Raw genomic sequence first — 280,076 nt, 5'->3', positions numbered from 1 at the left:
TTGGAAGGCTTTAAGAGGGGAGTGACATGTTCATGGAGGAGAGGGGTATTCATGGCTAGTAGTCAAAATGGATACTAGTCATGATGCACACCTATTCTCTCCAGGATCAGAGGAGCATGCCTATTATATGAGGTGCTTTGGAACACAGGCAGGATAATGCTGCTGCAGTTGTCTTGTTTGTGGGCTTCCTTGAGGCACCTGGTTGGCCACTGAGTAAACAGACTGCTGGACTTGATGGACCTTGGTCTGATCCAGCATGGCCTTTCTTATGATGTTCTAATGTTACAGAATCAGAACCATGGGTGTCTCCAACACTAGCCTTTTATCACTTGGATCTGTTTCAGATGCTATTGCTTAAAGATATACTAACCTGCTTGGAAGGATCAAATGGGCACTTCCAGGTTGAGTCAAATGCATCATGACTGATGCTAAACTTAAGCGTTCCTGATTACTATTGTTTTAATGCTTTCATAAAGATCCAAATCTTATAGCACCAACTGATGTTAGAATATTTAATATATAAGCAAGAGCATTTAGCATATGGTTGTGCTTATCACAATATCAAGGCCAATAAAAACCAGGCATTTGTGGATTAAACAAATTTGGTACAGCACATCAGATTTGGTACAGGGAAGAAATTGCTTTGGTGGCTTTGATGGATTATTTGTGCCTAGAGCTGCACACGTGAACATACCTCCTTCTGATTCATAGTGATATCCGCTGCTGTGGACCTTCAAATCACCTAAAAAACGAGCTCATGGCAGTGCTGTGGGGCAATTCCATTCCTATTTGGATGGGCATTTTTTTCTTCCATTTTAATCTTACCCTTCCCTGAAGGAGATCAGGGCAAAGTACATGGATCTTCTTTGCTCCACTTTATCTGTAACCCCTACACCACACAGGAGGCACCACTGAACAATTTTTGCCATATCCCTGCAGAAATAACTTAGGGCTGTATCTTGCTCATGTTGCTGTTTAACATCTAAGTACATCTGCTGGGTAAGGTTTGTGAGTTTGAAGACTAGTGTCATCACTATGACAACACCCAGCTCTATTTTCATCTAATCTGAGAACAGCAATTGTATCTCTGAACCCGTGTTAGTACACTATGAGCTGAAATGGAATTTAGATATAATTATGAACAACGACTTTGGTGCACAGTGAGAGGCATACTCACACACTCCCCTGAAAGTAACAGGTTTACAGAGCCTTGGAAATGCTGATTTTGCATTCCGATAGTGGCTTTGGCTATGTATGCACTGCAGTTGGTAACCTGATCCTTCAAGGATTTGGCTACTATTATCCATGCTTCTGTAACCTGATACCCAAAAATCTTATGAAAAGCCATACAGTTACAATTTAACATTCATTTCTGTCCTGCATTTCTTGCCTACGCTGTGCCAGCTAGCTACTCATGTCCAAAAGCGAGCACAATGGATGTAACAGACCAACTCAATGAAGAAGGATTGAATTGGTCTATTTCCCAACAAATTAGAGTAATATTAAGCACAGGGACCTGTGCTGTGCTCTCTGCTTCAACCAATCCCTAATTCTACAGACAGGAGTACTAGATTATATGATGTTAAGGAGACAATCCTATTCAAATGAAATGTACATTTCATCCATCCTGGTTAGGGCTGACAAGAATGAAAAATTCAGAGATTATTCTAAACATCCTCCTCCTAAGCAAATGTGTGTTTATTTACTTTCATGTTATCCATGGTAGCAGGCAAGAACCAAAGAGACATTCCGTCAGAAGGGCACAGGGCTATGAGCAATCTTAAGGAAAAGTTGCTTGGTTTTCAGATAGATCTTTGTGTGCATATACAACTTGTACAGTCTCTCTATTCCTCCTTATGTTACAAACCTGCACTTAAAACTGAACCTTGAATTAACTATACAAAAACCTAGTTACCTGGGATCATCATGTTTACAGCTACTTTAAGGTTAACTTTTTTTTCCTGCTTCTGAGAACCAATGTTCAGATCTCAGCCCATCAGGTCAGAGTCCTCATTGTTTTCCTGCATGGCAGTCATTTCTGTAGTGCAGTGCAATATTTTTCGTTCACTCAGTATATAGTTCAAACAGCTGATGCAAGTAGTGGCTGCCCGATCAGTGTACTCTTGTGAAAAAGCATTGCTCCCGTACATTAAATATATCTGTAAAAAATATGCTGAAATTTGTTTTAAAAAATTGTATTTTCAGCAACCTCCCCAAAAGACATTGAGATGGATCTGCTGAAAGGATGCCCTTGTTTCTTCTGGCAAGTGAGTAGAGAAAAGCTTACTTGCTTAAGCAGACTATGACCTTAACAGCGGAAAGAGGCAGTGAAGAGGGTGCACCATGTTCCTGCAACTTCCTCCTCTATACCTGATGGATACAGCCAGAATAGCAAAGGAAATTCAAATGCTAAAGGATAAGGAGATTTCAGACAATCCTCATGACCGGCATAATAAGCCCTCCCCACTGATTATTAATTTGAATATTAAAATGCAATAAATAAATAAAATGTTTAAAAATGTAAATGAGAGGATAATTCTGCTTTAGAAACAACGTATTCAGAGCATTAAACTGTACCAAAACTTTCCTTGGGCAGTTACAAAATGAAATTAAAAAGCTAACATTTATTAATCAGCTCAAATTTTAATACACAGTTTAAGAATGTGGCAGTGCAGAAGGAAACGAGTTTTTAAAACAAACCTGAATTCACCACTAGCAAATACATTAAAGATCTGGAATCTCTAATAAGTGGTTCCAAAGAACATTTTACTTTAATCAGCAGTCACTGGATTGGTATTTTGTGCCGCTGTATAGAGATATTAAAATTGAAATTATTCCCATATTATGGGAGGCACACTCATGACATACTGGAGCTCTGTAACTGTACTAGCAGCAACCTCAGAAAAACTTAACAGTTCAACATACATTTCTAGATCATACCCAGGCCATAAGAATATCACACCAGGTTTTTGTTTGATCAGACTTCTTATAGATACAAAAAAAAAAAAAGTCAGATTTATATACTAGGAAGGTTAGAACACTGAAGTAGATAATGGCAGATCCAATTTGGTCCACACAAAATTACATACATATTTAACCAATGATGTTTTAATAGGACATAATAAACCTTAAAATTAAAGCACACAGAATTCAAGAGTCTGGCCTGGCAAAAAAGACAAGAATACTAAAGAGCATTTTCCACCATTTACTCTCATTATCAAAAATATTTTTCAACTCTTCTTGCAAAACAGAAACAAAAAAGTACATACTGAACACTTACATCACATTCTTCTTCCTATGGCTTTAACCCCCACCCCCACCCTGCCCTACCCACAGAAAAGACAGGGGAAAAACAAACCAAAAAGCCAATAAAATGCTATTTGACCACATTCACATAAAATGACACCATGGTACACTATAGAACAAAAAGGAGGCATCATCCAATTGGTGTCCAAAACCTTTTGCTTACTTTGCAGACCTAGTAATTATCACTATACATGCTTTGTGCCAAATCCAAATGAGTCTAATGTCATAATTCACTGGCAACATCATTCAGTGAACAGCTAGATGTAAAGGAATTTCAGGAACTATGACATTACATCTCTTTGTTCTAATCTAGGATACATCCTATAGATTGCAGGATAATCCTTTCTATTCTAGTCAGTTCATAGTTTATGCAAGTAATTTAGAGAGTAGACACCACCAATAAAGTAGGATTGATATAAATTGGTATACTTCAAATTGTAAAGCTCTCTCTCTCTGGATGGTGTAACTAATAAAGGTGAAATCACGCACACACAGAACAGGGCATGGAGTAGTTCTTTTAGTGATCAAGTATAGGTATACCACTGCTGTTGCTACATACCATTCATTTTCAACCAAGGCTGTCTTACATGTTACCTCTACAGATCCAGCACTTGATTATTTTCCAAGGCCCCAGAACAAGCAGGAAAGGAACCATGCTGGGGTGGGGGGAGGAGTCTGGAAAAATGAGAAAAAGCAGATCCCATATTTGAAGGAGAAGAAATTGAAAGTCTTAAGCTGAAAGTGAATGTCTGACTATGTCAGAGCATGCCTGCAACAGCATACCAGGATATGCCATATTTTAGCCTGGCGAAAGCTTCTCTACGTCCTCCATACATGCAGGATTACAACCTAAATATGCATCAAGAGGGAAAGCATCTATTCCTAAAAAAAAAAAAAGTCTGCATACAGGTACTCAGCCAGTTCCAGAGGCCTGTCTGGAACCAATCAGGGACATAAGATATCACATACTGCAGAGTACCTAGAAAGGAATTTTCCTACTGTTGGGGGGATGGGGCGCACACCATATGAATTAAAGGTCTAGTGTGGCCACACTACCTGATCTCTGAAGACAACATGGACCTGTATATGCTGGGACTGAGGATATTATTATCCTTAGATTTTAATGTGAAAGTATCGTACATCCTAATGCTATGCGTGGTAGCTGCTGGGAACCAGAACATTTTAACAGTGCAATCCTGAACAGAAAGATAGACCCTTCTAAACCCATGGATTTAGAAGGGTGTAACTCTGTTTAAGACTAGCCTTTGTACTACAAAGATAGTAAATGCTATATAAAAGAAAGTCTATACTAAGATCACCGTGTTAATCTTATTATTTTTAAGCAAGAATTGGATTTCATTTACAATTCCTATTAAAGTCAATGAAAAACGCATAAGAATAGACTTTGCCTCTCTTCCACTCCTAAAATGAAACATGGATCCCAGATAACTTAGACATGAAAACTAAACTGCTTTTATTTTGAAGCCTTCCAATACAAAATGTTAATGCTATGGGCATGAAATACATTAGTGGCATCCATCTTCAACATGTGAAAACAGAATGAACAATTTTAGAAGGAGGCAGCTTCATGACAAATGCACTTTATTTTCAAATTGTTATTCATAAGAAAAGGTTGTATTTGAAAACTCTGAGGTATCAACTGAAAATAGTGCCCAGGTTCAAAGATCTTTTGTTTCAAGGCTGCACAATAGTGGGCCAATTACAGTAATTTTCACTTTAATGTAAAATTTCTTTTAAACAAATATTAAGTACTAAATTGCTCATTTTCCTGTCCAAAAATAATGTGGTATCGAAGGCTGTTTTTTGACACTTTTTCCAAGACTTCCACTATGCTGCAATTTATAAATAACACTAACAGTGCAATCCTAAAGTGAGCTACTCCAGTCTAAGCCCATGCATTTCAATGGGCTTAAACTGGAGTAATTCGGCATAGGATTGCATTGTAAGTAACATGGATACATTATAAATTAGCAAACTATAATTATAATTAGCACAACTGTAATGGACTGACTAGAAACCATTTCGGTATATGTAATTAACCTCTGATTAAGCACAAAGCATGAACTGGTACAACAAGGTCAATATTTTCCAAAGAAGTCAATCTGTATTAAAAATCATTTACATTAGCATTTGATCCGAAACTATGAGGTGCTGTAAGAACTAAAGACAGTTTCAGGGTAACTCCGCATTACTGTCAAACTATTTCCCAGACACTAACACACAACATAGCAATGAAAAACACTTGATACAAGTGATCTATATGTAGGAGCTCCGGCAAGTTAAACAGAACCATAGCTGCCTTCAAAATTGTAGCAGTCCCCCTACCAAAGGCTGGGGGCAGGGTGAAAGGGGGGAGAAAGACAAAAGAAGAATGACTCAGCAGTCGTATCTCATGTCTATAGCTTCATCCAAGTTCTTATCATCATTTGTACTGGCAGCTAAAAATGTCGTTACTGGTGACCCTGTCATATTAATTACACTGGTACTTGTGCTGGCATTCCGCACAGCAATGCTTGTCACATTAATGCCCAAAGTAAGCCTAGTCTGCTCCAAGGCTTTTTCTGGCACTGCAAATGCCTCCAGTTTTTTCTCCCCATTAGCCATATATGAATTTTGGCAGCCACGGCATATGCAGTCTAAGCAGGCTTTCCGGTTTGAGTAGCAAGGACAGCGTTGGCCACGACATGTAAGAACACTTGGATTTTGGGTGGCTCGGCCACATTTACACCCCTTCTTTTCTTGCTGTTTTTTATATACAGTTTTTGTTGGACTTCCTGGCATGACATGACTGCTACCTTTTGATTTATCCTTTGTTTTCAGCATTCCTGATTTAGATTTTGGGCGAGATTTCTTGGCAGTATGATCTAGATTCTTCTTCATGCTTTTATTTGATAAGAGTACATTTTTGCCTATTTTAGGAGCACTGCCTCCATTGGGTACAGTTGCTATAGGCTGCAAAGACATCTTAGCTTCCTGTTTCACCATTACTGGAGCTGAGGCTCCCAACGTTGGGCCACAAAGGATACTGGAAATTGGAAGAGGTTGCACCTTTTCGCTGTCACTTTCCGATCGAGATCGCTTTCTATTTAACTTAACTACCTTCGGTGTTGCAGCTGTACATGAAATCCCATGAGGTGAAGAACCTAATGACATGAACATATTATGGCTAGAAAGTGGAGGGGACAGCTGCAAAAAAGGACCATTTGATAAACTGGTTTCCAAACCGTGCTGCAGATTAGGACTGCAGACATCTGTGTTAGTCTCCAAGCTCCGCAGTACTTCCTCAACACTAAGCAAAAGAGAATCACCTGGTTTTATGTCTTCACTGAAACTGCATATATCTGCACACAAGTCAGTAGGTGAAACGGTGTCACAGATAGGCTGCAGACTGCTAGAAATATCTTCAGTTTTCATGTAATGTCCAGGACTACATACATCAACTGAATGTTCATGTTCAGGAGAAGGAATATTTCCTCCAAGTTTATCTGTTGACAGCCCATTACAATTGGGCAACCCATTAATAACAAAGCCTTTTGCATCTGAGTCGCATGTGCTTTCGGGTACAGAAGAATTATTAACTGGAGGCTCATTAGGATGCTCTGAAGTTGAAGGTGATGGGGAATATGTCAGACATAGTGCCAAGCCTTCATCAGATGCTTTTTCTGGGTCTTCATAAAGTGGAGAACCGTCTTTCAGCAAAGTCAAAAGATCTGGAGAACTGTCCACAGCTTGTTTAATATCTTGTGCCAGTGGTGTTTGTGTTATGTACTCACATAGTTTTTTATAGCAGTTCACAAGAATGCTTAACTGTTTATTTTCTTCAAACTGCTCATAGTCCTTGCACCAACTACATGACGGTTTCATCATCATTTTCTTGCCTTTACAGGTTTTGCAGACATAATGTTGACATGTGGAGTTGGTGGGTGCAATTGGATCTTGCAGCAGATTTCCTAAGAGGAAAAAAGAAAGAAAAGTATTATAAAAACACTATGGAGACCTGAATTTTAATTAGATCCTTATTATATAATACTATATGTCTACCCTTAATATTTGGGAATACTGCCCATGAAACCACCATGCTTGTCATCTGAATGGACTTTCACAGAGTAAACCAATAGGATGTTGACTAGTTTAATGTACTAGCTGTAATAGAAGAAGTTCTTTCATTCCTGCCATTCCATCTGGTTTATTTTAATGCTGTTACCATTAACACAAGGTTCAGGAAATTCTGTTACAAAAGAAAGAGCTGGACCAATTGAGTCCTTGCAATGATCACCAATTGAAATTGATCCAAGACCCTTCCTCTATGCGCTCTAATATTTTTACTAAGCACACGCTACCATTTCTCAACAATTTTAAGCTGTACAGCAAGATAAAAATATTATATTAATTCAGCGTATAAGTCATCATTCTTTCAACATACTCCTGCTGCAGCAACTTATCTCCACTGCAAAATTTAACTTATTTAAATTAAGAAACCAAAGAGCTGGTCTGCAGTATTCCTATGAACATGTTTTCAAGCGGGGAGGGAAGAAAACATAAATTGAGTTAAACCAGGGAAAGGAGAACCGACAGCCATGTTACACACTAGTTTTACCAACACAGAGTGTTATCAGGTCAGGAAAAGCACATGATAAGGGAAATTTTTAAAATGGCCTTTTACACCTCAGATACATCTTTTGAGAAGATATTCTATATACAGACTTTCCAATACCTGCATACAAGGTGAACTCAAAGTTATCTGTCACCCATTCAAGAGCTTGACTGTATATATGGTATAATGCTGAAAAACTATCAAATTGCTCAATGTGTGGCTATAGATGACAGCAGTTGCACCACGTTGCTAAGAATTCCAAAGGATTCCCCAAACAAAAGGCAGAAAAAAATCATTGGACAGATAAAAATCAAAGAGTTTAGGAGAAGTTGCTGGCTGATCATCACCTCTTATCAGTCTTGTCAGAGGCTAAGGGCAGGGATAATTAGTCACTAAAAAGAGAGATTAGGAGAGACAGGTAGTCAGCAGTTCCTTCTGTGTTATTTCTCTTCCCTTGCTTACTCTGGGTACTGATGGGGAAGCCCTCTGGATTCTCAGCAGATAGATTCTCGGCTATCACATGGTGAGTGCAACATGGATCCAGGGCAGGCCTTTAGTTAAAAGGCACCAAAAATGATTAAGAAAGATTTCTTGTAATAGGCAAGAAAGAATCAGGTATACTTGAAAAACACAGGGGTATAAGCGAAGAGCCTATATGCCAGGAAAAAAATCCTCCCTCAAAAGATACTAGAAAAGCAGCTACTTATTTGACAAAATGGAACAGTAGTTCAAATAGAAGCAAGACAACTAGAAAAGTGCGGAAAACAGTTTACACATTCACTGCCACCAGGAAGCCAGGCAATAAGCAATCTTCATAGTTAGAACTACATAATCAAACTACTACTATAAGCACAAAAGCAGTATGTAGAATTTTGTCCAACCATGTCATAGCTATAAATGCTATCCTTCAAGTTTCTAAAATATTAGATCAAACTGAAGCAGTTTAAACTCATGCAACAATCAGTAGCTCAAAATATTGAACTGAAAAACCATGTCCAACAAGTAATAAGGGACACTTTAAAATATTATACTTCATTGTAATTAACTATTACCTTAAAAAAATATGGAAGTCCATCTATGTATCAATTTTTATAGAAAAAACAACTTGGGAAAACCTTTTTAGAGACACAAATAAGCCAACAAATTAAAGCATACAGGTTTGGATTTTGCCTATATTCGAGTGAGTATTAGAGTGAGGAAAACAGCCCAAGTTAAGCAGAAAATGTAACAATAAATGCAGCACTTAAAACCTTGGTAACTATCAGCCTGCAGATCCTCAGGCTTAAGTCAACTGAAACAAGTCATTCTGAGCCACCCATCTGCAGCAGTGTTACAGAATATTTATGAATATTCCAGCTGCTCAGAAGTTTAACACACACAAGGCCTAGAAACAAATGAAGCTATGTGCTACTGGTGGGAATGGGCTAAGCAGAACTAGCAAAGTACTATACTGTGTCACAAGTGTGTGTATAAGAGTAGGATATATTGGAAATTTTTCTGTTGGTTTTCTTTGTCCCACCCACTTTTACTCACCTTCAGTCCACTTTTTGCTGACTGGACTGTTGTCACTGTCAAACCACTCCCTCGCCAAGACAAGTTGTTTCAATTTTGATTTTTTTTTAAAGAACCTAAACTTTTTGATATATTGACAGAGCTTTGACATGATAGTTAAAGCAGGTTCTCTGAATTCCCAGCTTTTTTTTTAAAGATCTCTAGCCTTTTCTCTTGCGGAGATATGCCTTTCCCCTTATATCTCTGTGAGGGAAGGAGCTAGAGCAGGAGTGTCAAACTAATTTGTTTTAAGTGCCGGATAGGATATAAATGTCACTTGGTTGGGCTGGGCCATGCCTCACCAGCCCAGATTGAGAGTGAGGTAGCGGGCTCACCAGCCCAGATCGAGAGTGGGTGGAGTGGCTGCCTTGGCTGGTGAGCCCACAGTGGCTCCTGATTGTTTAAGCCACATGAGGAAGAAAATAAACCAACTCCACAACTGTGACAATGCAGAGGGAGGGCAGACGTGCAAGAAAAAACCGTGCCCAAACCAATTCCAATGCTTGTAGGTCAACTGCCAAGAAAATCAGGAGTAAATTGAGTGTGTGGGAAAGCCCTTTATTTTAGTACCCAGTATCAGAATTAAACTAGAGTAGAACTTAAAGTTATAAAAGCTTGGTAAATATACTTCAAATAAAGCAGCCTGCAAAAAACCCCTCCCATGAAAGACATGCATTTCTTAACATGCCAATATTCTATTTACACACAGGAAGAATTGTGAGCAAATCAATGTTCTATTCTGTTATGTGAAGGATTTAAGAGAGCCATCACTATGAACAAGGCACAAACAGAGGATGATACCGGGGAGCTGTCTTGAGATGAATTCCTATAAAGGCAACAGGAAAGGGGGTGAGTAAACGATATTGAATGGTAGACAATTCTACCACTGAAGCTGGGGAACCCCTTACAGATCTCCTAACCTTTCCCATCTGACAGCCTCTGAGTCCTCCAAGTTAATGAGCAAGGCTCCAGACCCTGTTCTGAATATAAATTCAGGGAAGGGAAAAGACCACACTGGTTGCATGGCTGTTCTTATAGGCTGCTATGGTTTGCAAAGAAACAAAAGGGGTAAGTTGAAGTGTTAGAGATGGCTGAATGGTTTCCTGAGGGGGAGGAGGGAGAACGAGAGGGAGATCCGTAACCCAATGTCTGCCTCAGATGTTTTCTGCCTCTTGCTTCTTCCTTGCCTTGCTGAGCAAGCTCACTTGCTACAAAATGTTTCTACTAGTTCTTAACCTCTGGTGAAACATCCTCACTTTCTTCAGATCCTGGGAGGAAAAAGAATTGGCTTGAGAATGTCTCTGCTAACTCACTCCTGTTGTGCGGGAACCTGATGGCCATCTGCTTGCTCTTTGATCTGCCAGCTTACCTGCTATGGGGCTGTGAGGCTGTGCAGTTCCTTCAGCACCAAAAGTCTGCTGCCTGCCACCAATCCTGAACTGGAGGAGATGAAGGTTGCCTTTCCTCCCTGGAACTCCGCTGACTCAGACTGGCTGGCCATGTAATTAGTCAGGGTTCTCCTGCATTGTGGCTTGGGGATAACAATTTCTAAGTCCCTGTCAGATAAGACCACTGCTTCCGCAGCTTCCACTATGAGCTAACATTACCACAGCTGAGCAACTACGAGAAGCATATGCTGAGACAACAAGCCAAAGAAGCCTAATGGAAGGGGGGAAAGGATCCTTTTGTTAGAGATAGAATTGCCATGGCAAAAAACTCTAGCAGAGAAGATATAGGTAAGAAGAAGAAGTGCAATTAGAGGGCTTTGAAGAAAAATAATGAAAAGCACTTTCAGCATTCACTGTATTGAATGAAGCTGGAGAATTGATGGCAATGACAGAGACAAAAATTGCAATCTATTTCTTGCCTCCATGGGATGATAGGAAATGATGACTACATGTCCTCCTGTTCCAGGGGAGAAAAGAATACATGGCTCTTACATTAGAGATGTGATAGCGAAGAGAACCTCCTCCCTGACAAAAAGATCATCTGGGATTTTTTTCTACCCTGAGGATTTATATTCAAGTTTTCCCATCAAAATTTGAAATTTTCAGAGCACTGAAAAGGCCTAAGAATTTAAGAAAACTCCTGCTAGTTCAAACTTAGCCCAGCATCCTATTTCACACTAACCAACCTGTTGCCCTGGAGGGTTAAACTAGACATAGAGATAAATGCCTTCCCCACTGTTGCCTCCTAGCACTGGTATTCAAAGTTTACTGCCTCTGAACATGGAGGTTCCCTTCAATACCTATGGATAGTAACCACTGATGGACCTATCCTCCATGAATCTGTTCAGTCCCCTTTCACTGCATGACTATGTCCACTAGCAGTGAATTACACAGTTTCATTACTTGTTGAGCCACCTCAATTCCAGGGAAATAACAGTGATATAATATTACATAAAAAGACTTCCTTTTATCCATCCAGAATCTATTGCTCATCAACTTGGGTGCCCTCACAGTAGGATTATTTTGTCCAGTGTTCATCACCTTACATTTAACTTAACCTACACTAAACTTCACATGCCACATTGTTGCCACTCCCCCTTTTTAGAGAGATCTTCCTAGGACATTTCACAGTGGCTTCTACCATCGTGAATAATCTATATACCAATAGGGAAGTTGGCCATCTGAGGATACTTCAATCCGGTGACCGGAGCTGTGAATGGGCAAGACAGATCTTTCTACAAACATGAAAAGGTCCCCAGGTTTGCAGAAAAATCTGAAATCTTAAAAAAAAAAAAAAAAAAAAACCTTGGGAATTTAAAATACCCCCCAAATGATAAAAGGAGCACCTGTAGCTTTAACAAATGGATTTCCTCAGTAGCAGTTGCTAGGCAACCACAGGTTCCAGCCTTAGTTCTGTCAGTAAAAGGTGGGAGCAAGGAACTTTTCAGGCCTATTTTGGCCTTTGAGGGAAGACTCATTCGGGCTAGGCCTGACTAGGGTTGCCAGCTCCAGGTTGGGAAATGTCTGTAGATTTAGTGGTGGTGTCTGAGGAGGGCATCGTTTGGGGAAGGGAGAGGCCTCAGCCAAATATAATGCCAGAGTCCACCCTCCAAAGCAGTCATTTTCTCCAGGCGTACAGATCTCTGTCATCTGGAGTTCAGTTGTAATTCTGGGAGATTTCCAGGTCCCACTTGGAGATTGGCAACCCAAGGCCTAGCAGCAACCTCTGGGTGACTTGGTATGACTCAACTTGCATGACTAAACTATGCTTGGATGCTTGCTACTCTTCAACAGCAGCTACCCTATGAAAGCCAGTGTGGTGTAGCAATTAGCACTTTAGAGTAGGGTCTGGGAGATCCAGGCTGGAATCCCTATTTTGCTGTGGAAGCTCACTGGGTGAGATTGGACCAGGCATATACTTTCAGCCTAACCTATCTCACATGGTTGTTGTGCAGATCAAAAGGGGGAGAAGAGAAAAATGTAAACTGCTTTGGTCCCCACTGTGGAGAAAGGTTGGGTATAAATGAAGTAAATAAATAATAAATATAGCTGAAGATGGGTGGCAGATAAAAGGTAGGCTGGTGAATGGCCTGAAAAGGAGATAATAATGCAGGGAAGGGTGAGAAGATATGGGGATTGCCAGGGGGAGGGAAAGAGGAAATAGTGTGGGGAAGGGGATACAGGAGAAAGCGAGGTGACACCCTTGACAACTCTCTACCATGCAAGTGGGTCTGGACAGGTGGCCAGCACCACACAACTGGGCCACAGGTAGGGGCTGCTGGGAGCAAAGGAAAGCTTAAGACAGAGAGGCAGATAAGGTAGGTTGGCTGTTGGGTGGGAAGGAGATAGGGTTGCCAACTCCAGGTTAGGAAATTCCTAGAGTTTTAGGGGGTTCAGCATGTGGAGGGTTTTTTTGAGGACGGGACAGACCTCAGAAGGACATAATGCCAAATACTCCACCCCACAACAGCCATTTCCTCCAGGGGAACCAAGGTTGCCAACTTCCAGATGAATTCTGGAGATCACCCAGAATTACAACTGCTCTCCAGATGACAGAAATCAGTTCCTCTGGAACCCTGCTGAAGTTGCTTGTTCCCCAGACAAGAGCCTTCAGTGAGGGACCTATAAATATTTTCTCTTTTGTAATAAGTGAAGATGTTTAATACAAAGTTTTACTCAAAATGTGTAGTTCAAGGATTTTTATGCAACATAATCTACAGAATTAGACAATGATAGCTCCTGTGCATACTATAAATATAAAAAATGTGTTTATTGTTTAAATAGTGAATAGTTTGGTTGACTAATATACTATAATGTATACAATAATTTACAGCTGAATTGAATATTTTCAGTGTTATACAGTTTATCTCAATACCCAGATATACTGGTAGTTCTATTATGACCGTATAAGATTGTTTCTGAGAAAGAAAGAAAGAAAGAAAGAAAGAAAGAAAGAGAGAAAGAGAGAAAGAGAGAAAGAGAGAAAGAGAGAAAGAGAGAAAGAGAGAAAGAGAGAAAGAGAGAAAGAGAGAAAGAGAGAAAGAGAGAAAGAGAGAAAGAGAGAGCGAAAGAGCGAAAGAGCGAAAGAGAGAAAGAGAGAAAGAGAGAAAGAGAGGTCTCTTTACTAAAAACATTATTTTCTATTTTCAGCTTTTGTTTTTTCTTGCCTCACATATAGCCAAACTAAGATCCATATGTAAATGTAGCATATGGTGCAGCAGTGTACAGCTCTCTCTCAAGTATTAGGTATAGCTACAATTTTGTTTGTAGAAAACAATTCCCATAAGCATGCCAAATAGTACATTTTTAAATACTGTTATAAATTATTCATTAAGTTGGTAAAGCAGTAAAGTAAGTTCAAGTTTGATATGGAAAATGGCATATACTTCAATTTCCCCCCAAATTTTAATTTTTTCCGTGTCTTTAAAATTTCTAGATATTTTACATCTCTGCATAAGAAGTAAATCGAACAATAGGCTCACAACCCCGTAGAATGTGACTATAAAGGAAGATCACCTGTGTTCCTTGAACTGAAGTTAGGGCTAATAAGTGCAGCGCACATGCATGCGTAAACCCACAAAGTCAAAAGTTCTTCACAAGACAGGGACATGGTTATAATGTTCTGCAGTAGCTACATCCTAAAAATATATTTCATTTTTTTCTTGTTAACACTCTTCAAGCAATCCCAACAGCAATTAATATGCAATATGGGCAAAGAATCACATTCTCCCCAAATATAATATGTACTCTGAGAGCTGGGAAAGAAAGTTACCCCCACTACTGGAAGACAACATTAAGACATAAAATTATGTAGTACAAAATTCATATGCCAATAAAAGTAATTGTATTGGTATTGTACTGTTGTAGTACAAATAAGAAACAGACTGATATTTAACACACAAAACTGATAATCCTTTGTGTATATACTCTTAACCAATTCTGTTGCTTTTTTAATGTTTTGCCATATTTAGGATGCTGAGTCAAAGTACAATAATACAACAAGGATGGCTTTTGAAATTCACTTTCACTGAAATTCACTCTTATATAGAAGGCTTTTCAATGTGACTATTATCCTATACAATTTTGTTATGTTACACTGCTGGGGACTCTTGCCTACAGTAGGAGGAGCTACATCAGAATTGTTCTTTTGCTATAACTGTCCCATTCAATGACAATTTCAGTCATTTTTGACAAAGGTGGACTATAAGTGCTGTAACTAAAATAGAGTTGCATAGAACAGAGACTACCAGCAGCCCTTACTCTTATTTGTGTGGCTTATATTACTTAAAAACAGGTCAAGAGGAAGATTTTAACTACTGTGTTTTTAGCTATTTCCTACCAGAGAGATGGGGTGGGAATTTATCTGGAGAAAAATTGTAAGAGAGGAACTGTAAGGAAATTGTAAGGGAGTACCTTTATGTTTTGATTTGCAATGGAGGGAGGGAGAATAAAACCAAATACATAACCATTTAAATTAAAGTTATGAATTCACCTCATTGGTTGTGATTTGTCCTGCACAGCCAAAGCTAAAAATCTTATTTGTGTCTCCCCTCTCACAAGGCAGAAGGGATACTGTAATCACCCATTAGATAAGATATGGAAGTAACAAGTCATGCACATGATGAGGCGTCCCAGTGACCTCTAAGAATGAGTTAAATTACATTGAAATAGGTAAGTGGACGACTACACCCACTGTGTATCATGCATAGTTCTTTACCATTGCCATTCTAAACAGAGTTACAACCTTCTAATACCATTTAAGTTATTGGATGGGCAGACCAATCCTAAGGGGGGGGGTACTTACACTGTGCTTGGGGGCAGCATAGCTGCGCCACCTCCTGAGCGGCTTGCTGCAGTGCAGAAGGTAACAGAAAAGAAAATCCTCCCAAGCCCCGTGAAACTCCTCCATAGTTTCAGGGGGCTATGCCTATGTTTTTGCAGGGGTAACTCCTTGGCAGTATAAAGGTGTGTTCCTTCCCGGGCTGAAAGGGGTTAGGGAGCTGACTAACATCAGCTTTACCCCAGAAACACCCCCACTGACATCAGTGCAAGGTCGTGCACTGGAAAAATGCTGCCGGCAAGGCAGTGCCGGCACCCGAGCCTTGCACTGCCGCACAGTTCCCCTACGCTCACATAAGTGCACCTGCACCAGTGTCTGTCCCCACTTAGCCAGCACAAGTGGCACTTACACCAGTGTAGGGGTCACAATGCCTCCTCAGAAGCTTTACCACCCTTCGGGATTGCTTGGTTAGAAGGGTATAACTATGTTTTGGATAGCTTGTGGGTGTGCTAAAATTAATGTGTCAACAGGTTTCAGTGCCTTGTTTTTATCTGTAAAAACAAACCATGTAAGGGAAGTACATGATATATTGTCTTGAAACATTTAAACTATTCTTATAAAAATAAATTTAAATATTTATACCCTGCTTTCCTATACAACTGGGACCCAAAACCACTTACAACTCTTTTCTCCTTTCCTCTATTTTATCCTTACAAGCTATGAATGAAATAGGTTTGGCCAAGATAAAAAACTAAATTACACTAGGGTACTGAATGATTTTCCAGTTCTATTTTTTAAATTCCAGTTACTGTTCTCTACTTTTGTCACATAGTTGCTTTTGATATTTTCCAACAAACTATTGATAACTGAAGACTTATATACCTGAAGTCACTGCTTAATGAATTTAAGATGCAACTAACATCCCATTCCTGAGCTGAGGCGTACGGGGATGGGGGTGTCAATCCACGTACGCTGTTAAACAAACAAAAAAAGGCCGTTTCGCGGCTTTTTTTTGTTTAACTGGGGCCTTTTGCCCCATAGGGAATAGCAAGGCTGCACCACCATTCCCAGCGCCAGCGGAAGTGGCCGAAAGGAGATAGGGAGCCACCTAACCGGTGGCTCCTCCCCCTGGCCCACCCCCAGGAACGCCCCCCTGCCCCGGCATGGCCTCCCCACGCCGTTGCTGGCGCCACGGAAAGGCCGCGCAGGCGGAGTCGCGGTCCCACAGCGCTCTGCAGCCGCCGGGACTGGCCTCGCCCCAGCGTGAATGCGTGTAATCGTGTGATTACACGCATATATGCCAGCAGCCAGGTCACACCACCTCCTATTGACTTTCAGCCCCATTCTCAGGAATGGGCTGTTAGTCTAATCTTAACACACCTTTTGAAGAGAGGCCATTTTTACCACTATAGTTTACAATGATAAAACAAATGTAGAGCCCCATGGCTCAGAGTGGTAAGCTGCAGTACTGCAGTCCAAGCTCTGCTCACGACCTGAGTTCGATCCCGACGGAAGTCAGTTTCAGGTAGCCGGCTCAAGGTTGACTCAGCCTTCCATTCTTCTGAGGTCAGTAAAATGAGTACCCAGCTTGCTGGGGGTAAAGGGAAGATGACTGGGGAAGGCAATGGAAAACCACCCCGTAAACAAAGTCTGCCTAGTAAAAATCAGGATGTGACATCACCCCATGGGTCAGGAATGACCCGATGCTTGCACAGGGGACTACCTTTACCTTTAAAACAAACGTGGGAAGAGAAATACCACAACTTGGGGTTTTACAAATACTGCAGCTAAGAATGTGTCAATATGTGACCTGTCTCACTGCTTTCAGCGATTCTCCTTTTGTACAAGTGGTCTTCTGACATCACTGCATACATTTGCCACTGAAAATCTGTAGCTGTTGATTATGCAGAAATGCTCCACTGTACTTCTCTGCAATTTAGAACTTTATGAGGGCAACAGAAGGGTAAGCCAAACATACAACATTAACTAGGCTACAAAGTTATCCAGGCGTAAAAATGAAGTATGTAGATACCAGTGAAAAATAAAACTCTTGGCAGATTCAAAAGCAAATGGCAAACATATAGAGAATGCAAAAAGCACAAAAAATGCACCAGAAAACTGATAAATATATAGGTTCTGCCTGGAAAACATTCATCCATTCAACCTGCCCTGTTTTGGTATAGATTTCAGCATTCAGGAATACAAACTCTTCAAATCTGGATTTCACATATTCATATTCTATTACATTTCAAATTCTGAAACACCAAACGTAGTTTACAATTATAACAAACATCTCCACTGTATCATAAAAAAGGTTTCCGTCCATTATCTTTGACTAACAAAATATCTGCTAGAAGGAAGTTGAACAACGGGAAACAAAAGGGGGAAAACACAAAATTATTTAATACAACAGTCTAAAGCAGTACTTCAAATTGTATCATGCTATAATTGCAATCTCGACCAAAGTCTGGCCAAGCTTAGTCGCCTGATGGGGAACCCACAAGGACTTGCAAGAGGTACCTCAGTTTCACCTGTATTCCCCCCTCCTGACACTATTTTATCTTTCCCTCCTCTTGGCAAGCCCCATATCCTCACTTTTCCCTGCATCATTCTCTCCTTCTCACCTACCAACCAACCTATTTTTTTATCTGCCCCCATCTTCAGCTATATTATACCCAGTCTTTCTCCACAATGGGGACCCAAAGCCACTTGCATCATTCTGTTCTATTTTATCTTCACAACAACCCTATGAGGGAGGTTAGGCTGTGAGTATGTGACTGGCTCAAGGTAATTCAGCAAGATTCCATGGCAGTGGGGATCTGAACCTGTGTCTCCAAGATTTCTCATCCGAAACTCTAACCGCTACACCATACTGGCTTTCATGTGGTAGCTGCTGTTAAACAGTAGTGAGCAGCTAGACCTGCATGAGTAATTGAAATCACACGGTATCAAGTAGTTCAATGGCTACTGCCAGGCCAAGCCCCAAAGAGTCTTCCCCTCAAAGGCCAAAACAGCCCTGCGCAGGGCCCTGCCCCCTCCCTGCCTCTTACTGAACCAAGGCTTTAACAGGCCATATTATTGGGGTTGTCTAGCAATGGCCACAGGGAGCATTTGTTTCTTAAAGCTACAGGTGCTGTTCCATTATTTTGGGGAGTTTTAAGGCCCCTCTATGGGTTTTTTGTTAAGATTTTAGGGGGTTGTTGTTTGTTTTTACAAACCTGGGGCTTTTCTCAGGTTTGAAGAAAAATCTGTCTTGTCTGTTCATACCTCTAATCTCAGGATTTAAGTATCAAATGATTTGGCCATGCTGAGAATGATATATTGATAACTTTGGAAGAACCCTTAAAGCCTTTCTGCAACTGTATATTTGAAGGGTAGATGCTCCAATCAAGCCACTCTTTCCTCATTATTGGTTTATTCTCATTACATAGTGATTGATTATACAATATAGGAAAGCACACAGTAAATGGGTCAAAATTTAACCTTGTGCAATTACTTCCCAGCAGCAAGTATAGCTAGAAGCACTCTAGCCCCTCATAAAATGGTGAGATGTTAATATGCTAGGCCAATAATTGGCTGTAAGTATGCCATTTCTAGTGTGATCCAAATAGGAGCTCCCTCAGTCACATACCTTTAAAAATTAAGAAGCACGATAGCCCCCAATATGAAACACTTATTTTTAATCTTTCTGCTACATAAGGTCAGTTTTAAGCATGTCTTCCCCATGTACCCCCATAAGTATTTTGTAATTTTCAAATGCTATAAATCTTGTCAAACTTCAGTGTACTGAGGGGTTATAAGAGCACCTGATAAAATAGAAATATGAGGTTTGCAGAAAAAACCTCCCCATCTATAAATGGCTTCATTTTTCAGATTTTTGATCTACATTCTAAGGCAGGCATTGACTTTTTATCTTTGAATCTAGGAGCCAGCCCTAAAATTTAGAAGCAATTTATTATTATTTATTGTAATAAATAACGCTAATTTAAACTAGCATAGGTTCTAAAAAAAAATAATCAACTGTTGCTGCAGGTATGGCCCTGTTCTTTTTCGCTAGATCTCTACTATATAAGAAGCAGGTCTAGTTGCTTCTGTCTCTGTGTCCCTTAATTGAGACAAAGTCCTGGATGTTGGAGACAGTTCCTCTCTGTTTCTCCAGTGCTGCAGCCAAAGCCAGCAGCAACAAGCATAGGGATCCAATTCGTACCCCTTCGCAGAGGGAAGACAGCTGCAACTTTTGCCATCCTGTGCATCCAACCTTGCATTTTCTCACTTTCTTTCTTCCTAATCTCCAAGGCGTGCGCGGAATGTCACTGTGGTCCTGTCAGTATGGACAACCTTCATGGAGAGCCAGGCTGAAGAGGGGAGTTATAAAGTTGGCCAGGATCTCTCCAACAGCCCAGAGATGTGGGGGAGACAGATTGCTCAAAGCTGGGGCTACACTGAGGCAAGAGCAGAGAAGGAACCCAAGAAAAGGAGCAAAGGCTGCCTGTGTATAGAGACATGGAAAGTGAGTGCACAGGGCAAACAAGAGGAAGGGAAAGCAGCAAACTGATGAAGAGGCAGGCAGGGAAGGACACAGCTCAATGAATAGAACAGGGATCCCACAAAGAAAGGGAACAAGAGAGATTTGGCAGTTTTAAGCACCACAGGCCAATTTAAGTCTGTTCTCCCCACAATGTACACTTAGGACTGCAGCCTCTCTCTGGTCCTCTATTTCAAATCACCCCACTTCACCATTTGTGCTGTTTGCCAGAGAACTAAAGCCCTGAAGGGAGCCCCCATCTGTCTCAACTTCGCACCCCTCACAATTTATATTGCACCCTTAAACGCAGTACTACCAGCTTTTGCAAACTGCCTCTCACTTCTCTCTAGCGCTGCACTGCCTCTGCTCTGCACCATGTAACAGCCTGAGGGCTGTGGCCACATGACCTTGACATTTTTGTGACAGACACGGGAGTCTGTGTGTTGTCACTGCGCTCAACCTTGTTCCTGCCCCTAAGCTACTGGGAAACCACATCCCTCCATCGGTCTTCCTTCACTGGCCCTTGCTCCACCTCTTTTCAGCAGCTTTTGGAGGAGATCTCCTTTGTCTCACCTGTAACTGAATCCAGAGGAGGGTGGCTTTGGAACACCAGGCATCAGAAGCAATTGTGATCTGGTACGCAGATTTGCCAAGGATAGTTCTAGTGCCATGTTCAAAATTGCATATATTATTTTGTTGAAGTGAATAGTTCAATGTATATTTGAGACCACTGGGCATATTTTAAGTGAAATCTACACATTACTGATACCCAGGTCTCCTCTCCCTGTGCAACTCTCATCAGAAAATCTTAATTCTTCACACTATGCTGTTCAGGTTGTATAAGGCTCATAATTCAGTTACTTGCACCTTCAGCTTAAGATTTCAACCTGTAGAGTTGGGAAAAGGTTCTGCCTGAAACCAGGATGGTGTACTGTGGTTAGACAGTGTAGATATACTGTGCTACATAAACCACAGTCTGACTCTGCACAAGGAAATGTGAAGTCAGAGCCAAACTATACTTTTTCCACACCTTTTAACAGCCGCCATTTTAGAGCGCAGCATTACCGGTAAAGGGAATTTCTTATTGACCCTCGGCTTATATGCGGGTCAATAAGAAATTCCCTTTTCTGGCCTCAAATTTGGGGGGGTCGGCTTATACTCGGGTCAGCTTATACCCGAGTATATACGGTAGCTCTTTTCTCAAGTGCAACAGATACCTATTAGCAAACTAAAACACGTATTTCAAAAAGAAGTCACCATGTGTGAGCAACTTTTCAAATTCTTCAAATATTTAATTCAAGTAGAGACCACTTAACAGAGAAGTCTGAGTGCTTTAAAAAATAAAAACGCTATCATACTTTGTTTTCAAGCTCCGCTTCACAGTCAAACACCACGGTAAAATACTTAAAGACAGAAAATTTTGGTTTAAGAGAAAATCTGAGATTTAAGGGAAGGAAAAAAGTAAATGTATACATACTAGCAACGTAATGGCAAATTTGAGGCAGAAAAAAACAGCAAGCAGTTGTTCAGCAGTCCTTCAGAAGCTGATCAGAACTCTGCATTGTAAAATCCAATATAGCTGTAGTCTGACTCCTTACACAAGTTTTCCGCACGTTTAATTCTGATCAGCCAGGCTCATAGACTAACTGCATTACTTCAGACCCGTCACTTTATTCTTTATTTAATTTATTCACTGCCATATGTGGTACAGGTCCTTCAGTCTGGCAAGATTTTTTACTGTACAGTGAAATATTTTCAATGCACAGGAAAACATCCAGGCTTTCAATTCATGTACAAATGAAATTGCGGGGGGTGGGGGGCGGGGGGGGGGCTGAGGAGGAAAACTATTAGAAGTGTCTGCTTGAGATGGGGCAATAGTACCAAACTGCTCCCTACTATCAGCGGGAAGAGGTGTCAGAAGGGAGGGCAGTAGCATCAGGGAATCCTTTCCCCAGTACAGTTTGAAATAAATCTGAAGTTTTGCTCATTACCAGCAGTGTGGGAAAGATGCAGGAGAACCAATGCACCCCAAATTCTTGTTCCTGCAGACCTGAAAGCTTCTTGCTACTCACACAGTGATTTTTATCACAAAACATATACACTTAACCATTAAGATGCACTTATCAGTTTGATATACCAAAACGAGGGGATTATTAGCATGAAAATATATTATGAGTTACAAAGTTCACTAATACTTCAACAGTTTCTCTCCTTCTCTCTCTTTGGGTGGGGGGGAATCCACTAGTAGAATGCCCCTCCTAAAGAGACCTATCAAAGCTCCATATTACCTGTTTTTTGAGGGCACATTGACTAAAGATGTTTCAATTACACGTTTTATCAGCTAATTTAGGAAGGTATTTAAGGAACATTTCCATTTTATCTATTTTAAACTTCTTCAAAAGTTGTCTATCACATGAAAGGAAGGCACAGTAATCTCCAAAGTGTTAAAGACAACTGAGTAGAAGCCTTAAAGTATATGAATGCTACAAGTTAAACCTAACTAATAATCCTGGAAGTATATATCAGGTGATTTTTTTAAAAACACAACAACGATACAGGTAGTTAGACTAATTGGAAAGAAGCCAAATGTCTAAACCATGATCCAGGTAAAACAAATAAAACAACATTTATTTCAATATAGTAAGCAATAAACACTGTGTAGCCATTAAGATGCCACTGGATGTCTGGTTTATTTTGCTTCAACAAATTAACTCAGCTACTGCTTTTTCTTTTTTTGCCTTCAAGTCACAGCTGACTTTTGGCAAACCTATAAGGTTTTCAAGGCAAGAAATGTTCAGAGGTGGTTTGCCTAGCCTGCCTCCGCATCACACCCCTGGTATTCCTTGGAGGTTTCCCATCCAAATACTTGCCAGGGTCAAGGATGAGAATGTATGACTGGCTCAAGGTCACCTGGCAAATTTCCATGGAAGAGTGGGGATTCAAACCCATGTTTCCCAGATCCTAGTCCGACAATTTAACCACTACACTGCTCTGGCTCATTAAACCACTTCAGGCTGTAAAGGTGACAGAACAATTCATATTGATAGAAGTTACTAAGTGATAGAGGTTAGCAAGTGATCCTACATTAGCTACAAAACAAAACTTGCTTTCAGAAAATGCTATTTAGGCCATTTTAGTTTACAAGAAAATATTAATGTTTAAAATTCTGTTCAGACCAAGTCTCTCTACCTAAAGTTATCAAGAAAAATAATTAAAATATAAGCTACAATCACATCAAGTGTGTTAACCTCCACGCTGGAGCTGGCATAATATTGTACCTGAGAGTACAATAGACATGCCACAGTCTGCTGCAAAATGGGAAGAGTAATTTTCCACTTTTTAAAGAAACGGTAAACATCACTCTAATTTATATGTTCTTACATGATTATATAAAATTATAAAACTGATATGAAGTGCATTAAGATGATGGAGAAGGTGTTCTATCACAGCAGTACCAAAATATGGGTGTGGACACCACCATATTATTTTGGTCAGACAGGTGTTCAATTATGGGGCAGGCAGTATTTGGATTCTCTGCCTCAAGTAACAACATGTCTTGAGCCAGCCTTGCTAATATGCTTCAAGAAGTTAGTATTTTAATCTTAAATGGATCCTTTCAAAATCAATTGCCCCCTTTTCAAGGACAGGAGTGAGGACAGGAGCAGTTAAACCCTGAGAAGAGCAGTCCCTGGCTTATCCAACAGCACTTCCTATTTCCCTTCTGACCAAACAAGCCCAGTCACTCACACTCTTCCAATTTTTAGAAGCTAAACATATTTATAAGCTCACTAACACACGCTTCGTCGTAATAAGGGAATTGTGTGTGTGGTGGTGGGGGGTGTCACACTACTACTTTATGCAACTCTACATGCTAAGTACTTTAAGAGTGTAACACAGAAGTGATTTCTCACAATACTCATTGCCCACCGCACTAATTAAGAGGCTATGACACAATTGGTTCTTGTAGGTTATCTGGGCTGTGTGACCGTGGTCTTGGTATTTTCTTTCCTGACGTATCGCTAGCAGCTGTGGCCGGCATCTTCAGAGGGGTAACAGTGTCGAGACACTGTCCTTCAGTGTTACCCCTCTGAAGATGCCTGCCACACTGTCCTTCAGCGTTACCCATCTGAAGATGCCGGCCACAGCTGCTGGCGAAACGTCAGGAAAGAAAATACCAAGACCACGGTCACACAGCCCGGATAACCTACAAGAACCAATGAACTCTGACCGTGAAAGCCTTCGACAAGATTTTGCTATGACACAAGTTCGCCATGCTCTGACGGTCAAAACAAACAAACAGCATCATTACAGAATTGCCTTCTTTCTCCTCATGTCTATCCATGACAGGCCACTTTCCTTGACATACGACTAACGGCTCCTTCCCTTTCTCCTAACCCGCAAACTTTTTTTTTTTTTTTTACAGGAAACACCTCCAACACATTGCTGCGCCTCAACCTTGTGAACGACTGCCAAAACATTTTAAACGCCGCATGGCACCAGACTACCTGTGCATAACTGAACAGATTCCTAAAGAGCGGGGCTCAAACTGCAAAGGCTTCAGACAAAAACAACCCCGACAGCCAAAGTTCTGGTACGAGGCCTCTAAAGGCGGCAAAGAGGAGCTTTGGTCAAGTTCCGGGTGATGCTTCTTCGTCCCCCTTTACCGACAGCCTGCAAGGACCTAATTCAGCGGGAGCAGCAAAGCGACTCCTCGCGGAGCGCTTCCCAAAGCGGGGCGGGGGAAAGTTTCAAACTCCCTGGAGGAACCCGCCAAGGCCGGCGGCTCCGCTCCCTGCCCCTTTGCGAGGGGGTGTAGCGCGCGCGGCGGGCCCGAAGCGGAGGGGCCGGGCGGGAGCAGGAGGAGGAGGAGGGCTGCCGGCTCGCCCGCGGCCCAGAACAATAGAAAGCGCCTCAACTCACCGCACACACAGCAAGAGAGCGACTGCCGGAAGTAGGGCAGCAGCTTGCCGATCTCGGCCAGGCACTGCGGATCCTCCCCGGGGCCGTAGTTGAGCACCAGGCGACTGGCGGAGATGTACAGGGCTGTGGCATTCACCGGGTTCATCGCAGACGCTGACGCCGACGGCTCCGGGCTCGGGAAGAAAGCGCGGCTCCGCGCCCGGGCAGGGCAGGCCGAGGGGCGGCTGCGCTCCTAGCCCCGCATCGAGGCGCCGTCACAGCCAGGGCCGCAGCCGGGGCCTGCTCTCCCGCCCCCCCCCGCCTTTCCCAGCCCTCTCCCGCCGCAGCTCCTCTTCGCGGCGGCGGCCCGAGCGGCTAAGCCAGGCGGCGGCCCATGCCGGCCTCACTCCCTCGCCCTCCCCAGGCGGCTCAGGCGGAGGGAGGGCCCCGCATGGGAAGAGGGGGGCGGCGGCGGCGGCAGGATCCGCGAACCCAGCACAGGGCGACGGCCCGGGCCCGGCCCTCGTAGGGGCGGAGGGGGGGGAGGCGGCGGCGGCTACGGCCGGAGCTTCAGCGCCGCCGCATCACCGCGCGGCGCCGGGGGCCTCTTCCGCGGGGCCGGCCGCTCTCCGCGCAAGAATCGGCCGCCACACGCCCAGCCCCAATGTCAATAGCAACCGTTAGATCCAACCCTCACTGCGCAGCCATCGCCGCGGTCGCCTCGGCTCGCGTGTGCGCATGCGCGGCCATTCCCTCCCCTCATCACACCCACCCCACCCCCTTCGCGTTTGAGCGGAGCACCCAAGTCGCCTCTCCCGAGAGAGGGGAAGAGCGCGCGCGGGGCGGGGCTCCGGCGGCACTGCGCCCCCTCTGGGCCTGGGCTGTAAGTGACGGAGCTGCGCAGAGGAAACGCGACTTCTTCCGCGCAGCAGCGACCTCGGAGCGCTGCAAAACGGCTTCCGCCCCAACAGCGTGCCTCGAATGCTGGAATTTACGACTAATTTTACAAAAAGAGGATAAGCACATGTAGAATGCCTGCTCCTCACTTTTGAGGAGGCAATACACGCACGCAGACTCACGAACTACATTAATTGATCCGGGACATTTCTTGTTTCCGGATAGAATCTTTGTCGATACAGTGAGTTGTTTGGGACAATTCTGTAACCGAAATACACAAGCTCGAGCAGTGGTTCCCAAAGTGGGCAGTACCACCCCCTGGGGGGCGGTGGGATTACCTAGGGGGTCCCTAAGAGGCAAGGGAGCAGCAGGCGGGCGCTAGAGGTGGGCCCGTTCAGCTGTCTCATTCACTAATTTACAATAGATCAAGCTATGGCGCCATGCTGGCAAATTTGGTGGAAACTTTGAAGAGCTGGTACCATTGGATCAGGTTCTTCAGTTTTGTTGAATAAAATTCAACTAAAAAGTTTTAATTTGGTTTTGAATAGATGTTCAATTAATTGTTACTGTTTTGAAATTTTATTGTTATTTTCTGTAGTGCATCATGCAAGCTCCTATTTTGAATAATGCTTTTTATAGGGTAGGGGGCGCTGAGGTTGTGTTTTTGAAACCAAGCGGGCGGTAGCCTGAAAAGTTTGGGAACCACTGAGTAGACTGAACCACAATTCAGAATAACTCAGCGCAGCCTTGCCAGTTACAAATATCATATTCCCAAATGCATATATAATCTGTTGTAACTATACAGTCCAAGCTAGTACAGGTAATGGTATTGACTCCCATGTAAAGGGTGCACACAATTGTACTCTAAAACAAAAGTCCCAAACAGGTCTTCTAAGAACTCACGGCTTTTCAGTGGGGCTCGCTCTCAAGAAACTGTTCTTAAAACTTCCACATCCTGGTAGTAAGCCTCAATGAGGACAGTAGGGTTAATTTCCAAGTACATATGCGTAAAACTGGGATAAAACTTAATCTAGGCTCTGACCCCCAACACTCAGCACAACCTATAAATCCATAGTAATAATGTATTTTTCACTTGAGTGTATAGTTGTCCTTACAGCCTCTTCCTACCCATCTTATATGAAATCTCATTGGCTCACTGAACCACACCAAAACTTTCACAAAACAAATTGAAATAACGTTCTCTGAAATAAAAATGTCTTAGCCTTGCTAAAGTCTAGCAGCAATGTAATCTTATTAATTCCCAGAGGACGTTTATTTGACAGTAGTGGAATGGCTATAGAAAAGGTACATGAATGACTAGTAGCCAGTGGAGATACTTAGGGTAGGGTTGCAAACTGCCTAGAGAAAAATGTCCTATCCCTTTAACAGAGACTTAATTGTATATTATTTACTAGGGAATGCAGTTTACTTAATGTCATGAAAAAATTCATCAGTCCATTGCCACACGTTAAACCTCTTTTAAAGGGACAGGACATGTTTCTCCAGGCCTGCGGGCACCCCTATCCAAGGGAGAGTGCTACTAACAGATTTTGATCTCTGGTTAGCCTGAGGGATCAGACAGGAAAAGTCAATCCTTCAAATATTTGTTTCTCAGACTGTGAAGGTCAGTAAAGATAAGAACCAGCACCCTAAATTGAAGCTGGTGGCAAATACGAAGCCAGTGAAATTGCTTTCAAAGTGTCATACTATAACTGAAGTGACTGTTCCTGAGCAGGCAGACACATTTTGAACTAACAGAAGCTCCTGGATTGTCTTCAAGGGCAGCCCCAAGTGAAGCATGGTACAGTAGTCCAGCTTAGAGGTTACAGAATGATGGATGAACTCTGTCCAAGGCAGTTAATAACCTATAAATCGGATATGGATGAAAAAGTCTTGGCCTGTTGCAACCTGTTTTCCTAACAGCAAAGCAGAGTCTAACAAGACCTCCTGGTAGGGTTGCCAACTCTGGTTTGGGAAATTCCTGGAGATTTGGGGGTACCTGGGGAGGCAGAGTCATTCTAGTTGTTTACCGGCTACCAAGTTACCCATGTGCTGGTGTAGATTATCACGGGCTTGGCACTGGAGATACATAGACTGGTTTTTCTGGGGACTCAATTTTCATGCCAAGGGCACTTTGCCTAGACTGGCTCAGGTTTTGATTGGCCCAATACATTTAAAAGTTCTCTCTCTCTCTCTTTTGCATTGAGTCTTTGGGGAAAGGTATGATTTGGGGACTGGAAATTCTGCCTGTGCCATGGTTTGATCATGGTCTACTCAAAAACAAGTGAATGCAGCACCACTACGGGGGGGGGTTAAAATAATCTACCCACAAAGATTTATGGATCCTACTGGACTCCAAAATGCTCTGGGGGATTTTAAGACTACCAGCGAATGGTCTGTTGAGGCTGCATCAGGAGCTTGGAATGTGAAACCCCTGGAAGCTATCAACAAGTTTGCCCCTCGTTGACCCTTCCTACCCTCGAAGTAGAATCAAGTATTTTAGTTTACTACAGAGCCAGATAACCCAAAGAGAACCAGGAGACATCTATTCATTTATTTTATAAAATGTATACCCCACCTTTCTACCCTCATAAGGGCAATCAAGGCAGTATTGGTGGAAAACTCAGAGTGAATCCAACAGAGTGTGCTATTGGAAGACCTATGAGGGGTGGGGGGTGATATCAGCAGAGCAATTTTACTTCTTTGCTGCCATGGCATCAGCTAGTTTATGACCAGCTAGGTAGCTTAAGGTATTTCAACACTTGCTGGCTTCTAAATTGAAGCCTTTAAATTCTCAGGAAAAGGCAATCAGTTATTACTCACTTGCAAAGTTTTTTGCTGATAAAATCTCTCAGATATTGTCTGATTTGGATGCTGGTTCTAATACAGTTCAGACAGAAGAAATGACTGTGCTTTGTGGATGGCCCTTCAGAGTAAGTGGTTGTCCACTGTGTGAGACAGGAGGATGGAGCAGATGGAGCCCTGGTCTGATCCAGCAAGGCTTTTATGTTATGCTTCTGCCTGATGCTGTGGTTGAATGGCTAAGTGTAAACAAGCTGAAAGTGAATCCTGACAAAACTGAAGTAATGTTGGTTGGAAAGGCTGTAGTCTTGTTGGATATTGTGCTTCTCACATTTGATGGGAGTTAAGCTGACCCTAGCCGACTCAATCAAGACCCCAGGAGTATACTGGACCCAGTATTATTGCTGAAGAAGTAAGTTAATGCAGCTGCAACAATGCCTTTTCCCATCTTAATTTAACTTGACTTGGCAGATCTGGCCAGCCTGGATTCCTGCCACCGTACAAGAAGCCACCGGGCTTTGATGTGTTTTAGGCTTTGATGTTGCTGTTATGTGCAGTTTTTATTTAGTGTATATACACAATCCCCCCCCCCCAATTTTTCTCATTGAGCATATTGCTTGGAAAATTTTTGGAAGGGGTTGAAGTAACACTACTGCAAAATATCACCAAGCTCTATATGCCATGGGGGCAGGGCAGTGTTTGAGTGCAGCTATTTAATTTCCCCAGGATTTGCTTCAAGGTGGCCGTTTGAGGAGGGGAGTATTGTTGTATGGGCAAATTAATGATGTCTTTCCTTGGTGTTCCCGGCAATTCTCAGGGATGTGTGTTGGTTATCAACCAACCCAAGAATCTTCGCAACACAAGACTCTAGCCACTAGCCACGGAAAAGAGAGATTTCCTCCAAAAGGGAGAGAGGAGATTGTGGGCCATGAATTTGGAATGCACAACTTAAAACTTCATGACAAAACTGTCAGAAGTGCCATTTTATGTGGTTTCCTTTTCTCTTCCTTGGAAACAATAACTGCTGCGAAGATGTCTTCTCATAGCAAGAGCAGTGGTGGCAGAGGGGTTTCCTGGTGAGAGAGGGAAACTCTTGATCTTCTGTCCTTCTGGGGTGTGGAGAAGATGCAGTAGATGCTGGGGTCCTGCAATAGGAACATCAATGTCTTTGAGAAGATTGCAGAGCAAATGCCCTCCATGGGGCATAATCACTCTGCTGTGGAATGCAGGACGAAAACTAAAGCCATGAGGAACTGTAGCTTACCCTCATGTCTTTTATCCTCCCAGCGAGGACACCTGGCAGCCTCCCACAGTTGGCGCATGCAGGCATAATGAGTCATCTTCCCCCTCTCCCTGGGGAGGCCCTGCCAGGCTTCCAAGCTTGCAAAGAATTGACCCTTACTTTACCTCTTTTGATTTTGGACTGGCACTGGTTGGAGGTCCGATTAAACCCCTGCTGGCCCAGACAACAAGCAACCATCTCATAGATGGATCTGTTTTCAAGGTAGTTGCTCAACATCAATTCACCTATATACCCAGAGTGCAGGACAATTTCAAGAAGTTCGTCCACCTTTTCTTACTGCCAGAAGGCTGCTCAAGCTATTTTTTAAGGCTCCAGGAGGCGTAGACATTCAAATTGGCCTGTGTGGTCCTGTACCCCTCCCACTGCTGGCCATTGGTCTTAGCAACATTCATAAGAAGGTTTAAACCCCTGTGTGCATGGTGAAATTGACACGACCATACTGTCCCTCAGCAAGCCAACATCTGTTGGTGAAGCAAAGCTTCAATCTTCATCATTAAGGAAGGGCCCATGGATGGGATCGATGTGATTGTGGTTCTGAGGTTACCTCAGACCTTATCATGAAATCTTATCATCATGGCCACTGCAACCCCCATACATATACACAACCAAGCCACCTTTTGTAAGACAACAGTTGTATGTGTGGACATAAAAGTGGGGGGAAATAAACAGATTTATCAAAGTATAACAAACAATGCTTGATTTTAAAGTGCAGTTTGGGGGGCCCAGCCAGTTCATCTTCATTGGTAGAGCAGCATGAAGTTTGCCACAACATCCCACACATGCTTGCCTTGAGCAAGATGCCTCTTGTTTGCTTGCTCAATGTCTTCAATGACCTCGGGCACCATCAATGTGTCTGGCTCACCGCGCTCAGCCAGAACATATGTTGCTTTTATTCACAAATATTGTGAAGAATAATGCCGATAGTGACCACTGAGGTTACATTCTTCTCCCAAACTGTGAGGCGAGCCAAAATGCACTGCCAATGAACCTTGATCCTCCCAAAGGCACGCTTCATGACATTGCATTCCCTACAGTGCTAGGTCAAAGTTCCTTTCCCTCGTGTTCCTAGCTCGGTGGTAGGGCATCATCAACCAACACCACATGGGGTAGGTACCATCAGCCACCATCACAGCAGGAACAGTCATACCTTCCAGAGTGATGGTTGGGTTTCCTGGAACAAAAAACTCTACGTCCATTGCCGCGCAAATATTGGAACACGAAGGCACCGTGATTCCTCCCACTCCATCCCCCCTCTGTGTTGATGAAATCGCCAGTGTGGTCGACCATGCCCTGTAGAAAGAGAACAATAATATTTTCTGTTGCCATCCTGGTTAATTCGTCTTCTTGGAGAATGAATGGGAAGGTGTGTGTTGTTAATTGTGCCAGTGCAGTGGGGCAATCTGAGGCGTGCAGAGCCATCCACTATTCGCATAGGAAAGAGCTGAGATAATTAGGAAACAGAAGGAAATATCCCCCCCCCCGGAACACATCAAGGAAATTCTTCCGTTCCCTTGATTAACAGGCTCTAATAGCGTTATTTCATTATAACAATTGTGTTGTAACACTAACATTATTCTAAAAATATATATGAAAAGCATCACAGGTTCCTTACCTGTGCAACCTTGTTGCCCAGGCAGACTGTCTTCATCAGCAACTTGATCTCCATGGTGAAACATACCTCCAGGATGATTTCCCCAACTGTGGACAGTCTGAGACCAAATTGCTCTCAAACTTCGCAAGATACCAAATTGCCGTCGTGACTTGCTTCTCCACAGAGATCGATGCATGCATCTTGGTCCTCTGATGTTGCAACCTTAATCTCAGGGCAGATTCAATTTCCATGAATGTTTGGAGGGTCATATGGAAATTGTATACCCACCGCTCATTGCTCCACATACCAGTTCTTCCACCAGTCTTTACTTCTTAGGTAGATCCAATGGCGATGTGGAAAATGCAAACCTGCAAGGGTATGCCATTTCTGCCTGATGCAGCCGAAGTTCTGAAGGATGGTGGAAAGTCCAGATACCCGTTTGGCAACTGCAGAGGAACATGAGGCACAGAGCAGATTTCTCCTTTTCCTATGCAAGTGTTCAACTTCTCCTTTTCCTTTGCCTCTTTCTCTCCACTGGACAGGTGATCAGGCAAGCAAGCCAGCCAGCCAGCCAGCCTTTCCCTATGGAAGCTGCTCGGCTTGACTGTGGTCTAGTCTTTAATCCCATGAGGGTTCAGCATGTCTAGTGGGATATAAAAAGACGCCGCCACCAGTCCCACCTTGGACCACCTCAAAGCTTATCTCTGTCACTGTGCAGAGTAGCACTGAATCAGTTCAGGACAACTACCTAGACAATTAGGACCAGAAGAGTGAAACAGCCAGTCGGGACTGAACAATTCTTCAGACAGCTTGGACAGTACCAGGCCACCCAGTGTGGCCAGAGGCAGCACTATGACTCCAGCCAGAGAACCTCCTGAATTGTGTGTAAAGTGCCGTCAAGTTGCAGCCGACTTATAGTGACCCCTTTTTGGGGTTTTCATGGCAAGAGACTAACAGAGGTGGTTTGCCAGTGCCTTCCTCTGCACAGCAACCCTGGACTTCCTTGGTGGTCTCCCATCCAAATACTAACCAGGGCTGACCCTGCTTAGCTTCTGAGATCTGACGAGATCAGGCTAGCCTGGGCCATCCAGGTCAGGGCACCTCCTGAATTACCACAGAAAAATGCAGCCTTGAAAAGTGACAAAGGAACACAGACTAACGAAGAGCCAGAGATGGAGAATATCCCCTAAAGGAAGTTGTCATCTATAGGAATACAAGTTGACTGCCTTCAGCCAGTGGTAACAGAGTTAGCACTGCTGCATTGTAATGCAATTGTGGATGCGCAAAAAAATTTTTTAAGGGGGAAGGTGGTGTTACGCCACCAATAACACAAATTGCCTACTGTGGAAAAAGCCAATTATTTTTGGAGTGGCAGATGCAATATGGCGGATGCACTGCGAGCGCACCACTGATAGTTCTGTGGGGAAAGGCTGCTTTGTGGAAGGGGCACAGCCAAGACGAAGCTGTGGTTTGTGATTTTGCCACAGGGAAAACCAGAGGTAATTCCTGTGAGTGGAAAAGGTCTCTGAAACTCCAGTTGGTACAGCTCAGTTATTATCAAAAGCTAAGCAAAGAATGTATCATACACCCATTCTGCAGCCACCCCACTGATTCCCTGTTAGTCATATGATTGCCAGCTCCGGGTTGGGAAATACTTGGAGATTTTTGGGGAGGAGCCTGAGGAGGGGCTTCAGTGCCATAGAGTCCAATTGCCAAAGCGGCCATTTTCTCCAGGTAAACTGATCTCTATCGGCTGGAGATCAGTTGTAATAGCAGGAGATCTCCAGCTAGTACCTGGGGGTTGGTAACCCTACATGGGAGTGAGACCAGGCCGTTTCTGTTGTAGCAAATAACTGAGGAAGAGTCATGCAACTTGTTCGGTATGAATACATTCAGTTTGGACACATAAAAAAAGTCTACAATGCAAACCAGAGGGACAACATTGAGGGGCTGTTCTGCAGTCTGAGAATGTAGATAGGGTAGTAGCCTGTGTGTGAAAGTCCTGCAGTGAGTGGCATAAGCTATTTGTTTGAAGGCTATTTTTCCACACTCAGTTACCCCCTCCCCCCAAATTTGTCAGCTTCAGGACCCAAGGGAAAAAAGTAATTAATGCTTTCACTCCATCCCTGGGATAATCACTACTTTTGCTGTCTCCCTTCCAAAAGTAAGTCTTAAGTTATGTGAAAGTCATGTGTCTCCAATGCATTATTGATCTTCCATTTACCCTGAGCCAGTTTCTTGCCTCTGTTTCTTGATCACAGTAGCCCTAAGCTGACATTGAGATAAATATATAGAAGTTTGGAGCAGGACTGCATGCAGAAACTCTGAGAAATGTCTCTACAGTCCCAAGTTCAGCACTGGAGCATGGCAGAACTCTGGGGAATTGGAGATTGACAGACCTCAAGGAAAGTTAGGGAAAGAGTATGTGTTTGTGTGCATGTATATGTCTCTACGCTGCAGGACTGCATGCACCAACCCCACTCCCAACCTCCATGTACTCAGTTGAATTCATGCATGTAAGTAAGCTCTCTGCAGATGTTCAACTGCATGTATGGAAGTTAGGATTAAGCACCGTGAATACAACCCCTCTCCTCCACCACCACGTGTTTATTGTAATGTCTGCACAGTCCTCAGGTCTGTATGACAGTAGCTGGTAGAACTCTGAGAAATCAGAAAATGACAACCCTTAGGTATGTGTTTCTATATAGGTGTGTGGGGAACACACGAGGTCAGAGACGGAGTTCCAACAGCAACCGCTTTATTAGGTGAACGAGAACAGAACTAACTTACAGTGACCAGACCCCTGCTTATATGCCCCCCTGGCCACCTGCGGCCACTCCCCACCAGTCCGTGATGGGGGGGGGGGGAACCCAATAGCCAATGGGAACATATAGTTCAGGAGACTTGGGGAACACCAAGTTGCCCAGGGTTTCCCCTGATGCAATTACTAGGATCGTTATTCCCTTGATTCAATCACACACACCCATGCATACATAACAACAAGGATTGTTATTCCCTTGATTCAATCACACACACCTATGCATACATAACAGTGCGTGCATGCACTTGCACACAAGTAAGTTGAGAAGGAATGGTAAGGTCAAGCTAGTTCCAGAGCAAAAGTCCCCAAGGCACTGCAACATTGTGACTGGACATATAACATAATCTGTACTTTTTTTCTTCTCCAAACCATACTGAGAGGTGTATGTCACTACCAATATGCATGGCCAGCAGCTGGGGACAAACGTGTTTGAAGGGTTCCTGTTGTAGCCAACTGTACAATTCACTTAGAAGTTGCAGGTAATGGAGAGTCCTCTACCCAGCTATGCTACATAGTAACCCAAAGATGGTTAGTGTTTATAGAACATATAGTTCATCTCATTGTCCAAAAGCCTGACCAGTCACCAGTCCTTCACAGAACAATCAAAGCAATACAGACCACAGGTGCACTGCAGAGAAAAAATACTTACAGAACAAATAATCTTAAAGTACTAGAGACCCTTGCAGAGAAAGACATAAACCCCCTCAAGAGCTCTACCCATGATGGGGGGAAATTCCTTCTCAGACCTAAGCATAGTGATCAGCTACACCCATATTCAGCCTAAATTTTTTTACTAACCAGTTTGTAGCTATTAGCTGTTGTGCTCACAGTCTTCTTTGGCTTCAGTCACTTTCTTCTTCCACCATGGTATACCCTCTGACATACTTGTAGACCATTGTCATCCCATTTTCTGGTTTAACCATTTCCTCCTCAAGGTCACCAGTGACAAATACTAATTCAAACAAGCACAAGTTATGTTTAACTGAGGCATTTTCCTGATTACCTCTTTTCAAACAGAAATGTAGTCTACATGTTGAGCACTGAACTCCATGTTCATTCGAAGTGGGAATAACTTCCTTTTATCTCAAGAACTAGAAGTAGGGTTGCCAGGTCCCTCTTTGCCACTGGCAGGAGGTTTTTGGGACGGAGCCTGAGGAGGGCAGGGTTTGGGGAGGGGAGGGACGTCAATGCCATAGAGTCCAATTGCCGAAATGGCCATTTTCTCCAGGTGAACAGATCTCTATCGGCTGGAGAGCAGTTGTAATAGCAGGAGATGTCCTTTCCTTGAGGTCTGTAATACCTGGAGATTGGCAATCCTAACTAGAAGTAGTGGAAATTAAAAATATTCTAGTTAATCAGATAGCATCTTCTTACTACATTATCCAAATATGTGTTTCTGAAGTAAAATTGTTCCAAAGTCCAGATGTTTTTACCTCACAAACTTCAATCCAATTTCTATGGTCCCTGAAGTAGGTCTCTCATTACAGGAAGGGTAAAATGGTAGGCAGCATGAAGTGCAGACCATATGTACATTTTAGAGTTCACAACCTTTTTTTCCAAAAAAATCTTAGATATGAATGATTGTGTACCACTTTGAAAAATGAGTTAAATGCACCAGTAAAAATGTGCTGAAAAGCACTTACACTATCATATATACATTGAAATGTGCAGGAAGGTTAGAATACAACTGTAAATCAACTTTGCTGCATGTCTATTGATTCTGAACGTACTGTTTGGAGAATCATCCCTCGCAAGATCCCTGTTCCCCTGTGTGAGAGAGAAAGCTGCTCAGCCAGCTGGAAATCTGTCCAGCCAGGCTCCTGTTTCTCTACACCTCTAAATCCAGCTCTCTGAATAGCCACCACCACCAACAGGAAATCCCCAACCAAGTGGTCTGATCTCAGGTTCCTTTCTTTCTCTGCATTTAGAGGCTCCACTCAGGCACCTACCCATTCTCCTTGCCTTGGAGATCCTGAAGACTAGCATTTTCACTTGCATCCTATAGGGTTGAAGGGTCTATCTGCTGTTCCCTCTTTGTTCTCTTTCTGAGTAAATGTGATCAATTGGGGCTTAACCCGGTTACAAAGAACAGTCTTTGCATATTCAAATTATAGTGAATTGAATAAACAAATAAACAAACATGGTTTGTACAAGCATCAGGCTGAGTAAGGATTAAAAAAACCTGTGGAAATACGTAGGTCTCTAAAACAAGAGTGTCAAAGATAAGGCCTGCAGGCTGGATCCAGCCCTTTGAGTGCTGTTATCTGGCCCATGAAACAAGGCTGCCACCCCCCGCTCTCGATTCTGGGCTGTGGGGGCCTTCCGATCCACGACACTTGCCGGCTGAGACCTCCACATGAATGCTAGGAGAAGCTAGTAATTCTTGAAGCTGCAACGTTTTAAAAAATCTATCATTAACTAAGTTCTCAGAGTTAGAACTTCTCCTTTTGTCCCTTGACAAATGGGCAAGAAGGAATCCCTTAGGTAAAGACTTGTGCCCATCTGAGAAAGATAATTAAAGAGAAGAGAGCATGACAGCTCTTCTCCCTTGTATCCTGAAATTTTAAATCTCCCTTGGGAGTCTGTCCTCTTCTGGGGTCAGCCTTGATTTTTCTGCCTCATGAAGAAGAAAATACAGTCCAACCTTTTGGCTTTTCCAGTCTCTGATGTTTATTTTTTGTTTACTTGCTATCCCAACTTTCTCCCCAATGGGTAGCCAAAGCCACTTACATGGTTCTCCTCTCCTCCATTTTATCCTCACAATAACCCTGAGAGGTAGGTTAGGCTGAGAGTGTTTGCATAACTAAACACCAAAGTGCTCTGTGCTTGGGGTTTGATGACTCATCCCTCAGCACCTTTCCTTTTTGCCAGCTATGAACTTGCACCTGGGCTTCAGTTCATAGAGCGTAGCCCCAACCTTTGGAGTATTAGTGTGAATTCTAGGGTGTAGGGCTATCACAATCCATGCGTACTGAGCGAGAAAGAGACTGCTTTCCAAAATGTTCTATTGGAGTTTTAATTTTTCTCCTTAGTCCCTTTACTTATTTTACCTCAGTAGAAATTAGACACCAGAGGCTTTTTCAAGTTAACAACTAAGTAGCAGATATTTATTAAACATTGTACAAGGGACTAGGAGGGAAACAGGTAGCTAGGGAAGGCATAGAACCAGAGCTAGTTTATAAGTTTTACTACAGAGAAGGCATAGATCTTAGATGGCTTAGTTAGTACAGAATTACAATTCTTAAATTAAGTTCCCAAATTCAGTTCACAGAACTTCCTATAGATGTTCCTATTCAGACACTGCTGCCTAGCTAACAGGGAAATATGGATATACAATCTCCCCCAGAGAACAAAAAAGTATGGAGATGGTTCCTCAAAGTTCTCTCTATAGATCTACCCTACTTTTATGGCAGTAGTCCCTTAACAAAACCCTGTATCTGGAATATCTCCTTCCCAGAGCCTATTCCCTTTCAGTGACCTGAGAATGGGTTCCTTCCTTTCCTCCCAGTCTCTGCCTGTCACTCCACAGGAGTTTCACAGCCGTTTAGGCAAATCTGAACCCTCAGGTTCCCAAAGTCAAAAACATCTTCTCTCTATAGATCACACAGGTTACCAAAAACAGACTCCCTCCCTTTTCTCAGAAAAGAGAGAGTGAGATCCTTCATTCTGCCCACTCCCTGCTAGTTTTTTTCTGAGCTTCTCTCAAAGATTAATTCTTTGTTCATCACAAAGGCATTTCTCCAAATGCTGATATAAATACATTAAGAACATAAGAGGTGCTCTGCGTGATCAAATCAGTAGTGCATTTACTCCTATTTCGCACAGTGGCCAACCAGCTGCCCTGGAAGGCCAACAAATAGGACCCTTCCCCTAATATTGCCTTCTAGTATTTGTATTCAGAGGCTTCTGAACAAATGTGGTTCTCTTTATTTATAATGTCTGGCAGCCACTGAAGACTTATCTTCCATAAATCTAAGGTCATTGCTCCATCTTATATCACTTTCATGTTTGTTTATGGTTACATGAGAACCTTATATCAGTCATGTGGCTGGATTTTTGTGCCTACTAGAGGTATGCCAATCCTTTTCTGTTTGTGACCATGGTACACAGAAAGAGGTAGCTTCAGCTCCCCACCCCACCCCCGCCATTTTCACATCTTTGTATCACCCTATACAGCTGCTGTTGGCTCCACAGCAAAAAGTATGCATAGCCATGCATGTATTGTGATTTTACAAGAGCCAATAACAGTTTAACTGGGCAGCTTGAGGGTACAAAAATGGTGTGGACTGAAGCTACTTCTCCTACGGCCCACGGTTGCAAGCAGAAAAGGGCCAGTGTGCCTCTGAGAGGCACAAAACTCCCATTGCATGTCTGATCCAACAACCTTGTGTCATCCACCAACAAACATGAGGACTCTTACGCAGTGATCCTCAACATTGTACCCATGCATGCCAATATGCCCCCAGAGCCTTTTCTGGTACCCACCTGCGTGTTTGAGGAAAGTAGGTAGAGCCTTTTCTTAGCTTGCCCTGCATGGGAAAAGCTCCTTCTTCACTGTGCTCCCCATCTGCTCAGCAGTGGGGCCAGCTTACCACTGGCCAGTTGATGGTGGCACCTACCATCACCCTTACAATTCCAAAGGTGCACACAGGCTCAACAAGGTTGGGAACCTTTGTTTTAATGTATAGCAGCAAGGCCCTAATCCCAATTTAAAGCTCTGTGTTCTAGTGGCTGTCTCTACATCCACTGGCAGTAAATTCCATACTTTAATTATTTGGTGAGTTAAGTACTTCTTTTTGTTTGTACTGAATCTATTGCCCATCAAATTACTGGGTGAACTCAAGTATCATGGGTGATGGAGAAAAAACTTTCTATCAACATTGACCAGTTTTAGACAATTTAAAGCCAGGGGTAAAATTCAAATGAAAAGTCTTCTAAAATAATAATAATTAAAAAAAACTTTAACTAACTTTGGGAGGTCTGTGATGGGGGGGCAGACGTAACTTTTATGGGAGGGAATTCCAGCTTATATGGGGGCTACTGAAAAAGCCCTCACCTGGATCACCAGCAGGGGTGGACTGGGAGGGGAAACATCTCTGGAAAAGTACTCCCCACCCCCACCCCCACCCCACACCAAAGGAGGAAGAGGCAGCCTGCCTACCCAACCAGCTGGTGCCTCCTTCCCCAGGCTGCATGGAGCTTGGACTGGCTGGGCACCACCCTGCCACTGGGTTGGCCTAGCCCAGGTGTATGTGGGGGAAGGCCATCAGGCCACTGGTAGACATCCTAGTATCCACAATCATCAATCCATCCTGATCATCGACAAATATACTGTAGAAAGTGTGGGTTCCCACAGCAGTACCTCTTCAGATGATCTCAGAATATGGGCAAATATATATGAATGGAGGCAGTCCTTCAGATATATTAAACCAACACATGAAGGCTTTGAAAAACAATACCAGTACTTCATATTGGGGCCCAGAAACAGGCCCCAATGTGCTCATTATGATGTAAAGGTAAAGGTCCCCTGTGCAAGCACCGGGTCATTCCTGACCCATGGGGTGACGTCACATTCCGACGTTTCCTAGGCAGACTTTGTTTGCAGGGTGGTTTGCCAGTGCCTTCCCCAGTCATCTCCCCTTCACCCCCAGCAAGCTGGGTACTCATTTTACCGACCTCGGAAGGATGGAAGGCTGTCAACCTTGAGCCGGTTACCTGAAACCGACTTCCGTCGGGATCGAACTCAGGTTGTGAGCAGAGCTTTTGACTTCAGTACTGCAGCTTAACACTCTATGCCACGGGGCTCCTTCATTATGATGAGCCCCACTTAAATATCCACATTGTGAACCAATTACAACTTTAAAAAGATCTTCAAAAGTAGCACCATGTTCAGCATATTACTGGAATCCAGCCCAGATGCTATTAAGACATTTGTGACTGTGGCCAGGTCTTTCTTCTCCAGGAATATTCTCAAGAGGTTGGAGTACCTTTCCTATGAGGAAAGGCTGAAGAGTATGGGACTTTTCAGATTAGGAAAACAGAGGTCAAGGGGAAATATAATGGAGGTTTATACAATAATTGCATAGGGTAGAGAAAGTAGATAGCTTTTTCTTCCTCACCATAATAGCAGAACTCGGGGGCACTCAGTGAAGTTGGTGGGCAATAATTTCAGGACAGACAAAAGCAAATACTTGTTTACTCAATGAGTAAATAAATTATGGAATTTGCTGCTAGTGAATGTGGTGATGGCCATGACCATAGATGGCCTTAAAAGACAGATGCATGCACAGGTCCATCAATAGCTACTAGCCATAGTGAGTAAAGGGAACCTCCATATATAGAGGCAGCAAACCTCGGAATAACAGTGCTAGGAGGCAGCATCAGTGGAAGGCCTTGGCCACTATGCCCTGGTTGTTGGCTCTCCAGGGCAGCTGGTTGGCTGCTGTGTGAAACAGCATGCTGAACTTGTTGGACCACTGGCCTGATCCAACAGGACTCTCCTTATGTTAAGTCTTCCATCACCACTTTCTGAAACCTTGTCTCCAGGAAAGACTGAAACCACTCCAGCACCACCAAAACCCATTCCTGCCAGGTTATCCAGGAAAATACCAATGTTGATGGGATCAAAGGCTGCGGAGACGTTTTGGAGAACCAACAAGGATTCACTCCCTCTGCTACTAGATACATGCAGATCATTTATCAGAGCAACCAAGGTGGTTTCTGAGCCATGTCCACAGGGAAAGACAGACAGACAGAAACGTTATCTAGATAATCAACTTCAACCAGAAATACCTCAGTTGTGAGGCCATGACTTTCTCCAAATCTTGCTTAGGACTAACAAATTAGACATAGGCCTGTAACTATTCAAGTTCAATGGATCTTAAGTTAGATTTTTCAAAAGTTATTATCACTGCCTCTTTTAAAGCCAGCAGCACTGATCCATTGAGATATGTACTCTCACACCTCTTCCTACTTAGGCGGGACAAGGATCTAATAAAGGATAGAAGGACAAGGATGCATAGTCCATTAGTATGTGAAAGCAAGAATTTAGGAGCAATTGTATCTACCACTTGAATAGCCTTGTGATTCTAGGGACCAAGCAACTCTGCAGCATGACTGCCAGCCATAGAATTTGGAAAATTCCAGAGCTCTTTGAAACGCATTTGGAGCCATCTTTCTTTGCAAGCAGACCATTCTAACTGAACCCCAGTCATGAGGATAATTTCTGAACTACCTAAAGCTGATCCACACATTATGAACTTCACAGCTTGTGTGTGGGTTCCCTACCCTGTTTTCTGTCACATATGACTTGTGGATTCCCCACAGTTCCTGCATGTGCAGTGCCTAACAAGATTGGGATTGTGGTATGCAAGGAAAGGGGGCTTCAGCCTTTCTGCTGTGCTGTTTTCTTGACCTGAAACTGCCCTTGGGGACACTATTTCCCCCATAGGCCAATGGGGCAAATAGCTCCCCAAACCATTTCAAGTTGGGGAAATGGTCCAGTAGGAATACTGAAGCCCTTTCTCCCTACACATCATGGTGCCAATCCCAGTTGGACATCACACCCAGGGAAGTAAAGTAAACCCACAAGTGACAGACACAACCTGTGAACACTGCATGGATCAGCCCTTAAGTGTAAACCATACTGTGGTGTTTCACGATGTACATATTATGTTTTATTTCTGTGATTTAATGTGAGGTTTCATATATATGTTGCCGTAGGTTTAAAATGTAGGCCTCTGTTGTAAGAAATGGGGGGCTGGATGGATGATTGAATTGTTTTGATTGGATGGTAGTTCTACCAGCGTGGTGTAGTGGTTAAGAGCTGTGGTTTGGAGCGGTGAAGTCTGATCTGGAGAACCGGGTTTGATTCCCCACTCCTCCACATGAGCGGCGGAGGCTAATCTGGTAAACTGGATTTGTTTCCCCACTCTTACCCATGAAGCCAGCTGGGTGACCTTGGGCAAGTCATGCTCTCTCAGCCTCACCCACCTCACAGGGTGTCTGTTGTGGGGAGGGGAAGGAAAGGTTCTTGTAAGCCGGTTTGAGTCTGCCTTAAGTGGTAAAGAAAGTCGGCATATAAAAACTAACTCTTCTTCTTCCTCTTCCTCCTCCTCTTCCTTCTTCTTCTCCCCCACCCCAGGGGCCAGAGCTGACTGTTTTCTTCAGAGAGAGAGAGATTGAGGAAGAACATAGAAACATAGAGCTGGAAAGGACCCCAAGGGTCATCTAGTGCAACTCCCTGCACAATGTGTGTGAGAAAGTTAAGTGTGTGAAGAGCATGGAATGTGAGAGCAACCTGTGTTATTTGTGGAAAGTTATTAGCCTAAGTGGCAATGAGAAAATAAGCATTTGTAGCTAGGTTTATTTAAGGAACTTTAGAGAAAGAACAGTACCTATCTGAAACCATTATACTTATGAACTTTACTGAAACTGTCACACGGTTATACTACTAAACAAACTATGTTTAAGAGAAAACAACTGCTATATTTAGAGTAAAGGATTCCCTTTTACCTCAGAGCCACCCCCACACACTGACGGTTCTGTCATTTTACCAGATATAACTTAGCCATCCTGTTCTTTGGGTCCAACTATGAATTCGAAGGCAAGTGCCTTTGGTGGCGGTGAAAACAAGTAGGAACCACTATAAGGCTGTTGAAAAAAATAAATTTGGTAAAATTAGGATTTGGCAAAATTCGGCCCGTTTTTATTCGGGAAATGCCGAAGTCTGAACTCCCCCTATTTGGATCCATGGAATTCGGCATGCAATTCGGCTGAATAAAGCCATTTAAAGCACATTCGCCACTTTCCGTGGCTCTGGGGGGGCATTTTTGGAGGCAGAGGTCCCAAACTTTCAGGGTAGCTTGGAGAGACCCTACTTGCAAGAACCCCCAAGTTTGGTAAACGATTGGGTCAGGAGGTCCCAAGTTATGGGGTCTGGAAGGGGTCCCCCCATTTGCCTATTGGAATGAATGGGAGCAGGCAATCCTTAATGTGCATCTAGAGAGCAGCAAATCCAAGACAAAACCTCCCATTGTTTCTCGTTGGCTATTTATGCATGGGAGGTTTTGCTTTGGATTTGCTGCTCTCTAGATGCACATTTCCCCCATCTGAATTCTCAAAACTCTGCAGGGGGGCTTATTGTTGAGATTTGAATGGGGGAAATGTGCATCTAGAGAGCGGAAAATCCAAGGCAAAACCTCCCATTGTTGCGGACTGATAAAAGGCGGCGGCAAAGCCCCACCGTGGCTCTTACTTCTGAGTAAGCAGGCCGGATGATCAGGACTGCTTTCCCTTTCCTCTACATTTCGCTTCCTCCTGTCACCGCTTCCTCAGCCCTGGGGGCACCCAAAAACAACAAAGACTGGGGTGGGGGGAGTTGAGGGAGGAGACAACATGGCTGAGCTGTCACTGTCAGGGGAAAGGAGAAATCCTGAGCAGGGACACCCGCGGGGGCCCGGGGAGGGGGGGAATAAGCAGGATGCTGCATTGTACAGCACATGACACCACCGGCTCATACACACATGCATGTCCGCTACACGCCCTTTCCTCCCTCCCATCGCGCAAAAGAAGGCAAAAGCTCAGATTCTACAGACACGGCCCACAGAGACAATCAACCCCCCCAAGCAGAACAGCATCCCCCCGCGACAAGAAGATGCAAATTCCAAACGAAGGAGAACAACGGGGCAGCCAGAGAGAGAGACTCACCAACCCACACTGACCTCCAGGCGAAGGTGGCAACCAGTGAAAACAGCAACAACAACAAAAAACACTAGCACAGAGGCAATCAACCCCCCCAAGCAGAACAGCCCCCCCCAAGACAAGAAGAAGCAAATTCCAAACAAAGGAGAACAACGGGGCAGCCAGAGAGAGAGACTCACCGACCCACACTGACCTCCAGGCGAAGGAGGCAACAGTGAAAACAGCAACAAAACACTAGCGCAGAGGTAATCAACCCCCCCCAGCAGAACATCCCCCCCTTTGACTCTCCCCCCACGGAATCTCCCCCCCACATACACACACACAGAGGAAAAAAGTTATAGAGAAAAGCCCCAAAATGGGTAAAACTGTGGATGTCTTCTCTTCCAGCAGAAGCAGGGGTCAGGAGGAGTAATCCAATCTGATTCCAGCAAGCAGCAGCAGGTCACCTCAGCTCAGGATCTCTCATGATCAGCACAGGATCAGCAGCAATGGAAGGTATACAGACTCACATACACAGACTCTCTGGCCATTTATGCACGGGAGGTTTTGCCTTGGATTTGCTGCTCTCTAGATTCACATTTTCCCCTTCCAGATTCTCAAAACTCTGCATGGGAGCTTATTGTTGAGTTTTGAGAATTTGGATGGGGGAAATGTGCATCTAGAGAGTGGCAAATCAAAGGCAAAACCTCCCGTGCATAAATGGCCTCTCTCTCTCTTCCCCCCCCCCCCGGGCCGCACAGCAACCCCCCACACACGGGGATCTCTCTCTCACACACACAGACACTCTCTCTTTCTCTCTCGGGGCCGCGCAGCAGTCGGGCTCATGCAGTCATCCACAACTGATTGGCCAGAAGAAGACCCAGCTTGGCCACCTGTTGGCCGCGGGAGAATGCTGATTTGGGGGCACAAAAGGTGTACAATTTATCTGGCATCCGCCTGAACTCGCCGAGTTTGGCTCGTCGTTTTCCCGCCTTTTTTGACTTTGGTTCTATCCGAACTCGAAACCACCGAATCGGGGCAAATTCGGCTGTTTTTCAGTTCGGATGGAACCGAATCGACAGTCCTAAACCACTAAGGAAGGCAAGGAGGCAGCATAACACATGTCCTCTCAGAACGCTACAGAGAAGCGCCTTACAAGAGTTGTATATAAGAGGTCTCAGAAGAGAGAAAAAACCTTATTCATACTACTTGAAATTTCTAATATAATACTAGCTGTATATATACTTATCATGGCTGGATACAGTTAGGACCTTCATGACTGCATTTGCACTAACTGAAGGCTGTGAGCATTCTTCAAATGCAGCCTGACATACTGTGTGTTACAATAGTCATCTGGATATTATCAAGACATAGTTAGGTTAAGTTAGTTTTTTCGAGGAATTACTGCAGCCGGCAAACTAATCTAAACTGGTAAAATCACTCCTAGTTACTCTACCATCTGTTTAACCAGGGACAATGAAACTCTAGGGAGTTCCCTAGGCAGCCTGCCCCATCATTCAGGCGGAGTATAGCCCCATATATCAAAGGCTGTACACCTTTTCCCATGTTAGTGTTGCTCTTGTTCTACAATACCTTTATTGTGTGGACTATGTTTCAGTTTGTTCACACCTATACAGACTTTCATAGTCTCCAAATGCTGGTTCAGAACTTTTACTACCTTCCTAGCTTTAGATGAAAAGGGGAGACAGATTGGATATCATCAGCATATTGATGATATTTCACTACAAATCTATGGGTGGTTTCTCCACATGGTTCATTTACATGTTAATAATCATTGAGACAGGATGGAACAATGTGACCCTCCTTAGGCCAAAGTGGAACTGAAGTTCCCCAGCACCACTTTCTGTAATCTACCATCCAGCAGCCAAAACAACAAGGTCTCTTACTATTTAAAACAGTATTGTAGAGTGGCACCATGAGGCATGTGCTTTTTCTAGGACTGGGGAGAGTAGAATACAGATGCACTCATAGGGGGTATGGGGAAGGAAGTTCCTGTGATGTGGGAAACTTCCAAATAAAAAGTGGAAATCAGAGTAGGAAGAAGGTGTGCTAAAGGTGGTCTTGATTACCTCATTGGAATGTGGGATGTCACGAGAAAGGAGACAATCTCATTACCTGAGATGCTGAGGTCACCTGGAATCTTGAATACTACTGTAACAAAAGCCCATTGTATCAAAAGGACCTTGATTGATTTGCCAAAATACTTTGAGTAAGGGTCGACAAGTGTTAGTGCTAGGTTGGCCTCCTTGAACTTGCCATTGTGCCAGTTCATCTGTCTCTAGATTTGCCAGATGCCATCACAAAAAAGGTGAATATTATAGAGGTATTGCCATCATGCTAGTAGGAGAAAAAGAATGGAGTTGGGGGCATGGCAAGAGAGAAACACAGCTTTACTGGAATCCTATTCTTGCTTAAGGGGGCAGTCACACCTTGGTGATGATATAATATTTTGACTACAAATGAAATATTAGGTGGTCCTGTATCTCTCTAGCCTTCTATCTCTTCCCTCTCTAACCGCCCTGCCCCTTGTCCTTATGATGAAAAACAAGATACTATCTAGCTTTGTGGCCATTTTATTATTTATTTCAAACATCTATACTCCACCATAATTCCAGAAGAATACCTATGTTAGGCTGATAAAGTGAGCTTTGACTCTCTAAAGCTTATGCTGGAATAAAATGGGTCTTTAAGATGCCACTGGACTTTATTTTATTTATAATCCGCTTTTCTCACTCAAGGTGAGTCTCAAGGTGGATTCTACAGTGTAAATCACTGTTGGTCTCTAAGGTGGTACTGGATCGTAATCTAGCTGTTCTACCGCAGACCAGCCCTCTGAAATTAACATAATAAATGTATCTAACTGTTAGCATGGCTCCAACTGTGGATACTTCAGTCCAGATATTAGAACTATGAACAGATATAGGGTTGCCAACTTTCAGGTGGCACCTGGAGATCTCCCACTATTGCACTTGATCTCCAGGCGACCAAGACCCATTCCTCTGGAGAAAATGGCTGCTTTAGAGGGTGGACTCTATGGCTTTATACCCTGCTGAAGTCCCTCCCTCCCTCCCCAAACCCTTCCCTTCCCAGAGTGCAGATATTTTCCAACCCAGAGCTGGCAACCCTAAACAAATAAGACAGATCTTTCTACAGACCTGAGAAAAGCCCCAGATCTGTAGAAAAATCTGATATCTAAAAAACACAAAACACTGGGGGGCTAATTTCCTAAATAATAGAAGCAGTGCCTGTGGCTTTAAGAGACAAATGCCCTTAGTAGCTGTTGCTAGGTAACCATGCCTGTATTGCCAGCCTTGAAGCCCTTGTTTCTGTCAGAAAAGGGCTGGGGGGGGGCAGGCCCCTTTCCAGGGCTATTTTGACCTTTGAAGGGAACTCATTGGGGCTAGTCCTGGCAGTTACCACCTGGCAACTTGCTACCAAGCGACTTGCTATTGTTCAACAACAGCCATCCTACAAAAGCCAGTGTGGTGTAATGGTTAGAGTTTCAGGCTGGGATCAAGGAGACCCAGGTTAAAATTCCCACTTTGCCATGGAACTTTGCTGAGTGATTTTGTGCCAGTCATACACTCTCAGCCTAACCTACTTCACAGGGTTGCTGTGAGAAGAAAACTGAGGAGAGGAGAATGATGTAAGCTACTTTGGCTTCCCATTGTGGAGAAAGGCAGGATATCAATGAAGTAAATAATAAATATAGCTGAAGATGGGGGGCAGAATAACCAGAAGTCTGGTGGGAGAGAAGGAAGCAGGGAAAGTCACCAGCAGAAGGGGAAGAAGAAAAGTGTGGGAAGAGGAATAGAGGTAATGAGCCAGCAAGTCTCCACTTGTATACTATAAATAATAGATTTCTGTTTAATATTACATCATAGATTTCACTAATGTACTATTTCCTGAACTAAACACACTTGTTTGAAGGGTAGATATGCACCAGTTTTTAATACATGGAAATGACTGGCCAGAATTACACATCATGCTGTCTGCAGGAACAGTCGATAACATAACTTCAGCGTATTGCAACAAAAAAAATGCTGTGTAAACTGAGTCCTATCCAGGGTAGAAGCATACAGTGGGCTGAGAATACTCTTTCACTAACCTGTGTTGTTTTAAATACCTGAAACGTATGGATTCATGTACTTCTAAAAAGTGTTTCGTTTGATAGATCAAGACATGAAGAGTCTTGCAGACTCCTTAAACTTTCCCCGTCTTCTGACTGTAACTAATATTGCAAAAAAATTTCTTTCCTTAGCTCAGTCATCTGAACGTGTTTTCTATTTTCCTCCGCTTTTTAAAAAAATGTTGGGAATTAATTAAATATTTTATAATTGTATTAAAACGTATTACGAATATTTTTTAAATAGAGGGCCTTAATCTTCGACGTGTATTTGTTTTAAAGCATAAAGATGAAATGGCATACTTTATCGGGTTCCGCTAAAAGGGCCGATTTACTCCTTTGTGTTTGAAAGTTCTGTGAGTTTCCAGATTTATAGCCAATTTGAAAAACGGGGCTTTTCTATCTCCATACGTAGTAGCAAACTACACAGTAAACCGCAGATTACGCCGCCATCAAGCTTTCAGCTCCCTCTGCTGTTGAGATCAAGAGCCACAAAAAGGCTCGCGCACCAAGAAAGCAGGGAAAGGCTAAAGACGTGCGTCACCTTCGTCGAGAGCGCGCAAAAAAAAATGGCGCCGGAAACACCTACGCAACCTCTTACAAAAACGGAAGTGTCACGTAGACCACTTCCGCCTGGAGGTCGAGTTACTGCGCGCGCAGACAAAAGGTGTACGGTGAGTGCACGGGGCCAGAAAAGAAGCGCGCTTGCGCGCACATTTTCGCGCGAAAGCTGTTTTGGGCGCCTTTGCTGACGGGCGGGGCTACCTCGCGTAGTGTGCGGACGCGGCCGGCAGGAGGCGCGCGGGGTCTGGCTGGCGGTGGCGGCGGCTGCGCCATTGGCGGGTAGGAAATGCCGCCAGATGGCGGTTTAGGATTGCGGCTCTACTGAGGTGCGGCCCCCGGCACCGCCGCCTGCTCGTTCCGGCCCGGCTTGGCCCCGGCCCGCCTGGACCCCTCTCCCGTGGCACCGTAGGATTCCCGGGGGCGCTGGCCCAGCCGAGGTAGGCGAGTCAGGGCGGGCGGAAGGAGGGGGGCTCTGAGGCTGAGATCCAAGATGGAGGCACGAGGGGCGGGGGCAGCGGGCCCCGCTCGTTCACTCGCTCACTCGCACACTCGGGCCGGGCCAGCGGGCGGGAGCCAGAGCTGGAGGGAGGGAGCGAGCGAGCGAGCGAGCGGACTGGCGGGCGGGCGCTCCTCGCCCGAGGAGGCGGCTCCTACCGGGCGGCGGCCCTTCCCCCCCCCTTCCCGGCCCTGCCCTTCCCTTCCCTCCCTGCGGGGCCGGGGTGACAATGGAAGGGCGGCGGCCCCACGGGGCGGCCTCTCCTCGCCGATCCCGCCGGCGCCTTTTCTGGGCCCGGAGCCCGCCGCCGTGGGCCCGCCCCCACACGGGGCCTGCCCCCGCTCCGGAGCGCCTTCTCTCTCTCTCTCTCTCTCTCTCTCCCCCCCCCCCGCTCATTCCTGGCCGGGCGGCGGCGCTGAGCAAAAGGGACAACAACAACAACACCGCCGCCCTCACTTTCCCCCCGGGGTTGTGTACCGTTGGCGGCGGCAAGGAGAGTGTGGAAGTGGGGGGGGGGGAGAGAGAGAGAGATGCCTGGGATGGCGCCTGGAAATTGGCGGCGGGCTTCGTTACTGGCTGAAACGTCAGTAGGGCAGCACCGTGGCGATGGGAGGTGGGAAGGGGAAGGCCATTTGGGGATAAGCGTTGATGGGGGCGAGGGGGTTATTGTATTAAATAGATGGTCAGAGTTTGAGAGGGAAGAGACCGAAAGTACTGGCTTTCGGCCCCGACGCTTTTACTTGGGTGTAGGGGAAGGGTTAGAGCTAACAGGATCAAATAATATTAGGGGCAGTTTCGTAGCCATAAGTGCACGGTAGTGGGGTGAGATACTGGCCAAGCTGGAGTTGATGGATAGTGGCAGTTGGGATTTGCTTTAGGCGTGGAGGAGATGGTTGATAGGCAACCCTAAGTAAATTGAATGTCTGAAGTTCTGTGTGGGTGCACAAGATCCATGTCGATCCTTTGGTTAGATATCTGCAGTCGATCCTTTGGTTAGATATCTGTTTGACGGTACTGAAGTAGATGGTTTTGCCTGTGAAGTTCTGTTAATTTGGATTTGAGTAATTTTGTGAACCTGGAGTAGTAGGACTAGCTGTGCCTGAGGGAGACCCCAAAAAGAGAATGCTACCAGCCATAGAAAATGTAATCTGAAGGGAAGGTTTTGTCAAAGGCTTTCACGGTCAGAGTTCCAAGACCAAGACCACGGTTACACAGCCCGGATAACCCACAAGAACCAATGAAGGGAAGGTTGCCAGTATTGTTTTGGCTAGCGTATAAAAGGTACAAGATTGGCCTGAGAAGGGAAAGGGTTGCTGAGGCAAGATAGATTTGAGTGCCCCCCTTTTTCTTCATGTATACCTGGTTAGCCCTATCCCAAATGACTTTCCTTATTCTCGTTGGGATGGAAATACTCTTATGATCTTCTTCAGATAACTTTTGGATAAGAACTTGATTAAAGCTTGTTGGTTGAGGGAATTTGCTCCCATACTTTGGGCACTTCATTTAGCATTTTCCCAAGTCCCAAATATTAAGTATTGTTAGTCAACCTAACATCTTGAAGTCTGGTCTGTCTATTCCTGAATACTCAAGAAATGTGGAGACAAGCAAACAGATTATGTTAAGAGCAGTAATCAGATTCAAACATTATTATATTGTGTGTGTAAAGTGCCGTCAAGTCGCAGCCGACTATTACTGGGTTGTAAAAACAAATGTGGTGTGCTAAACTGGTCATGAAGAAGAAAAAGCTGTTCATGAAATAAACTTACATGAGCAATTTGCTCCAAATAGGGTTGGTGATAGATTTGAACAACCTCTCATTAGGAAAATACGTTATCCCATGCTTTGCTGTAATATGATCTTTCAGTTCTGTTTTTAGATCTCTGACTGATTCTGCAACGCTAATAGTATTGAATTGTTTATTGCATACCCCACCCTGTCAATTATATTGACTCACTGTGTGTAATCCGCCTTGAGTCCAAGTGAGAAAGGGAGACTATAAAGGAAGTAAATAAAAAAATACATTTAATTTTCTAAAAAAAAATAGTTTTAAATGCAGTAAACCTTTGGTATGTTTTTTTAAAATACGAAACTAGAGGCCCCCTTAACAAATTTAAACACTTTACAGATCAATGAATGATATAAAACGTGCTCGTTATTGTACTTCTATCTAGTGAGTATAATGCAGGGGGGAAAGCCAAGAATCCTTTAATGTGTGCATCAAAGTCATATTGATTTCAGGTAGACCCCAGCCTGGGGATGAGGAGTAGACACTTTTGTTTTTTTCACCTTCCTGGGTTGTTTGATAATAAAATTGCATAATTGAAATAGAGGAAGTAGTGATAAGGACTTGGAGTCCAGGTTAGCTGAAATGCTAAATGAGCTGGCTGAGTAGGAATTTTAACCCTGGTCTTGGCTTAACTGTAGATTCTTCTTTAGGCCTAAGAGACATTGTCCCTCCATTTAAACAAAATTAACTTCTCCAAAGGAGTTCAAAAAGAATACATATCTCCTGTATTATTTAAGAAGGTCAAAAATTATGAGGTAAAATCTATGAACTTTAGTCTGAAGGCCAATCTAGAACTTTTTTCAGATGGCCACTTCCTGCATGAATGAAGAGGTGGCAAGCAGTGCATCCTTTTCCACCTATGATGGTCTTGTTATATTTTGGGTTGCTGATTCTACCAGCAGCGGTAGTCTCCTGGTACACATAGGGATTGACATATCTCCCACATGGCTTGTAGGTTTCAAATATATCAGACACGCTAAGACGTGATGGAACACTTTGACAAATTGATCTAAATCAGTTGTTTACTTGGAATACATTTTGGTAAAGGCCATCTTTGTATCCAGGATCTCTTTGTTCATTCTTCTTGTCCAATAAAATATTATTCTGTTTGTGTGTGTGTTTAATATTACCATATCAATGAAGCTTTATACGCACTGTAAAGAAGAAGGTATTATGTAGTAAATAACATTTATAGTGGCTGTTGTAAAGGCCCCAAGAGTATTTGCATAATTTTCAAGTTCTTGAACTGAAGCCATCACAGTTCTTATCAGATGAGCTTGATTGGTTTATTCACGTTTTGGAGTACATTGTGTATTCAATGGTTATTAAATAGCATCAACATTAATTAGTCAGTAGTTCTTGCAACATACTGCTACAAGTGAACTAATGGCAAATGAAATATTGACCTGGTTTGAACATTGGGTTGCAGCTAAGTAAAAGCACATCAGTCCACACTAGTGGTCAGTGCTGTGATCTGTAATCTTTCACCGAGGAGTAATTGTTAAAGTACTTAATGTCTTCTCAGTTTGTCCATCACTATTACAAGTGATACTTCTTTCTGTCTTCAACCCACTCTTCATATTCCCCCCCTCCCCCCCGGCTTGGGATTTTTGTATTTCTTGCATGCAGCTCACCCAAACTAGGGATAACCAACCATTTTTGCCAGTATGTTAAAAAAATAAGTACAAATGATAGACAATGTCATTTTACTTTGCATAACAGTACATATTCAGACCCCCTCCCATGAAGTATTGCATCCAATCTAATGTGCCAGAGAACAGGCTTCAGCACAGCATGGAATAAACTGGCAGGTATGTGACATAACCAGCGCAAAGAAGCCCTCCTGCCCCTGTCCATGTATTCCATAAACTTCAAACTGCTGTGTTGTGTGCTATGGGTTAGTCACGCAGAAACAAAACCCATAGAGACCCACATTAAGGTTGGGGCTACAGCCTTCTGCCAAAGATCTCAGGATGTACTTATATATTTATTACTTTTGTCTCTCAAATCTGTGAGAGAGGTTAATATGAGATAAGATACTTATATACCACCTTTCTTTTTCAGAAGAAACTCAGCATGACTAACTAAAATTCAAGTAGATATCAAGGCCAATAGAAGATACCTTGCTGTCTTCCTTCCAAGCAGAATACCTGACTGCTGATGGTGGGCTTCCTTGTAGTTGGGTAGGCAGGCGAGTAGAAAGGGCACAGCTATTTTCTTTTGCTTCTGCCGTTCAGAATAGCTGTTGGGATTTGAAAGGGAAGGACACATTGTGGCATTTGGGTCAAGCAGGCTGATGAAGCTGAGCTACATTCCTGAGCAGGGATTTGAACCTGGATATTCTTGGTCTACGTTTAACTCTCCCTATACAGTGCCCCAGAACTACATGTGTGCCTAATTTTAATGTGGGCTCTTTAATCAACTTGTCCTCCTCCAGTTACAAATTATGTTTTCTTTATTAAACCATTGAAAAAGCAGCCTTTAAAAAGGCTATTACTGTATCCCAAAGCCACTTTGAATTTCTACAGTTCTGATTTCAATACCATGGTGAAACAAACTTTAATTTTACTGGCATGAAGGCAGCAGTTTGACATAAGCAGGTGGATGCATTGGGTTGGAAGATCATACACTGGCACACTTGGTATGCATATTTTAGAGGTGCAGGTCTATTGCAGCCCAGACACCAAGATTCTACTGTTAGTTTAAGACACAATAAATGTGACTTCATCTTTCATGAACTAGCGTCTGCTTTGGTATCTGACATAATAGGCTCAGGCTCTTGAAAGTTTATGCCACTCAATTCTTGATATTTCTACTGATATGCAAGCTTCTGCATGTATACTGTATGCATAAATTTTAATATTTTCTAATGTGCTAATTCTAATTAATGAAAATTTGAAAATATCAAGCACTAATTGGTCATGGACATTTGTATGCTCTGGGTACTACTAAAGAAGGAAATGGGTATACTGAAAGTATCCAAGCATTTATTTGTTAAGCTAACATGTTTTAAATACTGTATCAGAATCTGAGAATATGATTTCCTTCTGGGAAAAATGCAGAAAACTTGGTGAGAACTGTTTTATTAGTGACTTGATTGATACAGTTTACTATGCCAGACATGGTTAGATTTGGAAAGGATACAATTTACTGGATCTGTATAGAACATTGTTCTAAACTCAGCTAGGTTATATATAAGTTAAAAGCAGAATATTTTTCTCTAGCAAGTTAAAGCATATGTCAGTTCTTGAGGGTAAGGTGTGTGTTTTGCTATATGCCACACCTGTGAAACAACTGGAAATTCACATCTAGTAAAAACCAAAATACCGTTCATACCCTTAGGCGCACATGGCCCCATCTTTTGAGAGAACTGTAAATTGGCTTCTCTGGATAGCCAGCTGTAATCAGTCCTGCAGCCCACAAAGAGTTAATGAAGAGAAGCTGACACTTTAGTTGTGATTGAATAGCTATTCAGTAGTGGTAGAGTCAAAAGGCCACAGCCTTACCAAATAGAAGGGACATTTTTCAGTGGCTTCCTTGCAGTAGCAAGAAAAGGACCTACACAGTAAGCACTAGGGCAGGGGTTGGCAAACTCATTAGTCAAAAGAGCCAAATATCAACAGTACAACGATTGAGATTTCTTTTCAGAGCCAAATTTCTTAAACTTAAACTATATAGATAGGTACACTGTTTATTAACTTAATAAACTTTAATTGAAGATTTAAGTCTTAATTAAACTATAGGTACACTGAATAAAACTTGATATCATACTTAATAGTGATCTTATTTATTGATAAAAATTAAATTGTAAGTCCCTGCCATTTCCCCCTCCCCGTCTGGAGTCCTCGTCTGGAGGCCTGGTCTACCGCCATAAAAGCCTATTGGTGGACCTGGCCTCCGGCTGAGTCCCATTGGGAGACTAGGTCTACCCATTAGCTTTCTTGGCAGTAGACCTGGCCTCCGGAGGCCCATAGAAGCCAATTGGTAGACCTGGCCTCTGAAGGGGGACTTTTTCCCCTCCTCAGAGTCCAGGTCTACCGCCAGGAAAGCCAGTGGGTAGACATGGCCTCCAAATGGGATTCAGCCAGAGGCCAGGTCTACCAAAGGAAGCGCGCCCCGCCCAACAGCTGATAGGCGGGGGGGCAGGAACCGCTGAGCCGCCCGCCCAGCAATCGCGCGGCTAAAGGGGAGGGGAGGCTTTAGCCTCCCAACCATTGAGGGAAAGGGGGACCTGGCCATTCTCCACGGCGGGGGTGGGGAGAGACAGCGCGCCCGCTCGCCTGCTCTCTCGCCCTCTATCTATCTTAGGCGCGCCGGCTGCCGGCGCAAGCGGGCGTGAGAGTAGGGGCTCCAAACCAAGTTTGGAGAGCCACACTCAACGGGCCAAAGAGCCGCATGCGTCTTGGGAGCCGCAGTTTGCAGACCCCTGCACTAGGGAGAAAATGACCGTTATTGACAAAGTTTGAGTGGGTGCCAGTGCATCCATAGTCTATCAGTGTGATACTGCTCAGGGCCATTGGGTCAAATGAGTAGTTTCATTTAAGTAAGCATCCATAATCTGTTATTTTCAAATACTAGGGGAAAATAGATAGGGGAAAAATTAACCACATCAAAAACTCTTGACTAACCTTATCTCTGATATAATTCATTTCTGTGTAATGAATTAAGAAGGGTATTCTAATTAATTAAAAGTCAAAATTTTAAAAAGAACAAGCAAATACGTTGTAGATAATGTGCAACAGTTTGAGATGATGTAAAAATGTTTACTCTGACCTGGATCGCTCATGCTAGCATGATCAGTGTCAGCCCTGGTTAGGACTCAGATGGGAGACCACTATGGAAGTCTAGGGTTGCTATGCAGAAGCAGGCAAAGACAAAGCCATCTTTGAACATCTCTTGCTTTGAAAACCTTATGAGGTCACCATCAGTTGGTTTTGACTTGACAGCAAAAGAAAGACATGCTCATGGTGGGTCTGCGTAGAAGTTAAATGGCTGACAAGGCTACTTTGATTATTGTATTGGCATGAACTTCTCACTCTTCCCTGTTTTACTCTAGGCTAGAGAATGAGCAAGGATTTCTTGACCTTTTAGTTCTTATTTTGGGATATAATTCTGTTTTACAATTCAATGGCTGCTGTACAAGATTGGCTGGCATTTATCCATAATCAGATCTGAGGTTTAACTGTATAATAGTAGCTGTCTGGTATTGCTTGTTATGCCTGCTATTACTGTAATGAGCTACACTTTTATTATTCCAAAAATAACAATTCTGAGTCAGGGTGTTACCTCTTCTGCAATTAACATTTTTATACAGAGAGATCAAATTATATGGATCAAGATTTTTCAAGGGGGGTACATGACTCTCAAAAAGGGCATAAGTAATTAGAAGGAGCTAGGATGGTTGTATTTGTTTTGTTTAACCTGAGTACTAGAAACTTGATTGAAGATGTATGCATGATATTTAAGTGGCGACAGTAAAATGGATTAGGGACATCAAAGTAAACTTTGTGTGGCCTGAGTGAAAGACATACTCTGAAAAAAGGAACAGTGCTCAAAGAGGGCATCAATTTTGAATGGCAGTGAGATACTTCAAATCCCAGTTCAGCCTTGAATCTCACTGAGTGGCATTGGACAGTTGTCTAAACTTGTTTGCAAGGGTAAAATGCTAAACTGGCTGCTGGGGGTTATGATATAACAAAGTAGACAGCACTACAAAGAATCTACAGTATATTTATGGCTGAATCTCTTCCCTTTTAATTTCTTTTCAATTAGTGGGATGCATGTTTTTCTTTTGCCCTTCAGGTTATAGAAAGTTGCCTTGAAATAGTCAGTTGTGCGTTGCGTTTGGAGGTGCAGTTATGAGAAGGGCAAAAAGAATGGAAGGTGGCATGTGAAAGACACAACTTTTTTGAGGCAGGGACAAAATTATTGAAAGGTGAGGAGGAGCGGTTTTAACAAACTATTTGAAGCATGTACTTGTATTGCTTTCTTTGTAGAATTTGATTGATAGTAGGATTTGTTGTGTTGTAAGAGTCAGAATTGCTTGGTCGAGGAATGTATTTGTGACCCAGTAGAAGGTAGGATGTTTAAGAAAGAGTTGAGAGTCTTGATTATGCTTTAGGAAGTTAGAGCTTTGTTCTGGGACCTGATATCAGTACTGTGTATACTCAATATCTTCAAGCAGAATTTTTATTTTTAATACAATGATCTCTGCCCTAAGAACAGCTGAATAGTGTGAGCAGTACAAATGATGCAGGTAACGCTTCACATCATTTCTGCCTCTAATCATGAGGAAGAAAAAAAATTCTTTAGGGCAGTGAAGTTCTGCTCTTTGCCCAATAAAAATGTTGCTTCTTTCCCTGGTCTTGCCAAATATTTAGTCTTGCCATACCTTTAGGGTTGAAATGTAAGATTTAAATTAGCTGAGATTCTCATGTTGCTGAGTTGAGGCTGGTATCAAATGCGATGGCTCTTCTACATATGTGTGATGTTGCAGAATAAGCAGCTCTGCATTGGAGGAGAGTAATTTGTAGAATAACAGGACTAAGTTGTCTCAGGAAGGGGCAATTTTGAATTGTTGGATTCATTATCAGTGATGTGGGGTGAAATTTTCCCATGCTATGTTTTTCATGGGAAATTTTCTGCTCCACATATGTAAATATCATCTGTTTATGTATAGTTGTCAAGGCTATTGTGCTGCCAATTAATCATGTTAGGTGGGCTAAATGTGGGATGTGAAGCTTGGATGGGCCAGGCTTGTACATAGTATATTAATTTTCTTTTGCTAACGTTATTTAGACTGCTTAAGTTTGGATCAGAAAATTTTCAAGAAGATATTCTGGTTCAAAATTTCCCGGAAAATCACACTACTATTCATAATACTAATTCTTTCCTTCTCTGTGGCTTCTCTTAAGAAATGTAGTTGTTTCCAGAAGCCTCTGTGCGAAATGTTACTGTACAAGTATGTTTCATCCAAATGTTTTTTTGGGTGGGTATCATTCTGAGTAAAAGAATATAAAAGAGATATGGTGCTGGATTGGGAAACGTCTGGAGGGGGGGGGAGTACTGTATAAATAATTGGTTGTTGGATTGAAAGATTTCCCAGAATTTAGTCTTACAAACCCAAGGCTAGCATTTCTGCCTCTGTCTTTTGGATTCTTATAAAGTACCCTTTGGGAATGCTTAGCTTTTTTTTGGAGCTGCAGTTTTTCTGAGACTAAAAATAGACTTAATTTAACCTTATGTTCTGCCCATGTACAGAATCCTGTTTTACACTGTAGGTGCCTCAGTAAAAAAGTGGTAGATGTTCATTATTAGTTACCCACTTACAATATGAATTGTAGTTACCTCTAAAAAGCTAAAATTAGTGATGAGCAATGAGGCAACTGCCTTCTATCATGGCAATCAGTATAAGGAAATACAAGAATATATAAGATTAGAAAAGTAGGGTAAATTGAATCCCAGTAGCACTATTGGGCTAATTCATTATACTGTGTTTTGATTCAGATGCTTCTGTACTAAGATTATAGACTGAGCTTTGTGGTATATACTTGGTGTTCAGATTTTTGAAGAAAGATTCAGAATTGTAGGCATCAATGTTGATGATACAGATAGTAGAATAAAAATTATTGTAGAAAGCCAGTAACACTAATAGGACTTATCAGTCATTATTACAATACATTATATATGTTATTCCTTTAAAGATGTTAGAGTGATGTCCAAGAATATGGGAGGAGTTATTAAAATAAAATGTCCTCTCTGAAACAGTGGCTGGCTTGCTCCAGCTCTAATGTCTTCATAAAATATCAGTCTTGTTTTTTGATGGACACTACTGTGTTCAAGCATCTTCAAACTCAAGTATGAAGTTAAAGAAAACAATAGACTTGGGGACTACCTATGATTTTTAAAAAAAATTTTAATGAAAGATGCTTATTATTTTTGCATGATTTCATGGGAAATTGATGGATAGCTAGAATTTCACAAATGTGGTTGCCGTTGTCGGCATAGAGAAGATATTATTTAAAATGTTTTTGGGTTGTGATATTTGTCTATACATACTTTGTATGTTTATGCATATAACTTTATGTATTTGGCCCTCTGCTGGAGTTTGGGGGGGGAAAGCTATTTCCCTCAGAGCCGTATGGGTGGCCAAAGGAAAAAGAGGCTTCCTTGGAAAAAGGAATTTCCGAGGACTAAAGGGAAGAGAGAAGCCATCTGAGTCCTGTACGGAGAATAGTGCAGCCTGATAAGGAGATGCAAGAAAGATGCAGCCTCTGGAGGTCTGCAGCAGCTCTGCCACAGGGAGCGTGAGAGGCTTGGTGGAAGTCGCAGAGGGACCGTAAAAGTCCTAATCTCATTGGTTTCAACTTTAGTTCTGTTGCCCAAGTTTGTGTTGTGCTCTACTTTCTTCCCATCTTTCTTTTTTGAATTAAACCTTACTTGTATTAAGTTATACTTATAAATAGTTGTAGGTGATTAGAAGTCGGAGAGTTTTGAAATTCTATTTTGCCTCCTGATCATTTCTCCCCTTGGTTAGGAACAGTGAAAGCCAATGGGTAGAAAAACTACTTTTTTTTACACACTCCCTTTCCAATTATCGGACCAGGTCCCATGGCATTTGCTATTTTCAGCATAAAACTTTATAGTTGCATGTGGGAAATATAGAATGTTCAGTACCAACACGAATAGTTGGCTGGCTCTAAGATGGTTCCTTTTCGGCAAAACATTTTGATAATGTTAAGAATACTTTTAATGACTTGTGCTTATTCAAAGTTAAAACAGAGATAGTAGCTACACAGTTAACCATTGCCAAAAGTTAAGGCATCAATTATATTGTTTCCTGCATTTCAGCCAAAAATTGGCTCCTGAAATGGCTCATAGGAATACAAATTTAATTCAAATCATTACGTTCAATAAAAATATTTGTCAGAGGATTCTTAACTGAGCTGGATGCAGCCATGATGGAGGGATTCCTGGTTGCTTCCTGTCCATCCTCAGTTGGCCTCACCAGTAGCTGTTGGAAGCTGGAGGTTGGGGACCCACATCTGAAGTATGATCAAGGCATGACAGAATCTTTTATTATCTGTACATCATTGGTTGATTAAAATCTGTTATAACATTGCTGTATTTTTAAGTTCCATGACAGGCTGGCTCACCTAATCTTTAGAATTTTTTGGGCTGAAAAACTCGGCCTATACGCGAGTATATACGGTATTTGAATCCCCACCTCTTTACACACTGCTTTTTTATTGGCTGTGAGAGAAACCCAGCTTCTGTTTCCCCTGCTTTGCCTTATGTATGGAGATTTCAGCTGGGCTGACCTCAGGGGAGAGGAAAGAGTCGGGTTAACAGAGGAATGGGAAGACTCGGACATTGTGAGGGCTGGCAGTGAGGTCATTTCTAATGGATGGAAAACTCATGCAGAACTCCAAGTAACAATCGAGTCAGATGGGGGTGAACACGAGTCCAAGTACCCATGCATAAATGACCAAAGTCTGTCTTTTATTAAGTTCAATTATATTATAAAGTTTGTCTTGAGGTTGGAAAAGACTGGAGATTAAAACCCTGCATTATACTGTAAGCCAGAGATGGGGAACGTCAGGCCCGCGAGCCGTTTACAGCCCCTGAGGCCATTTTCAGTGGCCCTTGGGAGCTCCAGAGCCCTGCCACAGAAACATAGCGCAGCACGGCCCTCCCTGAAGCCACAGCGTGCAGGAATGCTGCGGCCCCTTTAAACCCCTTCTCGCTGACTGTCAGCTGTTAATCTGCGAGACGAGGGGGGAGGGAGAAGGACTCTTCCCCCAAGGGAAGGAGAAGCATTCCTGCATGCCGCGGCACAGCAGTTTAAACCTCTCTCGCTGCTGAGGGAGGGGGGAAGAAGAGGAGCATGCCTGGCGGCGGAGCATGCACATGGGAGCCGATCAGGTGGAGGACTTTTGTGGACGGTGGGGGGGGGGGGAGGTGGGAAGGCTGAAGCCCAGTTGCATGGAGCCGGCTGTGTGTGTGTGTGTGAAGGCTTTTCTCTCTTTTCTTCCTTTTTCTGTCACTCTATTCTTTCTCTCCTCTTTTTCTGTCTTTCTCCCCCCTCTTTCTTTCTGTTTTTCTTTTTTTCTCTCCTTCCTTCCTTCTTTCTTGCCTTCCTTCTTTCTTACCTTCCTTCTTTCCTTCCTTCCTTCTTTCCTTCCCTGCAGATAGACCGCAGGCTGCAAGTTGCGCCCCCCTTGGCACCTCAGTTGCCTGGGCCCACCGCTGGCTGCCCTCCCACCTGAGAGGAGGGGGAAGACCTTGGGGAGCACAGGCACCCTCCAAGCCTTCTCTGCATAGCCTCCCCTAGGGTTGCCAACCTCCAGGTGGTGGCTGGAGATCTCCTACTATTACAACTGATCTCCAGCCAATAGAGATCAGTTCCCCTGGAGAAAATGGCCGCTTTGGCCATTGGGCTCTATGGCTATGCAATCTTCCTCCCCAAACCCCACCCTCCTCAGGCTCCATTCCCAAAACCTCCCGCCAGTGGTGAAGAGGACCTGGCAACCCTAGCTTCGCCCCCCCTGCCCCCTACCGGGAGATTTATACCCGGCATGGCCCCCCGAACTCGATGTTATAAATATGCAAATGGCCCTTGGCAGAAAAAAGGTTCCCCACCCCTGCTGTAAGCTGCCTTGAGTTCCACTAGGTAGAAAGGCAGCTAAAAAGGCAGCTAATAAAATATTTTGCATAAAAAAATAAGTGAATCTAATCTAGTTTAAGTATGTTCTTTCAAAAGGAGGAGACTAGATATCAACTGTCAAGACTGTGGGAATCTGACAGGCAAATTATCTTGAGGTTAACTCCATGAATGACTTCTGACAGGAAAAGTATCTTTCAGAAGTAAAATAACACTTAAGTTCTCTCTCAGCAATTGAGTGAAATTGTATATAAAACTTTCTGACACTAACTTGTTTAAGGACAAAATGTTTACCATAGCCAAATCTTGAATGTTAATTTATTTTATAGCCTGTTCACTTTGCCTGTGACTATTTAAGCACTTCAACCCATTCTAAGAAGAAAAAATAAATCACAACTGCTGTTCTTTTATAGTCTTGGTGTCCTTAAACCATAAAATTTACCTCACAATAGTGAACTTGCGATTCAAAAACCATCAAAATAAAGCCTTAAATACGCTGCTTTAGAATACCTCAGAGAAATGGGAGTAGAAAGGCTTGCCTCAGTTTCCTCAGAATTTAAGGAGTCAGTCTCATAGGCCCTCCACAAAAATGTAGCAAAAGATAAAACAACTGTTCACAACATTTTTTCCTGTAGGTCCAAAATTGTAACATCCTGCATGTGCATCTCATACATGCTTTCCTGCTTGTAGGCAAGTGGTCTGTTTCTTGTACATTGGTTGCTTTTCCAACCTATATGTTAGCACTTCTAATCCAAAAATAGTGCATGCCCAGTTATGAGAACTTTAGCCCACTTAAAATGAGTAAGTGCAATTGAGCTTGTTCCCCTGCTTGCATATTGTGCTTTTCCTATCCCTTACCCATGTACTTTTATGTTCTATCAACTTCTGTTCCTCACAAAAACTTAGTTGTGCAGCATGGGTAGGTCACTGAAAATAAAAATTTAACAAGATTATATTATTGGCCTTTAAGACATTGTGAAAGGCATAATGAAGGTTGTCTGTGGTGATTATAGATATCCAAGAATAAACTAGACGTTTCTTGGTACAAGAATTTTGTCTCCCACTTCTATATTTTGATCTATTAGCAGATGTTTAAATTTTTATTTGCTACTAATATGAAAAAATATTCCAAAAATATGAGATATGGGATAGAAACTCTTAAAATAATGAAGACAGATAGTGACAACTTAAAAAATATATGTTTGTGCGTTTAGAATTAGGAGTATTGGTTTGGATCTCAAGCCTGCTGGAATGGGTGGGTTAGGTGTATAATGTAAAAAGGGCGGTACAGTAAAGTCTTGTTCAAAGTTATTTTAGTGTAAAACAAATTCTTTAAAGATTTCTGAAATGGTTGGTGGTAAGGTGTTCTGCTCTAAATTCATCTACTCTTCCTGAGGTTAGGGGATGTTAAGCTGGCAATATTTCTGTGCTGGCCTGGAGACAGCTGCCAAACCTTATTTTGGATAATTTCCAAAATATAACTCCGAGTCACTTAAACAGGAAATCAGGCTTATTCACAAATTTATTTTTATTTGTTGAAATATTAATGGGGGAGGGGACATCAATAACTGTTTGTATGCTTTTGCTTTCCAGGATATCGTGAGAATCTAACAGCAATAAACCAATATATGTTAACATGGGGTCATTGAGTGATCTATTGTAGAAGCTATGAGGTTATATGATTGGGACTTGTTAGCCTGTAGTTGTCTTCAAGGGGCAGTCCCATGTAGAGTACACTGCAGTAGCCTACTGTTGAGGCAACTATAACTAGAGATATAATATTTCTGGAAATTTTAAACTCATGGGGGAAAAATACCCCCTTAAGGGAAAAAGAGAATATATGCAATATGTACTTTCCTATCAGACCTAAACAACTTTTACTGATTCAACAACTAAAGTGCAGCATTAATAACTTAGCTAGCATGTAAAATTGTACTATTTGGCATATTTATGTAGTTTAAAAAGAGCAAATATCTGCAGTAACTGAGAAAGAGTTGCAAACTGCTGCACCTTATGCTACCATAGAACCTGTATCTTTAAGTTTTGCCAGAAGAAAAAATAAAAGTTGAAGGTAGAAAACAAACTTTGGTAAACAAAAAAAAGTGTAATTAGACTAACTCTCATAGTCAGAATACATTGCATGTTTGGTTATTAAGCTAAACTTTATAACATTGAAAACTCTTTACTGTGTTATTAGACACATAACATTAATTGTTGCCAAAAATTATTTACATTTAAATAAAAAGTTTCTTGAACATTTTCAGATTTTCCTTTTAGAAAAACTTTTTTAAAAGCCCTTGAAGGAAAGAATTAATAAGTAGTGGGAAGTCTTTGGGCTAAATGCAGTCGAAGAAAATGTATTTTTAGTCACTGTAGACACCTGCTTTTTTAAACAAGAGAGCAGAGTCCAATTCAGTCAACTAAGCTCTGTACATGGTCTCTGAAAGAAAGTTGAGCCTCCTCCCATGTGTTGAGAAAATCCCTCTTGAGCAGATGCATTACTGACCAGAATCACCTCCATGTTGTTTCAGTTCAGCTTCAGTTTATTCTTTCAATCACTTGGGTCTATGCATTCTGGCCTCGTTCCAAGATGGCAGCATCTGGAATCTTGTTTAATGTGATATATAGCTGTGTGTCATCTCTGTACTGATGACAAGCAACTCCAAAGATAGGGATGTTCTCATTTAGGGACCTCATATAGATAATATTCAACACAGGAGAGAACACAGAGCTCTGTGGAATTCCCCAAGACAAATCCCACACTAGTGACCCCCCTCTCATATTGCTACGTTCTGCATACAGTAAAATAGAAAATACTCAAACCAATGCCACACCTTCTGTTCTCAAACCAAAATTCAGTTGCTGTAACAGTAATGAATGTTAAACCATATCAACATTGCCAGCCAGGCTTAGAGGGGCATTAAATTGAAATAATAAAAATAAATAAAAGATATTTCTCTTAGTTGTTAGTTGAGATCATGCACCATAACTACTGTCCTGAAGCAGGCAGATGGCGAGGGTCAGAGGCACAATGCGTAGTCCAGAGAGCAGTCCAAGATTGTGAGTCAGAGACAGTCCAAGAAGTCAGGATGCCAGGAATCTGAAGTATATCCGGGAGACAAGGCCGGTACACTAGGGAGTGGTAATGAGTTGCTTCCACAACAGCCAAGCCTAATTGAAGGCTTAAATATCTTGCTGCTGTAGCAGAGCCAGCTGTTGCTAGTTAGGCTGCTCTGACATCCCCAGCCAGGTGGTGCTTCAGCCCTGCTCTGTCTTGTTACTGCTGTCCAGAAGGGCCCTACGCTGGGCTTGCAAGCTCGCACTCTGGTTTTGCATTTCCAGTCAAACCTATCACCTCCTCTGATCCAGAGGTTTTGGCAAGCCCTCTGGGGGTACTGCTTTTGTGAGGTATCATGCCCAATTGCACTCCTTGAGCTGTAAAGCTGCAGACACAGTGAGCCATCTTCTAGCTGTGGCTGTTCCTCTGATCTGACTTCTGCCTGCAGTTGTCCCTGTTCCTCTGCTCTTGAACTGCTTCCTTCTGTTTCCTTTTCGTCTGAGGAGTTCTCAGCAAGTTGACTCATGACAACTACCAACGCTAGGCTGCAACTACTCCTCAGCCCTAACCCACTTAGTGCTTTAACCCCCAAAAAGGTAGATTAAAAACAGATCTATAACTGATTATTTTTTTCAACAACAGTCTGATCACAGCCTCTCTTAGCTCTATCAGGAAGACTTCACTAGAGAGGAATTCATTCTTCTATAACAGCACACCCATGGGATTTCCTTGGGTGGAATGAATAGTGATTTCTGCTGATTCGCCCATACTGCAGCAGATCTCACTGTGCCCCCCTGCATGCTCCTCTGGATCCTCCTATACCAGGAATAGCATTTTGAACAACATTTTGGGCTGCAGTGGGAGTTGTGATCTGCTGATGGAAATCCCTTCCATCAATGGAAGTTACCAATGGAACCACGTCTTGACTTCTTACAATACTGTATGAGCCATAAAGAGCATGGATCCAAGCTGTGGGTAATGACTTTCACCCTCTTCAAGAATGTCAGCAGCATTCAGGGACACCAAATGACCCATGCAATTAGACCCTGAAAGTGCTACAGACATCTAGTGGCAAATTGACATCCAGTTTGCCCCAGATCAGAGAGATTTTATCAGCAGAGAAACACGCAATAAAATAAAATCACAGCTGAAGGTCAAATTGCTGACTACTTGTGACTCCTTATTTGGGATCAAACAGCTCATGCAGTTGTAGCAAAAACCGAAGTGGCAGTCTGTGCATACAGTTGTCACAGTGGTTTGAGGGAGAGGTGAAAAGGTTAGCCATGTCAGCTCAAAAGGACAACAGAAGGCATTCAACAGTTGAGAAACAGTGAAAGCCATGCTTGCTCCCCTCATGAAGATTAGGTATCATTTTCGGTGGAAAAATGCATCTTGGATTTAAGAGCTGCCATGTGTATAGAGCATGTTCCACTTGTCTTTAAAAGTATTTCAGTCATTATAAAAGAGAAAATATTTCATAGGAGTATTTTTCAGTACTCCCCCAAACTTCCAATTTTTCTGATGGCAAAAGAGAAAAAACTCCCCCCTCCCAATTTTTGTTTTTTTCCTGGGCCTTCACATCTGTAGGGTTGGGCCATTACAATAAAGATCACAGTTTCAAGCCACCTTAACACTCAACAATTTTTAGAACATCATCTTGCCTTGAAAGATAGATTGCCCCCTCCCTATGGCAGGTATCTGGACTTGGCAGGAGGTGACAAGGTAACAAAAGCTTGCTTATTTTGGGCCCATATTTCTAGGACAGGGGTCTCCAACATGATGCTCATGGGCATTGTGGGCCCTTCAACATCTTTCTTAGCTCCTGCCAAGTTTTTAGCAAGTAGGTGGAGCCAGTGGGTCTTTGGCCAGTGGGGAGTCTAATTGCGCATCAGAGCTCTGATTAGGTGTGCAGATTTTCAAGAAGTTGCTTCAGCAGTAGCTGCCGCTAAAGCACAAAGATCTTCACTGTGATTGAAGGGAAGCTGTGTGTATGTAAGAAAATATTTTTAAACAATACGTTCATTTGAAAAGTGAACACAGCTGCTCCCTGAGATGTTGAATAGTTATGCATGAACTGTATACCAAATTGGTCATGCCACACCTGGAGCACTGTGATGTGGACAGAATGGAGTGGGTACAGAGGAGAGAGACAAGAATGATCAGGGGCCTGGAGACCAAGTCTTACGAGGAAAGGCTGAGGGATTTGGGAATATTTAGTCTGTAAAATAGGAGGTTGAGGGAAGGCATGATTGCTCTCTTTAAGTATTTTGAAGGGCTGTCACTTAGAGGAAAGTAGGGAGCTGTTCCTGTTGGCACCAGAGGGTAGAACTTGCAATAATGGATATAAATTATGGGTAGAAAGGTACTGGCTGGACATTAGAAAAAAATTGTGTAAGTAGTTCAGCAGTGGAATCTGTTGCCTAGGGAGGTGGTGAGCTCCCTCTCACTGGCAGTTGGTTGTACAAACACTTGTCGGCGAGGTTGTGGTCTAAAAGATCGTGATCGACCATGTCAAAGGCCTCTGACAAGTCCAACAATATCAGCAGCCCCGACCCGCCTCAATCCAGCTGACAACGGAGTTCGTCTGTGAGGGCGACCAGAGCAGTCTCTGTCCCATGACCAGGGCGGAAACCCGACTGGAACGGATCCAGCACCGATGCGTCATCCAGAAATCTCTGCAGAAATTAGCTCCCCCTGTCCAGTGTCAGAAATAGGAGTCTTTCCTTTAGAAAAAAAGGTCATGTCTTCATAAAGACAAGGTGGTACTCAGGACAGTCTCTGTGTTTTTCCCCATAGTCAACTATGATTTTCATAACACATAAGAGATGTTTTCCATAATTTTTTTCTGGAAACCTGGTAATGTGAGAAATATCCTGACATATCCTGAATGCACACAGAGTCCTGAGAATCTAGCAGTGAAGAACAGCCACATCCAGGAAATCAAACTACACAAGTGGGGGCTTGTGAAACTCATGTGTGTGTGGGAAATCCTATCTTCCCCCTATTTGGGGGAGGGAATCCTTTCTCCATCCCCGCCGCAGTTCACCTGGGCCCAGTGAGACTCCCAGCTTCTGCTGCAGAGCCCACTGCAGCTTCCTTCCCCCATCGCTGCCACTGCCCTTGATCCCAGGCCCACGGAGGTTCCCAGCCTCGTCTGTACATGCACAGACAATGCAGATTTTTAAAATTGGGGATTTAAACCCCTCAATACATTTTTTCTAATTTTCAGATTCCCCCAAGTCTGCAGAAAAATGTGTTGGGAGTCAGTCTGCCCACTATCTGCAGATTTAAGTATCCACAGGCAGAGTTGGGAATTAGATGTATAGATGTTTGACTCTTTCCACATTCCAGCTCTGGGTAGGAAGGTGTCCAAATCCAACCCTAAGGTAGATGACTTAAGGAATGTTCCATTCAGGTATCAGCCATGTGTGCCTCATAGTACTGTGATCTCCCCAAAATAAAGGAATATGGCCTCATTTTTAAAAGAATGATAGTCAATGATAGTCCTAGATTTGTGTTATATTCACCTGTTCATATATTTAAATCCTAAGGGTGTAGTGCCCTTGGTTTTGCAGGCAGGTATTGTTCAACCTGGCTAACCGCGGTTGAGGGGAAACTTCAGGAGAATGACCTTTCCCACCTTCCCTTCGCACCCCAAAAAGCAAAAGAAATTATTTAATGGCGGCTTTAGGACCATGCTTTACAATCTTGACAGGGCACAGATACAGAAACAACCAATTATTTTGCAGCGCACCAAATATTTCTGACCAGCAGATTATCTTAGGTCCCTTGAGATCCCCATATATTGGAGAATTTTTACACTGGCACATTTTAATGCTCTACCTTCAGCCCTTCTGGAAGGCAGATACCATTGTGTCCCACTTTTTTAATGACTTTGTCCATGCAATACGGGAAAGTAGTCTATTGAACATGTTTTGCTGCACTGCCCATTTTATAACGATATCCGACATCAGTATATTGCTCCAGCTTTGTCAATCATACCGGGGAACAATTTTATGCCTGTTTGAGGGAGAAGGGTTTTATTCTTCTTTGTCTCCCTTTCAACTTACGTATGTTACATTATGTGTGTATATTGTAACCATTTATTAATTTTCTGGAGCTGATTTTGAATCAAAATAAATTTTGATGTTTATTTATTTAAAACATTCTCGCTCAGAGGGAGAAGGGCATCTTCATTATGGGGTGTTTCCTTTTCCTCTTATCTCGGGAGGCAGGAACCAAATATTTAAATTTTTCTGACCTCTGAGGGTAAACGCCCCCTTGTGATCAGTTCTATTTCCTGCCTTGAACGGGAGAGCAGCCTTCTAGCAGCTCTCTGCTACAGAAATAATAGAGAAACCTTAACCTTACTTATTAGACCTAAAAATATTCTTATTTTAACAAACCTAAACTTAACCTAACTAATCTACTACTCAATTCTATTTACTGTCTTAATTTTCTGCCTATTCTCCTCAGAAGGGTCTTTTCCCGCCAAAAAAAAAAAAAAAAAAATGGCGGATTGGCATCAGGACAGCTATATAGCACCTGCCAATTTAGACCCTAGCCTGCTAGTGGCCTTACCACTACAATTAGATGAACCCTCGGACAGTCACTCTGGTGACCTGAGGACCAAAACTCAAAAGGGAAAGGCAAAAGCGGCAAGAACGGCGCAGGCAAGTACAAACGGCTTGGCTCGACCGCTAACAAGCGCGCCAAATGCCTGCTGCAAAACGCACGCTGCTCTGCCGCGCCTGAAAGACGCGACTGCCAGATCGCAACAGAAAGCGGCCGGGAGAAAACAGCGGCGGTAGCCGCTCCTCCCACACAGCATGAACGGGGGAAATGAAGGAGGTTGGCGGCTCGCCTTTTTGCCTCGCCCGCCATGCTCCGTCCTTAGGCGGCTCGCCTATTGTTATTCAAGGACGGGAAGCAGCGGGAAGCAGCCAGGAGAACACAGCGGCTATAGCCACTTCTCCCACACTGCACAAACGGGGAAAATGAAGGAGGCTGGCGGCTCGCCTTTTTGCCTCGCAATGCTCCGTCCTCAGGCGGCTCGCCTATTATTATTCAAGGACGGGAAGCATCAACGGAGACATCGACTGCCGGTAAGGTGACTTCGCCCCCCCCCTCATAGATGCAGCCTGTTTTACTCCTATAAGAGCAGAGCTCTCCGCCCTGATTAAAAACGCCTTCTCAGATGGCTTAAGGGCAGTACAACCTCCTTATCCTGCCCCATCCATACAGGGATCGTAGGGATCACACCCTCCAGCACCACAAACAGTAATCTGATTGCTAAAAGGGCAGAATATCAGCCAAAGCAGGGGAACGGCTGTGGCTCAGTGGCAGAGCGTCGGATTGGCATGCAGAGGGCCAATTCTGGTAGTAGGTGATGTGGAAGACCTCTGCCTGAGATCCTGGTGAGCCAATCACCAGTCCAAGTAGTACCAAGAGAGTACGTGCTGGCCAGCCTAAGCAGCGCTGAAAGCTAATTCACGGTCCCAAAATTGCCAATTGGTACCCAGACTGTCTATAGTATTTAACGCAGAAGATTTCCTTCTGCATTGGCATAAAAACCTAGCTACTCTTGATCTCTCAGAGGACTCAGAGTGGGAGAAAAGACTCCAGATAGGTTTGTGCCAGCGCTTGATTATTTCTAACTCTGTTGAAAGCAGAGCGGGAGAAACCAATGGCACCCATACAATGCTCCACACCCTCTAGGAAGCCTTTATATTTGGTTTATCGGTGCTTCTAAAATTCTAAAAGTGCCTTCAGTAGAATCACCTGTCACTGCCTTCACTCCTTCAACCTTGTTACATGGCCTTGCCATGATTAAGGACCCTACAGATAGGAAGGCAGAGTTAGCAGGCATAAATGCTCAGAGGCCTTGGCACTCACTATCAAGCGCTTCTATCACATCTGCCCTAGTATACAGAGCGGCAATAATTTGGACTAGGAAGTTATATCAACTTTTTCCACAGGAAGAAAGAAACGCCTTTACAGGAGTACCCATGTTTTTTTTAGAGTGGTATTCTTTCTAACTGATTCGAACTTCGATACCATGCCATATGCAGCTAGGACACTAGCCGCAGCATCAGATGCCAGAAGGGCATCCATGTTTTTTTTTGAGAGTGGTATCCTTCCAGCTGATTCTACCTTAGATACCATGTCATCCATGTTTTCGAGAGTGGTATTCTTTCTAGCTGATTCCTCCTTAGATAACATGTCATATGCAGCTAGAACACTAGCCACAGCCTCAGCTGCCAGAAAGGCTCTCTGGGTACGCCCCTGGCAAGCGGAGTATATAGATCAAAATTGGTTATTATGGGCTTCCTGTATCAGGGAAAGACCTTGCTTGGAGACAATTTGGTCCCCATATCAGTGGAGACCAAAGACAAGTTTCTACGCAAGGAATCCAAGGGATCACTCCCCCTATGTCCTTTCGTGCATACCATATACTTCAAAGATACAGACCTGATCAACCTAGAAACCACCGGAACCAGAATCGCAGCTCCTTTAGTAAAGGAGGACGATTCAATAAATCTCCAAAATCCTCCACCTTCCAGGGCAATAAAGGGGATAAACCCGACCGCCCAACCAAACAGTGACGCCAGCCACCAGTCAGTGGAAGGCAGGCTCAGCCTATTACACCGTCAGTGGTCACCTCCCAACCAGGCCTCTGGGTCACAAACATTATCTCACAAGGCTATCAGATAGAGTTTTTCTTACACTCCTTCACATCGACTAGTAATATCTCCAACATTCCCCCCCCCCCAAAAAAAAAAAAATCCATAGAACTTCAGAGGCCTCTTAGACATCAAGGCGATGGAGCCAGTCTCACCATTAGAGCATACATTGGGAGTCTATTCAGTATTCTTTACTGTTCCCAACAAAGGCGGCGGATGGAAAGCCATCCTAGACCTCAAGTTTCTGAACAGATTATCCCATTAAAGCGCTTCAGGATGGAGACACTAAAGTCAGTCACACAGGTCCTCAGGGAAAAGCATTTTCTTACATTCTAATACACCCGGCACATTGTTGTTTCCTTCGGTTCCGTACAAGGGACACCTCTTCCAATTCAGGGCCTTACGATTCGGGTTATCATCGCCCCTCCTCGAGTATTCACCAAAGTTCTGGACACACCAGTCACATCTCTGCGCAAGGAGGGCGTGAGAATCACCCTTCTCAGACGACATTCTGATTTGCGCAAGCTCAAACTAGCAGAGCATAGATCATTCAGAGAGAGTTCTGAAGAGGTTAACAGAACACGGGTCATAATCAACTTCAGAAAGACCCACTTAGTTCCATCCCAACGATTGAGAGAGATGGGGGATGGACATAGACACACTGACAAACTCCTTATACCTTCCAGTGGACAAAAATCCACAACATTTCATCTCTAGCAAAGAAAGCGATTAATTCCCGGTCGCCTTCTCTAATGTCCCTGACCAAACTGAAGGGTCACATGTCTGCATGCATTCCCACAGTTCAAGGGGCACGCTTACGAGCAAGACCTCTTCAATGGTTCTTAAGGCCATACCAAAGAGACATACCAAGGAAGAAGTGACAGAAATCTCATCCTGACCGAGGAAGTCAGATCAAGACTAGTATGATGGTTTCAGTCTCAGAATTTGACGAAAGGAAGTTGGTATCTCCGTCCAACACCAATTCAAATCTTCACGGACGCGTGTCTATCAGGTTGGGAAGCCACGCTCAAGGGACAATGGCTCAAGCAACATGGACCATCAAGAACAGAATCTTCACATCAGTGCCCTAGAAATCAGGATGATCCTCAGAAGCGACTACATTTTTCCTTGGGCCGAGTCCAACCTCTCATCAAAATCAGCAGAACATATTCAGGGCACAGTCAACATACAAGCAGACTGGCTCAGCAGACAGGACATCAGCGAGGCAGAATGGTCTCTACATCCAGAGGTCTTTCAACTTATTACTCAGAGATTCGGCACGCCACAGATTCATCTGTTTGCATCCAGCATCATCCACCAGCTGCCATGGTACTATTCCATGTACCGTCAACAGGGGGTGGAACAAATGGACCTCTTAATGTCACCAGGGCCACACGACCTACTGTACGGGTTCCCCCCCTCCCTCCAAGGGTATTGAGAAAGGTACGACTTCAAAAAGCATCAGTCAGATTCATAGCTCCATATTGGCTGCGACGACCGTGGTTCCCATCTATAATTCAGATGTCCATACAGAACCATTGGAGACTTCCAGACAGACAAGATCTCCCTCTACAAGACCCAATATGCCATCCCAATCCAGGGTGGTACAAACTGACCGCATGGGCACTGAAAGGAGATGACTTATAGCCCTAGGTTATAGCCCGGTGGCCGTCACTACCATATTGACAACAAGGAAGCCATCAGGAGGGACAGAGCTTAGGGCTAGCTACCTGCACTCTACAAAGGCAACTGGCATCTATAGCTACCATAGTACCCAAGGTATCTGGATACCGCTTAACCAAACACCATCACATAAAAGCCTTTTTAAGGGGCGTCAGTTATTTAGCTCCTCCTGTTAGACACAGGTTCACAACTAGAGCCTGCACACAGCTTTGACAGCACTCACACAACTACCATTCGAACCAATCACTGAGATAGGACAAAATGTAGCTGCAAGTTTCACAGGGAGCAGGACATAGTGCTTTCATCTTCTGCACTAACCCCAAGAATCCTAAGGAGAAGGCCTGGCACTAGCTAGACCTAACAAGGGCACTACCTGTTTACATTTATCTTACTAAAATTATTAGGAACTCTGACTCCTTATTCGTTCATATCTCACCACCTGACAAGGGCAAGCATATGTCCAAGGCATCCATTAGTAGGACCATCACCTTATACATAACACAGGTTTATAGAATAAGTAACCTACCTGCTCCTGCGGGCGTTACTGCCCACTTGGGAAGAAGTGCGGCTACTTCAGCAGCCTTCGACTGCCGTGCTTTATGGAAGAGATATGTAAGGCTGCAACTTGGTCCTCGGTGTCCACATTTGTGAGACACTACAAATTAGATCTATACTTGTCAGCAGATGCCGCCTTAGGCAGACGAGTACTGCAAAGTATACTTCAGGACGTCTAACCCTCCCAAGGGCGGGGGACAGCTCTTGTATGTCCCATAATGAAGATGCCCTTCTCCCTCTGAGCGAGAAAGAGCCTTGGCTACTTACCGTGAAGGCTTCTTCTGCTCAGAGGGACGAAGGGCATCTTGCCCGCCCAGACGTCAGTAAAATATAAATAAAACAAATAAAATAAAATTACAGGTAATCATGGTTACATCTAACTTCCAGTTGACGTTCAATTCAAGTTAAACGCTGTTTGTTGGTTCATGACTTATAGTTATCCTAAAGGTTCATCGTTAATGTTTATTAGGAACTTATTTCTTGTATAGAATTATAACTAACATGTTTCTTCAGTCTATCTTAAATATATAAGGCTCGGAAAGTCTTTAACTGATCACAAGGGGGCGTTTACCCTCAGAGGTCAGAAAAATTTAAATATTTGGTTCCTGCCTCCCGAGATAAGAGGAAAAGGAAACACCCCATAATGAAGATGCCCTTCGTCCCTCTGAGCAGAAGAAGCCTTCACGGTAAGTAGCCAAGGCTCTTTTTATGCCGCCTTCCCCCCAAAATCAAGATCCACAAGGAGGCCACAGAAAACATTAAAACAATTAAAAACATTAAAATTATGAAATAATTCAATAAAAACAACACTAGAACCAGGGAGGAGGGCTAATAACCACTACAGGGGGTATGCCAAAAGAAACAAAAAAGTTTTCACCTGAGGCAGAAGACACCATAGATGGTGACAGGCAAATCTCCCTGGGGAGGGAGCTCCAAAGTTGTAGTACCATGACCGGAAAATCCCTTTCAGGTGGCGGGGCAACTGAAGCAGGGCTTCCAAAGATGACCAGAGTGAGGAGATAAGTTCATGTTGCTGCTGCTGTTCCAGGATTTTTGTATTTTTATCTAAATACTAAATCTTTAGAGCATACTGGAGAATTAGGTAAGGAACTTTTAAAAACATAGCAAACAGCTTGGCAATCTAGTTTTTAAGAACTTAACTCAGTCAGGAAAGAGTAGGGTAAAAGCCGAAAGAATAAATGAATAAAAAACAAGGCTAAGGTCGATGGTGCAGAATAAAGTAAAAACATATTTTATTGCTCAGTAAAATCCCCTGTGTGTTTTGCTAACAGGCTTCTTCAGGAGAATCTGTAGCATATAATATGCAATTGTATTACTGAGTTTACATGAATAATAGTTATTTAGTTAACATTCTATACATAAATAAAGCATTGTGTTAAAAGTCAAATTACAAGTTGTATAATACAAAGAGAGATAAGATAAACTGTCCAGCTCCCAACAGGTTCTGTCTTGAATTTAAAGATTTTTTTCACCATGAGAAGGTAAATGCAATTAACAAATGTTCTGAAAAAAATCCTGTAGAGCAGGGGTGTCAAACATATGGCCTGTTGGCTGGATCTGGCCCCTTGAGATCTCTTATCTGGCCTGTGCCGAGGCAGCAAACTGCCCCCAGTCCTGATCTGGGCATTAAATTTTATGGTACACATGGCCCAGCCTGACCAAGTGACATTTATGTCACAGCCGGCCCATGTAACGAATGAGTTTGACACCTCCGCTGTAAAGGGTAGAGACTTGCAGGTTGAGTCTATGCATGTTTATGCGTTAAACGTTGCACACACTGAATTCAGTTGGCCTTTCAAGGGAGCGTGCTCGGAATTGGAGAAAGATGCACGATGCTAAAAATGTCAATGGGAAAGTAGATAAATACTAGCTTATGAGGAAATGTTTTGCCATATGCAGTCAAAAGAACAGAAGGATCAGAGCCACTGGTGAATTTTGCTGTTAAATATAGCATGCTGCCTAGGGTACATCTTGGAATATGAGAGTTGTATTCATGAGTCCAGGGATCTTAAAATTGCAGTTAAAAATTCCAGATGGTATAATGATGTGTTCATTTGCCTCCCTCTTATGCCTCCCTCTTATGACTCATAAAGGGCTGTTAAAATGGAATTGATGCTTAGCAGTCTGCTTGATCTGGTTAAGTGGGTTTACTTGTAGATTGTATCATAAGATAGATAAAGATTGATGTGTTTTTAAAAATAGTTTAAATTGGAGTTTTAAATATTGGGCTTTTAAGATCAATTATCTTCTCCCAAAAAAATATGGATTAACTCTGAATTCAGACATGTTAGGGGGAATCAGTCTGTGTGTGACCTGTAAAACACACTGAAATACAGGTCCCTTTTCTGTACAAGAAGAAAAAATGGAGGAAATCTTTCAAGGTCAAGCATTAAAAATATATGGCATAAAATGCAAATTGTATTATGAGCTTGAGCCTTAGGGCCTGGCAAGTCATCAGTCTTCAGTATGTATGTTGATGCTTGCTTATGTCCTCTTATCTACTAAAGGTGTGTCATTTGTTTCATTTTTCTAATTATAAATATTCAGCTTTGTGAACCAGTGATGGATATATCTTACTTTGTGGAAAAGCACTGTTCTCGCTCTGAGGAGGAGGGCATTTTGCAACACTGAGTGATTCCCATTGGTTGCTCAGGGAGGCAGGTTCAAATTTCAACTTCCTGTCTCCTGGGCTGAAATTAACCACTCCTTAGTTCATTTCCTGCCTAGCACAGGTAGAGCAGCAGTGAAGCAGCTCTCTATTGCAAATAGCTCTTTTCTTCATGTAGGAACCTACCTTACTGTATTATTTCTTAAAAGTCTTGCTTTCATTTCCAATCCCATCTCTGAGCCGGCTTTCACCCTCTCAATGTCCTCTTCTTCCGTTTCTCCTTCCCTCTTAGTATTTTTCTTCCTGCCAAAACAAAATGGTGGATCGGCAGCACTGAAGACAGATTAACTCCCCAGCCACAAGAAAGAGGGAAACCCGGATGGGTCCCCTTGTGGCCTTGCTCCAGAGGAGCAACGAAATCTCCCGCTGCTGTTTGCATGGCAAAACGGAGGAGGAGAGCCGGGGCAAGGAGCAACAAAACCTCCTGCAGCTGTTTTCATGGCCAAATGGAGGAGGAGAGCAGGGGCGAGTTGATCACAGCCACAAGAAAGAGTGCTGTGAGGCGACCAGGAAAGGCCTGACAAATAAATCACCCCCCCAGGCTAACAGCTTGATCCTACACAGCCGGGAGAGTATGCCTAGCTCTCCAGAGAGCAGCCTATTGATGCAGACTGCTCCGGCTGAGTTTTTCATCGACGGTAATGTACAACCCTCCCTGGCACCTGCCATGGCGGGGGGGAACCAGCTTTGCATGCTGATTACATGGACTGTATAAATGCCCTTGGGAAGAAGTTGCAGTTTCTCAACTGCCCTCCCCCCTCCCCATTAGTTAACGAAGTGCAGGGTTCTCTCCCAACCTTCCTCCTGCAAGGACCTTCTGATCAGGAAAGCATAAGGGTGAATCCAATAAGGTGGCTAGGAAGTTTATCCCCTCAAGAACACACCCCAGCCGCATGGTGCAGCATGCTTTCAACCCCTTCCTGTCCTTAATAACGAGGTAAGGGTTCATTCAATCCAGCCCACCCAGATCCTAGAGGATCACGGATAATAAAAAAATAAACTGTACCATATCAGAAGCTCCAGCACCTGGAGGCCCTTAGTCTTACCAGGAAGAACATACTCTTCCTACCTCAACAAGAGATAGACAAGTTATTCAGAGTGATTGTTAGGTCAAGTTATGCCCAGCTCTTGGTCCTGACTTGCCATCAAGGGCTCACAATTTTATACATATGGTCAATTCACTGGGCTTCTGTGGCTCACCAGACCACTACAACAATTTCTCCGAACCTATCATTAGACAACTCTGACAAAGAGGGCCAAGAATCACCATTACAACTTCTGTTGAGGAGAGCCTTTCCTGGTGGACCAATCCAACAACCCGATCAAGGGTCAGCAGTACTCCCTTTAGTTCAAATCTCTTGGTCACCAGGCCGACCGGGTGGGGAGCTACTATCCCTGGTTGATCAGTTCAAGGTTCGTGGTCTGGCATGGCAGTCTTAACATCCTGGAACTCAGGGCCATCCCTAGAACACTACAAGGGTGCCTCCTTCCTGTTGAGGACAGGCTAACCAACCTCAGTGGACCAGACTAGCTGGAGCTCCTCAGATCTTGGGAGCCAAGAAGGGGTTTTTTTTTTTTTTTTGCCCTGGTTGATTTTTGTCCTCTTCAGAATAGACTACTTTCTCATAAGTCCACATAAACAAGTTAGGAGGACCCAGATGTCTTCCTCTGCCAGAGGATCCAAGAAAATACAGTCATGGGAATTACTTCCTTTCCCATCTTTATCTAGATGTATTAGGTGGTTTTCCCACACCTCTACCTTCCCACAGAGTATACACAGGGATAGCCCATCGTACAGATGGACTGGTTAAGTCTCCAGTTCACAGACAAATGAGTAGTCAATCAAGTTTTCCTTCAACAAGACTGGACTTCCACAGGCTGACCCATCTGTGCTAGACTCTAATCATCATGGCCTGGAATTTTCTGCCAGTATCACCTCACAAGGGTGGAACAGAATGGACGTTTGCCCCTTTTTCGCCTTGGTCTCAAGGCCTAATGCATACCCTTTCTCCCCTACTGAGTATTCCATGAGCCCAACAAGGTTATGACAGGAGCAAGTGGTAGCCATATTCTTGTACGGATTAAGGGGGGGGAACCTAACAACAATCATGGTTTCTCTCTGGGATGAATCAGTCTATGTAGGAACTGTAGAGGCTCCCAGTATGCCAGGATTATTACACGTGGTCCGCTTTGGTTCCCTGGATCCAGACTGACCACTACTGACCGTCTAGTTATGGAAAGAAACTGATGGTGACTTGGGGGAGGTAATCAGGATACAGCATGCACTTCTAACCCTAGAACACCATCCTCTAAGAGGATATGTTATCTTGAAGAAAGTTTGTCTGCTAGTGCATGCGTAAGCATATGGAACCCTAAGTCCTTAGCTCAGGTAGTTACCAGTTCTTGCAGAATGGACCAGTTCTCCACCTTGGGCAGACAAGTGACACCCACTGCTGTAATAACTCCTGGTATAATATGATATAGTGGCCAAATTCTCACATGCCAAACTTAATTAAGGGTGTTGAAGTCACAAGTGGTTTCCAACACCAGTTGTGTCAACCCACGGGGTACCCAAACTGAGAACCCTGTTGTTCAGGACGGGTTTATATTTGTGTATTTCTAAAAACAAGGTAGTACTGGGCCCTGTTCCTACCTTCATCATTAAAGGAAAAGTCTCCTTTTATAAGAAATAGCTAATCCATCTTCCTTATTTTGACCACAGCCATAACATATCAAGGAGGTGTGACACACGATCAACCTGCAAGTTTTATTCACGCTTGTATGAGTGTCAACCAGTTCATTAGTAGGTCCAATGTTTCGATCTCTTCTCGGACCACCCAAACAAAAGGAAAAGGTAAAGTCTTGAGAGTGCATCAATCATAATATCGGACAATGTATCAAGCAGGCATTTCTGTGCACTTTACACCTAGTGCAGCCTCGTTTTCCTTCAGCATTCGATAACCAAACCTTGATGAGGGAGCTATGCATACAACAATATGGTCTCCCATATTTACCTTAGTCAGACAATACTGACAACATTACTTCTATTCAGTGGATGCAGCCTTTGCACAAAGAGCTCAGCTGCAAATAGTGGAAGAAGACTAGAACCCACCCAATAATGAGACACAGCTCTTGGAGGTCCCAATGTTACAAAATGCCCTCAGAGCGAAAACGAATCTTGGATTACTTACTGTGAAGGTTCCTTCTGCTCTGAGGTAAGGAGGGCCTCTTGCCCACCCAAAAATAAATAAGATGGATGAAGAAGTCACTAAAATTTGGTGATATGGTTGCAAAGCTTGCCCTGCACCTAACGGGCAAAGATCGACATGTAGGTCCTGGAACAATCTCAGATCAAGGTTTGAGAATACTTAAATGGAGAAGGACAACTTAGGTCAATTTAGTGATCCTCTACAGTCCTTCTGTTATCCTTCATTCTGTTTCGTGTGACTGTTGGCACCTATTCTGTTTTTTGTCTAGTTAGTATGCCTTCTGGTTCCTTCCTGTCTCATTGTAGCTTGGGAAGTCTTTGAACTGAGTGGGTGATTGCAGCCCAGGAGACAGGAAGTTGAAATTTGATCCTGCTTCCCTAAGCAACCAGTGGGAATCGCCCAATGTTGCAAGATGCTCTCCTTACCTCAGAGCAGAAGGAACCTTCATGGTTCTTCCTCTAGGTACCACTCTTAATGCATTTTACCACAGATTTTAAACTGGAAAAAATCAGGTAAGCACCGGACAGTAGCATTCTCTAAAACAGAGCAGGGCTTGACAAATCCCAGGTGCTAAATTGCCATGCTCCCTGGTATAGCTGTCCCTCCCATGAGACTGGAGGTGGGATACTTTGACCTGATGGAAAATGGCCCCTCTGAGTTGAGGCCAAGGTACTGCAGTCTTCAGAGCAATCTGCAAAATATCAGCGGGCTCCACTGGGAAACCTTGATACAAGAGAAACCTCTCTCCTGTGAGACATCCAGGACTCTTGTTGGAGCCAGCTGAGACATTGGGTCTGCTCTAGCAGTTGCAGTGCTTTGGCCTCCCCTGGGCAGTGGTGATTTCTCCTTGGAATCTTAAAGCCTTTGGCAGAGGCCAGGAAAGGAGAGGGTGCTGGCTGCAAAGTGGAAAGGCAGGTAGAGCCATGGATGCCTCATGTTGACACTGCTGCTAGTGGATGGTGTGTATGGGGAGGCTCCCTGTCATGGAGGGAGGATGGGCTTTCTGTGTTATCTTGGAATAAAGAAATTGTGTCTAGGGATTCGTTTGTTTACCGTATATACTCGCGTATAAGCCGAGTTTTTCAGCCCAAAAAAAGGGTTGAAAAAGCCGGCCTCGGCTTATACGCGGGTCAATACGGTAGGGGAGGGGAGGGGGAGGGAGGAGGGAGGGGGGAACTTACCACCGTCGCCGCCATTTTCCGGCCGGGAGCGGCCTTCAGAGGCCCCCTGCGGCTGCAGGGAGCCCGCCCAGCCGCCCCCGCCGCCTTCTCCCGGCCGGGAGAGGCCTTCAGAGGCCCCCTGCGGCCGGAGGCAGGCTGCCCAGCCGCCCCCATCGCCTTCTCCCGGCCGGGAGCGGCCTTTAAAGGCCCCGTACGGCCGGAGGCAGGCTGCCCAGCCGCCCCCGCCGCCTTCTCCCGGCCGGGAGCGGCCTTTAGAGGCCCCGTGCGGCCGGAGGCAGGCTGCCCAGCCGCCCCCGCCGCCTTCTCCCGGCCGGGAGTGGCCTTTAGAGGCCCCGTGCGGTCGGAGGCAGGCTGCCCAGCCGCCCCCGCCGCCTTCTCCCGGCCGGGAGCGGCCTTTAGAGGCCCCCTGCGGCCGGAGGCAGGCTGCCCAGCCGCCCCCGCCGCCTTCTCCCGGCTGGGAGCGGCCTTCAGCTTATACGCGGGTCGGCTTATACACGGGTATATACGGTAAATTGATTAAATCTGGTCAATATCTAGGATTTGTGTATTCCAGATTTGGATAACACTGCAGATTGATTGCTTTTTTCACATTTTGAAGAGAGTAAACACCTACTTTGCACAGATAAAGTATAGTGAAGAAATACAGTTTTCAAAATGAAATTCTTCCAAATAAAAAGTAAAAAGGAGAAAAAAGTCAATGTTTTATTTATTTCATCTTGCCTGTGTATGCTAGGGTCTAATGATGCCATGGAGCAGGTGAAAATTGAGCCTGGAGCCTAAATTTTTGGGCTGGCTTCTATATTAAAAATCCAGTACAGGGTGTTAAGTATATATAGTTTATTATTTATTATTTTTACTTACAAAATGTATATCTCACCTTTCTGCTCTTACAAGGGCTGCCAAGGCAGCTAACGATCTAAAACATAAAATACATTATATAATCATTAAAATAAATTCCTCTTCCAGACACACCTCATTAAAACAACTTTTAAAAGCATTAAAAAACAGAGTTAAAATACATACAAAACATGAAATATTGTTTAGGAAGGAGGAATAATTGAGGGAATACCAAACAGAACAAAAAAGTCTTCACCCACTGGCAGAAGGTGGCAACAGAAGGGGAGAGATGAATTTCCCTGGGTTCCAGAGCTTTGGTGCCATGACTGAGAAGGCCCTCTCTTAGGTTGTCACTCACCTACTCAGAAGGTGGGGGCACCCTAAGCAGAACGCCTGAAGATTACCATAATGGTTGAGCAATAAGAGATTAGGTGGTCCTTCAGGCGTGTTGGTCCCAAACCATATAGGGCTTTGAAGGTCAAAATGTGCACCTTGAATTGTGCCCAGAAACAAATTGGAAACCAGTATAGGTGGGCCAAGACTGGGGTGATATGTTTCTTATGACCCCCTCCAGTCATCCTCTTGGCTGTAGCATTCTGTACTGAAGTTTCTGAACACTTTTCAAGGGCCGCCCCTTGTAGAGTGCATTGCAGTAATCTAATCTGGATGTAACCAGGGCATGTACCACAGTGGCCAGATCTTTTCTGTCCAGGAAAGGCTGCAGCTGGTTAACCAAGTAAAAGCTAGTAAAAGGCACTTTTGGCCACAGCTGCCACCTGCTTATCCAGCAGTAGGCCTGGATGTGCCCTTCTAGGTTGTGTTCAAGTTCTGATAAACTGCACATCAACATGTCTTTGATGATCTCAGCAACTAATGTGCTATATCATTTAGGAAATGCCTATAGTAAACAACTTGAATGTATCGGTAATTTAAATTCATGTTCCCTCTCTGAGCTGCGAGGACATCCGATTGGCGGGTTATTCCGTTCCTATGCTCAGGGAGAAGGCAGGATTCACAAATCTTTACTTCCTGTCCCTGTGCCAGGACGGCCCCCCAACTTTGAGTTCTCCTGCCTTCAGAGGGAGAAGCAGTGTCAGAGTGAGCTTCACAGCTAGGCCTTATCTGTCTACCACCTAATCACTGTCTACTATTTTTTCTACCTATTTTTTCTTAGTCCCTACTGTACCTATCTTAACATCTAAATACCTTCTGTTTCGATTTTCCTGTTTTTTCCTTCCACTTTTCTCTGTCGTGTTCGTCAAACCCCACCCCCACCCCCCTTTTTCCCTCACTACCGAGGGCTATGGTGGTGAGTGGAGATCACTCGGGGGAGGAACTCATGTCAGGGGATGAGGAACAGGTCAAGGGGCTCCTGACCCGTCGCAAAACCGCCGTGCCTGAAAAGCAGACCGCACAAGCGGTAGAAAAGACGAAGAGGCGTGAGGAGACCGCACAGGCGGCCGCAAAGAGAAAACGGCGCGAGGAAACCGCCGCTCAGGAAAAGCGGTGTGAGTGGCTTGCCGCGGAGGCGCTATCTTCCAAAAGAAAGCAACCTGGGGAAGACAGACAAAATGGCGCCAAAAAGACCCGAGTGGTGGAGGGCACGCGCGCACCGCAGGACACGCCTAACACCCCCCGTTCGGCCCCTGGGAGTTACGAGGGTGTGGTGGAGGAGGAATCCTGCATTGCTGGCCCTTCGGGAGAAAATGCTGCAGGAGATACACATGGTAATGTACAAGCCTCCCTTCCTCCGTCGTCAGTGGGGGGGAGGGCGGAAGACCAGGGCATGCTGGAGTTATTGAGAAGGGCTCTGAGGGAAGAGTTAGCCCATATCGCAGGCCCCTCACCCAGAGACCAGATGAGTTCAAGGGCTTCCTCACCATCCAGGGTTTCCCTTTACTCAGAGCCTAGTGCTTCTGCATATAACCCTTGGCCAACAAAAGCTGCAAGGAAAGCCCCTCCTGCTAATACTGCTTCCACACGCCAGGCTGTTATATCCACAGAAAGCGAGGAGGAAAAAGAGGAAGGTGAATTCTCTTCCGAGGAAGAGAGAGAGGAGGGGGAAGATGGGGCCCCGGAGCAAGATCAGCAGTCCTGACTTTTTGCTAGTGAGGATTATCAAGCCCTCCTTTGCAAGGCCCTGGCTGTCCTCGACCTTCATGAGGATGAGGATACAGAGGCTATTAAAAGCAAAACCAAGTTCAGGGGTACTAAGGAGTTTTTTGCTAGGATGAAGGCAAAGCAGAGGACTGTTCCTTTTCCTGAGTATTTTGAGGACCTGATACGTTCAGAATGGGAGAAGCCCATGTCAAACAGACAGGTGCCTGCCTCAATAAAGAAAATGTGTACCTTAGAGCCAAGGGCTATGGCCCTCCTGCAGGTCCCACTAGTGGAGGCTCCCGTTACAGCCCTTCAATCACCAAGCCTCATATCTGAAGATGGCACTGGTAATATTAAAGACTCCCTGGACAGGAAGGCAGACTATGCCACCAAAAGGGCACACAAAGAAGCCGCCCTGTTCATTCAAGCCTCCGCCACAACTGCTTTGTTCGCCGGAGCAAGCATTATGTGGACAAGGAAAATAATTGATTTAGTCCCCCAGGACAATAAAAGAGTGCTGGATGGTCTTGCTCGATTGTTAAAAGCGATTAACTTTTTGGCTGATGCGTCTTTAGATTCCATGTCCTTCTCTGCCAGGTCTCTAGTAGCAGCATCGGCAGCAAGAAGAGACCTCTGGATCCGCCCCTGGACCGCAATAATGGCTCCAAGGCTCTGCTCCTTGGCTACCCCTTTGAAGGAGGCCGTCTCTTTGGTCCTAAGCTGGACTCCATTTTAGTTGAGACAAAGGACAAAAAGAAGGCCCTTCCCAAATACATCAAGAGGGAAGGAAAAGCCTCCTTCTCGTCTTCCTTTTGGCCCTTCAGTTTGTCCCACTTGGGCCTAGACAGGATGGCGGAAGGAACATCTGGAACTCAGGACAGGGTGGTTCCTTTCGGAGGGGATCCAGGTTTGGAAAAGGCTCCCAATTCCAAGGTCAAGGGCCCGATAAGGCTAACAGATTCTGCGACATACAAAATGAGCAATGACTCCAGCTCCATGCCAGTGGTGGGGGGGGGAGACTTCAAGCCTTTGCAAACACCTGGAGATTGACAAACCCCGATGCCTGGGTATCAAGGGTCATCCAAGAAGGCTACAAAATAGAAATCAGATGCAACCCTCCAGATCGCTTCATTGTCTCCCCCATGTCCAAAAGACCAGAAAAATTTCTTCGGACCCTTTCTGTGATTCAACGTCTTCTGGAGATCACAGCCATAGAACCTGTACCATACGCGGAGCAGCGCATCGGGGTCTACTGTTACTTCTTCATGGTCCCAAAGCGCAACGGGGACTGGCGCTCAATCCTCGATTTAAAGTTCTTAAATCGCTATGTCATCTTCAAACACTTCCGGATGGAAACATTGAGGTCCATCATCGAAGCCTTGAGACCTCAAGCATATCTGACATCGATAGACCTCACGGAGGCATACATGCATGTCTTAATCCACCCATCACACCGTAAGTTTCTCAGCTTCGCGCACGGGCCACATCACTATCAGTTTCGAGCCCTCCCATTCGGGCTCTCGTCAGCTCCGAGGACGTCCACCAAGGTCCTAGTCACCATCGTCGCTCACCTAAGAGATTAGGTAATCCACATATTTCCTTACCTCGACGACATCCTGGTGAGCGCCTCTTTGGAGCAATTGGCAACTCAGCATACTCAAGTGGTTCTCCAGACCTTGTCTCGTCACGGGTTCCTGATAAACATGGCAAAGAGCAACATCGTCCTGACTCAAACTCTTCACCACCTGGGGGCCATCATCAACACGGTGTGGAACATGGTGTTCCTTCCTCCAGACAAGGTAGACACCATTGTAACCTTAGCAAGAACATCCAGGTCTGCAAGATCAACAGGTCTATCAGTCCTCGCCAGACTTCAGGGACTCATGGTGTCCTGCATCTGCATGGTGCCTTGGGCTCGTCTGCATATGCGAGCTCTTCAGTGGTTCCTGAAGCCATATCAAGTTCAAATTGCTCAAAAGAAGAATCCACGCCTAGTTCTTTCGCCCCAAGCAAGAATCAGCCTGGGCTGGTGGACCAAGAAACCCAACCTGGCAAGGGGTCTGTCCTACATCCCGGACCCGGTGACTCAGATCTTCACCGATGCGAGCTTGGAGGGGTGGGGAGCCACTCTTCACCACCACATCGCCCAGGGACAATGGTCTGCAGCAGAAATTCACCTTCACATCAACAGACGGGAGCTGAGGGCGATCCACAGGGCACTCCTGCAATTCCAACTGCTGATCGAACACCAACACGTTCTGATCAGGACAGACAATGTCTCGGCGAAGGCCCATCTAAACAAGCAAGGAGGGTCTCGTTCCTCCTCCCTCCACGCCGAGGCATTAGTCATCCTAAATTGGGCAGAAAAACACCTTGCATCGATCAGAGCCGAGCACATCAAGGGCAACCTGAACACACAGGCCGACTGGCTGAGCAGACAGCAGGTGGACGAGGGAAAGTGGACCCTCAACAGAACCATCTTCTCTCACATTCAAGAGCGCTTCGGTCATCCAGCAGTAGACCTGTTCGCCTCCGACCAGAACCATCAGGTTGCTCGGTTCTTCTCCAGGTTCGTCCACCCAAGGGCAGAGGGAGTAGACGGCCTGGAATCTCCTTGGCCGAGGGCTCTACTGTACGCCTTCCCGCCCCTGCCAATCATCCCAAAGGTCCTGAGAAAATTGCGAAAAGAAAAAGCCCACGTCATACTAATTGCCCCACTTTGGCCCCACCAACCGTGGTTCCCAACGCTCAGAGAGCTCTCCATACAACAACCATGGGAGCTCCCAGTGAGCAGGGACCTTCTACATCAAGGTCCCATACTCCACCCGGATCCAGCTTGGTTAAAATTGACCGCCTGGAACTTGAGAGGCAGTGGCTGTTAGATCTGGAATACTCCTTGGAAGTCGTGGCCACAATGTTGGAAGCAAGAAGAGACTCTACAAAACATATATACAGCTTCACCTGGAAAGCCTTTGTGAGATGGTGCAACAGGAAACACCTCGGCCCACTCCAGGCCACTACGGTCAATCTCTTGAACTTCCTCCAAGACAGGGTAGCTCAGAACCTAAAAGTGTCAACTTTACGACGACAGGTGGCGGCTATTGCCACAGTCATCCCTCACCTTGATGGGTTCCCTACCACCAGGCACCCTTACATTTCCACCTTCTTAAAAGGAGTTTCAGCCCTGTCTGTTCCTACAATACACAGGTTTCCGACGTGGCGTCTGCATCTTGTCCTGCAGGCATTGACAAAGTCTCCTTTCGAACCACTACGGGATGTTTGCTTAGCTTTTCTGCGTATGAAAGTTCTATTTCTGACGGCGGTGACTTCGGCCAGAAGAGTATCCGAAATAGGGGCTCTTTCTTCCAGAAAGAATTTATGCATTTTTCATTCTGACAAGGTCGTTCTACGCCCTGACCCGACATTTGTCCCCAAAGTCAACTTGAGATTCCATAGATCACAAGAACTCCATCTGCCGTCCTTCTGCCCTCACCCTTCCCATCCGAGGGAAAAGAACTGGCATACGTTGGATGTTAAAAGGGCACTCTGCATTTATTTGGATAGGACAAAACCATTCCGAAGATCCGAGGCTCTATTCGTCTCCGTTACACCACCTAACAAGGTACTGCGGATGTCCAATGCCTCCATCAGCAAGTGCATTCGCCAATGCATACAACTCTGCTACCAACATTCAGGAGTTCCCATTCCATCGGGAATCACAGCCCACTCGGTCCGTAGTGCCGCCACATCGGCAGCCTTTGACAGGCAAGCTTCGGCTGAAGAAATCTGCAAGGTTGCAACGTGGTCCAGCTTGTCCACATTCGTCAGGCATTATAAAATTAACACCTACTCATCTGCAGATGCGGCCTTCGGGAGACGGGTACTCCCAACAAGTAGCAACTGAGATGTAACCCACCCAAAATTATGGCAGCTTTGGAAGATCCTGCCAATCAGATGTCCTCGCAGCTCAGAGAGAGAACGGAGCTTTGGCTTACCTGTGAGGGCTCCTTCTTCTCTGAGCAAAGATGACATCTGGCCCGCCCTGGGCGAAGAGCCGCAGTAACAACAAAATTTAAGAAAAGAAGTGACTACCCTTAAGACAAGGAGTTTCTACCCTTCATTGTTTTTTCAACTGTTACCTGGGTGTTGCTATTATTAGTCTATTTTTATTGACTAACAACATGTTCTTTGTCTTCAGGTTTGTGAAGAAATTGTTAACTGTTTTTTCTACATGTCTATGATTCATGCTTTGGAAGTCCTCGAACTGGAAGTTGGGGGGGCTTTCCTGGCACAGGGACAGGAAGTAAAGATTTGTAAATCCTGCCTTCTCCCTGAGCATAGGAATGGAATAACCCGCCAATCAGATGTCCTCTTCGCTCAGAGAAGAAGGAGCCCTCACAGGTAAGCCAAGGCTCCGTTCTCTTTCTCACACACACGCCCCCACCAGCCAATACTGATTGCCCCTTGATGGTTAGACTGACTTTGATATAGAATTACTATTATTTGTAAATGAGGCAGAGAAACTGTTCATCTATGCTGTGTGGACCAGAATCAATTATTTTATTTATCCCTGAAACAGATCTTTATCCTTTCCTACATTCTTGTTGCACTGAAATCATTTGGCTGTGATCAATGCAGTTTATAAATGGACTGAGGCTGCTATGGAGTTCTCCCCCACCAACATAGGATTCCTAGAGCCCACATTTAAGTCCCCTGACAAACCATTGCTTTTCTTTGTAAATTTCTCTTTAAGAACTAAAAATTCCAGAAACTTTATAGACTTGCTATGGCTTCATTTTTTCCTAAACCTTTTCCTGCTGATTATCTTTCCCTTAACTTTTTTTCGCAGTTACTCTATTGTGTTGAACTTACAAATCGTAAGCTTGCTGATCACGTCACTTCAGTGTTATGCCTCTAGCACTCACTGTTTCAATGTTACTGTAATAACTTCTGGTTTCAGTGTTCAGTATTAAGAGTAATGAAGGTGGATCCTCTAAGCAGGGAAGGAGAGAAATGACGGGAAGAGAGTTGGAGGAGAGAAGCATAAAGAAGATATTGTCAGTAAGGAGAGTAGAAGAAAGGATAGTATTTTTACTGTTTTATTGTAGTATTAGTAGATATGCTGAGAGTTTGTTGTGTGTGTGTAAAGTGCCGTCAAGTCGCAGACGACTTATGGCGACCCCTTTTTGGGGGGTTTTCAAGGCAAGAGACTAACGGGTGGTTTGCCAGTGCCTTCCTCTCCACAGCAACCCTGGTATTCCTTGGTGGTCTCCCATCCAAATACTAACCAGGGCTGACCCTGCTTAGCTTCTGAGATCTGAGGAGATCAGGCTAGCCTGGGCCATTAACCTGTTATATTCTTGTTGATACATTAAATATAAAATTATCAGCAGTACAATCTGCAGTGTCTGTCTCTCACCTATTTAAATACTCTGTGCAAACTCTGAACATTAACAAGTGACATCACAAACAGGATTGGAAGCCAAGTAGACAGAGCTAGAATGAGGGTAGACCCTTCAGGAGTGTTTTGCTCCCATCTCTATGCCAGATTACTTTAGGGCTCCTTCGATGCTTACATTCTCAGGCAGGTCATCACAATTCTGGTATGCCCTCTTTCGAGGAATTCGAGAAGTTAACAGTCTCTATTCTATTTACATCAACTGCTAGAACAGCACATTTTTGATAGGTCAGGTAGAAGGAGCTGCAAGCAGGGAGGTGAGAACATGGGAGGAGGAGAAAAAGATAATAATAACCAAATTCTTAATAAATCGACCACATTAAAGAATTAATTCTATTTAAGGATGTTGGGTACCACAGAAAGTACTCATGATGATTCCCTTGACATGCAAGAGTCGTTTCAGGCAATTAAAAGTCAGGCTCCCAGAGGCCATAGAGTGGCAAACAGTGTTGAAGGAGAAATTTATGGAGGGCCTATATGATGTGGCTATTCAGAGAGGTTTTAAAGCATCAGAATCCAGATAGGACATTCTGTGGTGTAAAGGAAAAAAGAAATAGAGTTAGGTGACAGCTATAAGAGGGAAGGGTGAGCATTGTGCCCAGTACAAGGTTGTAGCATCATGTTTGTGAAGGTCCATGAGGATGCCATTGTGGTGGTGACACAGGCTGAAGCTGTATCAATACGATCTGAGTTTGTGAGAGAAAACATGCTGGAAAGGGAACCTGATGAGACCTGGAAGAAATGTGACCAGAGATAACAGCAGCTTCAACAAGATTGTAAGAAGGCTGTATCCGTGTCTTGGAGTTAAAAACACCATCCCTAGAAGAGCGGAAGATGTACTGAATCAGTCTGACTTTGATGGAAATTCTATTTCTCAAAGATGAGAGAAATCTGGGCATGTTGTATGGTGGTGTATGGTAAATAGATCACCTTTAGATAAGGATGCCCTGCAGCCACATCTGCCCCAGCAGGATACTCTGTTTATTTAGATAAATGTAGAGCCGCACGGTCAAAATGCTGATCTACATAGAAAGGCTGAAAGAAGACTCAACTTGTGGCAGCAGACGAAAAGGAGTTGGAGCAGACAGATCAGTGGTTACATACAAACCCGTGAAGATGAGTGCAGCACATTCTCAGTGTATGCCTTTTAGCGTAATGAGTGACAGGGATTCTAAGAGGGTGGAGACAACAGCAGGGAAGAAGCGAAATGACAGTTGGGAAAGGAGAGAGAGAAGATGAGTAAGGAAGGTTGGTAGTTTAGTTAGTTTAGTGTTCTGGTGGTGCAGTAGATATGTGAACAGTTAATTAACCTCTTTGGTTATTGTTGATATATTAAATATAAAAAAATACCAATCCACTGTGTCTGCCTCTTCCACATATTTAGACTGCGCAAACCCTGAAGTAGAGTGCAAATATTCATTCTGTGCCTCTTATTTTCCTCTGGGGAAATAGTACAATACATTCAAGACATTAACTCCTTTCCCAGTTATTGTTTGGCTCATGGATGGTGAAGTGTAAGGGGAAATGTCATTTGAAACAGAAGCGTGCCATCACATTTTTGTGGCGCAATGATGTAGGTGACATTAGGATTAAAGTGAGATAATGGTGCCTTAATATATATTTAGCATAGTAATAGTATTTCATTTCATTTATTTAAAACATTTTAACGCCACTTTTTCACCCAGTTCAGCATCCTCAAGTCAGCAAATAGTCAAAACATTAAAATATGTTGCAAGAAGTGTATATAAAATGATAAAAACAATACAACAAAACACAGACACAAAAATATAAAACAGGAAGGAGAGGCAGGGTCACTGAGACAATACCAAACAAAACAAATGTATGGAGGAAGACAGTGACAGAAGGGGACAGACGAATATCCTCAGTGAGGGAATTCTGTAATTTCAGCACCAGTACTGTAATTTCAGCACCAGGTCTGTTGTAGTGTTGCTACCCATCTAACTTCAGATTGCAAAGGCTCCTGAATCTGAAGATGACTGTAGTAGTTGGTGAGTTAATATGGGAGCAAGCAGTCCTTAAAGTTTGGTGGCCTCGAGCCCTATAGGGCTTTAACATCTGTACCAGCACCTTGAATTGGGCCCAGGAGCAAATTGGGAGCCATGTAGGTGGAACAAGACTGGAATGATATGGTCTCTATGACCCATTCCAGTCAGCATTCTGGCTGCAGCATTTTGAACCAATTGTAGCTTTCAAAGACTTTTCAGGGGCAGCCCTATATACAGTGCATTACAGTAGTCTAATCTAGATGTCTCACCATGCATTCCTGAGCCTGGGGGCTGATTCTCCTTAGGAGTCGATGTGACCTCTGCCAGCATGAGTCTTGTGCCGTTATTAGACTCACTCTCCTCCGCTGGCACAGTCTCCCTGTGGCGCAGATCATGGCAGAGACTTCAGGTGCCAGCATGGGGGGGGCGTTCCCGGGGTAGGGGGGGAGGCGCAGCCTCGCTGTTCTCTCTGGGGCGAAAAGGCCCCATTTAACAACAACAACAAAAAAAGCAGCAAAAGCTTCTTCTTTTTTTTGCATAGGTGGAACAGTTTTAGGAGGAGACTCGACTGCGCCTTCTCCCCGCTGTTCCCCTACGCCGATTCTCAGGAATGCACGGTCACCAGCCAAAGGTGATGAAAGGCATTCTGCCATCACCTGCTTACAGGAGGCCCTGTATATAGTATAACAGTATAATACTATTGTATAGTATAGAAGCATTTTCTGCAAACCTGTGGCTTTTCCAGATTTGTGAGAAAGATGTCTGTTCATGGCTTCAGTCTCTGGATTTAAGTATCCCCAGATTTGACTATGTTGATAATTAGATAAATTGAAAAGTAGGGCCTGCAAGGACTTGGGGACACACACCTTGCTTTCACCTTTATCCCCACCCTTGCTATTTTTCTTACCCTCTTCCTGATAGTCCCCATATCCTGTCCCCTTTCCCTGCTTCCTTTTCTCCTTCCCACCTACCAGCCATACTTCCTGTTATCTACCTCCTCATCTTTAGCTGTATGCCCCCTTTCTCCCCAGTGGAGATTCAAAGCTCCTTACCTTGGTATTCTTTGCTCCATTTTATCTTCACAACAACCCTGTGATGCAGGTTAGGCTGGGAGTGTTGGACTGGCCAAAAGTCATCTAGTGATCTTCCATGGCAGAGTTGGTATTTGAATGTGTCTCTCCTAGATCTTAGTATTAAAATCTAACCACTGTGCATCATCCTTGCTTTTGTACAGTGACTGCTGTTGAATAATATAGAGCAGCCAGTCTTCCAGTGGTTGTTAACAGGCCCAGCCCCCCTCTCAACGGTGATAAACAGCCCTGCAAAGGGCCCCTCCCCACCCACCCAGACACTTATTTACCTACCTACCTTTTTCTGACTAAAACCAAGGCTTGTATACTGGTGTGGCTGCCTAGCAATGGCCACTGAGGACATCTGTTTCTTAAAGCTACAGGCACTCTTTTTATCATTTTGCTCTCCGTTTTTTTTTTTTTTTTTTTGGTTTTTTTTAAGATACCAGGTTTTTCTGCAAACCTGGGGCTTTTCTCTGGTTTGTAGAAAGATCTGCTTTGTCTGTACATGGTTCCAGTCTCTGGATTTAAGTATTCACAGTTGGGACATGCTGATAAATAGATATATTAATTGATATTGATGATAGTGCATGAACTGATATTAGATTCCAGTAGCTTATTTATTTATGTATTTCGATTTGTGGCCCGCCCTCCCCGGCCAAAACTATATCTTTATCCATAGCTTAGAACCCAGGGGTAGAACTGACGCCAAGACTATTGAGCTCAAGACAGAAATTTCTACATGCAAATATACTTCCGTTTAGGACAGCTTTCATTTTCAACTATTATAAACCATGCTTACTAATGACAGACATGTTATACTCACTGTGATGGTACTTAAAATGCATAACATGTATTGCAGAAAGCAGTGGTTGCTATAGCAACTTTCTAGTAGGTCACAGGCAGTGTTGTGTATATATGATCTGGCTGTTAATGCACGCTAATATGCCTGAGAAATCCAGCAGCTAGGGAAGAGAACTGAAACCTCTTACAACATGCACTATGATACATATTATAATGATTTCATTACTAACAGTAAATTGATAGAATATTGTATATGAACTAAATTGTTTATGCTTATATAATAAAAAATCAAGGGTTCACCAGATTCCCTTCTAACAAAAAAAGACTACAGTTGGAGAATACATTATATGTATTACACAAATCCCCTGTCATTTGAAAACATTTGGTAGTGATGATTCAATTGCAGTTCATCCCTTGTTTGCATAACATTGAACTGATGCTGCTCTTTTTGCATGATCCCTGAAAGGTTTGATTTGTTACATTGGAGTGTTTATTATAAAATGCTATCTAACGGCACGCCTTCACTACTGAGGGTGGGCCACTCCAGAACTGTGCGGGATTTAGCCCTTGATAAATGAACAGGGCAATTGGTGTTCTTGAACCACAGTCTCTGTTTTACCAGCTATTAGTTTTGTCATATTTGCCAAATACAGGACAGCCAGCAGCTTTGTTTTGATAGCTGAGTAGATTGTAGGAATTTTCCTTCTGTGTCTAGAGCTGTAGTTAAGGCATATAACGTAATCCTGTGATGAAATAATTTCCTCAAGGGCTTTCCTGTAGTATGTGTAACATCTGAAACCTGCCTATATTCATTATCTTTACAGTCTCCTGGCCAGATCTAGCTATTATCAATTGGGAAGTAGAGCTGTATTGCCAAAATGTGCAAACTCTGATTTAAAAAAAATAATAAGGTCTTTTCCCCCTATAATTTTTATATCAATTCATAAACATAGACATATATAAAAAACAGAAAACAAAAGAAACAATAGATATAGAGTTTTCCCCCTAATTAACGCTGTTAGTTTTGCCATCTCTGCTAATTCTAGCAGCTTCATCAGCCATTCTTCTAAACTGGGTACTGCTGGGTTTTCCATTTTTGTGCATATAATAATCTTGATGCTGAGATCTTATATAGAAACAAAGTTCCATATAAAATATAAGGTCTTAATTTTCTGGTCATTGCTTTGTCTTCCATGTGCATATGTTTGAAGCGTTGCATAACCTTTGAAGTGTTATGATGGTTTATAGTACTACTTCTGTACTGCGAGAAGTGAAAGGCAAATTGCTATGTTAAGATTACATAGTATGAGAGCAGCTGAGCCATTGGGGAATTTGTGAATTCTGACTCCATCTGTATGAATGTACATCTTTTTAGTATACGTAGCCTATTTTTTAGACACTGTTATATCATGGGTGAGACTGAAGAAATATAGTTGCTTTGGACATAAAGTCAACATTTAAGAAACAAAGATGTTTTTGTTTGAGTAGTTGAAATTTAGAATATGCTGTGTTGATTTTACAATTCCAAAGGTTAAAAAGGATGGTAACAGAGCTTTCCCGCTCTGAAGGAAGGGCATCTTGATCTTTAAGTGTTTCTCGCCCATTGCTAGGGGTAGGCAGGACTAAACTAACAACTTCCGGTCTCCTGGCGAGGAACACCTCCCCTTCCAGTTCTTCTCCTGCCTTTGCTGGGGTGAGAGCGTTGCAGCCATAGCTGCTGCTTAGGTCTAGTGAAATTAGGTTAGAATAGATTCTTTTCCTTACCTTGCCAAATCCAATTGTTTTCCCTCCCTACCCTCCCTCTCGTTTGGGTAAGTTTGTTTTTTAAATTTAAGCTCCCGGCTCTGCCGACAATCAGCTGAGCCACGAGAAACAGCTAAGCCGCGGGAAAGACGTGGCAAACAAAATGGCTGCCGGAGAAGCTGCATCGGAGGACATTGAACTCCTTTCTGATGCAGATCAAGAATTGGCCTTAAAACCAGCTCCCGCTGTTAGCCGCCCTGGCGGACTATTGGAGAGGGAGACCGGAAAGTCGCTGCCGCCATCTACTTCGGCTGGAAAATCGCTGAAGAAAAACAAGTCTAATGGCGGGGGAAGCGCCAATGTGCTAATCAGGACAGACAATGTGGTGACCAAGGCCCACATCAACAAGCAGGGTGGGTCTCGCTCCTCTCGCCTGCACCAGGAGTCATCGGCCATCATGACCTGGGCAGAAAAACACCTTTTGTCTCTGAGGGCTGAACATGTACGGGGCATCCACAACACTCAGGCGGATTGGTTAAGCCGTCAGACCCTCCAGGAAGGGGAATGGATGCTGAATCCTCAAGTCTTTCAAGCCATCACCAGCTAGTTTGGAACCCCCACGATGGATCTGTTCGCCTCAGTCCAGATTCGTCAGGTGGAAAGGTTCTTCTCCCAGTTCTACCATCTGGAAGCAGAGTAAGTGGACGCTCTTCTGACTCAGTGGCCTCCGGGTCACCTATACACCTTTCCACCACTGCCTATCCTTCCGAAAGTCATCAGGAAGATAAGGGCGAAGAGAGCGGAAGTCATCCTGATCGCTCCCAGTTGGCCACGCCGGCCATGGTTTCCGGCACTCATGGAGCTCTCCACCAGGGCACCTTGGCAGATTCCGACATCCTCAAATCTCCTTCAACAGGGACCAATGATTCATCCAGATCCTGGATGGTTTCAATTGACCGCTTGGAGGTTGAAAGGGCAAGGCTCTTAGCCCTTGGGCTTTCCGTGGAGGTGGTGGGGACCATCCTTTAAGCCAGACGTCCTTCTACTACAAGGATATATCAATACACCTGGAAAGCCTTCTCCAGGTGGTGTCACCAGAAGACGATCAACCCTATCTCTCCTAAGCTACCTCAGTTACTGGACTTTTTACAGAACAGTGCACAGCAGGGTCTTAGAGCGGCAACCTTACGAAAGCAAGTGTCTGCTATTGCCTCAGTCTGTCCGGATATTGATGGGATTCCTCTGTCATCACACCCTCAGGTTAAGGCTTTTATTAAAGGAGTAGCTTAATATACCCCTCCGGTGACTCACCGCTTCCCTACCTGGAGACTGAACACTGTACTTCCTGCTCTAACCAAAAGTCCCTTCGAACCTATGAGAGAAGTTCCCTTACAATTAGTAAGAATGAAGACCTTATTTTTAGTTGCCATAACTTCTGCCAGGAGGGTTTCAGAATTGGGTGCCCTCTCTATTCGCAAAGACTTATGTATCTTTCACAAAGATAAGGTCGTGCTACGTACTAATCCCTCGTTCACCCCCAAAGTGGGTTCCCGGTTTCATCAGTCTCAGGAACTTCACCTCCCTTCCTTTTGTCCTAATCCTTCTACTCCCAGAGAGCGGGGTTGGCACACCTTGGACCTGCGTAGAGCTATTCATATTTATATATCTAGAACTGAATCCATTAGGAGAACGGAATTTATGTTTATCTCCATTTCTGCACCCAACAAGGGACTTCACATGTCCCGACAGTCTTATCAGCACATCCATTAGACAATGCATCAGAGAAGCCTACCTAGCCAGTGGTCTCCAAGTTCTGAATGGGATCACAGCCCATTCACTGCGAAGCGCAGCCACGTCGGCCGCATTTTTCAAACAAGCCTCAACTGAAGAGATCTGTAAAGCGGCTACTTGGTCCAACGTGACTACTTTCATTAGACATTATCGAATCAATACTATGGCATCCGCCGAAGCTGCATTCGGCAGACGTATTTTACAGCACATGGTGAAAGATGATGAGGACTGAGTTCCCACCCGTTATTTCATTGCTCTTGGAGATCCCAAAGATCAAGATGCCCTTCCTTCAGAACGGGAAAGGTACATTGTTTACTCACCGAGAAGGTCCTTTCCGCTTTGAAGTGGAAGGGCATCTTGCCCACCCGGAGATGGCAACATCATCTTACAAGGGTGGACTGAAGCATACCAAACTGGCCTACGGATTCAATCGGCCTAATAATATTGTAGCAATACATATAGAATGGTTCCAAGTTTATCGTTCAGTTTATTGTTGTTTGTACTCCTTGTTTGTGAGTGCCTTTCCCTGTCTCTTGAGCTTGCTGTAGAATAACTGGAATGGGAGGTGTTCCTCGCCAGGAGACAGGAAGTTGTTAGTTTAGTCCTGCCTACCCCTAGCAACGGGCGAGAAACACCCAAAGATCAAGATGCCCTTCCACTTCAGAGCGGAAAGGACCTTCTCGGTGAGTAAACAATGTACCTTTTGTACTTGAAAGACAAGGTACATGCCCTCCTTACGTTACTGACATACTCCAAAGCTAATGTATGTGCCTTAGATTTTAGGAGAAAATTTAGATAGTACTGGACAGGAGTTCATAGATCTAGAAAAATGCAGGTAGAATAAAATGTGCTAAATGGAGAACATGCAGGTAGGAAGACAATAAATATTTATAAAGCTCAGGCACTATTGTGCAGAGTTCCCAGCTGGTGGCATGATAATTTTGTTTGGTGATAGTGGTGGTTTAACCTGGCTTAAGTGCATGCGATCAGAAAATGTTTGCTGCTTGTGGGTGGGGGCTTCAGGCCACATCAGAAGCTTTAATTGTGCCTGCAAGGCATAAGAGAGTCTGTGCATTTAGCTATTTTTAGTCATTAGCTACCTTGGTACAGAAAACAGGAAAGCAGTGACATTTGCAGTCAATTCAAAGGGCAATATATTTCTTGGTGGTGCCACATCTGAAATACCATGTCCAGTTTTGTTCTGTTCAGCCATGCTAATTATGGATTATTTTAAACCAAGTAAGACTGGTGTTTGGCCATTAAGGGGAAAGAGTGCATGATCCAAAGGTATCAAATAATGTTAAAGTAGTGATACTTTGTTAGAATAACAACAAAGAACACAGACAGAATCTAATATAGAACATGCCAGAGTCCTAGTCAAAGAACACATCATGACAGGCTAGGTGGAGGAAAGTAGGCTGCCATGTACACACTGACATTCTTGACTCCATGTCACATTTGACACTGTGTGATCACTGCACTGACTGCCAGTACTAAAGTGGAATTCCACAATGAGCCACAACCAGAATGTTTGTAATTGTTTGTTGTACACTTTTCTACTGTTGGTGATTATTTCTCCTTTTGTTTCTTATTTATCTTCTGTAAGTTATGTTCTTGGCTTACATCTTTTTTGTTTCAGTGAGCTCTTTTGCTTCTGGTTTTTAGTGTCATTTTATTGTACTCATAAAATAACAATTGTCTGTCCCAAAATATTCCTTTTATTACTTTGTGTTGCACTTCTTTTAATGGAGTTGTAGAGCTATAATTGCTGCTTTTAAGCCGTGATCTATTCTTACATTATGCAGACCTCCCAGGGCCTTTGATCTTTCCTTCATGACAGGTTGTAGCCAGTTGCAATCACTGATTCTTTCCTCTAGCCTTCTAATCTTTCCCGCAGTCTTGTGTGCCTTTACTCCTTTCCTAGAGCCTTCTCTGCATCATCGGAATCCTTCCTCCTTTCTGCAACTCCTGGTTCTTCTAAGATATCAGTATAGGGTGGCTAATTGCTGCCAGAGGCTTCACCATCACAAAATCTGTCTGCTCTTTGCAGTGTAGACTGTAGCAGCATGTAATGTCACTTGCATATTACGTAAATTAATATGCCAAGTGCCAAAGGAGTTTATGAACTCTAATTTTTTCTTAATGTAAAAACCTTCCATAACACAACAATAGTCCTGCTGAATCAGACCAAATGTTCACCTAGTTCTTGCAATGGTTGGCAAGGTGTGTCTGGGAATCCCGCAAGTAGGCAAGAGCCCTCCCCCTCTGTAGCCCTCAGTAAGCGATTGTTATGCAGTTGTTGCCTGCCCCCCTTTTCATCTGCACACCCTCCCTTCCAGCCTGAATGGATGTACTGTCAGAGTAACACCATGAGTAAGTTCTGTGAGGCACAAACCAAACATGGGAAGCACTGCTGTGTTGTGTGTCTCACAGGGAATCTTGCAAGGTGAACACAGCAGAGCATTATGGAACAACAACCACAGCAAATGCTTCCAAGGGAAGCCTTTTTGGGAGAAATCAGGGTGAACTAACAGGATGACAGCAATTAAGCTATACTAGGCAAGAAGAGAAAGATGCCTCTTCCTGTATTGTTTTTTTACATGATATGCAATCTCTGACCATTAACGGAATTTAGACATTAAGTGAATCAGTTATTGTAGGTTATCCGGGCTGTGTGACCGTGGTCTTGGTATTTTCTTTCCTGACGTTTTGCCAGCAGCTGTGGCTACCAAGACCACGGTCACACAGCCCGGATAACCTACAAGAACTGATGAACTCTGACCGTGAAAGCCTTCGACAACATTAAGTGAATGTTTGTTAGTTGTTGCTATATTAATTGGGATAAGGAATGTATCTGTGCTTTCGTTTAGTACCACTAGTATTTGTTTAGGATAAGTCATCCCCACTATTGTACCAAATCATCAATAAACTATTCCTTTTTAAATTAGATCTCTGTCATCCTTTTCCTACTAAAGACTTGCTACTCACAGCCACCTCTTTAGGTAAAAGGTCCCGGTTTGCCATGTCCTGCACAAACATGCAAGCTAATTTCCCATTTTAATGTGAATATATGTTCACGTGTTAGTGGGAGTGTGGTAACACAGAGGCATACTGCCTCTGAACATGGAGGTTCCATTTAACCATTGTGACAAAAGCCACTGATTGACTTTTCTTACATGCATTTGTCTAATAGCATTTGAAAATGATGTAAGCTAGTGGCCATGAACATATCACGTGGAAGTAAATTCCATAATTCAATTATTTGTTGTATTTATTTTATTATGTATTTAGAACATTTTTATGTTGCCTTTCTACCTGATCAAGGTGTTGTATGAAAGAAGCATGCCATTTAGTCTGTCTTAAATATTCAGGCAATTAATTTAATTGAATCTCCTAAGTCAAATATTATGAGAGATGGAGAAAAACTTCTCTTGGATTCTTTATTGTTTCTAGTCCTAGCAGTTTTTATATTTTCATACTGACCACAGCATAACATGGTGGAGGGGCCCTCTGGAAAATGGGCTCCTCATAGTTTCAATGACAGCCTACTAAAAGCTTAGAAAAAAGCTCCCCATATTACAAACTTTGGTTTCATATAGTAGAAGCTTGTTGTACAGTGTATTTAGTTTGAATTCAAAATAAGAAGGTAGGGTATAATTTTACTGCGAACTGACTCTTATTGAAATCTTAGGTGCTTTTACAACTATCTCTTTATTGGTGTGAATCTCTCTTATGTACAGGGTACATTTAGTGTTAGTGATGGTAAATTTTTAATGCTGTCGTAATTGATGAAGAGCTTTCTCATTCCTGCTAATATATACAAGTATTGATTCACTATAAATGCGTATTATATTTGTGTAACTTTAGAGTTATTTAAAGAGTTTATACCTCTTTTTAGCCATTTACAGCTTTCACATAAAAATGCTCTGAGTGTTTAGGAGGGACCAATTCAGTGACTGTTTACTGTCTGGCATTGCAATATACTAGCAAACTGAATTACAATATATTCATATAAGGATGTAGTTAAGAGCTGATGAAATGCTTACCATTAAGTTTTCTCCTGCTTTTTCTCCTAAGCTGCTTTTGTATTGGGTCTGTTGCATTTCATTTCATAATTGTGATTTTTTTTTAAACTAGCTCTTGTTTTTTGTTTATAGGGTGGACTTGGAGATTGTTTGGAAAATAGTCTGGAGACATTGGCTGATAAATATACTACAGGATTCTACAAGATACTCTTGTGTTTCTATTAGCAGTCCTTAGTATACTACACAATGATTACTTCAGAGTTGCCGGTGTTACAGTGAGTAGTTTGTTTTTAAAACATATATGTGTGTGTTTGTGTGTGTGCTCACAACTAAGATGTAGGATTTGGATAGTGCAGTTCTTTGGGTAATTTTTTCAAGATTTCTAGTTTGCATGTTGCTTAAATTGACATCTGAAAAAGATAAGTACAAATGGCATCAGTTTAACACACCTTTATAGACCCTTTCTCCTTAGAAAACTAGGCTTTTATTATTTTAATACTTATAATCTACAGAAGTATGAGTTAATGAAACACCCATTTATAAAAAATGTTCCGGGGGGGGGGGGAGACCCAGGAAATTACAGGCCAGTTAGCTTAACGCCTGTTCCAGGTAAATTGATAGAAAGCATTATTAAAGATAGAATTGTCAAGCATATAGAAGGGCAAGCCCTGCTGAGCAAAACTTAACATGGCTTCTGTAAAGGTAGGTCCTATCTCACTAAACGTTTAGAGTTTTTTGAAAGTGTCTTTAAGCATGTGGACAGGAATGAGCCTGTGAACATTGTGTATTTGGATTTCCAGAAGCCTTTTGACAAAGTCCCCCACCAAAGACTGCTCAGCAAACTTCATAGTCATGGGATCAGAGGACAAGTCCTCTTATGGATTGAGAGCTGGCTGAAAAATAGGAAGCAGAGAGTAGGAATCAATGGTCAGTTCTCACAATGGAGGGATGTGAGCAGTGGGGTCCCTCAGGGATCTGTGTTGGGACCGGTGCTTTTCAACCTGTTCATCAATGAGTTGCCAAGTTTGCAGATGACACCAAATTATTTAGGGTGGTTAAAACAAAATCAGACTGTGAATGATCCAAAAGGATCTCTCTTCAAACTGGAGGAATGGGCATTAAAATGGCAAATGAGATTCAATGTGAGCAAGGGTAAAGTGATGCATAATGGGGCAAAAAATCCCAACTTCACATATACACTCATGGGATCTGTGCTGGCAGCGACAGACCAAGAAAGGGATCTTGGGGTGGTAGTGGATCACTCAATGAAGATGTCAACCCAGTGTGCGGCTGCTGTGAAAAAGGCACATTCCATGCTGGCCATAATTAGACAAGGAATAGAGAATAAAACTGCTGCCTGCCCCTTTCAGCCGGGCATGCCGGTGGCAAGAATGGCGGTGCTGCACCTGCTTTTTAGCAGGCGCAACCTCGCTTTTCTCTATGGGGCGAAAAGCCCCATTTAAAATTTAAAAAGCCTTTAAAAGGCTTTTTTCGAGCTTTTGGCGCTGGGGAAACAAGTTAGGAGGCGCCGCAGCGGCACCTCCTCCCTGCCATCCCCACACGCTGAAAGCTCAGAAATGTACTGTTTGGGCAGATTAACTTGGAAAGAAGGTGGTTAAGGAAAGACATGATAGAGGTCTATAAAATTATGCATGGTATGGAGAGTGGACAGGGAGAAGCTTTCTCCCTCTCTCATAATACTAGAATGCAGGGTCATCTGCTGAAGCCGGAGGGTGACAGATTCAAAACAGATAAAAGGAAGTATTTCTTCACACAACGCATAGTTAAATTGTGGAACTCCCTGCCCTAGGATGTGGTGATGGCTGCCAACTTGGAAGGCTTTCAGAGGGGAGTGGACATATTCATGGAGGAGAGGGGTATTCATGGCTACTAGTAAAAATGGATACTAGTCATGATGCACATCTATTCTCTCCAGGATCAGAGGAACGTGCCTATCATATTAGGTGCTTTGAAACACAGGCAGGATAATGCTGCTGCAGTTGTCTTGTTTGTGGGCTTTCTAGAGGCACCTGGTTGGCCAGTGTGTGAGCAGACTGCTGGACTCAATGGACCTTGGTCTGATCCAGCATGGCCTTTCTTATGTTCTTACAAGTATTTGCCTTTGCTCTAGCTTATTGAAATTAGATTATCTTCTCTAGTCAATTTATGATGCAATTAAGAAACTAAACTGAACCAAAATCTAGTCCAAATTGTTTGTAACATGTTTTTCAGCCCAAATCAAAACTGGATTAAAATCTTAATTGCAGGATCACAATAAAGTTTTAAATAAAAATTAATTATACATTGATCCCAGGGGAGATCTGTTGATTTTAAGCATATTATCTGTTATAATCTTATAGTGGAAGATGTGGGGAAGTATTGAATCTGAGTCCCATTTTATTTGAGTCTGTCTGTGGCTTCAACAGATGGACTAGTTTGAATTTTCTTATGTGCTATGTGAACAGATTTGGGCGGGAGGGGTGGCAGCACAACATCAAGTGCAGAAATAAAATTGATGGTAGCTCGAATTGAATTGGAATAGCTCATTATAGCTGGAAGTGATCAAATGTTTGTTGATTTACGAGTGACATTATTATCTTATCCTTTGTAACAAACTTGCAGACTTAACATGCTCTGTCCCTGTTAATGTTGTTGTGAGCCTTCCAGATAAAACAGGACATAATCCCAAATAAAAAAAATTAATCTCTGTAAATACTGATACTACTGTAATCATGGTATATTTAAAGTTGGTGGACAAAATTTAACATCTGAGACTCTTATTGGACTAGCTAGCTCAGAATTGCCTACTCTGACTGGCAGTGACTAAAAAGATCTTTCCCAGATGGTTTTTTAAGGTTGCTTAATTGGACATGTCAGGGATTGAATATGGGACATTCTACATGCCAACCACAGAGTTAGAAATGTGCTGTCATAGAGGGAGCTTGTATATGGAATGGCAAAGCTGTTTATACTGCTTTGGGATTGTGTCAAATACATGAGCTGGTTCTGAAGGTTTTTAAAATGTTGATAGCATTTGTTGTAGAGAATTATTTTTTTTAAAAGAACATAGTATAATCAAGATGGATCAAAAAAGAGGTTCTAAATGTGTGTTAAATTTTGATGTGTTTGAAGCAAATTATACGAAGAAAGATTATATTCGTAGAAAGAACAGAGAAGGTTTGTATTCATACATTATGTTAATTGGACTTTTCCTGAAGGCTGACTGTGATGTTAAAGTTGAGCAAAAGCATTTATCTTCCTGAACCCAAGAGTACTTTCTTTTGTAAAGATTTTAAAAAGTATATGAATATTTATATATATCTTCTGCCTATCCTGAAGTTTTTATTAGTGTTGGTCATCCTCAAAATCTTTTAGGCACTAGCGTGCTTTCAGAGTAAAAGTTGCTTCTCTATTTTTTAGAGCCACCCCAGCAACCAAATGCGGGAATATAATTTTATTTATTTTGAAGGTTTGTAGTTCCTAGACTTCTGGTTATCCTCATTTGATCTTGGCCACCGCATCTTATTAAATCATCTTCATTCCTCATTGGCACTTGAGTGTAAGCAATTCCAAATTTGAAGCTTGAACATCTGTATGGGTGCTAGGTAGCTTTCCCTGCTGATCAGAAAGTTCCTGGTGTTTAGTACAACAAACACAATGGCCCATAAGTATGATTGAATAGGACCTCATTGGTAGATATTAGATGGTAAATAAGGAACTACTGTTTTTTTTTGGAACTTTTCAGTTTCTGATATTTTTGTCACTTTTTCAAAGTACACTTCCCCGGCTGAAATTGATATAGCTTACTAGAATTTATTTACTTAAATAATAGTAATAATAATAATATATTAAAATATTTTACCCCACCTTTCCTTGTGGCAGCTCCCCCCTCCCCCGTCAAGTCACAGCTGACGTTTGGGGACCCCATAGAGTTTTCAAGGCAAGAGATGGTTCAGAGGTGGTTTGCCATTGCCTACCTCCACATCGCACCCCTAGTATTCCTTGGAGGTCTCCCATCCAAATACTTGCCAGGGTCGAGGCTGAGAATATGTGACTAGCCCAAGGTCACCCAGAAAGTTTCCATGGCAGAATGGGGATTCAAACCTGGGTTTCCCAGATTCTAGTCCAACACCGTAACTTGAGAGCCAGTGTGGTGTAATGGTTAATAGCAGTGGTTTGGAGCAGTGGACTCTGATATGGAGAACCAGGTTTGATTCCCCACTCCTCCACATGAGTGGTGGAGGCTAATCTGGTGAACTGGATTTGTTTCCCCACTCCTACACACAAAACCAGCTGGGTGACCTTGGGCTAGTCACACTCTCTCAGTCTCACCTACCTCACAGGGTGTCTGTTGTGTTGTTAATTATGTTGCTAATTATCTTCCTGCTTTCTTGTTAACTGCTTTGACCAGATCATATATGAAGGAATTTAATTAAAGCACCATTTTTTTTTTAAAAAAAGTGGTTCGATCAGTGTCAAAAATCTTTCTTAGCCCTTCTCTTCTCAGACATTGTTATGGTGTAGGCTTGCGCTATTCATTTCCCCCTTCTTTTAGATTGCTGAGTAGATGAGTCATTTCATGCTTTTGCTTTTAGTGTTTTGAGGTAATGTTTTGCAGACCAAATTCTACGTAGGCTGCTGTTTTGTTTACTTAAATAATTTGCATTTGATTGTTTTCTCTTACTGTTTGCTTTTGCTGATCAATTTTGTTCTTGTGAACTGTTTCAGATGTAGCTCAGTATCCTCCTTATAATTCTATGACTGTTCAGACTCAGTTGGAAAATGCAGGAGGGGGAAGCTGTTTGATAGTGCTTCTGTACTGTTGAACGTTACAGCATGACAGTGCTTCTGTACTGTTGAACAGTAGAGCATCCAAGCATTTCAACACTGCTACCAAATTATTAAGCAATTCCAGCTCAGACTCTTCCTGATAATGGATGATCTTAAGTATTTAAAATAGAGATTTATGAAAAAATGACTGTGCTAATATAACATCCTCAGAACTACTTGAAGGGCACCATATAGATATCTCCTCATCCCTGTTTATCCTTGCAGTAACCTTATGAGGTCATTTAGGCTAGGACTGATCCACAGTCAACTGGGAGCTTGTGCCTGTGATGAAATTTGAATGATCCCTCGTCTCCCCAGTACAAGTCTCACAATCAGTCTGCTATGCCACACTGTTTGAAATGTTAGTCTAAGGGTGGAATGAGGAGTAATGAACATTTCATGGTGTTTTCCTATGTAGTCCTAGATCCTAGTATTATAATGGATATTGTTGTTTCTTTACAAAGGTAAATGAGAGGCATTGAGCTTGTCACTGAGGATAAGTCTATATTACAGTTTAAATTAATTTCAAGTTACCATATAGTCCCTTCTCCAGAGACCTGTTCACAGTGGCTCACATGTTGATGAAAAAACTGAATTTGTTAATTGGTTGGTTACAATCCAGAAATTACAGAAACAGTAGCCATGTTTTTAAAGTACGCCTCAACGATTAAGATCAAATAAAAAATACAATAGCTGATATCATCATTTGTCTATTTTAGATACCTGTTTTATATGTATTCCAAATTCATTTTATCTCGGCATACTCCATTTTATCTATGTCTATTGACTTTTATTATCTGATTAATCATGGAATGTCCTGAATGTCTCGCTGTGCCAATAAAGGTTTTGAATTGTGAATTGTTAGTTGGTAAGTATGGCTCCTAGATCCAAAGAAAATTGGTCAAGGCCTGGGCTAAGCAGTGAACCATCAACCTGATTTATCATAGATCCTAGAACAGGATCCTATCAGAAGATCATCCAGGTAGGGATGAATATGAATTCCCTGTAAACAGAGACTCGCTGCTGGAGTCACCATGAGCTTAGGGAATATATGAGGATCTAAAGCCAAGCCAAAAGGGCATAGCCCTGAACTGCCAGAGACAATCCACATAGGAAAACCTGATGAAGCCCTTGTCGAAGGAAGGAATAGTGAAATGTAGGAATGCATCCATCACATTTACGGATGTGAGGACATCACTTTGCTGTAGAGCTTTGGCAGTGGTTCTGAGAATTTCCATTTTAAACTTCCTGTACCACATGGACCTCCTGAGAAACTTGAGATCCAAAAATGACACACACACCCTTTGTGGTCACTGTGGGGAAAACTGGAGTTGCTGTCTTCCATGGAGGGACAGGCTCGATGGCCCTGATGTACATCAGATGATCAGTTGCATCTGATGTTCATTGCATCTTGCTTGGATATTTGGAAATCAGGTACCTGTCTCATGGGGGATGAGAGAACTCGATAGAATATCCATTAACAACCAAGCTTAACACCCATTGATGTGATTTGGACTGTGCCAGGCTTTGGTGAAGTTGAGGCACAGTCCCACTGATGAGTTCCTGGCTTCAGTTGTTTTGCTGATGCTTGTTGGATTTTTCTGATCCTGAAGATTGACTAGACAAGCAGAGTTGATTTTGAGGTCTGTAGCTCTGTCTGCTTTTAGTCCAGGATGATCTTCAAAAGTCATTCACTTATTTGGGGAGAGACCAATGAGTATGAAAGGACTGATAGCCTGTGTTCTTGGTCTCCTGCCTTCCTTTTTGCTTGAAAAGGTCATGGCCTTCTAATCCTTTGTTTCCACAAGGATCTTGTCCAGCCAAGTTGGCCTTAGGGCATCCATGTTCCAGTTTTCAGCCATAGGTTCCTCCATGCTGACACAGCTGTTGCCATGGTCCTGGCCGATAACTTCATGGAGTCCCGGCTAGTATTTGAGATAAGACACCACTCTTTCCAATCTGCTGAGTTAAGATGACAGACAAGTGTTAAGATCTCAAGACTCTGAGCAGTTTGTGCAGCCAAATTACCAACAGCCTGGCTATGAGGTGTGTGGCCATGGAAGCTTTAGTTGCCAGAGCATGGCTTCGTGGGATTGGCACTGCGCTGCATTGCTCTTACAGTTGGCATTGTTCCTAAAATATCCTTCTTCTTCCTTGGGGTGGTGTATTCCTGAGGCCAGGCTAGCAACAGGGCTGTCCACCACTGGAATTTTTAGTAGTGTAGTGACCTTAGGAGGAAATGAATAAAGCCTTTTAGAATACCCAACATGAAATCTTTGAGAAAGTGGGGGGGCACTCTTTCTTGATTTCTGTGGTAAAGAACCTGGGAAATGGAAAAATGAAGACTAGCTCTCTGGAGTTTGACAGAACCCCCAGGTCCCCTTCATCAGATACTTCCCATCCTGTGCCTGATCTGCTTGGGAACCAAGAGCTTTAAGATATTTAGAGCTTTGTACAGGAGCAAGGGGATTTCCTCCTGGGAAAGAAGACATTTGCTATACAGGAGGGAGCTCTTTGACATCAGACAATTCCCCTTCCTCCCTGACTGAGTCATGGTCAGAATCTGCTGAGTAAGTTACCAAATACTCCTCATGGGTTCTTAACTTTAAGGAGGGTGAGGGTGCTCGTGGTGAGGTTCTAAGCCAGGGGTGTCAAACATATGGCCCATGGGCCGGATCCAGCCCCGTGAGAGCTTTTATCCATCCTGCAAGCCAGCTGAGGCAGCCACACACACCCCATTCCCAATCTGGGCTGGCGAGCCTGCCGTGGGCTTGCCAGCCGAGGCAGCCGCACACCCCTCGCTCCCAATCTGGGCTGTTGAGGTATGGCCCCACCAGACCAAGTAACATTTATGTCATATCCGGCCCTTGTAACAAATGAGTTTGACACCCCTGTTCTAAACTTTTCATGGCTGCCTTGGTGGGACAGGGTGGTCAGGCTCTTTGTTGCCTGGTGTCCCACTGGGCAGAACATAGCTTCTGGGGGATGTGGGAGGGTTGGTGGAAGGGTAGTGGGTCTGTCTTGACTTCTGAAAGAATAGGTGAGGGAGCTGCTGAGTCCATCACTGGGGCTCAGTCAGAGAGCCTGGAGAAATGGAAAGTAAAAGTAGTAGAAAAGAAACACCCAGTGTGTGTGGGGGAGGGCTCAAAAGAATAGTCAGATTCAGAAGCAAAAGGCACACAAAGGAAGGAGCAACCTAAGAGATCAGTGAGCAAACACTACTCTCAGGAGGTGGCAGGAAAAAAAATGAGAATGTTGGGCACTCCCTCCCCACTGGGGACAGATGGAACAACTTAATTCCTGCCCAGAGATTGTGGGTAGGAGAGTACCCAGTTGTCAGAGTGTTCTTCTCTCTTCAAGTGAAGAGATCAGTAGGCCTCTGTGTAGTGTATGGTTCTGTAGGAGTCCAGAACACCTGCAGAATATTGGCCTCTGAATTCAAGCTCCCAAGAATCTTGAACGTCTTTCTGTTCCATATGTAGTAGTTAAGATATGTTTGAAAAGCAGTGTGTAATACTTTGATGACTTTTCAAAGCCAGACTAATTGCTTGCACACAGGTAGGAAACAAGGCGAAATAGTGAATATTGCAAAATGAATTTTTAAGAATTTAATCATACAAAGTTGCTTAATTCACATAATGAATATGGGGTACAGACCAGCTCTTGTGGTGACAGAATCTGGGTCACGATTTGGGGCAACAGATTACACAGAGCCTTGATGATAAGGAGTCTGTTACCAACAAACCTTATAATAGTGAAGGAATTTAATGAAACAAGATAAGAGTTCAAGGTGTGTGTGTGTAAAGAGTCGTCAAGTCTCCTTAACTTTAACTTTAAAATTATGTCCTCATCTTTGTCTTCACCAAGGCTCACGTTTTTGAGTTTAAAACAATCTGTTTTCACTTCCCATATACTGAAAAGACCTGGTGTAATCTTTCTGTGTGAGATGATGATTAGCTCATTGGCACCTTTTTCAGATGCACATATTCGTAGCTTTTCCACATCATAATTCCAGCTACATAATTTGTTTAATCACTGAGTCCTTTTAGGGGAAGGTGGTGTTTAAATGCTTTAAATACAGCTGCTCCCAATAGTCACTTAAATGATCTTACAATGTCAGTTGCCTTCTCTAACATGCACAGTATAAAGTTTGTTGAAAACAGATGGTTCACCCTAAGCTCCATTCTCTCCACCTAAATGCCCCCAGGATACTGCCTTATAAGAAAGCTTTGTCTTTGTCATTTTCCCCTTCTTAGTGTATACTGTAACTGCATCTGTGGAAATTTTCATACCCAAAAATATACCTACTGTACCATTTAATGTAAAGAAAATATTCTACCTGGCTTTCTTTACTCCATTACTATTGTATTAGATGATGAATAGAGGTATGCAGAGTGTCTCTCTCTACTGCTGGCTCCTATACTACTGGCCACATACCTCAGGACTGTGCCTTCTGAGAGTGTGTAAAATTGCAGTGTTGGAAGAATTCAGGTTCCATGGCTGGCATCTCTATTCATGCAACTCTCCATGATAGAGTTTGAACTCTTCCCCATAGGATGAAGGCTAGGAACACTGAACGAATCTGCACCACTGTCTGAATGCATTGCAAGGCTTTTCCAGGTCTACTGACACTTTCATTATAAGGCTGCATCAATGCCCCTCATATCTGTGTTCTCTTTGTGGCGTTGGTTCAAGGTTTTTCTTACAGGGTGAAGTTTCAAGAAACTTTTTGATGCACTTAAATATATTTTACCTAGGCTTAGAATTAATTGTGGTTTTGCACTTAGGTCTGTCAGAATTGGGAACATACCTGTATAGAGTATGCACAGTTGTCATACCTTTAGAGGTTTTTTACTTTGGTTTTTTCCCCATTGCTTTAATTGTTGTCGTGCATGGTTACAAAGTTATAAGCCAGTGAAATTTGGGGGTTGCACTCATTGAAGACATTTAAGTTCTCTCTGGGCAAGTTCAGAGGTTCGACATAACCACCACAGGGCTGTTACATAGTTGGCAGTTTGTAAAATGAAATAGAGAAGCAGCATGGTAGAAGATGGGAAGACAGAAGCTAGAGAAAGTAACCAAAGCAGAAATAACCTGAACTTAAAGATACAACAAAGTAGCAGCCTGTCTAGTCCAATCTCATCAGAGCTTGTAAGAAAAGCAGGGTTGGCCACAGTTATTACTTGGATGGGAGACTACTGAGGAAGGCAGTGGCAAATGACTTCTGCTCATCTCTTGCCTTGAAAACCCCATGGTCCTGGGGTCGCCATGAGTCGGTTGTGACTTGAGGACATAGTTATTATTATAAAAATACACACGGAGTCTCTTTATTGGCTTCTGTATTCTTGCAAAGCTGTTTAGTATTAACTATAAAACTTCCAAGTAAAATTTTAGACTGAGATTTTAAAATATCTAGTAGTGATCATGCCCTGCCCAACTTTATGCCAATAAGTTTTTTTGGATACAATTAACATAGGAACTGATCCAGTTGCCTGTTGCATCCTCTCCTTTTCCTAAACATGCTGCAGGAATTCACTTCCACCTTCCCATCAGTAGTTGTCTTGTGTACAGAACTGCACTTTCTTGGTGGTATGCATAAGATTGTACACAACTAGACTAGTCCTTTAAATTTATTTAAAGGTAGAAGTTGTATTAGGTTCAATTATTTAATCTATGTTATTTTACTAATTTAATTTCAACTGACATTTTCCCTCAGAGATTCTACAAATGAAACTACTGCACATTCAGATGCTGGTAGTGAACTTGAAGAAACTGAACTGAAGGGGAAAAGAAAACGTGGTCGTCCTGGCAGACCTCCAGTATGATGCTTATCTTTTCTTTTAATATATTTTTAAGACTGTGCTTCATTCTGATTGTTTTCATTATTAAATGAATAGTTCTTTATAAACAACCCTGCGTGAAGACTTGTAATATGTAGTATGTGTGAAGCTATAATGGGAAGCTAACTTACAAGATTGTTAACTTTTAAGTTTTCCTTTTTAAAATCAATTTTATATGTTTTTGGTGTTAAGCAACATTTAGGACTTGGAGCAGGTTTGTTATTATATGGCTGCAAAATGTTTTTGAGGAAGATATTTTAGTAATATGATGAATATGACCTGAAAATTAAAAGATTTTGCTTTTGCATGGTGAAATGTATTGGTTCTTAAGGTGTTAGAAGCACAGGATTTTTCATTCTGCTGTGCTGTAATAAACCTATTATGGGAGACTGTTTTCAGTTATGCAGAGGCTTTAGAAGATGGTTCTTCAAGGATTTCTAGAGCACCATTAAATTAGTTGTGCCAATAATGTCATGAACCTGAACCTACTTTCAGACTATCACCATATTATATCATTCATTACATTCCCTTAGTATTCATAACTCTTGCTGCCCCCATCCTTCAAATGCTTTTCCCTTTCATTTTTCCTTTGTGAACTTTTCTTGCAGTTTTGGCCATTATGATGACTTCTTGGTAATATTTTAGGTCAATACGCTAGCAATCACATACGGCCTGTAGATTATTTTCAGTGATTGCTTAAATTACATGTGCTTAAAATTTCCCCTTGACCCTGTGTGTGTGTTTAAATTAGATTGTGTGGCTCGCCCCAAATGTTATAATTGTTCAAGTGGAACATTGTATATGCGTAGATTGAACAGGCAGTTAAGTATTTATTTTTCTGTGTTAAATTATGGTGAGTGTAGAGATTTCAAAGATTCGCAACATAACTGTTGCAGCATGCCTCAGATGTACAGCACTGATCTCTAGTAGTCATAACAAAGATGAGGGCTAGTTCTGGCATTAGTAAAATTTGTAGATTAATATGTATGGTTGTTTTTAACCCTTTGTGTGCCCCTACCTCTTTTTAGAAAGTGACATCTGAATAGGGTTTTGGGAGGAATTAGCTGGACTCATTTAAGAAAGATGATTTATTCTATTTAAAGGCTTTTTCTCCATGCAGTAGTTAAAAATTGTATTAAAATATAGTTTGGGTCTTGTGAATTGTTCCTTACACTGGGACCTTTAAAGGCAAATTCACACATTAAATTTATCATGGTCATGTTGCATATCTGTGGTGTGTATCTGTTAAAATTCTCATATTTCAGGCAGCTTCATTGCACTTTAATATTTGGATTCGACATAGGCCCATGCTGTGCGGAGAGCTTCAGTTCACAGCACCCATCTGCATGTGTGTGTAGTGCATGTATCATTTAAAAATTGTCATATGCTTCAGTTATTTTACAGGAATGGATTATAATGTTAACTGTTAAAATGTAATTTGTGAAATGTGAGTATTTGCTTGGAAACGATGCTTAAATTAGAGTGTTGTTTCTCCTTTCAAAATCTGTATGCTTTGCCTGTCGCACATTGATTGTCAACTCTAGATATTTTGTTTGTATGTCATTCAGTTCCTTTTACAGGCATCAAACTAGTTGACTATCTTTTCTTTGTCAGTGTTTCAGAAAGTAGTAAGCTGGCTGTATTGAGTGATCTTAAATAAGGGCATTTTCTAATGTCAGCAAATCAAAAAAGGGAAAAAGATGTAAGGTGACTGGTGACAACTTATTTGTTGTGTACAGCCCCTATACATTTCGCTGTTTAAGCTTCATCAGCGGGATCAGAGTTCTTTTTGCTGAACCTATCCACAGCAATTGAGTTCTATTGTTAAACTCGCCAGTCACCTCGCATCTTTTTTCCTTTTTTGGTTTGCTGAAATGTTGTTTGGTGTAGCCCTATTTTTCTTCTCTTTTGCGCTCTCTCATGTATCCAAAATCTTTAAATTGAATGCTTTTAAGCATTCTAATTTTGTAATGGCCTGCTGACTTCTTAATGGGCAGTAACCTAATTCTGTTTTGCCACTTTGAACTGTAGTCTGTGTCTGGGCATTACTGTTAATAAAATATTGTGAAGCTTGTGCGCGTAATTTTTCTGGCATTTCTCTTTTGAGTGTGTATTTTGTTTGGTATATGCCTTAAGCTGTTTCTTAAAAAAAAACAGATGAACTATTCCTTTTAGTTTGGATTATTTTGTAGCTAATATTAATTCTGTGGAAATAGAGTTCAACTTACCTTGTACAACTTAGTAAAGCCAGGATCTTATGATGTCTTACATAGGAAATAAATATCACCAAACTCAGTGTCATTAATGTTCAAGTAAAAATAGGATTGAGCTTCAAAACACTTCTCCTTGATCTGTTTTGAATTTTGATCTCTGCTAACTTAGGTGGCTGATTTCCCCCCCTGCTTAGTAGTTCAGACATTGACATGTTGCAGTTTGATTGATTTATATTTGGAATGTTAAATGGACATTAAAATTCTTATGACAGGTTTTGATCAAGTTTTTGAGATGCTAGCGTCTGTATGTACCTTGGGGAGTTACATGAATTTTAAGCATGTGAACTCTCCCATTGAAATAAACAAGACTTTATCTCTGTTCATAACATTGCAGAGGTGAAATTCAGAGTGGGTTGGCCTGCTTAGTTATTTTAAAGGGAAGATCCAGCCTGCCTAGTTATATCTTGGAGTGTCATTTTAATTTGTTCCTTGTGTTAAGTTAATAGAAGGCAACAAAAATATTTGGAAGAAACCCGCACTCCCCTGGTTAAATAGAGCACAGAGTTACTGGCTCTGCATAAATTTTGCAGTGTTTTTGTTCTAGTCTGGTTTGAACACATGAAGCTGCCTTATACTGAATCAGACCCTTGGTCCATCAAAGTCAGTATTGTCTACTCAGATAGGCAGGAGCTCTCCAGGGTCTCAGGCAGAGGTCTTTCACATCACTTGCTTGCCTAGTCCCTTTAACTGGAGATGCAGGGATTGAACCTGGGACCTTCTGCATGCCAAGCAAAGGCTCTACCACTGAGCCACAGCCCCTCCCCAATGACAGATTGATAATGGTGGCTTCATATTATCTTTGTGTGGTATGTGTGTGTGTGTTTCTGCTTTCTTCATGAATTCGAATTCCACCCAGGTAAATTTTGATATTGCAGTCAGTATTATAGATGTGTGTCTAATGAGGTCTGTTTCCCGTCAAAGAGGAAAGAGTGTAATCTCCTTTAAAAAAATATGAAGGATTTTTATGATGTAAAGTTTAACAGTCTTCTTCCTGTTGCTGCTCTCCAGAACTGGTATTCAGGGGGTTACTGTCTCTGAACATGTAGACCTGCCCTGCATGAATTTGAATTTAAGTGCATGTAACCTGGTGGCCATCACTACATCTTGTTGCAGTGGATTCCACAAGTTAATTACTTGTTTAGTAAAAAAAAAAAATTGAGTAAAATATTACTGCTGTTTTTGTATCCTGATTGTACTGTCCATCGCTTCATTCAGAACCACACTGATCTTAAGTATTATGGCAGAGGGGGAAAGAAGTTCTTTCTCTCCACTTTCTACTCTGTTCATAATTGTATAAGCCTCTGTTGTGTCACCCTGCCTCAGTTGTCCTTTCCATGATGGTTGGCCTGGTTGGCCACTGTGTGAACAGACTGCTGGACTTGATGGGCCTTGGTCTGATCCAGCAGGGCCTTTCTTGTGTTCTTATGTTCTTAATCCAAGAGGGGTTATTTTTCCCACTTGCTCCACATGCAAGACTGTACTAATTAGGAAAGTCTTTCAGATAGCTAGTAGGGAAAATAACATCCCCCATCCGGTCCTGTCTGCTCTCTCTGGGTCATCTAAAACCTTTCTTCAATTCCCTATGATCTTGTTTTTATTCTGGCCTCAGGCCCCTGCTTCTGTTCCTTTTCTCTGCTTTCTTCTTCTCTCTCTAGAAACTGTTTTTTAAATCCCCCAAAATCATTGTTATATTGTCACTTTGAACAAGATACCTCTGCAGTGCCTTTGACAGCCCACAGTACTGCAACTCACCAGAACTTCAGAAGCCTGCTGCACAGGACATTTTCCCAGTCTCCAGACTGGCTCTGGCTTATACCTCACACAGTTGTTCTGGGTGTGGCAGGAACACAGTGGCCAACAGTGGCAGAATGAGGCATCTGAACACCATGCTTCCCTACTTGGGCCATCTATGGGCAACAGCATCCAGCTTTATAGCAGCCTTTTAAAGGCTAGACACAGGCTGGTACACCAGGAGTGGCTTCAAGGAACTCCAGAGCCCATCTGGCACTTTTCTACCCAGGCCAGCATCTCCTTGGAACCAGGTTACAGCTCCACCCACTTCAGTTGTGGAGCACCAAAGTTGAGCATTGCCCCCCCCCTCTATTGGCACAGCAGCAGAGCCTTCCATTTTAAACTCCACCATTTTACAGCCTGGCCATACAAAGGAAGGAGGAATGAATCAAGAAAATCTGTATTGACTTTGATGTTGAGCTTGCCAGAGCAACCCATAAATATAGAAAACAAAAGTGCACATGTCACTGTCCTCATTTTCCTTCACCCCTCCCCACCTTTTCCCAAACAAAGGTGTAGAGCTCAAGTAGCCTTTCATCCCTCACAACAAATTGGGGCTCAATTCCCTTACCTTCCCACTTACATTCAAGGTGAGGTTGCATTAGCAAGTGTTCCCTCATAGGGAAAGTGTTCCAACCCCCTAATAATCTTGGTTGCCTTTTTCTGTACTTTTTCTAGCTCTGTGATGTCCTTTTTGCAATACGGTGACCAGAACTGCACAGTTTTCCGATGCGGATGCACCATAGATCTATGCAGGGATATTATAATATTGACCCTTTTTATTTTCAGGCCTTTTCATAATAATCCCCAACATAGAGTTTTCCTTTTTCACTGCTGCAGCACACTGGGTTGACACTTTCATTGAGCAATCTACTATGACCCCAAGATCTTTTGCCCTTTCAGTCTAAGCAAATTCAGACTCCATTAGCATATACTTGAAGTTGGGATTTTTTTGTTCCAGTGTGCATCACTTCACACTTACCAACATTGAATTTCATTTGGCACGTTGTTGCACACTCACCAATTTGTGGAGATCCTCCTGGAGCTCTTTCCAGTCATCTTTGGTTTTCACTATCCTGAATAATGTTGTGTCATCTGCAAACCTGGCCACAACACTGCTCACTCCCAGTTCCAGATCATTTATGAACAAATTAAATAGTACTGGCCCGGTACTGATCCTTGTGGGATACCACTGCTTACTTTCCTCTATTGTGAGAACTGTCCATTTATTCCTGTTCTTTGCTTCCTATCATTTAACTGACTTTTAATCCATAAGAGAACCTGTCCTCTTATCCTATGACTGCTAAGTCTACTCAGGAGTCTTTGGTGGGGTACCTTGTCAAAATCCTCTTGAAAGTCCAAGTTATCTACATGCTTGTTTACTTTCTCAGAGAACTCCAAAAGGTTAGTAAGGATAGCTAGCTTTGCAGAAGCTATGATATTCCCTCAGCAGGCTTTGTTCCTCTGTATGCCTAATAATTCTCACTAAGAGGGGGAGGGCATCTTGACATGAGTGTCTCCCATCTATCCATCAAGGAGGCAGGACTCAAATTCCTGTCTCCAGGGCAGAGTCACTCATTTTTCTCAATTCATTTCCTGCCTTGTTAAGTAGAGCAGGCTTTAGTAGAAGCTGTTCAACAAGGCCCCTACAACTCAGCAGAAGGCACTTAATGCTCTTATTTCTATGCATTTATACCTACTTCTTCTCATTTCTTTATTCTATACAGTTCCTCCTTTGGCCTACTCCCCCTTCCCCCTTCTGAGGGCGGAGTCACAGAGGCAATGGAGAATTTCAACAAAGCCTTGGATGGCTTCATTTCCAAGGATGATGAGGACCCCCTTATCCTCCCAAAAACAGAAGGAAGGGACTAGTCCCCGGCACAGTTGAGCAGGCACAGACCTGCAGAAGGGTGGCCAACAGCAGATGAGCCGAGGTGACTAGAGGAGCATGCCACACCATTAGACCTTGCATTGGAGGACTCCTCAACGGCAGTGGCCGATTCAGGCAGGAAGATCCTCTGTGCCAATAAAGATGGTAGATGCTGGGGCTCAGCATTCATGGCCGCAGCAGAGCAGTCATGGAGACGGAGCATCACCATAGGGCAAGGTAGAGATGCCTCCCGTCCCTCTCAATTCCCATTTTCCAGATGCCCCTCAAAGATAGCAAACTGGCTTTACTATTCAATGTTGGAAAAAGTCTGGTCTCTGCAAGAGCAGGCCACACCTTCCCCATGAGGGAGCTGGAAAAGATAAAGGTCCTCCTCCAGATCACACCCTCTCTCCCGTAGATTGTTTAGATGGGAAAGCAGGGGGATTCCTCAGATGGGGAGCAGGTTGCAGGGCACCAGTCCTGGTGGACTAGGGCTGTACAAAAAAAATATGGTGGTGCACAGACCCCACCCTTCTCAAAACAACCCAGCCCCCTCCTACGGGGACTCAGGAGAGTCAAACAGTTCTTCTGATAAGGAAGAACAGAGAAGGAGATAATAGCCCCAGAGCAGCCCAAATGTCTTTTTAACCAAGAGGACTATCAGGGACTATTAGCCAAGGCTGTGATGGCACTAGATCTCTCAGAAGCCCCAGAAACTGGGGAAGAGGAGATCAATCCTAAAGCGAAACCCAAAGTGAACAAGGAATCCCCCCCCCCATATTACCTAGTGTATGTGGGGGAGGGCACAGTGTAGTTCCCAGAATTATTTGAAAAGCAAATGAAAGAGGAATGGGCAAACTTTTTTTAATAAACAGAACCTGGGTTTAGCAAACATGTTTTATTCTTTACCTAACCACGCTATGGGTGTGAGAGTATGTATGGGTGTGAGAGCTGGACAATGAAGAAAGCTGATAGGAAGAAATATATTCCTTTGAAATGTGAATTGGAGGAGAGTGTTACGGGTACCCCGGTCCGCCAAAAAAAACAAATTAGTGGCTTATTGATCAAATCAAACCTGAACTGACCCTAGAAGCTAAAATGACTAAACTGAGGCTGTCATACTTTGGACACATTATGAAAAGACAGGAGTCACTGGAAAAGACAATCATGCTTGGAAAAGTTGAAGGCAGCAGGAAAAGAGGAAGACCAACAAGAGATGGATTAACACTATAAAGGAAGCCACAGCCCTCAGTTTGCAAGATCTGAGCAAGGCTGTTAAGGATAGGACACTTTGGAGGACATTGTTTCATAGGGTCGGAAGTGACTTGACGGCACTTGACACACAAACACACACACATGCTATGGATCTCTTAAAGTTTCCATTAGTGGATGCTCCTGTCATAGGTCTCCTCTCAGAGGGCTTGGTTACTAAAGATAGGGATGGATCCCTATGTGACCAGCTGGACCATAAATCAGATTACGTGCTCAGAAAATCCCATGAGGTCTCAGTCTTTTAATTAGGGCATCAGCCACATCATCTCTGTTCTGGAGGGCTTCTTTCATTTGGGCTAGGAAGCTAGTTCAGCTGATTCTGGAGGAGAACAAGAAGACCAGGGAAGGTGCCAGTAGGATCCTTAAAGTGGTCACATTTATGGCTTATGCCACTCTGGACACACTGTGCTTTTCTTCCCATGCTATGGCATCGTAAGTAGCAGCACATAAAAGCCTGTGGCTCAGAGCATGGCAGGCTGATTGCCATTCCAAGATAATATTAGCGTCCTTTCCATTTCAGGGAAATAAACTCCTTCGAGACAACCTGGACGACATTCTGGTAGAAACTAAGGATAAGAAGAAAGCCATGCTTAGAGCATATAGGAGAAATGATGGAAGGCAGAACCCTTCACATTCCTTTCAAAGCCAGCATACTCTGCCATGCTTCAGAGCGACCAAAGATGCTCCAACTGGAACAAACAGGAGAATAGACAATGATATTCCAGCCCAAAAGTAACCAATCACAGTCCTTTAATTCCAACAAAGGGAGTAACCCCCAATAAAAGAGAGCATAGTACCAGATCCTCACAAGTGGGAGAAAGATTAGTCCCCAGTGGAGTCGGTCTAATATGGACCAATGGGTAATGGACATAATAAAAATGGGATATGCAATAGAATTCAAATGTTTCCCACCAGACGGATTTCTCCTGTCTCCAAAATCCAAAGAGAGGGAGAAAACCTGCTGTCTATTGAAGCCGTTCATTACCTAGTTAAAATTGATTGAGGCCACAGAACAGGCCCCTGTCTGTGAAGCGTCATCAGGGGTTTACTCTATTTTTGTCACAGTCCCCAAGAGAAATGGGGAGAGTGATTCTGGATTTTAAGTACTAAAATTATTTGTAGTCCACAAACACTTCAGGATGGAGACAGTCAGATATATCAAGGAAGTGCTTCCCTCACAAGACTCAGATGCCCTAATATTCCCCTGGCCTCCAGGCCTCCTTTATGCCTTTCCAGCTATTTGGCTAGTACCAAAGATGCTGAGGAAACTGAGGCAAGCAATCCTGATCTGCATAGCCTCCAATTGTCCATGGAGACCCTGGTTTTCAGCATTAGTGGAATTACCAATAGAAGGTCCTTGCCAGATTCCAGTAGGTCTGGACATGCTTCAGCAAGGTCCACTGTGGCACCCAGACCCAGCATGGCTATACCTGACTGCATGGAAATTGAAAGGGAAAGACACTTAAGACTAGGCCCGTGTTGGCGAACCTATGGCACGGGTGCCACTTCCGGCACTCGTAGCCCTCTCTGCCGGCACGCGCGGTTCCTCCAAGCCGCTGGCCTTTCCGGCTCTGCCCTGCCCCGGATGGGGGAGGCTGTAGCCCAGGGGTGGGGAACCTCCGACATCATTGGCGGTGGCCCCCGGACTCTCCCACAGAAGCTGCCGCCATTGCCGCCACTGGAGCGTGCGTGGCCGGCCAGGTGGGTGGGAGAGCGGGGAACAGAAGCCGAGCGCCCACACTCGGCATGGCCGGCGGCTTCTCCGGCGCCCTCTGGGCCTGTGCGGGTGGAGGGGCGTGGCTGGCCGGTGGGTGCGAAGGAGGCATCCTCTGCCCTACCCTGCTCGCCTCTCACTAGCCTGCTGCCGCCGCCACGCCCCACCGAGTGGCAAATCCAAGGCAAAACCTCCCATGCATAAATGGCCTCTTTCTTTTTCTGTCTCCCTCTGTCCTTTTCTTTCCCTACTTTTCTTTCTCTCCCTTGCTCCATTTCCTTCTCCCTTTCTCTCTCTTTTTCTTTCTTTCTCTCCCTCCCTCCCTTCCCTTTCCTTCTCCCTTCCCTTCTTTCCTTCCTTCCTTCTTTCCCTCCAGCGGCTTCTCCGGCACCCTCTGGGTCTGTGCGGGCGGAGGGGCGTGCAGTCCTATTCCACCTTTGAAGTGCCCACAAGCCATCCTCCAAACACCTTTCCATTTGTCTTGATATGTAGAGAGAAAACACTAAGGAACTAGTTGCCAATCTCCAGGTACTAGCTGGAGATCTCCTCCTATTACAAGTGATCTCCAACCAATAGAGATCAGTTCCCCTGGAAAAAATTGCCACTTTGGCAATTGGACTCTATGGCACTGAAGTCCTTCCCCAAACCCCGCCCTCCTCAGGCGCAAAAACCTCCCACTCATGGCAAAGAGGAACTTGGCAACCCTAGCCTCTCCCTCTGGGCCCCCTCTGGGGGTGGTATTCAGGTTAAATTGCCGCATTGGCACTCGGCGATAAATAAGTGGGTTTTTGGTTGCAGTTTGGGCACTCGGTCTCTAAAAGGTTCGCCATCACTGGACTAGGCTATTCTACAAGGATCATAAGCAGCATGCTAGCCTCTAGAAAACTTTCTACATCAAAGAATTTATAACTCTTCATGGAAGGCCAGGTGGTACAAATGGAAGCACCTAGTCCCAGTCTTCTCAATGTTGAACCAAGTCCTGGAGTTCTTTAAAAATGGTGTTGATGAAAATATGCTACACAGACAAATGGCAGCCCTGGCTACAGTGATCCCAGAGGTTGATGAATGCTCTATATCCAGAAATCCTCACATAGGTTTCTCAAAAGGAGTGGCCCATGTCAACCTTCCAGTTCCCCATAGTATCCTTGGTGACTGCATATATTCTTGTTGGTTCTCACTCAACCTCCATTTGAACCTTTGAGAGAAGTTACAAAGAAATGGTTGAGAATGAAGATCCTGTTTTTCACTGCTGTGATTTTGGCCAGAATAGTCTCGAATCAGGAGCTTTATCTACCAGGAAAGGTATCTGTTTTTCACAAGGACAAGTGATCCTAAGAATGGATCTACCAGCCAGTGTGGTGTAGTGGTTAAGAGCATTGGATTCTAATTAGAGAACCAGGATGAAGCCTGCTGGGTGACCGTGGGCTAGTTACAGTTTTCTCTGAGCTCTTTCAGTCCCACCTCCCTCACACGTTTGTTGTGGGGAGAGGAAGGAAAGGTGATTGTAAGCAAGTTTGAGACTCCTTAAAGGTAGAGAAAACGTGGGGTATAAAAACCAACTTTTATTCTTCTTCCATGCAGAAGCCAGTACTTCCTTTCCCTGCTCCTAGGAAATATCATTCATTCTGCCCCATACCATGTCACCCCAAAGAAAAGGAGTGGTGCATACTACATCTTTGCAGAGCTCACGTGCACAGCATCAGTTCATCAAATAGACTGTTTATCTCAGTGAGCCCACCCAACAAGGGAAAGAAAATGTTTAGGGTGGCAATATGTCTGAGGCAGTGCATCTCACAAGCTTACCAAGCTAACAAACTCCAGGTACCATTTGGAATCACAGCTCACTCCATTCGTAGTGCTGCAAACAACACAGTATTGGATGCTGAAGCTTTCACCAAGGAAATCTATAAGGCGACCACATAGTCATCTCTATTGATATTCGTCAGGCCCTACAAAATGAAGCAGCCTTCGGAAGGAGGGTATTACAGCAAGTGGTGCAGGTGGACTGATTTTCTCACCCAACATGGGGTACAACAGGTTTTTTTTGACGTTCCATGTCAAAATGAACCTCCTCCTCCTCAGAATGAGAGAAGAACATTGGCACTTATGCTCTGAGGAAGGGAGGGTATCTTCTCCCATCCAGATTTAAAGGGAGGGATAACAAGCTGTTTTCTCCATGCTAATGCCTTCTTGTTTCCTGTCCTAATGTGTTTCCTAAAATGTTGAATGGTTTAGTTATTAAAAATTCCTTTCTATCATTGATTTCAGTTACTACTAATTTGCCTGGGACGGATGTTAGGCTAACTTGCTGTAATTTCCTGGTTCCCCTCTGCACCCCTTTTTAAAAATCAGAATAACATTTGCTACTCTCCAGTTTTCTAGTACAGTGGCTGGATTTAGTAATGAGTAACATATACAGGTTAATAAATCAACAACCTCACATTTGAGTTCCCTAAGAATATTTGGGAGAATGCTATCAGGACCTGGAGACTTGTTAGCTTTTTAATTTCCCCAATAGGCGTAGAACTTCATCTCTTGTCACCTCAATTTGACTCAGTTCTTGAGACTCACTTCCTGAAAATAGTGGCTGTGGCGTGGATATATGCCCCATACTTTCCACAGTATGAAAAACACAGAAGGAAAAAGTTCATTGAGCTTCTCTGCTGTCTCCCCATCTTCCTTTAGCAATCACTTTATTCCTTGGTCATCCAAAGGCCCAACTTCTTCTCTGTCTGGTTTCCTGCTCCAGATATATTTAAAGAAATGTTTATTGCTTTGTTTTGATGTTTTTAGTGACCTGCTCCTCAAATTATCTTTTTACATGCCTTATTATTGACTTACATTTCTTTTCTTCTTTTTATGGCTTCCTTGACTTGTGTTGTTAACCATGCAGGCACTCCTTTAGACTTGGCAGTGCCTTTCCTAACCTGTGGAATGCATTCTGTCTGGGTGTCAATTAGTGAGGATCCTCTACGGATCTGACCCTTTCATCTTTTAATTTCCCCCCTCTTTTTTGTAAAGTTCCCTCCTTTGAAGTCAAATGTTTTGGACTTTACAGGTAACTTTCCATTGGCATGAATTCTGAACTGAATAGCATTGTGGTTACTATTCCCAGCTAGTGGAACAGCCTACATATTTCTTGCCAGGTTTTGAGCCCTGTTCAGAACCAAGTCCAAGATCACCACCCCTCTCATTGGCTCTGTGACCAACTGTTCTAGTCCACAGTCATTTATGATGTCTAGGAATCTAATTTCTACAGTATGACTCAAACACATGTCTACCCAGTCAATATGAGAGTAGTTGAAGTCTCTCAATATCACAACATTATTTGCTTTAGTCATCCCCCCTTATTTCTTTCTCCATCTCAAGATCAGCCTCAGTGGTTTGATCAGGTGGGTGATAGTACACCCCAACTTTTAAATAACCCTTAGGACTCAGTATTTCCACCCATATCATTTCTGTTGGAGAGCTAATTCCCCTAACGTTTCCTAACTTATTTTTTCTCTTCCCTCTTTGGTGTAAAACACTGTCTCCTCCAATCCATTCCCTTCCTGTCCTGCCTATAGAGCTTGTGCCCAGGGATGACTGTATTTAGTAGATTTTCCCCATTCCACCATGTTTGAAATACCCACTATATTTAAGTTGTCATCCAGCACCGAGCACTCCAGCTCCCCCATGTAGGCTCAGAGACTTCTAGCATTGGCATACAATGCCACCTATAATGTGTTTCCCTCTCTAGCAACCTTTCCCTCCCTTGTCCCCTTTTAATGCTGGGTGTAGTGGTTAAGAGCAGTGGACTGTCATCTGGAGAACTAGGTTTGATTCCCCACTCCTCCACATGAACAACGTTCTCTAATCTGGTGGACCAAATTTGTTTCCCCACTTCTACACATGAAGCCTGCTGGGTTATCTTGGGCTAGTCACAGTTCTCTCCAAACTCTCTCAGTCCTGCCTACCTCACAAGGTGTCTGTTGTGGGGAGAGGAAGGGAGTGTGATTGTAAGCTGGTTTGAGACTCCTTAAAGGTAGAGAAAATGGGGTATAGAAACCAACTCTTCTTTTTCTTCCACACATGGCCCTCCTCCACAATCCTACCCTCCCAAGTTGTATTATGCTCCTATCATTATTACTCTGAGTATTTTACACAATCGTCTCTTTGGACTGGTTTGTTCTGAACCAGAGGCTTCCCAGCTCCTCCTGCCCTTCCAGGATGAGAGACACCACTTGACACCATGTTCCAGTTGCCACTCTTGGCTTCATCAACCCAACCTGTTGAGGGTTGTTCCCCTTAATTAGCCACCTTGTTTTCTCATTGCTGCAGATCACCAGCTTGTCTGTGGTAAACCACAAAGTCCCTAGGTTCTACTCCCAGTTTTCCTCAAAAGGGGCTGAGGAAATGGACCCCCTAATTCTGGATTGAATGCCAAGCCAACTACTACATATCCATTGTGCCTTTATTAGCAAGGGTTCTGGGAAAAATCAGCAATGCAAGTAGAAGTTATTCTAATAACTCCTCACTGGCCTTGCAGTGGCTTGCAAGGCTTTTAGACCTATTTCAGCTGGCCACTCATCCTGCATGGCTCATTCCTGTGGCCCATAATGTTGTATGCAACATATATTTTCTCCATTCTGGCTTTGCATTTGGAGACAGAGCATCAAATTTAAAGAGCCACAGTTACTGTGATGCCATAGTCAGTATTATCTCAGCTTCTCACAACAACTTCATCAACTGTATATATTAAACTATGTGGAAAGCTTTCTGTAGATGCTACTGCCCTCGATACCTTGCCTGGCTGCAGTACAAATGTCACAGTCTCTCTAGTCAGGCCTAGATCAGGCCTCTGTTTGAATTTTCTGATGCATCAAGTATCAGCCCTTTGATACATTTTATCCACCAACAGAAAATCTCCTTTGCTTAGGTTTTTGATGTCTTGTCCAAACAACTGATGTTCAGAATCTTTATGTAAAACTGCAAACTGAGATGTGAGGGAAATTACATTTTGAGAAGTCAGTTGTGCATGATGCATGAATTTTAATGAGGTTACATACTTCTGCATTTCTGGTCTTCAATCACAGAACAAAGTTTGGCATTTTAGCTGACGTTATGAATAGATGTGAAGCAAAAGTGGTGAGGGAAGGATAGCAGTCATAGTGAATTGAGGACCCATAGCAAATAAGAAAATGAAAATATGGGATAGTTGGTTAGATAAAATGGAAAAGGAACTTTAAATAGTTTGGGAGGGCATACTAGAACCAGAGTGGTATAGTGGTTAAGAGTGGTGGTTTGGAGCAGTGGTTTGATTCCCCACTCCTCCACATGAGCAGCGGACGCTAATCTGGTGAACCGGGTTGGCTTCCCCGCTCCTACACATGAACCCAGCTGGGTGACCTTGGGCTAGTCACACTGTCTCGGCCTCACCTGCCTCACAGGGTGCCAGTTGTGGGAAGGGGAAGGGAAGGTGATTGTAAGCCGGTTTGATTGTGCCTTAAGTTGGCATATAAAAACCAACTATTCTGCTTCTACTACTACTACTATTAATTGAGGCTGATATGATGATAAACACAATTAAGTCCTAATTTTGTACACTCATACCCTAAATTATCATTTGTGATAGCTGTTTCATTATGCAGAAGATTGTACTAGATCATGCATTGTGGTGCTTTCATTTTTCAAACTATTCTTATCCAAGCCAGAGAATCATAAACTTATTGATGGCCATCAAATAAGGAAAATATTGTGTGTGGGGGTATGTGTTAATGAGCATAAGGAAGAAAATTATGAAATATTGAACATAACTGTCCTAGTAGTTTGGTTAATTAGGTTAAAGTACAGAATAAATGGCATAGATTTCACATGCTTGGTACATATGCTTGCAGTTGTAGCAGCTATCAAATTCACAGTCCAAACACTCTGCTGCCACCACTCTGTGAGAGAGATCTAGCAGATAAATAGTATCCAAGGGGACTTCAGTTTCAGGATTTCAGGATTTGATTTGTTTAAGAAGACAAAAGGGAAAGAGAATAAAAGTATTTCATACTGACAACAAAATTTCATGGTCAAATACCATTTCATCTGCACAATTTATAATAATGATTATAGTGGGTTCTTGGAGTCCAAGATATATGCAGAGTGTTTGACAGGCATACAGAAATTTTAATAAGAACAGTCTTGGAAAAATTGAATTTTTGAGGGGTAGTATTTCTGTGTTTATTCTATCAATGTTGATACCCCAGGTGTCTTCTAAAATTGTTCAAAACTAAAAGGAGTGTTGTTAAAAATGACAAGAAACTAGGGTTTGAGGTGAGTGAGTCCACATCAGTCCTTTCCCTCTTTGCAGTACTGTTCATATCTGCTTGTATCAGCTACATCCTTCCCAGCAGCAATTTCAGATCCTAGGAAAGTTGATTCCCAGTGTTTTGGGACCTGCCTAGAGCAATAGTCACACGGGTCAGTGAATTGCAGTGAGAAGAAGAAGAGCTGGTTTTTATAACCCAATTTTCTTTGCCTTTAAGGAGTCTCATATCTGCTTACAATTGCCTTCCCTTCCTCTCCCCGCAAAAGACACCTGTTAAGTTAGGTGGGGCTGAGAGAGTTCAGAGAGAAATGTGACTAGCTCAAGGTCACCCAGCAGGCTTCATGTGTAGGAGTGGGGAATCAAACCCTGTTCTCCAGATTAGAGTCCACCACTGTTAACTACTATACCACACTGGCTCTCATGAAGATGGTGAAGAGGGTGAAATTTCCCTTCCTGTGTCTTCTGACTGCAAAGCTCTTCTGATGGAGGAGGGCACAGTTTTACCCCTTCCCCTTCCTCAGTGCAGCCCACCAAGTTGCATGGCGCTTCACATAGGTCCTCTGCAGCTGCAGTCTGTGTAGGAAAGGTTACTTGAGTGAGAAAAGCTGGGAAGATCTGTCACCCTCAGGTGAAAATCTATGATCATTGTTTGAGTGGATTAGATCCAATCCCTTGTGTATTCCTTAGCAACTTTTGACGTACTACAATGGAATTTAGCTTACCTGTAAACCTCCTCGCTGTAGATCACTGCATTGCATTTTGTCATTTGTATTAGTTGGATTCTTGTGAACTGATTTGAGACTCATTATTTGGCTTCAAAGGGATAACAATAAATGTAGGAAAGATTAAGGGAGAGAAGAAATGCCACAAGACATCTGTATTTGTGGCAGTTTGAAAAAATGGGGACTTCCAAGGCTGTGATCATTGATTCAATACTGAGAGCACAGTCCTATACACAGTTACTCCAATCTAAGCCCCTTGGAATGAATGGGCTCCTTAGGATTGTACTGTGAGTGATGTATATGCATGTGTGGATCAATATTACTACACTTTATTATTATATACTTAAATGGCAGCTAAATGTGCAAGCCAACTCAGTTAAAATAATTGTGTGTGAGGAAATAAGAAAGTTTTGTTTATAATAGCCACCCTGAGCCCAGCCTTTTGCCGGGGATTGAGGAAGGGATAAAAATAGGAAAATATTTGTTAAATCAATTAAAAAAGTTTACGTTTGATTGGAAAGTTTACATATATTTCAATTTCCCTAAAATTTCCTCTTTTTTCCTGGGAAAAAACTGTTTGTCCCCATGGCTTCAAAATTTCTAGCAATTTTACAACTGTATTCATCCATAATCTAGGAAGATGTCTGATAGGAAAATAACTGTGCAGACTAGAAGAGGTTGTCCATTAACAGTACTAAGAATAGGTCACAAATTGCATTAATCAGTGATGCTAGACCTTGCTGTTGCAGAATGATCTTGGAAAACTCTCATTAATAACTGAATCTCTCAAACATCTCATTTCCTGAGTTCACAACTCACTGGTATAGCAGTCACCTACAGTAGCTGATGCTATATAAACAACAATGAGAAAAAGCTTCTATTGGATTGTGTTCTGGGAATGGGTGATAGCAACAGCTGGGTCTTTTCCCATTGAAAGGAGCATCACCATACAGCAAAGTCTGTGCCTGAAACCATGGTGATGATGACTGAATTAATGTATCAACATTGTTCTTTTTTTCTGTGTGAAATCCATGAGTTTTTTTCCCTTGGCAGTGTTAACGTGCATGTTCAAGTCATTTATTTGAGATGATGTGATATTACAAATAACATTCAGAAATGGCAGGGTTTTTGTTTGTTTGTTTGTTTTTAATCATGAAGCAGACTCCCCATTTACTACTCAAGATCTTTGGGTCATGGGATCTTGAAAAAGAAAAGGAAATAATGAAGTAATAAGGCCAAATACAACCCAATCCTAAAGGAAGGATAGATAGATGATGGCTGGCATGGTGCAGCTGGGCTCCCTCCTGAGAGACTCCCTGGCTGGAAAATATATGAATTAACTGTAAGAAAATTCAAAAACCCATGAAACTCCTCCATGGAGTTTCACGAGTTTTTGTATTTTCTTACAGTTAATGCACATATTTTCCAGCCGGTGAGTTTCATGGGGCTACGACAGCTATTTTGCTGGCATAGCAATGCCACAGCGTACAGGGACGTTCCCTAGCTGAAAGTAGCTTGGAAGCTGCCTAAAGACAGCTTTGCCCCTGGGGATGCCCCCCAGACACCGGCACAGGGTGTTTCGCCCAGGACTATGCTGCCGGAGAGGCAGCACTGGTGGCCAAGGCCCACGCTGCTGCGTCACTCCCCAGGGCCAGCGTAAGTGCTCCCCATGCCAGTGCAGGTGCCACTTATCATGGCACATAGTGGCATGGATGCCAGTGTGGGGTTATACCAGCTCCTATGCAATTTGGCCCACCCCTTAGGTTTGCACAGATTTTCTGTCAAACATGCCCTGGTGCCATTAAGTCAGCCAATTTTGGCTCTGTAATATTATATGGTGTTTCAAAAATATTTTAAAGCAGGCCTTGACAAATTTTCTTCGGCTTTAAGAGCTAGCCCCAAAACATTAGGGGCCAGACTTATTTTTTCAGCCTTCAGGATTTTGTATTTTAATGACAAAATCTTCTAATGATTGCTACCGCAACTTCTAATCCTAACCTCTTCAGCTTCTCATAATTTTATTAAAGCTATGATGAGTATATCGTATTTACTGATGTACTGGTTGTCTTCACTACAACCAAAAGCTGACCTCTAACCTATTCCTAATGTCCCTCAAATGATTCATAATGTTACTAATTAAAAAGCTCAATTTAATTTCATATTGGAGCCATTATAGAAAGCATTTTGTAAAGAAATTAATTCATCCATCACCACTGAATGGTGAAAACCAGTGGTATTTGGTGGCTTGCGAGCTGCATGTGGCTTGTTGTCATGGACAACAGCTCTTGTGTCCAGTTCCACATAAAACTACTGTTGGATATGTTACAGCTGGTTTGACAATTCTCATGCAATATTGTACCTTTTCTACAACACACTTCAACTTTGATTTTTCCAATGTAGTACAAGAGTTGAAGCTGTAGAAGTATTTGCTATGTACTATGCCCTTTATTTTTGACGCTACATATTTTATATGAAGTGGATAAGGAAAAAATAAATCTACATGTGTTTACAGTTTTGTGTACCCTTTGTTATGTGTTGTTTTTATAGTCTAGGGTGTATATTATAATGTGACAACTTTTAAAATGGGGACTTGGAGCTCTAAAGGCATCATAGTTTCCCCCTTGCTCTTCTATTTTTCAGTCTGCCAATAAGAAGCCTCGAAAGACTCCAGGGGAGAAGTTTCGTTCAGAATCCGGAATTAGAGGAACAGGTCGAGGAAGAGCTAATGGTCACCCTCAGCAGAATGGAGAGGGAGATCCCGTCACTTTGTTTGAGGTGGTGAAGCTGGGCAAAAGTGCTATGCAGGTAAAATTGTGGGTGCCTATTGCAGATTCTTTTAAATTAAGTAGATTTTAATTAATGAGGTCATATGCTTGCTTTTTCTTCTTTTGCACATCTCCAAATATTAAGTTCAAAGTATAAATCTTAATAAATCACAATTTTTAAAATGTATCCTAGCATTAGTGGTCGTCTGTGTATTTTTATAGTTTTTTGTAATTTCCATTATAACCACCTTGAGTTCCTCAAGGTAGAAAGGTGGCTAATACATGTTTTAAATAAATACATAAATAACATGAAATTGTGCAAAAGGGATTTCAATATGGATTCCCAGTAGAAAGAGGGTTCCTGACCTTGACAGCTCAGGCTAGCCTTATCTCATTAGATCTTGGAAGCTTAGCAGGGTTGGCCCTGGTTGGTATTTGGATGAGAGACCATCAAGGAAGTCCAGGGTTGTGACACAGAGGTAAGCAATGGCAAACCACCTCTGAACATCTCTTGCCTTGAAAACCCCATGGGGTCACCACAAGTCAGCTGAGACTTGACGGGGGGAAAAGGAAAGGAAGAGGGTCCTACACCCAGGTAAAGTGTAAAATGCAGGGATACAATATGAGTGTTGCAGGTTGATAATGCACAGCATTGCAGATTGATAGCAATGCATAGAATTACTGTATTGAATTAACTGGCCAATATTCTTTTTAGAGAAGTGTGTCGTTACTTGGGTCCTGTGAATTGGTGTAAGTGCTTGGATCCTCAGCAGTGTAAATTCCCAGTAAGGTCATTTAGTGGAGAAGGCTTCCACTATAACAATAATTCACAGTGGGTAGCCGTGTTAGTCTGTTTGCAGTAGTCAAAAAGGGCAAGAGTCCAGTAGCACCTTAAAGACTAACAAAAATATTTTCTGGTAGGGTCCCATGATCTCACAAATAAACTTTACTTGAAAAGGCCTGCTGAGGGAGAGAGAACATAGGAAGGATGTGAGATCCAGCCCTTATTAGTAAATTCTCTGCAGTGTCCAGTTGCTCTTTCCCTGCCTGTTTTCTTGTACCATAAAATGTATTATTTACTTCATTTGTACCCTGCCTTTATCCCCAATGAGGACCCAAGGTGGCTTGCATCATTCTCCTCTCCTTATTTGTTTGTTTGTTTAGATTTTTATCCTGCCCTCAATCCCCAGCTGAGGCCAGGCTAAGGGCAGCTAACAGCTAAATGGTCAATACACCATGATATAATCTGACCATGAAACATAAAATCATTAGTCTAAAAGTGGTTAAAACAGTCCTCACAATTAGTCAATTATGGTTGCAAATTCAACAGATGGTGCTCATCCTCAGAGCATAGCAACCACTGTGAAGCCTGACAACAGTCACCCCCCCATATTAGTTGATGGCAATCAAAGGGAAAAACAAAAAGGGGGAGTAGGGAGGTCAGCACTGAAGGGAGGCGTCGCTATCCTCAACTATAGGCATGGCAGAATATTTCCATTTTACAGGCCCTGCAGAACTCCTTAAGATCCTGCAGGGCCCTGGTCTCACGGAAAGGGAGTTTCACCAGGCCGGGGCCAGGGCAGAGAAAACCGTGGCCCTAGTTGAGGACAGCTGGACACTCTTTGGGCCAGGGACCACCAGTTGATTGTTGTTAGCCAAGCGTAGTGGTCTTTGGGGGGAGCGTACCAGGAGAGGCGGTCCCATTTTGTCCTCACAACAATCCTGTGGGGTAGGTTAGGTTGAGAGAGTGTGACTGTCCCAAGGTCACCCAGTGAGCCTCCGTGGACAAGTGGGGATTCAAACCTGGATCTCCCAGATAATAGTCTGACACTCTTAACTACTATACCATACTGGCTTTAGAGAGAAAGGAATATACAGCTATTCCAACGTCTGCCTCCCCTCATGCTGTCCACCAAGATTAGAGGAGTCTAAGCCTCCTTGAACAACAAATGTATATAATGTCTGTGAAGCAACTCTTGCCCCTTAAACATGACAAAGAAAGTCTGAAGAAGTGAGCTGTGGCTCAAGAAAGCTGATACCCTTCCAGAAATGTTGTTAGTCTTTGAGGTCCTACTAAACTTTTGCTCTTTTCTACTGCTAGAGAAAATCCAGTAATGGTTTCCCCAACTCATTGCTTCCTCTGTTGGTAGAGGAAGAGAAGTAAACACAAATGAATGAACTTGGACAAAATTTTCTATCAGCTTGGTAATATTTCACCAAATTTGGAAACTGTAATCATCCTTTCTGTTTTCTTCTATAGTACTCAGAATTACTCTTGACTTCTTATTTTGCCAGACAAAATTTGTAAGTTCCTTTTGCCATCCTTTCAAGTGCTTGTCTAATGCAGAAATTGGAATGTTCTCAAATAAATATAACAACTTTGGCATTATCGTTTTGAATCATGCAGTTTGCCCAAACCCCAATAATTGTAGAGTCTACCAATTTAATAGGTCTTTTAAAATTTGTAACTATAATTTTAGTTACCTTTAAAAAAATTCAAATTAGGTGATGTCCAAATGGCTAAGCAATGGACTGGTGTTGTGGCCCACTGAAAATTATGTACTCTGATTGATTAGTAATCTTTGATTTGATCTAATTTTATGTGCAGGGGTTCAATGCTCAAATGAAAAATAAAGCAGACAGAGGACACTCTTGTCTCATTCCTTACCAAAGTTGAAGTATAACAGAAAGTGTGCTGTTGAGTTACAAAAAAGGTCTTGGTGACCGAGAAATGGTCTTGATAATCTTAACATACAATAAAGTTTGAAACAGAAAAGGCCATTCAACCTGATCAAATACCTTTTTGTCATCTATGATCATAAAAGCCATATATTCATTCTTACCTATTGTACACTTAATAACAGATAAGGTATTTAGTACTGTCAACTAAATACCTTCCCTTTAAAAGCCCTGTTTGATCACAGTGTATATCATTAACAGTGATTCAATATGTTGGCTAAGATGGTAGGTAATATTTTATAATCAAGATGCAAGTGTGATAGTATCTTTTCCATTCTTGGGGTAAGCACTACTGCATCATTTGGGGTTCACAGATTCTGGAAGCAACTATTAGATAAAGGTTTATTTGGGTAAAGTCAGACATCAGATAGTTATAAAATTCCAGTGGTAACCCATCTAAACCTGGGGATGTATTGATCTTCATTTTTTATAACATCAAAAATAGTTAAGAGTTTCATATCCTGTTGCAGAAAAATCTGCATATCAAAAAGAACGTTTTCAGATCCATAAAGTTTTCATAGTACTGCCCGAAAACTGTTTCATTTGTTAACTTATTTTTAGAGAGTCAGAAAAGGTGAACAATATAGTTTGAGTTTTCTGGATTTAGAAAGGTAGTACACTAAAAATCTATCTGCTTTGTTATTTGTTTCCAAGAACAGCTGTTTGAAAAACAACTTGACTTTCCTCATTAGTCTTTAACAACTTTGATTTCTATAAACTTGAAGCTGTTGCTTTGCTGTTTCTAGAGAGAGTATTCCATTTCTAGTTCATCAATAGTCAGTTAATTTGCCTTCAGCCTTTTCTAAACTTTTTATTATTTGTTCTTTATTATAGTCAACTAGAGTGCAATTTACAAGAATACTTTCTAATATACACAATGCAAAGTACATTGTAAATATATCTTAACTATAAATGCACTTCAAAATAGTTTCTAGTCCATTTTTAAATACGTCTCAGGATTTCTTCCCTCACATTTTCATCCAGCTTAATTTTATTCCAGTAAATAATAAATGGCTGCCAAATGTTAACAAGTTTTTGTATTCTCCTTTGCCCATCCCATGCTGTTTTAATTGCAGTTATCTTGTTCATTAGCAAGGTGAGCCATGCTGTACAAATCCAAATGTTTGAATCATTAAACCATGACTCATGTCATGGGGTTAGAATAAATCAGACTGACCCACTTAAGAAATTTCCCCCCAGACCAAAGCCCTTCGAAACTTCCTGTAAATAGTTCCATTCGATACAGTCAAATACTTTCTCTGAGTCTATAAAGTAAAATAATGTAGGACACGGCTGAATACTACCAGATCAATAAGATTAATAACTCTCCTGACATTCTAAAAGATAGATCTTCCTTTCAGAAATCCTGTTTGATATAAAGTATTTCTAACCGTGTTTGCCCCCAAAGAATGTAATCTATTTTTGAGAATGAGTTGTGCTGATGGGAAAGAAAAGTATAATCTCTTTGTATAGGAAACTCCTGCTTATAGATGTCTACTAAATTACGTAATTTCAACCAATCCCTAGACAACCTAGGAATTTTATTATGAAAAGCTGTGGCCGGAGATGTATCCATTGACCAATCCATTACTCCATTTAAGACTCCAGCTATTATTAAATCTCCTTCCATCCAGTCTGATATCTTTTTTATCAATTGTTTAAAGAATGGTTTCTGACCCTTATTTAGGATGTATAAACCTCCTATGGTGAACTTCCAATCTAGAATTCTCCCTTTCAAAAACAAGTATGTACCTTCCTTATCTTGTTTAATTGCTGTTATTTCAACTCCCAGTTTATTGTTAAATACAATCATTTTCCCACATGTTTTATTATTTGTCACAGAATGATATATCTGACATCTGAATACACTTCTTAAATGTATTTCATTATCCTACTTCCAAGTTTGTTTCCTGGAAGCACAAAATGTCCGGATTATCTTTCTGCAAAGTTTGGAAAAGTTTCTTCTTATATTGATTATTTAATCCATTCACATTTACCAAGGTGATCTTTAAAGCAGACATTGTTTATTTAGTTTTCAGTAAACCCACACTATATTTTAAAACTACTGAGTCTCTTCTACTGGTTCTCTCTGTCGTCTCCCCCTCTAATTGTGTCTCATTTGGGGCTTCACCCGAGACTTCCTCTTGAATTCATTGAATCCAATAAATCCAAAAACCTTTTTGCATCAGAAACCAATTTTGCATCAGAAACCAATTTTGCAAAGGAACCAATGGTTTCTTTATATTGCACTAATAGCTTAAATGGGAACCCCCACTTGGAAGCTAAATTTTCTTATCCAGTCTTCTTACTAGGAATTGCAATTCTTTCCTTTTCCTCAGGGTGATATTTGAAATATCTGAAAGAATTATAATATTTTGTCCATCTATTTTAACTTTGAACAAAACGCACATTTCTTATTCTGAGCTGAAAGCTGAATAGGAAATTCTTGTATAAATGCCTTGCAAGAATCCTGATTGGTCTGTCATGACACATCTAGTATAACTTTACAGCAGAAAAATTCTAATATATTTTTAATCTACTGAACTGAACCCTTCTGTTTAATTATTTTCCAAAATAAGTTTTTTAGCATTTAGCAGGGGAATTTAAAATATAACTATCATGAACATTTGAATATAATGAGAGGTCCTTAAAAGGATTAAGAAATGTCCCTATATCACATAGTTGGAAGTATTCAATCTCCTCATGCACTTTTGTGGGTAACATTTGTAGGTTTTAGATAAAAAATTGTATCTATCCAAGTTTGTGTCAAAAAGTCCTTTGAAAGACTTCCATTTACCATCTCATCTTCTGCAAATGAGTGGAAATGAGTGAATAAGTCTCTAAAATGGTCTTTACTGATTTACTGGGGACATAAATACTTACTAGTGTCAGAAATTCAGGACTTTTAAGCAATTCTTAGTAGAATTCTCTTTTGAATGCCAGTTTCCTGAAAAGTCTAAAGACTCTTATAAGTGAGCCTATACAGTCAAAAGAGAGTGTCAGTTTATCAATACCATCTTATAATAAAGATTTGTTAGCTTCTTTAATGAATGTCCAAATTCAGTTTTTCATTCGCTTGCTGTTTGAAAGAAAGATGATCACTGGTAGCTTTTACAAGTAGGTAGGTGGGACAGGGAGCAAAGTATTCCAGATGCTCATCTTACATGTGTACATTTGTGCTTCGCCAAGTACACTTAGCAATTGCATTTGGTGCAGTTGTTGAGCTGCTGCCTCAGTTGTATGGTGGGCAGCTTTGAACCTGGGCTGGTGGAAGGTCTACCACTTGTCATCTTTGCTTCTTCTGCCATCCCAACTTTTGTATGGAGCGATGGCACTCAGCCCTAATGGAGAACAGGTACGAGGCAGCAGCTGACAGAGTGAGTGCTCCTACTGATGGATGATCTGCCCCCACACTAGAGCCTCAGCTGTACAGACAAAACCCAGGCTGCCCAGGAGGTCTGTCTTCTCTCAGCTCTGATTCTTCTCCCTTCTCAGTTCCTCTATCAGGGAATGGGTGGGAGGCAGCAGCCTATGAAGCAAGTGTCAGATGACTTGCCCCTGTGTTACAGTTATTCATGACTCTTTATCTGTTTACTAATTGTAAACCATAGTAGGTAATCCTACTATTTACTCAATGGACTTTATTCCCCCATTTATGCACCAGATATAAATGTCAAACGTTGTGATGCTAGCATTTAATGGAATGCTTAAATTATAAGTATAGCAGTTATAGGCATTTACTGAAAGATGGCTTGCTTTGATTTTTGAAATAACAGCTGACTGAATTCTACAGAATAGTTTTAAAATTTTCATTGGAACACTGCACAGTTTTGATCTCTGTGAAATTCATTGTGTAAGATGAACTTGTCACACATGCACAAAGAGCAGTCAATGTGCTTCTTCCATAAAGCTTGTTAGGGATACTGTTTATACAAAATACAATATCACAGAAAGCCTTTTGAGTTTGTTGTAGAAAGTATTGTACATTCTGTCTGTACAACAATCTGAAAAGATTGTTTTAATATCCCTTCTCTTTTATTGACAGGCTGTGGTGGATGACTGGATTGAATCATATAAACAAGACAGAGACATAGCACTTCTGGATTTAATCAACTTTTTTATCCAGTGTTCAGGATGCCGAGGTACTAATAAATGATAGAGATTATTAACAGAACTGTTTGAAGTTTGTTATGGTGTATCTTCTGATATGTTGTGGAAGGGGAGTGGGGTCTGTGGAAAAGGGCTAGACCTCAACCCAAATAGATAAATTATTGTATGTTGGTATTTCCCAAGACTTCGTGGAGCAAATAACATTTAATCATTGTAAAGCAAAACAAATTTACGAGAATTTAACTAGTCAGTTATACTTAACCTGAACTTAGTGTTGCCACGTCCCTTAATGTTCTTGTGGCCCATTTAGAGATGTTACTTTTCAAAATTAGAAGAATTGATATTTTCAAGTGCCTAAAGATCAACTGTGATAGTAATGGTCATGGCATATTCCAGAGCTTAATTTGTCGTTTAGACGTTCCTAATTCTTATTTAAAGTGGTCGAGGTGGTTCAGTCTGTCAGAAGGCCTAGACTTCATAGAAAGCAGTTGAGAGACTCGGGGAGAATCCAGGCCTCACCTAAGGAGTGAAAGATTGTAACTATCTGAGATGGTCCTAAGTAATCGTTTTGGAGAAGTCAGAGGCTCTAAATTAGAGATGTAAAACAATATTGGTACAAAATGTAATATGCCTTAATACCTGGCTTTATTGGCATGTGAAGCAGAATGGCAAAGAAAATTAATGTTACGGTTGGGGAACAAAGTATATGAACTGTAAAGGTTCAAAAGAAACATGAGTCTTCAAATAAATTATTTGTTCCATAGGAATTATTTGTTCTAAGGAAGAGTAGCTTTTTAATCCAGTGTTAATAGGAATTATTTGTTCTAAGGCTGAATAGCTTTTTTATCCAATATAAAAAAGTGTATTTTCACATATTGTTGCAAGTAGATTCTTATTCTAATCTTGGAGTCATACTGCTTTTAGCAGATAATGTACCGTATTGTCCGGCGTATAAGACGACTTTTTAACCCAGGAAAATCTTCTCAAAAGTTGGGGGTCGTCTTATACGCCGGGTGTCGTCTTATAGGGCGGATGCTGAAACTTCCGAGCCGGACTGGAGAATCTGCCTGGAGAGCCGCATCCGCTCTGTCCATGTCCGCCGGAGGAGGGAGGGGAGGCGAGCCCAGCGAGGGCGCTCGCTGCCCGGCTGGGAGTCGGAGCCAGGCGCGCCGGGGCACACGGAGGGAAGTCCTAGGCAAGGCAGGCTGGCTGGCTGGCCGGCTGGCCGGGGCTGGGGCGGTCGCTCTCCCCGCGTCCTTCTCCACCTCCTGGCTCCTGCCCACCCACTCCGGCGTCACGACTGCAGCCATGCCGCGCTCCAGCCCAGACTGAGGATGGTTCGGGGCTGAGCGAATGCGGGCGGGCTGCGCGCTCCTCCTCCTCCTCCTCGGCACCCCCGCCTACCTCCCTCCCCACCTCCCTCCCCGCCTGCGCATTGGTGCGTCTGGCTCCGCTCTTACAGCGCGGCCAAGAATGTGACCAACTCCCCAGGCGGGGCTCTTCCAGGAACAGGCGCCGCCTCCCCCCGGCTCGGCTCTCGGCCCTTGTGCAAAAGGCGAGCGAAGGGGGGCGGCAGGGGAGCGCGCGAGGGGCGGGCCTCGGCTGCGAAGGAGTATATCCCAAACTCTATATTTTAACTGGAAACGTTGGGGGTCGTCTTATAAGCCCAGTCGTTTTATACGCCGGACAATACGGTAGGTAAAATTTGTTTGAAATAAAATTAGAATGGCGATAGAACTGACCAGAAGAGGCTATGCTGCTGTTTTTAGTCTGAATTGCAGATAAAAAACAAGCTTTGTAAAAGCTCCTAAACCTCATTATTTTACATCATAGTTATCTAAAATGCTAATTAATGGTATCCAGTCATAAAAATAGTATATAGCAAAAACTACTTTGAAGGATAATCTTCAAGGGCATTTGTCCCAGTATTTTAAATAGAATAGATTTAATTCCAACTACATCAGTCAGTCTCATGCATTGTTCAGCAAAATTATATGCTTGCTTAAGTTATAGGAAAGAACTACTAGGCAGCTTAACACAACGGCAGTCAAAAGAATCACAACAGGATGGCAGTTGATCCTTATGAAATAGTTTCAAAAACACTTTATCAGGAAACTTGAATATAGTAAGATGTAAATGAAAAAGGTCTAAACCTGTAGGTAAGATTTATATTTGAAAAAAAGTAATGCCTTCTGCCACATAGATGTGTTTTCAGTAGGGTTTTGAAATTGTGTTTAAAGTTTAAGTATGGTGACACATTACTGTGTTTCACTTTTGTGTCAGAAATGCAAGTTTTGGGGAATGTTATAAACTTAAATGCAGCTGGGTCATTGATGACATCGCTAAACTGCAACAACTTTTAATTGTCGTATAATTCAAATAATAGTTTCAGTTTATAGATCTGTGCACACAGTCAAATCTTTTGTTTTAATTTTGATTCAAACAGTCCTTTGCCAAACCACAAACCTGCACTTTTAAACATGGGGCAGTTTCAAATGTGACTTGTCTGCTTGATTGCCAAAGTAAGCAAAAGCACCCAGCTGTGAGATTGCAGCCCCTACTGTGTGCAGTAGGTTGTTGGCTGGCTCAGGGCCAATATGTTTAGCTTCAGAAAGGTGACAGTTAATTCATACCCTGAAACTAACATAATAAGTGGACCGGAAGGACTTGTTTTGTATTGATGATTGCTATAAAACTGTTGCTAGTTTTTTGCCCCCAGTTTATCCTCCTTCTTCAGGTAACCAGAGCCTCTGCGTCTTTATGAATAGCAGTTTTGATTCTGAGGCTACTGTCTTGCTTCGGGTAAATGTAGACATACTGGGCAAATTGCCAGGCAGTAAATAACATAATTGCCTAGTCAAGGAGAATATTTAACTTTATGGAAACAGAAAACTGGATATATTTGAGAAGCCAAAAAAATTCCTGATAGAAGGATTAACGATTTGTAGGAAGAAGCTTTGATATGGTTTACTTCCTGATTTTTTTTAATGTTACTTCTTTGTGATCTCTGTACATCACAGTGTGGCTTTGTGTCTGCTCAGAGCTACAATTTGGAAACTTCTAGACCTAGCTTTTAGGTGCAGAGATCTCTTCCCAACAGGGCTCCAACTTGGACAGAGCATACCCAGAGAGAAAGAGGCTGCGCCTTCCCACTCTATTCTCTTTTGTCTACTTCAGCTTTGATTTTTCTTTCAGCTAGTTTTTGTCTGTTTTTGGTGAGGGGCAGACCATTCCTAAAAGGGGGGCTGAATGCCCATAGGAGCTGGTGTGACCCCTACGCCAGCATCGGTGCCACTTGTTCTGTGCAAAGTGGCACAGACGCCAGCATAGGGCGACTTATGCTGGCCCAGCTGGACCGCAGCGACAACACAGCTCTCAGACTTGAGTGCAGCCTCCTGCCAGCATTTCCCTGGCGTATCTCCCCACTTGGGTGTCCTGGGGGCAGTCCAGGGGCGTGCCCAGTGGCGAAGCTGCCTTTAGATAACTTCCTAACTCAGGGGTGTCCAAACCTTTTTCAAAGAGAGCCAGATTTGATGAAGTGAACATTCATGAGGGCCGACTATTTTGCCTGACATTCTTAATTTAAATTAATTAAATGCAAATTAACTATTTTATGCAAAGTTTATTGCAAACAGCATACTTATTATGCCCATAACCACAGACTGCACCACAAAAACCATGGCTACATTCCTTCCTTTCCCCAAAGCCCCTTTCAGCTCACTGGACGCCCACCAGCTTCTAAATCTCCAACCTTCCTTCTGTAGGGAGGGAGCAGGAACTCTTCCTCCCCCCTTCCCCTCCCCACTCATGTGCCTCTCTGGGACTGTCAACTCTCTCCCTTCAACCATGCCGGGGGTATTCTGTCCTCCTCTCATCTGAGCCAGGAAATAAACTGGTTTTCATTCTCATGGAGTCCAAGATTCAAACACTCTGACATCTCCCGTGCAGGGAGGAATGTGGAGTTTTTCTCCCCATGAGAGCCAGTGTGGTGTAGTGGTTTGGAGAGGTGGAGTCTGATCTGGAGAACCGGGTCTGATTCCCCCACTCCTCCACATGAACGGTGGAGGCTAATCTGGTGAGCTGGATTTGTTTCTCCCGCTCCTACACACGAAGCCAGCTGGGAGACCTTGGGCTAGTCACAGCTCTCTTAGCCTTACCTACCTCACAGGGTATCTGTTGTGGGGAGGGGAAGGGGAGGGCGATTGTAAGCCACCCTTAAGTGGTAGAGAAAGTGGGCATATAAAAACCAACTCTTCCCTTCTTTTTTCCTTCTGACCTCTTTGCTCTCTGCTCGGGGCTTTGACCTCTGGAATGAACACTCCCAGGCTTTTCGGTGTTTGTGTGTGTGTGTGTGGGGGGGGGTCTTTCCTCTCCCGGATTGGGCCAGCCTCTGACCTCCCTTGCATTTCCCTTCCCCCCCCCGCCACCTTTCCCACCCTCGAGTCCCCCACAACCCATCCTCAGGATCCCCCTTGACCCACTTGGGAGGAACTGCTGCTGCTTTTCCATGCTTCAGAACAACAAAGGCCGTGTCCCCACGCACAGGCTCTGGGTAGGAAGGAAGTGGCCTCTCTAGGGTTTCAGACTCGCTGGCCTTCATTCCGGGGGTGGGGCTGAGACAGCCAATCGAGGAGACCCTCCACCCAAGCGTCGCCCCCTCGGTCGGGGATGCAAAGCACACGCGCAGCCCCCGCGCGCCCCCTTTTCTCTCCCTGCAAAACAGGCTGGGGGGGCGTATTAAACCGGCCCAGGGGCCGCAATTGGCCCCCGGGCCGGACTTTGGACATGACTGTCCTAACTCCTTTCAGACTCAAAAAGCACCATTTTGCAGGGGTAGAGATATGCCTTCACAATTGTGGCACAACCCCATGGAACTATATGGGGTGTTCCACAGGGTTTTAAAAAAACCTCATTTTTCTTTTTTCGGCTTGCTGCGCCATGAAACCACCCACTCAGGAATGGGCTCTTAGTTACTTCTTTGTGGTCTCTGTACATTACAGCTTGGCTTTGTGTCTGCTTAGAGCTTTGTATTCATATTATTTGGGATGAACTGAGCAGGATGGCACAGCTCTTCCTATTCAGGGTGTACCCAGTCCAAGCTGGAGCCTGGGGGGAAGGAGATCTCTGTGCATAACAGTTATCTCTAGAAGCTTCCAAATCATGGCTCTGTGCAGGCAGAAGGACCATCAGTGTGACTATGGAGATGACTCCTCAAAGAACAAGTTAACAGGTAAGCCAGCTGTTTTGCTTGTACTGATCTTAACGTTTAACACGATAGTCTGAGAGCTTTTAAGCTACCTAGTTCATAGTGAGATTACAGTTTTGTGAAGGAAAAAAAAATCTGAATTTACCAGATGTTTCTATAAAACTCATACTGAGAAAGGATGAGATTGCCTGCATGAACAAGATAAAGGGTGTGAACCAGCCCTTACTAGTTGTGTTGGCGATAGATACTTGGTCTGTTCAGAGTTGTTTGTAACCTTTCAGGTTACAAAAGATAATTCTCATATTTTGAGGTGTAGAGGAAAATATGGAGAAATGCATGTTTTATTACACTGTTATGTTTCCATGTCTGCTCTTCTCATTGTTAAAAATAGCAGAAAGTTAACGCAAACACTGCAATAAAATTAACAATGTCATGAATAATGTTTTCAACTAGGAAATCAATGGAATTGCTTAGGGCATATTCTCCATAACATGGAAAAATATTGTAACATGGAAATCTGCTTATATGCTGTCCCTTTAAATTAGTGGTTAGTAATTTAGTCAGTATGTACAAAAAAGTAACAGTTTAGCACAAATTTACGTTCTTAGTCAAGGAGGTGGACATCTTATTATGGCTTCGATCCAACAGAAATATCTGCTGTGGAAAAGATTTTCATCAGCATAGTGTGACTTTCTCTCCTCCTCTCTCCCTCTGCAGTGCAAAATGCTCCTTAAATGCTGTTCCTGGGGAACAGGGGAACAAAATGTAGGGGAGTTGGGGGGCTGTAGCAGAGAGGGAAGAGTTGAAAAAAATCACTCCTCTCATCCAGCTGTGGATATTCTCTGTCTGCTGAATCCAAGCCTATATGTTTTGCTTGGCAGAGTCACTCTATACAGAATCATTCTACCCACCCATCCCAAAACTTCAAAGGATAATCTTATGGATAATCATTTAGTTAGTTAAAAAGTTCTTGTCTTAAATACAGTTTAAGAGATGATCTTCACTTAATCTGCAATAATCCTCCATAATAAATAAAATTATTGTTGGGACATCTTTCTGCAGTAACATGAATTGGAGGGAGCTTTTCATGTTTTGGGATAGGGTGGTATGCCAGGCATGTAGCAGAACCTGCTAAAATTGTTCTTTTGGTTATAAGGAGTGCATGTTGAGCTATTAACATTATTTTTTAGTATAGGTCTTGCTTTTTTGCCACTTCTTGCATACATTTATAATTTCAGCTTCTTACAGGGAAATTGCAGTGTATACCCTATTCTAAAATGTGCTAGGAATATCTGACAACAGTACATACCTATTTTAAAAAAATCTTCATTAATATCTCACTGGTATGAAGATGACCTCCATTTCCAGAACATATGAGTAGAACCTTCCACCCCATTAACAGAGGTCAAATTGACCATTGTGGCTCCTGTTCTCTCTTACAGACCCTCCACAACATCTGTCACACAAGGTCAAAGCAGCCACAGTTCACCTACCCCCCTTGTCTTCTTTAAAATATAGATAGAGCCCTGTCACTTTCACACATAAGGTCCTTCTGAGTCACAGAGGCACCACCAGACTAGGTAGCCCAGTCTCCTTTAACAATCACCCCTCACTCAAACACTTCACAGAGCTGTTGGGGTTGGGACTTGAACACTGCTTCAGTCACACACTGCTACCATTTATTCATATCCTATAGGTAGGTAGGTAGGTAGGTAGGTAGACAGATAGATAGAAATCTTTGTGTGCATGTGTCCCTTTTTTTGTTCCCTGTGACCATATACATCCAGCCCATAGGGTTAAATAAACAAGGATTTAACTTTTATTTATGGCTTAAATACAACATTTGGAGGGAATCAAGTAGTCAGTTACAAAGTTTCTTTGCGCTTTTTGAACTGTTTGGGATTCTTTGTTACAATTTATTTTCTCCCAGTCAGCATCAAGAAAGGGGAGTGCCGTTTTCTTGAAACTTAAGTTCTGCCTTACTGTTCTGTGTAAGAAGGCACAGCCTGTCTTTTTTGAGCATATAGCAGGAATACTGTTTTGCTGTTGGCTACTTGACATAAATTGGAGAGTGGACATGGAATCTGATACACTTCCGCACATACTATCATACCATTATTGAGGACTTGAGTATTCTAAAGCCCCGTGTTGTCTGTGGCTTAATATGTGGTTCAAAATATATTATAATCTTTAAATTGAACAAAATGCATGTATAGTCATATTTTATGAATAACACTTACTGGTTTTATCACAGGCACTGTACGAATTGAAATGTTTAGGAACATGCAAAATGCAGAAATCATCAGGAAAATGACTGAAGAATTTGATGAGGTATGGTATAAAAAATTAAGGAATATTTTGAGCTGTTAGGTTAAAAAGTGTTGAGCATTCTTCAGAGCAGAGAGCTGTAACCTGATGACCTTTATCCTGTTTAAGGAATGGTGTTGGTTGAGAGAATAAGTTAATCATTTATACTTGTGGGTAATAATTGAGAGGAAGCTTAGATATGAATAGTTACGTAGCTGCTAACTAGTGGTGTGGTCTAGCCAAATTTAACAGTATTTTACTTAAAGTCCTTCGATTTCATTAGTAGAGATTTAAACATGTGTTTAACTCTCCTTTAAAATCAGTGGGACAGTCGCTTGATCATGCATGTGGAGAATTTGAAGGAATATAAAATTTGGAAGGAAATGTTCAGGCATTACTTGGAAGAAGTAGTGGGCTGCCACTGATTAACTTACCAAGTTCTCTTTAGTTTCTACTCTTTACATTAATAGTTAGAAAAACATTCCAGAGCAACTATCCATCATAAGGAAAAAGTATGAACAGTCTAAATTTCAAATGACTAGAACAATATATGCTGTTAGAAAATCAGAAATATTTGGTCTCAAGGACAAACATATAAATGTAACTTCAAACAACAAAGAGAACAAAGTTCTCTCAGTGCACTTTTGCTGAATTGGAATAAATACCTTCCTTTTTTACCACACTTATACATTCCAGAATCCACAACTCATAATCAGACTGACTTAGATTCTTTATCGTGTGTGTGTGTGTATTCCATTTGGAAACTTGTATAGGGCTTGACATGACCCACTCTGTCATGCTGAGTGGCTGCTTACTTGTCCAACCCTTTTTTTCTTTAGTTCCCTCCTTCATGATCTGTGGAAAGGGGTCGTATGAACACATGGAGCTGCCCTATAATGAATCAGACCATTAATCCATCAGTGTTGTTGTTCAGTACTCTGACTGTGGCTCTCCAGGGTCTCAGGGAGAGGTCTTTCATGTTACCTACTACCTGATCCTTTTAACTCCTTAATTCAATCTTGGGTAAAATTCTCAATCTAGAAGCATTTGTTCATTAGATCTGTTACAGTGTGGAACTCCTGCAGTCTATTTTCCTCAAAACAAGAACAGATAGCATTCCATTTCACATAGCCATTTTATAAGGAAACGAAGCATCTAAGAAATGCCAGTCACTGCACACAAAAAATTGAATGCAAAAAGGTAGTGTAGTATGGTAACCAAGGAATGCTCTGTGACCTTATTGAACTGAAAATGTCTCTTTCACCACTTCTGGTCAGCTATATTAACTAGATGCAAGGAAATAAATAATTGCGAAGACTTCATAGTTGGGCACTCTTCAACATCATTCCACAAAGCTGAAATCTGAATATATGTTAATTGTAGTATGTGCATTTTGTCTGTCTTAGGATAGTGGCGATTACCCACTTACCATGCCTGGGCCACAGTGGAAAAAATTTCGATCAAACTTTTGTGAATTCATAGGAGTTCTGATACGACAGTGTCAATACAGCATCATTTATGATGAATATATGATGGACACCGTGATCTCACTTCTGACTGGGTTGTCAGATTCACAGGTCCGGGCTTTCAGGCATACCAGTACGCTTGCTGGTAAGTAAATGTCAAATTTATTTATTTATTTATTTTATGCCACCTTTCCAACCAACTTAGGGTCCCCAAGGCAGCAAACCATCGAAACTATTAAAACAAGCTTTTAAAAATACTTCTTTAAAAAACTATTAAACAAAGCACATAGACATGAAGGAGAGTCAGTGAGGGAATGCCCAATGAAACAGATAGATCTTCATTACTGGTGTGATCAAGGGTGACAGACAAATCTCCTTGAGGAGGGAATTCCATGATTCTGATTCCGTTACTGAGAAGGTCCTTTTTTGGATTTGCACCCATCTAATCTCAGATGGTAAGGGCACCCAAAGAAAGGCCTCTGAAGATGGCTGGCTTTCAGAATTATTCAGCTTCACTGTACTTTAATACACTGAGATTAGTCTATGTGAACAGTTTCTCCATCTCATAGATTTCTTGTATGCTTTTGCTGTAATAAAGTTCTGGGCCAGGGGCATGCTTTCCCCTCACTTCAGTGATGTCCCCCCCCCCAAATGAAGCCCTTTCATTTTCTCCTGTAAGAGTCCTGTAGGAGTTCAAGTTGAATGTAGGAAAAAAGAACTATTGGCCAGATCATAAAGTGTTTGGTAAACATGGAAACAAAGGACACCTTAAATTTCAGCTGATTTCAGGTATTAAATACCTGAAATCTTTCTTTTACATTTTCCCCAGCTATGAAGCTTATGACTGCTCTTGTGAATGTTGCCTTAAACCTGAGTATTCATCAGGATAATACACAGAGGCAGTATGAAGCTGAGAGGAACAAAATGATTGGTAAAAGAGCCAATGAAAGACTGGAGCTGCTCCTTCAGAAACGGAAAGAGGTAAGTCAGTAGGTCAAAGTTGCCCTCCTAGTTATGCAGTATACTTTATAGAAAATAGCAGAAGAATATTGATTACATAAAGCTAGTTCTATTTTAAAGAAAGAGAAGCATAATCTTACTGAAGAAGATTGTTATCTGACAAAATTACAGTTATGGGGTATTCCTATAACTCTTGCTGAAAGTGGACAGAAACGATAAATATGGGACAGGATTGTTGTGTGAATTTTGCATGCAATGTGTTTATTTAGTAAGGGGAAAAACATTTGAATAAACTCTCAAATACTTGCTGTGTCTAACTTATTATGAGTTAGGAGCAATACTCCATTCGGTCACCTCTAGACTTGATTACTGTAACTGGCTCTGCGTAGGGTTGCTCTTGAGACTGCTCCAGAAGCTTCAACTAGTACAGAATGCAGCTGTGTGGGTCCTAACTAGGTCCCCTTGGAGAGCCTCTATTCAACCTATTCTCTGGCAGCTGCAGTGGCTGCAGATTCGCTTCCGGATTAGGTTCAAGGTGCTGGTTTAAACCTTTAAAGCTCTAAACAGTCTAGGACCATCATACCTGCTGGACCGCCTCTCCCACTATGTTGCACTCTAGTTCTCAAAACCTACTGGTGGTCCCTGGCCCAAGAATAGTCCATTTGTCCTCAGCCAGGGACAGGGCAGTTTTGGTCGTGGCCCCAGCCTGGTGGAACTCTGTCTGAGGAGACCAGGGCCCTGAGGGACCTTTCTCAGTTCCTCATGGCCTGCAAGAAAGAGATACTCTGACAGGCATATGGTTGAGGACTTTGTGGGTGCTCTGCAAAGCACACTGGCACTTTAGGGAACCCCCCTCTGTTTCCCCCTCCAGCCCCCTCCTGTTTTTTGTAGATGCTTTTGGGCTTATTAGAGCAGGGTGAAATAACAGTGGGATTTTAATATGCCATATGTTAACCGCTGATTGGTTTTAAATTATATACTGAATTTATATTATTTTTAATGGCTGTTGTTAGCTCCCTGTGTTTTGCTTGGTTGGTGGGGGTGGAATAGAAGTAAAAAATATAAATGCATTAAATTCTGTGCTGTGAAAAAGAACATAAAATGTTTAAGGAAGGAAAGTTATACACAGACATTCCCAAAGGCATGTATTGGATGGCGTCTTATTTGTAAGCAACTAAGATTTGTCAAGATTAGGCATATACATTAATCACTCTGAATAGGCAAAGGTTTTATTTTGTACCTGTTTTACTGTTGACTCAACATTACTGGAGCAAACCTGTTTTCCGTTTTTTGGTTATTTCTTAGAGGGGTAATGGACCTACATTCTGACTTACGAAGATGACCGAATCTTGGCATATGAGAATCCAGATGACTGCAAAGGAGATGTGGTATAGGATCTCAATAATCAAGTAGAGGTAAAGCAAACTAGGTTTGCTTTACCTCTACTTGATAATTGAGATCCTGTACCAATTCTTCTTCACAGTCATCTGGATTCTCATATGCCAGGATTAGATGTATTACATTAGCTGCTGAAATCTTATGCAGCTTTCCATCAGGCATTACTAACATAATTGAAAGTTCTAGAAAATCTACTGCAGAACAATAGCTAGAAATTTGGTTGAAACCTCACCAATTTCAACTTCAAATCAGGCATTTTGAACTAAACTGACCAGTGAAATAAAATCAGTGTTGCTGATTACTTAAGAAATCACTGAGCAGGGTGTAATATTTCTATCCTGACATCAGTGCCCCTGGCTTTATTAATTGCTGGAGCTAGTCTTGGTAATTTTAAATCCGTGGCTTCTACAATTGTATTGTATTGTAGTTTCTCTTTTCAGATCACCAAAAGTTCTCACCTTATGGACATCATGCAAAAGTATATTTAAAACTGTTCTACTGCATTTCATTCTGTAGCTGTAAATAATTGCCTAAATATGGTTCTAAACTAATAAAGTGGTTGCCTTTTCATCATAAAGTGGAAATTTCAAACCATTACCACTACCACTGTTGTGGCCTTAGATGGCCTGAGAGTGCCCTGGGGACCACTGTTTGAAAATCACTTTCAGATAAATAAATAGTAGTAACTCTTGAATTGAGACAACAGAAACTAAATCAACCATTTGTATTTTCCCTTAAAAAGCCCCCCAAACCCCACCTACATTCTAATCAATTTCACATTTTGTTTATGTTATCAGATTAAAAGGTCACAAAAGTCCTTTTCTAAAATAAAACAGCAACAAATTTTACTTTATCCCTTCAGTACAATCAGTCCTAAGCAGAACTGCTATGATAATCCATCTTTAAGTTATAGTTTAATGTGTAAATGAGGGAAATGCCACTCTCCGAAAGCATAAGACACAGAATAAACCCAGATTATCTGTAATATTGATAAACATAAAGCTGCTATGTAGTGATGTTCAGTCTAAATGTTTACTATCTTTTTTGAATAACCACAGAATAACTTGGTATGATCTGTGTAATTGCAGTATAAGTTTTTGGTATGAAATCAGTGTGTAGCAACTATATCTTTAATGAAATGAGTTGACCTTGTGATATCAAAAGGTAAATTAACATTTACTGTGAAAATACATACTTTAGATGTAGTTTTAGAAAAGGAAATATTAAACCTAACTGAAGTATATTTAGGAGAAAAGTATCTGAAAATGTGACACTGAAAATTATTATGTCAACAGTATTTCAGACTTTAACTTTTATTACAGCTACAAGAAAATCAAGATGAAATTGAAAATATGATGAATTCTATTTTCAAGGGTATATTTGTCCATAGATATCGGTAAGTAAAGAAAAGGCATGAAATGAACTGAGCAATGATCTTCTGCTTCATCATTTAAAATGACAACATTGTTTCTCATTAACGGTAACTGTTCCTGCCAAGTTTCTTTAATGTGTGTTGTGCTGGATCAATGGCTTTCTAAGGTGCTCTATAGATGCTACTTTAAATGACTTTATAAGCAAAGCAAAATACTTGAGGTACAAAAATTAGGCATACAAATTTCAGTAGGGTATCCAGGTTTATCTTTAAGGTGCCACAAGACTCCTTTTGTTTTTGCTTCAATAGGCTGACAAATTTATTGTAGTATTAGCTTTCATGGATTTGAATACATTTCATCATCATAAGTTCTGTGAAAAAGCCTGAAGCTATTTAATTATATGCACACTTAATGAAGCAGCATTCAGTCAGTCAGACAAACTGCTCCCAGAGCAATTAACAGAACAGTTGAAAAGAGAGTTGTCAAACTGCTAACAAACTTTAGACCAGCCTAATTACTAGTAATGAGAGTGTTATGAAAGTGCTTGTTGAGTTGAAGGAAATTATGGTTTGCGCATTTTCATTATGTTAACTCATTGGTACTCACTCTGTGGCTCATGGAGAGCCACATTCACAATCACATCCAACTGAAGAAGCTGTGCCTAAAGTTAGCCACTTGCATAATGTATGCTTCTCATGCAACTCTAGGGAGGTCCTGGCAAACAACGGTTTAGCGAAAAAAATCCAATCTTAAGAAAACAATCCTGGGAGTAAGCTCATTGAATAAAATGAGACTTACTTGCAAGGAAGATGGCCCTCGAAGAATTGTTGTGCACAGAGAATGCTTTGACTCTCCTAACTGTGATTATGAGACCAGAAACGGATTGCAGGATTACACAGAACAAACCTCTTCAATCACCACAATTACAATTAAGGAATATTCATGGCAATTACAATTAAGGCATTCATGGTAAATATACAATGAGCCAATTTCAGTAGTTCAGTTCCAGTGAACCAGTATTCTTAATCATTGTTTGCAGCTAGTTTAAAAGCTAGGTGGGAGTCAAATTTAGTCTTAACCATGTCTAGTGTTATTGCTGACACATCATTTCATCCCTTCCTAGATTTCTAAATGACGATTGAGAGAATTCTGCTTTATATTTGTTACCTTCAAGAGGGCTTGAGTACTAAAATTCCACCTTGGTTTTACGATAGAGCCGATGTATCTAAAGCAGCAGAGTGAGGTCTGTAAGCTAGTCAGAATTTTTGCCAGGCATTCACAGTTGGATAAGGATTGTTAAGGAAACAAAGGGTAATCAGCATGAGCCTCAGTCATTGTGTACTGAAGAATAGGCTTCTGAAAAGGGCTGTGGGTGGCTATTCCTGCTTCACCTTTTCTGTTAACCAAGGCAGCATAACTCTGCTGTGATTTTGGTGTCATTTGCTTGAAAAACAGCCACTCCAGCCCCCCAAAAAGATTCCCTGTAGGGAATAATGGACCCAAAAAATTTCAGAAATCTTGAAAAAAATCTGAATCCGAATACTGAACCAGTATTGGAGACCAGAATACCAATAATTATGCCTTCACCATAATCCAGATCCAAAAAATACTGATTTTTTTTCTGATGCATATCCCTAATAGTCTCAATAACCCACACTTCTTCCCCGCAATAATCTTAAATTCTGACCTGCTGTATCCCTTTAAGAAAGAACTAAGCTGACGACATGACTCCTCCCCTCTAGGCATACACATTGATATCTTTTATCTCACCGTGGGTGCAGCCAGCTGCCAAAATTGGTGGAGCTTTCCAGAACTAAGTTTCTAACAGCCCATTGCCGAGTTTTCGGTGGCCGGGGACGGTGGGGAGGAGGCGTTGCTGCAGTGACTCCTAAGCCGTTCCACAGCCACCGAAAGTTCGAGAAAAGCCTTTAAGGTGCAGCCTTGCTCTTCTCCCCACTGGTGTACCCGGGGACAAAGGGGACAGGAGGCTGCCTACAGGCAGCCCCCCCCCCGGATGCCAGAACACCCCTTGGAACACCAGCAGAAGGCCCTGTCGGCATCTCGGGGTGGTGCTGCCACAGCAGTGCCAGGAGACTGGCATCAGGGCCTCCCCACTGGCGTTGGAGCCACTTACAACAGCATAAGTAGCTTTAATTTTTTTTCCAAATCAAAGCTACTTATGCTGTTGTAAGTGGCTCCAACGCCGGTGGGGAGGCCCTGATGCCAGTCTCCTGGCACTGCTGTGGCAGCACCACCCCGAGATGCCGACGGGGCCTTCTGCTGATAAAAAATTCTTGCTGCTGTGTCCTCCCTGTTAATTGAAGAAATGCATAATATCTCTGGCTTCTATTGTAGGAACTGTAGTTTGCAGAATGTCTCACATTGTATGTCAGGTGTTCTAAGAACTATATTTCCCACAATGGAACAAAAATAGAATGCTCATGCACATAACTTGAGGGCAGAAAAAAGGAGGAGGAAAAGAAGATCAAAAGGAGATAACAAGAATTTCCCCTCCTTCGGTCGTCTGCCGACAACCTTGTTTGTGGCATCAGAGTGACCAGTATCGGGAACAGTATGCTGGATTAGATGGATTGTTGTTCTGATCTAGCATGGCTACTTTTATGTTCATATTTAGTGATGGTGAGGCTGGTTGGCTTTCCAGCCTGCTGAGGCTCATACTCCCAAGTCAAAAGAGACCTTCAGAAATATCACTCAGTCATTTTAAGATTGTAGCTATTGAAGACTAGAGTTCCTTCTGTTATGGAACACATCCCCTATTACAGTGTCTGTCAGCAGATCACCCAATGTTGAAGTGATATGCAGGCATTCTCCCTACTGTTCTGTCGTTCTCAAGTACAACACTTTATATTTCCCCATAGGAATAAACGGTAACTATACATATATATGTGTGAAAATAAAGCCATCTAGTTGCGAACACCATTCAGGTGGGGATAAACCTGAATAATCAAACCTGGAACGTCCGGCAAGATGGCTGATCTGATCACAACTTCTCTCAAGAGCTCTTGAGAGAACCTGGAGACGCTCCGAAAACGGGTCACTTTTAGTGTCCCGACCACGTTCCTAAAAGGTGGAACGTGGAGCAGGAAATTCCTGCTGCCGAAGAGTGCGGTTTTGACTCCCAAACTTTCCCCCAGGAACGAAGCTCGGGGGGGTTTGGACGCTTGTCCCGCCCGGCTGAGGAAGAAACCACCGCCGTGAGCGCCTCTTAATGGATCCAGGATCAGATCTCCTCTACCAAACACCAGCTATTGAACCATTTTAACAACAGAAACCCCGACATCCAAGACCTGTAAGTGCCAAGAACTCCTTTTGCTGGCTTTTCAATCAAAAAAAGACTGAGGAGCTTTTTCAACCAGCTACAAACACGCACCCCCCCACCCAAGACCATGAGATAATTTGATAAAAATAAGAAAAATCACCAACCAGACTGAGGAATTATAAATCTTTCTCACGGGTAGACATAACAACAGTCGATTTGAGTGACATTGTACGCAGCAACTGAAGATTCCGAGTTGGAAGGGGGAGGGATGTTCTATTTCCGATTTGAAACACTTTTGTTTTTAAGTCTTCCAGCCACGTATTACTGTGAGAACGAGGAGACTTTGTGGGAAGAACCAGATGTCTTTAAAGGCCTAACTAGAGGACTCCTGAAACTTGATGGTTTGTGTTACACCAATACTGCCCGCCTATACAACCAGCTCCACAGGGAAGCATGGATTACAAAAGACTGGAGGAAATGTTGATGCAGCACACTGAAACACTCAATAAACAAATTCAACAACAAACAAAGCAAATGACTCAACTAATTGACCAGAAACTTGACAACCTTTTGAACGAGATTAAGACAATTAAAGACCAAGTGAAGGTATTAAAAACAGACATGAAAAAGATGGAAATAACCATAACAAAAGTGGAGGAGGAACAAAAGGAAATTCGCTTGGAAACTAAGGATAATGAGAAACAAATTGGAGAATTACAAACACAAGGAGAGATTCTGAAGGACCAGATTGCACTTTTGGATATGAAATCGAGAGAATCCAATCTACGAATACGCAATCTCACGGAAAAATATGGATATACTAGAGAGACTATGATAAAGTCACTTGCTGATATTTTCCATTTAAGTGAACAAAAATTAAACTATGCAACAGACAAAATATACCGAGCTCCCTTGTCACCAAAAATGCAGAAATCAACACCTAGAGAGATTGTGATTGCCTTTTATGATCTCAGAATGAAAAATACAATCATGCAAATCCAATATGATAGTCCTCTTTTGGTAGAGGGATTATCATTAATACTGCTAAAAGATATACCTAGCCACTTGGTCGCAAAGATAAATGCTTATAAAGATTTCACAATGATATTGAGGAAAAATTGAATTAAATACGCTTGGTTAATACCACAAGGACTTACTTTCATCTACAAACAGATCAGATGTGCAAGTCGTTCAAAAAGAAGGGATAAAGGGTTGGAGGGTATTGAAATGTTGGGAGTAAGGGGAGGTGCAGGGAAATAACAATGAGTTTTTTAACTTACTTGATAATGTAAAGAATATATAGTTCTATCCTTGTTTTTGGAGTAATTATGTATCCTAATAGTATCTTTAAATATCCTTAATGCTAATTGAATAGATTAGAGATTGGGTTACTAAGTTATGGAGTATACATGGACACTAGAAAGAAATAGACAATTATAAATAAATATATACTAGTTTAGAAGGAATAGACAAATAGTAATATAAAGGAGTGACTTGATTAAGAATGGGTTAGAGGAAGTGGGGGGGAGTTCAAATTATTATATGTATTTGACTATGAAGGTATGCATTAAGCTATGCATTATTATTCATAAATATATGGAAAGAAAAGCTATATGGAATACCGAATAAGAAATGTATTATTTTTATAGAAAAAGCAATAAAAAGTATTTTTTTAAAAAACAAACCCCTGAATAATCAAACCTTGTCTTGTCTGCATAGTTCCATCTTGGGTTGTGTTTCTTGATCACTCTCAAGAATGGACATAACACAGAACTTTGAGATGTGGCTTTTTGTTACATGTATGCATTCACACATGCACACCATGCACTGAAATAAAGCAAGTAGATTAATTGAATTCTCCCTTTTTTCACAGTGATGCTATAGCAGAGATTAGAGCTGTTTGTATTGAAGAAATTGGAGTGTGGATGAAAATGTACAGTGATGCCTTCTTGAATGATAGTTATTTAAAGTATGTGGGTTGGACGCTTCATGACAGAGTAAGTGTCGTCTGCAGTAAAATAGATTTTCCTGTCAAAATATGCCCTTTTCCTGTGTTTATATCTTTGGTGTTTAAATCACACATAGTCACATTAGAATTATTTTGGTTCATTTATGTGCAACATTATTCATAAGCTTCTGTCTTACCCTATTTCCTTCATCTCTTGAATAAAGTGTGGAGCATTATTCAGTCTGTTGTGTAGATGTTAGTTTAAATGGCATTTGAGGGAAACGTTTCTAGCACCATTTCATTTGTAATTTTAACAAACATGTAATAGTGGAAGGTCTTCATCTTTCAGATTATATCCTATTTTTTCATTACACTAACATCTAAGGAACAGTTTTTAAAATTGTAAAGTAGTGATAATTGTATATAAACATAGCTTGTTACAGAAATATGAGTACATTCAGACTCGGAAATATATATTTAGTTTTGATCCCACAATGCTTTAATGTGATCCTTTGTATCTGGCGCTATAGCAGCAAATCTGAATAACTGAGTACTACTAAGAAGGTCTTTTAGTATGTATTTTGATGCACATTTAGATAGTTACTCTGCAGAGCTCTGGTAGTCCCAGTTATTACCCTTTGGCTAATAATCCTCATCTGATAACATGAGGCTCTTACACCATGGTAGAAACTGTGGATTCTTAAAACTTAGTATCTATATGCCCCAGTGGACAACTGTAGACCTGAACATCAGATTGGATGGCCACCCTCATCTCTTCTCACAAGCACATACCACATAGTGCTCAGAGCACCTCTGCTGTTCATTGAGGGTGGTAGTAAAAGCTTTGCTGTTGATGCCTTTGTTGCTAGGTTAAGGGGCAGGGTACATGATAGGGGCCACCAATGGTCCCCTTTTGATTCATTTTAACTAAGCATTGGAAGCAATAAAAGACATTAATGAAGTTGCCTAAAATCAATCCGTAGGTTGTTTCTCAACCTGGTTGCCATAAAGCTGAAAACTTATGCTCTTGCCACTGCTGACAGAGAACCATTGTGGTGTAGTGGCTAGAGGTCCAGTGAGGACTTGGTTTCAAATCAAGACTGTCATGAAGCCTGCTGGGTGACTTCAAGCCAGTCACTATGTCTATTGTAAGAGTTTGTTTTGAGATTAAAAGGGAAAAGCCGAGAACTGTATATGCTGTCCCGAACTATTCAGAGAAAGGATGGAATTAAAATGTATACGAACACGTTTCTAATGTTCTTATCCATTAGTAGAAAGTCATGACTATGGCAGAGCACCTTTTCAGCATGCACCTTTCAACAGGCCAGGTTTTGCCTATAGGCCTTTTCTGATTTTAAAATATGTACAGGTTCTGCTGAGGCTGTAGAAGACAGTGAGGGGTGGGGGGCAGAGTATTCTGAATTGCAGCCATAATTTAAAAAAAAGTACATAGCGGTTCATTTTAAGAATGAACATTAGATAAAGCTTTGCATATTCTATCTCAGCCAATTTTGGCATTTCCACTAGCAGAACTTGATGGTGAAGTAGAGAGAGGAAAGTAATTCTAACCAGTATTTATGCCAGTTTAGTTAATAAAGGAAGCAGTGGAGTAGGATGGCATGACTTACTTGGAAAATGTTGGTAGATGTCAAGCCATTGAAATGACATTCCTTGGCAGTTCAAAATAAGAGAATTCCATTTCCCACCCTTTGTTACACACAGCAATATGCTGTGATAGGAAGCTTGGGAAGCAGAAGTTGAGAGGAGAGAAGAATGGCAGATGTCTGCTGTAGGAATTTGAGCCAAGATGCTTGGGGGAAGAACAACCAGTTGGCTGACAAGGGATGCAGTGGGAGAGAGAAACAGCTGAGAAGTGGTGGCTTTGGTGGGTTTCAGGACTGTTGGTCTAAAGATTTTGTGCAAGTGTGTGTGCTGATTTTTACCTCTGAAGCTATTTTTTAAAAAACCCTTTTAAGTAAACCGGTACCACTTCAGATTTCATGTACTCCCAAGGGTAATATGGCAGTTGTGCCCCACTGTTAAATCTCTTGCCCCCCTTCCCATTTTACTAATTAAAATGACTATTAGAACATTATTGATATATGATCAGCCCACAGTGGGATGAATGGGAAAATAAAAGCACCACACTGCACACCAAGGCGTATGCGTCTTATTGACCTTCAAAGACGCTGTGGAAGTCTGTCACCACAATATGGTATTTTCTGCATGTAAAGAAAAAAATCACTAGAAGTATTAAGGGGTCAGTCAGACTCCAAGACAACAAGTTTTGTTATCAGCCCATAAGTCTGATCTTAAGTTTATATTGTTTACACAGCAGTTACTCCTGTAATAGTATGAAGTGTCAGTGCTCTGTTTGACTTGAACGGTTATGTTGAGAAGAAATCTTGTTTGTCTGAAGGGCAGGTGATTTTGAACCTCTTGGTTAGTTACTGTGTAGAACTGTACATTGAGTTGTTTTTAAATTCTTTGGAATTGAATTGACCTTGCCAAGAGTTATCTGCTCTTAACCCCTAAATACCCCCAAGTATGCCCTTCCAAAAAGACACAACCCATTTCCCACAATGACCCACATGACTAGAGTTTAGTTAAATCCCAACTTCTGCTCTCTCTGCTTCTTACAAGCGGGTCACTTTGAAAGGATTGGCGCACAGGGCAGTGTTAACACCAATAGCTCTCATTTTGCACATATTGGAATGGCTAGAACTGGATGGCTTCAGAAGGGCATTCTCCTGCCATGATCAGTCTCGTTTAATATAATACCATTCGTTCTGGTATTGATGAATATAATATAGTATTAAAAAGTCTGGCATTTTGCTGCATTTATGAGATTGAAATTTGACAGTTTAAGATATCTGCCAATATGGTTCTAATCAGAGGATCTCTTGCAGATCTTTCTTCCCTGGTTCTTCATTTTTCTTTCACATACATATTCAGTTGTTACATTTGATTATTTCTGCTTATAGTGGTTCTAAGCTCTTTATGCTATATTAAACATGTATCTCTGGGAGAAATTTTTCTCATGCCATCTTCTCATACAGTTATTCCGTATTCTAAAAATGAAACCCTGTGGTCCATTTTAGGGACCTGTGGACCATCAATGCAATAGTTTTCTTGGTAATGGCATCTCGTATGGATACTGTGGAATAAGCTTCCCAGAGATGCTTGCCAATTCCCCTTGTTGTTTTTCATTTCCATGGAGGAAGAAAGCTTTAATTTTTAAAGTGTTTTTAGCTTAGTCTTTGCTGGGTTTTCTCTGAATCCCGATTTTAGTGTTTGGTTTCTTTCTGCTCTTGTTTGTATAAATTTATTTGTAAGTAGTTTTAATCATGCTATAAAAACTTGTAAGTCACTCCAAACATTTGATGGAATGACAGCTAATAAATGAGTAAAATAAAACATTTTGCATATCAAGGAAGTTTGATAATTTTCTTCTATTATTTGAAAGGAATAGCTATATCTCTGGTGCCTTTGGACTGTACTACTCGTAAATAAATAAATAAATAAATAAAATGTTTATTTTATTTAGCAAGGTGAAGTGAGATTGAAGTGTCTAAAAGCTTTGCAGAGTTTGTACACCAACAGAGAGTTGTTTCCCAAGCTGGAGCTATTTACGAATAGATTTAAGGTAGGTGTATGGTTTTTAAGACCACATACATCTTTTGTCTTACTTTAATTATTGATTTGATGTATTTTTATATACTATGTTCTCAAGAGCATGCCACCAAGAAGTAGAAGGGTTGGACCCTGACAACTTCATGAGTATGTAGAATGTACGTTCAGCTTAGATTAAAAGGGAAAATAATATTTTTATGATCCTTTCTCTTCTCTTCTCCCTATTCCCTTGTAAAAAACAAAACAAAAAACCTTTCATTGTTTTAGCTGTTTCCACTTTCTGTTTTGATCAGGAAACTATCTTATAGTGTGTGAAGCTCGCATTATAGTGTGTGCTCCCCCCCTCCTTTACCATGGACTTTGTACATGTGTGTATACACCCCATTGTGGTATTAACTCTCCAGTTGGTCCCTGCCCTGGTGATTGAGTAATTTACAGTGCATTCCTAAGGAGAGTTACTCCAGTTTAAGCCCATTCATTTCAATGGGCAGACTGAAGTAACTCTCCTTAGAAATGCACTGTTAATATTACTTAAGGCACTCACAGGAAAATGGCTCCTATATGTTTAGAGTAACCTTCACAGCATCTCTTCTTTCATAGTACTCTAATACAGTGTTCTAGCTTCACAATAACTTTGCAGTGAGGTAGACTGTCATAGTGACAAGCCCTTGGCTTCATAATAAGCTTCAGAGTAGGAAGACATTTGAACCATGTTTCCCCCCCCCATCAAAATGCAACAGTAGCTGAACTACCAATGTTTAACCCATCTTCTAGAAGGAGGAAGTTAATATGAATGCCTTAAAAATTACATATATTTTGTCTTGATCTGCCTTATGGACATTACCAGATTAGGGTTCTCACTTCTTACAAGGATTTGCCTGTCCTAGAAAGCAAGTAGAAGACTGAAGTGAAACTATTTGTTAAAGTGTACATAAATAGTGCAGAAAGCATGGATTTTCAAATATCCCCATATTTATCTCTTTTAATTGTGTAATTCAGCCTGTGACTGCTTGGTTCCTGTTCCTTGTGTGGTGCAGAGGATTGTTTTTATGTGAATATGTTTGTAAAACTATCAGTTATATGTAGTACTTGGTATATGACCTGTGAAGGTATTTTCCTTCTGTTGTATTTGAAGTGTTTGGGAGGAAATTCAATGTCAAATGTAATAGAAAGATTTGTGTAAACATTATAGGATGAATCTAAGGACAGTTGCAGAGGAAGACTCCTCAGTTAGTGGTAGGAATTTCTTGGATCCAACCCCCTAATTTACAACTTCAGCTGTTTCTCCTGGAAACGTTTATGGTCTGTCTGCTTTTCAGGATCGCATTGTATCAATGACACTTGATAAGGAATATGATGTTGCTGTAGAAGCCATTCGATTAGTCACACTAATACTTCAGTGAGTATATTTTAAGGTAGTATAAGTTACCTTTGCCAGCATTATTTTATTCTAGTTATCGTTTCTTCTAGTTATCGATTCAGGATAGGGGATTACAAAAGCAAATATTAACAACTTTTATAAAGCAGCTTCTGAAGTAGGTGTGGGATACATTTCAGCTTGAATATAGGAATTAACAGTGCATTCCTGAAGGGGGGCAAAGCTCCACAGGAGCTGGCGTGACCCCACACTGGCGTCTGTACTCCTTCACCATGGTGTAGAGTGGCACAGATGCTGGCACAGGGGCAAATGTGGTGGCACCGGGGAGCCACAGAGCTGCGCAGTCGTCTGCTCCCGGTGCTGCCATGCCGGCAGGGAAATCCCGAAAGGAAAAGCCCGCACCAACTGGGGATGGTGGTGCTGTTGTTTCCAGGGGCATAGCTGATGTCAGTCAGCTTCCAAACTTCTTTCACCTTGGGAACGCCACCTTCTCGCTGTGGTGTTGCTATGCCATGAAAATAGCTGGTGTGGCCCTGTTCAGTGCTATGGGGAATTTTCAGGTATTATCTATTTTCATACTTATTATTTATTTCGTTTGTGGCTGGGAAGCCTCTGAGGAAGCAACGCAGCTGCACCACTCCCAGCCACCATGCATCAAACCGCCCCCCCCCCCGAGGAATGGGCTCTCCAGGTGGATTCTTTATGTAAAAGGCAAAATATAAAAAAAGTTGCTTAATCCTTTTTTTAAAAAATGCAGAAAGATACATGTATATTTAGTTGAGAAAAAATATTCCTAAAAGTGGGGGCATATGAACTTATCACCTAATTCACAGATTGGTGTTTTACTATAACCAGATTTGCTTTATTTTTTTTCTCAAGTGTTGGTTTGTTTGAATTGCCACTACCCAAAGGCACCCAGTCTCTTCCTCCTTCATTGAGTTTAGTTGTAGATGGCCCTGCCATGGTTGGTCATCTCATGCAATTCAGACATCAAAACAAATAGTGGCTTATGTGAACCCAAAAGCGTTCGGAGTCCACGCTGCACTCAAGAGAAGGGGGAGCACACAAGCCCAAAGGCTTGTTCTTGCAATGACAAGACATAGTTTGTTGCATCTGAAAAGAATCTCACTCAAAGGATGATATGCTACATGAACATCACTTAATTACTGACATGAACCAACTATTTAATAGTGCTGCAGCTGCTGACTATAAAGCACTCTTCTGCGTTCAGTGACTTCTAGCTAAATTCCTCTGCACCTATCAAAATAAGAAAGTGATTTGTTTAATAGAACCATGTCTACTTAAATATTATGAAAGCAAGCATCTATTCATTTTGTAAATACACTTTGAGGGATATTCCTTGGTTTACATGACATGTATCCCCACAGATTTTTGTTTGGAATATTATTTTTTAGAGTTTTAACTGTGCAGCATATTTCAGCAGCTGATACTATTCACATAAAAATATAGTTTAGTGATATTGTGTAGTCATTACAGTCTTTTACAAGGATCTGGGAGATCAAATTCTGACTCTACCATGGAAGCACACTGGGTGATCTTGGGCCAGTTACTCTCTCACTGTTACCTGTCTCACAGGTTTGTTAGAGAGAGTAAAATGGCGGAGAAGAGAACAATGTGTAAATTGCTTTGGGTGCCCATATTGGGGAGCAGGATATAAACATCAAAGAGCTCACCCATTAGGTGTATGTGTATTATCTATTCTAAAAGAAGTAGATTACAAGAAGTGGTAAGGTGATTCAAAAGCACTTGGGTTCAAGTGATGTGTTCTGGCTTTTCCAGTGGAAGTGAAGAAGCTTTGTCAAATGAAGACTGTGAGAATGTTTATCATTTGGTGTATTCTGCACATCGACCTGTTGCAGTAGCAGCTGGGGAGTTCCTTCACAAAAAGTAAGCCTGTGTAATATATCTGAAAAGTAGTAAAATATATTGAACGAAAGCTAAAGGAGGGCCATTAAGGGCACAGCACGTGGTCAAAGTAGTCATTAATATCCGTTATACTATTAAAACTCTTTAATACACTCAGATGAGCCAGGAGGATCTTTGGTTTAGAGATTGGACAGATGGCGTCAGAAGTGTTTCATGCTTGTGCAGCAAACAATTTACTTATTTAAAATATATTAACCCCCATACTCAGCTACAAAGGTGTCAGTGAGGCTTATAATTTAAAACAAAATAATCTTATGTAACTATAGGCAATCAATACAATTAATTAAACTAGCACAATAAAACTAGCACAATAAAAAGCTATCAGCAGCAACTACTTCATTAGCTTAAACAGTAGAAAGATCCAGTAGCAATTACAATTTCAGAACAGCAGTGAGAAATTATAGAACAGCTATAAATAATAAACAATGAAGAAAAAATCAGACACAATAAACAACAAAATCAACCAAACTAAACAACTTCAACAATCCGCAGGTGCCTGGGCAAAGGGAAACATGATCTGGTGCCCAAAACTGAGCTGGTTTGGCACCATGTGAATAATTATGGGGAAGGCAAATCAGAGAAGGCCCTGTCGCTAGGGGCCCCACCCCCCTTGCCTTTGAAGATGGAGGCATTCAGAATAGGGCCTCTGAAGAGCTCTTGTCCATTATCTCTGTAACCATGTCATTTATTAATTGCTAGTAGACAGTAATGTAACAGCACTCCATAAATATTTTATGGCTACAAATTGGGAAAGGGGCACACTTTCTACATTAATATGCTAGTAATTTACAATATTCTTAGATTAATAGGATTCCTAGGGCAATATGAATTCTATTGCCTATTTTAATTTTGCCTATTGGCAGGAAAATACTAGTGTCACAAGAATAGGGTTGCCAGGTTCCCCCGGCCACCACTGGGGGATGGGGGGGCAGGGTTGCCAGATCCAGATTGGGAAACTCCTGGAGATTTGGGAATGAAGCCTGGGGAGGACAGGGACCTCAGTGGGGTACAATGCCATAGAGTCCACCCTCCAAAGCATCCATTTTCTCCAGGGGAACTGGTCTCTATAGTCTGGAGATGAGCTGTAATTCCAGGGGATCCCCAGGTCCCACCTGAAGGCTGGCATCCCTACAAAAGAAGCTATTTCATTAAGATGGATTTTAGAGTTTAATATCTGAATTTAAGGACTGTGAGCAGTGTTTGTGTGTATGAAGTTGAATCCCTCATCAGTCAGTACTTCATGAGCCAAGACATTATTTGTTAATACAGATCTGTTCATTGTTTTAGATGGATCTGCATAAAAACACAGACAGCATCTCTCTTCTTGTGTGTTCTATTAGTTTTGTTGCCATTTCATAATCATTTGTGTGTGTTAAGTGCCATCAAATCGCTTCCGACTCATGGTGACCCTATGAATCAAAGTCCTCCAAAATGTCCTATCTTTGACAGCCTTGCTCAGATCTTGCAATCTGAGGGCTGTGGCTTCCTTTATTGAGTCAATCCATCTCTTGTTGGGACTTCCTCTTTTCCTGCTGCCCTCAACTTTTCCTAGCATGACTGACTTTTCATTTAGAAGTTCATAATTTCTGTTTTAAGATAATACTAAAAACTACATAACCCAAACAATTTTCCAAAAGTGAGGTAATCATGCAATCAGTCCCTGTTCTGTGACTGAGCATAGGTTCCATTGCAACAGTATGGCAGTACATTGTTGCCAAGACAATGGGAAATTTGCTCCTTAATCCCCGTTTCTATAAGAATCTTGCACTGAGACCAGACCTCTTCCAGCTTTCCTCCTTGACTGCTTTGGACTCCATAAGGAAACATAGAAGCCTTCACTGGTTCCTGAAAATTACATAATATGTAATATATCCTACCTACTCAGTCTCAAACACCTGGTCATATTCTTTAAAAAGGGTCCATCATTGCTTCCATTTTGGCCTAGTATCAGTCTCTTTTCTTCAAGATTTCTCTTTACATGTAGAAATTCTTACTATTTTATCACTATCCATGATCTATCTATGATCTGAGTCTAGTCTTGATACAGTTGACTTTTCGTAATGTTCACCAAGCACGTATCTCTCTCTGACCTCTTCCACTCCTTGTATGAATTTTTTCAAGGGAAATTAGCTGTCATAGCTCAATAAGATTCTTCACTGTATTCTACAAAGGCTGTCATTCTACAGCCACATATATATTCTGGTTTAGCCTGTGCTGACAGAACTCATTTAGTGATTGGGCAGTACCATTTGTATACTGGTTTAATGCCTTTGCTCAGTTTTATTGGACATGGTAAAGGAATACGTTTGTCCCCAGAGCATTACCTCTAAGGCTGACCCAACAAACTTGGTAACATGAAAAGTACTATTTTCTCTTTCTAGACTGTTTAGCCGACATGACCCTCAAGCAGAAGAAGCACTAGCCAAGAGGAGAGGGCGGAACAGTCCAAATGGAAACCTTATTAGAATGCTGGTCCTTTTCTTTCTCGAAAGTGAGGTAAAATTATGCTTTCAGTTTTCATATAAAGTTTCACAACCTCTTACTGTTAAATTATGTCTTAGCACTTACTATGAAATCTGGCTAAGTTCTAAAGGATGTTGGCCCTCTCATTTATGTGCTTCTGGCTTCCGGGGTATTTTCCAGAAGCCATGCAAAAGTTTTTAAAGTGATAAGGTCTGTTAATAAGACCAGTGATAATATAGAAAGCTTCAGCCGATGTTGAATTCTTGTGAGCATTAGATGGGACTATGTTTTCTGATTTGGTTTCACTATTTTAGAGGAATATAACTTAGTACAAGATAATAAGATGTGTTTTGAAAATTGCAGTGGAAGATTGTGCTCCTGACTAAAATACCTTGAACCAAAGAGTCATTGATAAAGAACTGCACTAGGTGTATATATAATTGTGTTGTGAACTTCTGAATTTGCAATAATTTTGGGATATTTTAATGGGGAAATAAGTGGTATGTTAAAATCAACCACTCCAGATGTGCATCCATAATGAGACCTAAAATACTGTACACAATAGAAGGGAAGGTTTTTTTAAAGTAATAAAAAGTAGTAGTCAAGTCTCTCTAGTATTGACTGGAACTTAAAATGTTCTCACTCAAACATCTTTTCCTATTTGTGGGGAAAGAGGGAAAGAATTATTGAGGCTTCTGAAGAGTTTTGTGTAGCTTAAGACTGCATTGAAAATGTTGCTTGTTCATAATGAAGGCATTTTACTATTCCTGAATCATGTTTTAATGGGCCACCATAGGTACCTGCCTTGGATCTACCAATAAATTAATTTAAAATTGAATATGTTGTTTCAATACTTTGTAGTCTATTTTATTATATTATGATATAACAAATTTACTTTGTAATTTCATAATTACACCAAATTAACTTGTGTAAGTTACTGCCTAACCAAATGTTATGTACTGTTTGAGGAGTGGGGGTGGGGAGACATTAACAGTGACAAGACTGAATTGCTTGAAAAAACACTCTTAACAGCTCAACAAGTCATGGTTCCCAATAGGAATTTAGTACTTAAAGAAATTAAGGTATTTTTGAAAGTGCCTAGCACTGTAATGATGCTGCCCTGTGGTCTCTACAAATGTAGTGCACATAAATTGAGTCTGTACCTTGGCCTTCTGCTTAAAGGATAATAACTGCATATTAAAGCAATTCAATTAACATTGAATCCGCAGAAACAATAGAACATGATATGTATTTTTGTCAGAAGGCTGATGCAAACATAACACTGGAATGGTGGTATCAATTAATCCACAAATAATCAAGGATAATTCATGTAACTACAGTGCAATTGCAAAAAGGACCAAGAGTAAACTATGCGCATGATGGAATTATGGAGGGGAGAGTAACTATAGCAAGTAGACAAAAATGCCCACATTCATGTAGAAGGCCAAGAGCACTGATATCCCTAAGAAGAATCCAATGATTAGCTGTTTGATAGTGCCATAAAATTTGTGACTAATGCCCAAATTACACCTTACATTTAAAATGTGATTGGCAGCAGGATGCCGGCTGCAAGTTCCCCATAGTAACTCAATTCTAAAATGCCACAGAGGCCACAGGACAGTGGGAAGAGGAGCTTCGGCCTCCCTCCACACACCATTTTCCCTACTCAAAATGGCTGTGAGGGGGCTTGTACAGTGGGGGGAATGCATATGTAGCCCTCAATGGCAAATAATACCCCCTGGTGCCATTTGGGGTCAAGAAAACAGCACGAGGAGAAGGCTGGAGCCCTTTCTTCTCATGCTGCAATCTTGATCTGAATTGGACCCTGCAGCACTTTAGAACTGAGTTACCATTGGGGACCCACAGCTGGCGTAAGGCTACAAGTCCCTATGGTGATCACATGTGAAATGTAACATTTAGTTTAGGCCTAAGCTTGTGTGTTTGAAAAATAGGCTCTAGTGCACACAACTTTAATTGGAATAAATTTGTAGTCTTTAAGGAGTCCCAGGTTCTTGTTTTTCTTGTTTTTCTTTTTTCTTTCTTTTTTTTTTTGCTGCAAACCAGTAGAGCTACCCTCGGGTATTTCCATGTACTCTTTTTCTTCAGCTTCCTCTCTTACTTTAGTGAGGTGTTCTCAGTGGGATGATGTACACTTATTCAATAAGTCTTGCTGAATTTAGTGAGATTTGCCACTAAGTGTTCATAGGAAGAAATCAACATTACAGTGTAACTCAACAGTCAACCAAATAGAAAATACATTTGTCAGAAGCCAGCTGGTTAATCGTAATCAGCTTGTTAGTATTAATCAATAGCTGCCTCAACTCAGCCACATTGGGCAGTGGACACAATGGAGTCCTAACTGAGCTGTACTGGGTGTTCATAGAAAGGTTACAGAGCAGAACAGATTGCAAGGGGACAGCCCCAAAGTACAAGCTTGAGAGCTCTCAGCGATGCTGCTTTCCCCTGCAGTGTAAAAGTTAATATTAAGTGACTCCTTTCCAGCAGTTTCCCAGCTGTTTAGACACAGCCACACACTTCCCTACAATTTGAAACACTATAGAGGGGAGAACACACTGGGTAATAGTGTTGTAATCATGCAAGAGCTTTGTGTGCCATGGTGCTCAAGCAGCAAAGGGGATGTTGCACAAGGAAACCACGCTCAGTGGGTACAAGTGCATAAACAGGTCAGGCAGTTTCCAGGACCTAGCATGTGTACTTGCCCTAGCCCTGTTCCACCATTCCACAGAGTTTAAAGTTCATACATTAACGTGGAGTTTGGAATAGTGCCAGGCAAGCCCTGTACAATCTGTGAAACCCCCCTCTCCATTGTGCTCCGAGACAGGCAGGCATCTAATGCAGATATTTCAGCATGGAGATGATATGGCCCAACCCCCAGGATTAGTGTGGCTTCCAAATTTTGGACCAGTTGAAGTTTCTTATCAATTTTTAAAGGCAGAGTGCATCCTAGTTGCTTGATCATATAAATGATGTGGACTAGACTTGAATAGTGTGAAATCCTATATTAAGTAGCATAAGGTGAACCCTCACCCCTTGTAATCCTGTTGGGTGCTGGGCTCTAACAAAGCAACACCAGCCATTGGTGTTGCTGTAAAGCCTTTATGCAGAACAAGGTTTGAGAGGGCATGGAGAAAAGGAGAACCGTTGCTAGCCCTATCTATCCCATTTTGCCATCAGCTTTGAGGCAGCCAACACCAGGTTGCTTGAGCATCCTTTACATTGCTGTGGCCATTGTGCTGCTACAAGTGTCTGCTTGTGCAACTAGTTAGCAGAAGTGGATTGGGGTCACCATAGCATTAATAATTGTATAACCTGCTGATCAGCAGTGATTTTGTGCTGTCTTAGGGGATATGGCCCATATTGAATAGTATTCTGCCTGCACTTCTATAAAGTGATTCTGTGTTTTCTAGTTGCATGAACATGCAGCTTACTTGGTGGACAGTTTATGGGAAAGCTCTCAAGAACTGTTAAAAGACTGGGAATGCATGACAGAATTGCTGCTGGAAGAACCTGTCCAAGGAGAAGAAGGTATGTGTTAGATCTGTGACATCAGCACAGCATGATCTGATATCTTCAGTTTGAAGTGGATGGAAAACAAACACCCATAGACTGCTCAACTGAAAATAAGTCAAAACATCATTATATTCTTGGATTGCAGTCAGATTAAAAAATTGTTGTCCTGTCTAACTATAAATATTGAATGTATTGCTTCCACTTCTGGTATTATGTCCAGATAAGTACAAGGAATTGTTTCCTTTGTCTTGACGTGGCTTGTGTAGACTCCTGGGAACATGAGAAAAATAAGAGAATATTCTCTTGAAAAGCACAATGGGTAGCCGTGTTAGTCTGTCTGCAGTAGTCAAAAAGGGCAAGAGTCCAGTAGCATCTTAAAGACTAACAAAAATATTTTCTGGTAGGGTATGACCCTACCAGAAAATATTTTTGTTATCTTTAAGGTGCTACTGGACTCTTGCCCTTTTTGACTCTTGAAAAGCAGTGGTTGAAATTATGGTGGTGGTGATGTGTGAGGCATTGAAATATGAATTAGTACTTAATTTTACAAATTGAACAGAGTTGAGTTCATCACTCTTAGGAGTAACACTGAAAACTACTTCATTGCATTATTCATGATCTGGTGAAAAAGCTATGCAACATTATTTGCTTTCAGAAGACACACTTTATGGTAAACATTAATATCCAATATAATAAGCCAATTCTATAAACATTTCCCGTTTAAAATATTGTCGAAGGCTTTCACGGTCAGAGTTCGTTGGTTCTTGTAGGTTATCTGGGCTGTGTAACCGTGGTCTTGGTATTTTCTTTCCTGACATTTCGCCCGCAGCTGTGGCAGGCATCTTCAGAGGAGTAACACTGAAGGACAGTGTCTCTCAGTGTCAAGTGTGTAGGAAGAGTAATATATAGTCAGAAGGGGGTTGGGTTTGAGCTGAGTCATTGTCCTGCATAGTATTAAAGGTAATGTGCAAATCATTGTCCTGTAAGTATCAAGATACTTAGTCTGGAGGTCCACTACAGTCCACAATAGCCATGCGGATTAGCCTTGGATTCCACATGTTTAACAGTTCACTTCAGGATACAATGGTTCCACATTAACATACCACACCCTCATTAGCACATTATCTTGATACTTACAGGTCAATGATTTGCTCATTACCTTTAATACTTTGCAGGACAATGACTCAGCTCAAACCCAACCCCCTTCTGACTATATATTACTCTTCCTGCACACTTGACACTGAGAGATACTGTCCTTTAGTGTTACTCCTCTGAAGAAGCCTGCCACAGCTGCGGGCGAAATGTCAGGAAAGAAAATACCAAGACCACAGTTACACAGCCCAGATAACCTACAAGAACCAATTTCCCGTTTATTTTGTAATGATATATAATTCTTTTTAAATTGCTCTCCTTTAATTATCTATGTAGTAGTAAATGATGGCATAATTTTCTGCTGAGTTAGTTAATGTTAACAATGTAAAATAGTTATGTTATATTAAAGAATTCTCTCAAATACCACTTTTGTACTATACTAGAGATGTTGTTGAGGTGCACTTGTCAGGAATTAAATGATCTGGTATACTAACTAGATGCCTAGAGCCTGGTGAGAGTAAGACCTGACTAGAGTTATCCAGAATATTTTGTTTCCTCCAAAGAGCAAGGAGCAATTTTGAGGGTGTGTGCCCATTTAGTTTGGGAAGATAGCACACACACACGTACACAAAAGAAAAGAAAAAGAAATTTACCTCCCACCTCCAGTTTTGTGTTTGTGCCACCCCTTCTCCCATTTTTGACTGTTCAAACTTTTTGGAAATGCAACTATGGACCTACTGCCATTTTATCTAATTTGGCCCTCAAATTAGAAGAACATCAAGCATTTGTAGGGCTGAATTACATGTTAATGTGCGATTGGATCATGATTGGATCATCCAACATATTTTTGAATGTGCGATTTCAGTCATGGAGGCATCAGTTTAGCAATAGAAGTTCCGTCTTCCAAGATGTCATTAGCTCTATGAGAGAGAGAAAAGAGGCACAGATTCCCTATATATTTTTAACATTAAAAATACATATAGAGATTGGATCATGGGTCTCCCTTATGATTTGTAGTTTGACTCATAAACTAGTCTTTAGCAAAATATAGTGTTCTTTGTTTCATAGATTAGTTGGCTGCATTTTATTCAGTCATTTAAGATCTTGTTATCTCTGTCTTTAGCAATGTCCGATCGGCAGGAGAGTGCACTTATAGAGCTGATGGTATGTACAATTCGGCAAGCTGCAGAAGCGCATCCTCCAGTAGGCAGAGGTACTGGAAAGAGAGTAAGTGTTAATTTTCACTCAGAAATTGTACGGTTAAATATACCAAAGAGTAATAAGCATTTTGATCAGTGAATTGTTGTATATCAGAATGGATTAATTTAAATCAATTCTTTAAATCATGATTTAAATCACCAGGAAGGACAATCATTGAGATGGTTCCTAATCAGGATGCATACAAATGGGTTGCTATAACCATAAAATATGGTGACTTACATCCCATTCCTGAAGGTGGGGGGTAGATCTGCGGCATCTGGGAGCCTCCTGAGAGGCTTCCCGGCCACTGAAAAGAGAATTAAAACTTAGACAAATAACTAAAAATAAAATGTCCCCTTTGCCATCAATGGGGCTGTGCCACCCAAAAAGGTGGTGCAGCAACACCACAGTGCGAGGGGGCATTCCTGGGGGGAAGGGGTTAGGAAGCTGCCAAGAGGAATACTCCCCAGGCCGGGAATACCCCGCAGGCCAGCGTGGCCTTTCCCTTCTGGGAATTCTCTGCTGGGGTGGCTGTGCTTGCATGTTTTTCCCCAGGACAGTGTAAGTGCCCCTTATCCTGGGTAAAAGGGGCACTTAACGCCGGTGTGAGGTCACACCAGCTCCTAAGGAACTCCCCTCGGTTGAGGATTGCAATCTTAAAGTTAGGACAAGCTTAGTTACAACCACAGAGAATACATTTTTCTTAATACATAACTTAATATTTTTACTATTTTAGAATAGGATGGATTACTAATTTTTACTAAGAGAGCCAGCGTGGTGTAGTGGTTAAGAGTGGTGGTTTGGAGAGGTGGACTCTGATCTGGAGAACTGAGTTTGATTCCCCACTCCTCCGCATGAGCAGCGGACTCTAATCTGGTGAACTGAATTTGTTTCCCCACTTCTACACATGAAGCCAGCTGGGTGACCTTGGGCTAGTCACACTGTCTCAGCCCCACCTACCTCACAAGGTGTCTGTTGTGGGGAGGGGAAGGGAGGGTGATTGTAAGCCGATTTGAGTCTTAAGTGGTAGAGAAAGTCAGCATATAAAAACCAACTCTTCTTCTTTACATAGCAGTGCTCATGACCTCTAATAAGGTGTCTTATTGCAGCCATGATAGGTTGTAAGACAGTGGCTGGTTGCTTCTTCTTCTTTTTTGCAGTCTTACTTTCTGCTTTATTCTGTCCCTTCTTTGTCTTATAACTGCCCTGCTCTGCCCTGTCCCACCCCCACAAAGTAATTAATCTCAACCATATGTGAAGTCTAGTGGTAGCTACTGGCCAGCGTATTGTACTCCATGAGATATAAGATAAATGTCCATGTACTTATACTTGCAGATAAAGTCATAAATATTTAATTATAAATTACTGCTGAGCAATTTTAAAAGTTAGTTCCTAGGCATAAAATAGGAGTATAAAGAATCACACAGATGGATCAGTTGATGGCACCTGCCATAAAAACCCCTGATAAATCTGATCATTAATGCCTAGTGGAGCAAAAATGTATTCTGTAGATGTGCTTCTGTCACTTCATCTTAATCCATTACAAAAATAAAATTCCATAGAGCAGTCTCCATATGCTCATATAGACCAGTCCTTACTATGTAATGGTTTTGCTTTAACACTAATTTGTGTTTTTGTATTATCATATATATAAAGATTTTAGCAAAATACAGTGTTAGCATGAAATCAGGTGCCTACCTGGGTAGTAGTTTCATCATGGCTCTGTATGTTAAATGATACACGTTAACTGAAACAGTTCCGCAGAAGCCATTAGAAAAGCCTTTGGAATGTTTCAGCCAAGAACTGCAATATATGAGTTAATATACTTTTAATTTTATAGGTTCTAACTGCAAAAGAAAGGAAAACTCAGATAGATGACCGAAACAAGCTAACAGAACACTTCATTATTGCACTTCCCATGCTACTGTCAAAGGTAATATTCCCTAAAACATTCTTTCCTGGCATTAAATCTATTACTCTTCTTTTGTAACGTGGGCATTTTTTTCTGTTGCCAGTATTCTGCTGATGCAGAGAAGGTGGCAAATCTCCTTCAGATCCCTCAGTATTTTGACTTGGAAATCTATAGTACAGGAAGAATGGAAAAGGTATTTTGCCAAAATAACAGCTCTTCTTAACTGGTAAAATTTGAATTTATTTTAGTTGAAGACTTTAATGCTAGGTTGCTGTCTTGCATTGCTATCTTGTGGCGTTCTTGTGTTTTGCTGTTATACTGTAAGAAATAACAGAACTTCCTTTCTGTTCCACAGCACTTGGATGCCTTGTTGAAACAGATTAAATTTGTTGTAGAAAAACATGTAGAGTCGGATGTTCTTGAAGCCTGCAGCAAAACATATAGCATTCTCTGCAGTGAAGAATATACTATTCAGAACAGAGTTGACATAGCTCACAGCCAGCTTATTGATGAATTTGTGGACAGATTCAACCATTCTGTAGAGGATCTGTTAAATGAGGTTTGTTTGAATCTTCTTCTTTCTCAATACTAAAGTATCTGCCCACACATTAGTGCCAGAACACGACTAATCTCAACTATTTATTTTTTGTTTGTATCCCAGAACACCAAATGAAAACTAAGGTTCTGTTGTATTGGGGGTGTTAAAGACAGAGGGCCTAGACAGAGGTGGGTGGCAAACACATGAACACCTTCACTGCAGAGCACAAATAGAAATGGAACAATTTCTGTATCACCGTAATGTGGTTCAGTTAGTAGCAGATTGTAGGGTGATAATGATAATGCAGATAAGTCGAACTCTTAGTGATAGTTGCTACTATTGGATTTGAAGCTACCATAAATATAATTTATATTGTGCAGTAGTCTGTTCTTAACAGCTGTGGGAGCAGTAATATTTGGAGTAAGGTGGCAGATTGATTTGAAGAGTCAATATGTTCAAACACTTACAGACTTTCAGGATAGTCTGTCTTGCATAAAGAGAAGGAGGTTGCATGTAACCATTGTGTAGGTTCATCTTTTGCAAATCAGAGAGGCAAGCAGAAAACCAAACAACACGTATTTTCTCATAATACGAATTTTTCAGTAATTTGGATCTGATTAGCATGTGCAAAAGATGTAGCATTGCTTTGTAATCATCTCCCAATCACAGAATTGGATGTTAACTTAGGTCAAGTTTAATTGTCTATATTTTTCCATCTACAGGAATCTGTATCAGCTCATTTATCCCTAATTTTTATATGCAGAAGTGAACGTCAGAAACACATTCTGTCTTTAAAGTGTTTAGGCAATCATTTTCTCTCTAAACACACTTGCAGACAAACCCTTGTGTTGGTATTTTTGTTGACATTTTAGATTTGATCTCCAGTCTTGTAAACAATAATTCCAGTTTGCAAGGCTGCTTAACAGTTGGCAGAAAATATTGTTTCATTCACAAGGAGAAAAAATTCACCAAAGAATGCTGAAGCTTATAAGAGAGGTTTATCTTTGTAGGAATAAGGGACAACATCTAACATAGGAATTTGTATGAGATGATGAGTTGGATCCATTTTCCTTATGGCAGAATCTTTCACTGGCGCAAGAAGCCTTACATTGGTGAAATGTACCTCATCTGCCAGCACAAGGTCCCTTGTACTAGAGCAAGGTTCTAGTGTTAACAGAGTGGAAAGATGTAACCTGTAATCCCCATAGATCCCAGTGTTCTCCTAAGGTTGCTATAATCTATGCAGAAACACACCTTGTGGCCATTTCAGTCTTCTCTAGTTGTGTAGGCCGAACTATTCACTTTCACATGAGAATACTTGTAACTTCTTAAAATGTAAATAATGAAAAGTGTGGTGTGCTCATTCCTTGATTCAGTGTGTTTCCATTTCCAGGGAGAAGAAGCTGATGATGATGACATATACAATGTTCTTTCCAGTTTAAAGAGGTTAACATCTTTTCACAAGTATGTGTCTTTACTTGTTAACTAAATCAGATACTGTATTTTGTTTTGTCATTTACTTTTGACTAGGTATTAGGCATGGGAAAAGATTTATTGAATGAAGGCTGAAAAGTAGTTACGAGAAAAAGTTTGAATGAAAGCTGAAAAATAGTTAAGGCTTCCAGTCTTGCATAGTTCTTAAGCATGCATACACTGTACGTTTTATTAAATAATTCTCAGTGTTCTAAGCAAGATTGGTGTGAAGCATTGCTCATGAGTCCTATACCTCCTTTTTGCTGACACAAGAAACCTTCCACCACCAGCAGAGATCCACTGATTTCAACCCCTTCCTCTTCACTGCAGCTACCTGTTTTGCATGGCTTTTAGTCCACAAGGGTTTTCCCAAACCCAGACATCAAGTTTTTGATGATTGCAGGTAGTGCCTGGGGAAGGAAAAGACTTATCTGCACCAGTGTCTTCTGCAGGCATTGCATAAGATCCAATCCAAGCAGTTTGGTAGAGAGTATTAAACTGCCCCCAAAGGAATGAGCTGCTGATTAGTTAGTGTGTTGTCCTTTTGCTGTTTAACAGTTTTAAGTTTATAACAGCTCAAATTATTTTGTTACAAAATCTTCCTAAGTTAAAGTTAACAGGGTTAATTGTTTCCAGGCTTCGAATGTAATTTATGCACAATCGAAAGTTTTTGTATTACTATTAGTCAATTTCTTTTGGAACTGGAAACTTACATTTTATGGATTATGAGTATGATAGGGCAATCCTAAGCAAATTTACACCCTTCTAAGTCCATTGAAGTCTGGTCTCAGAAGGGTGTTGCTCTTCTTAGGATTGCACTGTGGGTTCTTTAAAAAGCAGTTTTCACAGCCATTAAATGTTTGCCATAGTGTTTAATGTATGCTGTGACGGATAAGGGGTTAATCTGCAGCAAGAGCTGACAGACCAAGAGTGGGCGGAGCCAGAGAGCTGACACTCTGAGCTCTGAGAGACAGAAATCATTCAAAGTTGGGACCCAGCCTGGATAGAGGGCTGTGAAAGGAGTCGAAGCTTGGGACCCAGCCTGGATAGAGGGCTGTGAAAGGAGTCGAAGCTTGGGACCAGCCAGAGAAGGCTGTGATAGACTGGAAGCTTGGTAGCGAGACTGAGCGGAAGCCAGACTGTACCTGGGTTCTGTTAAAGCCAAAGCTATTGACACACACAACCTGTGGTAGTGGCAGGAGTGAGAATTGGGTTAGAGAGGGCCCAGTCTCAGGTCACAAAGGGGAATTAGTCTCTGAGGTAGAGCTATTCCGGTAGCAGGGAGGTGTGGAGGATTACAGCCACTGGTGTGGGATAATCAGAGAGAGAACTGGAAGAGGGATTTTGGATATTTCCCCAAACTTCTGTGAGTTCTCTGAGGAGGGAAAGGAACTCAGACTTCCTTCGCTCCTGTGAGCTAGGCTGGGGACAGAGTCTGAGAGTCTGCATCTGAGTAACAGTTCTGAGAGACGGAACTAAGCATGAAACTAAGAACTGAAGGAACTTGAGTGAAGAAAATATCTAAGATATCTCTCTGAAGTAATCTTATGTAGATGAACCTGACTCTGAGTTTTCCCTCCAATTTCTGCCTTTTCCTTGAAAATCAGTCTCTGTGAGTTCTGTTCAATAAACGTCCCTGTTTCGTCTGTTTAAGTTAAAAAGCCTCTTGTGTCATATTTCTCTCTGAGGTAAATACTGGTGTGGGACTGGAGGAGAAGGAAAATAATCTCCTCACAAATATACTCAGGCCAACGTTTTTCCCTCAGCATATACGGCCGGGCTGAGAGAGTGAGATATTGAAGCTGTTGAAAGGGGGGTGCGTCATATATGCATACCTTAAAAGTTACCCATAATTATGCTGTGTGTATATATTTAGCTTGTAAAATGCTTTCCCTTATCTTTACAATCATTCTCAACCTACATTATGATTCCGTTTTTGCAATGGCAGTTAAGTGGTTAATGTGGAGTTTATAACTGAAATCTTAGTTCAGCTCTCCATCCACTACAGAACAAACACCGTTGTTTCCTTTCCCCCCCAAAAAATATTTTATTGAAGAAATTTAAAGAAGCAACTTCATCATTTTCAATTTGGTTACTTTGGTCAAAGACTTAACATCAGGTTTTAGTCCAGTATGTAACATCCTCTTGAAAACAAAATATTTATATTGCTACAGGAACAGATACTACCCTTGATTTTAGCCAATAAGCTGAGAAGCAACCTAGTCTTTTCTACAAAAAATTTACATTTGAAAAGTCTGCTTATGATGGAAATGATGCCAGCACAAGTCTTTTCATTTTATATGTGAAGAACATTTTGATAATTCTGATTCAGCAGTTAGGAGACCAGGCAGGAAAGGCTTAATGGAGTTGCTGTCCTTCCTAAAATGTGCCTCCCCAGTTTCAACTCTGTCTCATAGCTGGAACCATAGCTCTTGTTGTCTTTTGAATTTGAGACTGAGATAAGTTAGATTGACGTGGATCCGCCAGTGTTTCTATGGAAGGAAAGTTTTCTCAATTCTCCCCATCTCCTGCTGTTGCTCCTGGAGGAGGGTCCCTTGGGGGCATTTTGGTCTGCATTGTGGGGAGGGGCAAGAAAGTCACACTGCAGGCAGAAATCCTTCCACCCATGCAAACACTCCAGAGGATCCATGCCAGTGTGTTCACAGCAATTCATCCTCTGTTTTCTTGCCTTCTCTCCCTTCCTTTTGATTTTAATACTCAGTGGCTCAGGAGATGCCTGTGGCTCTTCTGAGCACCATTCCCCAATATGGCACCTGCTTCATGTTTCAGGAAAGTAGGCAAGGCTGTTGCCCAGTGGGGCTTGTGGTTGGCAGTTGGTTCCCACCATGGAACAACCACTACCAGAGGAACAGAATGTAGCTCTCCATGAGCCACAGAGTGAGTACCACCATTTTAGAGAAAACAAAAGCTTACAGATTATTTTTAACTTGATCCTCATGTACCCCATTAAATTCAGCTAGGTTTGTAAACTTCAGTACGGTATGGAAATTATGGAGTTGATGGGAAACAAGTTAAAAATAATCCTTTGTCATTTGCTTTGGATCACTGCTCCTGAGTAGCCCCTCCCAAAAGTGTAATTTTTCTTTTCTCCACCATCCCTTTCTTCCTACCCTGCTGTGCTTTCTGCACCTCTTTACTCTGCCACTTTCATCCCGTGCCACATAATCATTTCACCATTCCCTCTGTATCCCTATTCTTTCCATCTATAACTTCATACTATCCTCCTCCCCACCAATTATGATAGCCCCTCCTCCACACTTTTCCTAATTGTTTCCTTCTGCCGGTTCCTGGTCCCATCATTCCATTATCTCCTCCCAGAGTTTTCCATTTCCTTTGAGTCTTCTTTTCTCCCCATACTCCCTTTTCAAAGTTAATGCTTTGTCATATTGTCATCTCTATCTTTCCTACTCCACCCATTGCACCCCCTCCTTGTTCTCCATCAGTAAAGGAAGGTATCCTGAAATGGGTTATACCCCCTTCTGGCTCTGCAGGCAGGGCTACACAAATGTTTTTTGTAGCACTTACACATCCAGCTGGGGACAGAGGGCCAGGTAATGCCTTCCTCACTCTGCATCAGACAAACTTCCTCAGCTTTCTGCAAAAAATAGAGAGATCAGTTTAGGCAAGGAAAGGAGTAAAGAACAACAAGATGCCAAAACAATCCAAAAAGTCCTTGGCCTTGATGCTGCCCACCTTGGCGCTTCTATAGCAGCCCGCTCAGACCCCATCTATTATACCCTTTCTAGAGTCATTTGAGGAAGCACTGACCAGTAAGCAGGCTGTACCCAGGGAAGGAAGAACTTGTACTTGCTTGCAAAGAACCTTTACTCCCTCCCTTCTACCATGAAGACTGCCAGTTCCCTTCATGGAGGCCCTGTAACTGCCCTTCTCCCAGGTGCGGTGCTGCCCAAGGATGAAGACAACGTGTTCAAGGGCCATGCACATAAAAAGAATGCACTCTTCCTCAAGATAGCTCATAAAGACTAGTCATTTGGGCCAACTCATCTGTTTCAGTCTTTGCTATAGCAGCAGTCCTTTGGACAAATGGGCTCTTGCACAACTTGAACCCAGACCAGGTCAGACTGAGACAAGTGCGGCTAAAAATCAGGAGAGCCTCATTCTTTGTGGCTAATGCAAAGTTGGATGCCGTGCAATTTTCTGGAAGATCTCTCACTGCTAACACCATGACTCGCTGTAATCTGTCGCTAAAGTCTTTAGCCTAAAGCACTGGAAAGTGGATCACCTGTCCAAAGACAACTTCTCCAAAGAGAAAAAGTGTTTGGAGACACAGCTCTTGATGAGGTCTTAGTTAAAACAGAAGAGAGAAAGGGCATTCCCTCACCTTCCAAAATAGAGGTAAATAATTCAAACCAACCTTCACAAAGCTCCTACCACTGCTTTAGAAGCTCCTACAGACAGTGTGACTCCAGAAGTTTCCCAAGCCCACCTGGAACAAACAAAGATTTCCCCTGAAGGCTGGTGGTTTCTGAGCCAGCCAGGCTAGTAGGGGAAGGGAAGAGACAATTCTACCACTGGTGCCACCACAGGCGAACACCTCCAGGCCTTTGCTTCAACCTGGGGGCTTTCCATTTAGGATAGGTGGCCACACAATAACATCAACACAATACACAATAGAATTTCTACACCTCCACAGTTCAGATACCTCCCTTCTCCTAGGTCCAAGTGCAACCAAAAATAAGTACTCATGGTACAGGCAGTACAGCATTTCTTGGAAATTCAGGCTATAGAACAGTGATGGCGAACCTTTTAGAGACCGAGTGCCCAAACTGCAACCCAAAACCCACTTATTTATCACAAAGTGCCAACACAGCAATTTAACCTGATTACTGAGGTTTTGGAACAATTTTCTCCTGGGAAAATACGCACTGTGCTTGTAAGGAGTATGCCCTGGGGATACTGTTGCTAACTCCAGGCCGGGAAATTCCTGGAGATCTGGGGGACAGCGGAGTTTGGGGAGGGATTTCAGCGGGGTATAATGCCATAGAGTCCACCCTCCAAAGCTGCCATTTTCTCCAGGGGAACTGATCTGTGTAGAGCGGCGGTCGGTTGTAATCCTGGGAGATTCCCAGGCCCCAACTGGAGGTTGGCAATCGTTTGTGTGTGTTAAGTGCCTATGAATCAAAGTCCTCCAAAAAGTCCTATCTTTGGCAATCGTACCAGGGGAGGAATCCCTGCGACGGCAGGAAAGCAAGGCAACATCGCCATGTTACCTCAGGATCGCCCACTTACTGCAGCCTCAGGGAAGTTGGCCAGGCTGCGCAAGCAGCAGCAGTTCTGGGTGAGAAGCGAGGGTGGAGGTTGCCCCGGCGGGACTCCTCCGAGGGCAGGGCCGGGGGCGGCGCAGGCAGCCGGATCCAGCTCCAGTCTTGCTGCAGCTCGCACCATGTGGGACAGACACTGGCGGCGCAAAGCAGGAGCGGCGCAGCGGCTCCCGCTCAAGGAGAGCCCGGACACGCCGCCAGCCATCCCGGCTGGGCCCGGCGCCTGGGGGGCGGCCACAGTAAGGTCGCCCTGCACTGCCGAGGGGGAGAGAGAGGAAAGCTCACAGGCGCGGCGGCAAGAGAACCCGGGGAGCTCAACTTTATCTCCCCCACATCTCCCCTCGTGGCTCCCAAAAGAAGGAGAGGAGAGAGGCTGCCCGGTGCAAGAGCCGGGGCTGTGGGCAGGGGTCGCCACCATGAGGCAGTTTGGGGGATCCCTCCCACCGCCTCTCCTGCTGCTGCTGGGGCTGCTTCTCTGTGCTGGGGCGACGGCGCGCATGCCCACAGAGAGGGCTCTGCGTGCCCTCTCTGGCACGTGTGCCATAGGTTTGCCACCACTGCTATAGAACCTTTTCCCATAGATGCAGAGATTTTCTGAGACATAGTCCCACCTTTTCTGTTGTGCCCATAGAGATGGAGCATAGAGAACTATCTGCGATCTAAAATGCTTCAGCAAGCGGGTCAGCAAAAGGCACTTTGCATGAAGACCTTGTGCTTTGTAGTAGAGGCCCTTCAACAACACTGACTTCCTGGTGTCAGTGGACCTCGAGGCATACTTACATGTGCTTATGCACCCAGTCTCCAGGAACTTCTTTCATTTTGCCTATTGCAACCAGCACTTCCATTACCAGGTGCTCTCATTTGTACCCCTGAATTTATGATAGAGCTCCAAATGCTGCCTTGGTGAAACAGCACCTTTATTACAGAATCTGGAATGCAGTTCCAATGTGACAGGTACCCCATAATTGTATTGACTAAGTTCTGTGACCTGTATGACCTCATGATTTACATTTGGACTAGCATTTTTAAGCAGAATAAATCAAATGTTAAAGTAGATTCTCTGCATTTTAACTAGATATTGAGTTGGATCCAGCAAAGGATTTCTGCAGGCAGAAAGGAAAAGGCAGTTCTTGCTGATTTGGTGTGGGAGGGGGGTCCCCTATGTTCCAGGAGCAGCACAGGTGGGCGTTTTGGTTTGCAGTGGGGGAGGGGAGTCAAGAAAGTCCACTGACAGAAATTTCTGATCCAAGCCTTATGTGCAGCTGCATTATCAACCTCTTTAATAATGTCAGTGATTTTATTCATTGTGGTAACAAACCAGCTTTTTGTTAATAACCTATTTTGAATGCCCTTCCTAATAGCTTTTTACATCTTCTTTCAGTGCTCATGATCTTACAAAGTGGGATTTGTTTAGTAACTGCTACAGATTACTGAGGACAGGAATTGAGCATGGAGCAATGCCAGAGCAGGTAATAACAGCCATGTGTGTACATAGTCTGTTTTATAAAAAGCAATTTCTGTTTCATGATTTCAGGAGATAAAGAGAATACATCTTATAATGATCTTTGTAGCTACAGTGGTGTTGAAGCAAATGGAGGTCCTTGCCATCTCTTTTTTATTTTTTCACTTCCATATATATCCAAAGCCATTGGTGGCTCCCATAAGGATGTTGTTTTATACAAGCCTGGGGGTAACCCCTAGGTTTACAGAAAAATACACATTGTGTTTAAAAAATGGGGTGAACTCTCAAAATGTTACAGTTAATTAAAAGGTTCACCTTTTAACATTATTTTTTAGTCTGCCTCTAGCCTGTTCTACGACACTCTAAGGTGCTCAGTGTTTTTATATTCTGATTGTTTTCAGTGCTGGATTTTAATAGTTTATTAATTGTTAACAAATTTTATGTTGTGTTATGTTTTTATTATGGTTTACTTCGTAAGCTGCCTCATGGGGTTCTCTGGAGAGGTGACAGAAATTTTTATAAATAAAGAAATACTAGCACTGTGCACACACTGCAACAACAACAAAAAAGCATGGGCAGCATTTCAGTTGCTATAGCAACTCAAGATGCTGTGTGAAAACATGGCATCAGCCACCATGAGAAGTCAAGGCTACAGTCACCTCAGCCCACTCCCCCCACCCGTGTGCCATTCTGGAGGGAGGGGAAAGGATAGCAGGCTGGGCAGGCAAGGGGAAACGAGGCCAGGCAGGAACACGTAGGAAGACGGTGACAGGGAGGTAGAATGGGGGGACTGGAAGAACTGGGGCAGCAGAGCCAGCATGTGGAAAGCAGAGTGAGTGATGGGGGAAAGTGAATGTGAGCAGGATGGGTGAGAGTGGTCATGGTGACCAGTGAAGGAATGGAATTTCCCTTCTGTGAATTATTGCAGGTCCCCTCTTGTCCTCCTCTATAATGGAAAGTTTAGCACCTATTCATTGAGCCTGTTATGCAACTACTTTATATTTAAATGTGCGTCTGCATACATAAATTTCTGAATTGCAAGTCAATATGATGCCCTTTCTTAAAAAGGAGGAAATCCAGGCATATTATTTCTGTGTCCCTGTTTTTTTCTGTACTAATACAACTCTTTTCGTTTCACATTCCTCCTCATGCTTTGTTCATGTACCACTTTCCAACCTGTGCTCAAAGCAGTTACACCAACAGAGAAAAACTAAGTTACAATCTTGTGAAAACAGAATAAAACATATCAAAATATAAGTTAATTTAAAAATTGCCTCTAGGTAAAAAAAAATTTCAACATGCTGCTTATCAAAATGCACAAATTGTGCTGTTAAAGGGAAGAAATTGTAACTGATAAAGAATATCTCTATACGAGAAGGACATCAGGCAAAAATCCAAGAATACAAAGCTATATTTAAAACAGAGGACATGGTGTAACGTTTAAGTATGGGCCCAACTATTACGTGAATAGAAGTTGCATCTGTTTTCCTCAGACCTGTAACACAATGCAGGATAAAAAGCCAAATTGTATTGTCGATTGTTGCAAGAATCTTTCTTCTGCTTAATTGATTTAGTTGAGCGATAGGATTAGCATTCAAAACAATATTGTAATGTATCCAACAAAATGGAAGTTGAGTTACACTCATGGGACAGAATTTCTCCATCTCCTCCTGCAGTCTGTCACTCTCCCAAAACACTGTACTTGGTGTTCATCAGAAATACTACAATGCAATGTGGTGATCTGGAGCGGGGAATTGTACACCTGTCTCCCCAAGTTAGAAAAGAAGCATTGGAAGCAACCCTCTAAACAGTAGCTTGGATTCTCCAAACTGGCAGTGGAAGGAGCTGATGGTCCAGGATCTTCCCCTCCCCCATTTCTGCCCTTTCTGATCCCATGGAAGTTTATTGCTGGGATTGAGGAACTTGTGTATATTAATAGCTGTAGTCAGTTGGACAGCTGTAGTGAGGAGGGGAAAGGGAACAAGCTCACCCTTTCTGCCTCTTGCATGAGCAGAGAAAGAAAGGAGAAATTTCACCCCCTCCCCACTGCAGCTGTCTGTGCAATGGCTATTGTCCGTGCAATTCCCTCAACACCAGTGTTAGCCAAATTGCTCTTTAACTTGGGGAATTAGCAAGCAAGATGGCAAACTACAATATTTATAGAGAGAGAGCAACCTTTGTATACCAGAGCCGGTAACTGTGACCTTTAAATAATAAAGACAGAAGCAAAGGATTCCGAATTAAAAGAGTTTATGTTGTTTTCTTTCAAATCAGTGATGTATACACAGTGATGTATATAGAGAAATCTAAGAAATTCAAAGAGAGTAGTACAGATGCGAACATGGCAGGGATCGTTGATGGGGAGATATTTACCGTTCTTGAAGAGGTGTTGTCCAAGTTAACGTAGACTAAGACAGAAGAAATTAATAGCAAAGGCGGGGGCAAGGGGTTCCCATAGACTTGGCCAGCAAGGCAGGAGGGAGCGTGGTCAGGCTGCGCAAAACCAAACCAACAGAGTAACGGCAAAGGTGCCAGGAAAGACCTAAGGTGAAGTTATGGGCTGGGGGCTCCCCAGATATACTGTTTTTCTGGGGGCTGGGAGAGGGAGTTTACCCCTCCTAGGTTCCCAGGTGACAAAAGGTGACAAAAGGATTAATCTGTGGCTACCGGGGTGGGGATGGTGAGAATTTGGAAATCTATTCTGATTCCAATGGCTTTTGCAACCCGGGAGGAACCGGGAGATCTCTGCTGAAGTGATTAATGTTCTGGAACAATAGGTGCGTTCTCTGCAAACGTCTGGGGATCGCTGCTGCATAACTGGAAGAACGACTCATCGCTGATATCAGGATCGCTGCTGATTGCCCATTAAGCTGCTGATGTTGCAATGGGAAAGGGGGGTGTTGGCACTGACTCCGTGACTGTCTGCTTTCCACAACATGGCTGCGGCTGGAACAGGGTTTGCACAGGGACATGGAGTCTCTCAGGTTCACTGGAGGTGGCCCTTGCTTCTGTTTCCTAGCTGCTGGCTGCACGGAGCTCGCAGGAGCGGCCGTGTCAGTTTCAACGGAGCGCGCAGCGGCTGTCCAGTAGCGTTTGGAGCGGCCCGTGGCTGGGACAGTAGTCGTGTGCCTGCATATCGGGTTGCCAGGTCCAGTCCGGGGGTTTAGGCGGCCCGTATGCTTTCACCAGCAGTAAACTTTTCCAGGGTCAGAAAGGGGAGGAGAATATGGGGATGATTCACCGTCCTTTCACCCTCACAATGTGGGGTTGAACCCAATATGATTGGGAGTGTATTCACTTTATTGTACAAATAATTTGACTTCTGTTGTGCATATAGATTCAGAATTGTGGCCAGCACTTTCAAATTGATAACAAAGTAAAAATCAATGAGTGAAAAATACCACTTCTGTACTAAAAAAAAAAAAGATTATGTGCTCTAAAGCACTTTTAATGGACTTCTAGAGCATAAAAGATTAATATCAGTAGGAAGGATTCCAAAGCAGATTGTTCCTCTAGTAGTTGTAGTAAGTTTAATGGAAAGTTCTGAGAAGGCATATGACTTATTATTATTCATATTTCTCTCTTTTGATAACATTAGGTTTGGCCATATTTGTAATATAGGATTTAGCAATGCTTTGCAATACACTGTCTCAAACTTATTTTTGCTTTCTTATAATTCTGTGATGACTCCTTGAGGTTACTTGTGGTATCAGTAATATTGTGCCCCAGCAATCAAATGTTCAAATTATCAGACTGTATCAGTTCTAGCTTGAGAATTAACTGGCCAAAATTATGAGTTTTTATGTCAGTAATGCTTAGATCTTTAGTCATGTTTATAGCCTTTTTAAGCTTAGTTGCCCCTTTGCACAACTGTAAAGGATGTCTCTCCATTAGAGTTTTTCCTTTCCTTTCAGATTTTACTAATTTTTGTCCAAACAAGTATTTTATATCAAACTTATTGCTTGAAAAATATTGTGCAAGTTGCTCTTTTTCTCCCAATATTATTTGTAAATGTTCAGAATTGTATAACCTTACACATAATGTCTTTATACGGATATCTTTTTTTTAGATAGTAGTTCAGGCTCTTCAGTGTTCCCACTATTCTATTCTCTGGCAGCTGGTGAAAATCACGGAAGGATCGCCTTCAAAAGTAAGAGATCCTTCGGATTCTTTACGAAAGTGTTAAATACACTGTTTTATTCAGCTGTGTTCTTCCCTTTGTTGCTGATGTGTATCATTTTATGGTTTTATCTTTGTATATATCCCTGAGGCCTTCACTACAGGTGAAAGTGTCTTCTGTTGTGAACATTTTAGAGTTTGATTAGCTCTTATCCAAACACTGTTTACTCCTGCTATCCAAGGAGTATTCCACAGCATTAGCCTCTACTTATCCCACTGGCTTGGCCCTCACTCAGGAAAAAAATACAGTCTCTTGATTACATCAAGAACAGAATAAAGATGATCACTTGAAAGTGTTTCAAAAGTTAATGTCAACTAGAGGCTCTTGCCACGTCATGAGACGACAAGAGGCTCTTTGGTCACGTCATGAGATGACAAGAGTCACTGGAAAAGACAGTCATGCTAGGAAAAGTTGAGGGCAGCAGGAAAAGAGGAAGACCCAACAAGAGGTGGATTGACTCAATAAAGGAAGTCACAGCCTTCAATTTGCAAGATCTGAGCAAGGCTGTCAAAGTTAGGACATTTTGGAAGACTTTTATTCATAGGGTCGCCATGAGTCGGAAGCGACTTGACGGCGCTTAACACACACACAGAGGCTCTTGTGCTATGCAGTGAGGCTGGCTGCTGAAGTTTTCTTTATGTCGATTGCTGTTTTTTCACATACTACAGCTAGCCTCTAAATATCCACTAGTTACCAGAGAAACTCATGATTGTTGTGCATGTGTTCCATTCATATGAATTGAGCTTCGCCCTTAAGAAAATGTTTGTATTACTTAAATCTCAGCAATTCCTTTCTGGTGGGAGGGCAGAGAACCTATTTGGGGGCTCGTGAGCTTCCCAGGTATGATGAAGGAGCTATCTGTATTCCAAGATAATGTTTTCCCGTTGTGGAACTTGTTATTGGACTCTTACCTACCTGCCTGGTTCATGGTTTGTACTTGTTACATTGCAGAATATACACAATCATCTGGGCTTGGATATTAAAGCTTTTCTGTCTATTCTGAGTTAGGCCAAAGTAGATTATATGTGGTTAAACCATGAAGAGGTTTCAGAAGGATTTAAAAAAAACCACCTGAAAGAAATTTAGTTGGGATTGAAGAATAAGGAGGTGCATAATAAATCTTTTTCTTCCTACCATTTTTGTTCAAAAATACTCCCCAGCCAACCCCAAGTTTCTCCCCTACATGGGGTGGGGACACACACACAAGATCACCATATTTTTTACAAGCAAAGCAGCTTGTGGAGGGCAATTTAGAACTGACGAATAGGGGAAAGAATAAACATCCCACCCTCCATTGGGTTCCACTTCTGCAATGGGCAGCCTCTATAGCAACTTCTTTGTGGGAGAAATGGGGGATTTTACATGCCTATTATAACATGTATAGTTTAGCACAGGCAGCACAATCCTAAGGGGGGATGTAGTTAGTTGACGGCTGGGGAAGGCGCACCCGCACTGCCTCCTGGGAGGCCTCCTGAGTGTAGGTGTGGTGTAGTGGTTAAGAGCAGTGAATTCTAATCTGGAGTACCAGGTTTGATTCCCCACTCCTCCACATAAGCGGCAGACTCTAATCTGGAGAACCAGATTAGATTCCCCACATGCATCCTACTGGGTGACCTTAGGCTAGTCACAGTTCTCTCAGAACTCTCTCAGCCCCACCTACCTCACAAGGTGTTTGTTGTGAGGAGGGGAAGGGAAGGTGATTGTAAACTGCTTTGAGACTCCTTTCGGTACATAAAAGCTGGGCATAAAAATCAACTCTTCTCCTTCTTTCCTCCCCCCCAGCCAGAAAAAAAATTAAAACTGCATTAAAAACAAACCAACCATGAACAGCACCAGCACACAAGGCTCACACTGCCTCGTCACTCCCTGGAGCCAGCGTCCATACAGCGCAAGTGGCACAGATGCCGACCCTGGGGTCACACCGGCTCCTAAGCAGCTCCGTTCCCCCCCCTTCAGCATTGCACAGTTAGCCTAGGACAGAAATGTTAATTGTTTCCCCTGTACCCCATCATATTAATTACCATGCTGAATCTTGTTTACTCTCCCATTTCTTTGTGGAGCTGTTGACTAATACCATAACAACTGTATGTTTTCATTTTCTTCACTTGCCAAATTTTGATTAATGCATGAATGATAACCTGTTTTTTGTGTTTGCTCCAGGAAGATTTGTTGGTCTTGAGGAAAACTGTGAAATCATTCCTGGCTGTCTGCCAGCAGTGTCTGTCAAATGTAAATACTCCAGTCAAAGAACAGGTAAAAGACATTTGCTTAAATTGCATTCAACATATGAAAATTATTTTAAAGCTTTTTTATACCGTGTCTCATATAAAACAAATGGTTACTGTGCTTTAACTTTATTATGCTGTTATACTTTTCAGTTAGTTAAAAGTACAGTGTTTCTCTTACAGGTTAGGAGTTGAAATGTTGGCTTTAAAAAGATGTTTAAGGGTTCTTTCTTTACATTTTGACTGGCTGGCCTTAATCATTTCAAATTTTTGCACTTCAACTTCCCTATCCATACGTTTGTCCATCAACTTAATAGTAGTATCTCTGTTGTTAAATTGTATTTTTGTATGCTTAAGAGACACGCTTGGAACTTTAGCCCAGGTACTTCCCTCTGCAGTAAATTCATAGAATATCTTTGAGACCTTCCATTTCCCCTACAGCTTTACTTTAATGCAGTGGTACTCAGCCATGGCTCACAGAGGGCACATTCACAATTACTATCAACCTTACATTCCACCCCACCATCACACAATATAAAGTGTAAGCTGCAAATGTTAATATTAAATAGATAAATACAACCTTTTGAATTACCAGAGTATCTCTGAGTAAGTAGGTTTCCAGGGGAGACGCTATGGCTCAGCAGTAGAGCATCCGCTTGGCATGCAGAGGGTCACAAGTTCAATCCTTGGTATCTCCAGTTAAAAAGGATCAAGTGGTAGGTGATATGAAACACCTCTGCCAGAGACCCTGGAGAGCCACTGCCAGTCTGAGTAGGCAGTACTGCCCTTGATGGATCAATGGTCTGATTCAGTATAAGACACTTTAGTGTGTTCTCTCCACCACTCTTCTGCACTCTGCACTCTGCACTCTTCCCTATCTTGTTCTCTCCCTTGCACAAGAGTTACAGCTTGAGTGAGAGCTAGATGGCCAAGATCACTGCCTTATTCTAGGGAGAGAACAAGATGGCAATGAGGGATATAAGGAAACTCCGGCTTCCCACTTCAGCTCTGTGCCAGTAGCAGAGTTGTGATATGCTTCTACTTCCCTCTCTGCCATCTCACTCACTCTTCAGCATGAGGCACAGCAGCTCAGGTGAGAGAACAAGTTTGCCAAGGTACCCAGAGGAGAGCAAGCTGGCCAGGAAGAAACAGAAACAAAAACACCACCATCCCCTTTGTGACCAGCTTGCTCTTTTCCTGGGTAGTGCGGTTGGTTTTACTTTCTCTTCTGCAACTGTCCTCCCAGCAGGTGGGAGGATCAGAGTGCAGAGGCTGCAGAGAAAGGGGGTGGGGGAGATGACAGCCCCTTTACGTCAGCCGTGGCATAAGATCCACACTCCAGGGAGGCTCACAGTTGGCCCATCCTCCAGTTCCTCCAGCAGCAGCTGATTGAAGGTGGGGAGAAACTGCCAGCCACAAGCCTCACGGGGCAGTGTCCTTGCCCACCTTCCTGAAACATGGGCTGGATGCCACATTGGGGAACAGCGCTGAGAAGAGCCATTGGTGGCATGTCAAAAGGCCCATGTGGCTCCTGACCCACTGAGTGAATATTCAGCTCATGTTCTATTTAAAAATAAAGACGTTTAATCTGCTACTAGAAAAATATCTCAGAAGGCAATGACTGCACAGTGAGTCTTTTACATTAGGGATCAAAGATCTCAGAAAAATTTGAGATGGTGGTCTTCACATAGTCATGGTTGTGTCCACTGCTGTTGTTGCAGCTCGATTCAAATCCAGTTACACCATAGAGACCGACAAAAAAAATTTCAAATGAAGGGAGCTTTGACTCTCGAATGCTTATACCCAAAAAATCTTGTAGTTCTCCAAGGTGCTACTGGACTCGAATCTAGCAGTTCTACTACAGACCAACACAGCTACCCTTTGAAACTTCTGTCTTTGCGGTGATGGAAAGAATGCACTGCACCTGCAGCTGTGAATGCTTGTCCAGTTTGTCAGTAGAAGCAGCTTAGCGCACCTTGTAGAACTCTGTGTTAATTTGCTTCAGTATTTCTAATAGCTTTCTGTAGTTGACCATGGCCCACTTTAATTAGTATTTGTGCCCTCATCTATAATAATGGTCAAACATATGGCGTTGCTTAATTTCTGTCAGGTTGTTTATCTGGAATCTCATATGAAAGCTTCTCTTGATGCTTACAGGATGGCTGAATATGTTCTGTGTTTCAGGCATTCATGCTCCTCTGTGATCTCTTGATGATCTTCAGCCACCAGCTGATGAGTGGAGGCAGGGAGGGTCTCCAGCCTTTGGTGTTTAATCCAGATTCAGGCCTCCAGTCTGAACTCCTCAGCTTTGTAATGGACCATGTTTTCATTGATCAGGACGATGAGAATCAGAGCATGGGTAAGTACATGTGCTTGTAAAAATTTCCCAAGACAGCACCAAGAAAAATTCCTGATAGTACAGTTTACCCAGTTGACATTTTTTATGGTTTAAAGCAACATACTTATCTTTCCTATATTTATCTCTTTTCTGCAGTGGTTTTATCCCGTGCCCTTCTCTAGACTACTTCATAGATGTGGGGAAATGTTATGTGTTAAGCAAATCATCTGTTTTGGAGAGTGGATGAGTGCACAGCACAGTTTCCTCTTCAAAACATACAAAGGATCATTTCAACTATGTTAATCTGTATCTTTTAAAAATAAAATGAACAGTGACTTTAAATTGTGTTACATTGGGGTTAATAACCTGTTTGTGCATTCAGGAATGAGCTTTAGAAGTCCCTAGACTTACATCAACCAAAAGGGAGACTGCAACCAAGAAATCAGAAGGAGATTGAGACTGGGAAGGGCAGCCATGAAGGAGCTAGAAAAGATTTTGAAGTGTAAGGATGTGTCACTGGCCACCAAGACTAGATTAATTCATGCCATCGTATTCCCTATTACTATGTATGGGTGTGAAAGCTGGACAGTGAAGAAAGCTGATAGGAAGAAAGAAGATTCTTTTGAAATGTGGTGTTGGAGGAGAGTGTCACTGATTCCGTGGACTGCCCAAAAAACAAATCAAATCAAGCCTGAACTGACCCTAGAAGCTAAAATGACTAAACTGAGGCTATCATATTTTGGTCACGTCATGAGACGACAAGAGTCACTGGAAAAGACAGTCATGCTAGGAAATGTTGAGGGCAGCAGCAAAAGAGGAAGACCCAACAAGAGATGGATGGACTCAATAAAGGAAGCCACAGCCTTCAGTTTGCAAGATCTGAGCAAGGCTGTCAAAGATAGGACATTTTGGAGGACTTTCATTCATAGGGTCGCCATGAGTCGGAAGCGACTTGACGGCACTTAACACATACACACGCAGACTTACATGTTTCTCCTCCCTTCTTTCCTTATGTGTGACTCAGGATTGAATACTTCATAGTTTGCAAGAAATCATACTTTATTGTTTTATCCAGGTCAAATGAAATGGCAAACTATGGTTTGTTCTCTTGGCGCCTACCAGGATCCCAAATCATAGTTTAACTCTGTTTTGGAATTTGTAAACAACAGAACAAACCAATAACACATTCACTATGGCTGGTTGTAAATCTGGAAGTCTCTCCCCCCTCCCAGCATTATATGAAGGGAGGGGGAAGCATGTGAATGAGAGGATTTTCAAGGTTCTATCTTTTAACATGCATTGCCATGTTTAAATGCAGCCTAGGGTGTTGGTGCATTAAAGGTAGCTGTGAAAAGAATATTTAAGAACCTTTTGAAGTAGTTACCCCATCTTCCATTTTTTAACAGTGTGTGATATAGTAGGTCAATTGTGAGGTGATTCATATAAATGAACCTCAATTCTTCAGGCTCGTACACTTCTTGCTCCCCTTGCACATGAAGCAACAGTCTGTTTGGGCATTTTAGCAGATTGAGATTTGGTTTTTTTCCCAGTAATTGAAAATTCTAAGTTATGGCTCTGTGAATGCCAAGGAAAGGAAGGGTGGGATATAAATGTTTTAATAAATAATTTAAAGCTGGGGGGTTACTGGCCATTTGCCTCACAGATTGTGATTTGTTCATAATATCTGAATCAAGCCCGAATATATTCTGTGACTGCAGTGAGACATTGAATTCAAACTGATCAGTGCTTGTAAGTTGCTTTTCCAATGCCATTGAATTTTACCTGTGACTACTGCTGAGCTATCCACTCCTATTATATGCATTTGGTAGTGCCACTTGAGTGAATAGGTTTGATGTCAATGTGAAAGACATTTTTTATTATTATTTCCTTTTGTTTAGAGGGAGATGAAGAGGATGAAGCTAATAAAATTGAAGCCTTGCACAAGAGAAGGAATCTTTTGGCGGCCTTTAGCAAGCTTATAATTTACGATATTGTAGATATGCATGCAGCAGCTGATATCTTCAAACATTATATGAAGGTAAAGTTGTAGATTTAGCTCTTTTTCCTGAAAATGTCAGCTTTGTATGTTTGAAAAAAGTAATGTGGATTGCCTTTCTTCCACTTCATGATTCTGTCTTATTGAGCGGTGTTGGGTACATTGTTGTGTTGAATCCTACAGTTTTTCTATTTATAAAATTGATGAAGACCTGTGAGAGTAATAACTCTCTGTTTGAAAGAGAATGGGCTCCATCAGGCAAATTCTGCCTTGTTTTAAAATAAACTAAGGAGATCAGCTGTATTTGATCTCAATCCTATTTTAATGAAATGGAGCATTTACAGCTGAGCAGGAACATAGATTCTTGAAGATGATCAGAGTCCAGAATAAGGTTCAGTTTTTTAAGAATATCATGATAAAGATGTTACAACTAAACTTTTTTTTTAGTACTACAATGACTATGGAGATATAATTAAGGAGACGCTGAGTAAAACAAGACAGATCGATAAAATTCAGTGTGCAAAAACCCTCATCCTCAGTTTGCAGCAGGTAAGAATCTTAAAGCAACCTTTAAACTTTCAAATCATACCTTTCACACACACATTGTTATGGTCATACGTTGTTATGCTCTTCTGTTTTCGCAACAAGCCTGTCTTCAACACTGGTGAGCCACCACTATGTTTCTCTTATTTTCTAAGGGTATTTGGAGGGCTACTTCATAGATTAGTTTTTTAGAGATTCCTCTCTATATAGAAATAAATTGTGTGTATCAGTTGCTTGATCAATAGACTTTTCTTTACTGTTGAATTTGAAATAATGAGCTCTTTTTAGATTATTGTCATTGGTTCATAATGTATGGGAAATTCACTTAAACCCAGACATTGATTACATGGCATCAGGCATCCGTACAAACATCCAGAACTAGCATTAGGCACCCCCTACATTTTCGATTAGTTGTAACCATTAAATTCTTTCTTTAGCTGTTCAATGAGCTTGTTCAAGAGCAAGGACCAAACTTGGACAGAACATCTGCCCATGTCAGTGGTATTAAGGAGTTGGCCCGAAGGTTTGCTCTCACTTTTGGCCTCGATCAAATCAAGACAAGAGAAGCTGTGGCCACATTACACAAGTGAGTGGAAAGTGCTCTAAAGGGGGTATTCATTTATGTATGTGGCTTTTTAATGGGAAGCTATTTCAGCTTGTCAAGGAAGAATTGAAATTCATCATTCTGCTTATGAATTACACATGTATGCATATGAGAAATATGCTGATGTTTCCTAATTGCAAGGTTGTTAGGGAATAATTTTTATATATATATCAGCTGAATGCTTTAAAATTGACACTTTGGAATTCTGGTCTGACTCATCAAGGAGATAATATTAATAATCGTTAGTCATACATTACTATAAAATAGGTGACATTTTGTATATTGTAACTTGCTTGAATCATTCTATGGCAAGATGACTCATAAATACACATTTTCTCTTTATATATGCAATGGTCTAGATGATTCTGGGTATATAAATGGGTTATATATAATGCATCAGTTCTTTTCCACTGAAGTGTTTAAACCTAACAAGCCTTGAGTAGCATTAGAAATGTGTGAGCTAGTGAATTGATTTCATGATAAGATAAGAATTGCTAAGGGCAAAGCGAGAGTTGCATGAATTTCAGAATCAAGTTTATGTCTGGAATACAATCCAATTCTGGTTCTAGACTTCTAGCCTTAAGCAACAAGTCATGCCCTTTATGGAAAATATCTTCATCAAAAGACCCATCTTACCAGTTCACTGTAATGAGCACCATGATTTAGATACGAATATACGTATATCTGCATGCTCATCAGCCATCCTGCCTTCCCACTGGATCTCGGGTTTGAAATGTTGATTTAGTCTTTAGAAATATGCTTTGCAGTGATTGAAAAGTTTGACTAATAAAACGATGCTTCATACAAGAATACTAATTTCCTAGCTGTGTAGATGCTTATGTGCTTTTGCATTGTATTACAGGGATGGCATAGAATTTGCCTTTAAATATCAGAATCAAAAAGGTCAAGAATATCCACCACCTAACCTTGCTTTCTTGGAAGTGCTTAGTGAATTTTCTTCTAAACTTCTGCGGCAGGACAAAAAGACAGTGTAAGTGATACTTTGTTCACTGGCTGTATATTGTTTGAAAGTTTGTGTAATGACAATTTCTGTAAGTGGATTTTGAATCCTTTTATGGGGGATGTAACATTCTGAATGCATAAAATCCGTGCTTTCTTAGTGCCCTGTCTCACCCTGTTCCCAGGCAGACAATTGGATAGTGCTCCACCTCTACCTAGAGTAGTCAGGAATAACCCATCAGTGGCATGTTTTTACTCTAGAGAAGAGGTTACTGTCTTGGATTTCCAGTCTACCCCTTGTATGAGAGCAGAGGAGCATTAACTGGCAACCTTTGACTGCTTATGGAAAAACAAGTGTTTTTAAAGTTGTGTGCGCTTGATTTCATGCTTGGCCTGAGGTAGTTAAATTTGTCTTGAAACTATGCATTGCACATTAAGAACAGCTTCTCTCCTTTTGTAGAATCAATTAAAATGATGCATTATCTGCATCAGTTTTCCCATTTTTAAGCTTTTATTTGGTGCTTAGTAAATTTGTGATAGCTATAATTTACATAATTTTATTTATTTGCATTTATTGTCCACCTTTCTCACGGAGACTCAAGGCAAATTACACAGTGTACGTCAATGCAATTAAAAGGATGAGCCATCTAATAAGCAATGCAATAGGACTAGGATGTAAAAAAGACAACCAAAAGGTATTAGACATGAAATGCTGAACAGTGAAGAAAATGGATTAGAAACGTAGGAAACAATCCAGTGAGAGCAGAATAATATATACAGCGAAAAGGCAATACAGAAAGTGCAGTGTTATAGGCCGCAGCCCTGCTCACTTCATGAAAGTGCCTTTCTGAACCATTCCATTTCAATGTGGCTGTTTAACCAGAGGCCATTTTTGCCTGAAGCAAAGTTGCTTTAACGGATTCAGTTAGACAAAGAAGCTCAGTCAGGCAACGTATCTTGGCAACGCAAATGTACTTGAATTTCAGTAAAGAAAACATTCCACGATATACATAAAGACAGTTTCTTATGTCCCTTTGGTTGCTGGGAGCTTCCTATAACGACAACAGTTCCTAGCAGGTCCAGATCTCCAATCAAGTGCCACTTGCTACTGCTTCCTCTTCCTCTTTTATACTTTTGAGCCTGCTAAGGAGCAGCCTCCCAGTACCACCCCTGGGGGGCAGTGAGATTATCTAGAGGGGTGCTAGGTCAGCAGGGGGGTGCTGGAAGTGGGCCCCTTGGACCATGTAGTTTACTTATTTACAACTCACCAAGCCACAGCCTAGAGCAAAACGTTGTCCTCGCTTCTTCTTTAATGTTTTACTGCTCTTATCGCTTTCAGAGGTATTTCATTTGGTCATGTTTGTTTGTATTTACAATTCTGAGTTGTCACAAGTCACAAGATAGGCAATTATTGGTAATAGCTGTCATAAATTAGTTACTGTACATCTGTGGTAGGTGAAGGTTTGTGCATGTTTGGAAAGTAGCTATATATAAATATTTTATGCTGTAAACTTCCTTCACCCTTGTTTTTGATTAGTAAGGATGTGTAAAAATATTCATTCAATATTCTTTGCTATATATTAATTTTCTAGCTACAAGATTAGTTCAAGGCATTGTATACCTCATGTATACAATGTATACCTCAAGGCAATGTTAAACCTCATGCCTATATGTTAGTTTTTCTGAGAACCATTTTTTTTTGCCGTCAAGTCACATCTGACATACGGTGACCCCTGGTGGAGTTTTCAAGGCAAGAGATGTAGGAAGGTGGTTTGCCATTGCTTGCCTGCTTTGCTTCTGAGATCTGACGAGATCAGGCTAGCCTGAGCTATCCAGGTCAGGCCAGGTCTGAGAACCTGTAGCTTTAAAAAAACGAGTGTGGTGGGAATTATCAGAATTTTTAGTAAATATGCCCCCAGAGCACTAGTCAGACCAGTATACCACATTGGCACAAGGATGAAACTTGGAGAAAACTGAAAACTAAAATGAAAACCTTTAGCTATATGTCCCAGGCCTGTGTTTGCCTGATGCAAGTTAACCAATCAAAGGTTGGCCCAATGATGTCATTTTGATCAACAAAATGGTTGCTGACTAAGGTACCTAGTGATCAGAGGAATTTGTCAATTAGACCCAGCGTTCTGCAGGTATACTAAGTCCCCTTAGCAATGCCTTTCTCCCACCCGTGATCTTAGGTGTTAACTAGATGGAACGTACTCCCCGTCTTCCATGTCCTTGAAACTGTTGTGCTCAGTAGTGTGAACTACGCCTGGGTTCCTTCTCTTGTCTCCCTTATCTAAGTCTCTCAAGTTGCAAAGAGTTTATTGAATTTCAATCGAAGAGAGACTGCAATCTTTTCAGCTTCAGATTGAACCATTGTTTGAATAAGAAACTGCTTAAAGGACCAGTTTCTTGACAGAGCCATCCTCCAACACCTTCTCCTCAACACTGAGACTCATGCCCTCAGAGTTGAGAGGGTGCTTCACCTAAATGCTGAGCCCATCCAACTCCTCACCTCCAATGCTCCCTTTCACCTAAACGCGAAGATTCACTGATTGGGATCAGATCCAAGCTTCTCTACCATCTGAGGACGCCATTTCCCACTGTAAGGCAACCAGATTCACCACATCCATCAGATGATGATGTTCTTGCAGTCCCACCTCCTCCATCAGACTAACAACTTAAAAGTATAGATCCTCAAGTTCCGACTGAGGCACCTGCTGCCGCTACTCCTTTTCTGTGGGGTCCACTCGAAGGCTGGTACACCTACCCCCCTCCCATGTTTATGCTTCAGAGGCCAGTGGGAGCAGCAGCCACCATTTCCGTACTAGTGGCCTCCTATGCTTCCAACATCCAGATCGAATAAGCACTCACCTCCCTTGACATCAAGGAGAGAACCTCAACGCAGAGAATGTATCAACCTGCCTCAGTCAGAATCGGAAAAGGCTTTTGACCAGGGATTAGAGGCAGACTCGGAATGTACCTCTATGCCTTCCTCTAAGGACACTACAGGTGTTCCATCTTTCCTACAGAGGACTTCAAGCTCTAAGCTGAGCAATTTATAAGAATGGCCAAAGCACTGGAACTGGATTATGTGTCATCAGATCTGAGACCCTCCAACATCATACTTAAAGTGCTAAATGGCTCCAATACTGGACCACTTGCACTGCTCATACTTAAAGGCCTCCTTGACATATCTAATAATATCTGGTTTAAGCCAGCATTGGGTCCTGCCTCTTCTTGGAAGCTTGATAAACTTTATAAAATAAAGGGTTGCAATTTCCTTTTCAGGAAACACCCTCCAGCCAACTCTCTAATGTCTGAGGTACACACCTCTAGGCAAAGACTGGGATCCCATTCGTCTCCACTTGATAAGGAGGGATGGAAGTTAGGTGACCTAGGATGCAAGATATGTTCCTAAGGCACACTAGGACTGAGGTTAGCCAATTTCACCGCCATTATGGGGTGGTATCAGATGTTTCTGTGGGAGCGCATGTCATAGTATGTAGACATGCTGCCTGAAGACAAAAGAGCACTAGCAAAGGTTCTGCATGCAGAAGGTCTCAAGCTCAGAAAAACAGCAGCTCAACACTTCGAGACAGATTGGTGTAGCAGGGCAATGGGCTTGGCAGTAGTTTTAAGATGCCATTCTTGGCTTCGTTCTTCTGCTCTACCTTCTGACACAAGGGCAAAAATTGAAAACCTGCCCTTGAAGGGAAACGGTGTCAGTGAACAAACTGACACCGTGCTGGACTGAATTAGAAAAAAACAAACAGACCGCAAAATCATTGGGAATCACTGCCCAGTCTGGCCCCTCTGTCAAGCAGAGGTATTTCCCTTGACATTCTTTTCATCACTTGCTACCTGACCCTTTTGAGAATGATGAGAAGTGCTGGGGCTCAGTGGTAGAGCATCTGGCATGCAGAAAATCCCAGGTTCAATCCTGGGCATCTCCAGTTAAAAGGACCAGGCAGCAGGTGATGTGAAAGACCTCTGCCTGAGACCCTGAAGAGCCACTGCCAGTCATGGTGGACAGTACTGAGCTTGGTAGACCAAGTGTTTGATTAAGTATAAGGCAGTTTCATGTACTCATGTGCTCAATAAGTAATAAAGAGCACCCTCCACAACTGTTTTTAGGGGGGTGGCTGTGGCTCAGCGGTAGAGCCTCTGCGTTGCATGCAGAAGTTTCCCGGTTCAATCCCCAGTATCTCCAGTTATAAAGGACCAGGCTGTTGGTGATATGAAAGACTTCCACCTGAGACCCTAGAGAGCCACTGCCAGTCTGAGTAGTCAGTTCTGACCTTGATGGATTAATGGTCTGATTCAGTATAAGGCAGCTTCATGTGTGATAGACAAAAACAAGTGGCATATACATTGTGTACTGCAGGATGTATTGCATAGAGATAAAATATCACATTGCCCAATTCAGCTGGGAACCCTCCAAACCGAAAGTCAAAGCAAATCTGTCTGTAAAGGAGTAGCTTTCAAGCAGTGGATGCAAATTATCTGATGGTTACATAGAACTGAACTTATATTGTGACTATAAAGAGTTACTTTACTCATGAACGCTGCTTTTCTTTTCCCTTCATCTACCCTTTAGTCATACTTACTTGGAGAAGTTCCTAACAGAACAGATGATGGAAAGGAGGGAAGATGTTTGGCTTCCATTGATTTCCTACAGAAACTCGTTAGTTACAGGTGGTGAGGATGATAGAATGTCTGTGAATAGTGGAAGCAGCAGCAGCAAAGCTTCCTCTGTAAGAAATAAGAAAGGCCGGCCTCCACTTCACAAGAAAAGGGTTGAGGGTAAGTATTGCTTTGAAAAATGCACTCCATACAGTGGAACAAGCTTGCGGTAGACAAGTAATATTTCTGTGACTTTAAACGAGTGCAACATCTTATTGGATGCCTATTGGCAAAGTTAAATGTTAGAGATTCTCTTAAGACATTCCTTGGGCAGATATGGCTTTGAATCTTGTTGAAAACCGTAGTTTGACATTTTTGCATGGATAAAGCAAATACTTTGCAATATAAATTCTTGTGACATGGCTTCTCATATATTGCAGCAATGCATGTTCCACTCATTGCACTTAAAATACTTTAAGTCTCATATTATAAATATTTATCAGCATATGACAGGCTTCAGGAATCTGTCTAGGCAAAGAGTACAGTACTGTAGTCTGTAAATTAATGGGTTGGATCTTATCAGGTTCCAGAGGAAGAGGGAAGTCACACAATCCCCTCCTTACTGTAGCCCCATCTTGCCTAGGTTTTTGTCCTTGCAAGTTCCACAGTCCTTGACAAAAACCACTTTAGGGTTCAAAAGGAGTTCTTGGAGTCCTACTTCCATATTATTTAAATATCAAAACTACTCCCCATCTCACGCCAGCATGTGGTTTGATCTTGACAGATATGCACACTTACTGGTGTTCCATAGAAGTTTCTGGATTGCATATGTTTTTCAAAAGCCTGGAGAAAAGTATTGGCAGAGTGCAAATTCCTGAAGCTCACAGACTTACTAGTGTGCTTTCTATGCAAACAAACATGATGTTTTCATTTACTGTTTAAGAAAACAAAGAACATGAGGAAGGAGTCTCTTCAATTGACCACAAGTTTCAAAAACACAGGTGGAAAGCTTGAGCAGATCAAACATAGACATTTCTGTTTCTAAACTAAGCCTCCAAAGAAAACTACATTATTAATAAACATTGTTCTAATAAAGCTTATATTTTACTAGAGATAAAGGTTGCAATGTGCACTGAGAATAAAATGCTAGACAGCCAAATTTATTCTGTTCAGAGTGACAAAAATAGATTTGTATTCTCAGCATTTGTCCAAATACTTTCACTTTGATTTATGCAGGTCAATCATACCATGCCTTTGTTGACTATCATAGCTTATTATCCTGTGCAATTATCTTGGTATAGATGAGAATCTTGAGGGCTCCTGGCTGAATAGGAATGACAGCATTCAAACTCCAGGTGCTCTACAGACACCGCAGCTCACATCAACAGTGCTAAGAGAGAATACTCGACAAATCGGGGAGCAAATCCAAGAGCATGAGTCAGAGCCTGGAGCTGAACAAGATTTCTTACATAAGTAAGTAACAGCGACAAGCTTAAGAAGTGATGAGAAGCTCTTATTAAAAATACTGCTGAAATGAAAATTCTTTTAAAAAATTGTTACCCTTATGACAGGACTAGAACTGATTCTGTTTTAAAAACTTGCTTAAAATAAAAAAAAATTCAAATTAATACAGGCATTTGAAGAGGAGTTGAATACTAAAGACATTACAAAAGGTATCCAGGTGGCTCCTGTAATGAAACTAGATTCATTGCAGCACCAGCAATCCCTGTGTTATCTGTTACCAGTGTACTTCATTTTTCTTGGCACCAAATAGTGCACTAAAAGTAAAATTTCCTTGCAACAGAATTATTGCAGCCTTAGGAGAAGTTACAGACTGTGCTACCTGAGAGACTATTTCTGTCCCATGGATATTGTATTTACTGACCCAAACTTGATCTTGTTGGAAAACTCTGTCATCATGAACTCTAGAAGCATTTAAGGCAGGGGTGCTGAACTCATTTGTTATGAGGGCCAGTTATGACATAAATGTCACTTGGTTGGGCCAGGCCATGCCTCCTCGCCAGTCCAAATTGGGAATTGGGGGGGTAGCTGCCTCAGCTGGCAAGCCTGGGCTCACCAGCCCAGATCTGGACTAGGGGGGTGGCTGCCTTGGCTGCTCGCAGGCCAGATAGGAGCTCTCAAGGAGCTGGAGCTGGCCTACAGGCTGTATGTTTGACACTCCTGATTTAAGGCATTATTAGATTGTAATTAAATTTTGGTAGGACCTTGTTAGTTCTATCCTGGTATGGGATCTCACTTTAGATTGTAGAGTAATTTATTTTAGGTTATTTATTCCTACACTCTGTTATTAACATTAATGTTAATAATTTACACGTTCTTATTAAACTAGTTAATATTTTGTTAAGTAAGAATTTCCTGCTCAGTGTCAGTACACAAAAATACCACTGAAAGTATAAGTTAATAACAGTGAAAACTAGGAATAAATAATCTAAACTCTATAAAAGTCTAAAAATGTGCAACTGGTGTAACTCAGTCTTCTTTGAGTAAAGTAAAAAAAAAATGCATCTTATGACTGACATATTCAATCTTTTAAGCCCTCAGATGCAGATATCTTGGTTGGGCCAACAAAAACTAGAAGATTTAAGTCGAAAGGACAGAACAGGAATGAACTACATGAAAGGAAGAAGCGGTGTAAGGCACGCAGTGTAAGTATTGTAAATCAGGGATACACTGGGCAACTGATAATTCATTAGCTAATGAGTGAAATTTCTTGCTTGTATATAGCAGCCATTTTATAAGGTTTGCTTGGTTTTTAATGGCGCCAAAAGGCAGACCAGCTATTTTGTGTAAACATGGATCAGGGCTCATTTGAAAATGTATTTAATGCATTTGAGATATTTGTAGTTTATTTTTTAGGCTGCCTTTTTACTCAACTTAGGGTATTTAAGGAGGTAAACAGTAAAAACATTAAAACAAGTAAAAGCAGACACACATATAACATATATACTTGCGTATAAGCCGAGTTTTTCAGCCCAAAAAAAGGGCTGAAAAAGCCGGCCTCGGCTTATACGCGGGTCAATACGGTAGAGGAGGGAGGGGGGAACTTACCTCCGCCGCCGCCATTGCCGCCGGGTCTGTGCGGCTTCCCCCGGCCAGGAGCGCCCGGGGGGGGCCTCCTGCGGCCGTGGGAAGGCCGCGCCTCCGCCGCCTCCGGGCGCGCCCGGCTCCCCCCGGCCAGGAGTGCCCTGGGGGGCCCCGCCGCCGCCACCTTCACCGGGCCTGGAGCGGCCTAGGAGCGGACTGCGGGGCCTCCTGGGCCGCGAGGGGGGGGGCCGCCGCCGCCTGCCTGCGCACCTGGAAACGGTAAGCCTGCTGCGGGGGGGAGGGGTTATAAGCCGACCCTCGGCTTACACGCGGGTGCCTAATTTTTCCCCATTTTGGGGGAGAAATTAGGCACCTCGGCTTATACGCGGGTCGGCTTATACATGAGTATATACGGTAGATATAAACAGAACAAAAACAAACAAGCACACACATGAATGGGAAAGAGGGTCGATGAGAATCAGTGAGATGCTGAAACAAAACAGTCTACACCCACTGGCAGAAGACCGTGATAGAGGGGGACAGTCGAATTCCCTGGGGAGGGAATTCCATAATTTTGGTGCCATAACTGAGAAGGTCCTTTCTTGGGGTGCCACCCATTTAGCCTTAAAATGGAAGGGGCACCTGAAGCAAGGCTTCTGAGGATGACAATAGTGGCTGGGTTAGGCAGTCCTTAAGTTATGCTTGCCCCAAACCATATAGTACTTTAAAGGTCAATACCAGCATCTTGAACTGGGCACAGAAGCAAATTGGGAGCCAGTGTAGGTTGAACACAACTGGAGTGATATGGTTCCTGCAATCCACTCAAGTCAGAATTCTGCACCAATTGTAGCTTCTGGACACTCTTCAAGGACAGCCCCACATACAGCACATTGCAGTAGTCCAGTGGAGATGTTTTCAGGGCATGCACCACAGTGGTAAGATCTTTTTTTGCCCAGGAAAGTCTGAAGTTGGTCATGAGCCCTAGCTGGTGAAAGGCACTCCTGGCAACTGCTGCCACCTGCTTATCCAGGAGGAAGACATGAGCTTCCTTGCCGTGTACTAAAATCAGTACCTATTCAGATTATTAAAAGCAAGATAGACTAATAATTGTATGCTAGATTTTACGCATGTTTTCCTTCTCTCTCTTCATAAGGCGGGGCCTAATGGAGGATGATGCTGAACCCATTTTTGAAGATGTAATGATGTCATCACGGGGTCAGTTAGAGGACATGAATGAAGAATTCGAGGACACCATGGTCATTGATCTGGTCAGTAATTTCAGACTTTTTTTTTTTTTGCACAAAATGGATGGCTGATAGTCAGATAACTTATTTAGGTATCAAGAAGTATGGCTTCCATCCCTAACTCTGTTTTGCCCTTTCACTTCCATCCCTTAATGTTTTCTACCACTGAAGCTTTAGCAAAGTTTTTATTCTGAGCATCGAATAAGAATTCCTTTGGAATTGTGGGGTCACAGAATTCTTGTAGACATCTGTGTAACCACATTTATGTAGCGAAGGTAAAATATTGTAGTCTATAAGTCATTGTAGGAATGATCAGCATTCTTCTGCATACTTCATGAATACTAAACTTTTAATAAAAGCTGACTGGTACAAGATGTGGGCACTTCCTGTGTCAGTCAGCAAGTACAGCTGGTTTGCTTTGTTCTATGATAATTTCTTCATCTGTCATACATTGTTGTATACACAGTTAATGTTACTGCTGCAGTAAACTTCCCCATGTCCTTTATGAAAAGTTGAAACCAGTAAGAAAGAGTTGGGCTTTCCAAGAATTGAAATTGCATCCGTATAGAAGGGTTTCAGGAATTTCAGGTTTTCTCCCATCCTTCAGGGTCACTAAAAATAAAATCTTTTGGATATCAGTGGGTCATGGATAGAACTTAAAAAGATGCACTAATCCTTTCTTGGTTTCAAATTATTTGCAAAAGTAATTATTGTGTCTCTGTTATGGAAGAAAATGCAGCTCCCAAGTGTGTTACAGATGCTTCTTCTGTATGTAAACCCAGATTCCAAAATAACTGAATAAAATTATCCTTCCTTAGCCCCCTTCAAGGAACCGTCGAGAAAGAGCTGAATTGAGGCCAGATTTCTTTGACTCCACGGCTATCATTGAGGATGATTCGGTAAGATTTCACTAGGCATGTTTGCTACTTGAAACTGCAGACAATTTTCCTGTATTTAACTGTTGTTATTGCTTGTTTTTCTAGGGATTTGGAATGCCAATGTTCTGAAGTCTGGTGAAGACATTATTCAAATGTGGAACTCTGTTCTTTAGAGCTCAAGGCCTATATACTGTGATAGCTTATATGAAAAACCACATTTTTGATGTGATTTGGTTTGATTTTTAACCAAATGATTAAGGTCATTTCCTTTTTGTAATGAGAGAAGATGAACTTCTTAATGAAACAAGGAATATTGGCCAATCAGTCACTTCAGAAAGGCTGACCTACAAATCATTTGTTTCCCTGTCCTTGACAGTCCTTATACAGGCTTTTTTCCTGGATGGGGAGGAGCTTTTAAATTCAAACAGTTACAAAATAAAATACTGTTCTACACGTTTTCAGAAAACATTGAATGGAAACAAAACTTTTTAACTTTATTTTTCTGCTGTACGACTTCAAAATGTTTTAACATTTGCCTTTTTATGTTTTAGAAGCTAGCCATTTTTATTAAATTTATGCCTGTCCGCCATTGACCAACAGCAATGGGATCAGCAGGCCATCCTGGCTGGAGAAGTGTTGTTTAACACACTGGATGTGACTAGCAGTATCCTCTCTGACCACTGAGAGCAGACGCTCTTACAAAAGAGTTTAGAAGTCAGATGTGTGCATCTCTGCCAAAAAAAAAGTCAGATTCTGAAAAGAAAAAAACCCAGATTTTATACTTCTGAGAAGATTTATTTTTATTTATAATAGGGCATAAAATAAGAGATGTCCATGAAGCCACTTTTCCAACAGACGCTGTGTAACATTCATTTTATATAGCACTAGGGGAACACACAAACAGCACATTTTCTATTGGTACTTGTTCTTTGCATTTTTAGCAACTTATACCAGCAAATAAAATATTCTCAGTAAAATAAACTGGTGGTTCTAAAGTAATCTATTTGCTGTTTCTACTACCTATTTCATGACTTGTCAGATCTGAGGTACACAAGCAGCAGCTTTCCTATGGAGCGTAAATCATGGGGGAGGTTGGGATGGGGGTGGGGAACAAGAGTCACACTTGCATTTTCAAAGCAATTTTAAATGTACCATAGAGAAGTGTCTAACTTTCCATGCCGTAAATACCCTTTTGTGCTATTTTTGTAAATTAATTTTGCCAGTTAGATTTACTGTATGTGCTGCATAGAAACTTGTGCTTAGATGGTGACGTTCTTAAGCTTACAATGGAATACAGCTACATTCTCAGTGTTAACTGTGCATTATTAAGAGCAATTATTAAATGATTTTTTCAAAAAAGCAGAACAATCCAAAAGGTAGTCAGCTAATTCATTGTTCTAAGAGACGGTTTCCCAAGGTGTTGAGCACAGCTCCTATTGATTAGAACATCTGTAAAGACAAGGCCAAACTATTATTCCTTTTGGAGTTTGAATGTTAGTGCTTGAAAGCAGATCTAAATTGGCCCAATTTAATGCAGACACTTCATAAGTGCTTTTTATAACCGCTGCAAAATAATTTGTGACATGCTCCCTTTTAAAAAGTAGATTTAATACATATAAGGTGCATCCAATGCTTAACCTTTTGGGAGGAGAGGAACACGTGTCAAATCATGTTACTTTCATTTAGCATTGGGGCCGTTTCCCTTTTTTAAGAAAACGTGCAGGTCTCAAGTTGTGGTTGCCAAAAACTATTTGACCTGATAATTCAGCCATTCCTTCAAGGTAGCTGTTTACTGTAAAGTTGCTAAAGTCACTGGGTTAGTGCTTCAGGACATAGTGCAAGTTCTCCCAGAAAAGCGGACAGGAACGGGTGGAGTAGCACTTCTGTTTTGTGGGCAGAGTGGCATAACTGCTGCTGGTTTGAGGCCATCACAAATAAACTTTGTGCTCCACATCCCTCCATACAAAAAACTGAATTTTAAGTGATCATTATATAGTTCTGTAAAACAATACAAGTTACCTCCAATGGGTTTCCAGTTCAGTTTGCAATCAATAGGTTTTTTAAATGTGTCTCCTTGATTGGTTTTGCTAGTAATTCTGTAAATTGTACATTTACAATATGAGGTTTTTTCCTTTTGTACAATTTAAAACTGATGCTTCACTTTTCCTTTAATAAACTCCTCAAAATCGCATGTGCAGTGGAGTCCTTTCCACAAAGCATTTGGAAATGGGTGCTTTCTGTGTGGTCTGTCTTCCACTAAATATTTCCCAATAGTGAAGCTTGGAAAGCTGTTCATTTCATACCTTATGTCTGCTAATTCTGCTACTGTTCAAAATTCTGGACAGAGCAGACTCTGAGGGGGTGGTTTGTTTTTTACATTTTTCCCTTTGGAGATTCCCTCCCACAATAAATGATCTATTTTTAAATTCAAGAGTCCCCCCCACAATAGCTTTTAGTAGTTAAATGCCCTTGGAAGAAATTTCTATCTCCCTTCTTCTACACACTGGATATATCATTCAAGTAAATAGTAATTTAGCACACATATGGGATTTTACAGAATGGGGTTCCTAGGGTCTCAGCTTTCATTTGGAACACACGAAGAGCAAGCTTCTCCCTCTTATAGTTGCCAGGGTGTGGCTGTGTGAAGTACACTTACTCTAGATACACACTCTTGTAGGTCACTAAGACCTTTATCAATACAGTGTTCAACTTCACCAAAATTATGATCCAAATTCTACAGAAGTTCATAATTTCACAATAAACCATGAAATTGGCTACTGTGACCCTGCTGGAATTCTGCTGCAATAGCAGTCTTAATAAATGTGTCTAGATGTGATGTGCGACATCTCAAAGTTTAGAGATTTCAAACAGCTTCTGGGTTGAGGACAGCCAGAAGCTTCATATGTGATCAACCTTTTAATAGGTTTCTGCTTCATTTGGACTTAGTGATTTAGAACCTCGTTTGTCAGATCTCTGGAAAAAAAACATTATTAAAGACAGGACAGTTTGTACTTCCTTATTTCAGGTATAAGAGTAATGGAAAATATTTCAGAGTTCTACTTGTGACAGAATGTGAATTTTTTTCCAGAGAACATGTTGGTTGTGCAAGATAGTTTAACCTTCGACTCAAAATGTATAGTTGTGTGGTGCTTGCCTAGGGCACGAGCTTCAGATAGGTAACATATTCACTTAAGATTTTATGTAAGGGAGCCTTGAAAAATAAAGTGTCTTGCCAAAAAAATCTTTAAATGTAAATACCACTAAACATTTAATGTGAACAGTTTTAGTAGCAATAGTCGGTTAAGGGCTACTGTGAACCAACATTTCTGCCCCAATAAGACAAAGTTAAAGAAAATACAAGGCTTAGTAAAGAACTTGGTATCAAACCGTAGTAAATAGTGCTCAGAAGTCTTTATTATTGGATGTTTTTGCTTAGCATAGGTACTTCAGGTGTAAGGTAGCTCACATGTTATCCTGGAGATGTCATTTGGAACTACTTACCACAGTATTCAACCGGCATATCAGCTAGGTTTATTTTGTCAGATTGATGGTATCCTGCTCATCACTTGCTGCTTCTCTCTGCTGAGATTTTTAAATGTTTTGAATCAGGCTGTTAAGCTAGTAAGTGATCTTGTCCTGTTGTATTTTTCTGATATCTTTTAAATGTTTAGAGCTGATAAATAGTCTTTATTATCAGCAGCAGAATATGAATTCATCAGCCTTAATATAAAGCAGAAATAATCACATACACGGCTGGGTATGGGATGCTGTCTTTGATCTCAACTATATAGCAATGGGCCTTATATGTACAGGTTTTTATTCCTGTTTAACGTTATATTGTCAAATGTTATACCTTTTCCTTTCCCAATAACCTTGTGTAGAAGGATAAGGAAGGATTTGGAAATAAGGTTATTTATATAGCTTTAATTATCTAAATTGTTAGAAGTAGATTATCAAATACAAATGATTGCAGAAGACTTGGGACAAATTACTATCTTATAAATAGTAACAATTCTGTAAAACATCTTTTCATAATCTGTGCTGAATCACTAATTTTTAACAAATCTATATGACTTGATGGGTATTTATTCTGCCTGCTCTGGTAAGAAACATGGGATTATAGAAAAACAAATGACAGAATGAAAGGGAATGGCAATTACAAACTGCAACCATGGTAATTTTACATAATACTGTTAGATGATAGACCGTTTCCAGACCAGCATTAGTGTACATTGTGTGCCAGAACAGGCCAACCTCTACCTTGGCCTGTAAAAATTTTAAATATGGCTTCTTACTGCACAGAGCCACCTCAGCTAGAAGCCCTGAAGATCAACTCTCTCCTTAGAAGGCTGGAGGCCTCACAAAGCTATATTTAAAGTGACTGGAGAGTATGGCTTCATCGTAATTGGACATACATATATAGCATCATAAGCCTCTCATCTATCATCCATACTGGATAACTGCAACAATGCCTTGTAACAAATACAGCTTTAATTATCATACTCTCTTTTACAGCTATCATGCCCCATAAATTGCATTATTGTTTAATCATCTCCCCATACTTCATTTTAAAATCTTTTATTTCTGTATTGACTTTCTTGCAAAGTGCTGATTTTACATCCACGAATTTCATTTTGTAGTACTCTGAAAAATCAAAATGACAGGATTTCATTCAAAGTATCCCTAGGTGTTAAGCAAGATTGTGAAAATTTCAGAGGATCTGAAGTTACACATGCACATAGCAGGCTCCACTGATCTTCCCCTAGTGTGAGCACTCTCAATAAATTCAGAGTGGCATGTTAGCATGCTTCTTCCAAGGGTTGGATTGTCTTTTGCTTGCCAGCACTTCTAAATCACGGCAGATGCGAAGTCGAGTAGTAGAAGGCTGGATGATGTCATCAACAAACCCTGTTAAACATATTAAGATGAAATTATTAGTTCTACGGCTAAGTATGGAAATAAGCATCAGGCTAATCTCAAACTCCATCTGATGCACATTAGCTTTCTCATTACACCAACTTTATTATTTTTTCTGAACTGTCCTAAAAGAAGTAAAAAAGGTAAAGGTCCCCTGTGCAAGAACCGGGTCATTCCCGACGTTTTCTAGGCAGACTTTGTTTACGGGGTGGTTTGCCAGTGCCATTGCCTTCCCCAGTCATCTACACTTTCCCCCCAGCAAGCTGGGTGCTCATTTTACCGACCTCGAAAGGATGGAAGGCTGAGTCAACCTTGAGCCGGCTACCTGAAACCAACTTCCGTCGGGGTCGAACTCAGGTCATGAGCAGAGCTTTTGACTGAAGTATTGCAGCTTACCACTCTACGCCACTGGGCTCTCAATCACCAGCAGGATTCTATTGCCCACATTTCCTCTCCTCCTAAATAATGTAATTCTTCATTTAAATGCTGAGACTTAACAAAGCAGAAAATAGACATCCATCATCTTTGAATGTTCAGCCGCATCAAGAAAAAGTAACCAGTTAAATATGCATGGGTGAAGATTATGGTTAGAGCCCTCTCCTTTCCCATGACAGCCATTTTCTCAAAATTCCAGGTACCCTCGTCTAGCACTACTATGTAAGAAATGTCTGTGGTAAGTCTTCTATAGCAACCTCTGTGTTTTTCAATTTCTTCTTATTGCGACTACAGATAGAGCGTCGCAAATTGGGAAAATCTGTGCCTCCTGGTTTTGAAGAAATAGCATAGACCATAGAGAAACCAAAGAGAACTGAAAGGCTTTGATTTGTAGAAACGTGAAGCAACCATACCTTTGGTTGCTGCAGGGAAAGGATTTGCAAACTTTTCCACATATTCTGCTTCTGCATTTTTCTCCTTTCCTCTGAAAATGATCTGGACAGCTCCCTGAAGAAGAAAGCACAATTATATTAAACAACTGAAACATCTTTTTAAAGGCTTTGGAATATGGGTTAGCTTATTGTCTGAACTTTAAAGTGAATGAAAAGTTATAAAAGCAGGGGGAAATGCCCAATTGTGATTGTGTGTGTGTGTGTGTTAAGTGCCGTCAAGTTGCTTCCGACTCTATGAATGAAAGTCCTCCAGCATGTCCTATGTTTGACAGCCTTGCTCAGATCTTGCAAACTGAAGGCTGTGGCTTCCTTTATTGAGTCCATCCATCTCTTGTTGGGTCTTCCTCTTTTCCTGCTGCCCTCAACTTTTCCTAGCATGACTGTCTTTTCCAGTGACTCTTGTTGTCTCATGATGTGACCAAAATACGATAGCCTCAGTTTAGTCATTTAGCTTCTAGGGTCAGTTCAGGCTTGATTTGATCTATAACCTACTGATTTGTTTTTTTGGCAGTCCACGGTATCCATAACACTCTCCTCCAACACCACATTTCAAAGGAATCTATTTTTCTTACTATCAGCTTTCTTCAATGTCCAGCTTTCACACCCATACATAGTAATAGGGAATACGATGGCATGAATTAACTTGATCTTGGTGGCCAGTGACACATCCTTACACTTCAAAATCTTTTCTAGCTCCTTCATGGTTGCCCTTCCCAGTCTCAATCTCCTTCTGATTTCTTGGCTGCAGTCTCCCTTTTGGTTGATGGTGGAGCCAAGGAATAGAATTGTGATTACTGGGTACTCAAAGTGAATGCTGCCTTCACTTACCTTGGCCCCCATCACTGCTACCTCTGCTGTTGGCCAGGCATAATTTGCATCTCCTCTTAAGTGCTTTGAACTCATCACATCATAGGCCCCACCATAAGCCTGTAAAAGGAAATAGCAGCCAATCAGGATTCTGTGTGAAAGCCCAGTGTAATTGTCGACTCTATCCCTTATAAGGCACCCTAAGATTTCGTTTAATACTTAAAAAGTAATTTTTCACTTAAAAAGCAATTCATAGTCCACAGCTGTTTCAATTGAAAAGTGCAAGAATCCCCAAAGACAACCTAAATTCCTTTTTTTAAATCACATACAGTGTATGTACGTGTGCAAACAAACACACATGATTACCATCTGTTGCGGTGTTCTGAGGTGGAGAAATCACCCCTGAGAACAAAGAGATTAGCCTATCAGTGTAACTTTACATCATGACTGGAAATTTGGTGGGGAGGGTCATATTATCCACAGATAGAGCTATATAAATTAGGCAGGGTTTCATCCATTCTTATGGGAGGAGACCCTACCCACTCCCAGTTCTGGCTCTTCTGCTCTTATTTTTACTGCATAAAAAGGCAGGACAATGCCAGAATCCCTTTTTGTTCTCTTCTATTTTTAGGATGGGAACAAGGCTTTTTCTTCAAATGCTGGCATGTTGCCCCACTGCCAACTGCCAGGGAAGAGAAGACCAGATGTCATCAAGGTCTGAATGAGATTCAGCTACACAGTCCATTCCCCTGCCAACTCACCTCTCCTCTTTGAGACATCAAGCTATTTAATATAAAATACAGTAACTTTAGAAGATTTTTGTTAGTTGCTTTGAGAAAATCTTTGACCACGAAAAGCAGGATATTAAATGCTCTAAATCAATAGGCAGCTGCTCCCACAGCCTCTTTGTGGTACAAAGGAAATATTACAATTGGTAAGCAACTGAAAAGTTCTACTAAGACACCTCACAGATGGGAGTACTCTTCCTCCTCGCCATCCAGCTCTGAAGTACTGTGTTTAAGTCATGGGTCATTAAATGCTGTCTACAACAGCACAAAAGTGCTGTTGGGTGAGCAAAAGCTACAGATCATCTATAGCGTTGGGGAGCAATGCAGTTAAAGGTTGCCCACCAGCCTAAGATACCTTGTTCTGATACAGCTCAGAATTATTGTTGTTGTTGTTGTTGTTACCTTGATTTATAGGTCGCCCTTTCCTGGCCGAGGCCAGGCTCAGAGCAGCTTACAGCCTTTTAAAACAGTATAAAACAATCCATAAATTACAACGTTTACAACCTTTAGGTACCTAGATAAACCATAAACTTCAGCTGGTAAGTCCAATTCAAGGTGCTGGTTAAGACTATTAAAGCTATTCACAGTCCAGGACCCACATATCTAAAGGAGCTTCTCCTCCCATATCTTCCTTCTCCATTGTTGCTCCCCTTCTGTGGAATGGGTCTCTAAATAGGTGAGGGTAGTGCAGTCTTCAGAAATGTTTAGGGGCCAATGTGAGTCCATTCAATTTGCCAAGGCCTTTAATGGAAAATAAACTGGTGGTATCCCATGGGGGGGTTATTTACTGCTTTTAAATTGTAATGATTTTAATTATGATTTGTAAGCCACCTTGAGCCTCAAAGGCAGATATAAGTATTTTAATAAATAAAGCCTCTGAATTGGATGCCCTCTCCATCTATTTCTCTGTATGTCACAACAATATAATGATACTCAGATACTTATTTCAAAAGTGTATCTTTCGATTCATCTAACATGGCTAGGAAGGACTCCAAATCCATCATCAGGAGATTAGATATTCTAGCTGCGTCGACCAGCTTTCCCCTGCACTATCAGGTCTTACTATCCATTTCCTTAGAGGGACTGCGGCTTCTATTGCTTTCATACCAATGCCTGAAGAACAGTCATAGCTGTATGTTTCTACCTTCGTGAAGCATTACAAAATGGGTACTTTCTCTTCCTCTGATGCAGCATTTACAAGGTAGCTGCTCCAGCATGTTCTATTTCTATAGTGTCCAGCAGCAAGCTTTGTCATCCTGAATATAAGTACTGCTGTTTAATATTTCTCACAGGAATATCCTCCTCCACCAAGGGAGAAAGGAACGTTGGATTTACCACAATTGTTTCTTCTCACCAATGGAGGCATAATTTGGGGCCCAAGGATGATGCTCTGAGCTAGCAAGAGCTTTTTTTCACAATGCGATAGTCACCTTTGGATTTCTGAATAGCCTCTGCTGCACTCTGTCATCTTTTTACCAAAAGGAATGACAACTCTGTTCAATTTCCATAGCCCTGCCTGTACAGCAAGTGGAAGGAGTAACCCACCAGGATACCCTTTATCCATAGAAGAGCAGAAAGAGACCAATGTTCTTTTTTTTTAGACCCCACCCCTTGGAAATGTTTGGGGACTCAAATCTGCAGACAGCAAGCTCTACCATCACTTTTTTGTTTTGTGCTTAAATTAACCTGAGCAAGAGCCCTAGGTTTGACACAGATCATCATCAAGGACTGTAATCCACATGGAAATTTTTCTACACAAATCCCACTGCCAAGAATGTGAGTCTGCAAAGTTTCCATTCTTGTTGACAGGGATTGCATAGGAGTCTACTGAATAGAAAACAAAATTGTACACTGCTTAGCTGCTCTTACCTACAGCTTAAGCCCAAACCAATCATTTATTTTTAGAAAAGCCAAGGAAGGCAATGCAATTAAACCTTCCACATACTGTATGTGACTACGTAAATGATTTATCACTCCCTTGCAACTAAGAAAGTCTCTTAAAGTTCAGCACAAGCTCAAAAACAAAAAGGGGCATATGACAGTAAAGGAAGGATGCAGTGTCTCATTGCTGTTCTTACTTGTATGAGGAAAGTTATAATGAGAACTGCCTCCAAGCATCAGCAGCAAGTACATCACAATAAAAACCAGAACAATTCTCAAAGTGGTTAGGCTACCAACTTTTCACAAATAAATTGCAGGAAGAATAAGTAGACTCATCCCACCCCTCCACCCCCCACCCCCGATATGTTTAGTTGCTGCCAAAAGGTTACGCAAAAGCAATATTCTCTAAATGCCGCCCTACTGTATAAAGTCTCATAGGAACCAATGGAGAAAGCCTATGGTTGAAACTTCCAGAATACCCCCATTTATGTCTGGTAGTTGCCGCCTGCTTCCATTCAAAGAAGGCTATCTGGCAACAGCTAAGCCAAAAGATGGCTTTAACTTCTGCCCCACTTCTGGCACGGAAGGTCTGAAAATCATGGCATAACAAGTGAGAAGGTACAATCCACATTTGGGATCATAGAAATCATGGGTCATACAACAGGGTTCTTAACAGCAGTTTACCTTTCTTGTTATAATGGTGATTTTTGGCACTGTTGCTTCTGCAAAAGCAAAGAGGAGTTTTGCACCATGCCGTATGATCCCACCGTACTCTTGAGCTGTCCCTGGATACAACAAAAAATGATAACCCGTACAGAAAAAGTGCTTCCTCCAGAAGAGGATATTTAATAAGAAACTTTATACAGCAGTTATTAACGATGATAACAGTTAGTGTCACAACACTTGTCTGAGTAACAAAAGCAGAAGTCGAATTTATGATTGAACCAGATAACTATAACAAGAAAGATAACAGACTTCCAGAATCTGGTTTGTACCCCAAGCCTTGTTTCTGCTTGTGCAGTATCCCTTTCCAATTGTGGTGGCCGTCGTCCACTGTAGAATACATTCCTCTAGCACTAGACATGTTTGCTCACACAACACCAATGTCTTCCAATGAGCCAGAAAGTACCACACCATCTGTATGTCACTTCTTGGTTTGTCTGAAAACATTCCAGGAGACATTTTTTGATCTACAAGGATGTTTATTATTCTCTTGCTTTTTCTTAGTAATCTGATACTAAATGGTCTAAAAAACCTATTCAAAATATGTCAAGCTTTGTAAAGTAGCACGTACTGGATTATCAGAGGCAAACAATAACTGCCTAAGGCAGTGATTCCCAATGTGGCGTCCACTTCCTTCTTTCCCAAAGCATCTCTTCCCCAATGCAAAGAGCCTGTCCTGACTTTCCTCTACCTCATTTCAGCAGGAGCTGCTTCAGAAGAGCTCAGGAGACATCACCTTTGTGTCTTCAAGGAGCACACATTCAAAAGCAGCTGTCTGTATCATAGGATGTCCCTTGGCTTAGAACTTCCCAACATTTTATGAGTGGCCCCAGATCTCATGGCAGCCATTTTGTGGTTGGTTGCATCCCCCACCGCACGGCAGCCATTTAGTGATGATGCTTGCTGTTCTCAAAGTTCCACAAGTGCCCACAGACTCAAAAAGGTTGGCGACCCCTAGCCTAAGCAGAGAGAAGGTGCCAACAAAATGGTCAAGATACAACTAGGATAGGCGTTAGTCTTTAAAGGTACAAGTCTCTTGTTCTTTTGTGTAATAGAAACCGTATTACAATAACAGTTAAATGCATCTACTGTGCAATACACAAAGTAACAAGAAGAATGCTCTGTAAATAAACAGCCCCTTCCACTATTAAGACACTGGATCTCTCTATGTCCTTGCAAGCAAAGGAAAAACCCCATGCCTTCTGTGCAGGATCTGCCACGAAAGCTTCCAAGTCAACATGCAAGAAGTGACATTTCCTCCATTTTCCACAGCCACTGTGCAAAGTGCTGCTTCTTAACCAAAAGGCTGTAAAGAAGGTTGGGGTTGGGGTACCTAAAGGACCAGATTTTCCCACACTGACCAGCCGGCCAATTGATCGTTGTCCCAAGCCAAGCCCTCTACAAACCCCGCCTGCAGATGTTAGGTGGGTGATGACCAGACATGACTTCAGTTGCTTAATGTCATTCTATGCTGTTTCTATGCTCCTGGCTTGTCTTCTTTTAATATTGATAAGTCTTATATTGCTATTTTCATGATGTAACAGTGTGTGTGTGTATTGTTGTTGTTTTTACTTTGTGAGCCACCTGAGCAGGTCCCTGGAGATGTGGTATGAAATTGTTCTAAATAAAATATAACAAGGAAGATTCATAAATACATACCTGGTAAAAATCCAGGCACATCCACAAAAGTTATCAGAGGTATGTTGAAAGCGTCACAAAATCGGACAAAACGAGCTCCCTTCACAGAAGAATTTATATCCAGGCAGCCTGATTTAAAAAATAGATATATAATACTGTTGAAGACACATCAGTTGTCACACACTAATACACACATTAGTTACACTAAATTTTCAGTCAGAGGAGGAGGGCATTCTTGAGAGATGCGAAGGTATAAACACCAGGGGTTAATTCCAAGCTTCCTGTCTCCCATGCTGAAAGGCACCCTTCTCCAGTTCTTTTTGTCTTAGTCAGTTAGGAATGCAGGGATCTCGGAGAGGTCTATCATTACAGTGTTCACAGTCTAGGTTCCTCAGACTTCTCTTTCAGTTTCTGCTTGGGCTTTCTTTCATCTTCCAAATTTACTTTTCAGTGTTTCCTTTTCTCATCCATTGGGTATTTCTAAAAGCCTCTCCTTAAACTGATGCAGAATTTATTGCTTAGTCAAGGTGATGTAGAAGCACTGTTCCTCTGAAGAAGCACTGGAAATGACCAGAGAGTCCTTTAGAGAGAGTCCTTTGGAGAGTCCTCCAAAGATGACTTAAACTGTATCGTCCCCAATTCCAGATGCAGGAGAGCCCAGCAATTTCAAACAGCTGATCGACACAGCTTTAGGGTAGAGCCACAGATTGCAATTCATCCACCTCAGACTCGGACGCAGAGGGGAAGTCTTGACACCAAACAAGGCATGCATTTTGGCACCAAACAGCTGGGACCCAAGAAACCAGCATTGGGCAAATAGTACCAGTAGAGCTGCGTGGGGTCAGTAACTTAATTGGCTTGAACTCTCTCAAACCCCCCAGTGCCCACTCAAAGCACAAGAGCCTTCTAGGATGTGCCTGAGCATAAAAGGACTGGCTAAAATGTGCAGCACATGAAAGTACTAGTTGTGTTTCACTAGAAAACAATATAAGGCCCAAACACCAAAGCATCAGCCCTTTGGCAAGAGGATCAATTCAAGGGTCACAAAAATCCCATGTAGCACACACCCATCAAGAGCCAGTCAGGGGCCTTATTCCTTTCAAGCAGCACAAGGTAACCAGAATCATTCAAGCTACTCTGACCCACTAAAACAGCCAGAATCTTCTCCACAGCAGGCAGGCTCTAGCTCCCAAACGATGCCCAGACCCCAAGAGGTAGACATCATTGAGTCAGAACTCAGAAGACTGAGTATCCATCAGAGTGGACACAGAGAGCTCTTTGATGAGGATGAGATACCAACACAAGAGCATAAACTAGACAACTGTTTTCTCAAGAGAACCTATCCCCTTAATCGTGAAGGTGATGGGAGCCGTTGCTGTTAGATAACACAAAGAAAGTTCCTGACATGGGAACACAGATTCACCCTGGGTGGGGCTAGTCAAAGGAGCCCAAGAATTCTTTGAGCAGGAAATCAACAAGGAGTAGTCCAATCCACCAGCCCAAAAATTAATGCTGGCTGTGCTAAAAAAAACTATATTCATAGAATGGAGCTTTCAACCTGATTATGTTAGCAGAAGTACCAGATAGCTAGAAGCTATAGCAGTTGTCTCAAAGGATAAAGAAGGTTCTCTGAAGGATCTTTCACAGGACATGAAAAATTAATTTGCCTTCCTTCTGCCCTGATACACAACACCCAAAGGAGAGGCCCGGCATTCTCTGGATCTGTGCAGGAGAACTATGTATTTACATAGGCAGGGTACATAGCATTAGAAAATCAGACTCTCTGTTTATGAAAGTATCAAACCTATCATTAGGTATGCGCAACCCTTATGAAACCCAAGTAAGCAGCTCTGTGATGTAATTATTGCTCGTTCCGCTAGAAGTGCAGCTACTTCAGCAACATCACATCAGTGCTCTCAGTGAAGGACGTTACCTGTTTGGAAATAAGTAGCTCCCCAACTCTGAGGGGATATTTATTTTTTTATTTATTTCAACATTTATACCCCGCCTTTCCTTTTGGTTTAAGGCAGCTTCAAGGAGTATTCAAGCAGTCAATGTCTGCATCCACTAACCAAGTCTGCAACACACATGGTGCCTTTACGGCAACACTTGCTAGTCAGCTGGTTGCCAGTGACTGTCCCTATAATACCCTACTGCTGGGAAGAAATCAGGGAATAAGTCACAGCTGAGGTTTGGAGGTGGTGGCGGCAGCAGCTTCCAGTGGGGAATTGCTCAGATCCCACAGAAGTTCCAGAGGGATGGAACCTCCAAAGAGATTGGCCTCAGGTTGAAAGAAGCATGCTCAGGAGAAAAGTGAAAGAAACTCATCCCCCACCCCACCCCTAGCCTGAGCTCTGTGGGAGGGTAAGCATGACACCCTGTTGGAAAGGATCCACCAGACTCCGGCAAGGCCTTGCCCCATTCTGTTTTTTTTTTTTTTTTTTGTTCTACTGGTTTTCCTGTCATTTAATGTATTTTCCATGTCTTTGTTTCTTCCATTTTGTTAGTGCACCCACACTGCACCTATCTACTTAATTTCTGATTCAGCTATTTCATTCAGCAGTTTTGTACAAAAAGGCCTGGTATAATTGGAACTCTGCAGACAGCAGAAGTGCACATTAGGCTCATGCCCTGTGTGAACGAACTTGCTTCCCAAACTGGACTCAAGACTCACACAAAACAGTCACGCCTCTCCTGTGTTGACCCTCACTCCTGACCTAGCAGATCTGCTGACTTAGGTTTTAACACCCAGCCAGTGAATCCAAACCTGGATTCAGACCACCACACCTTATTTAAGGTTTGTTTGTTTTTACAACATGAAAGGCTCCAGTGAAGGCCCAGCAGGAAAAATGGAGATGGAATTTAGCAAAATAAACTGATAACGTTTATTGACAGGAGTCAAAATACAAGAACATGGTCAGAGAATTATTCAAACATGTCGAAGTGCAAAAACCACAGCTACCTGTACCCAGAACCACAACACACACAATTTTTACCAAAACTAGCCATGTATAACTCATTAAAGGTTGAAAAGAAAGAGGAAAAGAAAAGGGACAGTAAGAACCAGTGAGAATGCTAAGAAAGTATGCTCAGACCCTGCAGTAAGGAACAGGCATTTTCCAGCCTGTTTTCTCCACTATGCAAATTTCTAATAGCTACACCCTGTCCTTACCTGATGCAACTCTGGGCTGGTTGCCAACTATTCCAACAGTTCTTCCATTCATTCTTGCAAAGCCAACTATGATGTTTTTGGCATAAGAGGGCATGATCTCAAAGAATTCTCTCTCATCAACAATCTACACAAATGAAATTCAGACATTTTACCGATGAAATGTATACAACTACAGACTCCAGCTTCTCTATATCATGCAATGTAGATTTAGCATTAAAGATAGTTGAAGGGTTTTTTTTAAAATGCCCTTTTCAATATATCGCTCTCAGAGAACATTTTTCCACATAATATCAGAGTGGGAGGGGAATTGGAAGTTCACTTCTGATAAAGGCAACTTTCTAATTCCTGACAATATGAATTGTATTTTCTCCATAATTTACTAATCCAGCTGTGACCTTCAAACATATCACCTGCTTAAGGAATGATGTGGACCATATGTAGCTCTGAGACCCCCATTAAATCTACTACATGTGCACTTTTTCTGGAAAATGCCTCTCTTCTATAGCCCCTGGTGAGTTTCAGAGATATATTCCAACCAAATCAACACTAGGACATTAAGAAATGCTAGTAATCAATCAGCAAAACCATAAAGAAGCATGATTTAAAAAGTATCACTGTTAACAACTCTGTTGCTGGACAATAAGTCAACCTCTGTGCTTCACCCAAAGCACAGGCTTTCAAATTTTGCCATGGTGGGCTTCTACGCGTACATCAACATATAGTTTTGAGCCCCTCCAGAGTCATCTGACACTCAAACCCAGATAGGTCAATGGTAAAACACCAAGAAAGTTAAACAAGAATAGGGTAATTCTAAACAGAGTTACATCTTTCCAAGTCTATTGAAGTCAATGCAATTGCAATGCATTGTGGGAAGCAGTGCACTCCTCATGCTCCACTGTCCAAATTCCTCTCTTCCCCAAAACTCAGCTCCTAGAGTGGAAGAGAGCTGGGTTGGGGCAGGGCCGTGGCTCAGTGGTAGAGCATCTGCTTGGTATGCAGAAGGTCCCAGGTTCAATCCCCGGCATCTCCAGTTCAAGTGACTAGGCAAGTAAGTGATGTGAAAGACCTCTGCCTGAGACCCTGGAGAGCCGCTGCCGGTCTGAGTAGACAATACTGACTTTGATGGACCTAGGATCTGATTCGGTATAAGGCAGGTTCATGTGTTCAATTCAAATAATCTAACTCTGCTCAGGATTGCACTGTAAAAGATGCTGCATACAAAAGAAAAAATGTGAAAAAGCACCTTAATTGGTCCCTAGCACAATCTGTAAACAGCACAGTGCACATTATGGACCAGGGGCACAAAGTCCCAGGGTAAAAAAAAATCAATTTTCTATTTCACTCTCTGCCTGCCCCTACAGTCAGTGAAGGTCTGCTGCATAGGCACCTGCACTACAGTTCAGTCATGGGTTGTGGAGAAAAAGTGAGTGATGGGTGACAGCCGGCTAATCACAGTGCACCGGCTGCTGGCTGGATAGAAGTTGCCTTTTTTTAAAAAGACTTTGTACCTTTGATCTCCCAAGCCTTTAAGCTGGAAGCAGAGCTAAAAGAAAATTTTATTGCATTGGGCCAAATTAAAGTTTAAAGGTGAGAAGACAAAGCTGAGTCAGCCAAATGAAATTTTCTTCTTACTTTTGATAAAGTGGGAGAGCAAATGGAGAGAACAGATTTGGACGAACAAAGAGGGTGGCGTCACAGGGAACGATTTTTTAGGAATATGATTTGGGGGGTTCTGGGAGATAAATAAAAACATAACGAGTAAACAGCTTTGGTAAATGTGAAACAAAAGAATAGGAATACTGGGTTTGGTTATCCTATAGGAAGATCTCTGCTGGATCAGGCCAAGGTCCAAAGGTAATGGGGACGCATGAAATTGCTTTATACTGAGTTAGGCCATTAGTCTATCAAGGTCAGTACTGTTTACTCTCACAGGCAGGGTTTCAGATGGAGGGTCTTTCACATCACTCAATCCTTTCTTTTACACTGGAGAGACCAGGAATTGAACATAGGACCTACTGCATGCAAAGCAGGTGCTCTACTGGGATGATCTCAGCAAAGTGCCCTTCCATCAGCAGAAAATGACTATAGGATACAAAACATTACTTTTACCACTTATCCAAAGCAACAAGCAATTGTATTTAATAAACAGCAGTTTCGCAACCTGCATTTATAAAGTTTATAAAACTGCAGCAAAATCCTAGTGCAATAAATATTAATGCACTATATATAACACAAAGTTTATGTATCCTAGTAACATCAGTGTGTGGAGCTTACCGCATGTACAATATCCACCATGTCATAAGCTTTAGTAGATTCCATTGGAACAATTGTATCCAACTCAGGAACCAATCGGTCGCTTTAAGCAAATGGAATCAAAAGCAAGAAACATACTTATCATAAACATTAATATGAGAAAATTATTGCTATAAGAGGTGACCCTTTCCTTAACACAGGACAATTTGACTGAAAGCCAGAAACTTGAGTCAGCCTAACAATGAGGCTGAGGGATTATCTTTAGCATACAGCATTTTCAGACCTTAGAAAATAGCCTATAGCCTTCTTCCCTCCACTACCAGCAAAACCAATTTAAGAGCTAAGTTGTACCAATAAGAGCCAAGACTAAAGAAGGAAAAACAGACAGGTTGAAGTGTCAACACACAGCAGCGGAACTGCATCAGTTTAAAATTACGCCAGTTTGTTTTCTACTCCTCACATCTGAGCAATCATCTCTCTGGAGGAGAATCGCTTGAAGCAATGTCTAGAATATCTGGAAGTCACCCTTGGGATGAATGGCTGCTTGTGTGCACTCCTCAATCTTCCAGAACAATTAACCAATGGAATAAGCTGCCCAGGAATTTCCTTCCCTAGAGGTATATTCCCTAGGGTACTTAACAGGATAAGCCTCCATCAGGGATATGTCTAGGAACTTCTACTACTGCAGAAGGTGGACTAGCTGACTACTAGGGCATATTCTGATTCTACATGCATCTATCCTTTGTAAAACTTTATCGACTTACCTAGAATCATGGCATTCACGGACTGGAGCTGGATCTTGGTTACTAAGAGGCAGATAATTAAAAAACTCTCTGAGATTGAGCAAAGCATCTATGTCATTCTCAAAGGCACAATGTGCAACCCCTGCAGAGAAAAAAACAAAACAAATCTGACCTTGAAAGGTCTCTACTGAAATCTTGAATACATAGCAAGAAACTACAACACCATATTAAAAAAGACCAATATGCAGCCAAATTCTCAAGCCAAACTAGCTACCATATATTTAATGTATAGAAAGCAACGTATAGGACATCTCTTTACAATAAGATAGGTGCTTCTTGTTATACCTGCAAACAAATTATACAAAATAAATGTATAACTGAAACCCCAGATGATATGGGGTTGGATGGCATCTGTATTCCATGTATGGAAGCACGACTTCCCTTCTTCCCCTCTCCCATTTCAGCCCAAAATACCCACCAAAATGCTGCTCCTGGAGAATTGGGTGGGGGGAAGCAACAAGAAGATGGAAGTTGGAGGGCTGCCAGGCAGGGAGGGACTTGGGGATCTTTTTCGTGAGATCAAGCCCATTTTTATTATCCAGTACTTCTGAGCATCGTCCAAAATGTATTCTAAGGCAACATATTTTCATAGGCTGCCTGAACTCCATGTGGAAAAAATGTCATGAGTTATTTGTTCATAACTTTTATTTATTTGCTGCATTTCTATCTGGTCCTTCTACCCAAAAAACCATGCGGCAGCTACATCTAGATGTCTTACTAATCCATTGTTAAGTAAAAATATGCAAAGACTGAGCTTGTTGCTGGGTTTGACACATGCTCTGCTCCTCTCCACTAAATAAATGTGCAAAAAAATAGTTAAAAATGAACTCTTCTTACCAGTGGTGTACAAATGCAGGAATGAGGGCTCAAGTAGTTAGTATCCCCCCCCCCCATTGATTTATAATTTCTGTGTGTGGGGGGAATCAGATCTGGTTAACTTGCATGCATAACACCCAAATTGCAAGGTGTCATAGTCCCTCTGTACATTGGTCAGGCCACACCTGGACTACTGTGCAGTTCTGGAGGCCTCACTTCAAAAAGGTGGACAGAATGGAGTGGCTGCGGAGGAGAATGATGAGGATGATCAGAGGCCTGGAAACCAAGCCCTATGAAGAAAAGGCTGAGGGACTTGGGAATGTTCAGTCTGGAGAAGAGGAGGTTGAGGCGGGACATGATTGCTTTCTTTAAGTGTTTGAAAGGCTGTCACTTAGAGGGCAAGGAGCTGTTCCTGTAGGCAGCAGAAGATAGGGCTCGCAATAATGGGTATAAATTGAGGGCGGAAAGATACCAGCTGGACATTACAGAAAAAAACGTTTACTGTAAGAGTGGTTCAGCAATGGAATTGGCTGCCTAGGGGGGTGGTGAGCTCCCCCTCACTGGTAGTCTTCAAGCAGCAGCTGGACAAACACTTGTCAGGGAAGCTTTAGGTTGATCTTGCATTGAGCAGGGGGTTGGACTGGATGGCCTGTACGGCCTCCTCTAACTCCATGATTCTATATATCTCAGGTAAACAGAGTGAGTTTTTATCCAAGGTTCAACATGGGAGGGTTGAGGAGTGCACACAAGCCTGGCAATAAGCCAGATTTTAAGCACATTTTTACTTAATTACAGTAAGAAAAATGTTTGAATGCACTCAGGCTGGCTTACAATATTTGAAACACAAAATATACAAAAAAATCAAAACAGCAATAATAAAAGCAACAGGATCATAGAACAATAAACTATTTTAAGCCCCCACCAAACTACAATAAAGCAGCAAATAAAATCCAAGCAGATAAAACAATGACTACCAAGTCTGAAAATGGAAACTAATTAACAGTTAACCCTGCTAAAAACAGTTGGTTGCAGCATTTAAAAACAAAAACAAAAAAACAGTGCGGTGTTCAGCCCCTAAAGGCCTTCCAGAACAAAACCATGTCCATCACATCCTCCCGAGGACCAAAAGCAAGGTGGCCTGATAGGCCACCTGAGACAGGGGGGTTCTAAAGTACTGCCCAGCATTTTGCCAAACTCGTTTGGTGCAAGCAACCTGAATGACTACTTGCTTGCATGTGGCAAGATAGAAGGTGCTGATCTCAGTTTGCTTTTGCAATACCCCATTATCAAGGGGTTGGAATTCCTTCCTTACAAAGAATGGCTAAAGCATTTGGAATTTAGAAAGAGAAGATGACCATATACAGAGTTAGTTACTCCAGTCTAAGTCTACTGAAGTCAACAGACTTAAGACTGGACTAACTGCACATTATAAGAGGGTGACGTGACAGAGGCTTACAAAACAAGGAACCATGGGAAGGAGATAGAAATGATCCCTTTTCAATCTCAGGATGACACAATGGCAGGACTGACAAAATAAAGGTACTTTGGACACGGTTCAAAACTTACTCACAAAAGACATCACGACAAGTGGTAATAGCCATTCACGTTTCAGATCTTTAAAAAGATTAGAGAGTTTCATAAAAGATATCACTACAGCTAAATGAAAACGCCATTTTTAAGTTTAGTCTACTTTTGAACACCAGGTGCTAGAAACAGGAAACAAGGGAGAGCTGCGACCTCCATTCCCTCAGTGAGCTTCCCAGAGGCACCTGGCCAGATACTGTGGCTGATTTAGATGGAATTCTGGTGTGATCTAGCAGGCAAGAACTTATCAAACACTTTCATCTTTTCATACAGCTCTTTTTAAAAAGGAAGAGTTCTAGTATTTCTAGTACAAGAAATCAAAAAGGGCAAGCGTCCAGTAGCACCTTAAAGACTAACAAAAATATTTTCTGGTAGGGTATGAGCTTTCGTGAGCCACAGCTCACTTCTTCAGATACCTGAAGAAGTGAGCTGTGGCTCACGAAAGCTCATACCCTACCAGAAAATATTTTTGTTAGTCTTTAAGGTGCTACTGGACTCTTGCCCTTTTTGACTACTGCAAACAGACTAACACGGCTACCCACTGTGAATTAGTACAAGAAATGTCTGTTATCACTCTCACTAGTTTTGATAACAATCCCTCTCTACCTTTTGCAGTACAGTTTTCGTAGACAATAAGGAATCTTTTTACCACATTCCAAACTAAACTTTACTACTGGTTTTATATTGCATGGATTACAAAGTTCTTCATACTATATACACTCTAATCACATCATAATGAGATGACAAAACAGGAGCAGATGGCAATTAAGCCATTTAGCCATTTCTAACCTGACACGGCTGTGTGTGTCTTTGCACCTCCCAGCTGTTCCTGAGTAACATCTTCATTGGTAACTGATTTGACTACATCAGGGCCAGTAATAAACAGATAAGACGTATCCTGGAAGGGGAAATAAAGCAAAGTGTGAGGCTCAGGATGCAAGAATCAAGATCTTCAATTTTGAAATCTTGGCAAAATAAGACATTTTTTGAAAGGTTTCTCTTGCTATTTTTAGACAATTACTTTTACAATTGGACATAAAAGGTTTGAAAGTGAACAGCTAACTATTATAATGTGACATTTCATGAAACTTAAAAAGCAACAATGACTAAATCCTTACCTTAACCATGAATGTGAAATCTGTTAAAGCAGGAGAATAGACAGCACCTCCTGCACAAGGCCCCATGATAAGAGAAATCTGCGGAACTACCCCAGAACATAAAACATTTCTCTGTAAAAGGAAACAAACACCATTCCTTTATTTCATTGTATGCCTTAACCAAAGATCCCAAAGCAAGTACTGTAATATAATACACCACATTCCTGTTAATGTTTTGACATATAACTGTTCATTGTGAATGATGAAAGCATATTTTAGAAATTCGGCAGCCAAAAAAATGGATCTGCTCTAGTCTTTTGAATTTGCCTTATACTGAATCAGACCATTGGGTCCATCCATCAAGGTCAATCCTGTTTATCCTGACAGGCAGCAGCTCTCCAGTCTCAGGCAGGTCTTTCACATCATCTACTGCCATTTAAGTGGAAATGCTAAGGACTGAATCTCAGACTGTCTGCCTGCAAAGCAGATGTACAACCCCTGAGCCACAGCACCTCCAAGTTCATCGATCCACTAACTAGGAAGCAAAGGGCCTTTCCACAAGCAGGTTTTGCACAAGGAGGGATCTGCAGGGTTTTTTTTGGAGGAGGGGGTGTCAACATATGTCAAAGTTATGCCTAGTCTGCAGTTTGCTAAACAGATCATACTGATCAGAGTGACAGCTAAGTCATGTGATGAGGCTGGCCTGATCCAGTTTGTACAGCCAGGAATGGGGATTTCCAGAATGACTCATCTCAGGTGAACTGTGATTGGTCATGAATGTGTATATAAGTCTGTATAGTGAATGTAAGTTACCTCTTGCTGAAATATATATGCTGGCGGAGCATGCTGATGCTCAGAGCTGTGAATGCTAACAGCCAAAGGACTCTGTGTAGATATTGTAAATAAACTGTACATAGCAGAACTGCGTGGTGTGAAGTTGCTACCAGGTAAACTCCTGAAGTCCAGACAAGCTGTGCGCGACAGGGGGCACAGAATTTCCACTTGGGCAACAAGCCATACATGCTGCAGCCCAGATTGTTCCCAAAGTGTCCCCTCACAAGCCTCAAGGGCACTCTTCTTGATGGCACAGGAGGTTGTATAAGATAGGAGACGTGAGGAAAGATTTATTCTGCCAGCAGAACTCTGTTCATGGTTATTTGGATCCAGTTCCAGGATCCCAAATTCTCATCTTCTCCCTTACCAAGTTAACCAATCAGACTTCTTCACAATGTTATACATCAGAAATAGGAAAGTGCATGAATCTGAGATTACACTCCAGTTCACACAGCAGCCTCTATATGAAGTCCCATGTTGAATATCTGCAGCAGCTCAAAAACCCTGGCCATCCCTCTCCTTGCTCTGGAGCTGCACTTTCAAGCAAGGAGAGATGCTGCCATTAATGTTCATTCAACCACCCAACATGAAGGATTCCTTCTTCCTGCCACAATGGCTGAAACAGTTCCCTCCTTGCCAAGGTTGGGTTGAAACAGGACATTAATTATTCACTGTAATATCCAGAAAAATACTCCCCTTATACTACTGCTAAACCATTTGTTCAGATAGGAACGGGTGAAGGTGGTCCTAGTAGATCAATACAGGGGTGTAGGGCTATGGCTCAGTAGAATAACATCTGCTTTGTGTGAAGAAGGTACCAAAGTATCTCCAGTCAAACCAGCTTTTGATCATTTCATTTATTTATGTTATTTATAGTCCACCTTTCTCACTTGGACTCAAGGAGGATTACACAGAGTCAATACAATTGACAGATGGGACATTCAATAAACAACACAATAGGATTAGGGATGTAGAACCAACCAGAAGTCTAACAACAGAACTGAAGCAAAGCATAACTATTAACATGACACATTAAATGATGCAAAATTCCACACTAGGATCCTAGTTTCAACAAGCTATAATCAGGATGTGGTCTGAACAGAGAGGTGTTTGAACCACCTAAAGTACACCAGTCTTTTCCCACAATGTTCAGATGATGAACACCATAGCATTTGAAGGGAAAATGCAGACCTGTACACTTGCAGTTAGACATGTGATAGCAACAAGACCTATGCATAGTTCCTGGGTACATATCCATCATATATGCCCTGTGTTCAGATGTTCACTACAAGATATGTTGGAAATACATCTACCACATAAAGTGGGAAGTTACCATAACCTAACACAGAGAGTTTTCTTATTAAAAAAGGCCTCAGTTCATGTTGAAGTTGGGAGCTTTAGACACGTATTTTGAGAACCTCTTGTAAGTGTTGCATCAGATCATGAATCAGAGAAGCTGGAAAAGGGAAACGGAAACTAAGATTTGAGAACCACTAAGGCTTTGAGAATTCACATCACCAACAGTGGAAATATGACACTTAACATTCCTCTCCCCACTTCCAGATCCTATGGGAGGGGGGGAGATATGCAATCTGTCCCCAAATGAGATCAGTATTTCCTACCCTTCATAGAAGACCCTGAAACAGCAGGTGAAGAAATGCTGTATCACTCATGCTTCCTCTGTCGTTGCTTCTTTAGATTGTTGGAAGCAGCCTACCTAGTTTTAATTAAATTATATACTTGTAGGTGCAAGGATCAGCCTGCTTACCTATTAGGCTTCTTACCAAAAATATATCAGCATAACCAGCCAGTGACTCTACTCCTTCTTGGATACGGGCCCCTCCTGAATCATTCAGTCCAATCACAGGAGCACCAACCATAACAGCCTGATCCATGATCTAGACAAACAGAAACTCATGATTAGTCAGTAAATTACTGCCACAAGCATAAAAACGTAAAGTAGCCCATTGCTGGCTTACTTAATTGATCACTCAGACTTAAGAGCCAATGAAAGACTTTAATTTTTAATCAGAACATGTTCAAGTTTAACTCATAATCTCCGTTTCCTGCTATGGCTTCCGCTGATAAACTATTAGCTCACAAACCCGCCCTACAATCTAACTTATTATTATACTTGTACTTTGCAATTATGCAAAAAAATTTTTTTTAAGTAGCATTAAATTATTGCGCTTCCTGAAGTTGCTGTTGCTGGTCAATAAAAAGTTGAATAACATAACAAACAAAGTGATACTAATAGTTAGCAATTTGTATTACCAATAAGAAACATGTTTTTAACTACTCGACAATGACCCCCTGGAAAGGACTATCAATAGTAATAAAATAGTATATTAAGTACCGGTACTTCTTACATAAAACTCAGATATGGACCCTTTTCAAAAGGATGCATTTTTGCTAAACACAGCTAAGAACTCATATATACCACTGCTTATCTGACCTTTAATGTCATGTTGGAGGCTTTAAATGTCCATTTTTTTATTCTATGAAAATCTTTGCTTCTAGAATAACAAATGGACATCAAATCATTACAGAAGAAGAATGCAATATTTCGGAAGAGTCAATTCAGTAGCAATGGGATAAACGTTAGGGAACACAAGAGGGCTAGGATGGATGGGCTGAATGAGGAGCGATTTTTTAGTGTAGGAGAAGAAAAGATCTAATAAGTGAACAGGGTGGTTTTGGAGGGGGAGTGTTCAGTAAGTTTTTAAGTACATCTGCCTCATAAGAAAATGTGTCCTATAGCCTAAGGAAGGCTGCTGAGCTAGGGAGCATTTCCACGCAGCATGGATTCATGTGAATCAGGAGCTATTTTTAAACTGTATGACAAATGTTCAGTCTTTGTATTTTGCAGCTTCCCTGCACCGACAATTTTGTTGCTATTTTCTACAATGCCTACCTTGCAAACCTTTTGAGCATGAGCTCCAGACAAACTGCCACCAAACACAGTGAAATCCTGAAGGAAAAAACATGTGTTAAGGTAAAATATAAAATGCCAGAGATTCATGCTGATACCTGTTCCTTCTTTGTTTCTCAGCAATGCTGATTCTGTGACCTTAGGCAGATGATGAGAGGGAGGGCATCTTGGCCATCTTCTGGTCACTAGGGGTGTAGGGGGGAGGCAATAGTGAATTTCCTGCATTGTGCAGGGGGTTGGACTTGATGACCCTGGTGGTCTCTTCCAACTCTATGATTCTATGATTCTCAACACTAGCTTAAACTTGGGGGAGAAAAACTCTGACTTGTTATTCTTTAACTCTTCAATATCCTTGATTTTAAAGAAATCTTTATACAGCTTAAAAATGTTTGCCACAATCATCACTCATAAGATTAAAAATTATGATAAAGCCCTACAGGGACCCAGCCATTTGTGTGTGTGAAGGGATGGGCAGAGGGTTCGATATTATGTTCTTATTTATTTATTTAAAATATTGCTATCCCATGACAGCTGTCTCAGTTACAAACTGAGTTGACAACAAAAGCAAATTAATCATAAAAATACACAAATGTTTAAAACTAAGCACATAACAGCAGCAAACAAAAGACTAAAAAAACTAAATAGGGAATACTTAAAAATCGAGTTAGCACCATATTCATAAACACCAGTTACCAGCAAAGAAGGAAACAAATCATAAAACAGCACAGATGTAAACAGCATATGCTCTCAGCATGAAAGGCTAGTAAACAACAAGAGAGCAGGGTTAAAAAAATTGGCTTGTACCTAGGGTTGCCAATTAGCCTACAGAAAAAATCCTGTGTCTTTAATAGAGGTTTAATATGATGCTATTAACCCCAAGCATGAAAAGCTTTAACCCCTGTTTCCCACACTCAGCCTCAATTAAAGGGAAATTTCTTCAGGCCAGTGGACAACCCGCTCTGAGCCAGCTTCAGCCGGGGAGGGCGGGTTATAAATCACAAAATAAATAAATAAAATAAATAAATAAACTATGCTTGTAACCTACCATCCATTTCCCCTGTTCTCCCCTTCTACAGACCCCCACTTTGCCCTTCCTTTCTGTTTGTGAGTATCTGCTAAATCCTGGACTGCAGTGGGAGAGGGACAGGGGCTAAGTCTCATTCCATGAACTTCACGCCCCTTGCAGGTACAAGCCACAGAACGCTCCATAAAGCGCTGTGCCCCCTCCCAAGGATACAAAGAGACACAAGGACACCTCCTGTATCCCCACCCAGCCCTCCCTCTTACCCAGGTGCGTGTTACTTGAGCATGTGCTGAGAGAGGGAAGGAGGAACAGTTGCCAGTCTCTCTCATATGGGGCAGATCTTGACCTAAATGTAGTCCTGTAGGAGATTATACAGGATACTCCACTCCTTCATATGGTCCCCTCCAGAAGCCATGGCAGCAGAAGCCATATATTAGTGCAAGGATGAAAACTGACTCAAGACAACAAAATGCAGAAAAAGAACAGGAAAGAATTCTACAAGGTTCTCCTTCTTGCCCTTCCAGCAACAACACAGACAACTAATGTTTAATGTCACACCATTTGTCCACCAATGTCTACTTCAACTAGAAATGGATTGCCAAGGTCTTACACAGACAAAGGTCTTCCCTAGCATCTGTCACCTGAGGGCATTTAACTAGAGATGCTAAGGACTGGATCAGAAACTTTCCACATGCCAAGCATGTTCTTTTCCACTAAGCCATGCCCTAAACTTACTTATACATTAAAGGAAAATTAGGTAGCGGGCGGTGTGGAGCTGTATTAGACCAAAATTTGGTTAAGTAAAACAATATGCTTTTTAGGACCAATTACAAGTTCACAATGAAGTGCACACGATACTTTAGTCACACAAAACTCTTCCTTTAATTGCACGTCAGCATTTTCAATCTACATCTGGAAAATCCAAATGATTTATTAACCTTTATTTCACATATTAAGGCTAGCTGTCTGCCTTGGCCACTATCAGTCTTAAATGTTCATTTTGAAACTCCAGATGTTCCCCATCACTGACAAAAGCAGCCTTGATCTGGCAACAGAGCAGCTCACAGATGATTCATGATCACAAAGAGGCAGCATCACAGAGATGTCAGCATGAATGAGCGCAGGCACAAAGTAAATCTACATATACGACTAGCTCAACACTGACTTGCTCATCACTTAACCAAACACATCTCAAAATGTAAATGTACTTAAGACAAGTATTTTCATCGATATTTGACATGACTACTTTTCAACTGTCTTCTCTAGAGGCCTATTCCCATTACATCAAAAATTCAAATTAAATCAACACCTACAAATAACTGCAAGTATACTTTTTCTCACAGAGGAACTCAGGCTCAAGTCTGACTTGCATTTTAAAAACATGACAAAAGAAACTGCCAGGGAATTACCAACATGCATTTTTTGTGATGTCAGAGAAGATACCTGCAATACAAATATAAAAGATTCTGGTAAAAATCCCAGAATGTTTCTATAGTCCAGGTCTTGTATTCGTATCAAATTCTTGCAACATTTCAAAGCTATTTCCTAACCACATCCCAGATATACATTTATAAACCAATAAAAGAAATATAGTATAGGAAACACTTCTCAGTATGAGCAATTCTGAAAAGCATCCACATATATACAACCATCACAGTTCCTACATACTGGCACAATAATTCCATTGTCCAAGAACTGATATGATGTACAATATAAACAGAAACATGACAGAAAGTATAAATAATTATTTTAAAATCTATGTATCTCATTCCTAGCAGAAAGTATAAATAATTATTTTTAAATCTGTTTCTCATTCCTAACTGTGCCCCCATCTGCAGATACTTAAATCCATAGATAAGGGGCACACTTATCCCAAAGAGATGTACTCTTTGTACTCTCCAAGTTTGCAGAAAAGTCTGAAAACTAACTAAATAAATAAAGGGAGGTTTTAAATCCCCCCCAAAAAATAAAAAAAATATTCTCTGTGCAAGTACAGAAAACACACTTTTGTCAGGCTGCTGCCAGTGGCACAGAACGGGAGCCACACTGGGCCCAGCAGCAGCCTTGGTGGCTCCCAGCGGGGGGCCCGGCACACCTGCCCAGAGCAGTCCAGGCAAACTGCTGAGAGGGAGGGAAACCTTGGTGTACCTGCCCAGAGTAGTCTGGGTGAGCTGCGGGGGGCGGGGAGAAGCCTCAGCGAGCCTATCTGGACTGCTCCAGGCAAGCCACCGAGAGAGGGGCTGTGGAGAGAGAAGGCTCAGTATGACTGCCCAGAGTTATCTGGGCAAGCTGCCAAGAGCGGGGCTGGGGGGGGAAACCTGCAGAGAAAGGGGATGGGGGGATGGGGAGGAAGCCGGGGGGGGGGGCCTAAAATGGGATGGCTGCTTCTGCAAGTTTCTTGTGGGTCCCCACTTGTTAAAGCTCTATTTTGAACTTGAAATTCTAGTAACACAAATACACAAATCATATATGCACTGTAAACAAAACCCAAATATAAATTAATATAAAATAATTTTATGAAGTTTCAATGCAAAAGCTCACAATTCAAAAAACAATACCTGACTGAAGACATAAGCCAGTCTCCCGTTTATTCTGCCCTGGCCAGTTACAACACTATCTCCAGGGTACTGCAAAAGAGAACAATTGTGTAGTTTGGAACACAAATAAGATTAAACAGTGACATCAAACTTTTACAAATGATCAAAACCAAATGTTACCTTTTTTCACTTTTACCTTTGATACTTTTGCAGGACAATGACTCAGCTCAAACCCAACCCCCTTCTGACTATATATATTACTCTTCCAACACACTTTAACACTGAGAGACACTGTCCTTCAGTGTTACTCCTCTGAAGATGCCTGCCACAGCTGCTGGCGAAACGTCAGGAAAGAAAATACCAAGATCACGGTCACACAGCCCAGATAACCTACAAGAACCGAATCTCCTTTTAACTTTGAGTACTACAGACAAAAATTCACCAGTCTCTAAACTGTCATAAGTGCAGAGGTCACTCTGTCACTACATTAAAGAACAAACTTCATGTAGAACAGAGACATATCCCCATAAACAATAACTAGAATAAAAAACGAAATAAAAAGCATACAGCTAGAAAGAAAACTATAAAAAAATCACGTTCCAGACCAATTAAACCAATACAACAAATGAAATCATAGCAGAAAACTAAAATAACGGAGAGAGACAGAGAGGATGGAAAAGAAATATAATCGGTACTGACAGCTGGATCATTTTCATTTTCTGCCAGTGCAAGCCCCACCAGAAAAAGAAACACATTAACAAGTAGCTCTTTTTTTGCCATCCACATCTGACTTATGGCGACCTTGTAAGGTTTTCAAGGCAAAAGATGTTCAGAGGTGGTTTGCCATTGCCTGCCTGTGTCACAACCATGGTATTCCTTGGAGGACCCTCTCAGCCCAAAACAAAAAAGATAAATCAAGCACCTTGTTTTTTTCAGCCTCCATTCCAAAGTCTGCACATCTGTGTTCCACAAACATGTCATATTCTACAAAACTGTCAGGATCCAATAAGAGCAGAATGCGCTCCCTAGCTGTGAGCTTTCCCTGGAGAACAGTAAAGACATGGTTTTAATCATCACAGTAAGCCAGAACTAAACATCATTAAAAATAAATTTCCCAATTTAAGATTTTATTCACATCCTAAATTTGTCCCATGAAGCAGTGCAAAACTCTGCTTTGCCATTATAACTCTTAATTTTAAAAGGATCACTTGCTTGCTTTTCCCTTGCAAACTGCTAATCATACAGCCAAACACTTATTATCCTTAATATTTTCTGTTTTATACAAACCATTGAGGGACAGATAATATAGACAGACAGCACAATGTAATGGTATGCGTGTCATACTAGAATCTGAGAGACCCAGGTTCTAATCCCCACTCTGAAATGGATGACCACTCTGAAATGGATGACCTTGGGCCAGTCATTCTCTCTCAGCCTCACCTACCTCACATGGTTGTTATGAGAATAAAATGGAAGAGGAAAACAATGTTGTAAAGCACTTGGATCCCCCACTGGAAAGGAAAGCAGGGAATAAATATCTAACAAACAAATAAATAAAATATATGCAGAGAAGAAAGGAAATGAACCACAAAGATGTCTAGCGAACACAGAGAAAGGGTTCTTTCAATCACAACATTAACATATGGCACTGCATTGGCACTACATTGAAAAATATGAGGGAACAGATTGGAGGCTACTGAGAAACTGCAGAGGTGGAGAGAATAATTAATTTGGAAACCCCACCCCACCCTTCAGAATCTTCCTCCACTCCCTGGATTCTCTAAACTGTTTGAGGAGGCTGAATTCTGCCCCTGCCCTTCTTTAACTGATACTCAGATACTTTCTACATTCCGTGTCTTCTGGAACATCCTCCTCATTCAGCTGCTTTTAAAGAGTTTTTTCTTCAAGTTAATTTACAACATCGTATTTTCTTGTATACCAGAGGAGTCCCACCAATATGTAGAGACCCCACATTAGGGCCAAACTAGACATAAGACTCTCATGTCTACCACAGGGACATCATATCCATTTTAAAGCTTAAACTGGACAATTTAAAAATGCCACAAGGGCCTGACCATTGGGGGGGGGGGAGGCAGCCATTTCAGCACTTGAAAAGACACTGGGGGGGGGGCAAGACTGCCTCATCCCACCATGGGCCCAATCAAGATCAGGCTCTCACAGCATTTTTAAATTACCCATTTTAGGTTTTAAAATAGTGGCGGCGCTGACATGAGGACACCATCATGTCTAGTTTTGTCCTTATCTGTGGGTGTAGTTTTTGTCATCCAGCCAGTTTACCATTAGACATAGTGATCTTATTTGATAGGACAAAAATTATATCCACTCACATTTTAACATTCTGACAACAGCTAGCCTATTCATAGTAATAACAGATCTTTTGAATGTGCTTCTCTAAGATAACTAGTGTAAGTGAAATAAAACCCTAAAGCAAAAAGCACCCAAAAAAACCACCCCAAAAAGATATTCTCAGGAGAGGCTCAGCATTAGAAGGTAATCTGCATAAGGACAGAGGTTTTAAAAATTACAGTCCAAATGATTTATTCCTTTTACTATGACTACATGTGCACCTCATATAAAAACTATGCACTTAACCTTTTAACTGCTGAAGAAATTTATACAAAAATTACACTAAATAGTCACAGTGGTTCTCCTCACACCCTAGACTTATACCCCTATGAAAAAATTGTTTAAAGTATTAATTTCCCTTTACCAAATGATCCAAGCACTTAAAATGTGTTATATATAGCTTGGCTTTGCATTGATTGCAGCTCTCTTCAAGTAGAAAGGAATCTACTCAAAGAAAGTAGCAATCCCTACATCAATAGCAAAGATATAGTTAAAAGAAGCAATGGACAAACAAAACAAATCACATGCCTGTGATTTCACCTTTCACAGACAGAGAAAATGGGCCTCTTCAAGGTTATTTAGTGTGTAACTTCACCAGCCAAGTTTCATTTTTAGTTCAGCTCTAGCTGTAATGAAATCTTAGTCCTGCAAGTGGTCTCTGTAGAAATACTTCACCTTCGAAATGTGCCCTTGCAGGGAACTTAGTGGCTGAAAAATAAGTTATTTCAGACACATTTGAGACTCAGACAAGACATCCAATAAGTTCCTGTTTCATTTGCAAGTTTCATGACAACTCAGGCCCAGCGCTGTTCTGCAGGATTGTTAACAATGACTGTCTAGGTTGTGTGGGCAAAGGACGCTTTTTAAACTTTTCACAGCTGGTTAATTATCCATGGCCCTGTAAATGAGGTCAGAGTATACAATCCAAAAAAACGACAATATGTTATTCAGAAAGTCCGAACTGCACAAACAGGACAGAGTTTAGAATCTAAAACGCACCTTGTCATGTCAGACCATGGTCGACTTAACCAAGTAAATAGTACAACAGCTAGTTGTCTCATCATGTTGACAACTAGGGTATGATGATGACAGCCAAACAGGGAGGGCTCAGTGGTTCTGCTTTACATGCAGAAGGTCCTAAATTCAATCCCCAGTATCTCCAGTGAAAAGGACCAAGTAGTAGTAGGTGATGTGAAAGACCTCTGCCTGAGGCCCTAGTAAAGAACAGACAATGCTGAGCTTGTCAGACGAATGGCCTTACTAAATATAAGGCAGCTTTATGTGTGGTCAACCACTGTTTATTCCCAGCGCTTAAAAGGTAAAGGTCCCCTGTGCAAGCACCGGGTCATTCCTGACCCATGGGGTGGCGTCACATCCCGACGTTTTCTAGGCAGACTTTGTTTGCGGGGTGGTTTGCCAGTGCCTTCCCCAGTCATCTTCCCTTTACCCCCAGCAAGCTGGGTACTCATTTTACCGACCTCAGAAGGATGGAAGGCTGAGTCCGTCGGGATCGAACTCAGGTCGTGAGCAGAGTTTGGATTGCAGTACTGCAGCTTAACACTCTGCGTCATGGGGCTTAGCACCCAGCACTTAGATGTATTCTTTTCCTGAATACAAAGGCTCAATTTAACTTCTATGGCTAATAACCAGCAATACACTTATCCTCTGTCTTTGGTTATTTGGTAAGCCATCCAAGTTGTGGTCATCACAAGACATTGTAACAAAAAAATCTTAGTTTAGTTGTGTAAAGAAGTACTTTATTTTGTGTCAAGTACTTTATTTTGTCTGCCCATTCAATATTACATCTCTCTGGATCCAACAAGCACTGCAGACATAATGTGTGTATAGTTAGAAAGGTCTTGAATTCCTACATGGAAATGATATGGAAGAATTTAAAAAAACTTGGGCAAAGGCCGTCACGTATTGGGATAAACTGGCAAAAATGGATTTTACTATTTTAATTAGTGAGTTATAGAAACTAGTTTTAATACTTTTATATTTTACTGTTAATAGATATTTTTAAAACTGTTTAGACACTTCTTCGGAAGTCGGGTGATGGGTCACTTTTTAAGGTGGGTGGAGGGTTGAAGGGCTATCTTGGTTTTTTTTTTTATTGAACTTTATAATTTTGTAACCATGAATGTATTAATAAGTATAAATAGATACTCTTTTGTATTTTCTTTTTTAAATTTTCTGTTTATATTATTGTATTTGTTTGTTTTGTTTGTATAAAAATAAAAAAATTATAACAAAAAAATTACATCTCCCTGGATACAACAAGCACTGCAGACATATCCTTATAATGTGTGTATAGTTAGAAAGGTCTTGAGGGTTTTGCCGCGACAAAGCGTTCAGATGTACACTTGGCCATTTTCACGTCAGTTAGGTGAATTTTATGGTCAACTTTTCTGCAAATAAGAAATTCAGCCTCCAAAGAGAACCTCACGACTGCGCCAACGTTATTTTAAACTAATGATTTTAAAAGTGGACTAAAGTATCCCTCCTTGTCGCTGCTTCCCAGTGGAAATTTTCAATGGGAACTATGCCGGTTCCCATACTGCCGCCTCTCCTCTGTGGCCTTTAGATTATAAGGCAAGAGGGCCAAATTTTAAAATCCAGCCCTATCAGAACCTGAAACAGGCTAGACACGAGTCTCCCAAGCGAACGCCCCTCAAAAGGTGTTCCACGCCCGATATATTTCCAAGGCCATTAACGTCTTTTCCCGCGCAAGGAGCCGCCGGCGAGCGTTTCCCAGAGGGCTGCGCGGAACTGCCAGCGAGCGGCCGCGAAAGAGCTGCGCGCAGGTGGCGGGGAGGGCAAGAGGCCCGACAGAGGCGCGCTCGCTCGCTCGCTCACCCGCCGATGCTGCGCCTCTATACGGGCCTGGCCGCCCCCCAGCAGCGCCGCCCGGCGCTTCTTCTCGATGCGCTCGGGCACCGTGAGCGCTCGGCCGGCGGGGCCGTTGCTGCCGAAGGAGCAAGAAAGCCTCGGCGCCACCCGGGAGAGCCGGAAGGGCAACACCCGTACCGCCGCCATCACCGGACTACGAAGGCGCATGCGCGGCCTGGAGGCAAGCGCTGTGGGGAGGGAGGCCCATCGTCGGCCTGCTCAGCGCCGCCCAGTTGCCTGCGTAGCCGGGCTCCTGGACGCAACCCCGGGTGTCTTTGACCAGGGTGCTGTTCCTCTGCTGCAAAACAGCTGGGCCGCTTTACCTTTTCTCTTTCTCTCTCTCCGGAGACTGCATCTCGTGAGTCGGATGCTTCTTTCCATCTGCTCCATAGTGAGACCCAGAGCCTTCCTCAAGTCAAGTGTTTTGTCATAATTTATATGAAGTTCTTACAGTTTCCTATGCACGATCCAGAAACGCTCTTCTTCATGGTTGAACACATGAACACGCCTTATACTGAATCAGACTCTCGGTCCATCAAAGTCAGTATTGTCTACTCAGACTGGCAGCGGCACTCCTGGGTCTCAGGCAGAGGTCTTTCGCATCACCTGCTTGCCCAGTCCCTTTAACTGGAGATGCCAGGGATTGAACCTGGGACCTTCTGCATGCTAAACAGAGCTGCCGCCCTTTCTCAGCCTGACCCAATTGTGCTTCTATTGCAGGGGCATAACCCGAACTTTGTCCCTGCGATGATGCACAACTTTGCCAGATAGCAACATCCATTGTTTGTGTACAGTGCCGTAATTACTGTGCCGACCATAGGTGCAGAGTTATCATGAATGTGGATGGATATTGGGAGACAAGCAGCGAGGGCAGGGCTTGTACAATATTTGTCCTGAAGACTGACAACATCCTGGTTTAGACATGATGCTAGTAACACAAAACAGTTTGTCTGTGTGACTATACACACATTCTGTCTCTTTTGATAATGTTTTAGACATGATGCTGGTGGGGTAAAAGTTCACCCATGCGAGACTTTGCTGTTGCACAGAATATCATCTCAATAGATTGCTCCCCATGCAAAGCAGCTATATATGTTCAGCTAGCTTGCCAGCACAACATCCATCTGGGCTAATGGACCTCTTGTGTGCTAACACAGCATGTGTAGCTAGTTAGGATGCTGTGTGTGAGCAGAAAGTCCTAAACGTAAGTGCTTTTCTCACCACCTCATTTTTAAAATCTGAGTACAAAGCAGTTATATGTGCATATTTGGCATAGCAGCGCAACACCCATCTAACGGTTGTCATCAGCGCTGGCCTCCTTACCCCGTCTATGCTGTTAACTAAAGTTTGGAGGCCCTGACTCCTTGTCCAAGCCCACAGTGGTCCTGTGCTCTAATGCTGAGCGCCACTTTTTTAACTATAAATTGATTAATAACAGAATTGGTTTTCAAAATTTTTTTAAAAAATTAAAGTTCATGTATATTGTGATTTTATTGTATTTGATGTGGTTTGATTATGTTACCCACCCTGAGCCCAGCCTAGGCGAGGGATAGAGGGCTGGATCTAAATAAACAAATAAACAAAACCTATGAACTAGCATGCTAACCAATTATAGATAGCTGCTTTGTGCAAGTAAAGGCCCAGTTTGAACTATATTTGGGCACAAAAATTGCACAGGTAAGTTCTTCTGTCCCACTGCATCGTATTTATATCAAGTTTTAAACTAAGCAATTACCCATGCAAAGCAGCTACACAGGCTTAGTTAGCATACCAGAGATCTGTAATGGGCCAATGTTACACTAGCATGCTAGCTAAGCATGTATACATTCTTTGTATGGATACCGGCTCTGTTGCAGTGAAATTCTGAGCATATGCAAAGTCACATGAGCAAATTCTTTTGCCTTGCTGGCATCCAGTTTAAATTAGGCCTAGCTCTGCAAATGTAATGGAATTAGGTGGCAGAAGATTGAGGTGATAGAGGCAAGTTTGCCAATTCATTATGTGGATGGGGGGTGCTGCTTTAGAATGCCTCCCCCCCTAGTTTAAAAAAAAACTGCAAAGACCAAACTAGCAAATTTCGAAGAAAGGTTTAGCACAGTCCTCTGCTTGCTCTGCTGGTTGTTCTCTTTGAAATAGTTTTTAACATGGTCTGATATTTAAAAATGTTCCACCAGCTGTTGGAAGTGGCAATTCAAAGACCACCTAAGCATGCTACCATCTCATTTTGTTTCATATGTAGACCATGCCAAATTTTTAGCAAGTTATAGGGATTCACAGAACAGGAAAAAATGTTCATGCAGAAATTCCCTCTTCTACACAATTGGTAAGGTGTGGTCCTAGTTACCCTAATCATAAAGTGTGGAAAATGTACTAATATAATAATGCCCCTGTATAGATTTGTGGTGCAGCCTCATGTGGAGTATGGTGCACAGTTCTGGTCATCCTATCAGAAAGGACATCACAGAGCTGGAAAATGTACAGAAGAGGGCAACCAAGATGATCAGGGGTTTGGAGCACCTTCACTGTGAGGAAAGACTGTTTCAGTTTAGAAAAGAGACAACTAAGGTGGGATATGATAGAGATTTATAAAATTATACACAGGGTGGAGAAAATTAACGAAAAGACCTTTCCCCCCCCTCTCCCAATATACTAATTTTAGTATACTAGTAGCAGCCAATGAAGATGATGGGTGGTAGATAAGGACACACAAAAGGAACTACTTCTTTATACAGTGAGTGATTAAAATGTGGGATTCACTGCAGGAGGATGTAATGATGGCCACAGGCTTAAACAGCTTTAAAGGGGGATTAGATAGATTCATGGAGGATAGGTCTAATGTTTTCCAATGATCAGAAGCCTATGCCTCCAGACCTCTGCGTCTGACTTTAAATGTTTATTGAAAACTTACCTCTTCATTCTCCCTCTCTAATAATACTAGAACCTGAGGTCATCCCCTGAAACAGAAGGGTGGGAGATTCAAGACAGACAAAATGAAGTACTTCTTCACACAGCACGTAGTTAAATTGGGGACATTGCCATAGGATGTGGTGATGGCTACCAACTTGGAAGGCTTTCAAAGGGAAGCGGACATATTAATGAAGGATGGAACTATCAATGGCTACTAGCCATAATTGATACCTACTCCCTCCAGTACCAGAGGCAGCATGCCTCTTTATATCAGTTGCGGGGGAGCATGGGCAGGAGGATGCTGTTGCAGTCATCCTGCTCATGGCCTTCCTCGAGGCAGCTGGTCAGCCACTGTGTGAACAGAACCCTGGAACAGATGAACCTTTGATCTGATCCAGCATAGCTCTTTTTATATTCTTATGTTCTCACGTCCTGAATTTTTCTCCTCCATCATTTCCTATCCCTTTCCCCTTTCCTCTATCCCCAGCCAGCGGGTTTTAAAAACCCTTGTGCAATGCCTAGCAATACTAAGTGCTTTAAACGTACTAATTTTTAAATACGAATAATAACAGTCTTGGAAAACAATCTTGTTCCATTATGATCCAGACCTGTCCAATCAATACCTATTATTGCTGGTATTCATATAAGACAGAAACATTATTTCTACCTGTTAATTCTTCTTTAACCAATGTGCTTAGGATTTGTCCTGTAGTTCTAAGGAATGAAGTTGGAGGTAATTTTAACTTATTATTTTGTCATTTGAAAATGAGCCAGATCTAAGATAATTATTTCAGCCTTCATTCTGAAATGAATGAAGTGCTTACAGGCAGTCTGTAAGCACTTAGAAAGAAATGCCGTGATCACTGACAGTCAACATGGGTTTCTCAAAAATAGGTCATGCCAAACTAATCTCATATCTTTTTTTGATAGAGTGACAAGTATGGTAGATGAAGGGAATGCTGTAGATGTAGTGTACCTTGATTTCAGTAAAGCCTTTGATAAAGTCCCCCGTGATCTTCTTGAAACAAAGCTAGTAAAATGTGGGCTGGACACTGCTACTGTTAGGTGGATTTGTAATTGGTTGACTAACAGAACCCAAAGGGTGCTCATTAATGACACAACTTCATCCTGGAGAGGAGTGACTAGTGGGGTACCACAGCGGTCTGTCCTGGGACCAGTACTATTTAATATTTTTATAAATTACTTGGATGATGGAATACAGAGCATGCTAATCAAATTTGCAGATGACACCAAGTTAGGAGGGGTAGTTAATACCCCGGAGGATAGGGTCAGAGTTCAGAATGACCTTGATAGACTGGACAGCTGGGCCATAAGTAATAAAATGGATTTCAATAGGGAGAAGTGTAAGGTACTTCACCTAGGCAGAAACAACATAAGGCACAGGTACAGGATGGGAGATAGTTGGCTTGACAACAGTATATGTGAAAGAGATCTGGGAATCTTAGTGGACCACAAACTGAACATGAGTCAACAGTGTGATATGGCAGCTAAGAAGGCCAATGCAATTCTGGGCTGCATCAATAGGAGTATTGTGTCTAGATCAAGGGAAGTAATACTACCACTGTATTCTGCATTGGTTAGACCTCCCTTGGAATACTGTGTCCAGTTTTGGGCTCCACAATTTTAGAAGGATGTTGACAAGTTGGAACGTGTCCAGAGGAGGGCAACCAGAATGGTCAGAGGTCTGGAATCCATGCCCTATGAGGAGAGACTTAGGGAGTTGGGTTTGTTTAGTTTGGAAAAGAGAAGGCTGAGGGGAGACATGATAGCCATGTTTAAATATTTGAAGGGATGTCATGTAGATGAGGGAACTAGCTTGTTCTGTGTTGCTCCAGAGACTAGGACACGGAGTAATGGATTTAAACTAATAGAAAAGCGATTCCACCTAAACATGGGGAAGAACTTTCTGACGGTGAGGGCTGTTCGATGGTGGAGTGCACTGCCTCGGAGGGTGGTGGAGTCCCTGTCTTTGGAGGTCTTTTAGCAGAGGCTGGATGGACATCTGTCGGGAGTGCTTTGATTGTGGGATCCTTCATTGCAGGGCGAGGGTTGGGGTCACTGGGGATGTGGGGGGGAGGTAGTTGTTAATTTCCTGCATTGTGCAGGGGGTTGGACTAGATGACCCTGGTGGTCCCTTCCATTTCTATGATTCTATGATTCTATCAGGATGATGCACGTACACATGCGCCTCAAAAACTACCGTTCAACCAAATTACCTGGGGCCAATTATCATTATATTGCTGTAATATCAGGGTCATATGCTCCCAATAGCTAGCCCTGACCAGCGGACTAGCCGCAGCATTCTGTGCTAGCTGCAGCCTCTGAACCTCCTTCAAGAGTAGCCCCAATTAGTAGCATTAATTGCAATAGTCCAGTCTAGATGTAACTAAGACATGGATCACTGTGGCTAGATCTGAGTGACCCAAGAATGGACGCAGTTGACACACCAACCAAAGATTGGCAGAAGCACTCCAAACCACCAAACATATAGCTGGGAATCATCCTGATATTGGTGACACTGTGGCCCAAACTTCCTGATTACTTCTCCCAGTAGCTTCACATAGGATGGGGGGAAAGATCATACCCTCCAGAACCCACAGGTCAATGGCCATGGGGCACAACAGGAATCCACCAATACCATCTTCTGAGACTGCCCCCCAATAGGACTTAAACCACCATAACATGGTGCCCCCCAGTCCTAGTGCTGAGAGATGGCTCAGTAGGGTACGATGGTCAATAGCATCAAAGGCTGCTGAGTGATTCAGCTGAATTAGCAGAGTCACATTCCCCCTGTCTAGTTCCCAGTAGAGGTTATCAACCAAGGTGACCAAAGCAGTCTGTTCCAGACCACAGCCTGAAGCCAGACTAAAACAGGTCGAGAACACCAGACTTTTCCAAGAGCCCCTACAGCTGAGAAGCAACCAGAAGAACTGAGAAGACTCAGTGGTGGTGGAGAAATATTGCCTTTTTACCCCCATACTGCCTCAGAATAGGCTCTAATATTGGCTCTATGCCATGTTCGATCAGTCTCGTTCTGAGTTTCCTAGCAGTGGCCCTTTAGCCATCATCCCTCCTATTTCATCCCTATCAGCATCCAAGTGAACCAGGGAGAATGCTTGGCTCTGTGCGTGGGGAGAGGGCACTTTGGGCAATTGGGTCAATAGCCCGGGCCATCTTCCTATTCCAGACAGCGGTCAGGGCCTTGACAGAATTGTCAGCAGCCAAGGTAGGAAAATCCCCAAGCAATGATAGGAAACAATCAGGATTCATCATGTGCCTGGACAGACCATCTTAATGGGTCCACCACACCTGCAGAGGAAAGAGGAAGCAGTAAATCTAAACTCTACCAGGTAATGATCTGTCCATGACAAAGGAGTAAGCTTTAACTCCCACACCTCCAGATCACTCTCGCCATCAGTATAATAAACCAGATCCAATGTGCGCCCTGCTAAATGTGTGGGGCCAGTAATTACAGCACAGAAAGATTGTTTGCCCTAGAATTGCACCATCATCATTATATATCTATTTCCCAACTGTGTCCACTATCTGTGGATATCTAAATCTGCAGATAGGGGGCACACTTACCCCAAACAGTTGCCAGCTCTGGGTTGGGAAATACCTGGAGATTTTGGGGGTGGAGCCTGAGGAGGGCAGGGTTTAGGGATGGGAGGGACTTCAGTGGGGTATAATGCCATAGAGTCCACCCTCCAAAGCGGCCATTTTCTCCAGATGAACTGATCTGGCAACCCAATTTATCACAGATTTTTTTTTTTGGCTGCTTTACTCTACTTTTAGCATTTATATTTAATTCCTTTTCGCTGCTGTGAGTGTCTTTATAACAGAAAGATATATAAATTGCAGATGAATAAAATAGGTAAACAAAATATCTAAAACAAGAAAATTGCGATGTTTGTGTGCCTAGTTCCATATCAAATGTATAGGCTACATAAATAAGAATGATTAACTCCTGTATCTTGTTTGGAAAATTAGAGATTTATCCAATGTAGATTCTCTTCAAAATAGCACAAGTGTGAACACACATAGGAAGGAACTCTGACATGAAATAATTGTAATCTATATGGAAAAAGTGGAGGAGCAGAAGATAATAGTGGATCAAAATTATAAGTTGATTTGTTTATTTATTAAAACGATGTTGGAGTTTTACTTAGCTATTACTGGGTAAACATTTAAAACCCTCATGATACATATCCTAAGGGTTAATACCAGTTGAGTAATCGGTCAGTACATTTGTCCAGATATTAGACTATGGTTGAACTACTGCCCACTGTACACGTGATACAGTACCATTTATTTCTGTAAGAAATTGCAGCAATGAAAATGGGCAGTGAGTCATCCCATAGATATTTACTGATTACTTGATAAACAGTGAGAGTCGGTCCCTTTATTGTAAATGTGCTTTTTTCAATGTAATGTGTTTATTTCTGTCCATGCCTATGTAATATGTACTATGCATATAAAAAGTCTAACTAAAAATATTGTTAAATCCAATTATATGGCTTATGATTATGGGGTTTCACTTCCCTCCGCTCTATATATCTTCCATAGAGGATGATGATTAAAAATCTGGCTTTGTAACTGAGAGTGAACAATGTTCAAGCCACATATGCCATGAAAATCATTATCTTTTTGCTTGTTTTTTATAAGTAATGTGCCATTTAAAACATATGCTTCCTTGTCATAGTCACCAGTAAGAAGCAGATTTATTCCATTCCATAATTAGTAGTGAGGGTACTGTCAAATGTCCTTGAGTTCTACTGAGCATGCTCACTTATTCTGGTCTGTTCACAGCATTCGATTCTTTAGCTGTAGCCTCTCTCTCTCCCCCTCCTCTTCAGAGAGGGTAGCAGAAACAGAATCTGCGTTTATTCTCCTTCATACATTCTGAATTGATGACATTTGGCTCTCTGTTCCTGGCTACCCTGAAAATTTGGATTCACAGGTACCTATCTCCAATTCTTCCTATTTTCTTCAAATCTAAAAGACAGAAATGGACACACTGCTGAATGTTGGAGCACAGACTTCCTTCCTTTAACATCTCTCAACCTTGGGATATTTGTGTGGCATCATTTACCCAGAACCTTCTAAACAAAAAGGTAAAGAAACATATTTCCTCCCCTTGTATTTGGCTGTTTAGTGCTCTCTCTTGCATGATAAAAGAATGTCTCAGCTGTCACTGAATGTCTATTTAAGCTGCACCATTCGGGTCCATTAATGTGCATTTTGCAGATGTGCAGTTTTTAAATAATGGGTTTTATTGGGGAGAGAATCACAGAGCAACTTTGAAAGCCCCCCTATAGACAAAATTGTAGTGACCCCACATCAGACATTGTAAAACTCATATATATTTGAAGGAGCACTCCATTCTTTCAAGTATCCATGGTCTTTAATCTCTGCATTTGGCATTTACTAGTTCTGATACTGACAGAGAGGTCAGCATTCTTATATTCATCAATTTAACAATTTACTGCTCCCTGTATTTTCATTTTTAAGGCAATGTATCTTATACTGTGAATTTAAAGACTATACAATTAAAAGGTGGTGGTGAAAGGGGCAGGGAATGAGTTGGAAAACAAGTTAATCCTTATTTTCATCATAAGAAAACTGTATTTAAACTGACATTTACCTGTTTTAATTGGCAGCATTGGTACAATATTGCCAAATTAATAATAAAACTTGTTACTCTTATACATTCTGGCCCAGTCTTATGTATGGACTGCTGTGCCAGCAAATAGGATTGAACAGACTGACTTCTGAACCAGTGTAATATCACACCTATGGCATTGAACTGGACATCCCAGACTGGTTCAGAACATCATAATAGCCCATCAGTACAGGCCAGCATTGCAACACCTGTAAAAACAACCACAAATAAAGCTGTTGTGTGGCACAAAACTAGGAGAGGGGACGTGGAGTAACTAATCTATGTAGCTTCCTAAAGGCTTTTAGCCTTTACACAGCCAGCTATAGTAACACTTACCTAGTATAGTAAGAAGGAACATCGACTGAATAAAATCAGTGTTGATGAAAGAGAAGCTTGCAAGATACCTATGTATTTACAGGATATCATCATAATTACACAATTACATTGGTTCCCATTGTAACTTTGTTGAGAATCTTTCAATTACACATCTAGATTTTGACATGCAAACACTGCAAATTATTTCAATTCTAGCTGAAACTGTAATTTGCTAATATTTTATTGAAAGAAACCAGTTCTTCAGAATAAGCCATTTGCTTGAACTGCATGAGTATAATTTGGAACACGGGGAAATTGTGAGGGCGCTACAGAAGAGGTAAATGTCAAGCCTAATTTTAAATATGTCTAGCAAGAACAAATGCATTTATGATTATGATGAAGTATAGTGATCTGTTGTCACAACAGATTTGCTATATTTGGCATTCATATTTGAGTTTTTCTTTCTTCTCAAAGCAAGCTCAGCCTACCCGGGGCAATGGGAGAACATTTGGAATTGAAGTTAGGATTACATTGTGTAAGTGGTCTAAATATTGCAACCAAACCACTTTATTACTGCTGAATTTCTTATATATACATATTTCTTTACTATCAGTCCTAGTTATCTGAGGAAATGGATACTTCACCTTCCAAACAATATCCAGTGAAAAAACGAGTGAAAATTCACCCCAATACAGTGACAGTGAAATATACCTCCCATTATCCACAACCTGGAGAAGAAGAATATGAAGGAACTAGTGAAGACAATGATAGTTTTGTAGAAGATAATCCAAAGAGGAGGCTGCTCAGTGATGGGCGATGGAAAGGAAGATCCTCCTTTGGAACAATTGGCATCCCTTCTCAGGCCACACAAAAGCTGGAAGACTACAAAAGTGAGCCTGGCCAAGGTTTCATAGAAGGAAGCATTTTTCAGTCTAGAAAGACTTGGGCTGTGCTTTTTGGATCTGCCTTGGCCCATGGTTGTGTAGCCCTGATAACTAGACTAGCTTCTGACCGTTCCAAAGTGCCATCTCTAGAACTAATCTTCATTCGGTCTGTCTTACAAGTGTTTTCTATCTTAGTTGTGTGCTATTACCAAGAGGACCCTTTTGGACCAAAAGGCCTCAGATTGCGACTGTTCTTCTATGGTGTATGCAATGTTATTTCCATTACCTGTGCTTACACATCCTTCTCAATAGTGCCCCCAAGCAATGGGACTACTATGTGGAGAGCTACCACCACAGTCTTCAGTGCCATTCTGGCCTTTTTACTGGTAGATGAGCGAATGGCTTGTGTTGATGTAATTACTGTACTGAGTAGTGTTTTGGGTGTTTGTTTGGTCATGATACCCAACATTGTTGATGAAGAAAGTTCTCTGCTGAATATCTGGAAGGAGGCTTTTGGTTACACAATGACAGTGATGGCAGGTTTAACCACAGCTCTCTCCATGATAGTATACAGGTCAATCAAGGATAATGTCAGTATGTGGACAGCACTGTTTACCTTCGGTTGGACCGGAACGCTATGGGGAGCTTCTACCATGTTTTTTCTACAGGAGCCAATTATACCGCTGAATGGAGAAAGCTGGAGCTATCTCATGGGCATCTGTCTATGTTCCACAGTGGCTTTTCTAGGTGTCTATTATGCCTTGAGCAAATTCCATCCAGCATTGGTCAGCACAGTACAGCATCTTGAGATTGTGATAGCTATGGTCCTTCAGCTTCTTGTGTTACGCATCTTCCCCAGCATTTATGATATGATTGGAGGAGCTATTATAATCATCAGTGTAATTTTTCTTGCATTTTATAAACTGTCTTGGAAGAAATTAAAAAGGCAAGATTATCAAGAGATACTGGATTCTTCCATTAAGTGAATAGCAGGTTGTTGTATTCTGTTCACTGCCATGTACAATTATTATGCATTTATGTATGTCTTTTTGTATAGTGTTGTTGACAGCATACTACCTTTTCTTGTTCAAAAATAAGACTATTTGCCAGACTATAGCTCAGTGGAGATTCTTCAGAAATGTCTGTCCTATATGTGAAAAAATGTTTTTTTAAATGTGCAAGCTGTGCAAATTTAGATTTTATTCTTAGGTAGTATACAGAAGTGCCGATGTTTACTATAAATGGCTGTGTTCCAGGAGACATTTTAAGTAGATTCTAATTGGAATATTTTGAGGTTTAATATATACTAGACTGGACACCAGTGTCAAGTAGCCTTTTGCAGGGTCCAAGACAAGGGCTACAAAGAAAATAACAGCTAATCTGAGGCCTTTACAGTGCAATCCTAAACAGAGTTATACCCTTCTAGGTGTAACTCTATTTAGGATTGTGCTGTTCATTTTTCACAACAAAGAACTAGGTCTACTGTGGAAGTTTTTGTGAAGTATTTATTGCTCCTAGAGACGTTAACTGGTTTGTTTGCCTGCTGTTCTGAACTTTGTGGTAATGTACAGTCTGATACATGATCTAACAACCTCAAACCAAATGCCCAGTTTTAGGACTTGCTGTGGGCATAAAACTTGATAGCAGTAGATTATTTAATACAGTAATTCAGCAGCAAGCACAGACACTGAAGGAGGAAGATTATTGATCATGATAATCATATACACTACTTGTTTGTAGTATGTAATATTTTGTATATAAAATTTTTAACTTGCATGTGCTTATAATAGGTATAATTCATCTCTGATTCAAGTGTATGGTTTTTATTTGTTATTCTTTGGATTAGACTGTAAAATTAGATGTTGTACAATTGGCAGCACACTAGAAACAATTGGCAGCACACGAAGCACAAAATCAATGGCACCATAGATGCATCCACAGAATTACTTTAATGTTAAGCCCTTACTCTTGCTGAAACTGTTATTAATGTCTGCGAACTATGATAACAATCCACCTGTCCAAGCAGCCTTTTATTCGGTGAGTGTGCATGTCTATTTGGATTAGTTCTCTCAGCTCTTTCTGACAAAGTTTTATGTTGTTCCTGTCCCCCATCTATATCTAAAATCCTCTCTTGTTCCCAGGTATGTGGGAGTGGGGATGCTGCATTTCTGTGTGAGGCAAAGCAATGTTGGGAGAGGGGGTTGCATCTACTAGTCCCACTAGCCCCTTCAGTCCTACTGAGGACAGAAAGAAAAGAAGATGCCACCAGGCATCATGCTTGGATCCAACTTCATCTGAATGTAGCCTCCACCTGTTTATCAAATGCCATTAATGCAGCACAGGCTCCCATGTTTCCAAGTGGAGTAAACCAATGCTCCAAGTGGAACAGCACACGCACCCCACTCCAACTACTCCTACCACTCCTCTCCCTAGTCCACCCTCTCTCCCCTTCAGTGTATCCTTCCCCATTCTTTCCTCCCTCACCATCTTTCTCTTCCCCTCCCACTCTTCCTCCCCACCCCCTTTTTCTCTGTTCTATTTACCCTTTCCTCGCCCCCATCATTTCCTTCCATCACCCTTACTCCTCCAGCCTTTCATTCATTAATTCATTCCCCACCCCCCTCTGACTTAGGCCAAATTACATAAGATATTGTAAATCCTTGATCCTGAGCATGACAGCACCTGACGTACTCAGATTTGGGGGTATATGATTTGGGGTCATCCAAAGTTTCTTTTGGGGTGTAGAGCTGTTTAAGTATCATCAATATATATGATCAGACTGGCAAATAAGAAGCTAGTAAGTACAAAGAAGGAACTGGGAACCAATTTCAGCATCCTTCGCAAGAAGCAAAAGTTTTGCCACCAATGCAAAAGTTTTGCCACCAACGCAATAGGATCACACATGAGACACTTAAATAGCTGGTGAAGCTGAGCCAGGAAAGGTAAAGCTGAGCTAGTGTGGAAGGCCAAATCAGTAGTGATCAGGGTGCTCCCACAGACCTGGGAGGAGGGAAAGGTAGGAAGGAAAATGAGAAGGGAACCATGGAAGAACAAATCTGTGCATCCTTGAACTTTGTTGGGACAGAGCAGGAACAGATGGGATTGCAGCAACAGGAAACCACTTGCCTGATTCTCTTTGGGTGCCTTTCACTGTCCATCATCAACAACTCAGGATCTGAGCAGACATTTGGGGGATCTTTTAAGGTCTTACAACCAACAAAATTCTAACACCCCTTTCCATAAAAACAAACAAATGAGGGGACACATTAAAACAAATGTGAATCTAGTTTGGGGGCTAATAATTCAATAAATAAGAGAATATGGATGTTGAATTTTTACCATGGTCTTATTTGTGACGGTTCTTTGTATGTGCTCCACAAGGCAAAGTCACCGTGCTGCATACAAAACAAAACAAAAAAAATTGGGAACATTACAAAACTATGGTTAAATTGTTCTTTATTGGCTGGATCACAGAGCTGAATTGCTTGGGAATTCCTCTGAGTTCTCATCCGGAACATAAACAGTTCCATTGCTTTAGCTGAAACACACTTTCAACCTCATATGATTTCTTTCTTTCCCTACCAATTTTAATAACTGTTCCTGTCCAAAACCAGGGAAGCACTTGAATGTGAGGGAATTTTAAAATGATGCTCTTTGAACAGGAGAGGGATGGCTGTTTTGAAGGAGGATAGGAAATGTTCTAAAGGGACCTTCCCTTTCCTCACAACAGCTGCTCGTTTGTTGTACCCAGATGTGTAAGCAGAAAATTTTCACACATACAAATGTAAATAAAGCATCACCTGGGGAAACGTGGAAACGTTTATTAATTCTCCCCCCCTTGTTTTGCCGTATTTAAAGTGTGGGCGTGTAATGCAAAGGCAGTATTTTTCAAGCCTCCGTTCCCTAGGAAGCTGTCAATCCCATCCCGTCTTCCTCTTCAGTTCTTCGCCACGTACACTTCCTGTCCCTCTAGTCTAGGCCATTCGTGGGGGAAGAGCGGCCGTCTGGCTGCACAGGGAAGAGCGGGAAATCTCGGCCTGGGAGGACTTGAATTCCAACAGTAGCCACGTCTGGTGGTTGTCTGTTGCAGCCAAAAGAAGAGCCATAAGACCAAAAAGAAATCCTTTTTTGTTGTTTTGTTTTACATGGGCCCCAGTCCGCGAAAGTTTATAATGGAATACAGTTTCATTTGTTAAGTCTTTAAGGCGCACCCCACCCCACCCCACCGGCTCAAGTTAGGGAGGAGAACGAGGAACGGGGCAGAGCCCTCTCCAATTGGCCAGCCATGCTGCCATGGCAACCGGGGACGCCGCGGCTGTGCTGCGTGAGAACCGTTGCTGCTCCCTGGAAGGGGTCTCTTGTGCCCCGCCGCGGGGCAAGATAAGAGTTTCCGCCGGGGCCTTTGGAGCAGAAAAGGGTCGCCTCCAGTCATTCTCCTCTCAACATCCCTAGTGTCTGAAACCTTTGTTTCTCCGCGCCTCTTTCAATGCTGTGGCTGGCACCCGCAGAAGAGTGCCTCGCTCTGAGGACGAGTCCCTTCCCTCGCTACAGGGTAAGCAGTGGCAGCACACTGAAAGCCAGTGGGGTCTCCAACCACATTTTAGCTTTTGCACCGTGCTCGAAGGGCTTTCACAATCAGTTTTTAGCACAGTAAACGCACACGTTGTTACCCATTTCCCCTTTTGCTTCTGCTAAAAGTAGCATCTCAGCACATGACATTAGTTTGTGTTCCAAACTGATGTCTCTTCTCCCCCCACCAAGTGCTACCTGCCCTTCTTGTGTGTGTGTGTGTGTGTGTAAAGTGCCGTCAAGACGCAACTGACTTACAGCAACCCAGGAGGAGTTTGCCATTGCCTTCCTCTGCATAACGACCCGAGTATTCCTTGGTTGTTATTCCCATTCAAGTACTAACCAGGGCCAAACCTAGCTTAGCTTGACTAGCCTGGACCATCCAGGTCAGGGACCTGCCCTTCCTCCAACTACATTAATGTCTTCCTTCTCCAGCTGTCTGCATAGGTGAAGCTCTGTACAGTTACAGCTATGTCAAGCCAGCCACCTCTCCCTTCTGCCTCATCTTCTGCCTCATTCTGCGACCCTTCTCTTGCAGCCAGGGAGAAGACCTCAGATGGCAGAAAACAGGGATGCCAGGTTCTCGTAGGTTATCCGGGCTGTGTAACCGTGGTCTTGGTATTTTCTTTCCTGATGTTTCGCCAGCAGCTGTGGCCGGCATCTTCAGAGGAGTAACACTGAAGGACAGTGACACTGTCCTTCAGTGTTAATCCTCTGAAGATGCCTGCCACAGCTGCTGGCGAAACGTCAGGAAAGAAAATACCAAGACCACGGTTACACAGCCCGGATAACCTACGAGAACCAATGAACTCTGACCGTGAAAGCCTCCGACAGGGATGCCAGGGTTCACAAGAACGCCATGGCTCTGTTGCCAATGCCCTCTGGCTGCTATGCAGTCATCCTCTCTTCACTGGAAGCAAAGGAGCATGCACAGAGAATTCCACTTTCCTGGTGCAGAAGCAAAATTAAACTAATTTGACTCTTCTTGTTCAAAGATACATTTTTATTTTGCTTTGTCATTTTTATTATTTATTTTTATTTTGCTTTGTCATATGCTGGGACTCTTACCCAGTGAATGAAATCTTAGCTGATGAATTGTCTGAGTTTTAATCAATTTAATTTAATAAATTAATTGATTTAATAAATCCATTTAATAAATTAATAGATTTAATAAATTAATTGATTAAATCTGCATGCATTTACATATGAATATAATACTAATTCTTACTAAGAGTACTTGGTTTTTAGATGTGTGCATATGTTGCAGCAACTGTCTTAGAGGAGGAGGAATAAATGCCTTATATCTGCCACCCACAGTTTCTGTAACATGTGAATTAAAAATAATTTAAAATTAACACTTCAAAATAATGCGTACGTGTAATGTGTTAATTAAAGTAATGTGTTCATTAATTGCTGTTTAATTAATCAGGAGTATTTTTCTAGTCAATAAAATATTAATTGGATAATTTATACAATGAATTAAATGTCACACCTATAGCTATTACAGACAGTATGTCAAATGACATATACCATCTCTAATAGCTACTGCAACAGTGTTAAATTATCAAATGACATTGGTGGTGTTGTGTACCACTGATGACATTTGTGTGTAGACAGCCTTAGTGGTATTTTATATTGCTTTGTAATATTATGTAGCAACATTTTTTTCCTTTTGACAGAACAATGGTGAGCAGGAAGAAGGAATTAACTTTGCAGGTTAGTAAGAAAAGCAAATGTTCCCCCTGATGTCTGTCATTGGAATTTCCTGCTAATATGGAGAGAGTGTTGCATCAAATTATGCTGACAAAACAATAGAGAACAAGTGCAGTGTAGAATGTTAGATTGGGAACCTGGCTTCAAATCCAAGCACACATACAAAGTTTACTGGGTGACATTGGGCCAGTCGTTATCTCTCAACCTTCTTCATAACATTGTTGAGAGTGGGGACCATGTCTGATACACATACATCTCTTTGCTGGAAGGTGGGATAAACCTGTAATAAACAATAGTTCTTAAATATTTGTAAATGAATTAATCGGTTTCCCAGGTACATCTGGTAGTACAATTTTTCCTTTCAGATTAATCAGAAAGATAACATAAGAGGAAGCAGCTGCCACTATATGCTTTTATATGTTGGAGAATAAGGTAAAATGAGAACCAGGGGCTGAATGTTGAGATGAACAATACCTGCTTTAAGCTACCACTTTATAATTGTTTACCTTCAGATATTAAATATCCTTCTTAAACAGGCCATTTAACCAAATTGATTTAATAATTCGTTGAAATATTGTGAGGACCATGTGTTTTGACTTTTCCCGGTTCCCCTTTGAACTCGTAAAGAACAGTTCACACCTCCCCGTGCCTTCCTGGGTCCCACGTCCCATCTATCTTGCCCAGGTGCCAGCTCTCCCTCCCCTGCTGCGCTTCCTGTCTCCACTCCCTCAGGCTGTGCCCGGCCTTGAAGTGCAGATAGCCCTCACTGTCTCCTTGGGACTGTTTGATGTTTTGTATTACACCAATCTGTCTTGCAATTTCTCACAACAGGAGTGTGAACCTTTCTGCCCTGTAGTAGATATATACTGTAACCCTGATAAGCTAGTTCACTTGTAACTTTGAATCCGTGTCTGCTCATTCCTTCTGAAGCCTTCAATAAATCTTTTGTTTCTGCATCAAGTCTGAGCAAGTGATTTGGCGAAGTAGCACAGGGGATTGGGACTCTCACATTAAGTTACAAGTCCCTGCCTTTTTCGCTCTGCACCTGTACCGCACGGGACAGCGATGTGAGGCGAGGAGGATCCCACTACCCCCCCCAGTTCGCCGGACAAGCACGAGGCGCCGGTGCTTCCAGACCCTAAGGAGGAGGACGCCAAACGGAAAATACCCGTGGTCCCGAAGCCGGGACCGGACCCGGGCACGAAGCCCAAGAACCCTTTCAACTCTTGGCTGGACTCCCCCAAGGACTGGTCGCTCTCACGGACCGAGGCGAAACACCGCCGCTTGGCCTTATCCGGCACGGGACTCGAGGGCGACCTCGCACGAAGGGAGGCCCTGATGGACGAGGAACGGAGGCAGTGGCAAGAGGAGCGCCAGGCCATGCTGGGACGCATGGATACCATGCAGGCTGTGATAGGCCAGATGGCAGCCGCTCTGGATGCGCTGAAGGTACAGCCGCCCCCCGGTAACCCCCCAGACGGGGCACCGGTACTCCCTCCCGTCCCTCCTAGCGCCCCGACCCGCCGTGACCTGAAGATCACGTACGATGGGTCGGGGGACCAGTTGACTTTCTTTTTAGTCCAAGTGGACATTTTTATGCGTGAGCAGGGCCGGACCTTCACCTCCGAGGAGTCCCGGGTCCAGTACGTGGCCTCCCTCTTGCAAGGTGAGGCAGCAGCCTGGATGGTGCTGCAGTACGAACTCCGCTCCCCTGTACTAAGGAGCCTGGATGAATTTATGGTTGCTCTCCGGAACCGGTTCGAGGACCCGAACCTGGGGGAGCGGGCTAAGGCCAACTTGATGCAGCTGCGCCAGGGGACTAAGTCGGTGGCGCAGTATGCAAGCGAATTCCAGTCCCTTTCGAGTAGAATCTTGGATTGGAGCGAAGCCACTCGGGTACAGTGCTTCAGGGAGGGACTGAACCCGGACCTGCAACACTGGGCTTTCATGCAGGGTAACCCCCCTGATGTCGAGGGTTGGGTACGCCATGCGTCAGACATTGAAAATCGTAAGCAACTACTGAATCTGTCCAAGCAGCGTACCGGTCGTGATCTTCAGCGGCGAGGGGACAAACCAGGCGGTCCCAGAGATCCCCGAATACCGGGCGGCAGCGGCCCCTCAGCCGCTGAACGCCGCAAGCGCTTCGAAGCGGGAGTGTGCTTAGTCTGCGGAGGCAAGGATCACTTCGCCTCGCAATGCCCGTCCCGTACCGGGCGGCCTCCCCCGCCCCGTCTGACCGAACCGGAGAAAGCCCCGGCGGAGGGCCAACCTCGACGCCGGAGTAGTGCTCCTGGACGCCGGAGCGCACCCTCGGCGCTGCACGCGCGCACCCAAGATGAAGCTTCCACTTCCTCCGGTCCATCGGGATCCCGGATTACAAATGCCACCTTTGACTCCGCCGAGTCACGGAATACAATTACCCCATCTCCTTCGTCCAGCGAGGAGGAAGAATGGGAGATGCCGGCAAAAAACGCCGTCGGTCTGCTGTAAGAGGGGCTCCTCAGCAGACCGTTCCGATTGTTGTGCAAGGAGCTCCCCCAATGGTAAGCGCCCAAGAGGAAAATGTGTATATTAGGGTCCACCTTTCCCTTGCCAAAGGAGGCCCAAGGTTAGAATTTCCCGCCTTAGTTGACTCTGGGTGCGCCCGGACCTTAATGAGTGAAGAAGTAGCCAAGAAGTTATGCGTCAGGCGCAAACGGCTCCCGGCCCCCCTCCGTTTTTCACAAATGGACGGTAGTGACTTTAAAAAAGGGCCGGTTACCCACCGCACCACGGCAGTGATCATGGCCGTTGGGGAACATTGGGAAAGACTTTATTTTACCGTCGCCCCTATTGTAGCCCCCGTGGTGTTAGGGATGAATTGGTTGCGGGGACATAATCCCTCCATAGACTGGGTGAAACGGACACTTACGTTCCCCGAGGACCCCTGCCTTCTACATGATAAGGACCAAGTATTCTGTACCCCAGCCGCCGCGTTGGTGGGCTCCCCGGCGCCTGTTACCGCTCCACCCCTGCTACCCTCTGAGTATGCACAATTCGCGGATGTATTCGATGTGAGGGAATGTGATGAATTGCCCCCACACCGGGAAACCGACTGCGCCATTGAGATTGTGGGGGAAGGCAAGCTGTCCAAGGGAAAGGTTTATCCCATGAGCCCTAATGAGAAAGCGGTCTTACGGGACTATCTGGACACTAACTCAGCCCGGGGTTTTATCCGTCCGTCAAAAGCCCCGTATTCTGCCCCCGCTTTCTTCGTCAAGAAGAAGACAGGGGACTTGAGACTGTGCATTGACTTTCGCAGGCTGAACGCTGTCACCCAGTCTAATGCTTACCCCCTCCCTCTCATTCCAGACCTGCTAGCACAATTGAAGGAGGGCCGAATTTTCACCAAGTTGGATTTGGTGGAAGCCTACCACCGCATCCGTATCAAGGAGGGGGATGAACCCAAGACAGCTTTCTCCAGCTGTTTTGGCATGTTTGAATACTTAGTCATGCCGTTCGGACTTTCTGGGGCTCCCAGCGTATTCATGCAATTGATTAATGATGTATTACATGATTTGCTATTTCGTGGGGTGGTAGTATTTTTAGATGACATTCTCATTTATTCGGAAACTATGGAGGAACATGTCCGTTTGGTGCGTGAGGTTCTCCAGCGGCTTAGAGACCATAAATTGTATGCTAAAGTGTCCAAGTGTGAATTTCACCAACCTTCCATAACGTTCTTGGGATACGTCATCTCTCACCACAGGTTGGAGATGGACCCCGACAAGGTTCGGGCGGTTAAGGATTGGGAACCCCCCTCCACACGCCGACAGTTACAGCAATTTCTGGGGTTTGCCAATTTTTACCGCAACTTTATTCCCAACTTCGCCCAGGTGGCCCTTCCCCTCATTCCCTTTTGCGCACCAAGGGGAAAGGGGCAAACGCCGCTCTGCCTTCCGCCCGTTTGCAGTGGTCTCCTCCTTGTCAGCAGGCTTTTGATAATTTAAAACTACTCTTTTCGTCCGAACCGGTCCTGGCCCACCCGGACTGCAACAAACCGTTTGTAGTCCAGGTGGATGCCTCGGATGTAGCTATGGGAGGGGCGCTGCTGCAACGGGAAGACGGCGGCACCTTACGGCCGTGCGCCTACTTCTCAAAGAAGTTTTCCCAGTCTGAGATTAACTGGGCCATTTGGGAGAAGGAGGCGGCGGCAGTCAAGCATGCTCTCACCATTTGGAGACACTTCCTGGAGGGAGCAGAAAGTCCTTTTGAGGTGTGGACCGATCACAAGAATTTGGAGGCTCTCAAAGGAGCCCGCAAGCTCAACTCGAAGCAAATTCGTTGGGCTCAGTTCTTCGCCAAATTCCGGTTCACGCTCAAACATGTTCCCGGCAAAGAGAATGCCCTGGCCGATGCTCTATCCCGACTACCCCAATACCGCAATGATTTTTTTTTTTTTTTTTATAATTTTTTTATTAAATTTTACAATATAAAAAAAAGAAAAGAAAAAAGAAACAAGAAAAAAAAATACATATATAGATATAAAAGGGTATTCACATAACATATTGAATACATTTCATTTTTTAATACATTCATCAAAAGAAAAATACCCTTTCCCCCCACCCACCAAAAGTGACCCATCACCATGACTTCCATAGAAGTGTCCGGTAGCTTTATTTATTTATCTAAATTCTAATATTGCTTAAAGAATAATTTTCTATAGCTCACTAAATAACAAAGTAAAATCCATTTTTGCCAACTTATCCCAATATGAGGTAGCCTTAAACCATGTTAACTTAAATTCTTCCAAATCATTTCCATGCAGAATTTCTGTTAATCTAGCCATCCTCATATATAACCACACTTTCTCTCTCCATTCTGTAATTGAGGGTTTACTTGTTTGTTTCCATACTCTCGCTATCACAATCCTTGCAGCAGCAAAATTATATTGACAAATAATCCTATCCCGATCATGAATATCGTTTGTGGGTATTCCCAATAAACAAAATAATGGTTTTCTTTTCACTTTACTATTAATCAAATTATTTGTTTCTTTTATTATTTTTTTCCAAAATTTTTTGATTTTTTTACAAGTCCACCAGACATGCATATAAGTTCCTCTTTCTTTTCCACATTTCCAACAGATTCCTTTATCTTGACTGTTCATTTTAGATATCATAAATGGGGTTATATGCCATCTATAAAACATTTTATAGAGATTTTCTCTAATTTCATTAGTTATTGTAAATTTAAACTCCCTCTTCCATAAATTTTCCCATTTATCCAAGTCTATATTGAATCCTAAATCCTGCATCCATTTGATCATGACTGGTTTAATTCTTTCTTGTTCTAAATTAATAGTCATCAATAATTTATACATCCTACCAATCAATCCTTTATTTCCTTTATCTAATATCTTTTCTAACTCGGATTTATTTTTACTGAATCCAAGTTTACTATCTTTATTAAAAATATCTTGTAGTTTATAATATAAAAACCAGTCTTTTATATTTAATTCTTCCCTGCTTTTTAAAGCCCATTTACTCTCCTTCCATTCAATAATACCCCTATATATCTCTATATCTAAGTTTAATTGTTTTCCCCTCTTCATATAAGCTTCTATTGGATTAATCCACCCCGGGGTCGTATTTTCTAAAGTCTTCTTATATTTTGTCCAAATTTGAAATAACCCAGCTCTAATAATATGAATTTTAAAATCTCTGTTTACCTTTTCCTTTTCATACCACAGATATGCATGCCAGCCATATCGAAGATTATACCCTTCTAACTCTAATAATCGATAATTTTCTAATTTAATCCAGGTTTTTAACCAGAGAAAGCAGGAAGCCTCATAATATTGTTGCAAGTCAGGTAAACCTAATCCTCCTGTTTCTCTTAATTGAATCAAATTTTTATACGCTATTCTATGTTTTCCTTTTCCCCACAAAAATTTTTGAATATCCTTCTTCCAAATTTTAAAAACTTTGAACCCCTTAATAATCGGTAAATTTTGAAATAAAAAAAGCATCCTGGGTAATACCATCATTTTAATCACCGATACTCTACCCCACAATGATAAGGGTATTTTTTCCCAATTTGTCAAATCGGTATTTATTTGTTGCCATGTTTTTTCATAATTATTTTTAAATAGGTTAAAATTGTTAGGAGTTAACCATATTCCCAGATATTTTACTTTATGTTCTATACCAAAACCTGTTACTCTCGCTAATTCCTGCTGCTGCAAGAGTGTAATATTTTTAACCAATATTTTAGTTTTATTTTTGTTTATTTTAAAGCCTGCAAGTTTTCCGTAAACCTCAATCATTTTGCTCCATTCAGCTATCTGAGTAATAGGATCAGTTAAAAAACACACTAAATCATCTGCATATGCCTTAACTTTATAATGATTTCTCCCTATTTTATAACCTACAATCTCTGCATTCATTCTAATTTTTCTCATCAATACCTCTAAAATAATAATAAACAACAGTGGTGAAAGGGGGCACCCTTGTCTGGTGCCCTTTTGTATTTCAAATTGTGATGATAATTCTCCATTAATTATTAGCTTAGCAGTTTGACAAGTATAAATATTTCCAATAACCTTTTGAAATTTATCACCAAAACCCATATATTCTAACACTTTCCTCATAAAATTCCAATTTACATTGTCAAACGCTTTTTCTGCATCTAAAAATATCATTGCAAAAGGTGTATTATCAAATTCTGCATATTCTAGTAAGTCTAACACAACTCTAACATTTTGATTGATTAACCTCCCCGGAAGGAATCCTGCTTGGTCTTCATGTATAATACTATTAAGAATTTTCTTCAATCTATTCGCTAAAATCATCACAAACATTTTATAATCATTGTTTAATAATGATATTGGTCTATAGTTTTTAACTTCCATTAAATCAGCGTTTGGTTTAGGTATTAAAACTATATTTGCTTTCTTCCAGGTATTTGGAATGGATCCTCCCTGTATACAATTATTCATAACTCTCAATAAATTTGGTGATAGTTGATCCATAAAAGTTTTGTAATAAAGATTTGTGAAGCCATCTTCTCCTGGTGCTTTGTTTAATTTACTTTTCTTTATTACTGATTTTAACTCCTCTAATGTTATTTCTGCATCTAATAATTCTTTCTGTTCCTGTGAGATTTTATCCCATACAAATTGTGTTAAATATTTTTCTATCTCTTTTTCTAAAACTATTCCCTGTGTATAAAGATTAGAATAATAATCTATAAAAGTTTCTGTAATTTTTTGTTTATCTAATAAAATTTTTCCATCCTTCCTTATTTTCAATATTGGCTTTCTCCTCTCTTTATGTTTAAGTTGCCATGCTAACATTTTGCCTGGTTTATTTGAATGTTCAAAAAATCTTTGTCTATTATATAATATTTTTCTTTCTATATCGGTAGTTAATAAAATCTCATATTGTTGTTGCCAAGTTTTTATTTTATCAATCTGTTCTTGTTTAAGTAATTTGGTTTGTGCTTTTCTTAACTGTATTTCCGCCTGTTTAATTTCCTCCAGTATTTTTTTCTTTTTTGACTCTCTTTCTCTAAACCACCGCGAGTTTTGTTGTATTAAAATGCCTCTTATCACTGCTTTCCCCGCATCCCAGACAACATCTTCAGATGTGCCTTTATTTATGTTATCTTGAAAATAATGTTGTATTTCTACTTTTATTTTATCTGTAATTTTCTTATTTTTTAATAAATATTCATTAATATGCCAAGATTTGTTTTTCTTAATTCCCAAATTCATTTGCAACAACAGTGCATTATGATCTGAAAGAACCTTCGGTAAAATTTCAAGGTCATCTAGTTTGCATATAATATCTTTAGATAGCCAAATCATATCTATTCTAGAGTGAGAGTTATGTCTTGAAGAGTAAAAAGTATATCCCTTTTTATTACCTTTTTTCATTCTCCACGCATCAAACATTTCCCATTGTTCTGTTAAATGATCAAAAATACCAGGTATTTTACCTTCAAATTTCCCCTGTTTTTTTTTTGCTGATCTATCTAAACGAGGATCTGTTACTCCATTGAAATCACCCATCCATAACATATTTTCCGTAGCATATTCAGCCAATGTCGATATTAGATCCATATAAAATAATTTTTGGTTATTATTAGGTGCATATATACCGACTAATACTATTTTTTGGTAACCACACAGAACCTCTACCATCAAAATCCTCCCTTCCCTGTCTTTATACAACATCTTTGGTTCAAATATTAAAGGAATGTACATAGCTATTCCATTAACCTTTTTCTTATCATTACATGAAGTAAACAGTTTACCTAATTTATTTTGTTCTAATCTTAAAACCTCTTTTGTTAAAATATGTGTCTCCTGTAAACAAAAAATGTTAGCTTTTGATTTCTGTAGATGATAGAATATTTTTCTCCTCTTATTTGGAGAGTTTAAACCATTAACATTCCATGATAGTATCTTCATCATTTGTTGGTTAGTAACTCAAATTTTCCCCCAGGTATAATTCCCCTTCCCCCCCTCCTCCCCCAATAGTATCCCCATCTCCTTCTCATAAATCCTCAGACCCTAATTCAGTCTGTGTCCTCTTCTTCCGTCAGAGATTTTCCTCCTGAAGCTTCTGCAGCCTTCTCATTCTCTGTAAGATTCTTTTCAACCAGTTCTTTAATTGGTTGTTGTGGTGGTTTACTTAATTCTCCTTCATATCTCCGAAAGAACTGATCAACTTTAGCCATGTCAGTAAGTTTGAACCTCTTTGTTTTGAATATAAATGAGACTCCTTGAGGGTATTCCCATCTATGTTGTATTCCATTATATCTCAGCCTTGCCACCAATTCTGCAAACTCCTTTCTTTTTCTCAGTAGTCTCCCTGGTATCTCCTTCATTAGTCTCACTGGTTGACCTTCTATTGTTAAAGGATTGTTGTAATGTTTATTTAGTATCAGGTCCCGGTGAGATCTTGAAAAAAGCTGTACCAAGCAATCCCTTGGAACTTTGTTTCTGGCTGCATAAGCAGAGTTGACTCTATAAGCTGTAATTATCATCCCTTCCACTATTGCTTCTTCTTCTTGCAAAAAATCAGCCAGGAGCACTTTCAAATATTCTTTCAGGTCAGAACCTTCAGTCCGTTCTTTAAATCCGCGAATACGAATCCAGCTCTCCTTTATCCGCATTTCTAACATCGCCACATTATCCTCTTGCCGTTCTTCACGTTCCTGGCGGGCCTCCAGTACAAGTTCCATAGTATCAACCTTTTTTCTGGTTTCTTTATTTTCCTTTGCTTGTTTTTGCTGTTTCGCCTCCAACTTGTCTTGCTTCACAGTCAAAGCTGAGATAGAGTCCTGCAATGTTGAGATAGCTGCAGTATTCTGGTTAAGACCTTGCTTTACATAGTCCATATCTTGCTTCATTGAGACAACTTCAGATTTTACTTCTGTCACTTCTTTTTTGACTTCAACCACTTCAGTTTTAACTGATGTCACTTCCTGAAGTGTTTTTGTTAGCAGCTCTTGCAAAGAATTCAGCGTGGCATCAGCTTTCTTAGTCATTTTTGCCAAAGAAGTTGATCCTGTTACTGGGGAGGAATCTGGAGAAATAGCTGGACTAGTGAGAGATGGTCTTCTTTTTGTTTGCATAGATAATTGAGTCTGAAGGGTCTTGGGGTCTTTAATAAGTACTTTAGGGTGCTTTTCTGAGTCCTTTTTATTTTTTCCTTCTTTATCTCCCATTGAAGGGCTCAAAAATGCAACATTTGTAATCCAAAGGAGAGGAGGGGGGGGGGAGAGATGACAGTCTCACAACATCAGTTCAAAGAATCTCAATAATGGAGCATTTAACTGGTAAAGTCAATCTTGAAGAGCCAGCTCAGTGATCATAAATCTGCTGGATATCTCTTAAAACTGTCAGAGTCAACAGAGCAGGAAATTCAACTGCGCCACAGTCTGGCAAAAAGCCAAGTTTCTTTTTGTATTCGTTAGCAAGTATAGAAAAAAAAAACCAGCTTGCTTCTCCCTATGAGTTATACCACCAGACACCCCCGTGAATCACTAGTTGTACATCAAAAGAGTAAAAAAAAAAAAACCTGTTGTTTCTTCCGTGCCTTTAAACCGCCGTCCCGATCAGCCTGAGAACAATGGCGCCTGCTTCTCCGCTGGTTCGCCCGAACGCTCCCCGCCGCTTCCAAGGCAGGGAGCGCATCAAGGGCAAGCCGCGAGCCGGCCGCTTGCTCAGCTTCCCCTCTACTTCAAGGGGAGCCGTGGCTGTTGTTCGGGGGAGGGGGGATTCCCTCCCTCCCTTGCCACTTTGATCGGGGCTCGAGAATCGTGCTGCCACGGTGATCAGCAACGGAAGTGGAAGTCAATACCGCAATGATTTTGACCGTCCCGTGGACTCCCTGTTCACCCCCGAACAACGAGGGGACGTCCCGGGACTAGCCGTCACCACCAGGTCCCAAGCTCGCTCACCCGGCGATCCCTTGCTCAAGGGAATCCCGGAGGCGTTTCAGCAGCGTCTCCGAGACGCCTCCTCACAGGAGGCGGAGCAGCAGGCTCTTCCTTCCGGCATGGAGCAGCAGGGATCCTGGTGGACACTAGGAGGAAAACTGTATGTCCCGGCACCTCTCCGCAAAGAGGTGTTGGAACTGGTCCACGGTGCCAAACTTGCGGGACACTTCGGTTTTGTAAAAACCCTACACCTTGTGAGGCGGCAATTTTGGTGGCCTAGCATGAGAGCCGACGTGGAACTGTACGTACGCAGCTGCCCCACCTGCGCCACGGCCAAAAAAAGAATGGGAAAACCTCCCGGGCTTTTGAAACCCTTGGAAGTCCCCTCCCGGCCCTGGGAAGTGATAGCCATGGACTTTATCACCGATCTGCCTCCCAGCCGGGGCAAGACGGTACTCTGGGTGATCACGGACCTATTCTCCAAACAGGTCCACTTTGTGCCCTGTGCGGGGCTCCCCTCGGCCCAGGGACTGGCCAGGTTGTTTATCACCCATGTCCTCAGACTTCACTCGGTCCCCAAGAAGGTTCTCTCCGACAGGGGGGTTCAGTTCGTTGCCAAGTTCTGGCGGGCTTTCCTAAAATTGATGGGGGTAGAAGAACAAGGACTCTCTTCGGCCTACCACCCGCAGACCGATGGGCAGACCGAACGTGTAAATGCAGTGGTTGAATGTTACCTTAGGTGTTATGTCAATTATCACCAAGACAATTGGGTTGACCTGCTGCCTTTTGCTGAATATGCGTATAACAATGCTCCCCACTCCTCCACAGGGTTCAGCCCTTTCCAGGTGGTATACGGGACAGACTTTGGCCCCTTCGGCTCCACTCCCGTCACCCCTGAACTCGAGGCGGTACCCGAAGTTCAGGAGTGGGTACAAGTAGTCCGATCCTCCTGGCCCTGGTTACAAAAGAACCTTGAACGGGCCAAACGTAAATACAAAGAGCAAGCTGACAAGCATCGCTCCCCGGGGTGGGAACTCAAGGTGGGGGAACAGGTTTATCTCTCCACCAAAAACCTGCGCTCCCTCCGACCTTGCAAAAAACTCAATGATCGCTACGTGGGTCCCTTCCCCATATCCCGAGTGATCAATGAGGTCACGGTGGAGTTGGACCTTCCGAAGACTTTACGGGGCGTCCACCCCGTCTTCCATATTAGCTTGCTCAAACCCTACGTAGCCGCTCCTCAGTTCCATCCCCCTCCCAAACCTGAACTGCCGACTGTAGTGGGAGGGGATACACACTTGGAAGTGTCCAAGGTCTTAGACAGCAAGTGGAAAAAGGGAAAACTGTTTTACTTTGTCCGATGGAAACATCTGGGTCCTGCACACGATGAATGGGTTGCAGCCCCCCACATGGCGGCCCCTCGCCTCGTTCAGGAGTTTCACTGCGCTTACCCTGATAAGCCTCGGCCTCCCGACCTTGCGGGAGGGGGGCCTTAAGGGGGGCAGAATGTGAGGACCATGTGTTTTGACTTTTCCCGGTTCCCCTTTGAACTCGTAAAGAACAGTTCACACCTCCCCGTGCCTTCCTGGGTCCCACGTCCCATCTATCTTGCCCAGGTGCCAGCTCTCCCTCCCCTGCTGCGCTTCCTGTCTCCACTCCCTCAGGCTGTGCCCGGCCTTGAAGTGCAGATAGCCCTCACTGTCTCCTTGGGACTGTTTGATGTTTTGTATTACACCAATCTGTCTTGCAATTTCTCACAACAGGAGTGTGAACCTTTCTGCCCTGTAGTAGATATATACTGTAACCCTGATAAGCTAGTTCACTTGTAACTTTGAATCCGTGTCTGCTCATTCCTTCTGAAGCCTTCAATAAATCTTTTGTTTCTGCATCAAGTCTGAGCAAGTGATTTGGCGAAGTAGCACAGGGGATTGGGACTCTCACAAATATGTTGGTTGATTTAGCAATGCTGTTGGCATTTGCTTCTCTGGAGAGTAGCCAATATAATTGTGGTGGTACTTTGGGCATAAAAATATTGTTAATATTTGAATATGCATCTATATACAGTGCACATATTCATTAATACAACATATTTCAGGAAGCTTCTTCAAATAAGAGTCTGCAGGAATATATCTGATAATCCTTTTTACAAAATTGAATCCATATGGGATATAATCTCTCTAAATCCTGCCATCAAGTGGCCAGAAAAAGCAAATGATTATTATTTCAATGCTACTACGTATTTATGTCAGAGTAGACCTATTGATGTAACTGGAACAATTCTAATTTGACTCTGAGGAAGCTATTTATAGGCTGTCCTTGAAGTGCTTTGCTGTAAATAAACTGATACTCTGACAGTTAAATGTTTTGAGGTTCCCTGTGTTATTTAGACCCCCCAAAGTCATGTATATTAAACCTAAACATACTTACAGGGAAAGAAGTGACCTTGTGAAGTAGTAGAAAAGTACTTCCAAAGATATTGTCGAAGGCTTTCACGGTCAGAGTTCATTGGTTCTTGTAGATTATCCGGGCTGTCTGACCGTGGTCTTGGTATTTTCTTTCCTGACGTTTTGCCAGCAGCTGTGGCAGGCATCCTCAGAGGAGTAACACTGAAGGACAGTGTCTCTCAGTGTCAAGTGTGTAGGAAGAGTAATATATAGTTTCTGCCCCAATCTTTGTTATAGTCTGCCTGAGCAAGTTAGAAGGGTACCTTATCTGATTGCCTTCAGGAAATCTTTAAAACAGTCTAGTTTAAGAAAGCCTTCTGTTGAACTTTATGCAAACTACTCTTTTAACTGGTCTTGCAAGGTTTTGATACTAGGATACTAGAACTGTGAACAATATGAAAAGTGTGCAAATTCAGCAAATGTGCTTCCATTTGTCACTTTGCTTATTTCTGCTTCTGTTTATGCAGAGCACTGTCTGCCTACTAGAAATCCTTCTCATCCTCACTCCCATCAACTTCTAGATTTCAGAAGGCATTGCCCATACACTTTTCAAGTCTACTTTTCCAGCATCAAGGAATGCACATTTGCTTTTATTTTTTAACAAAACCAAAATGTTCAGAATGAAGTCTGCAATCAAAGTGAATTTCTGTACTTGCACAGTTCAGTAATGGAATTGCAGAATGTGTGCAGCTGCCTATGAGACATGAAACAGTATGACAGCTCCTGTTGTGTTCTTGGAACACTCAAGCACCCTATTGCTACACTCCCTTTTGCATTTACTGTGTTAGGGTCCATCCGATTGGTTTATATTTACACAATTAACATGAGGTTTTCTGTAGTGTTCTTTTGTCTTCTGCTTCTGGGAATGAAATCTTACAATATCATCAATATATCTAATTCTTAGATCTATGGATACTTAAATCTGGATACTGGAGCCATGGACAGACAAGATAGCTTTTTCTGTAAACCTGAGAGAAGCCCCAGGTTTGCAGGGAGGAAAAATGAAATCTAAAAAGAACTACATTGGTGTTAAAAAAAACACAAAATAACAGAAGGAGCGCCTGTAGCTTTAAGAAACAAATACCTTCTACAGTGGCCATTGTAGGAGTTGCTAGGCAACCACAACAGTGTTGCCAGTTTTCAAGCCTTGGTTTCTCTCAGGCAGGAGGAAGGGCCAGGGCCCTTTCCAAGGCTATTTTGGCTTTGAGGGAGGACTCATCAAGGTCAGACCTTGTAGCAACCACTAGGCAACTTGATACCATGTGACTTGCATGACACACCTAGGACTGTCTGCTTACTACTGTTCAATAGCTTCCACACCACAAGTGGTTAGAGTTTCAGACTAGGATCTGGGAGACCAAAGTCCAAATCCCCATTTTTCTGTTGAAGCTCACTAGGTTATCTTGGGCCAATCACACATTCTCAGCCTAACCTACTTCACAGGGTTGTTGTGAGGATAAAATGGAAGACAGGAGAATCATGTAAGCTGCTTTGGATACCCACTGGGGAGAAAGGTGTATAAATGAAGTACAAAATTAATAAAGATAGTGGGCAGATAAACGGGAGGTGGGTGTGTGGGAGGGAAGGAGAGAAGGAAGCAGAGAAAGGTGAGAATATGGGAGCTGCCAGGTAGAGGGAAAGAGGAAGTAGTGGTGGAGGGTGATACAAGCGAAAATAAAGTGTGCCCCACAAGGCCTGAGCCTGGCCTAATGGCTGGCACTGTGCAGCTTGGCCCAGTGACCAACGCCATGCAACTGGGCCATAGTTTTCCAGTTAGAGTCTGCCAGGGGATGGGGAGGAGGGAAAATGAAGATGGGGCAGATAAAGGTAGGTGGGTGGGTGAGTGGCTGGGAAGTAGAGAAGGTAGCAAAAAAAGAGAAGAGTCAGTGAAACAGGAAACAGTGGGGGAGGGGAAATGAGATACCCCTGCAAGTCCTTGTAGGTCCCCCACTTGTAAAATTTAATCTTCAGGGTAACTAGAATCCCAGTCCATAATTCTTTCTCCTTAGAGATTAATACATTCACACTCATTACTTTTTCAGAATCAATCACATCTGCACACATTTTGTAGATATACATATTCTTCATTATTCTAATTTGTAATAAGCATCAATTGGATGTGGGATGGTATAGTATAGTCTGATCTCGTTAGATCTCAGAACCTAGGCTGGGTCAGCACATGGAAGGGAGACCTCCACAGAAGGCTCTGAAGAGGAAGGTAATGGCAAACCACCTCTGTATAATCACTTGCCTTGAAAACCCCACCAAGTGTCACTATAAGTTGGCTGTGACTTGACAGCACTTCACACACACACACAAGCATCAATTAGTACTTTGTGAGCATACATCAGCAGTGGCTACCCAGCTAGCAGCTGTGTTGAATGCCACCACTATGTAAATCAAAGATATCCTAAATACATATCATTGAGGTCTCAAGGTGCTGAACTTGACATAAAGTAGGCACTGTAGAAAAGGTAAGTTAGAATATCAGTTGCATTTTTGCCAAATTCTCAGCATCTCTGCTTTTAAGAAAATTGTGTTCTTAAAGGCTGTTTTGCATTATTGAAAGATTTCCTGCTGTTTAATTTACACACAGGTGGTTGTCAATAATCAGGAACTTTGGGAAGAAATGCTGTGTTCCAGAGGTCTGATAGGTAAGATTTTTGCCACAAACATGACACTGAGCCCATCTCCCATGTGGCTGCTCAGCGGTATTAATATATACTGACAATATATCGGTCAGGTTAGAAAGGGAAATAATGAAAAGATGTTATGTTCTTTTACTCCTTCTATCTCATTGAGACTGTTATCAGTTATATATATATATATTAACCTTAACGGAGACGCTTTTCCTTTTGTTATAAACCAAAAGGCTAATCTACACAGCTACCAAAATTCTTCTTCATGGTGGCAACTTCACATTGGGGCCATAATATATGGCACCATTAGTCATAAGGATCTTCACAGCTCCATGTGTCTATGCCAATGCTCCATGCCAGTGGAGGTGGCTGAAACTGGTGGTTGCAGTATACAGCCTATGTGAAAATTTGTTTGTTTGTGCTACTTATAGTTGGCCTTTCTCACTGAGATGGGCAGCCCAATCCTGAAGGGGGGGTGGATCCACGGTGTCTGGGAGCAGTGCAGCCCCGCCTCCTCCTCCTCGGCTTCCTGGCTGCCGCAGAGGAAGAAAAAGCCTTAAAAAATAGAAGAAATGGGGGAAATCCCCCATTGCCTCCAACGGGGCTGCACCACTGAAAAAGGCGGTGCACCCTGCCACCACTCAAGGAGGTGTTGCCTTATGGACTCGAAAGGGTTGCCTTTGGAGACCAGTTAATCAGTGTGGAATTTGTCCCCTGGGGCTCCACGGGGTGCAGTCTTATCCCCCATGCTAGTCAATCTCTCTGTAAAGAGTTAGGAGAAATTATATGTTGTTTTGGAATTGGATGCCTTCAGTACGCTGACAACACCCAGCTCTATATCTCTCTATCCACATCTCCTGGGCATGTGGCTGAAGTCTTGTGCCACTGCCTGACTTATGTGGTTAAACGGCCGAGAGTGACCAAATTGAAACTGAACCGTGACAAGATGGAGTAATGCTGGCTGGGAAGAGTGAGGTCTTGAAGGCCATAATGCTTTCTACTTTTGATGGTGTTTAGTTGATCCTTTCTGATTTGGTCAACAGTCAAGTGGTTATACTGGACCCAGCATTAATACTGGAGAACCAAACTAATGGAGCCACACCAAAAAAAACCCACTTCCTTCAAACTTCGTTGAGCCATGACTTGGCTGATCTGGCCACCTGGATCCACATCACAGTACCATCAAGACTTAGGCTACTGGGTGTACTCCATGTGGGTCACCCTTCCAAATCAATTCAAAAACTCCAGTTAATGCAGAACGCTGCAGCTCAGTTATTATCAGAAACTAAGCAGTGTGTGCGTATTAATTACACCCACTCTGCAGTCACTCCATTGGCTACTCATTAGGTACTGGATTCAATTCAAGGGACTGGCCATCACATACAAAGCCCTTCATAGCCTTGGATCCTCATATCTTCAGGAGTGCCTCTTCTCCTATGCCGTGCTGCAACAACTTGCTCTTCTGGTCTTCCCACAGGACCACCCATACACATGCATTCTCTGTAGTGGTCTCCACCCTATCGAATGGCCTGGATGATGAGATCAGGAAGGCTTCTATACTTTTGGCTTTCAGCAAACTATGTGAAACAACACTTTTCAGGAGGATATATTTATAAAGGAATAGGGCTGCATTATAACAATGATTCAGGAATACATTTCAATAGAAAGAACGGGACTGCGAACTGTAATATCTATTATCTGTTACTGTATGTTTTATCCTGTTCTCACTGCATTACAATTCTACTTATGTAATACAATTTATTCCATTGTTTAGCATGTCAGGTTTAATATTTATGCCTTGTTTCAAATTTCTGCAATCCTAGTCCTATTACATTGTTTATTAGCTGTCTCCACATCCTGTTGATTGTACTGACTTACATTATGTAATGCATCTTGAGTCTCAATGAGAAAGGCAGACTATGAAAAACACAAGTAAATAAAAAATAAAATGTGTAGGTGCTTGATGCACAGCACAATCCTAAGAACACTTTTGTGGGAGCTCAACTGAATAGACCTGAGTAGGATTCTGAGTAGACCTGCTTAGGACTGCACTGTAAATCTAGTATGCTGTGACATGTGACAGTATTGAATTCTTCTGAGACAGTTTAATCTCTTTGCAGTGGTAGATGTTTATCAGGGCTGGTGCGGTCCATGTAAAACAGTAGTAAACCTCTTCAGGAAAATAAGAAATGAGCTTGGGAATGACCTTCTGCATTTTGCTGTGGTAAGACGTAGCTGCATATGTACAAAGTATATCTTGCACAGGACATCAGTGAAAGGGTGTGTGTGCTTCTGCATCACATGAATGAGTGCTATTGCAATGTATTGATCCAGCCCTCAGAGGGGCTGGATCAAATTGCACAATTACACTTTTCATCATTGAAGGTCCTGCTACCCACGCCAGGATAAATATTTTTGCCCACACTGATAACCAAAAGCCAAGGTTTTAGAGGGAGCAGAGATGGCATTTTATTGGAGTCCCTGGCCAATTTTTGCAAATATACTTTCAAAGGGGCTTGTGGGGGGCTGGATATAGTAGACACCTTTCTCTACTCAATCAACCACTCTAGTGACTGACAAAAAAAAAGTCTGCAGGACTTGATCTCCTGGCACCGTCCCTTCTCTGCCACCATTTTTTCCCTCCAAAGTAAGGAACACTGTGGTTGAGTGGCTAGCCCACTACACGTCCTAGGTTTATTCAGTGGGTTGGATCATATACACTGCCAGCAGAGAGCATGTGTAGAGATGGATCTTTCTCACCTACCCTTTCTCCAGGGGCCACTTGTGACTACCCAAAAGGCAGTGCTGGGGCTGGGGGACCCACTTGGGTAGAAAGCCATACAAAACGAGTGCCTGCAGTCAAGAGGAAGTGCTTCTCGTGGCAGAACAGCCTCTTGTGCTTTTGAAAGTCTTCTTAAGCCAGTGGAAAGTATTCATAAAATCCAACCCATTTTATTCAGCCATCATGGTGATAAACAATGGAACTTGCTTTCACATACCTTTGGAAAGTTCTGGGATAAATTGTGCTGACAGCACATCTGCCACTACAAACTTAGATCAGGTTTCTATTGCTTTAAGTTGTCATTGATCTGCCCCAAAGAACCCTGGGAACTATAGTCAGAGATCTTTGTCTATAATTTTTGTTAGAAACCGCTACCTCCATCACAGAGAACTATCATTTCTAGGGCTCTCTGGGAAAAGGAAATTACTGTTAATTTTAGTTACTGTTAGTTTTAGCCTGTAGTGAATGTTTGCGCAGGTATCACACAAAGTAACATTTAAAACAACAAAAAGATTCTGAAGCATGATAAACAACTGGTATTAAACACTGGATGGGAAACAGCTCTCCCCTATCTTACCTAAGTGGTACCTCTGTAGTCACAATGTGAATGTTTGCTTTGAGTAAATTGCATTATTTACTTTTTATTAGGCTGAAGCAGATTCAGTTGATGCCCTAGAGAAATATCGTGGAAAATGTGAGCCTACATTTCTGTTTTATGCTGTAAGTTAATACTACATTCTGGCTTCGCATTTGAAATTTCATCTAAGATCATGTGTTTATTTTAACTATGGTTAGTTTCGGATTTGACCTGCATATTATCATTCAGATCCTGGTATGTCTTGACCAATGCTGTTTTTATCACCGTTGCTCTTTCTCTTTCTTTCCTGCAGAGACTTGACTAGTATCTTTGTCTGCATTATGGGGAGAGTGACCCTGGGCATCAAGCTAAGATTAAACTAAAATGTTCATAGTCATAAATCATGCAAAACTATAGTTAAGACTAACTGTGGCCATGTTTTTTGATCCTGGTTTGATGTCTCCTGTTTCTGACCAACCACAGTTAGTGCAGTGGACTGTCACACTAAGCATAGTTAATTTATAGGGTTGCCAGGTCCCGCTTCACCACTGGCGGGAGGTTTTTGGGGCGAAGCCTGGGGAGGATGGGGTTTGGGGAGGGGAGGGACTTCAATGTCCTAGAGTCCAATTGCCAAAGTGGCCATTTTTCTCCCGGTGAACTTATCTCTATCAGCTGAAGATCAGTTGTAATAGCAAAAGATCTCCAGCTGTTACCTGGAGGTTGGCAACCCTATTAATTTAATTAACTAATGGTTGTGCATGACATCTGAACCAAGCCAGTATGTTGGCATAAATTATGTTTGTAAGTAAAATTGTTTATTAATTTCTGCTTCTTTTCAGGGAGGAGAATTAGTAGCAGTTGTAAGAGGATCAAATGCACCATTGCTACAGAAAACCATTCTGGAGCAGCTAGAAGCAGAAAGGAAGGTCTTGGATCATGGGGTAGAGAGAGTGGTGGTAATGAAATCCCTAGTCACATTGCAGTCCTTTTAAGATTGTGTTCATTTTCAAATCAAGCTTTATGAAAGATGCTAACTTGACCTTGCCAAATCTTGCTGTGTGTGTGTGTGTTTTAAAATTCAGAACCAGAAGTAGAAGTTTCAAGCACATCCTAAGCCTTAGGAAGTAAGGCTGCGAATTTCTCTATAGCTGTAAAAGTAGTTGTCCATTCTTGGTTTCTGCAGCAATAAATGCTGTTTGACTTCAGAAAACCTCCTTAAATTTGATATCCAAAAGGAGATAATGAACCTGAGTGTTCAACTCCAGATCTTTTCAACAGTATGATTATCATTTTTACATCTTAAAAAATAAAAGTTCTTTGTTTTAAGAAATCTGTATCCTGTACTCTCCAAAGTTTGCCCCAAATCTGTGTGGAATTCTGCACATACTGAATCACGGCAGTGAAACAGTTCTGGTCATACCACTATCTCTTGACCAGATATACTGTGCAGGATTCTTCTTCTGTCTAGAAGAAGAGACTAGAAACCACAGTGCAGGACATGGTAGGCTCAGGAATGTTGGGTTTGCTACAAAGAACACGAACCTTTTACACCCATGGAGAACTTTAATCTCTTTCTCTTGGCATTCTCCACAAACAGTAAACACAGCATGTGTAGCTTCTTCCTCTTGTACAAAAACAAAACAAGTTCCCAGAGAAAACTGTAAAATACTAATGTGTCACATTCTGAAAAAGTTTTTTAAAAGTTACTAGAAATAGCCATAGTAGATTGCTAAAAACTACTAGATTGTTTTCTAAAACAGTCTATAACTAGCATCTCTCATTGGACTGATGACAGATTCAAGACGAAGCCTTCCTTCAGGAAGAAGAAAATACAACTGTTGAAGAAACGGAAAAAGATGAAGAGGAAGAAGAGGGTGAAGAAGACAAAGCAGGTGTGTGGTTCTGCTCAGTGCCATGACCAGAATTACTATTACTTACATTCTCTTTGTACATGACAGTGAAAGATGTAAAATGCTTGAGATTTAGTCATTGTTCTTCAGTGGTGGACTGGGATGTTAAAGCAATCCCAGAGGAAGCAGAGTCAAATGGTCCCTGAGATGCTGCCAGCTCTGTGGGACCCACTTGGCTCTGCTTCCTCCTAGCCACCAGTGGCCATCCTGGGCAATAGTCAATCAGAAACTTCCCATGTAAAGGACAAGTCCACCCCTGTTGTCCACTCCTTTCTATAGCCACCAGTGCAATCCTTAACCCTACGAAGCCCATTGACTTCAGTGGACTTAGAAGGGTATAAAGGCAGTTAGGACTGCAATAAACATTACTCCTCCCTGATGGAGCATACGTTGGACTTCTGCTCACACCTACTAAGAGATGCATATGTTTCTTCTAGATCGTTACTGTCGGCTGCCAAGCAATAGCGTTTCTTACCTTTTTTGTTGCTTTGCATTTATTTCCTGTTTTGGCTGATTTAACAATGGTTGGTTTGTTCCCTTTATCATTTCTTCCTTTAAAGAATTATTATTAGATAGAGAACACAATTAGTTGAATCCAGTGAAGCGTCAGTGGAAGACACTTTCTGACATGGATCTTTTTCACCTCCCCGTTCTCCCAGCAGTCCTTGAAAAGCTGGTGTTGAAGACTGTGGGACTTGCATGGACAAAAAGACACACAGTGTAGGGGACTGCTTTGAGGAGGGGGAGTCGGGTGATATTGCTCCCACGTTACTCCTACACCAGTGGCATCTCTTGTGCCAGCCAAAGTACTGATGGCGTGGTAGGAAGAGAGCGAGAGCTGAAGACAGCATGCCAAGAGGAGGGAGCCTACGGAGCGTGGCTGAAGGCTCCCAACCCAAGTCTGAGGCTGGCGGAGGCAGCAGCAGGGTCAGAGATGGCGGAAGGGTGTGTGTGGCTTGTGGCGGGGGAGACAGAGCACGACACCTCTCTTCATGTACCTCTCCTTTTGATGTCAGGAAAGCGGCCCCTGTTTCCGTTTCCATCTCGGCACCTTTTGAGCTGGCATGCAGGCATTACAGGCCCTCAGGAGTGCCATTGTTGGTTCAATGTACACAAAATTATTTAAAATATTGTTTAAAATTATATTCAGGCTATGTGTATAAAGTATATATAAAACATACATGAATTTCGTGTTTAGACTTGAGTCCCATCCCCAAGATATCTCATTATGTATATGCAAAAATTCTAAAATATTCCAAAATACAGAAAGATCCAAAATATGGACCACTTCTGGTCCCAAGCAGTCCAGATAAGGGATACTCAACCTGTAGTATCCCTGACTTTTTGGAACTATTAAGGGAGGCTCAGCTGAGCCCAAACCTACTGTTTGTCAGAAACTCCTGTAAAACATAGTAATTAAAAAAAAGTATTTAATGAAATCCTGTGCAATCATATCTAGGATTATTTCAGTCTAAGTGCATTGATTTCAATGGTCTTAGACTGAACTAAGTCTGCATAGGGTTACACTGTTAGTATATTTGCTTTTATAAAATTTTAACAGAATATCATTTTATGATTTTTATTATGTTAATGTGTTTTATATTTGGGTTAGATCCAGCCACTTTTCCCACTCACTCTTGGCCAGTTGCTCTCCTTAGCACTGCCCTATATGGAGGTCCCATGATCACAGCATAGCCTTTTTGGTTGTCAGTGGTGGTCCTTATTTGTTACCAGAAAACCTGGCTGGATCCAATCCATTGAACTGTTTGTTTGTGTAGTGCTGCATGTTGAATAATTATGTAAACCACCACAACTACCAGATAATTGAGAAAATGTAATTAAATGGTTTGTTAAAAGATAAAAGTAATTGAACAAAATTCATTTTACATTTTGTTGTCCAAAACTCTGACGCTGAGTACAGGTGGTGAGTTTTGCTCTGGGTCAAATTGGCTCAAAAGACAGATGGCTCAGGAGACAGATGGCCATGCCTGGCAGTCATCTGCTAGCTACTCTGCTCCCCCAGCCTGGCTCCAGAGGTTGCCAACTGCTAATATCTCATGCATGATGGATTCTTGCTCTTTACTCCACACTTCTTGTTTTTTTATCAATCTGTGAAAAGCTAGCTACTCATATCCATGAAATCAAGTCCAACCAGTGTTTTATTTATTTACTTACTTAATTTTCATCCACCTTTATTGTTCAGATTCAAGGCAGACATGTGTGAAAATATATAGAATACTGATTTAAAATAATTAGTTACTGAGCATGTGACTTTGTAAAATCCAGTAATTTTGTGTAATCTAGTAATCTAGTCAGAAATTGATTACTTGGACCATGAGTGTGCTAAATGGCCCTCCCCAAGAGTTGCCAATCCCAAGCAGGCAAATTCCTGGAGATTTAGGGGCACAGTGTGAGGAGGGTGTAGTTTGGGGAGGGAGCTTGGCAGGGATGCCATGCTATAGAGTATACCCTTAAAAGCTGCCATTTTCTCCAGGCGTAACTGACTTCTGTGGCATGGAAATCAGATATAATTCTGGAACAAGCCTTGTGGCCCTTCTTGCACAACAAGTTGGTGCCACACAGCTCAGCAGCACCAGCAACGGGCATTGGCTCACTCTTGGCCTCTTCCCACAAACTGGAGGCAGTCAGGAGGAGGCAATTGGTGAACTGACACCAATCATCATTGCCACTGAAGGGTCTGAGCAAAGTGGCGAGGAGGAGTTGGTTTTTATATGCTGACTTTCTCTCCCACTTAAGGAAGAATCAAACCAGCGTACAATCACCTTCCCTTCCCCACAGCAGACACCCTGTGAGGTAGGTGGGGCTGAGAGAGTGTGACCAGCCCAAAGTCACCCAGCTGGCATCATGCTTAGGAGTGGGGAAACAAATCCAGATCACCAGATTAGCCTCCACCGCTCACGTGGAGGAATGGGGAATCAAACTCTGTCCTCCAGATCAGAGTCCACCGCTCCATACCACCGCTCTTAACCACTACACCACTGTGTCTCTCCTAGACACCAGTAGAGTTGCTGGGACTTGGCCCTGCACTCTTCTTGCCCCCAGTGGTCTTCTAGGGCCACAGCCCACTGGGAAATTTCCCTGTAAGTCCACCCCTAACTTTGAACCTTAAAGAATTTGTGGGATAGTTATGCAAATAAATGAGTCTCTCAGTGTCAGTGTATTTAATGCAAAGAAGGAGCCCAGGTGAAGACACCAGACTCCAGTAATAAGGTAACCTTGGTTTTCCTTCCTACCAATATGCTTGGAAAAAACACACATCTATATTTGTTGTAATTTGACAAAGTGGATGAGTATTTCATTTCATTGTCATGCTGTGTGGTTCAAAGGCTGAAACAACAATTGTGCAATTTAAAATCCAGACAAATATTCCTTTGATGTTGCTTTCAATATTTACATTACTTTCTTCTTACGGTAATTGCTTTCTGTTTTCTTCCTAGATTAATTCATCCATTTATCTTCTGGAACTGGCTTTCCAACTGCCATTTGGAAGATGATGAAAAATGTGAAATGTTTTTCTCTTATAGCACAGGCAAAAAGAAGGGTAAAGGTCCTGGTAACTCATTGCCAAAAAGGGGGGAAGTGTGTTTTAGGTACAGGTAGTCTGCCTATGTCACAGTTCCTGTTAGGAAACAATCCTGAGCAAGTCTACTTGGAAGTAAGTTCCATTTTATCCAATTTAAATTATCCCCTTCCCACTCCCAGGAAAGTGTTCTCAGGACTGCAGCCTTAATGCAATACCACTATTAACTACAATCAAATAGTCTTCTGAATAATGCTACAAGTATATAATTGAGAAACTGCTGTACCATGATGTAACACCATATTTGTTCGTGCAGTTCCAGGGGGTGTACTTTTGTTAATTGTTGATTTTGAACCTACTGTGAGGTATATGATACATATCTTGTATCACCAGGGCTTTGCCATTTGCTCCATTGTAATGTTCACTTAAGAGAAATAAGACTCTTTACTGGAAGTCTCCATCAGATGTTTTTTTTTGTGGTGGAACTCACTGGTATTGAGTACCAGCATATTTTCAGGGCTCTCCCAAGTCCTGATCCTCATGCACTGGCCCACCCCACTCAGCCAGAGAGAGAGTGAACCCTCAGGAACAGCCTAGAGGTAGGGTTGCCAGGTCCCTCTTTGCCACCGGCGGGAGGTTTTTGGGGTGGAGCCTGAGGAGGGCGGGGTTTGGGGAGGGGAGGGACTTCAATGCCATAGAGTTCAATTGCCAAAGTGGCCATTTTTCTCCAGGTGATCTGATCTCTATCGGCTGGAGATCAGTTGAATTAGCAGGAGATCTCCTGCTACTACCTGTCAGTTGGCAACCCTACCTAGAGGGGATCTACGGGGAGAGGGGGCAGGTAGAAATCGACACAACCTGATATACGAGTACTGGCACTTATTTTGTTTTGTTTTTTACAAAAAAGCACCATGCTGAGGTAATATAAAACAGAACAGGACTGAGTTAGCAGTTTTGCAAACCTTTAGGATATAAAATAATCAGAACTGTACACTTGTGGCAGCCATCTTTAACCCTAGTTATGGTTATGCCCTGACCTGAATGGCCCAGGCTAGTCTGATTTCATAAGATCTCAGAAACTAAGCAGGATTGGCCCTGGCTAGTATTTGGATGGGTGACCAAAAAAGAAGACCAGGGTCATTATGTAGAGGAAGGTAATGGCAAACCACCTCCGAATGTCTCTTGCCTTGAAAAACCCTATGGGGTTGCCATAAGTAGGCTGTGACCTGATGGCACTTCACTCACTCACTCACTCACTCACTCACTCACTCACTCACTCACTCACTCACGGTTATCACAGTGGAAATATTACAGTTAATTTCAGTTTATATGCAGATTTTACAGTTTTTTTCTAACCTTAATAAGGGCTGAAATGTTGACCTAAATGTAAATTAACAACTGCCATCTTGGATTCCAATATGGCAGGGCCATACAAATTGGCAACATGATTTTTCGGACACAGGTAGACAACTTCTGCCTGATATATACTTTTGCTGCTTGGGGCAATGAGTTGACAATGACAATAAGATCCAGGGGACATTATTGATCAATTTATATGATGATTACTGTTTTAATAAAGAAATTCAAATGTGTATGTTTTGTTTTGTTTTTCACATCTACACTTTAAGCTACCTGACCATAGTAGAAAGCCACAGGATTTTTCATAAACCATTTATTTATTTATTTTATATATACCCCACTTTTCTCTCCAATGGGGACCCAAAGCAGCTTACATTGTTCACCTCTTCTCCCTTTTATCCTTACAACAACCCTGTGAGGTAGGTTAGGCAGAGTGTGTGTGATTAGCTCAAGGTCACCCAATGAACATCCGTGGAAGAATGCAATTTCAAACCTGGCTCTCCCAGATCCTAGTCCGACCCACTACACCACACTGGCTCATAAGGATTTATTTGACCAAAAAAGATTAATCACTAACAGTTAGGGTTGCCAACTCTAGGTCGGGAAATTGCTGGAGATTTGGAGATGGAGTCTGGGAAGGGCAGGGTTTGGAGAGGGGAGGGACCTCAGTGGGGTGTAATGCCATAGAGTCCACCCTCCAAATTTTTCTCCAAGGGAACTCTTCTCTATAACCGGGAGATCAGGTGTAATTCCAGGTGATCACCAGGCTCCACTAGGAAGTTGTTAACCACACCAACAGTTCAATCCAATGAACACTTCTCTTTATTTATTTGTGTCATCTTTCCACCCAAATAGTGTCCTCAAAGCAGCAAACGTTAA

The 280,076-nt window shown here is 42.2% G+C and overlaps 4 protein-coding genes across 5 annotated transcripts; 2 read left to right on the top strand and 2 right to left on the bottom strand.

The window, feature by feature from the left end:
* Positions 1-5,318: 5,318 nt before the first annotated feature.
* MSL2 (MSL complex subunit 2) lies at positions 5,319-25,369 on the bottom strand. Its single transcript, XM_056850146.1, has 2 exons — positions 25,146-25,369; positions 5,319-7,277 (listed from the first exon to the last, which is right to left on the bottom strand). Exons 1-2 carry the CDS (start codon positions 25,288-25,290, stop codon positions 5,704-5,706), a joined length of 1,719 nt encoding a protein of 572 aa, XP_056706124.1. The 5' UTR covers positions 25,291-25,369; the 3' UTR covers positions 5,319-5,703.
* Positions 25,370-100,935: 75,566 nt separating this feature from the next.
* STAG1 (STAG1 cohesin complex component) lies at positions 100,936-204,475 on the top strand. Of its 2 annotated transcripts, XM_056850567.1 has the most exons (33): positions 100,936-101,042; positions 111,314-111,416; positions 130,015-130,179; positions 136,924-137,020; positions 144,449-144,525; positions 145,908-146,112; positions 146,797-146,948; positions 149,648-149,721; positions 154,852-154,975; positions 158,474-158,572; positions 159,879-159,958; positions 161,738-161,845; positions 164,266-164,380; positions 167,776-167,893; positions 170,094-170,197; positions 172,011-172,103; positions 172,186-172,275; positions 172,438-172,641; positions 174,014-174,084; positions 180,778-180,865; positions 184,928-185,008; positions 187,199-187,291; positions 189,448-189,622; positions 191,500-191,639; positions 192,045-192,146; positions 192,578-192,726; positions 193,607-193,735; positions 198,302-198,507; positions 199,629-199,800; positions 200,883-200,993; positions 202,526-202,640; positions 203,435-203,515; positions 203,600-204,475. In XM_056850567.1, the coding sequence occupies exons 1-33, from the start codon at positions 101,014-101,016 to the stop codon at positions 203,621-203,623; spliced, it is 3,774 nt and encodes a 1,257-aa protein (XP_056706545.1). In that variant the 5' UTR covers positions 100,936-101,013; the 3' UTR covers positions 203,624-204,475. The 2 variants fall into 2 exon arrangements, with proteins under 2 accessions (XP_056706545.1, XP_056706546.1); XM_056850568.1 differs by lacking the exon at positions 111,314-111,416.
* A 3,789-nt stretch (positions 204,476-208,264) lies between these two features.
* Positions 208,265-237,611, bottom strand: PCCB (propionyl-CoA carboxylase subunit beta). The gene is made up of 15 exons (XM_056849261.1): positions 237,411-237,611; positions 233,110-233,229; positions 232,209-232,277; positions 228,609-228,665; positions 227,479-227,592; positions 224,882-224,992; positions 224,553-224,661; positions 221,325-221,445; positions 220,582-220,663; positions 218,308-218,431; positions 215,157-215,264; positions 213,459-213,559; positions 210,127-210,225; positions 209,260-209,353; positions 208,265-208,402 (listed from the first exon to the last, which is right to left on the bottom strand). The coding sequence occupies exons 1-15, from the start codon at positions 237,609-237,611 to the stop codon at positions 208,281-208,283; spliced, it is 1,632 nt and encodes a 543-aa protein (XP_056705239.1). The 3' UTR covers positions 208,265-208,280.
* Positions 237,612-246,965: 9,354 nt separating this feature from the next.
* On the top strand, positions 246,966-248,277 carry SLC35G2 (solute carrier family 35 member G2). The gene has a single exon (XM_056849262.1). The coding sequence runs from the start codon at positions 246,980-246,982 to the stop codon at positions 248,216-248,218; it is 1,239 nt and encodes a 412-aa protein (XP_056705240.1). The 5' UTR covers positions 246,966-246,979; the 3' UTR covers positions 248,219-248,277.
* Positions 248,278-280,076: the final 31,799 nt, after the last annotated feature.

The sequence above is a fragment of the Euleptes europaea genome, chromosome 5 (genome assembly GCF_029931775.1).
Source record: "Euleptes europaea isolate rEulEur1 chromosome 5, rEulEur1.hap1, whole genome shotgun sequence".
Lineage (NCBI taxonomy): Eukaryota > Metazoa > Chordata > Lepidosauria > Squamata > Sphaerodactylidae > Euleptes > Euleptes europaea.
Note: the sequence above shows the minus strand (reverse complement) of the source record. Positions and strands in the feature narration are given on the sequence as shown.

Excerpts from the sequence above, each read along its gene's own strand:
- MSL2 (XM_056850146.1), bottom strand. The coding sequence starts at position 25,290 with ATGAACCCGGTGAATGCCACAGCCCTGTACATCTCCGCCAGTCGCCTG. Across the intron at positions 7,278-25,145 it reads GCTCTCTTGCTGTGTGTGCG|GAAATCTGCTGCAAGATCCA; the intron begins GTGAGTTGAGGC and ends TTTTCCTCTTAG.
- PCCB (XM_056849261.1), bottom strand. The coding sequence starts at position 237,611 with ATGCGCCTTCGTAGTCCGGTGATGGCGGCGGTACGGGTGTTGCCCTTC. Across the intron at positions 224,993-227,478 it reads GTTATGCTGATATATTTTTG|AGAAATGTTTTATGTTCTGG; the intron begins GTAAGAAGCCTA and ends TTCCTTTTACAG. Across the intron at positions 220,664-221,324 it reads CGTGAATGCCATGATTCTAG|CGACCGATTGGTTCCTGAGT; the intron begins GTAAGTCGATAA and ends ATTTGCTTAAAG.
- STAG1 (XM_056850567.1), top strand. The coding sequence starts at position 101,014 with ATGATTACTTCAGAGTTGCCGGTGTTACA. Across the intron at positions 101,043-111,313 it reads TCAGAGTTGCCGGTGTTACA|AGATTCTACAAATGAAACTA; the intron begins GTGAGTAGTTTG and ends ATTTTCCCTCAG. Across the intron at positions 203,516-203,599 it reads CTATCATTGAGGATGATTCG|GGATTTGGAATGCCAATGTT; the intron begins GTAAGATTTCAC and ends TTGTTTTTCTAG.
- SLC35G2 (XM_056849262.1), top strand. The coding sequence starts at position 246,980 with ATGGATACTTCACCTTCCAAACAATATCCAGTGAAAAAACGAGTGAAA.